At 36.2% G+C, this 248,687-nt stretch overlaps 3 protein-coding genes across 21 annotated transcripts; 1 reads left to right on the top strand and 2 right to left on the bottom strand.

The window, feature by feature from the left end:
* Positions 1–11,311: 11,311 nt before the first annotated feature.
* On the top strand, positions 11,312–179,324 carry RB1 (RB transcriptional corepressor 1). 5 transcript variants are annotated; one of them, XM_053215352.1, is made up of 27 exons: positions 11,312–11,609; positions 14,358–14,484; positions 52,788–52,903; positions 56,785–56,904; positions 63,430–63,468; positions 64,841–64,908; positions 67,949–68,059; positions 70,458–70,600; positions 72,752–72,829; positions 75,659–75,768; positions 76,629–76,706; positions 79,342–79,429; positions 91,562–91,678; positions 92,895–92,951; positions 93,037–93,068; positions 93,151–93,227; positions 94,354–94,550; positions 153,370–153,488; positions 156,780–156,922; positions 159,703–159,848; positions 164,456–164,560; positions 165,268–165,381; positions 165,480–165,643; positions 172,275–172,305; positions 174,125–174,267; positions 174,774–174,823; positions 176,373–177,417. In XM_053215352.1, the coding sequence occupies exons 1-27, from the start codon at positions 11,473–11,475 to the stop codon at positions 176,396–176,398; spliced, it is 2,736 nt and encodes a 911-aa protein (XP_053071327.1). In that variant the 5' UTR covers positions 11,312–11,472; the 3' UTR covers positions 176,399–177,417. The 5 variants fall into 5 exon arrangements, with proteins under 5 accessions (XP_053071327.1, XP_026920620.1, XP_026920619.1 ...); XM_027064819.2 differs by having other exon boundaries at positions 176,370–177,417; XM_027064818.2 differs by lacking the exon at positions 176,373–177,417 and adding an exon at positions 177,426–179,324 and having other exon boundaries at positions 11,314–11,609.
* On the bottom strand, positions 123,569–125,602 carry LPAR6 (lysophosphatidic acid receptor 6). The gene is made up of 2 exons (XM_015068900.3): positions 125,378–125,602; positions 123,569–125,138 (listed from the first exon to the last, which is right to left on the bottom strand). Exon 2 carries the CDS (start codon positions 124,860–124,862, stop codon positions 123,828–123,830), a length of 1,035 nt encoding a protein of 344 aa, XP_014924386.2. The 5' UTR covers positions 124,863–125,138; positions 125,378–125,602; the 3' UTR covers positions 123,569–123,827.
* Positions 179,325–183,516: 4,192 nt separating the features above from the next.
* Positions 183,517–242,169, bottom strand: RCBTB2 (RCC1 and BTB domain containing protein 2). Of its 15 annotated transcripts, none has more exons than XM_053215397.1 (16): positions 241,998–242,169; positions 237,067–237,203; positions 211,699–211,797; positions 208,925–208,989; positions 204,055–204,210; positions 203,712–203,862; positions 201,356–201,522; positions 200,648–200,806; positions 200,412–200,519; positions 199,177–199,319; positions 196,276–196,341; positions 193,266–193,456; positions 192,631–192,757; positions 190,868–191,007; positions 187,325–187,455; positions 183,517–184,780 (listed from the first exon to the last, which is right to left on the bottom strand). In XM_053215397.1, exons 4-16 carry the CDS (start codon positions 208,964–208,966, stop codon positions 184,640–184,642), a joined length of 1,722 nt encoding a protein of 573 aa, XP_053071372.1. In that variant the 5' UTR covers positions 208,967–208,989; positions 211,699–211,797; positions 237,067–237,203; positions 241,998–242,169; the 3' UTR covers positions 183,517–184,639. The 15 variants fall into 15 exon arrangements, with proteins under 15 accessions (XP_053071372.1, XP_053071385.1, XP_053071394.1 ...); XM_053215410.1 differs by lacking the exons at positions 237,067–237,203; positions 241,998–242,169 and adding an exon at positions 231,739–232,252 and having other exon boundaries at positions 183,517–183,853; positions 184,614–184,780; XM_053215419.1 differs by lacking the exon at positions 208,925–208,989.
* Between the last annotated feature and the right edge of the window lie 6,518 nt (positions 242,170–248,687).

Raw genomic sequence — 248,687 nt, 5'->3', positions numbered from 1 at the left:
ATCTCAATAGATACAGAAAAAGCATTTGACTAAATCTATAACACTTTCATGACAAATACTCAACATATTAGGAATAGAAAGAAAATTCCTCAACCTGATAAAGGGCTTCTAGGAAAATCCCCCCCAGAAAATATGATACTTAATGGTAAAAGACTGAATGTGTTCCACTAAGGAACAGAAACAAGACAATGGTGTTTGTTCTCACCACTTCTATTCAACATTGTATTGAAGGTTCTAACCTGGGAAGTTAGGCAAGAAAATAAAATAAAAGGCATCCAGATTGGAAAGGAAGAAGTCAAATGATCTCTATTTTCAAATGGTATGATCTTGTATATACAAAAGAAAAAGTCCTAAGGAATTCATTAAAAATAATGAACAATCTAAAAGTAAGGAAAACAAGTCCACTTGCAATAGTACCAAAAAGAATATAATACTTATAAATAAATTTACCTAAATAAATGTAATACTGATATTTTGCAAACTGTAAAACATTGCTTAAAGAAAATAAAGAAGTCCCATTAAATGGAAAGACACTTCATGTTTATGAATCATAATATTTAGTATGGCAAAGTGAAGATACAAATATTCCCCAAACTGACCTAAACTTCAGAGAAATCCCTATTAATATGTCAACTGGCTTCTTTGCAGAAACTGACAAGCAGATCTAAAATTCATATGTAAATGAAGTTTCAGAATCATCAAAGAATTCTTGAAAAAAAATAACAAAGTTGGAGCACTCACACTTTCCTACTTTCAAACTTAATATAAAATTCAGTAATCAAGACAATGTTGTACTGACATCAGGGTAAACACATAGATCAATGGAACAGAATTGAGAGTCCTGAAATAACCCCTCACATTTCTGGTCAATTATTTTCAGTAAGGGTGCCAAGACAATTCAATATAGAAAATGGTGCTGTAACAGGTGGTATCTGCATACAAAAGAATGAAGTTGGATCCCTACCTCACATTATATACAAAAATGAGCTCAATATGAATAAAAGACCTTAGTGTAAGAGCTAAACTACAAAACTCTCAGAGGAAAATATAGGCTAAAACTTTATGACATAGCATTAATTTCATCCCTGACTTACTTATTTTATAACTGGGAAGCTTGCATCTCTTAATTACCTGCACCTATGTTGCCATTACCCCACTCCCTCTTCCCTCTGGCAATGACTGGTTTGTTCTCTGCATATATGAGTCTCTTCCTGTTTTTTGTTTTGTGTTTTAGATTCCACATGTAAATGAAATAATGGTATTTTTCTCTGTGTGATTTATTTCACTTAGCATAATACCCTCTAGGTCCACCCATGTTTTTGCAAATGGCAAGATTTCATTCTTTTTAATGGCTCAGTAAAATACTCCATTGTGTATATATACCATACACACACACACACACACACACACACACATATATATATGTGTGTGTGTGTGTGTATATGGTATATATACACCCATACACCACAGCTTCTTCATTCATCCAACCATCTATTTAATAGACATTTAGGGGTTGTTTCAGTATCTTGGCTATTGTAAATAATGCTCCAATAGACATAGGGGGTGCATATACTTTCTTGAATTAGTATTTTTTTTTCCTTTGGATAGTGGAATTACTGGATTGTATGCTATTTCTATTTTTACCGTTTTTAGTGACTTCCACACTGTTTTCCATAGTGGCTGCACCATTTTACATTATTAAGAAGAACAGGACATGAGCATTCTGTTTTCTCCATATCCTTGCTAACACATTATTTCTTCTCTTTTTGATACTAGCCATTTTGACTAGTATAAGGTGATATTTCAGTGTGGTTTTGATTTGCATTTCCCTGATGATTAGTCATGTTGAGCATCTTTTCATGTGTCTGTTGGCCATCTGTATGTCTTCTTTTGTAAAATGTCTATTCAGGTCCTCTGCCCATTTCAATCAGATTACTTGTTTTTTGGTATTGAGTTCTATGAGGTCTTTATATATAAATTTTTAATTTTTAAAAATGTTTAATTTTTTTTTGAGAAAGAGAGAGAGAGAAAGAGAGAGAGACAGAGTGCGAGCAGGGGAGGGGCAGAGAGAGAGGGAGACACAGAACCCAAAGCAGGTCCCAGGCTCTGAGCTGTCAGCACAGAGCCTGATGTGGAGCTCAAACCCACGAACTGTGAGATCATGACCTGAGCCAAAGTCGGACGCTTAACCGACTGAGCCACCCAGGCACCCCTATATTTTTTATATTAATCCGTTATTGCATATAAGTTTGTAAATATCTTCTCCCATTTAGTAGGTTGTCTTTTCATTTTGTTGATGGTTTCCTTCATTGTGCACAAGCTTTAAAACAATCACTATCTGCAGATCACATAATGCTGTACATAGAAAACTCTAAAGACCCCATCAAAAAACTATTAGAACTGAGAAATGAATTCAGTAAAGTTATGGGAGAAATCTGTTCTTTCTATACAGTAGTAATGAAATAGCAGAAAGAGAAATTAACAAAACAACCCCATTTATAATTGCATCAAAAAGAATAAAATATCTACAAATAAACATAACCAAAGAAATGAAAGGCCTGTTCTCTGAAAACACTGAAGACCGCACAAACAAATGGAAAGATATACTATGCTTATGGATTGGAAGAATTAATATAGTTAAAAACGTCCAAATGCTTTGCTTACCCAAAGCAATCTACAGATTCAATACAATGTCTATCTAAACACCAAAAGTATTTTTTACAGAATTAGAATAATACTAAAATGTGTATGCAACCAGAAAGGACTCCAAATAACCAAAGCAATCTTGAGAAAGAAGAACAAAGCTGGAGGTATCACAATCTCAGATTTCAAGGTATACTGTACAGCTGTAGTAATGAAAATAGTTTGGTACTAGCACAAAAATAGACACATAGATCAATGGAACAGAATAGAAAGCACAGTAATAAAGCTGTGCTTATGCGGTCAATTAATCTACAACAAAGGAGGCAAGAATATACAATGGGGAAAAGACAGTCTCTTCAATAAATGGTGCTGGTAAAACTGGAAAGTTACATCCAAAAGCATGGTTGAGCTGCACCACTTTCTTAAACTATTCTCAAAACTAAACTCAAAATGGAGTAAAATCTAAATTTAAGACCTAAAATCATACAACTTCTAGATGAAATCATAGGCAGTAATCTTTTGGACACTGGCCTTAGGAACATTTTTCTGGATACCTCTCTCTAGGCAAGAAAAACAAAAGCAAAAATAATTTATTGGTATTATATCAATATCATGGCCAATAGAGGACATCTGCCTTTCTCAGTGTGGCTTAAGGTGACAGTTGACTGACCAGAGGTATTGTTTTCTTTTACAAAGTATACATTTCTATTAACAGAATCCATCGCAATCCCTGTAATTATTGTCCCCATAGTGCTCAAGTATCAGAGCCACTACAAATTCCAGTGCTCCACCTTCTAGGTGCACTGCATCCTGATTGGCCACAGGTGGGAAGCTTTAGTCATTATGATACTACTGTGTGGTCCCACTTCGTACCCACATACTGTGCCTGGGTCTTTAATGCCATAAGATCAGTGAGTAACCTAATCTAATATCCCATCCTGAGTGTCTTCAGGACACTTTGGAGCCAAGCCAAGTCTTTTGCGTGGGTTCTCTAGGAGATAGAGACAGAGTGCAATTTGAGAGAAATAGGAGTGAGGACAAAGAGGAGTGGGCAGGGAAGGAGGGGAAACTAATACAATGATTTGGTACCAAACTAGCTACCACTTGATATCAAGTCCAATTGATTGCTCAGTGTCATGGGCACATACTAGGCATGGGGGCACCATAGTTAGCAGAACAGATATAGATATACCCTCATGGACATGTACCATCATGGACAACTGCTTTATGGGCAGTTATATAACACTCCATGTTAGAAAGGCATTGTGCTTGGTTTAACGTTCTGCACTCACCATCTGGAAAATCTCAATATTTTGTGAATAAAGGGCCTTGCATTTCCATTTTGCACTGAGCCTTGCAAATTATGTTATCTGGTCCTTCTAGTGTAAATTACAGTTTAGTAAGGGAACTAGTCATATTCTGTCTCCTGAAGAATGGAGAGGAGGTCATTGTGGTAGGAGAAAATTATAAAAAGATGAAGACTAACAACTTTTACACTGGCAGGAAGGAGGCAAGCCAGCTGTTGGATGAGTGACAAGGTACATGAATGCGGCAGGAGGGACTATTTTATTTGTTGTGGGTTTTTTTTTGGGTCTTTCACTTTTTCTCCCTAAACTAATCAATAATTCTGAATAATTACGGTAAACTAAGTGGATCTCTGTTTCTTGAAACCTGAAAGAATCTAAGAGTATACACATATGGGAGGTCATTTAAACCATGGAAATGAAATAGAGCAAAAGGAGAGGCGAATTGAAGATCTTTTAGGCCAATGTTATCTCACATTATCTGTGAAGGAACTTTCTTTTTAATTTTTAATTTTTCATGAATTAATACTTCTGGAAAATGAAACATTTTAAAGTACTAGAAAAATGAAAGGAAAACAAAAAAGTCACACCAAATAGAAACTCATATGTTTTAGTATTTTAACATATAAAATTATATTTCAAAAAACACAGAACAAAAAATAACATAGTATAAAAGAAAAAATTACAAAAACTACTTTGCTCACTTAGAGTGTGTGTATAGGCGATTTATATAAAGAATTGCTAATACACGATTAGTTTTTTAATCATTCCATACTTATAACAACTAAACAAAAAGTTGGTAGTGAAGTAGCAATTTCCCATATTAAAACCTGTATTTACTATTTTAAATTTGTCAACAGTTATAGTTTTGAACATGGCAAATGTGTTTCTTGCTTGTTAAATAATCTCCTCTAGGTTGAATTGGTGACCATGCCACTAACAGGAGATATTGTAAATCTGTTTCTATGTTTTATTCAGTAACACTCATAGAGAAATTGGTCTCTCAAAGGTATGTTAAAGGAATGGAAATGATTTTAAAGCAATTTCAGCAAGCTCAGGATATTCATTTTTATTTATTTATTTATTTGTTTGTTTGTTTATTTATTTATTTTTAAGAGAGAGAGAGAGAGAGAGAGAGAGAGAGAGAGAGAGCATGTGCATGTGGGAGGAGCAAAGGGAGAGAAAGGGGATCATAAGCAGACTCCACACCAATGCAGAGCCCATGCGGGGCTTAGTATCACTACCATGAGATCATGACCTGAGCCAAAATCAAGAATTGGATGCTCAACTAACTGAGCCACCCAGGTGCCCCTCATTTCTTACTTTTATCCAAAATGGAGCAACCTATGCTTTATTTTCAAAATTCATCTTCAATTCTTTATCGGTAATAGTATCAAATCTTTATCAGTTCCAAACATTTGTCCTATTAAGTTATAATTACAAATTAAAGAAATGGGCTCTGGATCCATGAATTCCCTATGTTTGATTATTTTCTTGGAAAAACTCCAAATGTTTTATCAAACTTGTAATTAGTTTCTTTATATTTTGTGCGTGAAAGCCACTGAATTTCGATGAGTTTATTGCTTCATTAGTCGGTTTTAGTACTTTACTATGAGTGATGGCTCAGAACTCAATAGAAGGGGGATGATATGTCTTAGTGAAATTAGTAAAATGCTTAGATCTTTAATTCTTTGGAATCACTTCTCCGGTCATTATTTGATTTACTACTATTATTACTAACACACTGCTGACATGTGTCTTTTCTTAACAAAACAGGAAAGTGAGGCTTATTTCGACATCTATAATTTAGGGTTAAAAACAAATGACACAATTTGGGGCCCTGGGTGGCTCAGTTGGTTAAGCCTCCAACTTCAGCTCAGGTCATGATCTCACGGTACATGAGTTTGAGCCCCGCGGTCAGGCTCTGTGCTAACAGCTTGGAGCCTGGAGCCTGCTTCAGATTCTGTGTCTCCCTCTCTCTCTGTTCCTCCCCAGCTCATGCTCTGTCTCTCTCTCTCTCAAAAATAAATAAAGATTAAAAAAAATTAAAAGAAAAACAAATGACACAATTTTACTTCCTTAAGTTAGCTATGAATTTCATAAAACAAACAATTAAAATTTAAAATGACTATAAACATACAAGTGAGAAAAGTAAATAAATATATTTTCATAGATTTGTATTCACTTTTGGGTTACAGTTAACCTCAAAATTTCACTCCTTATAGGGAATTACTCTCATTTATAATTGCACCAAAACCCATAAGATATATAGGAATAAACCCAACCAAAGGGGTAAAAAGATCTGTAGTCTGAAAATTATAGAACACTTGCGAAAGAAATTGAAGAAGACACAAAGAAATAGAAAAATATTCCATGCTCATGGATTGGAAGAACAAATATTGTTAAAATGTTTATACTGCCCAAAGCAATGTACACATTCAATGCAATCCCTATCAAAATGCCACCAGCATTCTTCACAGAGCTAGAACAAACAGTCCTAAAATTTGTATGGTACCACAAAAGACCCCGAATAGCCAAAGTGATATTGAAAAAGCAAAGTAAAGCAGGAGGCATCACAAGCCCGGACTTCAAGCTGTATTGTGAAGCTGTAATCATTAAGACAGTATGGTACTAGCACAAAAACAGACACATAGATGAATGGAACAGAATAGAGAACCAAGAATTGGACCCACAACTATATGGTCAACTAATCTTCAACAAAGCAGGAACAGCATCCAATGAAAAAAGGACAGTTTCTTCATCAAATGGTGTTGGGAAAGCTGGACAGCAACATGCAGAAGAATGAAACTGGACCAGTTTATTATACCATACACAAAAATAAATTCAAAATGGATGAAAGACCTAAATGTGAGATAGGAAACCATCAAAATCCTAGAGGAGTACACAGGCAGTAACCTCCTTGACCTCATTCCCAGCAGCTTCTTACTAGACACATCGCCAGAGGCAAGGGAAACAAAAGCAAGCATGATCTATTGGGACCTCATCAAGATAAAAAGCTTCTGCACAGCAAAGGAAACAATCAACAAAACTAAAAGGCAACCACAGGAATGGGAGAAGATATTTCCAAATGACATATCGGATAAAGGGCTAGTATCCAAAATCTATAAAGAACTTATCAAACTCAATACCCCAAAAATAAATAATCCAGTTAAAGGGTGCCTGAGTGGCTCAGTCAGTTGAGTGTCCGACTGCTGATTTCTGCTCAGGTCATGATCCCAGGGTCATGGGATAGCCCCACCTTGGGCTCTGCACTGAGCACAGAGCCTGCTTAAGATTTTCTCTCCCTCTGCCTCTCTTCCCCACCCTGCTCCTGCACACACTCTCTCTCTCAAATTAAAAAAATAAAATAAAATAAAAATCCAGTTAAAAAGTGGGCAGAAGACATGAACAGACATTTCTCCAAAGAAGAATCATCATCTGGGAAATACAAATTACCAAATTACCCATCATCTGGGAAATACAAATCAAAACCGTAATTAGATACTACCTCACACCTGTCATAATGACTAAAATTAACAAGTCAGGAAACAACAGATGTTGGTGAGGATGCACAGAAAGAGGAACCCTCCTACACCGTGGGTGGGAATGCAAACTGAAGCAGCCACTCTGGAAAACAGTAAGGGGCTTCCTCAAAAAGTTAAAAATAGAACTACCCTAAGATCCACCAATTGCACTACCAGGTATTTATCCAAAGGATACAAAAATATTGATTCGAAGGGGCATATGCACCCCAATGTTTATAACACTGCTATCAAGAATAGCCAAATTATGGAAAGAACCCAAATGTCCATTGACTGATGAATAGATAAAGAAGATGTGATATATGGCATATCTTCTTTATCCATATATGTATATGGATATATACATATCCATACATATCCATATACATTATATATATATACTTATATATATATATATATTATATAATGGGATATTACTCAGCCATCAAAAAGAACGAAATCTTGCCATTTGCAACAATGTGAATGGATGGAGCTAGAGTATTATTATGCTAAGTGAAATAAGTCAGAGAAAGACAAATATCATATGATTTCACTCAATGTGGAATTTAAGAAACAAAACGGATGAACATAGGGGAAGGGAAGGAAAAATAAAATAAGATAAAATAGAGAGAGAGAGAGGCAAACTGTAAGAGACCCTTAGCTACAGAGAACAAACTGAAGGTTGCTGGAGGGGAGGTGAGTGGGGAAGATTGGCTAAATGGGTGATGGGCTTTAAGGAATGCACTTGGGATGAGCACTGGGTGTTTTATGTAAGTGATGAATCACTAAATTCTACTCCTGAAACCAATACTACACTATATGTTAATTAACTTGAATTTAAATAAAAATGTGGGGAAGAAATTTACTCCTTATAATGTGGTCCCACTACAGATGGTAAGGACAATCAAAAAAGTTGCAGAACACCTGAATCCACATTTTGTTCAATGAGAAGTGTCCAATGATCATGTGCTTGGATATAGCTGAAATATTAAATGCTATAAATGCTGCTAAGCACTTTTAATTTCTGTGCTTATCTCCTGTGGACTAGATATAAGCAAACTGGCAGTGGTCCAAGGAACACTCTTTGAGTCCTGCTGCTCTAGGGAAACTTCACTGAAGACAAGGAGAAGAAGGATTGGGAGTTAATAAAGGAACAGAAGGGAGGAGGAGAAAAAGGAGACCATGGATTTGTGGAAGACTAGGGAAGTTTCAAGAAAGAGGAAGAGGTTAATTGTGTTAACTGCAAGATAGTCAATTAGAATGAAGACCAGAAAGAAGCCATTGAATTGACAAGTAGGACACGTGTAACCTTTGAAAGAGTGATTTCAGTGGAGTGCTGGTGGTGAAGGAAGATCAAGAAAAGCTTCTTTGAAGAATCTGCAGAATTTCTAGTATTTCTTTGGTTGTGCAACAGAAAGCTGTGGGGGATATAAAACTTTTGATCAATCCAATTGCTCCTGAGTTGTGTGTAAGTATATTTTATTTTATTTTATTATTTATTTTATTTTATTTTATTTAAGTTTACTTACTTTGAGAGAGAGAAAGTGGGAGTAGGGGAGGGGCAGAGAGAGAGAGAGGAAAGAGAGAGAATCCCAAGCAGGTTTCACCCTGTCAGTGCAGGACTTGACACAGGACTCAAACCCAAGAACCACGAGATCATGAGCTGAGCTGAAGTCGGATGCTTAACTGACTGAGCCCCCAGGTGCCTGGTGTGTAAGGATTTTAAATGTAGTGGGGAACACAGTTAAATTAATCCATGATAAAGATACACATCGTTTTGCAAATTGTAAAACCTCTGATTTATCACAATTGTGGTAAATCCAGCGGTTGATAAACTGGGTTTAAATAAAGCAAGTCAATTCTACATGTAGAGAGTTTACTTCAGTTCCCAGAACTTTCCTCTGCTCTCTTGGCCCGTCTACTTTTAGCAAACAAGCACTTACTGTGTGCCTAACACTGTGTTGGCTACTATAAAGCTACAATGATGCCTAAGATTTGGTCTCTACTTGGAAGGGGCTCAGAGGGCAAATGTTATCAGTCACAATGCTTTCTGGTAGAAACAACTGAAAACCCCAGCTCAGTTGAGGTCAGCCCCAGAGTTGGTCAAGTCAGACTCAGTTGTCACCGAGGAGGCAGATTTTTTTGCTATTATTACTGTTAACATCATTAACATTTCTGCCTTATCCTCAGGTCAGCTTGCCTGAAGTCACAATGACTGCAGCAACTGTTTAAGTGTCACATTCTCATGGAAATAGTTAAGGGCAGAAGAACTGTGTCATCTCTGTATCTCATTTTATCAGGCTGCCAGCAGACAGCCTTTGATCCTGCAAAGACCAAAACTGCATCCTGAGCAGTTAGTTAGTTAGCCTACACTAACCCAGTCAGGTGAGTAAAATTACCACTTTGATGGTACTCATTCTCTGTAGCTGAGGCTGGGTATGAGTCCTACTTCTGACAAGCTTTTGGCCCCAGAGAGATTTTTCCTGAACTTGGGCCAAGACTGGCTGCTGAGTAGGCAAATGACTGCCAACCCTTTTCACATCCTGACATATATCATGGTATATACAGAAGATGCAAATTGTGCAAATCGCTAAAATAAACCCAAGAGGCTTGCAGCCATGACTTGCTTGAAGGCTCCCCCTGCCTCAGCTCTGTTCAGCTGTTCCAAGGATGAGGGGATTCACATCAGAACACGGCTATATTGTATTCACAGTGCCTCAGTTGGGAAGTTCTGATTGGGCAATCCACTGGGTCTGGCAAAGAGAGAAAACCATGTATTCATATTAGACGGTCTATTATTACGGTAAATATTAAGACACAGAAGAGACACAGCTTTTAAACCAGTTTGATGGTGTAAGCTCTTTTAGCAAGCTCTTCTCTGATGTCTTTGTGCCTTTGCACATGCTCCTCTCTTCTGGGTGCATTCCTTGTCAACACAACGTAATGGTTAAGCAGAATCATATCCTCGGCAACCCATCAGCTCTGTAATGCTGGGCAAATTAATTAACTCCTCTGAGCGTGTTTCCCCATCTGGAAACAGAAATGATACTACTACTCATTTCAAAGGGTTGTTTCTGAGGATTAAGATAATTAGTTAAAATGGCCAGCACAACCCCTGGTACATAGTAAGCCCTCCTTACATGTTAGGTCTGCCTGGCAAACTTCCATTCAGCTGCCACCACTTCTCTGAAGATGTCCCATAGACATTTCGATGGTGCCTGGTTCTTTACACCGCTATTAAAACATTTATCACACTACAATCTGTTCTTTACGCACTCCTCCTCTCTCCTTCCCTGAACAGCGATCCTAAAAGGCCAGTAATTGTTCTACACTTTCCATCTCCCAGTGATCCTCAGAGTTCTGTTTGCATCAAGCATTCCACAAAGGTTTGTTTTTGTTTTGGCCGATTCTGAGTAACGGATTGGGCGGGAGGAGCGTGGTACAGAGGGACGGCACCGCCCACGGAGGGAGAGGGGCGTGCCCGCCCTGGGTGCACACGCTTGATATTCCCGGCGGGGCCTGAGCTGCATGCAGCCCCAGATCAACCCACAGATAAAAACGGGGCCCAATCTCACGCACCAGACTGTGCAGTGCCCCGCTACCGGCACCCAGGCCTGGAGGGGAGAATTTCGAGTAGAGACACGTCCGGGCGGCGGCGGCTGCCTCAGAGAGAGTGCCTCGGCCCAGGCCGGGGGGCCCACGCCCAGGCCGCCCGACCTCACGCCCCCGCCCAGCACACCGCTGGGCGCCCCGGTTCCCTCCCGACGCCGGCGGGCTCGGGAGCCTCGCGGACGTGACGCCGCGGGCGGAAGTGACGTTTTCCCGCGGTTGGACGCGGCGCTCGGTTGCCGGGCGGGGGAGGGCTTGTCCGGTTTCTCTCAGGGGACGTTCAAATTATTTTTGTAACGGGAGTCGGGAGAGGACGGGGCGTGCCCCGAAGTGCGCGCGTCCTCCTTCCCCGGCTCTTCGCCACCACTCACTGGCTCCTGCCCTGGGGGGGAGTCATGCCGCCCAAAACCCCCCGGAGAGCAGCAGCCGCAGCCGCCGCCGCCGCCGCCGCCGAACCCCCGGCGCCGCCGCCGCCCCCTCCTGAAGAGGACCCCGAGCAGGACAGCGGCCCCGAGGACTTGCCTCTGCCCAGGTGAGCGAGCGGAGCCGCGGCGGCCGTCTCGAGAGAAGGGCGCCTCGAGAGTGCGTCGGGGCGGGCACCCCAGCGTCTAGGCGGGGGCGCGTCTCCGCGGGCTGCGCGTCCCGGCGGGAGGAGGGTTCTCCCTTGTCCCCCAGCACCGCGGAGCGCCTGGACGGGGGTGACAGGGGTCTGGCTTCGGGAGCGAGGGGAGGGAATCCGGGAAGGGTCTCGGCTCCAGCTTGACAGGTGTCGGGCGGGTGGGGCTCGGGTCCCTGAGCAAAGTGACAGGTGCCGCCTTTCCTCCTCCAGGCGGAAAGGCTCGCCGGCGGAGGGTGTTTTTGAGGCGCCATCGAACGCAAAAAAGAAAAATGACTGGCTGGTGTCTGGTGGAGAGTTTGTCTCCTGTTGAGATTTGTAACATTTCGGTGGTCGTGTTTGACTTTCTGTTTTGGTCTCCTGAGATGCAACAGCTGAAAGTGTTTTCCTCTGGGCGTGCACTGCATCCGAAGCCCAGTCCTGGAAACGCCAACCAGGAAAGCTATGGGACGTGAAGTGCAGGGTTCTGCGTGTCAGTTGCCCGCAGTGTACTCGGCTGAGGTGCTTTGTGGCGTTTCCTCGTAACAGTGCTTTGAGGTCTTGGGGATTCAGAGCCATCAGTAGTGACTGCAGGCTCATAACACTTGAGAGGAACTGGCGTATGGGCAAAAGTTTTGTGAGACGTTTAGTCTAAGTGCTTGAAAGTTTCTGAACTTTTATTCCTGTCGCATAAAACTCTTCTATGTTAAGCTTCAGCATTTTTCATTCTTTCTTACATTTTGCCTTTGAGCCAGACAACAAACATCCTTATGTTTTTTTTTTGTTTTTTTGTTTCTCTCTCTCTCTCTCTCTTTTTTCTTTGGGTACAAAATTAGTGATGTTCACGTGCTCACATTAAACTTTTTTTCTTCCCCAAGTGGAATCTAAATTTAGGCGAGTAGAACATGACAGGGAGATATTTATTGTACTGCGACATCCTATTTTTCTTGATTGTGATACTTTATGGTTAAAAAGCTAAGGTTGAAAGTATGATTGCCATTATTATTGTCAGTACTGGTCCTGCTTTGAGACTGCATGTAGATTGCTGGGAAATGGAACTCCTTTCTTTCCCTCACCACTTCCTCTCCATTTTTGTCCTTTACCAAGTCCTTTTCTTTCAACTTTCCAGATACAGAGTTCAAGCATATTGCAAAAGATAGGAATGGGCTTTTGGGATGGTTTGTGAAAGGCTATTGAAAATACATCTGTTTAAGTGGATTGTCTTATGGGTCAGTTAAAAATCATACTATTAAAAAAAAAATCTGAAACGTTCTGGGAGAAGACAGAAGTTTAATTTCTGATTAATCAAGCTCTGATGTATCCAATACTTGAAAGTTGGCATTTGGAAAAAGCAGTAAATATACCTTAAAGAATCCCCTGTTACCCATAGAGCTTTGGAAGCATTCTCAATTATTGTAGGGTAGCCAGAAATACTGAAATTATGGCCATCACTTGGGAAAAGAAGGCCTTTCTTCCCCGACCCAACATTGTTATTCATCTTTAAATGGTGGAACTACCAAAAATTCTCCTGTTAAGTCCAAACCATACAAAATACACTGTACTCTTGATTATCCTTACCCACAAAAGTTTTCATTAGTATGGGCAGTTCAGCTCTGCAGATTAGCTGCTTAGCAAGAGTAAAACTACTGGCTGGCAGTCTGAAGCCTAGCAATTTGCTTAGGGGTGGATTCAGGGCCCACTCCACCTGCACTTTTCAGTGAGATTTTTTCTACCTTGACAGCTGAGATCTTTTTTTCTGTTGCATTTTATCTGGCTTAAGTCGTGAAGTCAGAAGGGAAACCTTCACTAGGAATAGCACTTCACCCCCCGTGGTGGTGTAACCAAAAGTTAATTATGTTTTGAAGGAGGGTTGGCAGTCTAGAATAGTGGTCAAGGGCATGAGTTATGGAATTAAACTGTTGGGTTTCCCACTTACTGGCCATTGCCTAATTGAGTACTTTAACTTCTCTGATTTGGTACTTATCTGTAAAAGAAGAATAATAAGAGTGCTTATCTAATAGGCTGATGTGCATTTAAGGTACTTTGTACAGGGTTAGTGTAAATACTCAAAAATTAGTAGCTATTCCTCACACTAGTTATTATTATTAGGTGTGAGACATTAAATGAATGAACAGGAACTAGCCAACAAGAAATTATTGACTACCTATAATGGGTAAGGAAGATTGAGGAGAAAAGGATAAAATAAGCATAGCAATAGTTTATGTCAATCGTTACGTAAGAAATGCTAGTAGGTGGAGAGATTATATGAGATATTGGTTAAGTGTAGACTGCATTTTAGCAAAGTCGCTGATACTAAATTGATTCTGAAATATTATATATGGGCTTTCCTCTTTTTGCTGTTATTGTCATCCCAGTTTTCCCATACAGCTTTAGCTATCATGCTTACACTTACTTTTACAAAGCTATTTTTTTGTGAAGTGTATGTGATTCACCAGGCCAGCAAACCTTTTTCATTGTGTGGTATTTTTGTTGGAAAGACTATGAAAAAAGATAAATATGTTTAAAATTCTACCTGTAGTTTTCTTCAAAGATAAATAAGATTTTAAAGTAGTTAGTGATGCTTTTTTTCAGAACAGTGCTGTTATATGCAAACCATTGAAACAAATATTTAATTAGTTTGATTTGTAAGTATATGCCTATTATATATCTATTTTTATCTGGCAGGCTTGTATTTGAAGAAACTGAAGAACCTGATTTTATTGCATTATGTCAGAAATTAAAGATACCAGATCATGTCAGAGAAAGAGCTTGGTTTACTTGGGAAAAAGTTTCATCTGTGGATGGAGTGTTGGTAAGGATTTCCTTAACATTTTTTGAAAAAAATTTTCTCGTTTAAAAAATTATTTTGGAAAATAGAAAAATATAAAGAAAAGAAAGCTAGTAATAATTATGTTATCCAGTAATAATTATGTTATTCTGATTAGCATTAAAAAATTTTTTTAGCATTAAAAGTTTTTTTAAAATCTCCCGATATAAACCCCTCCGAAGTATTTTAAAGCAAATCTTAGATGATATATTTTATTTATATACTTTACTCTGGTACAAAGAGTTATTGAAAAGCAAAGCCATACCTTATAAAATAATCTTTAATATTTTATAAATTTAAATTTAAATAAATTTAAATAAATTAAATTTAAATAAATTAAATCAAATTTAAAATTTTAAATTTAAATAAGTATTTAAATTTCCTGATTGTTTCAGAATTAGTTTTGTTAGAATTTAGAATCTTTGATAGCATTTGATATATTTCTTCCATTTTTTTTCTTTTCAGAGGTGTGTGTGTGTGTATGTGTGATACTACTAACACCAGCAAATAATTCCTAGTGCTTTATATGTACTGGAGGAATATTATAAGCATTTTGCAAACAACCCATTCAACAATCCATTGAGATATGAAATAAAAAAATCTGTGTTTTACATGTAACATTTTTAGAAGGTGATAGTGAAGTAGAGTGAGGTTAAGTAACTTGACCAAGGTCTCTGGCTAAGAACATTTAGAACACAGATTTGGGATCATACATGTAGTTATACATAGTTACATATAATAGTTTTGTATCTAGTTATACAATTTTTTTCTCAACATGAGCATTTTATTGTTAAATATTTTCTAATATTTAATAATATAGTTTCCGATGGTACTATAATATTTAATACATTAGATAGATTTTGATGTTTTAACTCTTACTGTTATTGGACATTTTTTCCCCCAACTTTTTGGCACATAAAATGATGTGATAAACATCCTTATTCAGAGGAATAATGCCTGGCACAAAGTAAGCCCTTGATAATTTAATGAGTGAAACTCTGATTGTTAGAATACATTTTGAATTACTGTGTCAAAAGCTATGAATATTTATAAAACTTTTGATAGTTAAATTACACTCTAGACAGACACTTTTAATGAATTTACTTTTTAACAGCATCATATTAGTGTACACATCTGTCTGGTTTTACTGATCAGATTAACACAAGAAAATATGTTTTTGTATATCATAAAAATATTTAAGACCATTACAAAATCTGGTATCTTAGTCCATTTGGGCTACTGTAACAAGATACCACAGACTGGGTGGCTCATAAACAACAGAAATTTATTTCTCACAGTTCTGGAGGCTGGGAAGTCCAAGATCATAGTGCTGGCCGATTCTCTGTGTGAGGGCCTATTTCCTGTTTCATAGACAGTGCCATGTCCCTGGCCTCAAATGGTAGAAGGGGTGGCAGCTTTCTTGAGCCTCTTTTTAAGGATACTGGTCCCATTCATTAGGACAGAGCCCTTGTGACCTGATCACTTCCTAAAGGCCACAACTCCTAATACCATCACATTGGGCATTAGGTTTTAAGGATATGAATTGTGGGGGATTGTGCACAAGCATTCAGTGCAATAGCATCTGGTAATAAAAAAGAGAAAATGAATCCAATTTCAAAGACCTGAATATAATCTGGAACTCCTTACTAAAAAAGGAGGAATATTGAAGTATCTTGGATGAATGACTTTGGTATTATCGTCCCAAAGGATCTAATGTATATTTTCACTGATTTGGGTACTTCATGTAACAAAGTTTTTTTGTGCATGTGCAGTTAAAGATAGTCATAGCTCTGTCACCTCTCACTCATAAATGCTAGGCTTTTAGTTTTCAGAAAGTTGGAAAGGAGTAGTAGATTATAGAGAGAATTGGTGAATATAGTTTCCAGTTTATGAGTGGGTTATGTTCCCGGTCTTTGTAAGTACAATATAGTAGTTAGGTTTCCAGGCTAGTTCACACAAAACTTTTTTTGTACTGAACTATAACAGTAATAGTTTTCATCATTGAGGCCCTTTTAGGCTTCAGACTTGACTACAAGTACAAGTAAATATTACTACTTTCTTACCCTATGTTTTCTCCTAATGGAGCTGATGAGGGGACTAGGGGATGTGAAATCATTCTTGGTGGTATGCTGGAGGAAGACAAGGAATTTCATGTTATCTTTGGGATATAGGGTACTTTTTTTTTTTTTTTTTGCAGGGTGTATGACAGAGGAGGGTATGGTATTATCCTGTTATAAATACCAGACATTTATGTAGAAATATTATTTTAAGGGATATTTAACTTTTTGAGGGTTGGCCTGAGAATTTAACCTCTGTTTATACAATATCTAAGGGAGAATGTAACAGTGTGTGCAGACAAGTGAATGTAATGACAAAATTAACCAGTTTCTGATGCAGCTGTTCTGTTCTAGCTATTCTAGATAGCAGTTGGTTATCTTCTTTGAAACAAGAGAAGGAATTTAGTAACTCAGGGAACTCTGGAAACTGAAAGTAGGTGATATTTATTGGAATAAAGGATGGGTTAAGAGCAAGGATTTGTCATCAGACTAGACTGACTCAAGTCTCAGTTCTATCTTTTACTACCTCCATGATCTTGAACAAGTTACCTAAAATCTCCAAGTCTCAGTTTTGTTATTTGTATAAAGGATTAACAATAATTTCTGGATCTTGGAGTTAAAATGTGGGTTAAATAACTTTATGCATACAAAACACTTGTTAGTGTAAATGAAGGCCTATATTAAATCATGCAGCCAGAATAATTTGACTTAAGAATTACCCTCAAAAATTTTATATTAATATAATTTTTAAGAGAACTTAAGAATCAGTTAAAATACTTTAATTTTTTAAAGTTTTTATATAAATTCCAGTTCATTAACATGATTAGTGTAATATTAGTTTCAGGTGTACAATATAATGCTTCATCACTTACATTTAGCATGTGGTGCTCATCACAAGTGCACTCCTCAATCCCCATTACCTATTTAACCTATCCTCCCACTCACCCAGACCAATTCTGTTTCTTGGTTTGCCTCTCTTTTTCCCTTTGCTTATTTGTTTTTAAGTTCCACATATGAGTGAAGTCATATTGTATTTTTCTTTCTCTGACTTCACTTAGCATAACACTCTCTAGCTCCATCCATGTAATTGTAATTTTTATGTCTGAGTAATATACTATTGTGTATATATACCACATATTTATCCATTCATCAGTCGATGGACGCTTGGGCTGTTTCCATAATTTGGCTATTGTAAATAATGCTGCTGTAAACATTGGGTATCCCTTTGAATTAGTATTTTTGTATTCTTTGGGTAAATACCTAGTAGTGCAGTTGCTGGATTATAGATAGTTTTATTTTGAACTTTTTGAGGAACCTCCATACTGTTTTCCAGAGTGGCTGTACCAGTTTGCATTCCCACTAACAGTGCATGAGGGTACTCCTTTCTCCACATCCTTCCAACACCTGCTGTTTCTTGTGTTGTTGATTTTAGCCCTTCTGATAGGCATGGGGTGGTATCTCATTGTAGTTTTGATTTGTGTTTCCCTGATGATGAATGATGTTGAGCATCTTTTCATGTGTCTGTTGGCCATCTGTATGTCTTCCTTAGAAAAATGTCTATTCATGTCTTGTGCCCATTTTTGAATTGGATTATTTGTTTTTTGGGTGTTGAGTTTTATTTGTTCTTCATATATTTTGGATACTAACCCTTTATCAGATATGTCATTTGGAAATATCTTCTCCCATTCCATAGATTGCCTTTTAGTTTTGTTGATTGTTCACTTTGCAGGAGCTTTTTATTTTGATCAAGTCCCAGTAGTTTATTTTTGCTTTTGTTCCCTTGCCTCAGGAGACCTGTCTAGAAAGAAGTTTCTATGGCCAGTGTCAAAGAGGTTACTGCCTGTGTTCTCCTCTAGGATTTTGATGGTTTTCTGTCTCACATTTTGTCTTTCATTCATTTTGAATTTATTTTTTGTTTGGTGTAAGAAAGTGGCCCAGTTTCATTCTTTTGCATGTTGCTCTTCAGTTTTCCCAGCGCTCTCTTCACCTCTTCCATTTGGTGAAGAGACTGTCTTTTTTCCATGGATATTATTTCCTGCTTTGTTGAAGATTAATTGAGTATATAGTTGTGGGTTCATTTATGCATTTTCTGTTCCATTGATATATGTGTCTGTTTTTGTGCCAGTATTATACTGTTTTGATCACTACAGCTTTGTAATATAACTTGAATTCTGGAATTTTGATACCTCCAGCTTTGCTTTTCAAGAAAGGATAAGAACCATATGATCATTTCACTATTTGTAGATGACATTGTACTCTATCTATATAGAAAACTCGAAAGTCCAGCAAAAAACTGCTAGAACTGATACACGAATTCAGTAAAGTCACAGGATACAAAATCAATGTGCAGAAATCTGTTCCATTTCTGAACACCAATAATGAAACAGAAAGAGAAAATAAAATTAAGGAATAGATCTCATTTACAATTGCACCCAAAACAGTAAGATAGTTCCCAAGAGGTGAAAGACCTTTATTATGAAAACTATAGAACACTGAGGAAGGATATTGAAAGGACACCAAGAAATGGAAAGACATTACATTCTTATGGATTAGAAGAAAAAAATAATTAAAATGTCTATACTACCCAAAGCAATCTACACATTTATGCAATTCCTATTAAAATACCAACAGCATTTTTCACAGAGCTTAGAACAAACAGTACTTAAATGTTTATGGAACCACGAAAGACCCCAAAATAGCCAAAGAAACATTGAAAATAGTTGAATTTATAAATGTATGTGTAATGATTTTGATGTAATTTTGGTAAAACTTAAGGAAAGTTTGTGGTATTTTGTCTAGAAAAGTGTTTTTTCCTTTTTGTATAAACGTTTAATGGATGTAATATTAGTGATTGTTGTCATTACATTAGATTGTATTCATACTGCATATAACATATAAATAAAGGACTTTTCATTAAGAAATTGGCCAGGAGTGTTGTTCATGTTGGGATTTACAGTGAATCAGTTAGGATTTTGATTTTCTTCTGCATCTTAAATCATTGCATGGTAGAGTGGAGAAGACCTTGGACCTTGAAGCAGGAAAGTTTTGATTATAGTAGTTGCAATGTAGCTGTAGGATTTTAGATAAATTGGTTGATTCTCCAAGTCTCAGTTTATTCATCTGTAGAGCAGAAATGATGCCTGAATGCTGTCCTCATAGGGTTTCGTGTGTCTGTGTCCATTCAAGAGCTATGAAATATATTGCCCTTGATAGAGTCATTTGTTTTTGTGATACGGGTCATTATATTTAGAAAGATAATTAAAATGAATAGTTTGGAATTGGAGTAAGAGTAGCCATTCCATGTAAGTTATACTGCAGACATATGAAGAGTCACATACTACAGACATACGAAGAGTTTTTTTTAATAAACTTAAAAAACAGAATATTTAAAAATTAAGTGTAATAGAAGGTATATACCTGTTATTTTCTAGTTATTAGTACTATATTTACCCTTTCTTTTTGAATATGGTGCTCATATTCTGATTACGTGTGAGTATTGCTGAGAAAAAAAATCTTTTAAGAACATATACGTGAATGTTATGTTTTGTCTTACAGATAGAGGCTATTTGCAACTTCTTTTATTTATGATTCTGCTTCTAAGGTTAATTTTTTACATCTTATTATGGAGAATTTTAGAGATTTATAAAAATAGGTTAATAGTGTGAACTCTCCTATACCTCTTAACCAATTATAAATCATGGCCAAACTATATTTCTCTCTGATTCCAGATTATTTTAAAGTAAATTCAGGTTATGTTGTTTCACCAATAAATATCTCACTATGCATGATCTTGTATTCTTTTTTTTTTTAAGTTTATTTATTTATTATGAGAGAGAGAGAGAGAGAAAATATCCCAAGTAGGCTCTGTACTATCAGCACAGAGCCCTGTGTGGGGCTAGAACTCATGAACTGCAAGATCAAGAGTGGGATGTTTAACTGACTGAGCCATCCAGGCACCCCTTCAGTATGCATTGTCTTTTTAAAAAGTGACTTCTGTTCATCACATCTAACAAAATTGGTGCAGATTTTCTATTATCGGATATCCAGTGTTCAAAATTTCTCAATTATTTATAATTTTTTTTCATGTGCTCTAATCAGGATCAAAATAAAGTTCATATATTGTGTTTGATTGACTTCTGTCTTAACTCTCTTAATCTGTAGGTTTTACCTACCCCCTTTCTTCTCTTACAATTTAGTTGAAGAAACTGGATTGTTTATCCTGTAGAATTTCCTACAGTGTGTATTTTGCAGATTGCATCTCCTCCATTGTTTAACATAATTGTCTAATTCTCTGTATTTCCTGGAAATAGAGCAGGCCTAGAGGCCTGATCAGATCCTGGTTTGATATTTTCTGGAAGAAATACTTCAGAGATATTTTTGTGGATACCAATTGGCAGGCACATATCTTGTTAGTCTTTCTCTCTTTTTTTTTTTTTTTTTTTTTTGATGTAAGCAATTATTGATCACCATTAACTGGATCTATAGGAGTTGCTAAAACTTTATCATTCCTCTCTCAACTATTAGTTGTAATTCTGTAAAGAGAAACTTTGCTGTATTAACTGTTCTTATTCTAAAGTGTAGTTTATTCAGGAAAGGAAGGCTAGATGAGAGATTTATGGTTTGCTTTTACTTACTACTTTTTAAACTAAAAATTTGTAAGATCTTCCAAAGATGGTCAGTGATTATAATCATCTTTTTAAGTATTATGTTGACCGTATCAGTAGACCAGTTGGAGTACATACATAGGTGTTTAATAAGATCTTTGCTCAATAATTGACATATTTTATAATTCGATAATGTTATATAAATGGGATCATACATTAATTAACCTTTGGGATTGGCTTTTTTCAGCATAATTCCCTGGAGAATAATTGAAGTTATATATCAATATATTGGTTTGATAGGGCTGCTATAACAAAATACTACAGACTGGGTGACTTATCAGAAATTTTGTCATGTTTCTGGAGCCTGGAAGTCCAAGTTAAGGTGTCTGCAGATTTAGTTTCTTCTGGGACCTCTCTATTTGGCTTGCAGATGGCTGCCTTCTCCTTGTGCTCTAAAATGGTTTTCCTGTGCACACACTCCCTTGTGTGTTTGTGTGTCCAAATTTCCTGTTCTTATAAGGACACTATAATCAGGTTGGATTAGGGCTCACCAAATGTCCTCATTTTAATTTACTGTACCCCTTTTGAAGTCCTGACTTAAAAAAACAGTCACATTCTTGGGTACTTAGGTTAGTACTTCAACATATGAGTTTTGCAGGGGTGGGGAGCACAAGTCAGCCCACTGCAATTTATTATTGTTGTTTAGTAGTATTCCATGGTATGGCTGGACCACAGTTTGTGTAACCATTCACTCATTGAAAGATACCTGCTCTCTTCATAGGTTTTAACTGTTGTGAATACAGCTGCTTTGAACATTTGTGTATAGGTTTTTGTATAGATACCAGTTTTCATTTTCCTGGGAGATAAATAACCAAGAGTGCAATTGCTGGCCATATGGTATGGTCATGTAGGTCATATGGTGTGGTCATATATGCTTAATTGTGTAAGAGCTGCCAAACTTTGTTTCAGAGTGGCTGTACCATTTTGTATTACTATCATCAATATATGCGTGTTCCAGTTTCCCAGCATCTTTGCCAACATTTGGTGGTTTTACTTTTTTTTTTTTTTTTTAATATTAGCCGTTTTTCTCAGTATGTGGTGATATCTCATTGTGGTTTTAATTTACATTTTTCTGATGGCTAATGATATGGAATATTTTTTTAATAGACTTTTTTAGAATAGTTTTAGGTTCACAACAAAATTGAGCAAAAGGTACAGAGATTTCCCATATTCCCCCTGCCCCCATAAATGCTTAACCTTTTCCACTGTCACCATTTCCACAAGAGTGCTACATTTGTTACGGTTAGTGAACTAATACTGACACATCATTATCACCCAAAGTCCATAGCTGCTGAAAGTCTTCTGAATGTGCTTATTTGCCATTTGTTTATCATCAGTGAAATGTCTCTTTACGTTTTTTGCCCATTTTGAGTTTCCATAGGTTTTTATATTCACAGCTATGTCATGTGTGAATAATGACAGCTTTATTTCTTCCTTTCTAATCTTTTTGCTTTTTTTTTCTTGTCTGTTGCACTGGCTAAGATTTCAATACAGTGTTGAATAGAAGTGCTAAGAGTTCCTGCTCTTAGAAAGAAATCATTCTGTCTTTTAGCATTAAGTATAATGTCAGGAGTAGGTTTTTCTTAGGTGTTGTTTATCACATTAAGGAATTTTCTTTCTATTCCTAGTTTGCAGAGATTTTTTTTATATCAGAAATAAATGTTGGAGTTTCTGAAATGTGTTTTCTGCATCTATCGTGATGATCATATTTTTCCTTTATTAGACTATTCATATTGCCTGTTAAAACAACTTTCCCTTCTTGGATAAATTCCACTTGATCATAATATAGTATCCCTTTCATATATTGTTGGATTTGATTTGCTAAACTTTTAAGAATTTTTGTACTGTGTGTTTACAAGGGATATTGGTCTGTATTTTCTCTTTATGGTTATGGGTTTTCTAGTTTTTTTTTTTTCTTCAATTTTTTAGACGTTTTGACAGAATAATTCTGGCCTTATAGAATGAATTGGGAAATTGTTCTCTTCAATTTTTTCGTAGAGTTTGTACAAAATTGATATTATTAAATGTTTGGCAAAACCATAACCATATGGGTCTCAAGGTTTTTTTTTTTTCTTCTGTGGGAAGGTTTTTAACTACAAATTCAATTTCTTTAAATAGATACGGGCAATTCAGTTTTATTACTATTTTAGTGAGCTTGGGCAATGTATGTTTTTCAAGGAATGTGTCCATCTAAGTTGTTGAACTGGCAGAAAATTGTTTATAATCTTTTATTATTGTACTTTATTATATCTTAGTATTACTTAATAAACTTTACTATTAATATATTTTACACGATATGTATCATATATTATTAATTTAATGCATGATGAAATTATTCTCTTTATCCCTGTCTTTTTGCTCTGAAGTCTTTTTCTGTTAAAAAAATTTTTTTTAATATTTATTTATTGTTGAGAGAGAGAGATACAGAGTGTGAACGGGGGAGGGACAGAGAGAGGAAGACACAATCTGAAGCTGGCTCCAGGCTCTGAGCTTTCAGCACAGAGCCTGATATGGGGCTTGAACTCATGAACTGAGACATCATGACCTAAGCCGACCAAAGTTGGATGCTTAGCCAACTGAGCCACCCAGGCGCCCTGAAATCTTTTTCTAATATTAATATAAACACTTAAGCTCTCTTTTGACAAGTATTTAGCATTGTATACTTTTTTTAAAAAAAACTCTTAACCTCTTTGTATCTTTATTCAGCTGACCCTTGCACAACATGGGTTTGAAGTAAGTGGGCCCACCATACCTGGATTTATTTTCAGTAAATATGCTACAGTACTATACGTGTATTTTCTCTTCCTTATGATTTTCTTAGTAACATTTTCTTTAGTATATAATACATGTAACAAATGAATTATGTGTTAGTCGACTGTATATATTATCAGTAAGGCTTCTGGTCAACAGTAGGCTATTAGTAGTTAAGTTTTGGGGAAATGAAAATTATAGTTGGATGTTCAACTGCACCGGGGTCAGCAGCCTTAACTCCCATGTTGTTCAAGGGTCAACTGTATTTAATGTGGGTGGGTTTCTTGTAGGCTGCATATAGTTGAGTCGGTCTTTGCCTCTTAATTGGGGTTTTTAAACCATTGACATTTAAAGTGGTTTTTGAAATGGTTGGGTTTAAATCTGCCCCCTTGCTATTTGTTTCTACTTGTCTCATTTTTTCTTTGTCTCTTTCCTCTCTTTTTATGACTTTGTTTGGATTGGCCATTTTTTATGATTCCTTTTTTGTCATTTGTTGGCTTGTTAGCTATAACTTTTTTGTGTTATTCATTTCAGGGTTTATAGTATGTATTTGAAACTTTTCATAGTCTATTTTCTTTTTTTTTCCTCAAGAGAAAGAAAACAGTTTTATTTTTGAACAGGCATTAAACCAAAATGTGATGCCTGTCACAAGTAATCTGCTGAGAGACTTCAAAACAGAAGGAATCTCACCCTTTTATAGACAGGCAGTGACAGCCCATTACATATATGCTTTTGAGATAAACAAGAAGTAGTCCTCACGTAAGAGGACTCGACAGTACCATTTGTCACGTGCAGTTCACTTTAGATTCACTTGGTAATGAGGGTGACGATCTGTTTTAGTTAATTGGCTTTGTTCAAAAGAAAAAGAAACTCCTCACATTTTATGACAAGAGGTAATTTTGCCACCTAGAGCACGGTGCCTGCTAAAGTTAGGGTCCTACTGGCCTACAGAGCCTGGGAGATAGTGGTGCTACCTTCCTTGATGGTTGCATTTCAAAGAGATGGATCCTAGGTCCTTGAGAAAGACATCCCTGGGTCAGAAAGCTGGCAAGAATCTTAGCTTTTAAAATACATAACAGAAACAAGGAGTTTACAATTAAAAGTTTTCTTTTTTTTTTTCTTTTTTACATGTTTATTTTTGAGAGAGAGAGAGAGAGAGAAAGAGAGAGTGTGAGCACGGGCTGGGGAGGGGCAGGGAGAGAGAGGATCCGAAGCAGGCTCTGTGCTGACAGCAGAGAGCCAATGTGGGACTGAAACTCATGAACCATGAGATCTTGATGTAAGCAGAAGTCAGATGTTTAACCAACTGAGCCACCCAGTCGCCCCTATAAGTTTTCTAAAGTATATGCTCTAAGAAGAGAGGGGAAATCACTTCTCTTTTTTTAAATTTGCATTTATCCTTATACCTGTCACCCCCTTTCTCTCTTCTTTTTTCTTTTTTTTAAATTTAAATTTTAGTTAGTTAACATACAGTATAGTATTGGTTTCAGGAGTAGAATTCAGTGATTCATCACTTACATACAACACCCAGTGCTGATCATAACATGGCCTCCTTAGTAACCATCACCCGTCTAGCCCATCTCCCACTCACCTCCCTCCATCAACTCATAATTTGTTCTCTATCACTAAGAGTCTCTTATGGTTTGTTTCCCTCTCTTCTCTTCCCCTGCTTTCCTATATGTTCATCTGTTTTGTTTCTTAAATTACACATGAGTGAAATCATATAGTATTTGTCTTTCTCTGATTGGTTTATTTTGCCTAGCATAATACTCTTTAGCTCCATCCATGCCATTGCAAATGGCAAGATTTCATTCTTTTTGATGGCTGAGTAATATTCCTCGGTGTGTGTGTGCACGCACGTGCGCGCCACATCTTCTTTATCCATTCATCGGTCAGTGGACATTGGGCTCCCTCCATAGTTTGGCTATTGTTGATAATGCTGCTATAAACATTGGGATCCACGTACTCCTTTGAATCTGTATTTTTGTATCGTTTGGATAACTACCTAATAGTGCAATTGCTGGGTTGTAGAGTAGCTCTATTTTTAACTATTTGAGGAACCTCCATACTGTTTTCCAGAGTGGCTGCATCAGTTTGCATTCTCACCAACAGTGCAAGAGGGTTCCCCTTTCTCCACATCCACACCAATACCTGTTGTTTCTTGTGTTGTTGGTTTTAGCCATTCTGACAGGTGTGAGGTGGTATCTAAATGTGGTTTTGATTTGTATTTTCTGATTATGAATGATGTTGAACATTTTTTCAGGTGTCTTTAAGCCATCTGGGTGTCTTCTTTGGAGAGGTGTCTATTTGTGTCTTCTGCCCTTTGTTAACTGGGTTGTTTGTTTTTTGGGTATTGAGTTTGATAAGTCCTTTATAGATTTCAGATACTAACCCTTCATCAGATATGTTGCTTTCCATTATCTCCTCCCATTCCATATGCTGCCTTTTAGTTTTGCTGATTGGTACCTTCACCATGCAGAAGCTTTTTATCTTGATGAAGTCCCAGTAGTTCAGGTTTGCTTTTGTCTCTCTTGCCTTCAGTGATGTGTCTACTAAGAAGTTGCTGCAGCTGAGGTCAAAGAGGTTGCTGCCTGAGTTTTCCTCTAGGATTTTGATGGTTTATTATCTCACATTTATGTCTTTCATCCCGTTTGAATTTATTTTTGTGTATGGTGTAAGAGAGTGGTCCAGTTTTAATCTTCTACGTGTTGCTGTCCATTTCACTGTTGAAGAGACTTTTTTCCATTGGATATTCTTTCCTGCTTTGTTTAAGATTAGTTGACCATATAGTTGTGGCATAGTCTATTTCCAAATGATTTTTACTATTGAATGTATATTATAAAAACTATGTCACTATATTTTTCATGTCTTCCCTCATGGTCTTTGTCCTATTGTCATACATTTTACTTGTATATGTAAAACCCCATAATACGGTGCTATTATTTTTGCTTTAACCATTTTTTTTAAAGGAAATTTAAATAGTAATTTAAAAAAGAGTCTTTAAAATAGCCAAGTAGCTACCGTTTCCAGTGCTCGTCCTTCTTTTATAAAGATCCATATTTCCATCTGGCATCATTTCCTTCTGCTTGAAAGATTTTCCTTAACATTTTCTATAGACATCAGACATGGTGATGATTTCTTTCAGCATTTGTACATCTGAAAAGGTCTGTATTTTGCCTTAGTTTTTAAGATACTTCCACTGGTTAAAAAATTGTAGTTTGACTTTTTTCCCCCAGTACTTTAAAGATGCTGTCTTGCTGTGTTCTAGCTTGCATTGTTTCCAAAGAGAAGTCTGCTGTCATCCAAATCTTTGTTTCTCTGTATGTGAAATGTTTTTTGGTTTTTTTTTATGTTTATTTATTTTTGAGAGAGTATTAGAGCGGGAGGAGCAGAGAGAGAGGTAGACACAGAATTGGAAGCAGGCTCCAGGCTCTGAGCTGTCAGCACAGAGCCTGACATGCTGACGCGGGGCTTGAACTCCTCAACTGCGAGATCATGACCTGAGCTGAAGTCAGACGCTCAACTGACCGAGCCACCCAGGAGCCCCTGTTTTTTGTTTTTGTTTTTTTAACTTTGTTTATTTTTGAGGGAGAGAGAGAGCAGGAGCAGGGTGAGGGGCAGAGAGAGAGGGAGAGAGAATCTCAAGCAGGCTTCACACTGTGTATGGAGCCTAAGGCAGTGCTCAAACCCATGAACATGACCTAAGTGAAAATCAAGAGTGGGATGCTTAACTGACTAAGCCACCCAGGTACCTTCTGTATGTGAAATGTTGTATTTTATGATCTTCTCTTTCTCCCTAGAGTGTTTCAGCATTTTGATCGTGATATTTAATGATGCAGTTTTTAAGATTTTCATGTTTGAGGTTCATTTTACTTCTTGAATGTGTAGGTTTATAGTTTTCATCAAATTTGGAAACAGTTTGGCCATTATGTCTTCAAATAAAGCTTTTTTTGGTCCTTTTTCTTTCTCTCCTCTCCTTCATGGTCTCTAATTATATATATATATATATATATATATATTTAGCTATGTGACATTTTCCCACAGTTCATTGATCCTGTATTCAGATTTTTGGTCTTCAGCTTACTTTGCTGTGCATTTCATTTTGGATGATTCCTTTTGCTTTATCCTTAAATTTACCTGCCTTTAATCCCATTCAGTGTACTTCTCACCACACATTTAAGAATTTTCATATTTAGAAGTTGAATTTAGCGGTTTTTAAAAAATACATATTCTATGTCTGTGCTTATTACATCTTTGCTATAGCTCAAAGGTTGGCAAACTTTTTCTGTAAAGGGTCAGATAATACAAATTTTAGGTGATGCAATCTCTGTCATTGTAGCATGAAAACAGTCACAGACAAAGTGCAAATGAATAAGTGTGGCTGTATTCCTATAACTTTATAAAAATGGGCATGCTGGATTTGATTGTAGTTTGCTGACCTCTGGTATAGCTTCTTGAAAATAGGAGGTACTGTTATAATAACCGATTTAATGTCCGTATCTAATAATTCTATATGTGATTTTTTAAATTCTAATGGATTTTTGTCCTTTTTGTGGTTATTTTCCTGTTTTTTGTATATCTAATAACCTTTATTTGGCTGTAGACATTGTAAATTTGTGTATTAGATATTCATTAATTTTTGTATTCCTGATAATATTCTTAATCTTTCTTCTGGGTTCATTAAGTTTTTTGGACACAGGTTGATCCTTTCAGGTTTTACTTTTAAGATTTATTAGTGACATTAGAGTTGGGCTTAGTCTAGGGCAGAGATTCTCAATTTTGCCACTATTGACATTTTGGGCTGAATAATTCTTTGTTACAGGGGCTGTCTTGTGTGTTTTAGAATGTTTAGGGGCATGATCCCAGGCTTCAATCTACTAGATGCCTGTAGTACACCCTGCCCAGTTGTGAAAATCATACCCAGATTATTGCCATATGTCCACTGGGAAGTAAAATATCACTAGGTAACAACCACCTGTCTAGCATTAAATACTCTATTGAGGTAAGCCTCTTTACTGTATACCCTTTGTATTACCATGAAGTTTTCTCCTCTGGCCATTGGGAACAGGCACTACTCCCAGCCGGTGTGAGCCATAAATGTTCCTCACCTGCATGTGCTAATTGAGGGGAATCCATTGCAGATCTCTGGAGCTGCTCTGTGTAGCTCTCTTCTCTTTGGTACTCTGCACTGTGAATTCTAGGTGCTTTGACTTCGTCGGACTTCTAGTTCTGTCCAGCCAGTCCAGGGAGACCATTGGGCTGTCCTTGGTTTTTCCCTCCTTGCACTGCTATCTGGAATTATTCACCAGGAAGTAGCTTAAACATTTATAGGGCTCACCTTGTATATTCCCTGAGTCTTGGAGAGTACTCTTCTTTATTGTCTAAGGTCTAGAGCCTTGAGTTATATTATGTATCTGTTTCCATTTTCTTTTCTTTTTTGTTTGTTTATTTTGGGCAGAACCATAAATCTGGCCCTATTACTTCATCAAAAGTTGGAGCAGAGGGGCACCCACGTGGCTCAGGTGGTTGAGTGTCTGACTTCGGCTCAGGTCATGATCTCTTGGTTCATGGGTTCGAGCCCTCCATCAGGCCTGCAGCTGTCAGTGCAGACCCCACTTTGGATCTTATGTACCTCTGGTTTTCTGCCTCTCCCTTGCTCACATTCTCTCTCTCAAAAATAAATAAAACATTAAAAAAAAGTTGAAGCAGAAATCCTCAGTAAAATATTTTTCACGTTTTTAAAAATTTTTCTTAGTGGTTACTGTGTGGTTTGCAATACACATCTTAACTTACCAGATTTTACCGATTTAATTCCATTATGATACAAAAAGTTTACTATTACACAGTTCTAATCTCTCCTTCCTTTTTTATGGTATTTTTATACATACTATGTCTGTATATCTTAGAAACACAAGAATGTAAGAGAAATAAGCAGAGGATAAATAAATTTATAGAGGTTTTTCAAAAATTCATATATTAACTTTTTTAAATTCAACATTTTTGGTTCTCTATTATTCCTTGTTCTGTTCCACCTCTTTCTCCACCTCCCCCCTTTTGTAAAATTTAATCTCTTATTCCTTTTTAAAAAAAAATTTAAATGTTTATTTACCTTTGAGAGAGAGAGAGAGAGACAGAGACAGAGTATGGGTAGGGGATGAACAGGGAGAGAGAGGGAGACACAGAATCCCAAGCAGGCTCCAGGCTCTGAGCTGTCAGCACAGAGCTTGACGCGGGGCTCGAACTCGTGAACTGCAAGGTCATGCCCTGAGCTGAAGTCGGACACTTAACTGACTGAGCCACCCAGGCGCCCCTCTTCTCTTCCATCTTAACTGTGAATCCAAGTTATTATCTGGTATCATTTCCTTATTCCAATGTAGTTTCATTCCCACCATCTTTTTTTATGTTGTTATTATCAAACATACTACATATCTTTATGTTATAGGCCTGACAGTAAAATTTTAGATTTTTTAAAAAAACAGTTGCTTTTTAAAATCAGTTGGAAGGAAAGAGAAATATGCAATGATACTATATTTTGTCATTACCTATTTACCTTTACACACATTATTCGTGTAGATTTTAATTATAGTCTATTGTCATTTCCTCTTAGCCTGAAGAAATTCTTTAGTACGTCTTGTAAGGCAGGTTTGGTTTTAGTTCTTTCATTTTTTGTTAATCTGGGAATACCTTTATTTTGCTTTGATTTTTGAAAGATAGATTTGCTGGATATAGGATTATTAGTTCATGGTTTTATTCTTTCAGCTCTCTGAATAGATCATTAATTCCTTCCTCAACTTCATTGTTTCTGATGAGAAGTCAGCTGTTAATCTTACTGTGATTTCATTTGTATTGATAAATCCTTTATTCTCTTGATGTTTTTAAGATTTTCTCTATTTTTGTTCTTAAACTTTTTTAGTGTGATGTGTCTGGGTGTAGATATCTTTGCATTTTTCCCATTTGGAGTTTGTTGATCTTCTTGGATGTATAGATTAGTATTCTCTCAAATATTAAGGAGACTTGAGTTAATTCCTAGATTTGTTTTTAAAATACATACTGCCAGGGGTGCCTGGCTGGCTCTGTCAGTTGAGCATCCAACTCTTGATTTCAGCTCAGGTCATGGTCCCAGAGTTGTAGGATCAAGCCCCACGTTGGGCTCTGTCCTGAGTGCGAAGCCTTCTTGGGATTCATTCTCTCTCAATAACTCAACTCTCAATCTCTTTCCCCCCCCCCCCCCACCCCACTGTGCTCATTCTCTCTCAAATAAAAAAAAATACTTACTGCTAATGTACATAGACATACATATTACTCCAGAAAAAGATGTAGATCAAAAACCTTATATTAGATTATTTTCCAGTCCTTCAAAATTTATTGAGACTTGTTTTATGGCTCATCTTTGTGTTCTGTCCTGGTTAACATATGTTCACTTGGTAAAATTCATTAGTGAAGTTATCTTTGGAGTTTTTGGGCAAATTTTAAACTTTTTACTCAATTTCTGTAATAGATACAGTATTGTTTAGGTTATCTGTTTCTTCCTGAGTATATATTAATAATTTGTGTCTTACGTGGAATTTGTGCATATCATCTAAGTTGTTAAATTTTCAGGAAGGACTTTTTTCCCTCCTTTTCAAAATCTACTTCTTAGTAGATGTTGTTTTTTTTTAGAGCATTGTTAGGTTCACAGTAAAATTGAGGAAAAAGCACACAAATTTCCCACATACCCCCTGTTCCCAATATTCACAGCCTTCCCCGCTATCAATATCCTGCACTAGAGTGGTATATTTATTATAGTTGAGCCTTCATTGACACATCATAATCACCCAAAGTCCATAATTTACCTTAGGCTTCACTCTTGGTATATTATTTTCTACATTGGGACAAATTTGTGTAATAGCATGTACTGATCATTGAAATCTCATACAGAGTATTTTCACTGCCCTGAAAATTCTCTGTGCTCTGCTTATTCATCCTTCTCCTCCCCCACCACAACAACGACTGATCTTTTTACTGTCTACATAGTTTTGTCTTTTTTAGAATGTCATATAGTTGGAATCACATAGTTTCTAGCCTTTTCAGTTTGGCTGCTTTTCCCTTAGTTATGTGTATTTGAGGTGCTCTGTGTCTTGAATGTTTTGATAGCTCATTTTTTTTTTAGCCCTGAATAATATTCCATTATTTAGATGTACCATTTTTTGTTTATCAAGTCATCTACTGAAGGACATCTTTGTTGGTTCCCAGTTTTGGCAGTTATGAATAAAGCCACTCTAAAAACACATGTATAAGTTTTTATGGGGATAGAAGTTTTCAGCTCTTTGTGTAAATACCAAGGACAGTGATTTCTGGATCCTATGGTAAGAGTTTGTTTATAAGAAAGTGCCAAACTGTTTTCCAAAGTGGCTGCATCATTTTGAATTTCCACTGGTAATGGAAGTTCTTTTTGCTCTACATTCTCAGCAGCATTTGGTGTTGTCAGCGTTTTGGAATTTGGCCATGGTAATAGGTGCAGTATCTCATTGTTTTAATTTGCAATTCTCTAATGGCATATGATGTAGAATATTTTTTCATATGCTTACTTGCTATTGGTACACTTTTTTTGAGAGATACCTATTCAGACCATGTGCCCATTTTTTAATCAGTTCATTTTCTTGTGGAATTTTAAGAGTTTGTGTATTTTGGATAACAGTTCTTTATCAAATACATCTTTTGCAAATATTTTCTCCTTCTGTGCCTTGACTTCTTGTTTTCTTGACAGTGTCTTTCATGCAGCAGAAATGATTAATGAAGTCTAGGTTATCAGTTCTTCCTTTGGTGAATCTTGCCTTTGGTGTTGTATCTAAAAAGTCATTGCCATCATGCTTTCTGATTTCAAACTATATTACAAAGCTGTAGTAATCAAAACAGTATGGAGTTGGCATAAAAACAGACTCCTAGATAAATGCTGTGGAATATCCCAGAAATAAATCCGTGCATATATGGCCAATTAATTTATTACAAAAGGAGCCAAGAATATAAAATGGGGATAGGACAGTCTCTTCAAAAGATGGTACCGAGAAAACTGGACAGCCAAATGTGAATGAAACTGGACTACTATTTTGTACCATACATAAACATCAACTCCAAATGGATTAAGACTTGAACATAAGACCTAAAAGCCTAAAACTAGAAGAAGATGTAAATGGTAAGCTCCTTGACATTGATTTTGGTAATGATTTTTTGGGATTGATAGCAAAAGCAAAGGCACCAAAAGTAAAAACAAACAAGTGGGAATATATCGAACTAAAAAGCTTCTGCTCAACAAAGGAAACCGTCAACAAAATGAAAAGGCAACCTACTGAATAAGAGAATGTATTTGCAAATCATATATCTGATACAGGGTTCATTTCTAAGATACATAAAAAAACTCAATGGCAAAGAAGCCAACAATCCAGTTAAAAGATGGGCAGAGGATTTGAATAGACATTTTCCCAAAGGAGACACGCATATGGCCAACAGGTACATGAAAAGATGCTTAGCATCACTCATCATCAGGGAAATGCAAATCAAAACCACAATGAGATATCCCTTCATATCAGTTAGAATGACTGTTATCAAAAAAGACAAGAAATAATAAGTGTTGGTGAATATTTAGAGAAAAGGGACTCTGGTGCATCGTTGGTGAGCATATAAACTGGTGCAGCAATATGCAAAACAATATGAAGGTTTTTTTAAAAATTGAAAATAGAACTACCATATGATCCATCATTCTACTTCTGGGTGTGTGTGTATATATATATATATATATATATATATATATATATACACACATATATATGTGTGTGTGTGTATATATATGCATACACACATATATACATGCATACATATATAAATATAGTGGAATATTATTCTGCCATAATAAAGAAAGAAATCTTAACATTGCAACAACATGGAGAGATCTTGAGGACCTTATGTTAAGTGAAATAAATCAATCAGAGAAGGACAAATGCCATGTGACCTCACTTATATGTAGGATCTAAAAAAACTGAACTTACAGAGACCAGATTGGTGGTTACCACAGGTAGGTAACCTTTAGCGGATGGGCAGTATGGATGAAGGTGATCCAAAAGTATAGTCTTCCAGTTAAAAACAACCAAGTCATGAGATGACTTATTAAATAACTAATTAAATAAATAAGTAATGTAAAACATCGTGACTATAGTTAATTTTGTATTTTATATTTAAAAGTTGCTGAGAGAGTATACCTTAGAAGTTCACGAGAAAAAACATTGTAATTATGTGTGGTGAGGGATGTTACATAGACTTATTGTGATCCTTTCACAACATACACAAATATTGAATCATAATATTGTACACCAGAAACTAATATGTTATACTCCAATCATACCTAAATTAAAGAAAAGTCTTTGCCGAACCTAAGGTCAACCAGATTTTCCTTATTTTACCTTTTAGGAATTTTATAGTTTTCCATTTTACGTTTAGGTCTGTGATCCATTTTGAGTTAATTTTTGTGAAGGGTATAAGGTCTGTGTGTCTAGATTCATTGTTTTGCAGGTGTATATCCAGTTGTTCTAATACTGTTTGTGGAAAATACATTTTTCCTTCATTATTGTCAAAGATCAGTTGACTATATTAGTGTGGGTCTATTTCTGGACTGTCTGTTCCATTGATCTATTTGTCGGTTTTTTCACCAGTATCACAGTGTCTTGATTATTGTAGCTTTATAAATCTTGAGATTGGATAGTGTTAGTCCTCTGACTTTGTTATTCTTTTTCAATATTATATTGGCCGTTTGAGCTCTTTTGCCTCTTCATATCAACTTTAGAATCACTGTGTCAATATTCACAAAATAACTTGCTGGCATTTTGAGGTTGTGTTAGATCTATGGGTCAACTTGGAAAAAACTGATGTCTTGTTTTCCTATTCATAAGTATGGAATATCTCTATTTATTTTAGTTCCTTGATTTCATTCACCAGTTTTGTAGTTTTTCTTGTATACATCTGGTACATATTTTATATTTTGTTAGGTTTATACCTAAATATTTCATTTTTGGAGTGCTAATATGAATGGTATTTTGTTTTTTATTCCACACTCTACTTGTTCACTGTTGGTGTTTAAGAAAGTTATTTAGTTATGTATACTAATCTTGCATTTTGTAACCCTGATATAATCACTTATTAGGTCCAGGAATTTTTGTCAGTTCTTCAAGATTTTCTAAATAGTCATATCATTTGCAAACAGTTTTTTTTTCTTCCCAATATGTATACCTTTTATTCATTTTCTGGTCTTAGTGCATTTTATAGGACTTACAGTATGATATTGAAAAGGAGCAGTGAGAGCCAACACCCTTGCTTTGTTCCTTATCTTTAATGGGAAAGCTTGTAGTTTCTCACCATTAAGTATGAGGTTAGTTGTAGGTTGTTTATAGATGTTGTTTATCAAATTGGGGAAGTTCTTTATTCATTTTTGTTGAGAAGTTTCATCACGTGTTGGATTTTGTTAAATGCTGTTTTTACATCTCTTGATATGATCATGACATTTTTTTCTTCATCTTGTTGATGTGATGTATTACATTAATTGGTTTTTGAATGTTGCATACCTGGAATAAATCCCAATTTGTCAGGTATATAACTCTTATTATACATTGTTGATTCAATTTTCTAGTAATCTGTGGAGGATTTTTGTTTCTATATGCATGATAAATACTGGTCTGTATTTTTTTTTTTTTCCTTGTAATGTATTTGTCTGGGTTTAGTATTGTGGTAATGCTACTTCATGCAATGACTTAGAAAGTATTTCCTTTGCTTCTGTCTTCTGGAAGAGATTATAGAGAATTGGTATAATTTTTTCCTTAAATGTTTGTTAGAATTCACCAGTGAATTCTTCTGTGTCTAGTGCTTTTTGTTTTGAATGGTTATTATTGATTCAATTTTTTTAATATATTAGAGGTATATTCAGAGTGTATATTTTTTTGTGTGAGTTTTGGCAGATTGTGTCTTTGAAGGAATTGGTTTATTTCATCTAGGTTTTTGGATTTGTGGGTATAGAATTGTTTATAATACTCTGTTATCCTTTTAATTTCCATAGGATCTGTAGTTATTTTTTTTCATTTATTATAGAAGTAATTTGTCTTCTCTTTTTTCAGTTAATATAAATATAGGCTTCTCAGTTATATTACTCTTTTCAGAGAATCAGCTTTTGGTTTCATTCTGGTTTGTTTTTTCTTTCTGTCAATTATCTGTTTTCAGTAATTCTTTTGTGTTTAGGCGGATTTTTGTTGTGAAATATCAAAATTACTTTTATTTCCTCTTGTATATATTCTTCAGCTATTTTCTTTGTAGCTACGATTGTGGTTCATTTAACATCCTAAAGTTATAACACTGTAATTTGAATTTATTTCAGACTAACTTCAGTGATGTAAAAACTGTACCCCTTCAACAGCTCTATATCCAACTCTTTTAGTTGTTGATGTCACAAAATTACATCTTCATACACTGTGAGTTCAAAACAACTAATAGTTTAATTCATTAGTCTTATGTAGAAAACAAAAAGTGGAGTTATACACCATTCTTACTATAATGGTAACTTTTCTAGTTGTCTATGTGTTTACTTTTATTGAAATTTTTATTTTTATGGTTTTGAGTTACTCTTTCTTTTCATTTCAGTCTTCAAGACTCCCATTAGCATTGTTCACAGGGCATGTTTAGTGGTAATGAACTCCCTCAACTTCTGTTTATCCTGGAATTTCTTACTTTCTCTTTGATTTTTGAAGGATAGTTTTGTTGGATATAGCAGTCTTGGCTGACAGTTTTTTCCTTTGAGCATTTTTAATATATCAGCGTACTACCTCTGGCCTTCAGAATTTCTAATGAGAAATCTGTTGATAATCACTGAAGCTTCTTTGTACATGATGAGTTGCTTCTTTCTTGCTGCTTTATAAATTCTGCCTTTGACTTGAACTTTTGACATCTTGATTATATATGTCCTGGTAGGAGTGTCTTTCAGTTCATCATACTTGGAGTTTGTTGAGTTTCTTGGATGTTTACATTCATCTTTTAACACATTTTGGAAGTTTTTGGCCATTATTTCTTTAAATATTCTCTCTGCCCTTTTCTCTCTCTTTTCCTTGGGGAAATCATATGATGGTGTCCTGTAGGTCCCTTAGTCTTTGTTTCCTTTTCTTCAATTTGTTTTCTGTTTCCCAGACTCTATACTTTCCATTATCCTATCTTCACGTTTGTTGTTTTTTTCCTTCTACCTTTGAATCTCTCTAGGTGAATTTTTCATTTTAGTTATATACTTTCCAGCTCCAGAATTTTTTTTTGTTTCTTTTTAGATTTTCTTTCTCTTGATATTTCCATTTTGTTTGTCATTTTCTTGACTTTGTTCATGTCTTCCTTTTGTTCTTTGAGCATCTTTAGGATCATTGTTTTAAATTCTTCATCTAGTATATCTGCCATCAGTTCTTTTTCAACAACAGTTTCTGTTTGTCTTTTTTTTTTCCCTTTGAGTGAGTCATACTTTCCTGTTTCTTTATATGCTTTGTGATTCTTTTTTGTGGAAAACTGGACATTTGAATCCAGTAATGTGGTAAGTCTGAAAATCAGATTCTCCTCTTTTTCCTAGGGCTTGCTGTTTTTTTGGGTTTTATTTTTCATTTTGTTTTCTTTTTTGGTTGTTGTAGTGCATGTTTCTGCCAAAAATCAGTGTGGGGTATAAGATTAAGGTCTTCTCAGGTCTTTTCTGAGCCTGTGACTTCTCTGAACATGCACTGTCTTTTTTATTTTCTTTGTATATGTGATGGCTTTACAGTTATCTAGTTATCGATGTCTCACTCCCAAAAGTGGAAAAAGAAAAAGGCACAGATCCTTTAAATCCCCTGGAAGTCACTTCAACCAAAGGAGGAGGCACAACAGTAGCCCCCACTTCTTTGCATTTCTGTGATGAGTAGCAGCAGTCAGTGATTAGAACATATATCTCTGAAATTTGAAAGAGTCCTTTTTGCTCACTCTGACTCCTGTGGACTGTGTGTAAGCTATTCCAGGAACATGTGCACAGCTGCCTGCAGGGTAGCCGAGGGTTGGCAAGAGTAGCTGCTACTGTTTTAAGAGCTGAAATCAAGAGAAATTAGCCATAATTTGTGGTCTGTGCCTTTCCCTGGAAATCGAAAGCCTTTAATAGACTCCAGAGTTACAAAATAGTTACATCAAAGACATTCCTTCAGTATAATTGTTATCTAGGTAGGGAGATAGATTTCTGCTTCTTACTCTGCCATCTTCTCAGAATCCTCTCTCCATATGGATTTTACAATGAATTTGTCAATTTCTATTAGAAAGACAGTTGGTATTTCAATAGGGATTATGGCAGATCAGTAGATCAATTTGGGGAGTATTGCCATCTTAACAATATTAAGTCTTCAGATTTGTGAGCATGAAATGTCTCTCTCCATTTATCTAGATGTTGTTGACTTTCAGTGATATTTTTGGGTTTTAGAGTACAAGTCTTACCTTAAAAATTATTCCTAAGTATTTTATTCTTGTCCATGATATTATACATAGAATTGTTTTCTTAATTTCGTTTTCAGTTTATTCATTGCTGTATTCAACTGTATAGAAATACAGTTGATTTTTGTGTGTTTATTTTGTCCCCTGCAAACTTGCTAAATTTATTAGTTCAAATAGTGTCTTGGTAAATTCCTTAGGATTTTATTTATACAGGATCACATTGTCTGCAGATACAGATAGTTTGACTTCTTTCGTTTCTTGATACGTTTTTATTTGTTTTTCTTCCCTAATTGCCCTGACTAGAACATCCAGTACATTGGTGAATAGAATAGCAAGAGGGGCATTGTTGTCTTTCCTGATCTTTTTGATGCCTTTCATCAGGTTGAGGAAGTTCCCTTTTCTTCCTCTTGCATTTAGTGTTTTATCAGATGATTTTGGATTTGCCAAATGATTTTTCTGTGTCTATTGATATATGATATGTGATTTTTTTTCTTTTATTGGTATTACATTAATTGATTTTCAGATCGTAAGCCAGCGTTGCATTTCTAGGATAAGTCTTACTTGGTCATTGTGTATAATCTTTTGTATATGTTTGTGAATTTGGTTTGCTAGTATTTTCTTGAGGATTTTTGGCTTATACTCATAGATTTTCTCTCTGTTGTCTTTCCTTGTAATATCTTTGTTTGATTTTAGTATCAGGGTAATACTGGTTTCTCACAGAATAAGTTGGGGAATCTTCCCTCTTAAGAGATTTTTATGGGAATTTGATGAGTTGATATTAATTCCTTTTAAAATGTTTGGAATTCATCAGTGAAGCTATCTGGGCCTGGAATTTTCCCTATGGGAAGTTCTAAAATTACTATTCTATCTTTTACTGTAGGTCTATTCAGATTGTTTATTTTTGAGTCAGTTTTGGTAGTTTGTCCTTTTCAAGGAATTTGTCCATTTCATCTATGTTATCTAATTTGTTGGCATGTGGTTATTTATAGCATTCATGTTACAATTCTTTTTATTTCTATAAGGTTGGTCTTAATGTCCTTATTTCATTCCTAATTTTAGCTAACTTAAGCCTTTTGTCTTGGTGAGTCTAACTAAAAGTTTCTCTATTTTGGTGATCTCTTTAAAAAACCATTTTTGGTTTGATTTTTTTCCCCCCACTTTTGTATTCTCTTTCCTAAACTGTTTCTTTCCTATTTTTTCCACCATTTAATGTTTTATACTTAATATGTATAGCAGATAACATTATTAAAGTTCATTATGAACTTTCATCATGAAATACTCAGATATGTCTAATATATAATTACATATAGTGAAATTATTATAATAATGTATAATTGGGCTGCCTCCTTTTAAAATTGCTTTTCCTTCATTAAAGTTTTCAGTGTTAGGCAGTATTATTTACTGCAGTGTATTTTCTTCTGGGCCTATGCAAGGAGTTTTATCCTCATCTGTGAATAAAGATCAGCTTGGCTTCTTCTGAGAACTAATTTATTTAATTTTGTGGTCACCATGAATCTTGTAACTGATTATTTACTATTTTGGATATCAACTTCCAAGGCATTATAGCATGCAGTTTTTCAGATACTAACATCTCTCCTGTTATTTTTATTCATCATTATATTTGGCTTTCAAAATTTCAAAGAAAAAATCATATACTCAAAGTTCAAATGTACTTGTTTTTAAGAGATCAGGTTTTATAGTAATAGAGTAAAAAGTGAATGTGTGTGTGTGTGTATGTGTGTGTATATATATATATGTGTGTGTATATATATATATATATATATATATATATATATATAGACTTCTTTCTATTCCTACCTTTGTAGAAAGAACCATTGATAGATTTTTTATTCACTTTGTACCTCCAGTCCTTCCTCCTTTAACCTCACCACACACACACAAGGATTTTTATTTTACCTAATTGAGGTTTTATTATTTATTTACACTTTTTAAAAATTCATTACTTTTTATTATTATTGGAGTAGGCATTAGACTCACATGGTTCAAGATTCAAGAGAAATAAAAATGTAAATAGTGAAAAGTTGCTCTCATTCCTATCCCTCAGCCACCTACATTTTCCCTCCAAAAGCGACTAATAAAAGTTTCTAGCTTTTGCATTGTTCTGCACCTTGCTTTTTTCATGTAGCCATGTGTCTTGAAGAGTACCTCGCCCTTTGGGGTTAGCTTGATATTTTTAGTAAATGTATTTTCTATTGTATGGACATATAATTTATTTATGTGTTCCCCTCTTGGTAAACATATAGTTTATTTTTGAATATTTGATACTATAAATGTTGTATGCAATGAATATCCTTCTATCCACATTTAATGCACAAGTAACATGATTTCTGTAGTGTAGATTGCTAGAGGTGGAATCATTGGGTCAAAATTTAATAGATATTTTAATAGATGATGTCTTTGTTCATAGAATGACAGTCTTTGCCCAGATTTCACTCTTCCAGTGAGACCTACTACCCTGTTTAATAGTGTTTAATCTCACTTTTTTTCTCAAATTCTCTATTCACTTTACTCTGTTCTTTTTATAATATAGTGTATAGTATACTTATTTAAACTGATTCTTGTTTATTGTCTTTCCCCTCCCTTTAAAATGTCAGCTCCAGGACACAAGAATGTTTATTTTGTTACTGATGTATTCTAAGCAGTTAAAATAGTACTTGGTGCTTAGTAGGCTTTTAATAAATAACTGTTGAATTAATTTAATGAATAAGAGAATAATGTCCCCAAATTACCCTTCCCAAAAATGCTTAAGTTCTTTATCCATATATTTTGGATTTTTTTTTCTTGATCTTATTTATAGTTTTGTTAAATTTTAAAAAAAAAATTCTTTCTAGTACCTTTTGGGATACAGATTATTGAAAACCAGCCATAATGTATTTTCTTTTAATTAATTAATGAATTAATTAATTTTTTTTATACTTGAGAGAGAGAGAGAGAGAGAGAGAGAGCGCGCGCGAGCAGCAGAGGGGCAGAGAGATGGAGACCTAATCTGAAGCAGGCTCCGGGCTCTGAGCTGTCAGCACAGAGCCCGACATGGGGCTCGAACTCATGAGCAGTGAGATCATGATTTGAGCCAAATTTGGATGCCCAACTGACTGAGCCACCCAGGCGCCCCAATGTATTTCCTTTTTAAAAAATCTGCCCCCTTATTCTGCACAAACATAGAGCCAAATCTGAATTTTTATCCCCCCTGTTAGAAGTAGATATCAGAAGAATACATCAAACTCTTCCACAGGATTAAAATGACTGTAGAGATTGTCATGGGCTTCCAAGTATGCTAGATTAACAGCAGATGTTGCTTTGAAATAAATGATCTGCCAGTGAATTAATATTTTTCCTTATTTACATGCATTGTAAGGGCACCTGGGTGGCTCATTCGGTTAAGTGGCCAACTTTGGCTCAGGTCATGATCTCCCAGTAGGTGAGTTTGAGCCCCACATTGGGCTCTGTGCTGACGGTGCAGAGCCTGCTTGGGATTCTGTCTCTCCCCTGTCTTTATGCCCCCACACTGCTTGCTCGCTCTCTCTCTCTCTCTCTCTCTCAAAATAAATAAATAAACTTTAAAAAATTGTATGCATTGTAATGTTAGAAGCCTGATATACATGATTATTGATGTTATTGGTAGTTATTTCTCTCTGTTTTAAATTCAGCTATAAACAGATAATCAAGTTTGTATGAGACCTAGATATTTAGGAGATTTTAAGTGAATTATTTTATCAAACATTCCTAATCCTGTTTGTTAATTTATCTCTTTTATATGTACCTTGATTTTCTCATGGTACAAACTATTTTTTAAGGTAAGTTGAATCAGAATCATATTGCACTCAAAACTACTAAATATTTATTATTAATTTCCCCTCACCTTACCTCTGTTTCAGAAGGTCTCCAAACTTTGTTTATTAAGTCTATTTCTCCTAGTTTTATTCAAGACCTAAAAGCTGGCAGTCATTGTTTTTTTAGCAACATAAAGGTAAATTGTATTACCATGCTGCATTGAATTCTAACAGAAGCGATAAATGCCCATTCTAACAAGTGCCCTCCTCACAAGGACATTGTGTAACTAGATGGCTGTTTAATAATTGAAGCTTTATGGGAAGTGAACATATGGGTTTTCTTAAAGTTTTTTTAAATATAGGAAAATTTGCCAAAGATTATCATTTTATGACTTGGAACCCTAGAAACTCCCAGACCACAGAATGCTTTGACAACTACTGATCTCTTTCAGTTCCTTTCCTACTTGGGATTTTTATTCTAATGCCAGCTCATTTATTTATTATTGAAGTTTTTCTTTTTTCAAGTAGTATATGCTATATTGGTAGAAGGAGTTGGCATTCAAACTTTGGAAGATACCTTTTATCCATATAATTGAATCTGAGTTGTAGGAATTGATCTGTCTCTTCAATGTTTTTCAACCTTGTTTCTAAGAGTAGTAGATAACAGTTTCATAGATCTTTTACAGAAAAGCCAATTAATTAATGGTTATTTGAGCTTGGTGGCAGCTTTTTCTTCTATATGATTATATCTTCTGGGGTAGATCATCTTTGGGCCTTTGACTCAATAAACTAAGCAGAGAGCTGGACCAGAAACTAAGTTCCAGGTCAGTTGTGTGTCACCTATTTAGAAGATGAGGCCTGTAATATCATTTCTTTGTGTAAGTTACTTTTTTTAAATGTTTAATTTATTTTATTTTTTGAGAGAGCAAGCTGGGGAGGAGCAGAGAGAGAGAGGGAGAGAGAAATCCCAAGCAGGCTCCATGCTGTCAGTTCAGAGCCCAACACGGGGCTCGAACTGACAGTGAGATCATGACCTGATCTGAAACCAAGAGTCAGATGCTTAACCAGCAGAGCCACTCTTGTGTCCCTGTGAGTTACTCTTGTTCATACTCACTAGTTGTTATCAATGTGAATGAGAGTTGAAGAAACTATAGTAGAACCAATCATTGTATCTTACATTTTGTACTGGTGATTGAAGTGTTGCTTGTTTTTCTGAGCATACTAAGGGAAAAAAAGATAAAGACAAAAAAGCTATTCTATCCTATATGGGGTATGGCTATTACTACTGCTTTTTTTTTTTTAATACACATTTAATACCAAGTTATTGTGAATACTGTATTAGGCTCTTGGGTGGTACAGTAATTAATTAGGTATAACTCTTTTGCCTTCCAAATGCTTATGGACTAGTTGAAATACAGACAACTAAAAACAAGTAAATCACAGTTCTATTAAGTGCTTGGGTAGTGCTATCCACTGAGTTCTGTGGAAGTTCTTAATGGAGGGAGCCCCGTCTCTTGGGCAGTGGGCCAGGTAAATCTGAACTTGGTAGGTACTTACTTTTCTTGGAGTAGAGTCAATTCTCTCTCACAAGGGCATTGTGTAACTGGATGGCTGATTCAGCCGTGTGTTGTATCAAAAATGTGATTGAGTGCAAGTAAGGTTAGCTTTTATATTCATCTTCTTGGCTGTGTCACTCTTAATTTCTGCTTCTTCTGAGCACATTGAAGAATTGTCCTTAATGCTGACTGGTGTCAGCCAGTATTACACAAGTGAGGGAGGTGGGATTTTCTGGCATATTAGTCTGTTATCCCTTTGGTTCCTACATACAGTCTTGGTGAGGAAGAAATCCAAGAGTAGAAGATAAAGACAGCTCTTACCCCCTCTATTCCTCTAATATATTCCTGTAATACATTTAATTTGTAACCTTGTTGCTAGTCACTCATTTCAGTCCTGTGAATCAAGTGTAAGGATGTGTCTGTCCTTTTGACCCAGAGTTAAAAAGCATGTTTTTTATGGCTTTTTTTTTTTGAGTTTTTTTAAATATGAAATTTATTGTCAAATTGGTTTCCATACAACACCCAGTGCTTATCCCCAACAGGTGCCCTCCTCAGTGCCCATCACCCACCCCTCCCTCCCACCCCCCATCAACCCTCAGTTTATTCTCAGTTTTTAAGCGTCTCTTATGGTTTGGCTGTCTCCCTCTCTACCTTTTTTTTTTTTTCCTTCCCCATGGTCTTCTGTTAAGTTTTTCAGCCTTATTTTCATCTTGGTTGTGGCTAATATTTTAAAAAGTGAAAATTAGAGATAATAGTATTTTTAAGTTTTAAAATTGAATTTAAATTCATGTTAAGTTGTGACAGCATGAATAGTAATTTTCTAATGCGTCCAAGATGATTTCTTTTACCACTTGGTGGAGCTCTTTTGTAAGTTAGTGCATTTTAAAGCAGCAAGTTGAAGTCATCAATTGGGGGTTATCATTTGGGTGGTTCAAGTGAACTAAATGCTACTAATAGGTAGCCTCTTCAAGTGTTGATTGTAGATTTTAATTTAAACTATAATGTGTAATTAAAGTTTTAATATCTTAATGGTTTCTCAGTATTCCTAATTTTTCTCTTTCCTGCTTTGTATAAATTTAGCACTTTCTTGCTGACTGAATTTTCTTACTGACTAAATAAAAAGCTCAGAAGCTTTTTATCTTGATGAGGTCCCAGTAGTTCATTTTTGCTTTTATTTCCCTTGCTTTTGGAGAACTGTTGAGTAAAAAGTTATTGCAGCTGAGGTCAGAGAGGTTGTTGTCTGTTTTCTCCTCTAGGGTTTTGATGGTTTCTTGTCTCACATTCAGGTCCTTCATCCATTTTGAGTTTATTTTTATGTATAGTGTAAGGAAGTAGTCCAGTTTCATTCTTTTACATGTTGCTGTCCAGTTCTCCCAGCACCAATTGCTAAAGAGACGGTCTTTTTTCCATTGGATATTCTTTCTATGTCAAAAATTATGGTCCAATTCTGGGTTCTCTATTCCCTTCGTCTGTGTGTCTGTGTTTGTACCAATACTGTACTGTCTTGATGAGTACAGCTTTGTAGTAGGCTAAAGTCCGGGATTGTTATGCCTCCCACTTTGTTTTTCTTTTTCAACATTACTTTGGCTGTTCGGGGTCTTTTGTGGTTCCATACAGATTTTAGGATTGTTTGTTCTAGCTCTGAGAAGAATGTTGGTGCAATTTTGATTGGGATTGCGATGAATGAATAGATTGCTTTGGGTAGTATTGACATTTTAACAATATTTGTTCTTCCAGTCCATGAGCCTGGAATGTTTTTCATTTCTTTGTGTCTTTTTCAATTTCTTTCATAAGTTTTCTATAGTTTTAAGCATGTAGATCTTTTACATCTTTAGTTAGGTTTATTCCTAGGTATTTTAAGGTGCTTGGTGCAGTTGTAAATGGGATCAATTTCTTTTTTTTTTTTTTTTTAATCCTGTTGCTTCATTATTGGTGCATAGAAATGCAACCAATTTCTGTACATTGATTTTTGTATCCTGCGACTTTGCTAATAGATTCATGTTTCCATTCCACCAGTTTTTTGGTGGAGTCTTTCAGGTTTTCCATGTATAGTATCATGTCATCTGCAAATAGTGAAAGTTTTACTTCTTTGCAAATTTGGATGCCTTTTGTTTCATTTTGTTTTCTGACTGATGAGGCTAGGACTTCCAATACTGTGTTAAACAACAGTGGTGAGAGTGGACATCCCTGTAGTGTTCCTGATCTCAGGGGGGAAAGCTCTCAATTTTTCTCCATTGAGGATGATATTAGCTGTGGGCTTTTCATATAGAGCTTTTATGATGTTAAGTTATGTTCCTTCTATCCCAACTTTCTTGAGGGTTTTTATTAAGAAAGGATGCTGTATTTATTAAGATGTTTTTTCTGCATCTGTTGATAGGATCATATGGCTTTTATCCTTTTTTCTGTTAATGTGATGTATCACATTGGTTGATTTGTGAATATTGAACCAGCCCTGCAGCTCAGGAATGAATCCCACTGGATCATGGAGAATAATTCTAATAATATACTGTTGAATTTGATTTGCTGGTATCTTGTTAAGAATTTTTGTATCCAGGTTCAGCCTGTAATTCTCCTTTTTAGTGGGGTCTCTGATTTGGGAATCAAGGTAATGCTGGCTTCATAGAATGAGTCTGGAAGCTTTACTTCTGTTTCTATTTTATGGAACAGCTTGAGAAGAATAGGTATTAACTGGGCTTTAAATGTCTGGTAGAAATCCCCTGGGAAGCCATCTGGTCCAGGACTCTTACTTGTTTGGAGATTTTTGATAACTGATTCAATTTCTTTGCTGGTTATGGGTCTGTTCAAAATTTCTATTTCTTTCTGTTTGACTTTTGGTAGTGTGTGGGTGTCTAGGAATTTATCCATTTCTTCCAGGTTGTCCAGTTTATTGGCATATAATTTTTCACAGTATTGTCTCCTAACTGTATTTCTGTGATGTTGGTTGTGATTTCTCCTCTTTCATTCGTGGTTTTATCTATTTCGGTTCTCTCAGGTTTTGAGAAGTCTGGCTAGGGCTTTATTAATATTGTTTATTCTTTCAAAATATCAGTTCTTAGATTCATTGATGAGTTTTTTTTAGAATTCTGTATTGTTTATTTCTGCTCTAATATTTATTATTTATCTTCTGCTCATTTTGGGGTTTCTTTGCTGCTATGTTTCTAGTTCTTTTAGGTGTGAGGTTAGGTTTTGTATTCAGCATTTTTCTTGTTTTTGAGATAGGCCTGGATTGCAATGTATTTTCCTCTTAGGACTGTTTTTGCTGCATCCCAAAGGGTTTGGACTGTTGTGTTTTCATTTTCATTTGCTTCCATTTGTTTTTTAATTTCTTCTTTAATCGCCTGGTTGACTTGTTCGTTCTTTAGTAGGATGTTCTTTAACCTCCATGCATTTGGAGGCTTTCCAAATTCTTTCTTGTGGTTGATTTCAAGATTCATAGCATTGTGATCTGAAAATATGCATGGTATGATCTCAATTCTTTTACATTTATTGCGGGCTGTTTTGTGACTCAGTATGTGATCTATCTTGGAGAATGTTCCATGTGCACTTGAGAAGAACGTGTATTTTGCTGCTTTTGGATGAGAAGTTCTGAATGTATCTGTCAAGTCCATCTGGTCCAGTGTATCATTCAAGCCCATTGTTTCTTTATTGATTTTCTGCCTATATGATCTGTCCATTGTTATAAGTGGAGTTTTAAAGTCCCTTGCAAATGCCGTATTCTTATCAATAAGATTGCTTATGTTTGTGATTGATTTATGCATTTGGGTTCTCTCAAGTTGGGGACATAAACATTTATAATTGGTGGATAGTCTTCTTGGTGGATAGTCCCTGTAATTATGATATAATGCCCTTCTTCATCTCTTGTTACAGCCTTTAGTTTAAAACCTAGTTTGTCTGATAGAAGTATGGCTACTCCAGCTTTTCTTTTGACTTTCAGTAGCATGATAGATGGTTCTCCATCCCCTCACTTTCAATCTGAAGGTGTCCTCATGTCTAAAGTGAGTCTCTTGTAGATAGCATATAGATGCGTCTTAGTTTTTTACGCATTCTGATACCTGTGTTTTTTGATTGGGGCATTTAGTCCATTTACAGTTAGAGTTATTATTGAAAAATGCAAATTTAATGTCATTGTGCTATCTGTAGGTTTTATGCTTGTAGTGATAGCTCTGGTCCTTTGTAGTCTTTACAGCATTCCACTCACATAGTCCCCCTTAGCATGTCTTGCACGGCTGGTTTAGTGGTCATGAACTCCTTCAGTTTTTGTTTGTCTGGGAAAGCCTTTATCTCTCCTTCTATTCTGAATGACCGCCTTGCCAGATAAATGATTCTTGGCTGAATATTTTTCCTATTTATCATATTGAATATTTCCTGCCCCTCCCATCTTGCATGTCAGGTTTCAGTGGACAGGTCTGCTACTACCCTAATATGTCTACCCTTGTAGGTTAAGGCCTGTTTGTCCCTAGCTGCTTTCAGAATTATCTCTTTATCTTTGTATTTTGCCAGTTTCACTCTGATATGCCATGGTGAAGACCTATTCTTGTTGAATCTGAAGGGAGTTTTCTGTGCCTCCTGGATTTGGATGTCTGCTTCCTTCCTCAGATTAGGGAAGTTCTCAGTTACAATTTGTTCAAGTAAACCTTCTGCCCCTTTCTCTTTCTCTTCTTCTGGAACTCCTATGATATGGATATTAGTACATTTCATTGAAGCACTTAGTTTTCTAATTCTCCCCTCATAGTCTGGTATTTTCTTATCTTTTTCTCGGCTTCATCACTTTCCATAATTTTATCTTCTATTTCACTTATTCTCCCCTCTGCTTCCTCTGTCCTTGCTGTCACTGCATCTACTTTATTGTGCACCTCATATATACCATTTCTTAATTTGTTGTGACTATTTCTTAGTTCCTTGATCTCTGCAGCAATAGATTCTCTGCTGTCTTACTGCCTTTTTCAAGCCCAGCTATTAATCTTATGACTATTATTCCAAATTCTTTATCAGATATATTGTTTATATCTGTTTTGAGAAATTCTCTGTCATTTCTTCCTGAAATTTCTTTTGAGGGAATTCTTCCATTTCATCATTTTAGCTAGTTTTCTGCCCTTTAAGTGTTTTAATAGCCTGTTAAGTGTCCTTCACCTACGAGCACTACTATATTAAAAAGGGGTCATACACTGTCCAGGGCCTGGTCATTCAGGATGTGTTTTTGGAGTGTGTTGTGTGCTCTCTGTTATTGTGACTCTGGTTGCTCTATCTCCCTACTTGTAGTGGTGGCTTGGACCTTCCACCAGGTATACTTTGATTTGTTCATTGAAATAACCCTGGAAAAAATTTTAAAAGGCATGGTGGTAGAAGAAGCCTTATACCATACAAAGAGAGAAATGACAGGGGTGGGGTAAAAAGAAAAGAAAAAAAAATGACCAGGCAGAAAATCAGAGAAACTGTATGGCTTACTCTCGAGAGAGAAAGGGGAAAATAAGGCAAAAAGAGATACAAAAGAGATATGAAAAGACTAGATTAAAAACGTCTGCTTAAACCAATAACCAGAATAGAAAAGGGAAGAAATAAGAGGAAGAAAAGAAAGAAAAAATTGACCATGAATCCAATCAGAAAATGCAAAACTGCTGGACCAATATCTGATGGTTCCTTGAAACCAGTGGCTGTGCTGGTCTGGAGGAGGGGCTGTCTGATTCGGTCAGTGTCAGTCTTGCTCAGGTAGATAGCAGTTACCAGGTACAAAGGGGGAGGGGCGTGGTTTGGTGTAGGTGGGTCCTGCATCCACTCTGGGCCTGCTGTTTTGTTCCCTGAAGCGTGACCTTATTGGTGATGGGGATAAAGATGGCGACACCCCAGTCTCTACTCCCTGGATGGGCTATCCCATACCACTCTCTTCAGGCTGTCCTCACAGTGTTGCCTGGGCATGAGCAGGTGGTTTGTCTTGCTCCACAGTCTTCTGTGCCTTCCAGGCACTTGGCTGGGATTCAAACCCCAATGTCCTAAAGGATCCCACTCTGCCCGCCCCCATTCCAGGGTAGTGCCACTCTACCCTGCCAACAAGGGCCTCTGGCTGGCAGGTCTTTTGTCCTTGGAGTGGACAAAAAGTCCACTTGGAGTGGCTATATACTTCTTCCCACAACACCCAAGGGAGGGGACTGCTGTCTTTGTGCCTCTGAGCTTGCTACTGAGCCTGGGGTGGCTCCCCTTCTCCACCAGGTGCATGTACAAGGCAGCAGGCCCCAGTCTGGAGAAAGTCCTATAACCCTGGATTGTCACTTCTAAAGCTGTTTGCAAGTTAGACATTGGTTCTTTCTGTTTTTTCCATTCCCTGGACTATGGTCCAGAGAGGTTTTTCTCTTGTCCAAACATAATCCTACGCTTCCACAGCCTCTCTGTCTCTTCCTTTTGTCTCTCCACAGAAGGAGATCCTTCTTTTCTGTGCCTATGCCTCCTGTTTTATCTCTCCCAGTTCATAATCACCCACTTATAGCTTGCCAAGTTGTATCTGTTGGCCTCTGGAGATGTTTCTGTCACTCTGTAGCCTAGATTCCTGGAATTCCAAATCTTCTGGATCTCAATACTCCTGTGTTTGAGGGGCGGGGGACCTTCACGTCCCCCTGCTTCTCTGCCATGTTGACTCTGTCTCCTGAGTTTTTTTTTTTTTTAATTTTTTAAATGTTTACTTATTATTTTGAGAGAGAGAGAGAGAGAGCGCGAGCACAAGTGGGGGAAAGGGTAGAGAGAGAGGGAGGGAGACACAGAATCTGAAGCAGGCTCCAGGCTCTGAGCTGACAACACAGAGCCTGACACGGGGCTTAAACCCACGGACTGTGAGATCCTGACCTGAGCCAAAGTTGGATGCTTAACTGACTGAGCCACCCAGGCGCCCCAATAAATCTTGATAAATGCACTCAACCATGTAATTACCACCATCAATTAAAGTATAGAAATTTTTGGTCCAGAAAGTTTTCTCCTTTCCTTTGTTGTCTAACACCTCCACTCCTGTCCCAAGGCAGCCACTGATGTACTTTTTGCCATTAAAAATTAATTTTGCCTTTTCTAGAGTTTTGTAGGAAAGGAAGAACAGTATATAGGATTTACCCTTTTTTCTCTAGCTTCTTTTTTTCATGTGATAATTTTGAGGTTTATGTTGTATTTATTAGTACTTTTCCTTATTTATTAAAAACATTTTTTTATGTTTTATTTATTTTCGAGAGAGAGATTGAGAGAGCATGCATGGAGGAGGGACAGAGAGAGAGGGAAACACAGAAACTGAAACATGCTCCAGGCTCTGAGCTGTCAGCACAGAGCCCAACGCAGGGCTCAAACCTACGAACTGTGAAATCTTGACCTGAGCCAAAGTCGGATGCTTAACTGACTGAGCCACCCGGGCGCCCCAGTACTTTTCCTTTTTATTGTTGAATAACATTCCATTGTATGGCTGTACCACAGTTTATCTGTTCACCAGTTTTTGGATATTGGGACATTTTCTAGTTTTTGGTTTTTATAATTGAAGCTGTTATTAACATTTATGTACAAAGTTTCCATTTCTCTTGGGTATAAATACCTAGGAGTGGTATTGCTAAGTGTTATGGAAAGTATATACTTAACTTTGTAAGAACTTGCCAAACTTGTTTTTCAAAATGGTTGTACCATTTTACATGATCACCAGCAGTATTTGAGTATTCCTTGCTCTACATCCTTACCAACCATTTGTCGTCTCAACCATATTGTCAGTCTTTTTAATTTAACCATTCTAGTGGGTGTATAGTTGTAAGTTTTAAGATATTTGTATAGAAATGCAACAGATTGCTGCATATTGTGGAATTTAAGAAACAAACAGCAAAGGAAAGAAAAGACACATGAAGAAATAGACTCTTAACTATAAAGAAGAAACTGATCGTTACCAGAAGGGAGGTGAGGGGATGGGTTAAAAAGGTGATGGGGATTAAGGAGTGTACTTGTCCTGATGAGCATTGGGTGATATATGGAATTGTTGAATCCCTGTATTGTACACCTGAAACTAATATACCACTGTATGTTAACTATACTGTAATTAAAACAAAACTTAAATAAAAAATATGTTTTCCATGTAGCTGAAATTAAGGAAAAGTTGAGTTAGATAATATGTTTTTATTATTAAAATTTGATAATCCAGAACAATTCTTTTCCTAAAGTTTATATGTAACTGAGATTTCAAAACAATGTAAAATTTCATCATAAACTTTTCAGCTCTGTTGTAACCTTCGATTGAGAGTAAGCAAATTGTTCCAGTTGTGTAATAGAATATCAGCTAATTTGGTATTTCTTTTGTTTGCAATCTAATGTAATCAAGTTTTACCTACAAAACTTACATATTTAGAAAGAGATACATATTTTTAAGGGAAAAAGTATTCTAATGATAATCATAGCCATCACTCATCAGGTACTAATTATATGCCAGGCATTATTCTAAGGGCTTTAGATGTATACTCTCACTTAATTCTTAACAAGTGAGATATGTATTATTATTTCCATTTTACAAAGGAGGCAATTATGGCACTGAGAGATAGGAATTTCATGAGGTTACAAAATACTTGAGTCAGTAGATTGGTAAAAAAATAAGTGTATCAGAGCAAAATGAAGATAAGAAAGTAGGCTTATTTTTTAAAAAAAAAAACAATTGTTATGAACTCAAATCTTTTAAGTCGGCTCTGATGACATTGGATTATTGAAAAATGAAAATATTTGCTTCAGAGAACTGACCCCTCAATTTTTCACAGTAAGTTATAATTTAACTTTCTGATCTTTCTAGTATTTTTTGCTTTATAGTATAAAATTAAAGATATTTTGTTAGTGTGGAATTAAATACTCTCAACTATATGCCATCATAAGAATTTAAAAGCAAGTTAAATTGAGTAAGAAAAAAATCATCATATAATTTTAGTATAGTATCCAGTGTGTGAATAATTAATGAAATATTTGAATTTTTTTTTTTTTTGTACCCAGGAAGGTTATAGTCAAAGGAAAAAGGAACTATGGGGAATCTGTATCTTTATTGCAGCAGTTGACCTAGATGAGATGCCATTCACCTTTACTGAGCTACAGAAAAACATAGAAACCAGGTAAAATTTCTTACATCAATATAGGCCTCTGCCATTAAAGAAAAGTATTTCTGAACTTTCCTCTTAATAGACTTTAGAGAACTAGTGAGAAATGTTGAAATTAAATAAAACTTTTAAAGGACTTAGGTCAACTAGTGAACTTTCTCTCATGAAGCCTTAATGAATGTATATTTATGTTGCACTTTCTCAAGAATATCGCAGTTTGTGTCCTGGGAAATTTTTCATCATGTCTCTCACTCTCTAGAACTTTCCTAGTTGTAGCTCTTGATGAAGTGGACAAAAAGAACAAGGGTTTGTAATGTAGACTTATTAGATTAAAACTTATAAAAGTACTGTAAGTCTATCTTAAAGGAATTTAGCTAAGATTTATTAATGTTTAAGATTGCTTAATGTAATATATGCATAATTATATGCTTTTTGAGACTGGAAATTTAGCTGAGTGTCCATAGTTGCTCTAGGAATTAATGTTTGTTGTTGAGTTTATAAGCCTTATAAGAAGCATTTACTAATTTGTTTCTAGTAACTTCTGAACTGTATCCTGAGCAGATAAAGTTTGTGGGACTTCCAGTCTTTTCATTTGCAGTGTATTTACAAAATGTAACAGTAAATAATGTTACCAGAAAGGTAGTAGTGTATGTTTTTTCTTGGATAAAATCATCTAGAATTAAACATAATTGGTGTTTTATTTAAATGAGATAAATTGCTGTGTTGTTCAGTAACTCTTTTTCTTACTGCCTCCAAATAAAATGTGGAAACAAAGACCTTGTATATTTTTTATTATTTTTTTATGAATATAATTTATTCTCAAATTGGCTTACATATAACACCCAGTGCTCATCCCAACAAGTACCCACCTCAATGCCCATCACCCATTTTCCCCTTGCCCTCACCCTCAGTTTGTTTTCTGTATTTGAGTCTCTTGTGGTTTGCCTCCCTCCCTCTCTGTTTTTTTCCCCTTCCCTTCCCCCATGGACTTCTGTTAAGTTTCTCAAGATCACATGAGTGAAAACCTATCATATCTGTCCTTCTCTGAATGACTTATTTCACTCAGCATAATACTGTATGTTCATATTTAACCTGGTGAATTAGAATTGGTTTACTGCTCAGATTTCAGTTTAACTTGATTAATAAAATCACTAAATCAAAATATTTTTATATAACTGAAAAATAATCTAAATATATAAGTAAATTTCTACATTAATTTGTATATTTACATGGTAGATGTTTCATCTACCTAGACGATTCATCTGTCCTAGAGGATTGAAAAGAATATGGATGCTTTGGTTGAGACAGAGCAGGTTTTAATCTGGTCTCTGTTGTTTTACAAGCTGTATGACTTGGAGCAGATTGCTTAGCTTTATTAAGTCTCAGTTTCCTCATCTGTAAAGTGAAAATTATTAGCTACTTTATATGAGAATTAAATAGCTTACAGCAAATAGAGAAGTAAGCAGTTTATAGAATCAGCATTTATGACTCGACTCGACCATAGGTACTGTTGAGGTCTTGAGCTCTTTCCTTCTACAGACCACCCCTCCATGCCCTTCCCCTACAAAAAAAAGAAAGAAAACTGGAATAACTGTTAGGCACTCTGATACTGTGCTAGGTTCTAATGATATGGAGGTGAGAAATAGTCTGTGACCTCAAGAAACTCAGTCCACTGGGAAAGATAAAATTAAACAGATGGCTGCAATTCAGTGTTATATAGCTATTTATAGACTACTAAATAAATATGAAAGAGAAAAGCGAATACATCTTTTATTTGTAACATGAAAGAATTTTCCTGGCAAATGTTTTCCTATACTTTTTTCCTGAGTATTCATAAGCAGCACTGTTTTATAATTGGGCATGTCATAACTAATCTCCCTAAAATAAATGTAGTAATGACTTGTTATGACTTTTTCTTAGGGCATCTCTCTGTTCTAATAACTACCCAGTAATGTTATCTAGACCACTGCTTCTTAAATGTGCTTTGGTAAAGGACTTTTTTCCTCAGTATATCATGGACTGACATTTAAAAATATATAATGTCAATTGATTACCAAAAAAAATGAAATGAAAAACTTATAGTAATATTTTTTATTTTTATATTTCATATTTTTATTTTTATTATATTTAGCAGGCATAAAATTATTGTTAAATTGTGAAAGTTTTTATATGCTTACCCTCAATTTCTGTACTTATTTAATTGTGGACGGATAACAAACCAGTACCAATTCATGGAGCACTGCTCTAGAATATGTAGTTACTTACAGATCCGTGTGTCTTAATTATGGCTTTTTATACCTGCTTTTCCTCCCTCTAGCCTTTCCTCTTCTCTTTCCTTCACAGAAGGGCTACAGAAGGAATACTCAATTAAGTTACCCCTAGTAACAATTCCGTTTCCATGGTCCTCCATAGATATTGCCATATATCTCATAAAAACTGGAATTTTCATGGAGAATGGTTCATGAATAAATGCTGTTCTGAAGTTGATTTCTTTTTCTCTGGAGGTATCTACACATTTACTCCATTCCCTTTTCTGAGCAGCATCATGATCATTTACTCCACATTATTTCTGCTTCTTTGTTTGCTGTTCCACATAGCTTGTTGTGGCTGCCCCAGTCCCTTCTATATCCTGAGGATTTTAATAACCTTCTTTTGGGTTTTTTGCCCTCTGTTGATTAGCTGAAGCTTTTATTTTTACAGTTCTCAAGATAAGTGTCTGAGGGGTCCAGTCCATTTTTGGAATGAAACCTATAATTCATTAGTTGCCAGACAGCCTATGGGTGGGTCTGGTGACTACCCTTTAGTTCATTTAGCTGCTTTGGTATAATTCCTTAGACAATCTTGATTAGAAATGAGTGTGTGAGGTGCAGTTGATGATTGCTGTCTTTAGTGCCCTGTTTCTCATTTGTGAAAAACGTGTTAATATTTCACATAGATTAATTTTTTATAGAAAACAATAAAGAATGATTTAAAGAGATTATTTAAACAACTTAAAAATTTTATTCAGTTTTTATTTTCCCTTCCCCAACAATTCAGTCCTAAAACCACTGCGGCGGGGGGGGGGGGGGGGGTGCAGTGAAGAAAGTAGGTATGTGCATCTGTGATAGGGTAGAGCCACGGGGTCCAAGAAGGATGTTAGAGTCCAAATGAGATAAGGAAGGCATTCACATGGCTGTGGTTGGGGGTGGGGATTATGATCTGGACTGCTTGGTGTGCAGTGTCAGAGACCAAGCAGGGTGTGTAGTAAGCCAGTGTAGAGAGTCATGGCACATGTGAGGTGAGGGCAGTTACGGGAGGGGAGTCAGCAGTCTCCTAGGGTGAGGAAGATGTCCATGTAGAGGGGTGAGGGCAGTCTAGGATGGGGAGTCAGTATGAGCAGGAGAGGAGAGTGCCCATATGGGAGAGGGGATAGCTTTGGAGATGGAAGGTAGTTACATACAGGGGGGGTTGACTAAATGAATAAATAAAGATAAGTAGATCCTAGGTTTCTCACTGTGAATGAAGAGTTATACATATGGAAATGGAAACACTGGAATGAACCATGTGTTCAAAAAACCATGTTTTTTGTTGGAATTAGATAAATAGATGTGAAGTTATGATTTTCAAAGCATATGGGTAGGTATGGAAATAAATATCTATGTATATGCCTGTCATAACCCTTGTTTTTGTATAAATAAATGTAGGCATAGGTATACAGATACAGGGGTGTAAGATGAAGCTAGTTGATTTTTACTCTTCAAAGTCTAGTAAAATGTAAAAAGCAATTCCTTCTAAAGAATATAATAGTGATTTGGTGTAGAGCTAATAAACTTTTTAATTGAAATGTCTCTGCTTTGAAAATGAAATAAAACATTTTTTCAGTTACAGATTCACTTTTTTCTGTTATTTTCTTTTAGTGTCTACAAATTCTTTGATTTACTAAAAGAAGTTGATACGAGTACCAAAGTTGATAATGCTATGTCAAGACTGTTGAAGAAGTATAAGGTATTGTGTGCACTCTACAGCAAATTGGAAAGGTAAAGTAGAAATATTATTAGGATTACCTCCATTTTTCATGTTACTGTTCATGATTAGGTTCCATCTGGGAACTCTGTTTAGTAATATTGTTGGATATTACCCCTTAGATTTGTCCCCTTTGCTATTAGTTTTTTTTTTTTTTTTTTTTGGTTCTTATAGCTTTCTTTTATATCCAGTTATACACAATTCTGAATGTTTCCTCCAAAATTGTTATATGGTCCTTTCATATTTCTCATTTGCTTTAACGAACTTGAAGCTTAGTTCCCACTTTAGCCTTCTCTGCCAGAAGAAGACTTCTAGTTCTCAATGGAAGAGTGACCTTAAAATTTAAACTTCTTCCTAATGGTGTTATTTTGTTTAGAAAGAGAAAGCATGCAGTAGGTGTACCTGACGTATACTACCAAGCTATGATTTGTATTCTCAGTGGTGGTTTAGAAGACTTTTCATTACTGTTCAATGGGGAGAAAGATAAAATTAAGATAAATGTGGGTTGAGTTTTTAATACACTCTTCATCTAGGTCCCCACTGCCACTGGATACGATGCCAAATCTGGCATGTGCCTGTTGCTGTGTCCACTTGGGGGCTCATTTTTCACTTGGGTAAAAAATATGAAAGTTAACATTTTAGGTAAATAAAAAGTTGTAAAGGAAGTTGTATTCTACTTTGGGCTCCAACACGTACTGTGTGATCTTGGACAAGCTAGTTACCTAACTTTAGTGCTTAGTTTTCTAGTGTGTAAGCTGAATTGATAATGGTGCCTATCCTCTTAGGTTTTTTAATGTACTAAATGAGGTAATGCAGACAGTGATGACTCCAATGCCTGTAATAAACATAGTAAACTTTCCACTGTTTGTTGTTTTTTGGTTTTTTTTTTCCTTAAGTAAGCTCTATGCCCACTATGCGGCTTGAACTCATGACCCCAAGAGCAAGAGCCACATGCTCTATTGATGGAGTCAGCCAGATGCCCCTTCACAAATGTTTAAAAAATTTTTAATTGTTTGTTTCTTTTTGAGAGAGAGAGAGCAAGAGAGAGCAAGCGAGCGCAAGTGGGGAAGGGGCAGAGAGAGAGGGAGACACAGGATCTGAAGCGGGCTCCATACTCCGAGCTGTCAGCACAGAGCCGATGGAGGGCTCCAACTCACAGACCAAGAGATCGTTACCTGAGCTGAAGTCAGATGCTTAACCGACTGAGCCACCCAAGCACCCTTCCACATATGTTTTTAAAACAAAAAAATATTTCTCGCCCAATTTGGGAAAATTTATATACTATATCCCCTTTAAAGAGTCACACTGTACATTGGCAACTCAGGATTCTTAAAAGTCCTATATAATAAAATATGTGGAATCTGTTGAGTTCATCATTTCCTAAATTTATTAGACTACTAATATTTGTTTATATGCATTTAACATCAATTAAAACCTCCTGGAAATAGTGTTTTGTAGAATATACTTTAAGAATCTTTAGGCTAGCTATCAGCTTATTTTATTGCAAATAAATTAAGAAACTACAACAAGCATTAACTAAGTGTCTGTTAGTACTCAGTTATATGTTAGGTGCTGGGGATATAAAATCTATCACACTATGATCATCAAGAAGCTTATAGTAAATAAATTATATTCTTTAATAAAAATAAGTGCAGTAATGTATGTGATGCTCTCTTTTAGAAGATTATATATGAGAAGTAGAAATTATATAGTGGGCAAAATGTCGTGTATGTTCAAGGGTGAGAAGGGTAATTGCAGGGTACTTTTGATCAAGTAAAAACTATAAAATGCAATATCTGAAAAGGCTTAAGGATAAATTCACCAAGCAAAATGTGTAGGAACTGTGACTGAACTTCCCAGGCAGAGTGATTAGCATGTGTACAAAGGCAAAGCAGTAGCATTATGTACTTTGTTTTGCTGATGGCTGAAAGGTAGGAAGGGTTCAGACTGATAGTGAGCTTGGACTTTGCCTTGCAGGGGATGGCGTCATTGAATGATTTTGATCTGGAATGACAGATCTGGCCTTAACAGATCACTTGGGCCTTTTTTGTTAACTAGTTATATAAGTGGATTGTCAGGTTTTTTTCCTATCTTATTTGTACTTTTTTCTGAAGAGCAATTAGGAAAATTAACTGTGGTATCAAAGCCTGCTCATTTCAGAGCAGACTGTATGTGTGCATATATATGGCAATATATATGACGAAAAAGATCTAAGTATGAATATTAATTTAGTCATTTACTGAGTGTGTGAGTTAGGAAAAGTTCCTTAACTTCTCTAAACATCAATTTCGGTCTAAAATATAGCCAGTAATATTTTCCTTACAGGGTAATTGGGAGAATTAAATAAGACAATGTTACCAGTTAGCTCACTTGCCAGCACATATTAAGTGCATAATAAATGGTAGCTTTTAAAGTTAATATTAGCTTTGTTAATGCTATTATAGAAAAATATAATAATGTAAGCCATGAATTTTAAATACTCTAGTAGCTATGTGACAAAAATAAAAAGAAACAAGTGAAATTAATTTTAACATTTCATTTAACTTACATATTTCAAAATATCTCATTTCAACATGTATAATTCACACAAAAATTTTTGCCTAAGTGTTCATAGCAACATTATTCATAATAACCAAAGGTAGATTATTTTATTGTTCAGCTATTAAAGGGAATAAAGTGCTTTTAGATACTACAACATGGATGAACCTTGAAAACATTAAGCTAAGTGAAAGAAGCCAGACACAAAAGAGCATATATTCCATTATATGAAGTGTCCAAATGGGCATATCCATAGAAACAGAATGTAAATTAGTGATTGCCAAGGAGTATTGCTAATAGATAGGGGGTTTGTTTGGGGGGTTGGGGGGATGATAGAAATATTCTGGAATTAGATAGTAGTGATGGTTGTAAAACTAAGTGAATACACTAAAATTACTAAATTTATATACTTTAGAATTATAAACTTTATGCTATGAGTTATATTTTAATAAAACATAAAACCAATATAAAAGTTATTAATGAAATATTTCACATTCTTTTTCTCATACTAAGTATTTTTTAATACTTTGGTGTATAATTCACATTTACAGCACAACTTCATTTGTACTAGCCACATTGCAGGTGTTTGGTAGCTTGCTGTAAGTGCTTGTGGCTACCATATTAGCACAGACATATATTGAATGCAATTATCTTTTACTGTATGAGAGCATTTTAGTTTGAGTTACATTAAGTTACAGTTTAAAACAATGCTTTGGACATTAAACATCTTTTCTATAATTACAAAAAGTCCTTTTTGTAATTATAAACTACTTTTTATTATAAGGTAGTAATTTTGTCTATATACATTTTTTTATTTACATATTTTTGGTGACTGGCTTCTTTCACTTAGCATGTTTTCATGGATTATCCATGTTGTAGCATGTTTCACTACTTTGTTACTATTTATTATGGAGCAATATTCCACTGTATGGTTTTATCACATTTTATTTATCAGCTTACAGACATTTGTGTTGTATGTCTTTTAAAGTAGTTGAGAGTATGGAGAAAAGCAAGTGTGTATTTATAGAGTTTGTTACATTAATTGTCTAATTAAGCCATTTCTTGTTCTCCTCATTTGTTCCTATGGATTCAGTTTACCATCTAGTGTCATTTGTTTACTCCAACACAGCTTTGATCCCACCCACCTCTTTTGTGCAAATAGATTACATTTCTATATGTTATAGCCCCCAAAATACAGTTATGTACATACCGTGTTATACAGTTGCTTTCACATCAGTTATGAGAAGAAATACGCAGTTATTACCATCTTTTATAGCACAATAATTTCACCTTTTCCAGTGCTCTTTGTTTTTTCATGTGGATATGAATTAGTGTTACTTATTTTCAGCCTGAAGAACTTCTTTTAGTATTTCTTCTGAGAAATATTTAGTATTTAGTATTTCTAATGAGTCTGCTATCAACAAATTCTCTTTTATTATTTGGTAATGTCTCTTTTATTATTTTCACTCTTCACAGTTTTGCTGGATATGATTATTGGTTAACATTTTTTTTCTTTCAGCACTTTGAATATGTAATCTTACTGCCTTCTGATCTTCATTGTTTCATGAGAAGTCAGCTGTTAATGTTATTGGGTTCCTTTCTACATGCTGTATCATCTCTTTCCTGTTTTTCTCTTTGTCTTTTAACACTTTACTGTCATATATCTGGGTAGGGATTCCTTTACATTCATCCTTCTTGGAGTTTTTGTGTTTTGGGTATGTAAATTAATGTTTTTTCATCAGATTCAGGAAGTTTTCAGCTATTTCTTTAAATTTTTTTTTTCTGCTCCTCTCTCTCCACCCACTTCTGGTACTCCCATTACAAATGTATTGGTGTGTTTTTTGGTGTCCCACATTTCTGTGAACCTCTTCATTTTTCTTCTTTTTCCCCCCCTCTTTGTTCTTCACACACCATAATCTCTTTTGGTCTGTCTTCAAGTTTAGTGTTTCTTTCTTATGCCAGGTCAGATCTGTTGAGCCTGTCTAGTGAATTTTTCATTTTGGTTGTTGTACTCTTCAACTCAAATTTCCATTTGGTTCTTTTAAAATAATATCTCTTTATTGATATTTTCTATTGGATGAGACAATATCAGAATACCTTTCTTTGTTCCTTAAGCATGATTTCTTTTAGTTATCTGGATATATTTATTTACTTATTTTTTGGGGGGGATATATTTATAACAGCTCCTTTGAAGTCTTTGTTAAGTCTGACATCTGGGCTCTCTTTAATGCAATTTCTATTGCATGCTTTTTTCTCATGTAGAGTTCATACTTTACTATTTCTTTGCATATTTTCATTTATTCTTGAAAACTGAACATTTTGATAACACCCTAGTAAGTCTAGGTACGGATTCTCCTATGTTGTGGGGCTTTTTGTTGTCGCTCTGCATTTGTTTGGTGGCCTAGCTGTGTTATTTCAGTGAAGTATGTTAGTCCCACAGTGTGCAGCCTTTGATAATGCTCTTCAGTGTAGCCATTGGACATGTGCACAGTCACTCTGAGGTGACTCATTTTCAAGACGTTCTCTTTGACAGTCTTTTTCCCCCTGATCTCTCTTGTTAAGTTAACCACTTTGTTGATATACCTTCCATTAATTGGTGAATGATTATTTTGCTGTTTTTGACAATGTCTGGGCCTCAAATTGTTTCACAGTCTGATCTCATTAAATTGGCTCCCTTTTCGGAAATAGTCTTTGAGGTCAGCCTTGAGGCTTGTTCTTTTTGGGCTCTTCTTAGCTCCTTCTTCCCCTGGTTCTCTCCTAAGTGGTCTAGGATTCAGCTTGTTGCTTTCATACAATTGCTAGCCTCCTCTTACATGCTCACCACCAAAATTTCCATTGTTTTCAATGGCACCTAGCCTTGAAAGTTCCCACACTGTGTTCCAAATGAAGTTAATTCCTTTGGAGAGAGCTTCAGACCTCTTTTTTCTGAAGACTTGCCTCTTTCCTGGGCATCACTTTGCCACTGCTATGAGGTCAGAATGGGAAATGTGCACCTCTTCTCTTAGAATGTCCTTTCCACTTTAAGAGTAGGGCACTGAGAAAACATGGTAGCCCCTAATCTTCTCAGATTGCTTTTCATATCTGGAACCTCTGTACTGTGAACTAAGTGGGGTAAAAGAAGTCAAGGCCCCAGTATTCTTGATCAGCTGTGCCTGGAATAGAACTTTCACCCTTTGAGTGGGAGCTAAGTGGAGGAAGGGAGCCCTAGACCTCCCAGTTACTCTTGCCTGGGATAGACTTTCTGCATACAAAGCTGGGGGTGATTAGAAATTCTGACCACCTTCCTTTCCCAGAGTGATAGTTCTGGGCTGGGAACTGCAGAGAGAGGGAGTCCTGTGTCTTGGCTGCACCTGCCCAGGGTAGAGCTTTATGATGCTGAGCTAAAGAGGAGGAGGAAGTGAGTTTTGCTAAGAATTCCAGTCTATTTTTGTTCTTACCAAGAGTTAGTAGATTTTCATGAACAAATGTTTCCTTTTTTGATGTATTCCCTCAGGAGAATTTCCAGAGACTTTAAATGATTTTTAAAATAATTTCAACCAATTATAGTTACTACACTGGGAAACAGGTCTGTGGAAATTTTTACTCCACCATTGTCCTAAAAAAAACATGGTTTATAGTACTGTTGAGTTATTTTAGTGAGACTAATAGTTAAATAAACTTTTACGACCTGATCTGAGATTCTAACTAGATCAAGATTTAATTGCAAAATACATTCTGAGTTACAAATGCCCATGAGGAATCCAGTCCTTTTGTAGTTAAATATTAACAGTGATGTGTGCAAATGTCATGTATTGGAAAAACCTACTTTAACATTTTTAATAATGCTGTAATTTTTTGTCTTTAAAATGTATACTTCTAGATAAAAAGAAAAATAATAAGATGTATACTTCTGGAAATAAGATGAATAAAGCATGATAAAATTGATTTCTAAGTTATGAAAAAAATTTAAAAGTAACTTTTAAAAAAGCCATAATGGTAATATAATTATTTTTTCCTTTTAGGACATGTGAACATATATATTTGACACAACCTGGCAGTTTGTAAGTATTTCCTGGCATGTTATTTTTATCTTCTTTTATTTTTATTTATTTTTTAAAAGATTTTATTTATTTTGAGAGAGAGAGGACAGCATGAGTAGGGGAGGAGCATAGAGAGAGGGAAGGAGAAAAATCCCAAGCAGGCTCTACACTGTCAACACAGAGCCCAATGTAGGGGTCGAACTCACAAACCATGACATCATGACGTGAGCTGAAAGCAAGAGTTGGACACCATTGAGCCACCCAGCTGCCCCTGTCTTTTTTTTTTCTTTTTTTTTTTTTAAAGATTTTTCTGGAATAATCCCAAACATGTTAATGTCAGGGTTAGTTTGATAGATTATAGCATGCTACCTCATAAATTAAGGTCATAAATTTATACTCCGTGCAGATTACTTACCTTCTCACAAAGACAGTGGTACGAAATACATGTCCTTTACTGCAAGGTGAACTAATAGGGTGGAAGTTCATTCAGTGCAACATATCACCTGCTCAGGGGAAAATGCATGTTCACTGGCTAAAATTTTTTTGAGGGTCTGTTATAAGCACTTTATTAACTTTAGTAAGACTAAAAGCATAGTGTTTTTGTAAGAGTAAATGTGAAGTGTATATTAAAATTTCCAAATTATCTTTTTAAATGTATATGGTACATGCTCCAACAGTATACCCATGTAAGAGCTCTAGAGATTTTCTTTGGAAATGGTATGAGTGGTATATGAGATATTCTGCCCCACTGAACTAGTGGTATTGAAGATGATTGATATAAAGGGAAATTATATGTTTATTAATTAATCTATTCCAGTTGTTAATACCAACAAGTTATCAAAGCATAGTGTTAAATTAGTAAAGTAGAGTCACCCAAACCTCTCTCTCTCTGCTTAAATGTTGATTTTAATTAGAAAGCAAAGGGCAGGAAAGTATTAAGTAATTGGAAACCAAGTACATCATAGTATACCACTTTTTATGCATATTTTTCGATTAGAATTGAAATATTAAATATTTCCTTTACAAAATGTATTTTGTACATTTTGTACATGGGCTAAATATAAATATTGGTAAAACCACTCACTGAATTGAAGCAAATTGAGTTAATGTGTAAATTGTACATTTAAAATGGATTGTATTCTCTTACGCAATCAACTTAGGCCTGTAATTTAAAAAGAAGGAAGAGGTGCCTGGGTGTCTCAATTGCTCCACACTGTTGGTGAAGCCTGCTTAGTATTCTCCCTCCCTCTCTCTGCCTCTCTCTACCTCTCTCTACCTACACCTTGTGTGTTGCATGTACTCTCTCTCTCTCTCAAAATAAATAAGTAAAAGGAAAAAAATAGTTGAAGACTGTCAGTGTAAAATTTTTTTCTGCTTTCTGTTTGTTTACCAGGCTATCTACTGAAATAAACTCTCTATTGGTGCTAAAAGCTTCTTGGATCACATTTTTACTAGCTAAAGGTAAAGTCATTGTTTTTGTTACATGTGAATGTTTCAAATGCAATAATTGATAATTCTTTTGGACTACGCTCAATTTTTTATTCAGTTTAATGTTACTCCCGCCCCCCCACTCCCCAATTCTCTGTGTGGCTTGTGAACTCTTAGCAAGTTCTTGTAATTATGGCACTGGAAGCAGCTTTGGAAATGTCTTATTTCATTTCTGTTTCTAATATCCTTTTATCCTTCTTCCCTTTTTTTTAAGAATAATGTTACTGTTTTTATAAAAATGATACAGTCACAATACATAATTCAAATAATACAGAAAATGCAAAGAAAAGTGTAGAAAAATTACCCAAAACCTACCTAGAAATAATTATCATTAAAATTAGACTGTCATTCCAGTTATAATTTCTCTAAGATTATAAAACATTATTAAAAAATTAAGGTTACAATCTTTTTAATTTTACCTTGTGTTTCGATTTAAAGGTATTAATCTGCTTGAAAGAAAAGAGCACTAATATTACCACTCTTCCTGTTACCTCCCCATTCCCTACTTTAAGATTTTTGCATTTTCGTATTAACATTATCAAAGATTATAACACATACATTCTCTTCTATAATTAAAATTGTTTATTCTCACTTCTCTGTTTTGGTGGATTCTAAGTTTATTGTCACTTCTCTGTTACAGCTTCTCCATTTCTGAGTTCTTTATTTTGATTCATCTTTAGCTGGCTGGACTTTACCAAGAAGGAGTTTTTCAAAAAAGGCTTTTTGGCACCATATTCTCTGTGTTGTTTATGAGTCATGTCCATAGGCTTTATACTTGAAGGACCACTTGGCTGTCTATCCTATTTTTGTGTCATACTTGTTTTCCTCAGGACACTGTTTTATGGCATTAAACATTGCTATTAAAAAATTGGAGACTAGCTTAATTTCCGCCCCTTATTTACTTTTTTTTTTTCTTGAGAGATAGTGTGAGTGGGGGAGAGGCAGAGAGAAAGGGAGACACAGAATCCGAAGCAGGCTCCAGGCTCTGAGCTGTTGGCACAGGGCCTGATGCGACTTGAATTCACGGACTGTGAGATCATGACCTGAGCTGAAGTCAGATGCTTAACTGACTGAGCCACCCAGGCGCCCCCACTTATTTACTGTCTAAATACTTGATTTTTTTTTAAGTTTGAGGTTCATTATCTTAACTAGAATATCTCTTTTCTTTTTTATTATTCTGTATTAGTTTTTTTTGTAACACTATATCTCTTTTTAAACTGAAGGTCTGCACTTTATTTCAAAGAAATCTTAACATACTACATTTTTTCAAGTTTATTTATTTTGAGAGAGAGAGAGAGAAAGCACAAGTGGGGGAGGGGCAGAGAGAGAATCCCAAGCAGGGTCAGCACTGCCAGCGCGGAGTCCAACATGGGGCTTGAACCCATGAACCAGGAGATCACCAACTGAGCCACCCAGGAACCCTTCATGCACTACATTTTTAAATATTATTCTATTCAGTTAGGTGCTATTCTATTCTGTTTCAGGAACTTAGCTGTCTTATGTTGGATTGTTTTTGTCCTCCATATTTAGTATCTTTTCTCATATTATTCTGATCTTTGGTCTTTTTCTTATGTATTAACTGTTTTTTGTCTCGAGCCTTTCTTCTGTTTTGAGCTAAACTGTGTTTGTAATGGTGTTATTTGGTCCTCAGTTTTTCCTTAGCTTTTCTAGCTCCTTATTTTTATATAACTTGTGCTTTTTATTTCTTAGTGCAAGGAGTCATAGGGCATTTTCTTCTTGTATATTATCTTCCAGATTGGGTTCTCTGATTTTTTTCCCTTCTTACATTGTGATTCTTTTATTTCTTTTCTTGTTTTATTTTCTGTACTGTGTTTGCATAATTGCTGTGTTTCTCATGCTCTCCCCCACCTCATGTTACTAGGACTTTTTGTAGGCAACCCTGACCTGATGTTCTAGTTTCTCTGTTGTGGTTGGTGTTTGATGTTCTGTTTTCTCTGATGTAGTGTGAATAAATCTCTTTTCACTCACTTTGCATTTTATCTTTGGCTCGTTGTATTCCCCAAAGAGCTACAATATGAGTACAGCCTTTTTATTATATTTATTTTTAGTCGGGGTGAGGGAGAAAGTGGAGAATTTATCTAGAATGGTATGAGTCTTTGTTGTTCTGAGATTCTTGTTAGAATGAACTCTACAATAGAACATTTATAGTGATAATTACATCCTGTTTCCATAACAGGATTGTGTTGGGATTCAGATTGTCCCCCAGTTCAGCACAATATACTGGAGTCTCTGTGTTTATCAGAAAGTTAGCTACCATTTACTTCCTCTCTTTTACCCTTCTCTCATCAGCAATTTCTGTGCCCTCCACGTAAGAGGAGGACAAGATGAGGATACTCTGAGTCAGTATCTCTTAAATTTGGTGTTGGTACTGACACTTAGCCAGTACATGTTTTCCTTTTATTTTATTGGGTATTGGAGGAGGATTTGATCTGACTTCACTTGACCATTTTATGTATTTACTTATTTAATGTTTACTTATTTTTGAGAGGGAGAGAGAGCGAGCATGAGTGGGGGAGGGGCAGAGAGAGAGAGAGAGAGAGAGACACACACACACACACAGAATCCAAAGGAGGCTCCAGCTCTGAGCTGTCAGCTCAGAGCCTGACATGGGACTTGAATTCACGAACTGTGAGATCATGACCTGAGCCAAAGTTGGATGCTTAACCAACTGAGCCACCCAGATGCTCCAGAAACAAAATGAATTTAGACATAGGGAATGAATTATAATAATAATAGCTAAATGTCAAATTCTCATGGTAAATTTATACTTCATTTATAATTTCATAACCTTTTATATATTTCATTTATATTTTATATATTTCAAATCTTGAGTTTTTGTGAAACAAAAAATTTTAAGCTTTAATATGCCTTTAGTGACTCTTAAATAAATGAGTATATGCATATGCCCATACCTACAATTTTCCCTGATTTAAAGATCTCAATCTCCATTTCTAGTCTGTTACTTTACAATGTGAACCTACTTTATTTTCAGGGGAAGTGTTACAAATGGAAGATGATCTCGTCATCTCATTTCAGTTAATGCTCTGTGTCCTTGATTATTTTATTAAACTCTCACCTCCTGCATTGCTTAAAGAACCATATAGTAAGTATTTTAAATAATTTATGCACCTTCTACATCATTACTCAACAGTTGTTTATTTAATATCGACTAGGTCCAAAACATAGTTCTAGAGCTGAAGGGATGATAAAAAAGAAATCAGACCTGGACTCTGCCCTCAAGTAGTATAAGGTATAGAAGTAGAGATAAGACAAGTAAGTAAGTAATCAGTATATTATCACTTTCTAAGTGATCTGGGTCAAAATATAGTAAATGCTATGAGAGTTCAAGCGACGAGAAAGCAGGGGAAGACCAAGGAAGACCATATAAAAGAGGTGGATATGAACTGAGTGTTGAAGAGTAGATAGCATTTGAGGGTTAGGCAAAGTTGGGGTAGAATATTCCTAGTAAAGAGAAAATAAGAGGTAAGGCACAGATATGGGTGAAACTTCATGAGAAAGAGTAGCCCATTCTGCAGGAGGAGATTACCTAAATTGTATTATTGGATGCTAATTATTATGTGACTAACTTTTTTTGCATATAATTGTCATCTACTTCAGTGGGTGATGAGGTGAGAAGTGTTTTTAAATGAAGGTAACTGTTGCTAAAAAAAATAATAAAAAGAAAATAACTGTTGTTGAAATAGAGAGTATTAAGCAAAGATGAGTATATTCCTCTTAGAATGGAATTGCTTCTTTTGGTGGCATCAAGAGTAGAATTTCAAAATCACTTATTATACCACAGAAAAATGTAAACTTAACTAGGCCGAACTGCTTCCTTGCTCCTAACATGATGAAAGTATTAATAATACTAAAAGTAATAGAGGACAGATCAAAAAACATGGAAGTCAAAAGTGGTGTTGAAAGTGGCTGAAAAACTGAAGCCTAATTAATCTTCCTGAACGATAATTTCATGGAAAAATGTGTTGAACGTGGTTTGACAGAAAAAGATCAGTAGCAGAAACCAAAATGGGAGAAAAAAATACAAAACAATATATTTTAAAAATTTCTGATTCTGTAATGATTGTCTTTTCTTCACTTTTTTCAATTTTTACAAGTTTAGGAAGTTCATGTAGGATGTTACTTTAGGTTGACAGGCTTTGTTCTTTTGGATTATTCAAACACATGTTTTAATTTTCTAAGTGCTATGTTAAGGATAAACCAGGATGAGGTGTTAAATTGAGTATGGCAAACTTTTAATTACCTTTTTATTATGAAAATTCCAGATGAATATACAAAAGTAGACAGTAGTATAATAAGCCTCATGTACTTAATCACGTGCCTTCAACATATAACTTATGGTCAACCAGGAGCCCCATCTGCTGCCTAGTTGCATCAGCTATATTATTTTGAAGCACATCTTTGTATACCATTTCATTCTTACAAATTTTAGTATGTATCTCTAAAAGGTAGTCTTTTTAAAAAGCATAGTGACTATTAGCACACCTGAAAATCAATAGTGATTTCTAACCTAATACCACCAAATATCTAGTAAGTGTTCAGATTTTCACTTGCCTTTTAAAAGTGATTTTAAACTTTTTTTTTTTTTTTTACAGGTTGACTAAATCAGAATCTAAATAAGATCTATACCTTATGACTGGTTGATACACTTTTGAGACAAAAAAACTTCCTTTTCTGTCTCTTTTTTTTTCTTATAACTGATTTATTAAGTAATTATGTGGTTTATTCTGTGCAGCTTCACATGGTTTAATTTTTTCTGACTGCATTTTGTTGTATAGTTTAACATGTTCCTATATTCTCTCAATTTCCTGTAAGTTGGTGGTTAGGCCCGGAGGCAGTTAATACATTTTATATTTAGTCATTTGTAATCTCTTTTAATAGTTGAATCCATTTTCAGTTTAAATGGGGAATACTGAAAACAGTACAGAAGATTTTTAAAAAATCACCCTTTATCATATTATAATACATATATATTAATATAATACATATATTAATATTTACATATTAATATATATTTTTTAAAGCATAATTTATTGTGGGTTTTGCTCAAACTTTAAAATTTTATTTATTTTTATACTATGTCTAGCAATTAAATCCATAAATACTTACTCTTTTTAAGACTTTCCAAGATAGGAAACATTTTTTTCCCTTACAGACTGAGTAGAATACATTTAGAGTAAGTTTATAAGTTGGCTATTTCCCTTGCCTTCTCCATATTTGCCTATAGGGCTTTACATCTTGTTTATAATTGTTTCTTTTTGGGCTGGTTGGGGGCAGAAGAGAATAGGGATGGCAAAAGCTATTATCAGTAAATAAAACAAATATTCAATAGATAGATGAGACTATTAGCCTTTTAATGAAGCCTAATAAATAAAAGTAGCAGAATGTTACCAAGATTATTTCTGATCCCCCGAGTTAGAATACTTCATTATTTTATACAGTGGAATGTGCAATTGTTCTTATCTAATTTACCATTTTTACAGAAACAGCTGTAATACCTTTTAATGGTTCACCTCGAACACCAAGGCGAGGTCAGAACAGGAGTGCACGGATAGCAAAACAACTAGAAAATGATACAAGAATTATTGAAGTTCTCTGTAAAGAACATGAATGTAATATAGATGAGGTAATTTAACTTAATGATTTCTTTAAAATGAAGTAGATTTAGATATAAGTTCTTCCTAACAGTATATACGTCTTTCGTGACAAGTTGCTTTTGTAATTAGTGCTAATTCTTTTGCAGCAAAATATTTAGAAAAAAATTACTTTTCATATTAAGTTACTTTGATTTTAAAGAGAGTGCCTCCCTTATTCAGGAATCACTGAAAGGTGCATCATTAAGGCAGTAGTTTTCAAATGAATTTGTTCTTTGATTCTTCTGTGGCTACTGATAATTCCTAAGTTTTAAAATACCCTGCAAGAAAATCCTGGTGTTAAGTAATATCAACATTAAATTGCTGTTCAGCCTATACACTCTTTCCAAATACTACACCAGATATTAATGGATGGTAGAGAATATACTTGAACATCCTGGAATTGCTTATGTTGTTCACAGAATCTGGGGTGTTGGAATTGGAAGGAATGTTAGAAACAATGTACTCAACCTCCTTTTAGTAATGAGTGAATGAGCTTCTAGAGATTGATAGCTAATTACTAACAGAGTCTAGACTTTGGTAAATCTGCTACCAGTTTCTCCTTTTAGTGTACAATGCTGTTTCTCTCATAAATTGTTATATTGTCCACAGTTCACTACTGCCAGATAGCTGTATGAAATGTTGCTTCTTTGAAATTTCTCTGTCAACTGGGAAGGAATGGAGTATGATCTCAAAATTGAGTTTAAGAAGTGTTGGAATGATTTACCAAGATACCTAAATTCTAGTACTGTGGCTTTTGTCAGTTTTAGCAAAGATGCAGATGTATACCTGTGGATACAGATGTATCAACTTTATACGTGTGTGTGTGTGTGTGTGTGTGTGTGTGTGTGTGTGTGTGTGTGTTTTACTTTCTAGAATCACAAATAATCTTTGTTAATAAGCTGACAAATGTAGTTGAAATATTTTTTAACCCAGTCTATTGCTAAGTCCCTTAAGATAATGAACAGACATAAATACAGTTTGCTAATTCCTGGTTGTTAATTCTATGGATTTCAGAACTACTTATAAAATTTTATTTCTAAAATCAGGAATAAATGATTAAAATTTTTTCATTTTAAATAACTTCTGTAACTTAGAATATGGGAATGATTTTTAAAGTGTAGCTGATTAAAAACTATGGTAGTCATTGACAGTCAATTGACAGTGGGTATTTACATATAATGTTTTTGGTTATTATTGATTAGTTATATTTATGGCTATATAATTATTGGTTAGTTAATACTAATTGGTTAGTTAAAACTACCTACCTTATAAATACTCCAGTTAAGTGGGAGTTAATTAAAAAACAAAAAGTATTACAAAAGCCAATTTTTATAACTTATATGTGAAGTAGAAGATATGAACTGATATTATTTCTACCTTAATATATGTAGACTTCAGATTTTGAGAAGTTAAATGAAAATAAGTAAGTTGTTTAAAATTTTGTAGCACACTGCAAGTGCACAACAGCCTGGAATATGACTCCAGGTTTCCTATTACAGTCTTTATTATCTATGTTAAATAAATGTAGGATGCTTTTGTATGAAAATGCATCATTCTACAAAATATTTTTATGTGATTTTGAATTGAATTATGGGGTATCCTTTATGTGTGTGAAATTATTTTCTTATAAAAACAGGTTATTTTCCTAAATTTCTGCAAAAATACTTGACTGTTCCCTAAGCTAGCTATCATGATAAATATGAAGTGGCCTAAAAATATGCTTCAGGGAGAAATCAGAGATAGTAGGGAGAAGTAAAGAGTCTTGGCTTTGATGATACATTGGGTTTTAATTCCAGCTCTGCCACTTCCTAGCTGTGTAACTTTGGTCAAGTTGCCTAATTTTTTTGAGCCATCTTTTCATCATTTGTTAAATGCAGAATACTGAGATTGGTTTCAATGGGTTTTCTTCTTATAAATCGCATTTCATTAACAGTCCTCTACTCCACTTCCATTCTAGGACTTGAAATCTGCCTCACGTAAATTAAAAAGTAAATAATTGAATTAATTATAAATAAGAATCACATTAGGTTGAATGTAAGTCATTGATTAAAATGTCATTTAGCACTTTCATTCTAGTGTTAAAAGTGACAGACATTAAGGTTTTTCTTTTAATGGCTGTGTTGTAACTTTATCTTTTTCAGGTGAAAAATGTTTATTTCAAAAATTTCATACCTTTTATGAATTCTCTTGGAATTGTAGCTTCTAATGGACTTCCAGAGGTAGGAAGGAAAAATTAACTAATAAAAAGTTAATGTGTTTTGGGACTTTTGGGAGGAAGGAATAGCTGTCTAATTTCTTAAAGTTGCTTTGCTGTATATTAAATATTTTTTGCCCAAGGAAAGAAATCTAAGTAGAATTGTGCTAAGCCAACTTTATGTAAGTAACAGAAAAACCTTTTGAGTATGTATTCAGATGTATAAATAAGCAGCATTTATAATTTTCACTAGAAATTGATTTATACTGAAATTTTAAAAAATCAAAGTGTGGGCTTTTGGATTTCTGAAGGCCATTATATGTAAGTACAGTATAATTATGCACCATCAAATTTTGATTCTGATTTGCTCTATATCCTTGAGCATAGGATCCATGGATTGATGCTATCAACATTATTGGCATTACGATATTATGGAGCATCTCTTTGGAATACTTTAAACTACTTAATTGAAAAGAAATTTGGTTGAAATGGCTGTGATTATATTGCAGAAATGTTTTACCTTACTGGTGTGCCATCCATCTTTGTTTCTTTTCATATTTTGCCTCAAATATCTTGTTCTCCAATGAGAACAGAACAACCTAGAACTTTACGTGGTACGATGTGGAGAAAAGAATGCTTAGGTAAATGATGAAGAACAAGTACTCAGTGCTAAAGCAATGTTTTAGAAGCACCTGGTATTAGTTATCAAGACCAAAAGACATGGAATCAGATAGCTAGTCTGCTGATTCTACTCCCCAAATTGGTAGCTAGTCCTTGAATTAATAAACTTACTCATCCAACAATCATTTATTGAGTGCTTAATGTGTGCCAGGCATTGTGCTAGATATTATTCATTAGAGATTTAACTCACAGTCAACAAGGTCATAGTACGAAAAAGACAAAGAAATAGAACATTAGAGGAGTCTGCAAGAGTCTGATACAAGTCTGCACATGGTGCTGTGATATCCACCTAATCCAAAGTGGGGCAGATGGGTTTTGTGGAAAATTGTTTGGAGATGTGATTTCTGAAGTGAATAAGCTTTATGAGAAAAAAAGATATTTTCAGTGTTAGAAATTATAGATTCAAAGGGACAATGATTTATGATAGTTTGGTCTGTTCAGTGAACTCCAGCTAATTTGTTAAGATTGGGATGCAGTGCAAAAGACACTAGAGAAGCAAGAAATGGGGTCAAATGTTGTATTACTGAGCTTTCTTATCAACTGATGTGCCAAAAAATAACCTGTTCACAGCTCTAAAGAATTTTGGACACTCATAGTAATTTTTCTTCCTTCATTAGAAAGGATTACAGTTTTAGTAGAAATCCTAAAATAAACTTTACGCCAGCATTTTTTAAAAATGTTTGTTTATTTATTTATTTTGAGAGAGAGAGACAACGAGTGTGTGATTGGGGGAGGGGCAGAGAAAGAAGGAGCCAGAATCCCAAGCAGGCTCCACACTGCCAGTGCAGAGCCTGACATGGGGCTCGAACCCACGAACCATGAAATCATGACTGGAGCGGAAATCAAGAGTCGGATGCTTAACCGACTGAGCTACCCACACCCCCGCCCTAGCATCTTTCTTAAATGGTTTTTTAATGTTTATTTATTTTTGAGACCGAGAATGAGTGGGGGAGGGGCAGAGACAGGGAGACACAGAATCCAAAGCTGGCTCCAGGCTTTGAGATGTCAGCACAGAGCCCCACGCGGGACTTGAACTCGTAAACCACAAGATCATGACCTGAGCCGAAGTCAGATGTTCAACCCACTGATCCACCCAGGCGCCCCCCAGCATCTTTCAAATAGCAGTAATAGCTGCCAGTCAATAAATGATTGATAATTAGCGCCTCACTAAGATAGGGCACAGTGATTGAACTTAATTAACATGAATAACTGTTCTACCTAAAAAACTTACATAGAAAAAAATTTACACTAGCTGGATTTCTTCCTACCACTCCTTTTAAAATGCAATTTTAGTTCTCTCAGGTTAGAAATATTTTGACTTTAAAAGTCATAGCAGAAGTCATGCCAAATAGTTATTTACTGGGCATTGGTTTTTAATTATGTTTAGAAAATAATGAATCAGAACTTACAAAAGAATTACAGATTCTAACAAATGAAATGAAAAGATATCTGAGATTAGGAATACATTGTGATATGTTAATTGGGCGGGGAGTTGGAATGCCACCAAAGAATTTAGAAAAGATAGGCAGAATGTATAATCAGGAGTTTGGTATAATGTTTGAAAAATATTCTTTTTTTAATGTTTATTTATTTAGAGAGAGAGACAGAATGAATATGAGCAGGGGAGGGGCAGAGAGACAGGGAGACACAGAATTAGAAGCAGGCTCCAGACTCAGCTGTCAGCACAGAGCCTGTTGCAGGACTCGAACTCGCCAAACGTGAGATCATGACCTGAGCCAAAGTCAGATGCTTAACCAACTGAGCCACCCAGGCGCCCTGAAAAATATTCTTATATTCATAATCATAGTGGAAGATTAAAAGTGAGGGATGTATGGGCTATTTGGAGCATCTTGGCAATTAAATTGATTAAAATAATACTTATTTTTGTCTTACAGATCTGTCTCAGTACTATTTTGTGTTATTGGTGATCATTGTCTACAAAAAACTCTAATGAATGGGATGCATACATAAAATCCGTTTAAGATTAGAGTTAAAAAGATAGCAATTTTTTAATGTCACTTTTAGATCTGCTCTATTATTACTGCATGTGAACTCTGTCTATATTATAAAATTTTATGCTGTACAAAGATTCTTTAATTAAATCTGTACTTCTGTGGACTAAGAGATGAAATGATATGAAAAGGATAATCACCAGTATTTTTTTTCTTTTGAGGTGGAAAGTCTCTCTAAACAATATGAAGAAATTTACCTTAAAAACAAAGATCTTGATGCAAGATTATTTCTGGATCATGATAAAACTCTTCAGGCTGATCCTATAGACAGGTATTGTACATGGTCTGTTTGTTGAGATGCTTTTGCTATAACATTATAGGTTGATATTGATACACGTAGGTTAAATAGGTTTTTGTTCAACTTTGTGATCTTTAAATATCATTTATAATAAGTTACTTCAAATGCCTTTCTATAAAGCTGATAAGCATATATTAACAAATAGAGATTTAATGTGAATTATTCTCTATACCAACTATTTTTTATTGAATATAATTTTTAAAATGTGCATGAAAAGAAAATTGTTGAAGTAATTAGTTTACTTAAGTAGTGGTCTCTCTTTCCCACCCTTTCATCTACTATTATTGCTTGGTTCTTTTTTTTAAATGTTAATACAAAAGTATATTCTCTTGAATTGTCATGTATAATCCTAAAATAGGAATGATTGAGAGTAATTACAAAAAATTTATTATGTTTATGTCGTTAGCGTGAAGTTTTTGAATATGTAACTGAAAATCTATATAATTTATAGGTTAAATACAGAATGTTTCAAGTTTAAGTCAAAGTAAGGTCTTTGGAAGGCGTAATGGTTAAGAAACTTAAGCTTTGATATTTTTTAATACTGAACAGCTTGGTTAGTAATACCATCTAGCATTTAGAGATAGCATCTAACTTTCACTTTTAAAAAATTGTTAATGAATTGGTGCACCTGTTTTTCATAAACCTAGTGGAAGAAAAACCCAACTTAAAAACAATGGTGAAAAAAATAAAATTTGATTTACTTAAACAGCTTTTGAATCATCTGTTTCCTATCACTTGTTATTGACTTACCATTTTGTATGATGGTAATATACTGCTCTTTTGATTCATAAAGCACAAACTATGTATTAATAACTTTGTTTATCATTACTTAGTTTTGAAATGCAGAGAACACCACGAAAAAGTAACTCTGATGAAGAGGTGAATACGATGCTTCCGCAGACTCCAGTTAGGTATGAATTTTCTTTTGATTTTCACTGTTATTATTCTGTGCCTTATAGTCCTTTGGGTTTGTTCATTCTATTGTATATTTGTATATACACACAACAAACATATTGAGTGGTCTTTGCATGCCAGGTATTTCACTAGTTGCTGAGGATATGATTATTAGACATAGTTCTGTCTGTCCTTAAAGAATATAAGCTAGAGTGGGAATGTTTTCCATCTCAGTAAATGAAGAAGAAAAAGATGTATTATCCTTTGCTCTGCATAAACTTGGATTAGAAGCATTTTTCCGTCCTTTTCCTCACTTTCTACATCTAATCTGTTACCAAGGCTTGTTGAATCTACCTTTTAAAGACCTCGAGTCCATCTCCTGTTCTCCATTTGCAGTCTCACCACCCTTGTCCAAGATCTCTTTCTCTTTGTTTTGGATTTTTTTGCAGTAGCCTCCTAATTTATCTTGCTGTGTCTACTCTCCTCACTTTTCCTCTCTCCCCACCACCAAATATATTCTCCAGAGAGCCCCAGAATAGTAATCTAGAAATGTGAGTCAGATCATGTTCACCATATTAAACCTTTGATTGCTTCCTGTTGCAGTTGAAATGCACATTCCTTCACAGTGCCTATAAGATCCAGCTTCTGTTGCCTCTCTCACCTCATCTTGTTTGCCTGCTCATGATGAACTAGCCAGTTTCCTGAATGCTTAAAGCTCTTCCTTTATGCTTGAAGACCTTCACACTTGCTTTTCCCTCTTCTTGAAACTTGTCCTTCTTTTTTTGCTTCTGAATTACATGGTAGTAGTTTGCAAGGGGATGGACTAAGGAGGACATAGTGAGAAATTGACCTCTCAGTGTGTCACAGTGGTTCTTAACCAAGGGTGCAAATTAGAATAACCTGAGGAGGTATTTTTCTAAACTACACGTGCATAGACCTGATTACCATACACATAGTCAAAATCCCTGAACTGCTCTATTGCAGTAATTCATTTGAGAAATGCTGAATATCCAAGCCAAGAGTAGGCAGTCGAAATAAAGGAACAAGAACAGGTTTGATAAATATTTGATGAATATTTGATGAATAATATTCAGAATATTATTCATGAGCATTTATGGGATATGAAGAAGTAGTAAGCAGAAGGATATAAGCTCTTACAGATTTGAGAATCATCAGGGAAAGTTAAAACCATAAAGAAAGATGAGGTTGCCTGAAGTAAAGGTATGTAATAGCAAGAATGGCTAAGGGCTGAACCCTAAAGAATGCTAGCATTTAAGGACTAGATAGAAGTGAAAGAGAATGAGAAGGGGCCTCAGAGGATGAAGCCAAAAAAGCCAAGGGAGGGAGGGAATTTTAGGAAAGAGCGGGTGTTTGAGTGTCACATGTTTGAAGGAAATCAGGTATCAGAACAAGTGAGAAGGATCTTTTAGTTTTAGCAATTAGTTATTTGTGGCTTTAGTCAATGTGGCTTAAGTAGATTAGAGGATGTACAAGTTATAAAAGCAATAATGTTTGAAAGGTGAGAATGTACAAATATCAGTTGAGAGAGATATAATGGTTCGGTGTAGAGGCAACTGGGTGGCTCAGTTGGTTAAGTGTCCAACTTCGGGTGAGGTCATGATCTCACAGTTCAGGAGTCTGAACCCCATGTAGGGCTTTGTGCTGACAGAATGGAGCCTGCTTTAGATTCTCTGCCTCCTACTCTCTCTGCCCCTCCCCCAATCGTGCATGCTCATTCTCTCTCCCTCTCAAAAATAAACAAACATTAAAAAATAAAAATAAAGCAAAATAAAATAAAAATGTCAAGTATTTATAAAAAAAATAGTTTGGTATAATAACAAAGGTGATTCAAAGAAAAACCAGGGATGTTTGACATGTTTTTTCCTAAAAGGAAACTTTCACCAAAAGAGTTTAGAAGATGTAAAGACAAGTTCTTTTTCCAAACTGAGTAATTCTTACTGAGGTTACAAAAAAGAGGAAGAAAATTCTCACTGAACATGTTCACTGAACAATATTTAAGGAACCTTTCAGCCATAAACATTCTATAGTTCTTTGCACTATTAAACAGTACCTATAGTAGCAATGTGCTACCATTCCAAAATTGGAACATTAGTATTTACTGTACAACACACACATAATTATAGCATTAAAGAAATCTTAAGGGACTGACCCAATTTTATGCTTTAACAGTGATGACTTCTAAAATGTTTGTTTCATCTTGAAAATCTTTGTAAAGTCATGTGTTTCTTCATTTGAGTTAGGGTATATGCTACTGTATTTGAAAAACTTTAATTGTAATGTTTTCTTAAATTACCATTTTGATAGCAGTTTATATGTGCTTTTCCTAAAATATCATTAATTTTGCCAATTGTGTACTGAAATGTAGTTTTATTCGTAAATAAACATATCAGTGTTTTTAATTGTGATCTTAGTGATTATGAACATGTTCTTTCCTAAAGGTTTAAGTAAATGTAAGTCCTTGTAAATAACAGTACACTAAGGGCTTTGTAAAGTCTTATTTCAGATAACTTCTTAAATATAAACAAGAAATAGTGAGTTTAAAGATTTAACTTGTGAAATAGATAAATAGATACATTTTATGTATTTGCTTTCCTTCATTGCTTAATATTTCTTCCTATTTTTTTTCTCTAGGACCGTTATGAATACTATTCAACAGTTAATGATGATCTTAAATTCAGCAAGTGATCAACCATCAGAAAATCTGATTTCCTATTTTAATGTAAGCAATAAAAGAAACTTTGTTATTTTGATAAAGAAATTTAAAATTAGAAAAATTATTAAAAATACTGAATATTTTTTTAAACATCTCCCAACCAACATGCCCTTGTCTGTTATCTTATTTCTTGCTTTTTGAAACCTCCAAATTAGATGTTGGTAGTACTGTTTCACTTAGTGCTATTTTTGGATTTTTTCACGTTTAATCTTTGCCTTGCTTGTTGACAAATTCTTTCTTGCAACTTAGACTTCATTTCTGATTTCATTTTCTTTCTTCTTCAGATACATATTTTTTTGTTTTATTTTGTTTAAATCCAAGTTAGTTAACATATAATAATTTCAGTAGTAAAATTTAGTGATTCGTCACTTACGTATATAACATCCAGTACTCATCCCAATAAATGCCTACTTAATAACCATCACCCATTTAGCCCATCCCCCCCTTCCCTCCAGCAACCCTCAGTTTGTTCTGTATTTAAGAGTCTCTTTTGACTTGTCTCCCTCTCATTTTATTTTTTCTCCCCTTCCCCTATGTTCATCTGTTGTGTTTCTTAAATTCCACATATGAGTGAAATCATATGATATTTATCTTTCTCTGGCTTACTTCTTTCACTTACCATAATACATTCTAGTTCTGTTGCAACTGGAAAGTGTCATTCTTCTTGATTGCCAAGTAGTGTTCCATTGTATGTATGATTTTATTTACATCTTCTTTATTCATCAGTCAATGGACATTTGGGCTCTCTCCATACTTTGGCTATTTGATAGTGCTACTATAAACATTGGGGTGCACGTGCCCCTTTGAATCAGCATTTTTGTATCCTTTGGATAAATAGCTAGTAGTACAATTGCTGGGTTGTAGAATAACTCTATTTTTAATTTTTTGAGGAACCTCCATACTGTTCTCTACAGTGGCTATGCCAGTTTGTATTCCCACCAACAGTGCAGAAGTGTTCCCCTTTCTCTACATCCTCACCAACATCTGTCGTTGCCTGAGTTGTTAGCCATTCTGACAGGTGTGAGGTGGTATCTCATTATGGTTTTGATTTGTATTTCCCTGATGCTGAGTCATGTCGAGCATCTTTTCATGTGTCTGTTACCCATCTGGATGTCTTCTTTGGAGAAGTGTCTATTCATGTCTTCTGCCTCTTGGTTAACTGGATTATTTGTTTTGTGGGTGTTGAGTTTGATTTTTTTAATAGATTTTGGATACTAACCCTTTATCTGATATGTCATTTGCAAGTATCTTCTCTCATTCTATCAGTTGCCTTTTAGTTTTGTTGATTGTTTCCTTCACTGTGCAGAAGTTTTTTATCTTGATAAGATCCCCATAGCTCATTTTTGCTTTTGTTTCCCTTGCCTTTGGAGTCAAGTAAGAAGTTGCTATGGCCAAGGTCAAAAGGTTGTTGTCTGTTTTCTCCTGTAGGATTTTGATGGTTTTCTGTCTTACACATAGGTTTTTCATCCATTTTGAGTTTATTTTTGTGTATAATGTGAGAAAATGGTTCAGGTTTATTTTTCTGCATGTCAGTGTCCAGTTTTCCCAACACCATTTGCTGAAGAACTTTTTTCCATTGGATATTCTTTTCTGCTTTGCTGAAGATGAGTTGACCGTACATTTGTGGGTCCATTTCTGGGTTCTTTACTCTCTTCCATTGATCTATGTGTCAAATACATATTTAAATAATTTCCTCAGTGAGTGTCAGTTTGGGATGAACTTAAAAGGTTTGTGTTTTGTTTCTTAAAATTTATTTAGTCTTACTTTTTGTCAAGTAGTGTAGCTGAATCTTCAATTCTAGATATTTACTTTCTCTTAGAAGTTTGTAGATATTATTTTGCTATTTCCTGGCTCTCCTGATTGCTGTTTAAGAAATCTGTGAATCTGACTGTTGTTTCATTATAGTTAGTGTATATTTTCTTTCTGACTGCTTTTAAGATCTTTTCTTTGAATGTGGTATTAGGATTTAACATTTACCATATCTCTATAGTCTTTTTTATCCTGTTTTCAGCCCATTTTTATTTACATTTCTTGTCTGACCTTGTGTGTATTGCAGTTTCCAATTCCTATAGACCTGAGTTTGACATCTGAAGGGCCCTTGCTGTGCAAAAACTAGAGAAAGAATGAAATAATGAAAACTGGGGTGCCTGGGTGGCTCAGTCGGTTGAGCGTCCGACTTCAGCTCAGGTCATGATCTCACGGCTCGTGAGTTTGAGCCCCATGTCGGGCTCTGTGCTGACAGCTCAGAGCCTGGAGCCTGTTTCAGATTCTGTGTCTCCCTCTCTCTCTCTGACCCTCCCCTGTTCATGCTCTGTCTCTCTCTGTGTCAAAAGAAACGTTAAAAAAAAAAAATTAAAAAAAAAAAATAGTGAAAACTAACGTGTACGTTGCTTGCTTGCTTCTTCACTCCTTATTTAAATTTAAATAAAGGTTAGGATTCACAGAAATGCTCATCCATGGAAATTGAATAAGGCCAAGAGAATTATTACAATTTGCCGTATTCCAATAACTCTGTGCTCTGTATGGTTAACGTATATTTTTTTTTAATTTTTTTTTTAACATTTATTTATTTTTGAGACAGAGAGAGACAGAGCATGAACGGGAGAGGGGCAGAGAGAGAGGGAGACACAGAATCAGAAGCAGGCTCCAGGCTCTGAGCCTTCAGCCCAGAGCCTGACGCGGGGCTCAAACTCATGGACCGCGAGATCGTGACCTGAGCTGAAGTCGGACGCTTAACCGACTGAGCCACCCAGGCGCCCCTGTATGGTTAACATTTAATACCGTGACCTGCCTGTGGCTTTGTCATACTCTGTTGTCATCTTCTTGCTTATATGCCCCCCATGAATTAGCAAAGTATTTTGTCATCATATTCATAATTGTGTTGGCTCAGAACTGATTTTGTTTATCCAAATTGCTTGAAGTTGCTTTTATATGTGGATTATCTGTAGCACAAGAATATTTCCCAAAAATAGCTACTCAATTACTTAGAACTTTTAAAAGAAATAATGATAGAAGTTAAAAGAATGATAATCTCTTTGTTCTGTTTTTAAAAATGTTTATTTTTGAGAGGGGGACGGGAGGGACAGACAGAGGAGGACAGAGGATATGAAGTGGGCTCTGTGGTGACAGTAGAGAGGCCAGTGAGGGACTCGAACCCACGAACCGGGAGATTGTGACCTGAGCTGAAGTCAGACGCTTAACCAACTGAGCCACCCGGGCGTCCCTGTTCTCTTATTTTTATTTCAAGTTTTTATTTAAATTCTAGTTAGTTAGCATATGTGGTAAAATTGGTTTCATGTGTAGAATTTAGTGATTCATCTCTGACATTAACACCCAGTGCTCATCTCAAGTGCTCTCCTTAATGCCCATCACCCATTTAGCCCATCCCATCACCCAGCACCACTCCAGCTACCCTTTTTGTTCTCTATAGTTGAGACGCATATGGTTTGCTTCTCTCTCTCTCTCTCTTTCTTTCTCTCTCCCCCCCCCACCCATCTTTCGTTTTCCCCCAATAATCTATCTTCTCAAATTCATTTTGAATGTTTCCTCTAACATTTTGAGTATGTAGGAGCTCTTTTTTTATTTTACAATATTTTAGTTTGGCAGAATATTCTACCTCAGGGGCATTCTCTGGAGCTCAATGTAAAGTTTAACATTAAATGAAGCTTAACAGCCTAACTGCATTTTTTCCTATCTAGATTGCAAATTGCTTACCTTAAGAGCATGTTTTGAGGATCAATAAGTTCTTCTTTGAGTTTATGTCTTTATTCAGGTTTCTTTATTTTTATAATGAATGACCTCTTCTGTAAGTAAAATCTTAGAAGTTGTAGGCATTTAAGTGAATGTTTTGGCAACAGTGACTTTATTTTTTTTAATTAATTAATTTTTAAATTTACATTCAAATTACTTATCATACAGTGCAACAATGATTTCAGGAGTAGATTCCTTAATGCCCCTTACCCATTTAGCCCATCCCCTCCTTGCACAACTCTTCCAGTAACCCTCTGTTTATACTCCATATGTAAGTCTCTTATGTTTTGTCCCCCTCCCTGTTTTTATATTATTTTTGCTTCCATTCCCTTATGTTCATCTGTTTTGTATCTTAAACCCTCATATGAGTGAAGTCATATGGTATTTATCTTTCTCTGACTAATTTTGCTTAGCATAATACCCTCCAGTTCCATCCACGTAGTTGCAAATGGCAAGATTTCATTCTTTTTGATTGCCAAGTAATACTCCATTGTGTATATATACCACATTTTCTTTATCCATTCATCCATTGATGGACATTTGGGCTCTTTCTTGGCTATTGATAGTGATGCTATAAACATTGGGGTGCATGTGTCCCTTCAAAACAGCATACCTGTATCCCTTGGATAAATACCTAGTAGTGCAATGGCTGGGTCATAGGGTAGTTCTATTTTTAATTTTTTGAGGAACCTCCATACTGTTCTCCACAGTGACTGTACCAGTTTGCATTCTCATCAGCAGTGCACAAGAGATCCTTTCTCTTCATCCTCACCAGCATCTGTTGTTGCCTGAGTTGTTAATGTTAGCCATTCTGACAGGGGTGAGGTGGTATCTCGTTGCGGTTTTGATTTGTATTTCCCTGATGCTGAGTGATGTTGAGCATTTTTTCATGTGTCGGTTGGCCATCTGAATGTCTTCTTTGGAGAAGTATCTATTCATGTCTTTTGCCCATTTTTTGGGTGTTGAGTTTGATAAGTTCTTTATAGATTTTGGATACTAACCCTTTATCTGATATGTCTTTTGCAAATATCTTCTTCCATTCTGTTGGTTGCCTTTTAGTTTTGCTGATTGTTTCCTTCAATGTACAGAAGCTTTTTATTTTGATGAGGTCCCAATAGTTCATTTTTGCTTTGGGTTCCCTTGCATCTGGAAACCTGTTGAGTAAGAAGTTGCTGTGGCCAAGATCAAAGAGGTTTTTGCCTGCTTTCTCCTCGAGGATTTTGATGGCTTCCTGTCTTACATTGAGGTCTTTCATCCATTTTGAGTTTATTTTTGTGTATGGTGTAAGAAAGTGGTCCAGGTTCATTTTTCTGCATGTCACTGTCCAGTTTTCCCAGCACCACTTGCTGAAGAGACTGTCTTTATTCCATTGTATTATTTCCTACTTTGCCAAAGATTAGTTGGCCATACGTTTGTGGGTCCATTTCTGGGTTTTCTGTTCTGTTCCACTGATCTGAGTGTTTGTTTTTGTGCCAGGCAACAATGACTTTATGACAGGAGAGGCTTCTTTGTTATTGTTTCTAACATATGTGTGCTGTTTTCTTTCCCTAAGAATTATTGATTTTATAGAATGTGAAATTTTTGAATGACAGTGTTCATATTTTATTTATTTATTTTTTAGAGGTGAGGGTAGAAAGTGAGTGAATAGGGGAGGGGCAGAGGGAGAGAGTTTTTTTTTTTTTAATGTTTATTTATTGTGAGAAAGAGGGAAAGACAGCATGATCAGGGAAGGGGTAGAGAACGAGAATCCCAAGCAGGCTCCACATTGTCAGTGCAGAGCCTAAGGTGGGCCTATATCTCACAAACCGTGAGATCCTGATCTGAGCTGAAATTAAGAGGCAGATGCTCAACAGACTGAGCCACCCAGGCACCTCAGGAGAGAATCTTAAGAAGTCTGCATGCCCAGTGTGAGCCCAATGCAGGACTCCATCTTACGACCTACCATGAAATCATGATCTGAGCTGAAATCAAGAGTCAGATGCTTACCCAGGTGCTCCAGTGTTCATATTTCAAAGAAAGGTATAATTAAGCTTGGTTTTAGAAAGCTTATTTTGTTTCACTCTTTTTTTATTTAAATTTTTGTTAGTTCACATACAGTGCAGTATTGGTTTCGGAAGTAGAATTCAGTGATTTATTGCTTCCATACACCCAGTGCTAATCACAAGAAGTGACCTCCTTAGTACCCATTACCCATCTAGTTTGTCTCCTACACCTTCCTCTGTCAATCCTGTTCTCTGTGATTAAGAGGCTCTGGTGGTTTGGTGCAGCCACTCTGGGAGACAGTATGGAAGTTCCTCAGAAGATTAAAAATAGAACTACCCTATGAGCCAGCAATTGCACTACTAGGTATTTATCCAAACAACACAAAAAAGCTGATCTGAACCCCAATGTTTATAGCAGCGCTATCAACAATAGCTAAATTATGGAAAGAGCCCAAATGTCCATCAACTGACAAATGGATAAAGATGTGGTGTATTTATACACAGGATATTACTCGGTGATGAAAAGGAATGAAATCTTGCCATTTGCAACAGTGTGGATGGAACCAGAATGTATTAATGCTAAGCAAAATAAGTCAGTCAAAGACAAACATCACATGATTTCACTCATACATAGAATTTAAGAAACACAACAAATGAACATAAGGAAAGGGAAGGAAAGATAAGATGAAAACAGAGGGAGACAAACTACAAGAGACTCTTAAATGTAGAGAACAAACTGAGGGTTGCTGGAGGGTAGGTGAATGGGGGGATGAGCTAAACGGGTGATGGGCATTAAGGAGGGTGCTTGTTGGGATGAGCCCTGGGTGTTTTATGTAAGTGATGAAACCCTGGGTTCTACTCCTGATACCGATACTGTGCTGTAGGCTAACTAACTTGCATTTACATTTAAAAAAATAAAGCTTGTCAATAAAAAAAATAAGAGACTGCTGTGGTTTGTTTCACTCTCTTCTCTCCTCCCATTCCCATATGCATAATACATTCTAGCTCCATCCACACTGCTACAAATGGCAATATTTCAATCTTTTTGATGGCTGTGTAATATTCCTATGTATATGTGCATGCGTGTGTGTGTGTGTGTGTGTGTGTGTGTACACCACATCTTCTGTATCCATTCATCAGTAGATGGACATTGGGTTATCTCCATAGTTTGGCTATTGTTGATAATGCTGCTGGAAACATTTGGGTGCATGTATCCCTTTGAATCTATTTTGTATCCTTTGGGTAAATACCTAACAGTGCAGTTGCTGGGTTGTGGGGTATTTCTGTTTTTAATTTTTCGAGGAACTACATACTGTTTTTCAGAGTGGCTGCACCAGTTTGCATTCCCACCAACAGTGCAAGAGGGTTCCCCTTTGTCCACATCCTCGCCAACATCTGTCATTTCCTGAGTTGTTAATTTTAGCCACTCTCACTGGTGTGAAGTGGTATCTTAATGTGGTTTTGATTTGTATTTCCGTGATGATGAATGATGTTGAGCATCTTTTCATGTGTCTGTTAGCCATCTGGATGTCTTTGGAGAAGTGCCTATTCATGTTTTCTGCCTATTTCTTAACTAGATGGTTTTTTGGGTGCTGAGTTTGATAAGTTCTTTGTAAATGTTGGTTACTAACCCTGTATCAGATAATGTCATTGCAGATATCTTGTCCCATTCTGTAGGCTGCCTTTTAGTTTTGTTGATTGTTTCCTTTGCTGTGCAGAAGCTTTTTTCCGGTCCCAATAGTTCCCAAGAGGTTCTCTAGGATTTTGATGGTTTCCTGTCTCACATTTAGGTCTTTCATCCATTTTGAATTTTTGTGTAAGAAAGTGGTCCAGTTTCATTCTTCTGCATGTTCCCATCCAGTTTTCTGAACACCATTTGTTGAAGAGACTGTGTTTTTCCCCATTGGATAGTCTTTCCTGCTTTGTTGAAGATTAGTTGACTGTATAGTTGTGGATCCATTTCTGGGTTCTCTATTCTGTTCCATTAGTCTATGTGTCTGTTTTTGTGCCAGTGCCATACTGTCTTGATGATTACAGCTTTGTAATACAGCTTGAAGTCTGGGATTGTGATGCCTCCTGCTTTGGTTTTCTTTTGGCTGTTTGGGGTCTTTTGTGGCTCCATAAAAATTTTAGCGTTGTTTGTTCTAGCTTTGTGAAAAATTCTGGTGGTATTTTTTTTTAAATTTTTTAAAAATATTTTTAGTTTTACTTTTGAGACAGAGACAGCATGAACAGGGGAGGGGCAGAAAGAGAGGGGGAGACACAGAATCTGAAGCAGGCTCCAGGCTCTGAGCTGTCAGCACAGAGCCCGACGCGTGGCTTGAACTCACAGAGTGTGAGATCATGACCTGAGCTGAAGTTGGACACTTAACTGACTGAGCCACCCAGGCGCCCCTCTGGTGGTATTTTTATAGGGATTGCATTAAATGTGTAGATTGGTTTCTGTAGTATAGACATTTTAACAATGTTCATTCTAATCCATGAGCATGGAATGCTTTTCCACTTCTTTGTGTCATCTTCTGTTTCTTTCATAAGTGTTCTATAGTTTTCGGAGTATAGATCTTTCACCTCTTTAGTTAGGTTTATTCCTAGGAATCTTACTGTTTTTGGTGCAGTTGCAAATGGGATTGATTCCTTGATTTCTTTTTCTGCTGCTTCGTTATTGCTGTATAAAAATGCAACAGATTTCTACATATTGATTTTATATCCTGCTACTTTGCTGAATTTGTGTATTCTGATAATTTTTTGGCAGAATCTTTCAGGTTTTCTACATAGAGTATCATGTCATCTGCAAATAGTGAAAGTTTGACTTCTTCCTTGCCCCTTTGGATGCCTTTTATTTCTTTTTGTTGTGTGATTGCTGAGGCCAAAAGTTTATTTTCTAATTTATAGTATTTTGAATGTATTTGGCCCATAAAGATTGTAAGAATATAGTCACTCTTTGGTTATAGCTGAAGGGAATCAAGTTTTTGATATGTTTTAATAGATTACAATATGAATTACAGAATATTTTGATGTATCATGATATGCATTTTAGTAATCATCTTGTGATAAATTTTAATTACTAGAGCCCCACCCCATATGATGCATGTATTAAAACTTCTTTTGTAACCATTTCTCTATTACGTGTTTTGAAAAGGTAGTGAAATGATTTAATAATACTTAACTCTTAGCACAGTTTTTAATTAGGATATGATACCAAACTCAAATCATAGTTTTAATTTTATTATTTGTATTTTTAGGGTAATATACATCCCAATTTAACTCTTAATTGAAGATAATTTATGAAAGTACATGAGATTCTTTTTATTTTAGTAGTCATATTATAATTGTTTCATTTTTAGTTTATTTTTGTTGGAGTATGATTGATATATATATAACATTTTGTTTCAAATATGTAACATAATGATTAAATATTTGTATATATTGCAAAATGATCACAGTAAGTCTGGTTCCCATGTCATCATACATTAGAAATTAGAAAGAAATTAGAAATTTTTGTTTTCTTGTGATAAGGACTTTTAAGGTTTATTCTCTTAGCAACTTTCCAATTATACATTACAGTATTATTATCTATAGTCGCCATGCTGTATATTACATCCTCATGACTTATTTTATTCATTTTATAACTGAAGGTTTGTAACTTCTTATACCTTTCACCCATTTTGCCCACCTCCAACCCCTACTCGGGCAATACCAATTTGTTTTTTGTATCTAGCTTGATTTTTTGTGTTTGTCTTTTTTTTTTTTTTCAGAGTCCACATATAAATGAGTTCTTACAGTATTTGTCTTTCTCAGTCTGACTTATTTCACTTGGCATAATGCCCTCAAGTTCCATACATGTCACAGATGGAAGATTTCATTTTTTGTGGATGGATAACATTCCATTTTATACACGTGCATACATACATACATATATATATTATCCATTCATCAGTCATGGACAATTAGGTTGTTTCCATGTCTTTTCTACTGTAAATAATGCTGCAGTGAAGATGGGATACAGATCTTTTTGAGTTAGCGTTTTTGTTTCCTTCAGATAAATACCAGAAGTGGAATTGCTAGATCATATAATGGTTCTATTTTTAGTTTTCTGAGGAACTTCCATACTCTTTTCCATGGTAGCTGTACCAATTTACATTCCCACAGTACATGGGGCTCCTTTTTCTCCACATCCTTGTCAATGTTTGTTATTTCTGGTCTTTATAATTGTAGCCATTCTGACCGGTATAAGGTGATATCTCATTGTGGTTTTGATTTGCCTTTCCATGATGATTAGTGATGTTGAACTTCTTTTCATGTGTTGATTGGCTATCTGTATGTCTTCTCTGGAAGAGTGTCTATTCAGGTCTGCCTTTTTTTAAAAATCAGACTATTTGTTGACTTGTATGAGTTATTTATATATTTTGAATATTAACCCCTTGCTAAATATATGATTTGCCAATATTTCTCTCATTCAGTAGATTGGTTTCCTTTTTGTTTTGTGGACTAATGTCAAGGAGTTTATCTCCTATGTTTTCTTCTAAGAGTTTTATGGTATCGTGTCTTATATTTAGGTCTTTAATCCACTTCGATTTAATTTTTTGTATTGTTGGCAAGTTTTATTCTTTTTCCTGTGGCTGTCTAGTTTCCCCAGCACTGTTTATTGAAGAGACCGTCTTTTCCCCATTGTATATTTTTGCTTCCTTTGTCACAGATTAATTGTATGCATGAGTTTATTTCTGGGCTCTATTCTGTTCCACTGCTCTGCATGTCTGTTTTGTGCTAATAACGTACTGTTTTGATTACTATAGCTTTGTAATACAGTTTGAAATCAGGTAGTGTGATTTGTTCTTTGTTCTTTCTCAAGATTACTTTAATCTTTTGTTGATGGGTACAAACTTTTGGATCACTTATTTCTGTGGAAAAGCCATTGGAATTTTGATAGGGATTGCATTGAATCTGTAGATTGCTTTGGGTAGTATGGACATTTTAACAATATTAATCCTTCCAGCCCATGAACATGGGATATCTTTGCATTTATTTTTGTCTTCTTCAGTTTCTTTTCTAGGTAATTTATTCTTTTTGATGCAATTGTAAATGGGATTTTTTATTAATTTCTCTTTCTGTTAGTACATTATTAGTGCATAGAAACACACCTGATTTCTGTTCATTGATTTTGTATCCTGCAACTTTACTAAATTTGTTTATTCTAACAATGATTTGATGGAGTCTTTAGGGTTTTTTATATATAATGTGTCATGTATCAATAGACACAGTTTTACTTCTTTTCCAGTTTGGATGCCTGTTATTTCTTTTTCTTGCCAATTTGCTCTGGCTAAGACTTTCAATACTATGTTGAATAAAAGTGGGAGGAGAGTGAGAGTCTTTGTTTCTGATCTTACAGGAAAATCTGTCAGCTTTTCACCACTGAATATGATGTTAACTGTGGGCTTGTCATAAATGGCTTTTATTATTTTGCAGTATGTTCTCTCTCTACTTGCTTTGTTGAGAGTTTTTATTGTAAATGGATGCTGAATTTTGTCAAGAATTTTCTGCATCTATTGAGATTGTATGATTTTTATCCTTCATTGTGTTAATGTATCATATCGATTGATTTGTGAATGTGGAGCCATCCTAGCATCTCTGGAATAAATATCACTTGATTGTGGTATATGATCCTTTAACATATTGTTTAATTTGGCTTCCTAATCGTTTGTTCTGTGTGGATATTTGCATTTACATTCATCAGGGATATTGGCCTATAATTTTGTTTTCATGTGGTATCCTTGTCTAGTTTTGGTGTCAGGGTAATGCTGGCCTTGTAAAATGTGTTTGGAAGTGTTATTTCTTCCATTTTTTGGAAGGGTGTGAGAAGTTTTGGTATTAATTCCTTTTTGGATGTTTGATAAAATTCACCTGTGAAGCTGTCTGGATCTTGACTTTTGTTTCTTGATTATTTTGTTTCTTGATTGATCAGGTTTTATGTTTCTTCATGGTTCAGATTTGGTAGTTTGTATGTTTCTAAGAAGTTTTCTTTTTCTTTTAGGTTTTCCAGTTGTTGGTGTATAATTGTTCTTAGTAGTCACTTATGATCCTTTGTATTTTCATGGTATCAGTTTGTAATGTCTTTGAGGCTCTTTTTTGATGGATGGAGGGGCTACCAAATCTCTTCTTTAACATAGCAGCAGAAAATTTAGATAGTAGGGTTTTTTATTTGTGCTTTAGTGTTTTTTGGTTACTAACATCCTAAAATGAAATTCTTTATGCTCCTTTTATTTTCAGTAGTTGTGTTTACCTAGTTTTTATGGAAGTATTTCCATAGTGTAAATAATCAAAAAGTGAAAAGTTGTATATCATAGGACAGACATGTTAATTATGATTGAATAGTATCCTCAACATTGACTGAAGTTTTTCCTCTTTAAAGAACTGCACAGTGAATCCAAAGGAAAGTATCCTGAAAAGAGTGAAGGATATTGGATGCATCTTTAAAGAGAAATTTGCTAAAGCTGTGGGACAGGGATGTATGGAAATTGGATCACAGGTAACTTGAGTTCATTTCGATTGGTGTCACTATAATAGAAATAATTTCAAATATAATGTCTTTCCAAATTGTGAAAATATTACAATAATATTTGTCTTATATTGGTAGATTCTGTATCTTACCTGCCTGTGTATGCTGCTGCTTATGGAAAATTTTATAAGAAAATGCCCCTTACACTATTACAGAAACTAAAAGTAAACATGTAGAAGTTTTTAGACAAATTGTAGAAATTTTTAAAAAAATCAGTAGAAAAAATTAAAATCTTTGATACTATTAAATTTTTGGTGTATAGTCTTTGGCTTATACATATATGAATATTCGTGAATGCATATACTTCTCTGAATGGGATCATATTATACCTGCTATTTATCAATGGTAGTGATATCATTTTACTACTATTATTATTTCAGAATATCTAAAACCAGTACATTGGGTAAAGATATGGGCTCTGAATCAGAACCCTGGGTTTATATCTGGTTCTGCCATTTATGAACTGCCATTAAACTTCTTTGAGATTTGGGTTTCTGTATTTGCTCTGCTTCATTGTGTGGAAATAGTGAGGTAACATAAAAATATGTTTGAAAACTATAATCTGTATACATTTATTTCAGCATAGTGAGGTTATATTTGGATGCTAATAGTGTTTTAAATAATTGTATTTATAAGTCTTTTTGGTTATATATGAAATTTATGCATATAATTGGAATGAAGGAATATGGTTTGTGTGTGTATATCTAAAATTTTGTTATTCTTTGAACTAATAGGAACTGTTTATTTGGTTAAAACTTTTTGCGGGTAACATCAATTGGGTCAGATTATTGCCTTTTCCAGTTTTATGGACAGACTATTCTCAGTCCTAGAGAGCTAATGTGAAAATACGTAACCGAGGCCACAAGAAGCATTACATTAGTATATAAAAGAGTTAACCCTAGCACCATGTATATAGTGTGTGTGTGTGTGTGTGTGTGTGTGTATCGATTGATATGGACTGAAGTGGAAATGAAGGAAAACCAAGTACTGGACCTTCCCTCTTGATAATTTATTGGGAATTTAAACATTTTATACTGAAGTCTTAAGTTTTAGACAAGCTAGTTTTTGTGGTCTCTTGGTATTCAGTTTCCTAAGAAGTATCAGAAATATGTTTCAAGAGAAAACTTCTTTAAAATTAATAATTATGATTTTTAAAGTAGTGGAATCTAATTTTTTTTCTTTCTAGAGATACAAACTTGGAGTCCGATTATATTACCGAGTAATGGAATCTATGCTTAAATCAGTAAGTTAAAAAGAACATAATGGAAAGAAAATTTAATGCTGACATAAAAAAGACATTAACTAAACATTTTTTATATCTGTTTTAGGAAGAAGAACGATTATCCATTCAAAATTTTAGGTAAATTCTTTAGTTTTAATAAAACAGTTTCTTCTTTTTATAAAAGTAAATGTTTCAAAATCATTCTTTTTCTTTTCTTTAGTAAACTCCTGAATGACAACATCTTTCATATGTCTTTGTTGGCATGCGCTCTTGAGGTTGTAATGGCTACATATAGCAGTAAGTTAAATTTTAGTCAATAAACATTTTAGTTCAGTTTAAAGTTTAAAAAACTTACCTAAGGTGTGGTGTGTTTTTTTGGGGGGAGTGGAGTTAAGGGGATGATATGCATATGTTAGATCAGTATATACTGAAGAATATAAGTAGTCACCATAAATCATTTAAATGTGTTATTATCTTAATTATTTCAGGTCATCTTGGGAATAGTATTTCACTAGGCTCCTATTCTGGGCTATCCTGAATCTAGGAAATGAACCTTTGAAATCCCTTTCAAGACAGGAGATTGTGAATTTCCAAGGAGTACAAAAGTAGCATTTCCCTATACGGAAACACTGCTATAGGCTTTATGGCAATGAGACCAAAGATTGGACCTATGGTTCACCAGATAAATAGAACAGAAGCCACTGATGGTGTTTTTTAAACGATACAATTTTAGACATGTATTGTTTTGCAAATAATACTGTAGATATTAAGAAGTCTTGTTTGTGAAAACAAAAGAAAATTTACCTAGGATACAAATACACAATAAAAGAGAAACTTAAAACTGCTAAACATATGTGGAAAACTGAATCCTCATTAATAACCAGAAAATGCACATTTAAAAGAGTTGCTGTTTTCTAACCAAATTAGCAAAATTTTAAAAAATCCTTCCCTCCCAACATCAGGGATTATTGAGGTTGTTAAAATGGATATGCTAATGCATTGCTGGTTAGATATTATACTTGTTCCTGATATAAGGGTAGGGTATTTAAATCTTTGAAAGTCTGATAGAAGCATAAGCCCTCTATTTAGGAAAAACGTGTGGACATACACTCAAAATTTAGAAGCCTATTTCTTTTGGGTCCTTGGACTCTACAATAAAAGTTTTGCTCTAGGAGCACCTGACTGGCTCAATCTGTACAGCACACAGCTCTCAATTTCATGGTTGTGAAATCAAGCCCCATGTTGGGCATGGAGGCTGCTTAAATTAAACAAAATGAAAAACAAATCTGTTCTAAATAGAAATTTTTGTGTAGCTTTTCTGCTGTGTTTTAAGTTTTTGTTTGATAAAACCTTCCAAGCTAAAAATACATAATTCAAGGCTTAACATTTCATACCTAAGTTACACTTTTTCTTTCATTTTTAGGAAGTACATCTCAGAATCTTGATACTGGAACAGATTTGTCCTTCCCATGGATTCTGAATGTACTTAATTTAAAAGCCTTTGATTTTTACAAAGTGATTGAAAGTTTTATCAAAGCAGAAGCCAACTTGACCAGAGAAATGATAAAACATTTAGAGCGATGTGAACATCGAATCATGGAATCCCTTGCATGGCTCTCTGTAAGTAACTAGCTAAAACAATTAAAAATATTAATATGCAAATGGATAACAGTTATCTGTTAGAACTATTTGTTAAAATTTACCTCAAGAGCAAATGCAGTTTAATGAACACTGTAATTCAGTGTATATCCCAAGAATCAAGTGGAATATTAGCATGGAGTTTTCTCTTTTACTTGGGCTCCCTAGACCATCCGCTACAATGATTTATTTAGGAATAGCTTTAATTAAAACATGGTACTTTAAACCAAAGCAGAATAAAGTATTTGAGCAGTATATTTAGAGATGGCATATTTGAAAATTTAAATGCTCTTAAATTCTAAAAAAAGGTAAAAAGATTATGCTATTTAAATGATTTAAAAGTATAGTTTTCTGGTTGAATTTATTTGGATTTTTTTTTTGTTCTATCATTAAAGATAGTCCAAAACCCTATTATATTGTTTGATTACAGTTATTGTTTATAGCATTGTAGGAGCACAAATCATATTCTCTAGGTATTTTATTTATAGCATATAAGCTATTGATAAGGCTTTTGTTTCATAAAGATGGCAATAGTAAGATACTTATTTGAATTTCTTCTGTGTTATGCTTTTTAAATCTCCATAGTTGGGTAATACTTTGTGACTCACCAGATTTGTAGATTAATATGGGGTTGGTTTCTTTTGAAAGTTTGTTCCATGCTAAGCATGTAACTTTTCATTTATGCTAGTATATAGAAATGGCAATGAAAACTTTGACTTTAGTTACACTGGAATTCTAATCTATACATGTAAGCCTTAGTTTAAATTTTTTGATGTTTTAAAAGTTTAATGGCTAAGAGATAACTTATGTCTTAGTGTTTTCTTGCATTGCTGTAGGGACAGAGTAGATAGAACAGGAGAGAAGTAAGCCAAGTAGATAGAAAGCTGTTGCATTGCTATAGTTGAATTTAGTAACCCCATTATACAGGAGCTTCCACTTTATAAGATCCGGAGTAGTTAGGAGAAATCTAGGGGATTTCTGGGGGATTAAATGAGAATGGCAAAAATGAATAAATAGGTAAAGAAATTAATAAAGAGTACTTTTCAGAGATTGATATGCCCTCTTCTTCTAGACATTGAAATCAAAACATTACTGTATCATATGAAAGTGACTGTTGTCATTTCTTTTAAAGAATTAGTTTTTTTTTTTTTTCCATCAGTACATGTCTGCAACATGCCTTGCATTGGGGTAGACATTGTGAAGATACAGAAAAGACATGGGCTCTGAAACTTATGGAGGAAGTAGTAGACATTTACTGTTTATAAATTGCTTGTGTTCAAGCCTGTTTAGTTCAGTTACTGGTGTTCTAGGATTCTAAACAATGTTCCTTTATTTTTGAGAAATTTTGGAGAAAAAGTGACATGCCCAAAGCCTAGAAAAGGGTATCATATATTAATACAATGATATGGATGTCATAAGCCTCTAAATTTAAATTCTAAATGCAGTTGGTATTGCTAGGGGATGAAGTTATAGATGATTTTTATTGTCATATATTTTTAATATGTCAAATATTTAATATTTAACATGTCACATATTTTACTTCTAAAATGTTTACCTTTTTGATAAGGGAATAGGGTAACTCTGAAGATAAGTCACACTACACAAATAGAATACTGTGAATTTTTCCCATGAGAATAATTGACATTTTAGAGAAGGTACATACCATAGATATATCTCAGCTTTCGCGGATTGTTTTTTTTTAAATTGAAGTATAATATATATGCAGAAAAGTATATATAACAAGTTTATAGTTTGATGAATTTTTCACAAATTGAACACACCCATGTTGCCAACACCCAGATCAAGAGAGAAAACTTTAATAATTTTTTGATTCTGTATCACAATACAATTTTTTCATTAAACTGTAGATTCAAACAATGTTGTTTACCCAGGGAAACATCAAGTGAGGTACTACTTACTTTTCCTTCCAATAATTTAATGAAAGAAAGAACATCATTGGATTTTTAATGGTTGCATGGGGAAAAGTCTTAGCATCTTTGCTACACAATCTTGAGATTTAATAAATCAAGAATAGAATAAGGAAAAAGCACACCTTTCTTTGTTTCGATACCAGAGAGTTTAACAGGTAATATATAAGTATAAAATGCTAAAAAGTCTATTGGAAAACTTAGTGAACTTTTGTTCTATGGAAATTTAAAGAAATTAGAGGCAATTTAGAACAAACCATACCTAAGAGATTAAATGACTTCCAGATGTTTAAGCCTTTTAAATCACTTAAGCAGTTTATAATGCCAGTAGATGATGAGGTGAGATTTGGATATCTTTCTTTTAGTGTATTCAGAATTCATCAGATTTCTCTCACTAAAATCTTTATAAACCAAAGTACATTGGGTATTTTATTTTCTAAGTGGTCTTTCCTTCTGGGGATATTGTGGACTCTTTCTGTTGATCTCCTTGCATCTCTAACTTCCTTAAGACTATTTCTCTGACAGCAACTAGAGAAATCATTTTAAGATGCAAATTTCAGGGTGCCTGGGTGACTCAGTCTGTTAAGTTCTGACTTTTGATTTCAGCTCAGGTCATGATCTCATGGTCATGCAGTCGAGCCCTGTGTTGGGCTCCATGCTGAGTGTGGAGCCTGGTTGGGATATTCATTCTCTCTATCTCTCTCTCTCTCTCTCTCTCTCCCCCTCTCGCCCTCCCTCCTTCCCTCCCCTTCCCTTTTTTTCTCTCTCTCAGAAGAAATAAATAAACATAAAAAACCAAATCTCATAATGCTAACTAAACAAAAACCTTCTGTGAGGGATCTGTATATCTGGTAATGATGGAGGAAGAGACTACCATATGACTCCCCTCAAAAAAGCTATAAAACCTCTATGTAATCCAAAAAGCAACTGCCTGAAACCCCTGGACAGGAAGAGTAGACAGACTCTTTAGGCGTGAAGGGGACCCCTGAGCTGGGAAGGAACCTTTTAAGTGAGAAGTTATAATAGGATGGGGTGGGGCGGGGGGTGCCAGTGGGAAAACTGCAGGCTTTCAGGCCAGGGAAACTAGAAAACTGAAGCTGGGGAAACCTTGGCTACTGAATAGAATGCACAGATTTTGCAAAGGAAAGAGCCAGAGAAAGAGTGCCCGGATTCTGTCTACCCACATCTCTGTCTGAGACCTAAGTTATTGTAGTGTAATAGATTCAGAGCAGCTTAATGAAAGACAAAGGATCTGAAGTGAGACAGGTGCTAATGCCCAAATAAACAGTTTATAGTTCAAGTTCAGCAAAAATAATTGTCTGCTTAAAAACAAAAGAAAACAGTACTCATTTGAGGGAAAAACGACAGAATCCAGAATCTTTACAACTTAACATTTATGACATCCAGGATACAACTTGAAAATTACCCAGCATGTGAAGAGGGTCAAAGGAATCAGGTGGAGGTTTTTAAATTTTTTTTTAATGTTTATGCATTTTTGAAAGACAGAGACAGAGCACAAGCAGGGGTGGGGCAGAGAGAAAGGGGGACACAGAGTCTGAAGCAGGCTCCAGGCTCTGAGCTGTCAGCACCAGAGACTGACACGGGGCTTGAACTCATGAACCACGAGATCATGACCTGAGCTGAAGTCAGATGCTCAACTGAGTCACCCAGGCACCCCGGATGCAAGTTTTTAGAATGGGAACTTTATTTAGGTCAACTCTTTGATCCCTCAAGGTTCTCTTTTGGAAGCTTTGTCTCCTTTTTTCTTGTATCAGCAGTTCAGAGTATGGTCTTACACTCCCTGGTGTCCCTCAAACCATTTTAGGGAATCTGCAAGATAAGAAGTACTTTTATGTTGCTATTCAAATGTTACTTCTGTTTTTTACTCTGTTGACATTTATATCAGTGACGTAAGAGTGTTGGCACCTTTGTAGGTATTAGATCAGCATCCAACTGGCGAGTAGTCATTGTATTCTTCACCACCACAAACTCTCAATTAAAATACAGAACAGAACAGTCAGTTTTATTTAAGAATGTCATTGATGAACCAGTAAGAAGTATTAATTTTATTGAATCTCCGTTTTCACGCACACATGGTTCAAAACAACTGACAATAAATATTGCCAATGGTGAATTTTGAGTTTTCAAGTGAAAATGAGAATTTTGTTAAGCTTGTATCCACTCTAAGCATTCAAAGACTTCTGATGAAATCAGTGGTACATTAATAAATGTGACTTGATATCGTATAAGGAGATTTGTCAACATTTGTAAGATCTCCATAATTCAGTGAAGGGCAGAGAGAGAGGTAGAAAATCCCAAGCAGGTTCCATGCTGTGAGCATGGAGCCTGACTTGGGGCTCGATCTCACCAACTGTTAGATCATGACCTTAGCCAAAACCAAGAGTTGGACACTTAACTAACTGAACCACCTAGGTGCCCCAAACCAACAGATTTTAAGGTCTCAGAATATGAAAAGTTTATTTTTGTTTATTGATGTTGTTCCCAATTCCATATTGCAATTAACCTTTAAGGAACTATAGCTTGCCAAGTTTTAGGGTAGTATCAAAGAAATATATCCATTATTATCTGAAAACTCTATTAAAACACTCCTTTTTCCAACTACCTATTGTGTGAGGCCAGGTTTTCTTATGCAAGCAACCAGTACCTTGTTGTTAGTGCAACAAAGTAGATATAGAGACAGTTATGAGAATTCAGGTCTCTTCTAGGAAACCAGAGATTTACAAGATTATAAAACAGTGCCAGTGTGCTCACTAATTTTTTTTGAAAAATATGGCTATTTATGCTTAACATATAATGAGTTTATAAAATATTAACATTATTTAACATATAAACATACAATGGTTAATTTTGGTTCTTTAAATCACATTCTTAGAAATTTTCTGTTTTAAATTAAACTTAATTATACTTAAAAATTACTAATACAGTAAATATTGAGAGATAAAGTCCACATGAACAAAGTTTTTTGGGTCTTGAATAATCCTGAGTAATTTTAAGAATGTAAAAGTGTTATGAGTCCAAAATGTTTGAGAATGTCTCCCTTGTATTCTTTTCTCCATTCAGACTTTTCTTTTACTATAACTCACACAATCATGTTTGTTTCTGCCTATCCCTGAGTCTTTATTCACTTCATAGGCCCAATTTAAAATACTTTCCTCTGCCTTTTTATTTACCGGAGTTTTAGTTCTACTTCCACTTTGTTTTTCATGATCATCCTAGTCTGTAGTCATTCTTCCTCCTTTACAGCCTTACAGTGTCTGTTTATACTACTTATTAGTCATTTATAAACTTTATATCTTATTACCTGTGCATGTCTCATGTTAATTGTGTTACTGTATATAAAGCACTCAGAAGAGTATCTGACATCATATTATGCATGTGCAATTTAATAAGTGGGAGTGAAGGATAGAGAGGGGTCAACTAATGATGAAATGTAGGTAGTGTCTTTCACTAAGATACCTGGGATTGGATGAAATTTCCTTGGAAAGATGAATTTCATTTGATTATGTTGAGTTTGAAGTGATTGTAGGTCATTCAAGTAGATGTGTCCAGTAGCAGTTGGTTATGTATGTCTGGAGCTTAGGAAAGAAATCTAAGCTAGGAATATGAACCTGAGAGCTGCTGACACATATATAATAACAACAGTTTCTACCCTTTATTGACAGTGTATCTTGTGCTAGGCACTGTGATGAGTAGTTCTTTTATTTTTTTAATGTTTATGTTTTGAGAGAGAGCACGTGCACACAGGCATGTGAGGGGGAGGGGCAAAGAGAGAGAATCCCAAGCAGGCTCCACACTGATGGTGCAGAGCCAGACACGGGCTCAAACCCATGAACTGTGTGATCATGACTTGAGCCTAAACCAAGAGTTCGACACTCAACCAACTGAGCCACCCAGATGCCCTGTGAGTAGTTCTTTTAATATTTAATTTTTGTGATGATTTTTGATGTAGTATTCTAAATGAATAAATTAATGCTTAGAGAACTTCAATAACTTGTCCTAGACCACACAAGTTAAATGCAGAGCTGTGGTTTGAACGCAAGTCTCTCTGGCTCTGAAGCTGTTAATCTGTATGTTTTTACCGAGTAACTAAAGTTTGGAGAATGGATAAGATCACCTAAAGAGAGAATGTAGTACAGTAGTTCCTTCTTATCCACAGAGGATGTGTTCCAAGACCCCCAGTGGATGCCTGAAACCATGAATAGTATTATGTACTGTTTTTCCTATACATATATACCTGTGATAAAGTTAATTTATTATTAGTAGGCATAGTAAGAGATTAACAACAACAAAAATAAAATAGAACAGTTGTAACAATATACTCTAAAATTTGTGTGGTCTGTCTCAAAGTATTTTATTGTATTATAGTCACCCTTATTCTTGTGATGATGTGAGATGATAAAATGCCTATGTGATGAAATGAAGTGAGGTGAATTTAGGCTCCTACTGACTGTTCGATCGTACCCTACAAGGAGAATCTTCTGCTTCTATGCTGCAGTTGACTGGGTAATTGAAACCATAGAAAGCAAAACTGCAGTTGAGGGGGACTGCTGTCTAAGAAGAGAAGGTGGCTAAAGATAGAATCCTGAGGCTCTCTGACATTTAAGAGCTAGACAGAAAAGAGAAGCCTACAGAAGAGATTGAAATAGAACAGCTAGAGAGATAAGAGGGAAATCAGAAGTGGTGTCATAAAGAGAAAGACATTACAGGGTCTGAGTCAGTGGTTGCTGTTTCAGATACTATAGGAGCAGCCAGTAAGAACTGAAAAGTATTCATTCGTTCGGGCAACAAGGCCACTGGTGATGGTAGCAAGGACTGTTAATAGAAGTGGTAGAGGCAGGAGTAGGTTGCAATGGAATTTTGAAGAGATGTGAACGAGAGATAAAGTGGAGACAGTGATTGTAGATAACTTTTATGAGAGTCTTGTCTGTGAAGGGAAATAAAGATACAGCTGCCAAGTGTGTGAGGTGGAGGGAAAATTATTTTTCAAGATGGGAAAGGTAGGATTAAATGTTGATGGAATAGAGTCACTAGGAGTGTTCTGAAGTTGCTGGATGACACGTTAGTGGGTTAAAACACCCGTTTTATTTTGCTCATGATTCTGTGGGTCAGGGATTTAGGAAGAGTTTGACTGGGCAGTTCGTTCCTGACGGTGTGGTATCAGGGGCAAGATCCACTTCCACGGTGCTTCTTAACTCACAGGTCTGGCGCCTGGCTGCCCCTCATACATGGTCACCTTTTCTTTCCTCCCTTCTATCTTCCCTACTCCAGGTGGCATCTCACAGCATTTTGGTTTTAGGGTAGTCATTTGTCTTACATAGCAGCTGGCTTCCAAGAAGCTTCTGAAAGAACTATAGCTGAAAGCTGTATTCTGTTGGTGAGAGGAATCACAGGTCCTGTCCAGATTCAAGGGGCTCCCTTGAATAGGTGTCATGTCTTGTTTGAAGAGAGGCAGGGTGGACATCTGGGTGGCTCAGTCAGTTAAGCATCTGACTTCAGCTCAGGTCATGATCTCATGGTTCATGGGTTCAAGCCCCATGTCAGGCTCTGTGCTGGAAGCTCAGAGCCTGAAACCTGCTTCAGATTCTGTGTCTCCCTCTCTCTCTCTGCCTCTCCCCCACTCACGCTCACTCGCTCTCTCTCTCTCTCTCTCTGTCTCCCTCTCTCTCAAAAATAAATACTAAAAAAAAATTAAAAGGGAAGCAAGGTGGGATGGCACATATCGTGTGGCAAAATGTAAAGAACGGAAGCAGGTACCAGTAAGGTTGGTATGTGGGTGCCATGGCAGAAAATGAAGAAGTTTCCATTTGATGGCTTTATTTTTATATATAAAATAGAGCTGAGTAGTTTGCTGAGGATGAGTTGATAGAGGGTAGTAGGGAGTGCAAAGTAGTATAGTCAGAAGTTTGAGGAGAGTGCATACAATTTGAAATTGTTGCTGAGGAGAATAATAGAACTGAGTGATGGAAGATAAGAGGATTACCTAGCAGCACTGAAGGAAATTTTGAAGGTAGAAATTTTAAATTTGTAGTGCCACCCCAACTCTTTGTGGTGGCATGATTTTTTTGCAGCACCACCTAGCAACTAGATGTAGGATTAGAAAAGACCAACAGCTAGATTGACCCAGGATATTAGGGTTTGCCAACACAGATGTGGTAGACTGATAATGGGGCAAATAAAGTGAGGAAGTTGGTCAGAGTGATTAAAGTGGTAAGTTTAGTAGTTTCAGTTGCATAGAAGAGATAGGAGGCTGATGGAGAAAGTGGAGGTTTTAAGAAACCTCTTTTAATGAAATTTAATAGAAAGAGATTTCAACTTCATATTCCAGAGCTAGAACATTTCTGCATAGTTTACTGTATTCTAAGAAATAACCTTAGGAATGCATAAATGAGTTGGAATGCACATGAACACCATTGGAAATGAGGTGGTCAAGGAACCAAGAGGCTGAGTGAACAGTGAAGTCACCCAGGACATGTGTTAGGACGAGTGTGGACTGGGGACCAAAGTCTTCAATACTTGAAGGAAGTGACCTTGAGATAAGAGGTTCTAGGAGAGGCAGAGGGTTAGAGAGTTCCTAAAAATTAAAAGCCCCTGTCTTAATTTTTAAATAATCTCTTTAACAAAACGTAGTTGATTGTCTTACATATAGAATTTAGGTGCGTAAACAATTAGAATTATAATGTCTTCTTGATGAATCTACACCTTAATTATTATGAAATGACCCCTTTTATCTCTGGTAATATTCTTTGCTCTGAAAACTGCTTTGTCTTATATTAGTAAAACCACTCCAGCTTTCTTTTCATTAATACAAGCTTGGCCTATTTATCCCATCCTTTTACTTTTAACCTATTTGTGTCTCTATACTTAAAGTAGATTTCTTATAGGCAATGTGTACAGTTGAATTGACTCTTGAACAGAAGACTTTGAAATGAATGGGTCCACTTATACCCAGATGTTTTTCTGTAAATATAGTACACTATTATAGATACTGTATTTTCCTTTCTGTATAATTTTCCTAATAACATTTTTTCTAGCTTGCTTTATTGTAAGAATATGGTATATAATGTATATAGCATATAAGATATGAGTTGATTGACTGTTTATCTTATCCATAAGGCCACTGGTCAACTATTGTCTTTTCAAATCGTCATTCTGACAGGTGTAAGGTGATAGCTCATTGTAGCTTTGATTTGCATTTCCCTGATGAATACTGGTTGAGCATGTTTTCATGTATCTGTTGGCTCTATGTCTTCTTTGGAAAAATGTCTATTCAAATCATCTACCCATTTTTGATTCATATTTTTTTTTAGTGTTGAGTTGTATGTATTTTGAATATTAATGTATTTTGAATATTTATGTATTTTGAATATTAACTCCTTGAGTATGTCATTTGCACATATCTTCTCCCGTTCACCAGCCTGCCCTTTTGTATTGATGATGATTTTCTTCCCTGTGCAGAAACTTTTTACTTTCATGTAGTCATAACAGTTTATTTTAGCTTTTGTTTTCCTTGCCTTAGGAAACATAGCCACAAAAATGTTGCAATGGCCAGTATCAGAGAAATTACTGCCTTTATTTTCTTCTCAGAGTTTTATGGTTTCAAGTCTTATATTTAGGTCTTTAATTAATTTTGAGTTTATTTTTGTGTATGGTATGGGAAAGTGGTCCAATTTCATTCTTTTGCTTGTAACTGTCCAGTTTTCATAGCACCATTTATTGAAGAGACTATCTTTTTCCTATTCTGTATTCTTGCCTTGTCATAAATTAATTGACCATATAAATGTGGTTTTATTTCTGGGTTCTCTGTTCTGTTCCATTGATCCATGTGTCTGTTTTTGTGCTAGTACCATACTCTTGTTATTACAGCTTTGTAGTGTATCTTGAAATCTGGGGTTGTGGTACTCCCAATTTTGTTCTTTCTCAAGATTGCTTTGGCCATTCAAATTTCGGTATTATTCTAGTTTCATGAAGAATGCTGTTGATATTTTTGATAGGAATTGCAGTGAATCTAGATTGCTTTGGGTAACACAGACATTTTACCAATATTCGTTGTTCTAGTCCATGAGCATGGAATATCTTTCCATTCATTTGTGCAATCTTCAGTTTCTTTCATTAGTGTTTATAATTTTCAGATACAGATCTTTCACCTCCTTGGTTAACTTTATTCTGAGGTATTCTTTTTGGTATAATTTTAAATGGAATTGTTTTCTTAAATTTCTCTCTCTGCTACTTTGTTATCAGTGTTAACAGAAGTGCTTCCAATTTATTGGAATTAATTTTGTATTCTGCAACTTCACTGAATTCATTTATTCTGATAGTTTTTTAGTGGAGCTTTTTAGGATTTTGTATATTTATCATGTGCAGATAGTGACAGTTTAACTTCTTTACCAGTATGGATGCCTCTTATTTCTTTTTTGTATCTGATTTTATGGGTAGGACTTCCAGGTCTAAGTTGAGTAGAAGTGGTGAGAGTAGACATTCCTGTCTTGTTCCTGACATTAGAGGAAAAACTCTGTTTTTCAACATTGAGTTATGCTATCTGGGTTTTTCATATATGTCCTTTATTGTGTTGAGATGTGTTAGCTCTAAACCCAGTTTGTTGAGAGTTTTTATCATGAGTGAATGTTGAATTTTGTCAGATGCTTTTTATGCATGTACTGAGATGATCACATGGTTTTAATCCTTGTTTTATTAATGTGGCGTATCATGTTGATCGATTTACAAATGTTGGACTGTCCTTGCATCTGTGGATATATCCCACTTGATTGTGGTGAATAACCTTTCGGTGTATTGTTGAATGTGGTTTGCTAACATTTTGTTGAGGATTTTTGCATATATGTTCATGAGGGATATTGGCCTATAGTTTTCTTGTAGTCTTTGTCTGGTTTTGGTATCAGCAGACTCAGAGAATGCGTTTGGAGGCTTTCCTTCCTCTTTTGTCTTTTGGAATAGTTTGAGAAGAATAGGTATTAATTCTTCTTTAAATGTTTGGTGGAATTCACCTGTGAATATTCTGGTTCCTGGACTTCTATTTTTGGCAGTTTTTTGATTGATTCAATTTAATTACTAGTAATTGATTTATTCAGATTTTTTATATCTTCCTGATTCAATTTTGGGAGATTATATGTTTCTAGGAATTTATCCATTTCTTTTAGGTTGTCTAATTTGTTCGCATTCAATTTTTCATAATAGTCTCTTATAATCCTTTTTATTTATATGGTATAAGTTGATACTTCTCTTTCATTTCTGATTTTATTTAGGTCTTTATTTTTATTGATGAGTCTGGCTAAAGGATTATTAATTTTATCTTTTCAAAGAACCAGCTTTTGGTTTCATTTGATTTTTTTTTTTCTAATGTCTATGTCATTTATGTCTGCTCTTTGTTATTTACTTTCTTCTACTCATCTTGGGCTTTGTTCTTCTTTTTCTAGTTCATTTAGGTATAAGTTTAGATGGTTTATTTGAGCTTTTTCTTGTTTCTTAAGGTAGGCCTGTGTGTGCTTTGGTTTCATTTTCTTCATGTTTCACTTGCTTAAAGTTGTTGGATATGTGGACTTTATAGGTTTCATCAAATTTGGAAATTTTTATCTATTATTATCTTAAAATATTTTAGTTGGCTCCTCCCACCCCTCCCTTCAGGGATTCCAGTCATAAATATATTAGGTGACCTGAAGTTGTCTCACAGCTCACTGATCTTCTATTTTGTTCTTGTTTTTGTTTGTTTGTTTTTTCCCCCAGGTGTTTTGTTGTTCATTTTAGATAGTTTCTATAGCTATATCTTCAAGTTCATTAATTTTTTCTTCTGAATGTCTAATTGCTGTTCCATCTATTGCACTTTTAATCTTAGACACTGTATTTATCATCTTGAGGTTTTATTTGAATCTTTTTTTACGTCTTCTAAACTCTCTTTAATTTAATGGGGAAAAACATGTTTGGGCTTTCTTTGACTTTCTTGATCATGTAGAATATAGTTACAATAACTGTTTTAAAGTCCCTGCCTACATATTCTAGCATCTCTGTATTTTAGGTCAGTTTCTATTGACTGATACTTCTCCTTTTTAATATTTCCCTGCTTTTCTTTGTCTGCTTTGTAATTTCTTATCAGATACCAGACTTTGTGAGCTTTACCTTATGGAGTCCTAGATACTTTCATACTCCTTTCACTGTGCTTGAATTGTGTTTTGGTACACAGTTTAGTTTCTTGAAAATAATTTGACCCTTTTCAAGGCTTTTGTTATTGTTGTTTTTAGACAAAGCCAGAGCAATCTTTAATTTATGACTAATCTGTAACACCCTTCTGAGTACTCTACCTCATGTTCCATGTATTAAATGGGTTTTTCCACTTTGGGTGGTAGAAATCAGAATTCTTCCTGGACCTGTGTCAGCTTCGGGAATGGTTCTGCTTTTCCCAATGGCTTTTTCTTTGTCTTCAGTAGTTTGTATGCACTGACGGGTTCTCCTCTGAAGAAGACTTGAGACTAACCCTCTGCAGATCTCTGGAGCTCTCTCTTTGCACCTCTTTCCTTTCTATGTAACTCTTCCTTTTCTGGTATTGTGCCCAGCTAATTTTAGCTACTTTGGCTTCCTTGAATTCTCAGTTCTGACTCAGAACTGAATCCTTCAGTTCTGTGAGAGGGACCTTTGGGATTTATTTCAGTGTCTTCTCCTTGTGTTGTAGCCTGGGAATTCTCTCCATACAGTAAACTGAGGCAGCGGTCAGGCTTACCATTTGTTTTCTTTCTCTCTGGGATTACTGTCCTTTGCTGCCTATTGTTCAGTGTCAGAAAACAATTGTTTCATTTATGTAGTTCAATTTTGGAGTTGTTGAAGACAAGTCCTATTTGTTATTTCGTCATCATGGCTGAAAGAGTTATGCATAGTATTTACTGATAACGTTTTTACAAATATGCCTGCTTAAAGAATATTTAGGATACCCTAAATATTTTATTTCTATTTTCCTATATTAAATACATCATATCTTCTGAATAGTACTGCTATGAAGGGGTACTTATTATATGGAGATCATAGAAGTACTAGTTATTAGTTATTGTTTTACTTTTAATAAGTCCCAAGAAAGTTAAGTATCCTTTAATTGTTGTTAAATATAGCTGACTCATTAAAATGGATTCTGTGGTACTACTTTTCTTTAGTCACCAAACATTAGTGGATTTCTTCCTTCAGTTACACAACTTTTACATAAGAAAAAACTTAAAGTATTTCTTTTTTTATTATTTTTCCAAACTTTAAATGAAAGCCTGTTTTACATAGCAATATAGTTATAATGAATGGCTTATATTTTTAGAGTTCCAATTTGATAACAAACTTACAAACAAATTTTTAAGCTTCTTTTGAAATGCCAAACTTGACAGGAAGTGAACACAAAAGGCAGAAAAGCCTGTGGCTCTGAAAAAGCCAAAAAGGATATCTGTTCTATATTTGTATGGTAGATCATTAACCTCTCCAGCACTTTACACAAAGGTTTTAGTATTTACCACAAGACATTGTTTTTTTAAAAGAGGTACATTTTTCTGAGAGCTGTGTCTCAGGAAAGTGAGTGAACTGTAAGATAATGATTAAGTCATATATAACACTTTTCTAAAAATATGGGTAAGGATAATGAAATACTAACATGCCATGTATTATATTTATATAACAGCCATGCTACTATAATGGAAAATATTCTATGGGTTTTTTTAATTTTTCCATTCTAAATCTTTGAAATCTTGTATATTTTATTAATATGAAATTTATTGTCAAAACGGTTTCACTACAACACCCAGTGCTCATCCCAACAGGTGCCCTCCTCAATGCCCATCACCCACTTTCCCCTCCTCCCCACCCCCCATCAACCCTCAGTTTATTTTCAGTATTTAAGAGTCTCTTATGGTTTGCCTCCTTCCCTCTCTGTAATTTTTACCCCCCTTCTTCCCCCCGGTCTTCTGTTGAGTTTCTCAGGATCCACATGTGAGTGAAAACATATGGTATCTGTCTTTCTCTGCCTGACTTATTTCACTTAGCATCACACTCTCCAGTTCCATCCACATTGCTACAAAAGGCCAGATTTCATTCTTTCTCATTGCCAAGTAGTATTCCATTGTATATATAAACCACAATTTCTTTATCCATTAATCAGTTGATAGACATTTAGGCTGTTTCCATAATTTGGCTATTGTTGAAAGTGCTGCTGTAAACATTGGGGTGCAAGTGCCCCTATGCATCAGCACTCCTGTGTCCCTTGGGTAAATTCCTAGCAGTGTTATTGCTGAGTCATAGGGTAGATCTATTTTTAAATTTTTGAGGAACCTCCACACTGTTTTCCAGAGCGGCTGCACCAGTTTGCATTCCCACCAACAGTGCAAGAGGGTTCCCGTTTCTCCACATCCTCTCCAGCATCTATAGTCTCCTGATTTGTTCATTTTAGCCACTCCGACCGGCATGAGGTGATATCTCAGTGTGGTTTTAATTTGTATTTCCCTGATGATGAGTGACGTTGAGCATCTTTTCATGTGCCTGTTGGCCTTTCAGATGTCTTCTTTACAGAAGTGTCTATTTATGTCTTCTGCCCGTTTCTTCACTGGATTATTTGTTTTTTGGGTGTGGAGTTTGGTGAGTTCTTTATAGATTTTGGATACTAGCCCTTTGTCCGATGTCATTTGCAAATATCTTTTCCCATTCCGTCGATTGCCTTTTAGTTTTGTTGGTTTCCTTTGCAGTGCAGAAGCTGTTTATCTTGATGAGGTCCCAATAGTTCATTTTTGCTTTTAATTCTCTTGCCTTGGGAGATGTGTCAAGTAAGAAATTGTTGCGGCTGAGGTCAGAGAGGTTTTATCCTGCTTTCTCCTCTAGGGTTTTGATGGTTTCCTGTCTCACATTCAGGTCCTTCATCCATGTTGAGCTTATTGTTGTGAATGGTGTAAGAAAGTGGTCTAGTTTCATCCTTCTGCATGCTGTTGTCCAGTTCTCCCACCACCATTTGTTAAAGAGACTGTCTTTTTTCCGTTGGATGTTCTTTCCTGCTTTGTCAAAGATTAGTTGGCCATACTTTTGTGGGTCTAGTTCTGAGGTTTCTATTCTATTCCATTGGTCTGTGTGTCTGATTTTGTGCCAATACCATGCTGTCTTGATGATTACAGCTTTGTAGTACAGGCTAAAGTCTGGGATTGTGATGCCTCCCACTTTGGTCTTCTTCTTCAATATTACTTTGGCTGTTCGGGGTTTTTTGTGGTTACATAGAAATTTTAGGATTGCTTGTTCTAGCTTCGGGAAGAATGCTGGTGCAATTTTTATTGGGATTGCATTGAATGTCATGTAGATAACTTTGGGTAGGATTGACATTTTAACAATATTTATTCTTCTAATCCATGAGCACGGAATATTTTTCCATTTCTTTTTATCTTCTTCAATTTCTTTCATAAGCTTTCTGTAGTTTTCAGCATACAGATCTTTTACATCTTTGGTTAGGTTTATTCCTAGGTATTTTATGATTCTTGGTACAGTTGTGAATGGGATCAGTTTTTTTATTTGTCTTTCTGTTGCTTCATTATTAGTGTATAAGAATGCAACCGATTTCTATACATTAATTTTGTATCCTGCAACTTTGCTAAATTCATGTATCAGTTCTAGCAGACTTTTGGTGGAGTATATCGGGTTTTCCATGTATAGTATCATGTCATCTGCAAAAAGTGAAAGCTTGACTTCATCTTTGCCAGTTCTGATGCCTTTGATTTCCTTTTGTTGTCTGATTGCTGACGCTAGAACTTCCATATGTTGGGTTTTTAAAAGCACTTCATGAGTTACTTAAAATAACCATATATTTACTTTTTCTTTGCTGGTTAAGAGAAAACATTTTAATTTTTGAAAATCTGATTCTTTCTGAACATATAGCTAAGGCTTTAACCTTTCTCACTCTGACCCAGTGTGTTCCTAATTTCTTGCCCTTAACTCCCATAACTAGTAGTCTTTTAAGATTTAAGAGACTTGACTTCATTATTCAAAACTGAAATTATTTCATTTTGTTCTAAATACAACTCTTCTTACCAATCTGTATTTTTACGTTACTTTTTAAGTCATCCAGGCTTAAAGACTGAGTATTCCTTCCTTCCTTTTTCTCTATAGTTAGATACAGAATCTTGCAAATTTAAAGAAATTGTACATGTCTCTTAGATTCATCTTACTATTTTTAAAATCTTATTTTCATTTAAATTTCCTTAGATCTTTTATTTCTTACATTTAATTTATTATATGCACCTGTTTGGTCTCCCAGCTCTGCCACTAACCTCCATTTAAACTTTTGTGCCAAGTTAATATCCCTAAATACTTATTCATGCCACACCCCAGTGTAGGAACCAATAATAGCTCCCTATTACCATTCAGAAAAATTTAACCTCTTTTCCCTGGTTGTGGTAATCTGGCCTTTCCTAGCCTTACTCCTACTATTCCTCAAACAGTTACCATAGCCAGATAACTCTCATCTGTGGAGCAAACCACACTTATCCAGTGGGAGATAGCCTGCCTAAAGTGGGACGTAGAATCAGATGACCTGGCTTTATGTTCTAACTCTTCCATGTGCAAGTTAATGTTTTTGTTTCAGTGTCGTGCTTTGTAAATTGAGATAGACCAAAATATTTCCCTCCTTCTAGCTCAGATATTTTGTTTCTATAAAACCATTTAAATGTTAAGAATTATTTGCTAATACTGAGTGTATATTCATATTCCTTTAGATTGCTTCATAATTTATTAAATATTGAAGGAAGTTTTCTTTCATAAAAAGGTTACGTAGTGATCTCATTTCCCTATACTCCTTCAGCTCATGTTTTCCCAATTCTGTTTGGGCCATACCTGGGTATTCTGTACATCAGATATTTTAAAGGAATTGTACTTGTCCCTGTGAAATATGTAATGACATGGGAAATGGTCCCTGGTCTTTTTTTTTTTTTTTTGCTTTTGAGACAGAGATTGTACATGCGGGCTTGAGCGCATGTGAGTTGGGGAGGGGGAGAGGGAGAGGGAGAGAGAGAGAATCTTAAGCAGTGTCCATGCCCAGCCTGGAGCTGATGCGGGGCTGGATCTCATGACTGTGAGATCATAACCTGAGCTGAAATCAAGAGTCAGATGCTTAACAGACTGAGCCACCCAGGTGCCCTGTGGTTTTAATATAACATGTTACTAAAATCCATAATAATTTAGGGTTGATAACATTAGGGATTTGGATCAACCTTCAAGGAGATTGAAGAGAAGGATAAAAATGAGGTAAAATGGAAAGCTAAATCTGTTTTTAATAGACCGAAATATTAGAACTGAGTTTTCTCTCAGTTTTTAATAAAAGATTGCAGGTATGCCTATTGTCTTCTATAAGAATGAACAAATGTAGAGCCTGAAAAGGGAAAGTAAAGAAATGCAGTATCTTAAAAATAAAATTTTTGATAGTGGCCTTGTTTTCTATTAGTTCTCTAGAGGGAAATAAAAAATATAGATTTCCAGAAAAAGCACAAAGATAAGGATACTTAGTGCATCTGAATAATTATCCACTGAAATGTGAATAGATGATTGCTTAAAAATATCTATGAATATAAATTCAATTGAGTAAAATAATTCTATTTCTTCATAGTTAAGAATCAGTGAAGCATGAAATGGTTTTTTATATTGTTCCTTATATGTTAAAAAACAGTAAATGGAAAATCCAATGTAACTTAGATGACTGTTACCAATCAATGCAAGTATTCTCCTGTACTAAATGCTGATGTGAGCTTGAGTTCTTGTTCTTGATCCAGATCTATTTATGGTTTTAAACATAAAATCTTTCCTTGCCTAAACCTTCACTTAAGTACCTTCTAGTCTTGCATCCCATGTTTGACCATGTAGTTTATTCTTTTCTCTCTGCATTTGCCTCCTTCTTTAATCTTTAGAACACTCTGACACACATGAGTAATGGCTAGAGTTCACTTTGGAACAGACTTGCCCATTCGTGTCTCTCTTTCTTCTCCCCTATTGTCAATATTGTACATTTTACTTGTTCATGAATTGGCACAAGGGACTAAAGAAATCTGGGGACGTTAAAAAAAAATCAACAACTCGGAAATGTCTCTTAAGTGTAACTCATAGAAACTTGCTTTAGGAAGCAGTGCTTTTAAAAAGCTCATCACTGGCTTAATTCTTTAGAATTTTTCCTGATCACATACAGACCTGCATCAAAATGATCCTCACTTATGCATTTAACATTTCAGTGTAGAAATCATAATAGATACTACTTGCATGTGTGCTCTTACTGGCACTATTAAAAGTGCTGAAATGTGTTAACTCATTTACTTTGTAAACTCTGTGAAATAAATGCTATCATTATCACTATTTCACAGGTGAAGAAACTAAGGCACAGAAAAATTGAGAACCTTTTCCTTATAAGGTGTCACTGAACTCCAGCATTGTTAAATGTGGGCAGTGTTTGCTGTTATACCGCAGTTGGAATTCATTATATTGCAGGTCCACAAAACTAAGTTGATGGCAGAGACAGAATTTTACTTGGGCTCTCTGGTTCCGGAGACTGTGCTCTTAACCTCTGTGCTGTCTTATGGTGTGTATTAGTTTATTGTTGGATATATTCAGTGTTGTGATTAGTTTCTTTATTCATGTTTTATTTGTGTTTGTATCTTTCTTTCTGTGTCACTCTGCTGTAGTGGGAGGAACCTGGGCTTTGGAGTTACCAGCTCTCAATTAATTTTCACAGAAGGTAAATGAAACTATCCCTAGTTTACAGATAAGGAAAGCGAAGGTTCAGAGATACTATGTAACTCACTTTGGTGTGATTCTGAACAAGTTATGTTGCTGCATCTCAGGTTTCCTTGTCTGTAAAACAGGGATAATAATATTTATCTTTCAGAGTTAATGTGCAGAATAAATGAACATTTATGAGAGTGGTATATTTTAGAAACAGCACAGTTGTTAGTTTCCTTCATTCCCTTTCTTCTATACAGTGATTTGTTTAAGAACAGAGAACTGAGAATACAGTTAAACAGTATTAGATCTGTTTATCCTCACTTACGAAATGTAGTTAGAGCTTTTCTCCTGAGGCGCTGCCTTCCCCCATTGCCTTTTCAAAGTGGAAAAAGTTCAGAGGGAAAAAGGTGTAACTGAACTCCAGCATTGTTAAATGTGGGCAGTGTTCACTATTATACTGCAGTTGGAATTTGTCATATTGCTTTAGTTATGAATCATGTCAGTAATTACCTGAGGGCAGTGTTAGTTCATTATTCAAGTACAAACAAGAAGGGAGATAGCAATTGTAGAAGAATAGCTCAGAAAGATCCTCTGTACTTATTAACCTGTGGACATGGAAGCAATTGTACTGTTGTTCAGAGCGTTTTCTGCAAGGTCATGAGGCTAGAAAATTGCTTGAATATAATCTTAGAATTTTCAGTTTCTAAGCTTATAGTCATATCCTGACTATAATACTGAGGAAGGGTTCTGGAATCTGGATATGAAAACAACAAAAACTAGAAATACCTTATGAGATATGTATTTCAATTAATACAGTTTCTAAATTCCTCCAGAAAAATAAGAGGCTATTAATAATAGTAAGTTTAGTAAAATTTTGGAAACACTCTAGGATGTTTACTCCTAAATCATCTAAGCTCAGTTACTTTTCATAATAAAATAGAACCAACTTTTTGACATTTATCTTTTCCAAATATTTATGGCATGTTTTCAGAACTCTGAACTGTCACAATCTAGTCTGTTTCAAAACGCATGTCAGAAAAAAAACAAAAAAACAAAAAAACAAAATGCATGTCAGTAGCCCTTGTGTCTGTGGTTTTACTAATTTACTTATTGTCAGCAATAGCCAAATAACAGAAGTATCTATGGTGTCTTTCTGTAAGTGTGGATTTAGAACATAAGGGAATGTAGAGTAGGAAACAGCTGGATTTGTTTCTCTTTCAAAAAAAAATTTTTTTCTTTTTGCTGAGTTTCAGTGTTTCTTGCCTCTGTTAAAGTAAAAAAGATAATTTCTCTTTAAGATTTGATAATACTCTAAGAATTTTTCAAAGTCTAACATAAATCTGTCTTGCTATCTTTTATTTAAGTTTATTTCCTTTTTGGAGTTTAATATCTGATAATTTATATCCTTACTAATAAATTAATAAAAACTTGTTATTTTTGTTAATATCTGATCATTATCTTGCCCTTTCTATGTTTTAAGATAATTATCTAAAAGTTTTCATTTACATACTAAGTAACACTAGTTTCTATAACTTAAGTTCTGTCATTTTGGTTTTTTTCTTTTAAACAGTAAAAATGAGAAAGGTGGAAAAGTAAAATGACTCCTCTTTTACTAATACATGAGTCCTAAACAAAAATTAACATTGGATTCCCTAATCCAATACTGAGATCTTGAAAATACCAACTTTTTCTTAAAAATATACACTCCTGCAGAACACCTTGGTTGCTCTGTCAGTTGAGCATCTGACTCTTGATTTCAGCTTAGTTTGTGATCCCAGAGTCGTGGGATTGAGCCCCGCTTCGGGCTTGGTGCTGAATGTGTGGCCTGCTTGGGATTCATTCATTCATTCATTCATTCATTCTCTCTCTCTCTCTCTCTCTCTCTCTCTCTCTCCCCCCCTCCCCCTTCCTCTCCCCCTCTCCCCAGCTTGCACATGCATGCTCTCTCCAATAATAATAGTGCAAAAGTTTACATTTTTTTTTATCATCTTTGTAACAGGCATACTGCACACTTTCAGTACCATGTACTTTTAGGATCTAACTCACAAATTTAAAGTCTTCTGAAAATAAACTTTCCCACAGTCCAGTTTCAAATGAAGAATAAATGGCCTGGGTGGATGGAGATTGCCATGATAATGCAAAAATGATATATCTGACCTTCGTAATTATTTCTGTAGGAACAACTTTTTCTACAATCTCTTACAGACCATTTATCATTGTCCCTATTTTTGAATATATGCCCATATTTTTCCTTCTCTTAAGTAGCTAAGATTATATCAAAATTATGTGTGTGTCAGTCTAAAGAAGTCTTATGAGATCACAACACAAAATGTAGCATTTTTTGCCCAACAGTTTTGAAACCAGTTATGTTGGCCATCAGCAAAAATCACATATGTAACATACATTCCAAAAGGTATAATTTTTAGCACTCTGTTTCAATATTCATTTTTATTTAAATAAACTTCTTTTGACAAGTACTATACATAAAATCCTTTCCCTGGGAAGCCTAAATTTTAGTCCGATGTGAATATTTTGTACTCCTGTAATTAAATAAAAGTTCTTTATTTTAAAATAAAGAATTATAATAAAGTGATTCATAGGTTTTTATGACCTATTAAAATATGATCTAACAATGAATAATTGTTTTAAAATATTATTTTTTAAAGAAAATAAATTGAAAGTTATATTGTTCATGATACAAGGATTTGCTACATTTTGATGGAAAAGCCATTTGCATGTTATTTTTTAGCAGCAGTAAAACAGTAAGTTGTATAACTTTTTCTTGTGTAACTTACATTGTGCAGTAGTTTTAAAAATGAGAATATTTCTGGTTCAAAATAGCAAACTGACCATACACCTTTACCCCTTTCTCCCCCAAAACCCCTCCAGAAGTTACAGAAAAGAAACAAAAAACAAACATTGGGGTGAAATCCTGTAGTATTGAGACTATAAAGTAGAAAATCTATGGAGAGAAGAAGTGGGTTGATTCAGTTTTGAGGATAAAAAGTAAATGAGGAGTGTACTGACGGATACAACAAAGTAGAGAAAACTACAGCTCTGAATACATACAGAAGAGGGTCTGGTAGAAGTGGGAGTTTGAGCCTCCAAGCTCAAAGTAGCAGATACAGAGAGTAAGGCAGTAATCAGGAGAGTTTTTTAAAGTACTGTCTGCCAGTGGCCCTCAAAGTTGAGCATGCATCAGAATCATCTGGAGGGCTTTTTAAAACACAGGGTACAGATTGCTGGGCACACCACCAAAGTTTCTAGGGTCAGGTTCAAGAATTTATATTTCAAACATGTTTCCAGGCAATGCTGATGTTGCTGGTCTGACTGCTACATTTTGAGAACACTGGTCCGTGAACATTTGGACTGGCCCCCCTACCTCAGGCCATGCGAGCCTATAAAAATCAGGAAAATGCACCTTCCTCTGTGCCAATGAATTGGAAAAAGATGCCCGTCTGGATACAGATACCCCTGGTTTGGTATGAAACTTTATGCTGAAGCCCTGTGCTTTTGTGCAGTACACAGTCTGTACAAGTACATGTCTGGCTCCACACTAACTTCTGTGTACACACACACACACACACACACACCCTACAGCTACCTGATGGTGCCTACAAAAGAAACAGAGCAGAAGATTAGGTAAATCTAGACTTCTATAACAGATTTGAAGGGGAAAAAAAAGAATAGGAAAGGTATTTCTGCTTAAAAATGCATCAAATTATTGTGTTGCAAGGTTATATTGCCCTTATTTTGGTATTTTTTGGGTAACCTCAGTTCAATATCCATTCCCAAAAGAAAGACCAGATTAAAATAGAAGAAAAATTTCCAAAGCTAATAAAAGCCTGAAGGCTTTCAATGGAAAATATTCATAGATCCAAGCAGGATAAATGAGTGTGGATATATCTTGGTGAATAATTCAGAATTCCAAAGGTAATGAGAAAATTATAAAAGCCTCCAGCAAGAAAAAAGTCAGTTATTTACAGTGGAATGAGATCCAGATCAGCATCAAAGTTCTTAGCAGGAGTACTGGATGTCTAATGATCTAGAATTCTGTATCTGACCTACATGTCAAACAGGAGGGTAAAATCAAACAATTTTTAGACGTGTAATGACTCAGAAAATTTACGTCTTGACTATTCTTTTTGAAATAAAATTACTAGAGAATATACTTCAGCAAAGTAAAAAAGAAATCCAAGAAAGGTGAATTATGGGAGCTAAAAATTAAACAGGAATGGAGAGAGAAAAAAAAAATGGGGAAAAACTCCAGGATACAACAGGCCTAGATAGTTGTTCCGAAAGAGAAATCTGTAGATACATAAAGAATGTCAAGAACAGAGTGGTTTCTTTTAACAACTCTATAACCTCACTCAAGGTGGAGATTCAACAGTAACAGTTTAAGATTGATGAATCAAGTTTATGGTGATAGCTGCAAGAGTTGAATTTTTGTATTTTAGTATTGACAGAGGATAATTTGTCTCTTTACCTTGAGCTTTTGATGGATTAAGTGAACCAAACATAGGTTTGATGATACAAGAGGCAGTCTTTACTTTCTTTACATGTTTGTGTGTAGGTATAGGACATTTATTAGAACTACATTAATAAATACCCAGCGTAAGTACTATATAAGTAAATATATTCATTATTAAAAATGAATCTTCAAATCACTACATTGTACACCTGACACTGGTTGAACACTGGATGTTAACTATACTGGAATTAAAAAAATAAAAATAGAAACATGAGAGGAAAAAATTTATCTTTGGCACGGGCAAATAATATTTAATTTGTTCTTAACACTAAGCCCTCTCCTTCCAATCTCTACCCCCTCTATTTCAACCTACATTAGATGCTATAGAGAATACAAAGTACAGAACATAATCCCTTTCCTCAAGGAGTTTGAGGTATCAGGAAGATCAGACCATGTAAAGAGATAACTAAGAAAGGCAGTTAACAAAAATACCAAATAAGCGATAGAGACAATAAGCATTATCAAAGATTTTGTTTAGCAGTTGAACTGGGCCTTGTAGGATGAAAAGGATTTTATCAGGGCCAGAGTGAATTTTATTGACTGGTGGGGGGTGGGGCAAATAGTGTATCTTGTGCCTACAAGATGAGAGTTATGAACACAAGACATGCAGTAGACCAATGAGGAGGAATCTTAATTGGGAGACAGAAAAGAAGCTCCAAAATTGAGTACGTCAGGATTATATTTTGGGGAATATTGCGATATAGTCCCAATATAACACGGTAACAGTGGCGACAATGGTTATTAAAAGTAAAGAGTGGATGAAATCGTAAGTGACACGAACGAGAAACAGGACATGAGGTGTGGCATGGACCTTATATTCTCTAGTCCAAAACCCTTAGTTAAGATAAAGAGGTCAACATAGGCTAAACGATTAAAATTATACTAGTTTGTAGGAAAACACTGACTAGAACTCATGTCCATCTTTTAATAGAACTTTAAGTTTCATTCATTTAACAGATGATGGAGACCGATTATGTGCCATGCACTAATACAGATGTAGCTCTAGGATGATTGGGTTTTTTTTTTCCTTCTTTCCCTTTCTTGTTGGCTTTAGTTTTTTGACTATGTGGAACAAGAAGTGGCACATACAGCCCACAGGCAACCACTTCATTTTGTAAAGTTTTATTGGAACACAGCCACACTCATTCACTTACATATTGTCTGTGGTTGCTTTTGTGCAGTAATGCAGAGTTGAGAAGTTGCAACAGGACTGTACAGCCTGCAGGCCTAAGATCTTTACTGTCTGACCCTTGAAGAAAAGGGTTTCTGATTCCTAATGTATGTTAACATGCATCCCAAAGTCTTACACTCAGTTAAGTGTCATAGCTTTCAATATCATGTCTGTGCTGTTCCTCACCCCTACTCCTTGCTCTTTGGTTTATCTTTCTTGTGTTTCTTTTTGTAAAAATAAGCAAATATATGTATGCCCTCTTATTTTGCTTTTTTGTTATACCACAGGTAGCATGCCATGTGTATTCTTTTACAACTTTTTTCATGTAATGCTTTCTGGAAATCTCTCCGTATCAGTTCATAGAGCTCTTTCTCATTCTTCATTACAGCTGCATGGTACTACATTGTATATGTGCTACAGTTTTATTCAACTAGTCTTCTATGCTTGGACTTGTAGTAGTTACCAATATTTATAATTTCAAATAGTGCTGTACTTTGTACATATATATTTTTACATTATTGAAATTATGTCTTCAGGGTAAATACCTAGAAGTGAGACTGCTGGCTCAAAGGGTAAGAGTGTGTGTGTGTGTGTGGTGTGTGTGTGTGTGTGTGTGAGAGAGAGAGAGAGAGAGAGAGAGAGAGAGAGAGAGGTGTGAGATATTACCACATTCCCATCCATAAAGATCAAACCATTTTGTATTCCCGTGAACAGTGTATGAATATGTATCAGTTTCTCCACAAGGGCTGCTCATTTAATTTTGCAAAATGATGGCATTAAAATATTCTTCCCATCTTTCATCACTATCATCTCAAATGATTTTAATATTTCTTACCATTTTAATAAGGTAAAAAACATAATTAAAATAAAGGGTAACAACTCTTTAAGTTTAAACCGAATAAATTTATCTCTTATTGTGATTGTTTTTCTTTTTGTTGAAGACAAATGCATCTCTACCCTCTAATCAGAGGAATCTTTTTGAAATGCATATCTGATCCTGTCTCTCCTAAATGGGAAATCCTTCAGGGCTTTTTCCACATTTCCTCAGATTTTATTATGGCCTATAAGTACATGTAAGGTCTCAGCCCTATATCTACAGCCACTTTGATTTTTAGTTCTTTCAGTATACCAGACCACAGGGCCTTTCCATGTGCTACTTCCCTTGCCACCATTAAAGAAATAGATGAGTCAAAAACAAACAGGAAATCCAAGTTCTTATCCTTAGTGTACCTTTATGTGACCTTATGCAAGTTACTTAACCTTTTAATTCTTCAGTTCCCTTAACCTAAAGTGAAGTAGTTGTATCAAATGACCTACAGGTTCTCTCAGTTTTAAGTTGCAAATTTACCAGGAATCATTCTGATGGGAAAGTAACAGAACTAGCACCATCGCCCTATGGCTTTTAACTGTAACTTGGCTTTAAGTATATAACACATATTTTTCCACTTTCTAACTCTTTACTTAAATTTAAATCATTTTCAAAAATTATTAGTTGACTCTATATGAGTAAGGCAAGGTTTAAGTTTGAAAATGATTATTAAAATCATGAATTATCTCTACTTTTGGGGTCCTGTGTCGTAGATTCTGACTTTGTGACCACTTTCAGCACTTTAAATCACTGTGATGAGAGTTCATTTTATACCCTTTTAAAGATTTATTGGAATAAATCTTTTTTGAGAGCAGGAGGAAAGGGGAAGGCTTAATGGTGAAGTTGGCCTGAACTTAATTTCATACTCTTACTATTCTGATCTATTGCCATGTTTAACTGATGATTCTTTGTACTCTTATAAAATTGACTGTCAGAAAATCTGTAGTAGATATCAGGCACAGAGGCTAAAGAGAAAGATTAAATAGGTATTTGAGAATTAGTGATTGTAGGAGGATGTATATGTTGATCTGTAGAAAATGTTGCTAATTAAGTAATATTGTCAACCATTAAGTACTCTAGTCTTTTCAAATACACTTTGGGTCCTTAAGTTTGTCCATTAGTCCCTTTTACTTGGAAATCATGTTATAAGTGGATAATTTGATTTCCAGCCCAGAAGAGCTTTTTAAAAAACATTGTATCTTAGGATTGCCTTAAGATTCATCTACTAGTAAGCATTGTTTATAAAATTTTCTATATACTTATTCACAACTAAGAACACCAAGTTACATCTTCCCTTACTTGCATCTGGGGTTGGATTGACATGCAAGTACTAAAATAGTTAGGGTGTTGGGAGGTAGTAAAGATTCTGTTAGGCAATAGTAACTTAATATATTGACAGAAGTCTCAAGTATCTGGTTCATTCATTGGGGATCCAAAATTATAGAACCAAAAAAACAATTGCTTCAGACTTTGCCAGCTAGATATGAGTCATGAATTAAATGTTTCTCAGTTGGGGATGTGAAGTTAGCTGATGTTCCATTTTATATTCCTCAACTGAGTGATTAATCTTTAAATACCAGTATCTGTAATTTAGATTTATACCTTAAATTTGCTTTCAGTATCTTAAGTGTAGATGTAAGATACTTTCAGTATCTTGAGTGTAGAATACAAAGTCAAAACTCCTTGATAAAGTAATGTCTTCTGTTTCTTTAAATATTTTGAACACATGTTATGTATACTATGTATATATTTTTGTACATTCTTTTGGTAAACTAGTTATTTAGTTGTTATTTTCTCTGGAAAGGTCATTTCTGAGTTTAGAACCAATCATTAGGATCCTGGGGAGCTGTTTTCTACACCTTAAAAATGTTCTCATTTTCTGTTCCTTTGAAGGGCATTAATGTAGAACAGAAGATTAAATCATCTACTCTTTTATAGAGATGTTGAAAACAGTGGGTACAGTTCTTTGGGAGAGAGGGCTTGGCACTGTTACCTTAGAGTAACAAAAAGTAAAATTCTCAGAGCTGTAGTAATACAGGTGTTTTGGAGAAAGGGAAAAGAGAAAACTCCCGGGATATGTAATTTACCAGAAAGTGTAGTGCTAACAAAAGGAAAATAACTTTAGTACGCTTTCTCTCCATGTAGTTGAGATTTACCCAGGATTTGAAGTTGTTGATAAGAAAACTAATACTTTTATCTGCTAGGTATTACTTTGCGAAAAATCCTACAAAACTTTGATTCATCTTTCCCTTGACAAGAGGGTTACAAAAAATTTCTCCCTTGACAAGAGGGTTAATCACAGAAACAACAAATATCTAATCACTCTTTTGCTTGTATTTTAAACTAATAGCCATGCTTTGAGGTCTTGCCCACAAGACCTTTCAGCCAAGAAAATTTCTGAGAAATCTGTTATAACCTCCCTGCCCTTTCTTCCACATCTTTAAGTCACTAGTTGTTTTTCAAGAGTACTAGGTCTATTTATTTTCTGAAGAGTGATATCAAATAGAGGTACTACAGGGCCAATTGAAGACATTAAGGATTTGTTTTGCTTTTTGGTTTATCTAAAGGAAACCATGGCTACCTAAAGAAAATCTCCCACTGTTATTTCATTGAAAATGGATTACTTATTTAGCAAGTGACAATGATTTGTCTGAAATCATTGTAGCCCAAACCCAGAGAAGAGCAAAAATCAAATTTAAATTTTAAGGGTATTTTTCCAAAGTTGTATTCAGGATGTGAAAGATTAGGTGTAAAAAGTAGACTGAATGCTGAATTTAATTATGTGCATTTTTCTCAAATAAAAAGTATTCTTTCTTAGTTAACTTTGGAGAACTGCTTGAATTTGAAAGAAAAAAATATGTTGGAAAATGAAAAAGTTTTAGTGTAGTTGGTGCTTAATATCTAAATTATAGCTCAAATCGATACCTTTCTTTAAGAAAATGGAATGTAGTTGTACTGAGTAATTTGGCCCTGTAGTTTTCCTGCTTTTTACATAAGGAACTATATTTTTACTTTATAAATTATATTGACATACAATAACACTTTGCCTACTGGAAATAATATTTTCATCTGTTCAATATTTGGCTTTAAATGGTCAAGAGGGAAGGGAAGTAATATATTTATCGCTTTCTAAGTGCCGAGTCTTGTATTTCACTATCTTACTATCTGTGGTGTTTCTGACTTAAAATACTTAATATACAAGTTACTTATTATGACATAAATATGCCTTTAAAATGTACCTCCAGGTAGTATTTTCTTAATGGACTTAGCAAAACAACAATTTTGTTAGTTTCTTCCCTCTCAATTTTGGTGATGTATATTATTTTGAAATTGAGTGCTATTATATCCAGTGAATGGATCAAAATAACAATTTGAAAGCATACTATACTATATAGTGAGATAGCATATGCTTCTTATGAATTTCCTACGAAGACAAAATCCTAAATTATTATCTGAAAGTGTAACTGTTAGAGATCCCCAAATAGCGTTAGTGTGTTGTTAGTCTACAGAAGACATTTTTAGCTGTTTTTTCAAAAACACTCCCCAAACACTATTTCAAATTACTCTCCTTTCTCACTTATGTTACAGTTCAAGAAACATGATTAGTTATTTCCCTTCAAATTGAAATAGAAATTAGATATATGTTGAATAAAAATATTAAATACTTTAAAACATTAAATGTTATACTTCATTTAGTTTAAAATTGCTCAGAAATTCAGACAGTGCACATGGTCACCACATGATTGAAATCATAGTCACTTTTAGACTTTGAACAACTTTTTTAGGGATTTTTTTAATGAAGAGGAAGGAACAGATCAAACTGGCTCAGAAAAATAAAGTGGTATGTATACAGAATAGAATACATTTTAATGGTTAACACATTGAATATAATTTTTTATACTAATAACTTTAAAATGTCCACATGTTTATTTTCTTTCAAAGGCGGAGAAATAGTTGTCCAAGAAAACACTTTTCACAGTTGAAGGAACTTAGAGATGCCCAGTGAAGTCCCAGCGGTTTTATTTCAGGCAGCTTATATTGTAGATTCATGGTCAAATATCTTACTTTTTAAGGTCTGTAGGTTATGTTGAATAAAGTTCTCTGTGCTGTGAACTTCAGAGAATCTAAAGTCACCTCTCCTAGTAGACCAGTTTTTCATTTTTATTGAATTCTGAATCGTGTCCGATGTGAAGTAGTAAACTATAGGGTCAAAGCAACAGTTTGAAACAGCAATGCAGAGAGTGATTGGGTACATAGTCCTTACTGCTGTCACTGCTGAGCAATTAACAAATGTTTGTGTTCTCATAAGAGAATATAAAATAAGATTGATGTTGTAAGGCACGAAACAGAAGCAGAATATGACCAAATGTACAAAAATCATTTTTAAAACTTTAGTTTTGTTTATTTTGCTTCTACTTAATGTAACAGGTTTATTTAAAGTTCTTAGCACCATACTAGAACAAGTTACATTTAAAATTAGAGGAATAAAAAATCCTACTATTTCGATGAAAATTACAATCCTTGAAAGATACGTTTTCCATGTGGCTTCTGGAAATTTTTCAAAGCAGGCTTCTGAGGCATTGTTACCCTGAGAGTGGGTAGACTGAAAAAAAACTGCTGGTGCACTTCCTCCTATCACAGTTAGCCACACAGCAATACACACGATTTTTGCATTTCGTTTGGTTCTCAGAGTCTTTGACTTAAATGGGTAGACGATTGCCAGAAACCGATCGACACTAATACAGGTTAAGAACAGAATGCTTCCATACATGTTGGTATAGAATAGCATCACTGAAATTTTACAGAGTTGATCTCCAAACGGCCAGTTCTGGGTTGCAAAGTAAAAAATCCTGAAGGGTAAAGTAAAAACGAAAAGCAAGTCTGACATTGCCAAGTTAATCATGTATGTTGTAGTTTCATTTCGCACTTTGAGGGTGCAGATGAAAATGTATATGGCAACACAGTTAGATATTAACCCAAGCACAAATACCATACTAAACATGCAGCCATACAAAGTGTACTTAAAGGAGTCATCATAGTAGCATTGGGAGCTGTTATTGCTTACCATTATAAAGGCACGTCCAGTTTACAGTGTTAAATCCTTTGGTCTGCTGCAGTTTTCTTTGGTATTCAGATTGTGACCACTTTATAACCTCTGGAGTATTTGCAAATTCCTTGTATCTTTGGGTGATTTTATAAATATTTCCTTTTTCTTCGAAATCTCGACAGGAAACATGAAATTCGTTGTTGTAAATTTTCCACTTGGTTCTTCAACAGGAAAATACTCTCATTTTCTGATTTCCAGAAAATCCGTGAATCCAGGGTTTAGATAGCCCACGAACAACTTTAAAAAGAAATGTAGTCAGTGAAGCCAGCCTGTTAGATTATAAATTTAAAGAAAAGCGGTGTTTTGAAACAGGAATAAAACTACTCTTCTGGTAAACTTGCATTTCAGTAGGCAAAGTGAATATCTCAGAACTGTTTCTTTATGCTCCAGAATATTTAAGCTAAAGTTAGCAATCTTTTTTGCTTTTCAGTGCAGAGTTTCAGAGACTTAAACATTCCCAGTTTGGTCTCACTTACTTCTTGCTCCTTTTAAATAAGGTTTTCCTTTTTGGTATTCCTGAAGTGGATTCCAGACGGTAGTAAGCAGAAGAGTCTTTAAAGTTTCCGAAATAAATTCCTAAGCGTGTTAGCTCTTGCTGAATTGAAGCCTTTCCTCCGTTGCCAGATGTATTGTGAGATGGGCTTTCTCTGAAGTGGAAAAGAAAGGCTCGCTAGATTTGTAATATGACATCACAGGAAGAAGAGGCTGGGCTTGGACAAAGAAAGGTTTCAGCCGTTTGTTTGCAGTTCCTTTAATCTGATAATGTGTCTGCTGGGAATATACCTAGGAGGTTTGCAAATGGTCACTGGCTGTTTAGCTGAGCCTTTGCCCTTTAACTCTTTTTATGCAGAAATGCCTTCTGGGATGCTAGCCACCTCACAAAGAGTTTTCTTTCTTTCCTTTCTCTTATTTCTTTGTATTTGGTAGTAAAAATTAAGAAAGAAGTCAGTATTAAACCTGTTTTTCTCTTATTTGATTGCTTTTGTGTTTGGAATGTGACTTTGTTTTCAAGAAATGTATAGGAGTATATATTTGTAAATTTAAATTGTTTGTGGTGTCTTAATATAGCATTAAAAAAACTGTTTAGGAGAAATTTAATCTTTAGGGATAAAAAGGACTTGACTGCCCAGTGGTGGTTTTCTTGGCTTCTCTTTGCCATAATTGTTCCTCAAGATTTAATTGGTGTGATTGTGAGTGGCTCCAATCCTGAATCTCTTTTATTTTTGATGAAGGAATCTTCTAACATTCTTTCCTCTTTCCCATAAAATTGAGTTAATATTTTAGAACACTTTAAATTTTTAAATTACCACTTTCCTCAAGAATACATTCAAGGATGTTCACATTTGGTGTGGTATTAATCTTTTTTACACACAGAGCTAAATTACATCTTTTTAAATGAACTTTTTTTCTTCCTTAAATTGATTGAAGTAAGTTTTGGAGAATAAAAGTTATACTACTTGGCTAAATTTTAGGTTCATAATTTTATTTTCCTTACCCTTAGCCCACACCTTACCTCTCTTAATATGACTTTGACTATATTGGAATATGGTTCAGAATGTCTTCATTTAAAAGCTCCTGTGAGTTGTTTCTGAATATATTTGTATTTGAAGGATACTCATCTTTTAAAGTCCAAATAAATTGGAGGAATAAAGTATGTGCAGGATGGGGGTCATTGAATATAGATGGTATTTCCTTCAGGATCGAAGATACCACACAACCTTTGGACACATACTTGGTTTTTTTGTTCTAAATTACCATTTTTCAGAAAAGGCTAAGATCCAGTTATGTTTTACTGTTGCTATTTTCTTTCTTTTTTTTTTTTTAATGTTTTTATTATTTACGTTAGCACGGGCTGGGGAAGGGAGAGAGAGAGGAGGACAGAAAATCTGAATCAGGCTTTTCACTGACAGCAGTGAGCTATGCTGGGCTCGAACTTACTGTTAGGGCTCAAACTCATGGGACTGTGAGATCAAGACCTGAGCCAAAGTAGGACGCTTAACTGACTGAGCTACCCAGGTACCCTGACTGTTGATATTTTCTAGTTTGGTTCAGTTTGGGCCAAAACTCTTTCCAAGTATCAATTTTGAAAATTTAGGGAATTTATGAGTGATTTGTTTTTCCTTCCTGAATTACTTAACTAATTTGAGAGTAATATGTTGCAATAATATGTTTTAATACCCTTTTAATTATAAAATTAAGTTTAGCAACTTTTGTTTGTTGATGAATCCTGCCTGAATTGTATTATTTTTTTTATTGTTTTGACTGGGAAATTTATAATAAAGTGACACCAAAAAATGAGTATTATTTATAATTGATAAACTTAGACTTTAAAGGGTTAAATTCTTTGTGTATTGCATTGATATGGAAAAGAGTTAGCCTGTGTGTGTTCATATAAGAAGGAGGTGAATAGTAACAAGATACGTAGTTGATAAGCTGTATTCTTTTTTTTTTTTTAACGTTTATTTATTTATTTTGAGAGAGAGAGAGAGAGAGAGAGAGAGGGAGCAAGCAAGGGAGGGACAGAGAGAGAGAGAGAGAGAGAGAGAGAGGGAGAGACAGAATCCCAAGCAGGCTCCACACTGTCAGCACAGAGCCCAACGCAGGGCTCCATCTCACGATGTAAGATCGTGACCTCAGCTGAAACCAAGATGATGCTTAACCGACTGAACCACCCAGGCGCCCAATAAGCTTGTAGTCTTACTGGAGAAAATTTTACTGTTATAGTGTCTTAGTAATCTATTACTTTGATTATCTCTTTAGTCATCATTAAATAATGAAATAATAAGCAGTCATATGCCCTGACCTTGTTTACTTCTGCTTTCATTTTGAATATGGCATTTACTCAAAGAGTTAAAAATTGTGTTAATTCTATATTGGAATATTCTTCTACGTATTGATGTTATTTACAAGACTTATTCACGTAACTGTTCATTTCTTGTTTGAGTTATTTTGCTTATAGATCACTATTTGTGAATTAAGCTTTTTGTTATCAGTATATTAGTATATGTTTGCATTTCTAATTTTTATATAGTGTTTGACCCTTAGTAGATACTCACATGTTTGTTGATGAATGAATCATATCAGTAAACTTTAATTTTGTTGAAAGGTGTTTCTGTTCAGAAAAAAGAACAACAGCAGAGGGGCTGTCTGCTTCAGGGAAGATCATCAAATGCTAGATTTTTTGAGATATTTATGTTGACTTCTAAGGAACCAAAGTGAAATTAGATACCTTGAAAATTCTTTAGATTAAGATTTGATAAATACATAGTAACTCCTTGCAAAGGGAATTAAATAAATATAGAGAATTGAGTGTATTTAATAGGTACTTTGTATTTGATAGCTTCAGGCCAAACTGTTATTTTAATACGAGATTTGTATACTTCCGAAGGTTAAGTCTGTGAATCAACTCGTTTTTTGTGTGAGGTTTTCTCCGGGGAAGAAATAACATGTGCCACCTATTTGAGATGTAGTGAATCTCATTATGCAAGTCATCACTTTCAAACTTTAATTTTATCAAGAAGCCAATTAAATAACCACCCAGCCTATAAAGTAGATGTTTGATTCACTACAATAGTGGTATAAATCAGTTAGTTTCGTAACTAATTTTTCTTCGGGGTGAGAGAGAGTATTCTGGTAGTTAACTATTAGAAGCGTAAGGATTTGGGTAACTTCTGAGTTCTTGACTAAATTTCTGCCGCAACTGTGACTTTGAGGAGGCAACAAATCTGACTTGTTTCAAAATAGGCTCATAATAATGTTTGTTGAAAGAATAAACAAAGCTTTATTAGACACCCACCATAAGCAAATAGTGTGTCAAGTGTGCTCCTCAGCCATTCTTACTTTCTCTTTGTTTTCATCAAGCCTATTTTCTGGGCTTTATTGCAAGATCACTCACTTCCACCTTTCTGGGCTAACCTTGTTACTCTTATCTGTATGATTGTTATAATGTCTTATCTTGTCTTCTGATTTTTAGTCCTGCCCTTTTCTGTTTTCCCCCTGCCAGCCCGTCACAGATCAGCTCATGAGTGAATCAACCATTTATTCATATATTACCCTTCTTGCTTCCAAAAAGAATTTAAAGCTGCTGCTGATTTTAAAACGGATGAAAATAAACATTAAGATTTTAGTGTTTTATTATATGTAAATTATACCTAAACTTTAAAAGTTTAAAAAGAGCGTATAGAACAGTTACAAAGTTTGAATATGAGATATGTGAAATTATTGTATACATTCGTCATTTTCATTCTAAAAATTATTCATTTTGAACACTACAGTGTTTGCAAAAGGTAAAAAAAATCTTTAACACACAAATTCATAACATGTTAGTAAAAGAATAAAAGGCAAGTATTAGCAGGAAGAGAGAAGGGTAGGAAGGGCAGAATATGAAATGAAGTTAGAAAAATCTAGGCTAAGGGAAGTTGCTGCATTTGATGCAAGGGAGAAAAGGAAATCATAGTGGATTATGTCGCTTCTATTTAATGAAGGAAAACATTCCCGTGTGTCAAGGGAGAAACTTTTCTTTTGCTTTGTCTCAGAAATACATTGTGAATCTTTACCATGAACAATTAAATGACCACTGCTGATTGTTTTCTAGTGGCAGAACATACGCCAATTCTCGTTGGCCTTCATTTCAATTCAAGAAAAGCACCTGATGTCAAATTGTGGTTCTGAGAAACATACTGTATGTTGGTTTGGTAGATTAATATAGTCCAAATATATGTGGTAATTTGGTTTAATGCTGAGGCTATTTTGGTAGTCTAGTGTAAGGGATCTCTACCTGAAGACCTTGACATGTCTAAAACTACTGTTTTAATTCATTCCCCTGAGGACTAGGTCCGTGGCTTTGATGATATTCTCAAATAAAACTGTGACTAAAAACACATAAGAGACCACGGATCTTAAGAATTGAAGGAGTAGCCAGTCCTGCAGGCCATTTCTCTGAAATATCTGGAAATCTCAGAAATATTTTGAAAATTTTTCTCTATGGATAGACTAGAAGGAAAAAGACTATTAGATGCTAGTGCAGGTTCCTTATGAACGAAGTACAGAAGTGTGTATGTAGGCAATAGAATGTAAATCTGTAATTTTTTAAAATTTTGAATAGGGAAATGTGAAAGTGTTATATAAAGAGGACGGGCAAAGAACAGAGAAGCTTGTTACGCAGTCATTTGACCTTCCTAAGATTTTGGCTACTTGGCTGTAAATTGAGGGAGCTGGACTGCTCAGAGGTCTCTTCCTGCTTCTATACCTGATTCTGATTCTTTAAATACTATGAATACTTAAGCTGCTAGATTGGTTTTTTTCACTCTCAGGCATAACAAATCAAGGAGTCACTTTTCATTCTTTATGTTTAAGGATATCTAATTTTGAAACAGGTTATACAAGAAATATGTACAAGAAATATTCTTTGCTTACACCAAGAGTCTCATAATATAAGAATTTTGTTAACATGTTGTTATACTGTAAAGATTTAATATTGAACAAAGACTTTCCTTTGTATTTCTGTAGCATTCATCTTTAAAAGGTTTTTCTTTCCAAAGCACGAATAAGATGCCATGTTCTTACTATAAAATTGAAACTACTTTAAAGTAGTTTCTTATTAAAAGTTTTGATGGTCATAATTTGGAGTTATTCCTAAAATAACATTGAATATGAGGTGTATGAAAACAATTGGACAGGAGAGTATGTGAAACTTAAACTGAAATAAAGTTCAAGTTCAAAATAAAGTGTGGAACAGTGAAATTTTAAAATGTAAGAAAAATACTCTAAACTTGTTTTGAATGCATCAAATGTTTATTGTGATGATATGTGACTCTTCAATGTTCTCTTCCATATCAAATTTACACCTATTTTTAAAAATGTTTTTTTTTTTATTTTGAGAGACAGAGTATGTATGTACGTGCTACCAGAGGAGGAGAGAGAGACAGGGAGAGAGCAAATCCCAAGCAGACTCTGTGCTGTCACCTCAGAGCCCAGAGCCTGATGGGCAAGGCTCCATCCTAGGAACCTTCAGATCATGACCTGAGTTGAAATCAAGAGTTGGACGCTTAACAGACTGAGCCACCCAGGCACCCCTCAAATAAACACTTAGTAAAAAAGCCCAAGTTTTTCTCATTTTGGAGCCTTCTGAAGCCTATTATGATAAAATTTTTATTTAAGTTCAGACATGAGCAAAACTTTTAATTTGAGTAATGAACATTTATAATTTATGACAATGAAGTATATTCATTTTGTATAAAAAGATCTCTTAACCTAACAAGAAAACTTATTAAATTCTATACCAATTTAGTATTACTGTAAGTGTGTTGATATCATTTGAAAGTGGTTTACCTTTCTATCATTATTGCAGACACTTAGTACTTTTTGTTACTCTTTACTGGAGCATGAGTCATCTACCCAAGTTCAGAGGGTTGAACCTGCTTATAGTGTTGGGTGGAAGTAGAAGAAAGATGTTAAGGGTGATGAATAATGATTTATAGCAAAGTAACAGTAGATGGAAATGGTGGTTGAAGTAGGTTCAAGCAAACAGGGAAAGGAAATTAAGAGGAGCAGGAATGTTGTTTGTGGTGTAAGACTTAAAACTTGAGTAAACATGTAAATATGTATCATGTAGTAAATATGTATCATGCATACATGGCAGTAAATATGTATCACTGCCAACTTTGAGTTGTCCCTTCTTTCTTTTTTCCTGTCTCAGCCTGATCCCCACTCCTTCATTGCTGCCTCTTAAAATCCTATCACATATTTTTTGGAGACCTCTCAATTTCATAAATTGGTTTTCTATACTTCCATAGTACTTAGTTTGTCTTCCTTTTAAGACCTATTCATGCAAGTCGATTAGGATTAAAAACAAAGAAATAACTGCAATACAGAGTATAATAGTAGATATTTATACAGAGTAGAGATGAGAGTCGACCAAGTCAGTTAAACGGCCTTCAGAGGAGATGATATCTAAAGAAGGCTAGCCTTTAAGCTGAATAAAAGTTTTAAATTTTAAGTCCTGAAGGCTAGAGTCATGCCTGGTAGTAATGTTGTCTTTTGCAGCCAAAAACACATAAAATTATTTGAGTGATGATTTTCCCAGTTTTTTCAAGGATGCTACATAATTAGTTCCACTCTAAATTTCTAGAAGAGAAGTTAATTCATCACATACAATGTATGCTTTGGGGCATAAGGGTTTAATTTGGTCATAAAATGCACTCAAAGAAGGTCATAGGTTGGTTGGTGTTTTCAAAAGTCTTTTACCTACTTTAGAAGCAGGTAGATATAGTGTAAAAAAAATCTAGATGTTAAGGGGCCTAGATTTGTAATCCCAGCTGTGCTACTAAAAATTAATGTGACATTGAGCAAATAGTTTAACTTCTCTATTATACATTTATAAAAAAATATTGAACTAGATCTTTAAAATCCTTTCCAGACCTTACATTTCTAATTTAATCTTCATACAAATTTTGAACAGTAGAAAGAACGTATATTATTGTCTCCAAGAAACTGAAAATCAGAGAAGTTGTGATTTGTCTAAAATTATGAAAGTGATTAAATAATGGAGAATGATGAAGCCAGAACTAGAAACCAGATCCTCACCATTAAATACCCAGTCCAGTTCCTTGTACTTCTTTGTCAAATTAGAGATGTCTAATCATGGTTTTTTTTCTTATTGACATAAAATAGGGACCTTGGTTCATAGCTTAGGTGAATGTTAAGCAGAGAAAATCCTTCTTTGCTATATAGCCTTTTTGGGGAAACACTATAGTCTAAAATTATGATAGATTTAATCTCTTAGAGTAGATTAAAATCATACTGCAACCATCTTTCACTTTAGCTTCACCTATATTGATTTTATTCATTCATTCAGAGAGAGGGCAAGCAGGGGAGAGGGGCAGAGGGGGAGAGAAAGAGAATTAAACACACTTCATGCTCAGTGCAGAGCCTGACATAGGGCTTGACCCACAATCCTGAGATCATGACCTGAGCCAAAATCAAGAGTTGGACGCTCAACTGACTGGGCCACCCAGGCACCCCATGTTGATTTTTTATAAAAAATGTTGGAAATGGAAAAAGTGCCAGATTTTATATAGGGGAAGGAAATATTTCTCTTTCTTCCAAATAATTAGAACAAACGTTTTCTGTGAACAATAAATGAACATTTTCTAGCACTGTTTATTATCAGAAATCCAAGTAGTTGAGTTATATTTCAGTAAGCATTTGTTGACTTTATCCATTACCGAAATGGAGAAAGGGAAGGATTGCTCTTTTAGGATGCTCCTGAAAAGCTAAATAAATACTTGTGGCCAGAAAGCTGCTCTTTGATACACCTGAGGTTTTTTGTTCCCACTAATGAAATTGTGTTTTAGGAAAACCAAGGTCAGTGCTTTGGAGTGACTCAGAGGCAAGTTGCTGAAAATACATCGTTGAGTTCGATGTATACATCTGTAAAAGGTTCATAGGGATGCTGTAAGAAACTAGAAGGATTGATTCTGTAGTTCTCAGATTGCCTTGCAAGAGTCTTTATGTCCTTACTCTATACATAGTGAAAATCATAGACAAGCATTGCTTATGTGATTCATAGGAGAGAAACAACTTGAAACTCTACCTAAAAAAAGAAATTTGACCCTACATAAGGAGAATTTTTTAATGAATATATGTTATATATTTTTGAAAATTCAAGTAAAATGTTTTAAAATACATATGTATCCTTTAAAAATGATTCCTTAGCTTTTTTGATTAACTGGTGTCACTCTCATTAAATAAGATAATTCTGTATCAGCACTAATCAACTGGAAAATGTAATGGAAAAAAGATTCTGGTTAAAACAGTAAATAGTATAAAATACCTTAAGAATAAATGTAATAGGGAAAGAACAAGATCTAGATGAAAACAAAAGACCCAAAACTGTAATGAAGGCCATAAAAGAATACCTAAATATGTGACATGCAGTTTTACTGGGACAAATCTAAAAGTTTAATGTTATTCCACTAAAAATCCCAATAGATTTTCAGTGAATGTCTTGAATAAAATGTTATATATATGTATAGTGTATGTGGATTATATTTAATGTGTGTAATATATATTACATATGCTAAATACATATATATTATATACTATAATATATTATGTATATACTATGTATACATATAGTATAACCTAGCAGTTTTACTTCTAAAAAAATTTGTCCTTGTTTCCCATTCATATTCCTATCAGTAGTACTTTATTTCCCCACATCCTCCTCTAAGCCAGATTATTATGAGACTTTTAAACCCTTCATAAATTAATAGGTTAAAAGTGGTATCTTGTTTAATTCGCATTTCTTTAGTTAAGAGTGAAGTTGAGCCCAGAAATAGGCATGCACGTGGGGAAATGTAATATTAGTACTTTAAATCAGTAAGAAAAATACAAATATTTTAGAAATGCTTAATGGGTCATCAGGGAAGCAATTAAAAAAAAAAGGTGGACTTTAACTTATTCTTTATACCAAACAAAACAAATTCCAACTAGATCAAGAATTTAAATGAGAAAATGACTTCATTAAAAATAAAAGCCTCCATAAATTTCTGGGAAAAAATTGGGTGCACTTAAAAGAGTAGTAAAGTATTATGTGAAGTCTACAGTTTTAAAGGAAAAGGTACATTTGACTAAATAGTTTGGCTGCAAGAACACATAGAGTAGGAAGAAAATGTCAGTTTATCATATTGAACTTTATATAAGATTAAAACTAATGAGGGGCACCTGGCTGGTTCAGTCAGTGGAGCATGCTACTCTTAATCTCTGGGTTGTGAGTTCAACTCCATGTTGGGTATACAGTTTACTTAGTAGAAAAAAAAACCCAAAATTAATCCATTCAGAAAAATGGGAAAAGGATCTGAACAAGAATATCATTTTTTTCTCTTAACTTAAAAGTGGTTTGCAATTTCGTTTGTTTTAAAGTAGGGCTCCACAGGGCGCCTGGGTGGCTCAGTCGGTTGAGCGGCCGATTTCAGCTCAGGTCATGATCTCGCGGTCCGTGAGTTTGAGCCCCGCGTCGCTCAGAGCCTGGAGCCTGTTTCAGATTCTGTGTCTCCCTCTCTCTGACCCTCCCCAGTTCATGCTCTGTCTCTCCCTGTCTCAAAAATAAATAAACGTTAAAAAATAAAAATAAAAAAAAAATAAAGTAGGGCTCCACATCCATTGTAGGGCTTAAGCCCACAACCCTGAGATCAACAGTCACATAGGCTCTACTGGCTGAGGCAGCTAGGTGCCCCTGGTTCACAGTTTTTGATACCCAAATTAATATTTTCTTTTTTTTTAAGTTTTGGCCTTTAAAATAAAAATGAGTGCACCTAATTTAGATTTTTTTTCCTTTATTTTGCTTTCAAATGACAGATTTTTAAGATCTAGCTCTGTGAACATGATTGCAAATACACTTAATAGTGGAAACATATTTAAGCATTTATGCAGATGTTTTACTCTTAACTAGAATTCAGAGAGACTGGCTCTTTTAACAGATACTGATACTCAAGGTATATGGAAGAATTAATAAGATTCTAAACCACTACTAATCCTTTTGCAGAACAAAATTTCCATGGTCACTTCTTTTATTGGTTTGTTGGTGTGATTATTTTAATCAACTGATTTCACATTCTTGGAAAACTTGAGAGTTTCCTATCCATACCCAGATGTCACCAGTGCTGCCTAGGAAAGGTTAGAAACAAAAGACCGGAAGGAATGACTCTACAATAGGGCCCCTTTCAAAGCCCAGCTTTTTGTTGTTGTTTTTTAGTTAAAAGTGGCTGCTTTAGCCAGACCAAAAAACAGTTACCAGATTGTTGTCCTGGTTATATAGATAGGGAAATAGGATAGGGACATTTAAATTATTTTAAATTATTTTTCCTTTTTATGTTGTGTTTGATCTTGGGTCTGCTGATATTTGTTTATTCAATAGCAAATATTTACAGAATGCCAGTTGTGTACTCTTCCAGATACTAGGATTACAGCAGAGGAAAAAAAAATTCCTGACCTTATATTTATTTGGGGGAGATGGGCAATCAACAAATAATTATATAATTGGTCAAATGGTGGTAAGGTCTCTAAAAGAAAAATACATTTAGGAGGAAAAGCAAGGTGTTCTATAGAGAGAGTCCTAGGAAGGGCTTGTTGATAAAGGGACATTTGAACAAAGACTTGAAAGAAGTGAAGGAATGAACCAGTCTTTAAAAATGCCCTCCCCAGTTTGTATTTCCAGCCTCATCTTAAATAATTCACTCACCAGGTTCACGTAACCAAAATTTTCATGGCAACTGGAAATTTCTAAATAGCGTTTCAATTTGATAAAATTCCACATACCTACTTCTGATTTTTGTTTTGTGTGATACCTTATAAACTGGGATTGGCTTGGTTTAGTTTGGTTTTGGCTACTCATCAGGTTCTTGAAACTAAATCCTTTTAGCAGAGTCCTGTCTTTCATTAAAAGGAGCTCCAGGTCTATAGTTAATTTCAAGTCAGACCCCACCCTGATTTCTGATAACCTGCAGTTATCAGGTTTGTCTTTTACTCTTTGATGCTTTGACTAGCACCTTACTACCTCAGGACTGAATTTTCTCCTGGGTTCAGTTTCCCTGGTAACAGCAACATCTGACAGCCTATGTCAGTTGACTTCCTTGACCTCTGTTAATTATCTGTCCTACATATGCTCCAGTCTGGGATCTACTTACATTACCATTGTCTTTTCTTCATCATCACATGGTATCCTAATTGTGGATTCACCTTTAGATTCTTGGCATTGTGTCAGTCCTTCAAGGAGCCAACTCTTTTCCTTACTCTTGTGCTCTGACACGTAACCGTTACCAAGCCCTACTCTCGTTCTTGGAACCGTGACTTCACTTTTCTCTGACACAACTCCATTTGCTAGACACATATGACATCATTCCATGAGACTGGCTTTTCAATAATTTTTCCTAGGAATAAATTTATTATATATAATGTAGGAGAGATATTATTAAGGCTCTTAAAGAACAATAATAAGAGAAACAGAAAAAATTAGAGAAAAGGGAGCATAACTCTACTATTCTAATAAATCAGCTGTCTGTAATTTTTCTAGTTTTTATAAAATATATATATTAAATTTAAATTCCAGTTAACATACAGTGTAGTAATAGTTTAGGTGTACAATATAGTGATTCAGCACTTCCATACATTACTCAGTGCTCATCACAGCAAGTGTACTCCTTAATCCCCATCACCTGTTTAACCCATCCCCTCATCCCCCTCCCTTCTGGTAACTATCAGTTTGTTCTCTATAGTTAAAAGAGTCTATTTGTTGGTTTGTCTCTCTCTTTGTATTTCCCCCTTTGCTCGTTTGTTTTGTTTCTTAAATTCTGCATATGAGTAAAATCATATAGTGTTTGTCCTTCTCTGACCGACTTACTTGATTTAGCCTTATACTCTCTGGCTCCATCCATGTTGTTGCAAATAGCAAGATGTTAATTCTCCCCCCCCCCCTTTTTTTTTAAAGTTTAGTTATTTATTTTGAGAGAGAGAGAAAGAGTGGGACAAGGGCAGAGAGAGAGGGAGAGAGAGAATCCCAAGCAGGCTCCACACTGTTAGTGCAGAGCCCAGTGTGGGGCTTGAACTCACAAACCGCAAGATCATGACCTGAGCTAAAGTCAGATGCTCAACTGACTGAGCCACCCAGATACCCCAAGATTTCGTTCTTTTTGATGGTTGAGTAATATTCCACTATATATGTGTGTGCGCGCGCGCGCGCGTGTGTGTGTGTGTGTGTGCATGCCACCTCTTTATCCATTCATCAGTTGATGGACACTTAGGCTACTTCAATATCTTGGCTATTGTAGATAATGCTGCTGTAAACATTGGGGTGCATATATCCCTATGAATTAGTATTTTTGTATCCTTTGCTGGATCACAGGGTAGTTCTGCTTTTACCTTTTTGAGGAACCTCCATACTGTTTTCTAGAGTGGTGCACCAGTTTGCATTCCTATCAGCAGTGCAAGAGAGGTCCTCTTTTCTCCACCTCCTTGCCAACACGTGTTGTTTCTTGTGTTGTTGATTTTAGCCATTCAGACAGGTGTGAAGTGATATCTCATTATAGTTTTGATTTACATTTCCCTGTCTGTTGGCCATCTGTATGATGTCCTTGGAAGAATGTCTATTCATGTCTTCTCCCCATTTCTTCACTGGATTATTTATTTTTTGGGTGTTGAGTTTGAAAAGTTTTTTATAAATTTTGGATACTAATTCTTTATATGTTATTTGCAAATATCTCCTCCCATTCTGTTGGTTGCCTTTTAGTATTGTTGATTGTCTCCTTTGCTGTGCGAAAGCTTTTTTATTGAGATATAAATGACATATAACATTATATTTTTAGGTGTACACTATAATGATTCAGTATTTGTGTATATTGTGAAATGATTACCACAAAAAGTATAGTTAACATTTATTGCCATACATAGTGGCAAAATTTTTCTTGTGAGGAGGACTTTTAAGATTTACTATCCTAGCAACTTTCAAACTATACAGTACGGTATAATTAACTGTGGTTACCATGCTGTATATTATAACATTACCTCCTTATAACTTATTTCATAACTGGAATTTTGGATCTTTTGACCCCCTTTACCCATTTTGCCCACCCCTCTACCCCTCTGGCATTCACATCTATTCTATGTACTCAGTGTTGGATGTTTTTTAAATTCCACATATAAGTGAGACCATATTGTATTTGTTTTTCTCTGACTTCACTTAGCATAATGCCCTCAAGGTCCCTCTGAACTGTCAACAAGCAGCAAGATTTTCTTCTTTTTTATGGCTGAATCTTATATATATAGCACATTTTCTTTATCCATTCACCCATCAGTGAACACTTAGTTTCTAGGTTTGTTTGTTTGTTTCTTAAGATTTTATTTTTAAGATCTCTACACCCAGTGTGGTGCTTGAACTCACAACCCCGAGTCCATGGACTGAGCCAGACAGGTGCCCCAAGATCTAGGTTTAATTTAAGTCTTTGCTAGTATACTTACATAGTTGAAATCAAACAATAATTATCTTTGAGGTTTAGAAGGGAACAGTGCTTTTTTTTTTTTAATGTGCTATTAGATAACATTTCCACTGTATCTTTTAAATTATGTCTTACCATAAATTTCTCAAAATGATTTTAGTCACTGTCCATTTTAAACAATATGAAAAATAAACTAATTTCTGACATGAACATACATTTAAATGTAAACTATTTTTTTTTAATTTTTTTTTCAACGTTTTTATTTATTTTTGGGACAGAGAGAGACCGAGCATGAACGGGGAGGGGCAGAGAGAGAGGGAGACACAGAATCGGAAACAGGCTCCAGGCTCCGAGCCATCCGCCCAGAGCCTGACGCGGGGCTCAAACTCAACGGACCGCGAGATCGTGACCTGGCTGAAGTCGGACGCTTAACCGACTGCGCCACCCAGGCGCCCCTAAATGTAAACTATTGATATCTCTAAAATATAACCTCTTAGGAGTAGATTAACTTTTTAGACTTTAATCTTTTTTAAAAAAATACTCATGTGTTTTTCTGTTTATAAAAGTACACCTAGATTAATTAGAAAATAGGAAAAGGTACTTTGATGATTTAAAGCACTTAAAGTCATTTTATAGTCACTATTTTATAAATTAAAAAAAATGATTAGTTAGAAGCAATAAAATTCTTGTCTAAGATGTATACTGTCTGAAGAAGAGAGTTGAGATTCTGCTGCCTTGCTTTCTAATACAGAGAAGGCTTTTTCAGGGACTCTCTCAAAGCAGTAAAGGTGCTGGAGATGAGTCTGATCAGGGAATTTCTGCCGCCAAATGAGCCTTAATAAGTATGCTACAGAAGACAGACTTTATTTAAAATAAACCATTTAAAATTACTAGTCAGAAACACTATCAAGGCTTAATTCTTATTTTATAAAGCTGTTTTCCTGTTAATTAAAATGTCTTTCAGTAGATATGCTCTGCATTATAAAACACTGATATCTTTGAGAAAATTTTCAGCTGAACTAGAGATGTGGATAGTTTATTTTATTCAGATTTGAACTAGTTTCTTCTTGAGAAGGAGCATATCTTAAAACTTTAATGTTACCTTCATATTTATTTAAAGGTTACATGAAAATATGTTCTTAAAATATTGATAATTAGAAGAAATAATCTTTTCAATAATAATACTTTGTATTTGATAACACTATAAATTGAAACTTCAAAGGTTAAGAACTCAACTTTGAATGTGTTTTGGGATTCAGTATAAATAATGAAAAAGATTTTATTTATTTATTTATTTATTTAGATGTTTATTCTTGAGGGAGAGGGAGTGGGGGAGGGGCAGAGAGAGAGAGGGAGACACTGAATCTGAAGCATGCTTCAGGCTCTGAGCTGTCAGTACAGAGCCCTACACGGGGCTTATACTCACGAACCGTGAGATCATGACCCGAGCTGAAGTGAGTCGCTTAACCGACTGAGCCACCCACATGACCCACAAAGGAGATTTTTTTAATAGACAAATTATTATACCGTTGCTCTGTTAGCAGAGTCCTGAAATAGCATCAGACATTTTGCTTCAGGTACTGTTACCACAAGCCCAAGACTCCTAAGATCCCCTTGCTCCATCAGGAGACTTCGTGCGGCAAATGGAACCAGCAGAATGGACACAGCCACAACAGGCAGCCTGTCCCAAGACTTCCTTTCCTTGCCTTAGAGACAGCAGGACCATAGAGGAACACCAGTAAAGAATATTTTACCCACCCACCCCCACCACACACCCCCAACTAGACACATCTGGCAGCCTGACCTGGGAACGATGTGTGTAGGTTCATATATCTACCACCACAGTCAAGATACTGAACGCTTGTATCATACAGGGAACTAAACCCACATCCCTATAGCCCCTTATGCCTGTCCCTAACTCCTGGTCACTATTAGTCTGCCTTCTATTTCTAAAATTTTTTTATTTCAGAATGTAATATAAATGGAATCAAATACAATTACCGTTTTAGGATTATGTGTTTTTTTTTCCCCCACTCAGCCTTATTTTCTAGAGATGCATTTAAGATACTGCATTTATCAATAGTTAATGCCTTTTAATTGCTGACTAGTATTTCATAGTATGAATGTACTACAGTTTTGTTTTTTTTTACTTTTGTTTTTAAAGTTTATTTTGAGAGACACAGAGTGCAAATGGTGGAGGGTCAGAGAGAGAGAGAGAGAGAGAGAGAGAGAGAGAGAGAACCCCAAGCAGGCTCCACACTGTCAGCACAGAGTCCAATGTGGGGCTTGAACTCACAACTGTGAAATCATGACCTGAGCCAAAACCAAGAGTCATGCATTTAACGGACTGAGCCACCGAGGCACCCCTGAATGTACAACAGTTTTTTTTTTTTTAACTATACTCATATTGAAGAATATCTGGCCTGATTCCAGTTTCTAGCTATCACAAGTAAAAGCTGCTTTGAACATTAGTGCATAGGTTTTATATGAGCTTGAGTTTTCATTACTTCGGGATAAATACCCAGAGTATAATTGCAGAATTGTATGGTTATTGTGTGTGTTGTTTAATGAGACTGCCAAATATTTTCCAGAGTGGTTGTGCCATTTTAAATCCCCACCAGCAATACATGAGGGTTCCAGTTTCTCTGCCTCCTTGCCATCATTTGGTATTGTCACCATTTTTTTTATTTGAGCCTTTCTGATAGTATAGGGAGAGCTCACTGAGGTTCTAATTTACATTTCCTATTAGGATGATGGCTAATGATATTGAATATCTTTTCCTATGATTATTTGTGATCTGTATTTCCTCTTTACTAAAAGGTCTCTTCATTATCTGCCCATTTTCTAGTTGGATTGTTTTATTATCATTGAGTTACAAATTCTTTATATATTAGATACTAGTCTTTTACTAGGGAGGTGGCTTACAAATAATTTATCCTAGTCTGTAGCTTCTTTTTTCATCCTCTTCTGTGGTCTTTCTCATAGCAAAATATTTTAATTTTGATGAAGTCCTACTTATCAATTTTTCTTTCGTAGATCATGCTTGTGGTATCGAGTCTAAGATCCCGAAGGTTTTCCCTTATGCCTTTTTAAAAAGTTTTATAGCTTCACATTTTATATGTAAGTGTATGATTCATTTTTAGCTTTTAAAAAACTTTTTTAAAGATTATTTTTTTAAGTAATCTCTATACCCATGGCACTGGAACTCACAACCCTGAGATCAAGAGTTGCATGTTCCAGCCTAGTGCCCCATTTTTATTTTATTTTTGTACAAGGTTTAGGATTTAAGTCAAGGTTCTATTATTTTGGCTTATATCCGGATATTCATTTTTTCAGCACTATTTGTTGTAAAGCCAATCCTTTTTCCATTGATTTGCTTTTGTACCTTTTCAAGAAGGGAAAAAGAAGATGATGAGACAAATAGATGTAGTATTTACACTAACCATTAGCAATAATTGCATTAAATATAAATGGTGTCAGCACCCCCAATTAAAAGTCAAAGATTGTCAAAGTGGTTAAAAAACAAAGACCCAACTCTGTGCTGTTTACAATATACCAGTTTTAAATATAAAGATATAAATACCTTAAAAGTAAAAGTATGAACCTCCAAAGATTAGGAGCCTGGATGGAAGTAAGGATAATTCTAAGATTTGTATGTACTGTCAGTGGTTAGGTGGTTGATAACACAGTTAACTATAGAGGATATTGAAGGAGTCATAGCTGATTGGTGATGAGGATAATGAGTTCATGTTAATGTTTGAACATGTGAATATTTGATGGGTTTGCCACATATCCATCTGGAGGGCTGAGATATCTAGTTGGAAATAATGGATCTGGAACTTGAATGAGAAGCTTTAGTCAGAAAGCAGATTTAGGAGTAGAATAGCTATAATTAAAGCCATGATAATGGCTCAGCCAGCATATATATTGGGAAGAGCATCCTGAGGAATATCAATATTAAAAAAGTAGTAAAGTAAAATGGGAAAGAACTGTCAGAAAGGTCAAGGCCAGCCATAGATTATCTATTTTCTATTCAAGTTCCTTTTGCAAGGCAAAATTATCTTCTAATGATTTGGCTTAGGATAGTACAAAAACATTTCCTGTAATGCAGGTCTAATAATATTCCTGAAAATATCCAGAAAACAATAGCAATTCCTGCCTTCCACTTCTATTATTAATTTATCTACTAACACTAGAGACCTTGTGCTTACTTGGATAATTACAATCTCTTTAGGAACACCTCAACTTGATAGCCTTTAAGTTCTTGACTCTCTGGAATTCCAAAGTTCATGCTTGCTTTTAGAAATTATTCTAATAGTTAATTTCATAATTAACATCATGAAATATGTAGAGTAGACTTATAGCTTCTGCTTTTTCTATCCATATTATTTACTCAGTGGGATTTATTCTAATCTTGCTGATAAAGTCTGGTTTATATCACAAAATTAAGTGGCAAAACAGAGTGAAGTGTTGTCCAGAAAGTGATTATGCTGGCAGTTAACTTCAGTAGCTAAGTAATGAAATGAGACAGCTTGCCTGAGTCTGAGAGAAAAACTGCTTTCTGAGTCCTGGATACAATATAGAGATAAATACATAATTTTCAAAAGTTAAGTATTCCACTAAATATTTTCTTTGTAGTCTTTGAAAAAACCATTTGCTGCATTATCTATTTGCTTCTTGTGCTTTTCTTTTCAGTCAAAACCCTCTCTTCTTTCACAGTTTGACAAAAACTGATTTTCATCACATTCAGACATGAAAGTTTCTGAAAAGAAACTATTTCTCTTTTAACGTCTGTTTCTCACACTCTATTAGTTCCTTTTATAGTATTCCTCCTACTATGTGAATTCTTACTCATTTTGCAAATATTCACTATAGGTTTTCTTATACTTTCAGTTAGAATAAGATTTTTTCTTTGGATTAAGGACAATAACTTTCCCACAGTATTTAGGGTAAGTTCTACAAATAATGACTCTTGAACATGATTTTTATCATGACTGCTAGAATGGAGGAAGCTCTCATTGGATATGCTTGCCATGGCCATTGAAGATCATACTGATAGGAGTGGACTTTTGACTCCTGTAATATTTCATTTAGAAAAATGGCTATAGTAGTTTAATTGGATAAATTTTGTCATTGTTCTTGGAGCTGCCTACCCAGAGCAATTATGTCAAACATCTTTAAGTATACCCTGACCTAGTTTTAGAATTTTTGGCTAATTTTGAGTTAGGAATTCCTTTCTTAAAACAGTATTTTAAAATTAATGCAACAAATGCAAAATATAATATATTGTGTGAGCTACATCTTTAGAAAAGACTTTAAATAATACCCAATACCACAAAATAACTTAATTTGAAATAAAATAAGATCTGAGGCACCTGGGTGGTTTAGTCAGTTAAGTGTCCAACTTCGGCTCAAGTCATGATCTCACAGTTCATGAGTTCAAGCCCTGTGTGGGGCTTGCTGCTGGCAGCGCAGAGCCTGCTTCAGCTCCTCTGTCCCCCTTTTTCTCAGCCCCTTCCCCACTCATGCTGTGTCTCTAAAAAATAAATAAACGTTTAAAAAAAAAAAGATCTACCCAAATTGATATATTCTCATTGCTTTTGAAAGAGTCGATGAAGATATCAATTTAGAAAATATTTAAAAAAAATTTTTTTAACATTTATTTATTTTTGAGAGACAGAGAGAAAGCATAATTAGGGGAGGGGCAGAGAGAGGGAGACACAGAATCAGGAACAGGCTTCAGGCTCTGAGCTGTCAGCATAGAGCCCAAGTTGGAACTCGAACCCACGAACCATGAGATCATGACCTGAGCCAAAGTCAGACCTTAACTGACTGACCCACCCAGGTGCCCCTTGAAAATACTTTTAAAAATGCATTTTGGGGTACATGGTTGTTTTAAATATTTGTGTGTACCACATACAAAAATACACTCAAAATGGATGAAAGACCTCAATGTAAGACAGGAAGCCATCAAAATCCTCGAGAAAGCAGGCAGAAACCTCTTTGATCTTCGCCTCAGCAACTTCTTACTCAACACGTCTCCAGAGGCAATGGAAACAAAAGCAAAAACGAACTATTGGGACCTCATCAAAATAAAAAGCTTCTGCACAGTGAAGGAAACAATCAGCAAAACTAAAAGGCAACCGACAGAATGGGAGAAGATATTTGCAAATGATGTATCAGATAAAGGGTTAGTATCCAAAATCTATGAAAAATTTCTCAAACTCAACACCCAGAAAACAAATAATCCAGTGAAGAAATGGGCAAAAGACATGAATAGACACCTCTCCAAAGAAGACATCCAGATGGCCAACTGACACATGAAAAAATGCTCAACATCACTCATCATCAGGGAAATACCAGTAAAAACCACAATGAGATGCCACCTTACACCTGTCAGAATGGTTAACATTAACAGCTCTGGCAACAACAGATGTTGGCGAGGATGCGGAGAAAGAGGATTTCTTTTCCACTGCTGGTGGGAGTGCGAGCTGGAGCAGCCACTCTGGAAAACAGTATGGAGGTTCCTCAGAAAGTTAAAAATAGAACTACCGTATGACCCAGCAATTGTACTATTAGGTATTTATCCAAGGGATACAGGTATGTTGTTTCGAAGAGGCACATGCACTCCAATGTTTATAGCGGCACTATCAACAATAGCCAAAGTATGGAAAGAGCCCAAATGTCCATCAATAGATGAATGGATAAAGAAGATGTGGTAAGTATATACCATGAAGTATTACTCAGTAATTGAAAGAATGAAATGTTGCCATTTTCAACTACCTGGATGGAACTAGAGGGTATTATGCTAAGCGAAATTAGAGAAAGATAAATATCATATGACTTCACTCATATGAGGACTTTAAGACACAGAACAGATGAACACAAGGGAAGGGAAGCAAAAATAATATAAAAATAAGGAGGAGACAAAACATAAGAGACTCTTAAATATGGAGAACAAACGGAGGGTTACGGGAGGGATTGTGGGAGGGGGGATGGACTAAAACAGGTAAGGGGCATTAAGGAATCTACTCCTGAAATCATTGTTGCACTATATGCTAACTAACTTGGGTGTAAATTTAAAAATATATATACGTGTGTGTGTAAAATTTTATATAATTGATATAACATTACTACTACTTTGAAGTTTTCAAGTCCTGGGGCGCCTGGGAGGCTCAGTTGGTTGAGTGTCTGACTCTTGATTTTGGCTCAAGTCATGACCGCAGGGTCGTGGGAATGAGCCCCTTGTTGGACTCTACGCTGAACATGGAGCCTACTTAAGATTCTCTTTCTCGGGTACCTGGGTGGCTGAGTCAGCTAAGAGTCCAACTCTTGGTTTTGGCTCACGTCATGATCTCAGAGTTGGTGAGTTCAAGCCCCACATTGGGCTCTGTGCTGTCAGTGAGGAGCCTGCTTAGGATTCTCTCTCTCTCCCTTTCCATCCCCACGTGTGCTCACTCTCTCTCAAAATAAATAAATTTAAAAAAATAATTGAAAAATATAAAGATTCTCTTTCCCCCCTCTGTTCCCTCCCCCACTCACACTCTCTCTAAAATAAAAAAATAAATTAATTAAAGTTTTCAAGTTCTTAAAAATATCTGCTTTTAGTCTATAATGTAACAAAGGGATTGCTGTTTTGGGAGACTTTTTTTTTTTTAATTTTTTTTTAATGTTTATTTATTTTTGAGACAGAGAGAGACAGAGCATGAACGGGGGAGGGGCAGAGAGAGAGGGAGACACAGAACTGGAAGCAGGCTCCAGGCTCCGAGCCATCAGCCCAGAGCCTGACGCAGGGCCTGAACTGTTTTGGGAGACTTTTTAAAAATTGCTTCAAATGATCACTTATAGTGAAAATCTAGTTAGAATTTTGGTTCTCTTTTGCATAATTTCTTATATTTAACGAGTGTGTTTTTCAAAAACAATGCTTCTAACTCAAACATTGCTCAAACTGGTTATAATATAAATTGTCAAGCATTGTCAAAATTTGATTCATAGTTCATCATTATATTATTCTGGTATTTACTATACCAAATAGTTACCCTTGAAAGGAAAAATAATATTTTATATAAGCTGTCACTGTTTGGTAAGTTATGTAATTATTTTAAGCAAATATTGTAGAAGTCCTCTCTGATTAAATAAATACGACTTTGTGTTGTTTTTTGCGAGAAGAATGATCGTCAGGAATATTTAACTGTATTAAATAGTGTATAATACCAGAATTAGCTTTGGTAAAATTAATTCATGCACTTGTTTTATTGCTGCTGTCTTTTGTACTAAGAAATTAATGAAATATTATAGTGTAGTCATAGTGCATACGAGCTCAGACTCTGCAGCCTGGCTGCCTAAGCTCAAATGCCTTTGTTAGCTTCATTTTCTGTGTCAAGTGGGGATAGTATACCTACATCATAGGGTTTTGTGAAAATTAAACGCATACATGCAGTAAGCATTTACTAAATGCTACTATTGTTAATGACAGATATTAATATGGATTTCTTTTCCAGGAAATCCTTTGGATAAAGATGAAAAATAATAGTGAAATTAATAAAATATTTTTAATAATTCATAATTAATACTAGTTCTAGGAAGCTACTGTATTCATTATGTAAAAATAGCTTAAAAGAGTTTTGGTTTTTATATTTATAAATGTCAAAAGTTATTATCCTGTGCTCTGAAAATAATTTTAGTTTATAATACAGTATTGTTAGAATTTACTAGAATAGCGAAATTTTCTAATCTGTAAAATTAGTAGTAGTAACGCTTAATTCACAGGTTTATTTTGAGGATAACATGAGATAATACATTTGTAAACTTTGTAAAAAACTTTGTAAACTCAAAGTGCTTTAATCCTAAGGAAACCATAAAAATAATACATCATTTTGCTTTGCCAAATGTATCTTAAATTAACTTTCATTATCAATTTAGTGTTCAGTGCCCCAAAGGGCAAATTTCATATTAGGGTCATGCAAGTATAAGTTATTGCCTCCTTAAATTTTGCATCCAAGGCACCTCTCTTGCTTTACCCTAGTCCTGGCCCTGGCCCTGTTTTATACTACTTATAGACATTTTTCTTTTGGAGAGAAGAAAAGCTGAAAGACATTTTTGTTGATAACATACTACTGCTGAAATATAAATAACCCAGAGTATACTGGTAATTTCATATTTTCCGTTCTGCTTACAGTGAAGCTGAGGACTAAATTAAGTAAATAGTAGGCTTTTCTTTTTTTTAAATTTCAGATCGGTAGCATTAATTCCTGAGTTACATGCACACAACTCCAAAGTTGTTTGCTCTCACTAGACTTGGTACTAAACATGCCTGGCACATTCTTCACTCATAACGGAGCTAAGAAATTGATAGGAAATTCTGTCACTTGTAACAGAGGCAGTATGGATTACGGTGACCTCTATCACCTGCAGTACATTCCTGAAAGCAAACAATACATCATTCAATTAATCAAATATTTTTAGAACCCCAGTTCTATGCTACAAATATATATAATAGGAAACAAGGCACAATTGAACTAGCTATCTCTGTATTAGTGATTTTTGACACAAAAAATCTGTATCTTAAAACATAGTTTCTATTGTAATAGATGTTCCATTTCTCTTAGCATGCTCAGACTTTGTAGCATGGTCTTTAGGATTTTGCATCATCAAACAGCTACCCACCTTTTTCTCTAGCAATCTCTTCACTACTATACCACCACTTTACTTTAGTACTAGTAGTGTCTTTTTTAGTTCCTAAACTAACATCAGTTTCTTATCACATTTTCTTTCATCTTAGGAAACCTCTGCCTCCTGCTTCTCTCAAAGTACAACTTCTCTTCACATCTCAGCATCCATGTTACCTTCTCAGATATATCTTCCTTGAACTAACCCCCTCTACCAGTGTTTCCATTTGTATTCTTCATGAGAAACTCTATTGTTTCATAGATTTTTTCCGAATGTGTCATTCCTTGTTTATTGTCTGCCTCTTCCTACTGGACTCTGAGCACCATGTGGGGAGGAGGAATATCTTTCCCTGTAACTACTTCATAGACAAAACTAATAGTTTTACTCCAGGTTGCCTAAGTGCTCCAAGGTACTCTACTGCACTTCACTTTGAACAAAAGTCTTCTAAGAATAGGCATTCTGAAATAATTTTCCTGTTTTTGCTTTCTTTATGGCTAAGGTACACATACTATGTTTGACTAATGCTTGAGGGAAAAAGATGGGGGAAAGCAGTAGGTAAATACTTTATTTTTAAAAGATCTAGGGTATATATAAATAAGAAACTTCTATTTTTAATCTTATCCTCACTTTAAGGCAGAATTAACCTCAAAGAATTTTGAACACTTTTTACCTACTCACTTCATTTATTCAATAAATGTTGAGTCTCTACTGTGTGCCAGGCATTTTTAGACATTGGAAATGCTGTTGTGAACAAGATAACTGGAGGAGACAATAAACAAGTAAATAAATGAACGCATAATATAATTTCAAATAGTGATCAGTACTATGAAGAACATAAGGCAGAGTTGGGAGTAGCAAACAAGTGGGAATTATGACTGCCTTGGACAGGATGTTCAGAGAAGGCTTTGCTGAGAAGGTGCTATTTGAGGAGACAATGTGAATAATAGAATGGGTTGAGCCATGGAAAATTCTGGCAAAGAGCACTGCAGACAGAGGAAAGAGCATATATGGAAACAGAGACAGAATCATGCTGTGTTCAAGGAATATAAAGATGACTAGTATGACAGGAGTAAAAGGAGGAAAGTAGTAGAAAGTGAGTCCTGGGAGGTAACAAGAGCCAGACATTAAGTTTGGGTTTATTCTAGTGTGATGAGAAGTCATTGAGTAGGGTGGAGGGTGTGAGGAATAGCCTGTTAACTCTATTGAGAAGAGCTGGGAGGCAGCAAGAGTGGAAGTGTTGAAAAACAGTCGGAGGATGCTTTTGTGGTAGTACAGACAAGAGAGAATAATGACTTAGACTACAGTAATGTTAGAGATGATGAGAAGTTAGACTTGGGATATATTTTGAAGTTAGAGTCAGCATGACTTTCCTGGATGGGATAGTGGAGTGTGAGGGAAAAAATAATTGAAGATGACTCCTTTTTTGCTTTGGACAACAGGTTATAAGGAGTGATAATGATATGGGAAAAACTAGAAAAGAGCAAGAGTATTTTGGTGGTAGAGGATTATCGAAGTTTATTTTGCACATAGACCTCAATTGAATATGTTGAGTAAGGTGGAAGAAGACAGACGTTTCTGAAATGATTCTTCCAGTCCATTGGTATCTGGCAATTGGAGGGTTGTTTGTAATTTTTAATTCCTAGCATAGGGCCACTTACCAAGTAGACAAACAACAAATATTGGGTGGATAGACAGATGGAATGTATGAGGTATACATTCATATATTTGAACAGATACATCATCCTTTGTATAAAAGCATTTATTATGTATAAATAAGAATTGAACCATAATAATTTCAAATGCTTACATAGCACTCTGTGCCAGGCTTTGTTCTAAATGTTTAACATGTGTTATTCACTTTATTCTCACAATACTATAAGTTACTATCATGATTAGCATCTCCACATAACAGTTCAGAAGAGTGAATCATATGAGGTTAAGCAACTTGTCCAAAGTTACGCAACCAATAAGTGGCTGGGATTTGATTCTGTGTGGTGTGGCTCCAGAGTCTCATGCCTGACCACTGCACTGTACTTCTTTCCCACTATCATGACATACTCATTATAAACATATCTATATATCTGTGTTACCACTTGTGTTGGGGGGAGATGGAGGAATAAAAGGGATACTTGAGTGAAACATGAAGACTATTGGTTAAAAAATGCTACCTTAACCCTTGGAGGAGGCATTCACTTTAGTATAATACTGTTATGCTAATCCGCAGCCCAGCCTGTTGTGCTAATCTGAAGAGAAAGTAGAATGCCTGATTTGTAGTATACCTAAATCCTGTGAAGGCTCAAGTTTACTTGCATTTCTTAGTGAGTCTTAGGGTCTCTTAAAATATCATTGAAATAAAAATGGGAATAGGCCACTACTGCTGAATATATGGATTTATAGATGGATTTATACCCACACTATTTTAGTTAAATAAGTATATTCAATTTGTCAGTGGCTAGAATATGTAAAACATTGAATATGACTACATGTATTAACTGGTGTTGTTAGCCTTACCTTACTCCAATGAAAGCCTTTACTTAGATTGCACTTCAGAGTGCCCCTAATGAAAGGAAAGAATAGAAAAGAATTATTTATAATAAAAATCATGTTATGAAGCTGTAGGAAAAAACCCTAATATTATTTATTTTTTAAAGATTTAATTTAACTTGGTTTATTGTGGTTTTAGTCAAAAGTTTTTAGTTTTTATGTAGTCAAATCAGTTCATCTTTTTCTTTGACTTCTGGATTTTGGTTAAGCCTGCAAAGTCCTTTTTTTTTTTTTTTTTAGATATCACAGATCATTTAGTGAAACACTTTAAAAAGTGATGAAAACAATGCTACCATAAAACACAGTAACCACACAAAACCAAATCTGTCAGCAATTATAAATGTCTAAAATCACTGAAATTTGGTTAAGCGTCCACCTTCGGCCCAGGTCATGATCTCGTGGTTTGTGAGTTTGAGCCCCATGTTGGGCTCTGTGCTGACAGCTAAGAGCCTGGAGCCTGCTTTGGACTCTATGTCGTCTTCTCCTTCTGCCCCACCCCCACTTGCACTCCATCTCTCTCTGTCTCTCAAAAATGAATAAACATTTAAAAAATCACCCAAATTGGATTTAAAAAAACCCAAAACCTAAATATATGTTGTATTCAAATAATGTTACTCAGCAATGTTGAAAATGAAAGAACAGAGAAAGGCATATTGGGCTAATAGTAAGAGAAAAAGAAGTCACAATCTTAACATCGGTTTAATAGGTTCAACATACTACAATTAAGGAACAGAAAGCCATGTTGTAGTGTTCAAGAATGCAATCTTTAGTGAAGATTTGACAGTTCTGAATATACACTCAGTAGCATAGTATTCAAATTCATTGAGAAAAAACTTCTTACATGAAATAGTAATAAATGAATTATTAGTATAAGGAGACTTTAACTCATGCTTCCCAACCCACCATAGCTCAAGTGGACAAAAGATAAATATATGGAAGATGTAAATGCTATAATTAGTAAACATGTAATTGATATATAAAGTTCTATAGGCTGAAAGTAGTTTTCCAGTGCCCATGGAATGTTTATAAAAGTATTTATATATTAGGCCATAAAAGAAAGTAAGTTCCAAATGTAAGAAATAAGCAACTTCTCTGATTATATATTATAGTAGAAAATAAACTTGTGAGATAGAAGGAACGCCTTATCACCTAGAACCTTTTTCTTCAATGTTAAATGGTCCTTATTGTAAAAATTAGTATTAGTAATAATGTTACTCATGACTTCATTATAAAATTTTTGATTATGTTTACACATCACTTTGTGTAAATACTCTTGATCTCAGGGTCATGAGTTCAAGCCCCATGTTGGGAGTAGAGGTTACTTAAAAAAAAAAAAAGAAAAGAAATATATAGTTCTATAATAGAAATAAAGTGATGTTAAGGAGAGATTTTTATCTCTCTGTTCATGAGTGGGAATGGGGTATAACTTACCTTTTTGTGATGTCCTTGACGAGTTTTAGTATCATTGTTGTACTAGCCTCATAAGATGAGATCAAGAATGTTTCTACTTTTTCCATTGTCAGTAAAGTTTGAGTAAAAGTGTAATTATCTGTTCTTTTTATGTTTGGTAGACTTTGCTGGTAAAACCAAAGGTGTTTGATATGCTTAATATTTTCCTTATGGGGAGATTTTTAATTATTGATTCTAGTTTTTTAATAGTTTATATAGGACTATTACTACTTTATTTTGTTGTTTAGTTCATTTATATTTCTGTGGAATTTTCTACTTGGTCTAAGTTTTCCAATTTATTGGCATAAAACTATTCATAACAATCCCCTATTATCTTCCTAATTTTTGTGATAATAGTCCCACTTTTTGTTCCTATTACTGTTTATTTCTTCTCTTTTTCTCAATCTGACTGGAGATTTAATTTTTCTAGTTAATTCAAAGAACCAGTTACTAGCTTTGTGATCAAACAGTGCATGTATCTTTTAGTTTCATTAAATTATGCTCATATCTTTATTATTTGTCTTTGTGCCATATTTAGGTATTTTCTCTGTATTTCTCCCTAACTTTTAATTTCTTTTCTAACATAAACATTTCAAGTTATGCATTTTTCTGGTCCTTTATTTTATGTATATAGAATAAAAATTGGCAATCAGTATTTTCAAAGTGAAGAAAAGGATCTCATTTGAATTCTAAATCACTGCTGTCAACTGTAACTAACTTTGTAGCACTCCCCATGTCAGGCAGTAGGATTTTGATATGCAGATGGGAAAATCATACTTACCAGTGTGGTTTTAATGTCATCTGGTTTCATATAGGATTCACCTTTATTTGATCTTATTAAACAAGCAAAGGACCGAGAAGGACCAGCTGATCACCTTGAATCTGCCTGTACTCTCAGCCTTCCTCTCCAGAGTAATCACACTGCAGCAGATATGTAAGTAGAATGTATGCTGTGCTATTAACTCAACCTGCAAATAGGTTTTGAGCATGGTGTAATGCAAGATACTATATGGAAACTGTAAGGAATAGAATTTTGAATAAGACATTGTTCTTGCTTTGAGGGAGCAGGAATATAAGATACATGACCCAAGATCATATAAAAGTGGTACCAAGTGCTACTGAAATCACTCATGTTTGATGTAATGAGGATAGTTTTCATGGCAGAGATGGCAATTTAGTTAGGTCTGAAAGATGGAAAGTAGGATTTCTCTATGGAAACTGGAGAGGAGGGAGGAGACAGACGGTGTTCCAAGAGTCAGAAATGGCATGAGTTCCAAAGTGTAATGCCAAGAAAGTGGGAAACATTTTCAGGGAGTACAGATCAATGCATTTGGGGTAAAGCATAGGATAGGCATAGGGATTAGCATAGGATATGAAACTAAATCAGTTAATAGGTACACGATGATGATGATGGTGACGATAATGGAAGAAAAAAGCAAATAGCTAATATTTATTGAGGGTTCACTATGGGCTGGACAGTTGGCTAAATACTTGAGATTGTTTTTTTTTTCCCATTTGGTCTTCATAACATCCCTATAAGGTGATATATACTGCTATCAGCCTCAGTTCTCTGTAAAATAGGAATTAGAGGAATAAGGTAACTTGCCAAAACTCAACAGAAATCAAACCCAAGCAATCTGACCCTGAAGTGCATGCTCCTAAGCATTCTAGCTCTTCTGCCTTTCATAGAAGTGTACCTAATGTTGTTTCTATTTAGTTTTGTCTAGGAATTGACATTATAGTGCTCTGTGATTAGTTCAGGGACTACTTTCTAGAGATGTCCTTTCCATGCTAACTTGTACCCAAACTATTTCTAGCATATGACGCTTCTGCCTTTACATATAAATTTGTTGGCTAAGTTATGCATTAATGTAAATAATCAAGCATTATCTTTTTCTTTAATTCAGTAAGCAGTTGTCTAAGTGCCAGGAAGTTTTCTAGACTCTGGGAATAAAAGGTGGGTAAGGTGGACTAGGTTCTTCTCTTCATAGTGCTTATATTATGGAGGAAGTAAACTAATATATGATGTGCTTTTAGAGTATACTAGGTTTGGGGTGCCTGGCTGGCTCAGTCAGTAGAGCATGTGACCCTTGATCTCAGGGTCATGAGTTCAAGCCCCATGTTGGAAGTAGAGATTACTTAAAAAGAAAAAAAAATAGAGTATATTAAGTTTTATAATGGAAATAAGTGATATGAAAGCGAGAAACTGAGAGTGTAGGAATGTTTAGGGAAACTTTTTCTAATAAAGTGATATTGCACCTGACACCTCAAGCACAGATGGATGCTGACCAGTCATGAATCTTCATGATATGCATTCCAGGCAGAGCAAACAGTAAGTGTGGTGGCCCAAGGGCAGATCAAACTTAGCTGGTCTGAGGAACAGAAGGAAATCCCAGTGTGCTTGGGGTAAAGTGAGCAAGAGGAGGTTGGAGGTACAATAAGACAAGTTTGGAGAGGCAAACCAGGGCTGGACCTTTTAGGTTTCCATGGGCCATAGGAAGGGGTTTGGATTTTAGAAGGGCAGTGGGAAAGCATTAAAGTTTTAAGTAAGGGTGCAGCTTGCTATAATTTGTATTTTTAAAGAGCCATTTTCTAGCTGCTGTTTGAAGTGCAGATAGGTTTGGAGGAGGGTAAAGAAGAAGTAAGAAGACCAGTTTGGAGATAATTTCCATAGTCCAAGTGAGAGAGGTAGGTGACTTGGTCTAAGATACATCATTAGAGATAGAAAGAAATGGAAAGATCTAGGATGTATTTTAGAGGAAGATTTAATAAGATTTCGTTTTGCATTGAGTTTGAGGAATTGGGAAGAGGAAGAAATTAAACATAACGCCTGTATTTTAGACTTAAGAAACAGGATGTAATGTGGAGCCATTTATTGAAACGGGAAAAACAGAGGGAAGAAATCAAGAGCTCCCCTTTGGCCTTCTTAAGTTTGAGATTCAAGTAGTGATGTCCTGTAGGTAATTGAATATTTGTACCTAGAACTCAAGGGAGATTAACTTCTATCCAAGTTAAATTTGTCTACAATATTATGAATTAGTGAATTGAAGGGAAATACAAGATTGGAAGTAGACTAGACCCTGTTACTTAAAAGATTATGATGGTGATTCCCTTTTCTTAGTGTATTAGTTAACATATGTAGTGTTAACTAATACTATAGTTATATATAATATAACTATATATATTATATATAATATTATAACTATATATATTATATTATATATAATATAACTATATATATTATATATATATATATATAATATATATATAATACTATAGTTAACTATATGTAGTGGAAACATCCATAGTAAGGTTTAAATCCTCCTTCTTGCTCAGAATTACTTCTCAGCTACAGGACAAAATTATAAAGTAGCTCTGGATTATCCTATAAAAGGTAACACAAGAGTGGTAGAATGTCAGAAATTGAGATATAATATTTACTAATATCTTCCTTGATTTATGCCTGACATGTTTAGTATACAGGTATAAATCTTCCTTGATAATGTTATCTGAAGTATTAGATAGAATTCTGTACTGTGTAATTTAGGTGGTATGTGTGTGTGTATAACTTAAGTTTTATCATATATATGAACCATAGTTATCAATGAAACATTTTTTTAAGTTTATTAGCTTAGAGACAGAGAGACAGAGAGAGAGAGAGAGAGAGAGAGAATCCCAAGCAGGCTGTGTGCTGTCAGTGCAGAGTTCCATGTGGGGTTCAAATCCATGAACTGTGAGATCATGGCCTCAGCTGAAACCAAGAGTTGGATGCTCTAACTGACTGAGCCAACCAGGTGACCTATCAATGCAACATTTTTAAGAGGAGAATCAGAAACATGACAACACTATTTTGGTGTCAATAACTTATTCTTTTAAGCTAGAGTTATTTTATGATCTCAATCTCACTGTAACTATTAAAATTGAGCATATATACAAATGTAGCTGTCTTTTTTTTTTCCAGTAAAGCAGTAACTCCCAGAAAAAGCCATTTCTTAAAATAGTTAGAAACTATAACAACCAGCTTAGTTTTCCTCTTAGGCAGTATCTTTTCTAGCTTGTATTTAAATAGCTTGCTGAATGAAGGAATTTGATGTATAATAACAAACTAAATAGATATGTTTAGATGCATGTGTACAGCTGTGTTTGTGTGTGCATGAGAGACAGAGAAAGAGAAAGAGACTCTTAGCAAACTTCAAATGAAGTCTTTTCCTTTGAATATGTCTAGGTATCTTTCTCCAATCAGATCCCCAAAGAAAAAAGGAACTACACGTGTAAATTCTACTGCAAACACAGAGGCACAAGCAACCTCAGCTTTCCAGACTCAGAAGCCATTGAAATCTACCTCCCTTTCACTTTTTTACAAAAAAGGTTAGTAGATGATTACTTTCAAGAACATGACCTCTGAAACCTGGCTGTGACTGGGTTCAAATCATAGCCCTTCTGCTTACTAGGTTTGACTTTGTCACCTATTATCTCTGTGCTTCAGTTGCTTCATCTATAAAGTGGAAATGATAATAATAATCTATTTTATAATAATAATCTACCTTATAGGGTTTTTGAGTTAATTAAATGAATTAACACATAAATGTTTCAAACAGGGGTTAGCACATAGTAAGCACTCAAAAAGTGTTGGATGTTGGTATTGTTGCTGCTGCCGCGTTTGTTATGCCTTCAAATTTGTTTTTGGAAATGTTTGCCCCTGACAGTACCTCTACTGTTCAGGTGTGTATGTAAAGTTAAGACTGTTAAAGTGTGCTGTGGTGTAGTTCAGGCATATTTCCTGGTAATTAGGTTGTAGAGCATTCTCTGTGTGTGTATGAGGTGGGGCAGTTGTGTCTGTGCATGTGTATATACAGCTGACCCTTGAACAATGTAGGGGTTAGGGGCGCTGATCCCCCATGAAGCCAGAAATCTGCATACAGCTTTTGACTCCCCAGAAACTTTACTCATAGCCTACTGTTGACTAGAAGTCTCACCGACAGCATAAACAATTGACACGTATTTTGTATATGTATTATATACTGTACTCTTACAATAAAGGAAGTTAGAGAAAAGTATTATTAAGAAAATCAGGGGTGCCTGGGTGGCTCAGTCAGTGAAGCATCCAACTCTTGACTTCGGCTTAGGTCATGATCTCACAGTTTCATGAGTTTGAGCCCCTACCTCAGGCTCTGCGCTGACCCTTCAGAGCCAGCTTGAGATTCTCTCTCTCTCTCTTCTCTTCTCTCTCTGTGTGTGTGTGTGTGTGTGTGTGTGTGTGTGTGTGTGTGTGTATGTGTCTCCTCTGCTCATGCTCAGTCTCTCTCAAAATAAACTTTAAAAAAATCATAAGGAAAATACATTTATAGTACTGTTCTGTATTTATAAAAAAAATCCATGTGTAAATGGACCCTCACAGTTCAAACCCATGTTGTTTAAGGGTCAGCTCTGTGTGCAAGTGCACACGCACTTGAAACTCTCTGAAGGAACATGAAAAGCCAGATTCCTCTGCGATAAATACTTTTTCTGATTTTATTCAGGTCAGAAATATACTGAGTTTTATAGGCATATTGTAACATATCCCTTAAGTTAGAGCAGTGTTAGCGAGTGTGGTCCCCAAAAGCAGAATCCACCTCACCTGAAAATTTGTAGAAAGGAAAATTTTTGTTTAGGCTCCATTTAGAACTATACTCAATCAGAAACTCTAGAAGGACGTGCAAAAAAAAAAACAAAAAAGAAAAAGAAAAAAAAAAGAAAATCCTTATTTTAACAAGCCTTCCAAGGCAAGTCTAATGCATGCTAAAGTGTGACCCAGTAGAGTAGTTACCTTAAAAATTCTGACTACTTTATGAGTCTTTGAAAGATGTAATTAAAACAAAGGTCATTAATATATAAAGTAGATGGGAAAAAAACCTCAATTTTGTGTATTCCTTTTCTCCAAACCTGTATCCCAGTAGTATTTTTTATAGACTCTCTAAATAAATCTTATGTTAGTATCCAAGGGCTAGTTTGCCTTCTATGTACATAGCTCTGCACTAAGACTAGGGATTATTAACTCATAAAAATAGTGATGGAAGTAGCTGAGGTTACTGTTAAAATGCTGTTTACTGTTGGTGGGAATGCAAACTGATGCAGCCACCCTGGAAAACAGTATGGACATTCCTTAAAAAGTTAAAAATAGAATTATCCTATGATCCAGCAAATGCACTATTAGGTATTTACCCAAAGGACACAGAAATGTAATTTGGAAGGGATAACACACACCCTGATGGTTATAGCAGTATTATCAACAATAACCAAATTATGGAAAGAGCCCAAATGTCCATGGATAAAGAAGAGGTGGTATGTGTGTATGTACGTGTATGTGTGTACACACACATATATACATACATATGTGTATATACACATACGTGTGCATATATATATATACACACACAGTGGAATATTAACCATTGAAAACAATGAAATCTTGGGGTGCCTGAGTGACCCAGTTGGTTAAGTGTTCGACTCTTGATTTCAGCTCATGATCTTATGGTTCATGGGTTCGAGCCCCACATTGGGCTCCATGCTGAGCATGGAGACTGCTTGGGATTCTCTCCCTCCCTCCCTCCCTCTCTCTCTCTCTCTCTCTCTACCTCTACCTCTACCTCTGCCCTCCCCTCCCTGCATGCTCCCTCCCCCCTCTCTCTCTCAAAACAAAAAAGAAGGATGAAATCTTGGCATTTGCAACAATGTGGATGGAGCTAGAGAGTATTATGCTAAGTGAAATAAGTTGGTCAGAGGACAGATACCATGATTTCACTCATTTGTAGAATTTAAAAAACAAAACAAATGCACATAGGGGAAAAAAAGAGGCAACCAAGAAACAAACTCTTAACTATAGACAACAAGCTGTTGGTTACCAAAGGGCAGGTAGGGAGTGGCTTAAAGAGGTGATGGGTATTAAGGAGGGCACTTGTGATGAGCGCTGGGTGTTGCATGTAAGTAATGAATCAGTGAATTCTACACCTGGAACTAATATTACATGTTAACTAACTGGAATTTAAATAAAAACTTGAAAAAAACGTGCTGTTTAACAGTGTTATGGTTATAACATTTTAATGTTCCGAAAAATCCACTTGTAATTGAAAATGAATAATAAACATGATTAATTCCCCTTATGTCTCCAGTGTACCGACTGGCCTATCTTCGACTAAATACCCTGTGTGCACGCCTTCTGTCTGACCACCCTGAACTGGAACACATCATCTGGACCCTTTTTCAGCACACACTGCAAAATGAGTATGAACTCATGAGAGACAGGCATTTGGATCAGGTAATAATGTAGTTCACTTCTCTTCTCCTACTTATTTGTTAACTGTATACTGCTTTCTTAAAAGATTAGATTCAAATGAGAAGCCAAATCAATTTTGCAGACTTAATATATGTGCACTTGTTAGCTACCTTTTGTAATTTTGCTGTACTTCTTAGAGCTTTAGAGCTTGAGAGTATTTTAGTAACTTGCTTAATGACCTAAAAGATCTTGTTTACACAAATCATTGAAGAAACCGTTTATTGTGGACTTTTCCTGTCTTGTGCTAAACTAGATTTCATGTTAGTATGGAAAAAGCATGAGATTTAAGAACAATTTGATCTGGGGGCACCTGGGTGGCTCTGTCGGGTAAGCGTCAAACTTCGGCTCAGGTCATGATCTCGCTGTTCATGAGTTCAAGCCCGGCATCAGGGTCTGTGCTGACAGCTCAGAGCCTGGAAGCTGCTTCAGATTCTGTGTCTCCCTCTCTCTGCCCATCACCCGCTTGCACTCTCTCTCTCTCTGTCTCTCAAAAATAAATGAACATTAAAAAACTTATTAAAAAAACCCAAGTTTATTTAAAACAGTGCCTACTGTTTGAATGAATGAACAAACTAATGACTGAAAGATTTAATTTACAGAGAACCACCTCTCACATCTTCATTTTTCTTCTCTGTACTGAATAATAAGAATATATATTTTTTTTAGTAACAACTTATTGAGATGTAATTCACATACCATACAAATTAAAGTATATACCCCAGTGGTTTTTAGTATATTCATGGAGTTGTGCAAGCATCGTCACAAACACTTTTAAAACAGTTTTTTATCATGCCAGAAAGAAACACCATACCCTTAAGTACTTACCCCCTGTTTCCCCACTCCCTCCATCCCCAGGCAATACTAGTCTTTCTATCTCTGTAGATTTGCCTGTTCTGGACATTTTTAATAATTGCAGTCATATAATCTGTTGTCTTTTGTGTCTGGCTTCTTTTATTTAGTACAGTGTTTTCATTGCTTATCTGTGTTACAGCTTTTATAAGTACTTCATTCCTTTTTATTGCTGAATAATATTCCATTGTGTGGATATACCACATCATATATATCTGTTCATCATTTAATGTACATTTACTTTCTATTTTTTGGCTACCATGATTAATGTTACTGTGAACATGTATGTACAAGTCTTGTGTGGATATATGTTTCCAGTTTTCTGGATGTATACCTAGAAGTGAAATTGTCAGGTCATATAATAACTGTGTTTAACCTTTGAAGCCTGGCCAGATTATTTTCCAACTTACCCACACCATTTTACATTCCTACCAGCAGTGTATGAGGTTCTAGTTTCTCCACATCCTCACCAACTTCTTATTTGCTTTTTTAATTATACTCATCCTAGTGGGTATAGAGTGATATCTCTTTATGGTTTTGGTTTTCATTTCCCTAATTGCTAATGATACTGATTGAACATTAAACACACTTTTCATGTGCTTATTGGCCATTTGTTTATCTTCTTTAGAGAAATATCTATTCAGATCATTTACATAATTTTTAATTGAGTGTCTATTTATTATTGATTTATAAGGGTTCTTCATGTTGTCTACATAAAAGTCCCTTATTTCATATGATTTGCAAGTGTTTTTTCCAGTTCTGAGTTGTCTTTTTACTTTTTTGATGGTGTCCTTTGAGGCACACAAGTTTTAAATTTTGATCATATTCCACTGGGTGTTGTATGGAAACCAATTTGACAATAAATTATACTTAATATAAAAAAATTTTGATCGTGTTCAGTTTGTTTTTTTCTTTTGATGCTAGTGCTTTTGGTGTCATATCTAAAAAACCGTTGCCAAATCAGAGACCACCAAGGTTTATCCTTATTTTTCTTCATTTTTCTCAGAGCCTGGGAAAAATGAGTATGAACAATTTAATGTTCTGAAAAATCCACTTGTAATTGAAAATGAATAATAAACATGATTAATTCCCCTTCTAGCTCTTACTTTTTTTTTTTCAGTTAATTTTTCTGTATGGTGTGAGATAGGAGTCTAACTTCATTCTTTTGTGTGTGAATACTGCTTGTTCCAGCAGCATTTCTTGAAAAGTCTTTTCTTTCCCTCTTGACAGTTGTCAAAAATAAACTAACTATATATATGTAAAAGTTCATTTCTGGTCTCTTAATTGTACTGCATTGATCTGTAGGGAAGCATGATACCCCAGTTTTACTCTTCTTTTTCAAGATTTGTTGTGCTGTTCTGAAGCTTGCATTTCTATATGAATTTTAGGATCACCTTGTCAATTTGTACAAAGAAGGCAACTGGAATTTTGATAGGGATTGTACTGAATCATAAATCAGTTTGAGCAGCTCTGTCATCTTAACAATATTAAGTATTCCAGTCCATGAACATGTGATGTCTTTCCATTTATTTAGATGTTCTTTAATTTTTTCAGTAACGTTTTTAAGTTTTCAGAGTACAGTCTTGCATTTGTTATACTCAATTTAGACCTAAGTAGTTTATTCCTTTTAACACTATTGTAAATGAAGTTGTCTCTTTAATTTCTTATTTGGATTGTTCATTGCTAGTGTATGGAAATACAATTAATTTTCATATATTAATCATACTATCTTACAGTTTTGCTGAAGTAATTTATCAGTTGTAATAGTTTTTAGTGGATTCCTTACTATTTTCAATATATAAACTCATGTATCTTCAAATAGAGGTAGTTTTACTTCTTCCTTTGCAATCTAGATGACTGTTATTTCATTTACTTGTCAAATTGCTTTGGCATAGAACCTCCAATACAGTACTGAATGAAAGTGGTGAAAGGAGACATCCTTGTCTTATTCCTGACCTCAGGGGAAAGCATTCAGTCTTCCACCATTAAATGTATTGTTAGCTATGGAGTTTTTGTATATGCCCTTTATCAGGTAGTGGAAGTCCCCATCTATTCTTAGTTTATTGAGTGTTTTTATCACAAAAGGGTATTGAATGCTTTTTTCAAATGCGTTTTTCTGTATCTATTGAGATGATCATTGGGTTTTTTCCTTTTTATTGTATTGTGGTGTATTATATTAATTAATTCTTCAGTATGTTAAACCAGCCTTGCATTTCTGGAATGAATCCTACTTGGTCACATAGTACATTAGATATGCTGCTGATTCAGCTTGTTTTTGTTAAGGATTTATACATCTGTAATCATAAGAGATAATGGTAATCCTCCTCTGATGTCTGTTTTTGAGTACTACTGACCTCACAGAATTAATTAGAAAGTGTTCCCTCCTCTTCTAATTTCAGAAGAGTTTGTGAAGAATTGGTATTGATTTTTTTTTTTTAATGTTTGGTAGAACTCACCAGTGAAGCCATCTAGGCCTGGGCTTTTGTTTGTGGATAGTTTTTTATTATTAATGAAAGCTCATATTTTCTATTTCTTCTTTAGTCAGTTTTGGTAGTTTGTGTCTTTTCTTAAATTTTTCCAGTCCATCTTAGATAGTTGTTTTGTTGGTATGCAATTGTTCATAATGTTCCCTTAAAATCCTTTTATTTCTGTAAGGTCAGTAGTAATGTTCCCAATAAGAATATTTTTAGCAAAAGGTACACTAGTGTATAAGGGTATAACCTACAAATATGTATATTTTACAAGAGAATAAATATTTGGATATATAAATTCTAGGATGTTGGATTTTTAAAAGTAGGCACTCATTGCCTTATGGTTCTGCTTTTCTACAATATAGAAAGACAGTAGTGCTAAGGGTTTCTAAAGAGATTAGGTATCTTGAATCAAGAAGATTTTTGCAGAGAGAAACCTTAGGAAAAGAACTGAAGTAGGAAAAAAATGTGAATTAGCAAAGAAGTTATTGGATGGCATTCTGAATGGGGAGACCAGAATTGGGGCTGGTAGGTTGCTGAACAAGGGATGGTGAATAGATATTCTCGGCGATAGTATATATAAGCAAGAATGTTGCAGAGATATGAATACTTAAATTAGGCAATAAAATTCATGCAAATGAATAAAGTTTGATTTTTAAGTTCATAGAGAATAATTTCTAATCTAATTTTTATATTAAATTTTTTTTATTAAAATGTAATATGCATATAGAAACATCCATGTATCATAAGGATACATCTTAATGCAGATTCATCAGCTGAACTCACCTGCATAACCTGCCTCCAAATCAGGAACATTATCTACAATACAAAGACTCTCTCCTGCCCCTTGCTAGAAAGTCCCCTTACCACTATCACCAAATGTATTCAGTATTATTTTATCTGATAGTTTGAACCTTTTACACAACTGGCTTTTTTTCTTTTTAAGTGCTAGTTACACAGTTAACTCATTCGAGTTTCAGCTTTTCTGGGAAAAATTTAAGTAACGGGTGAAGGTTAGAGTTATTTACAAACCAGATGATCAATTCTAATAATTGAGATTTGGCTATTTGCATTTTGTCCCTTAAACACAATTTGGGCTAAACACTTCACATCAACTTTCAAACTGGGCTCAGGATTAGAAAAGATAATCCTATAGGAACTTAAGCTTCTGGTTTTTTTTTGGAAGCTAAAAGAAAGATAACAGAGTACTCTTTAGAACACAACTATGTAACAAAATTCTGATATTTTTATATTACATTGATTTACTAGATTATGATGTGTTCCATGTATGGCATTTGCAAAGTGAAGAATATAGACCTTAAATTCAAAATCATTGTAACAGCATACAAGGATCTTCCTCATGCTGTTCAGGAGGTAAGTAACCTTCCATGGTAAGATTTTAGATATATCCATATCCATAATATAGATAACTTAAGTCATTAATTAGACCATATATTCTGACCGTATTATATAAATTCACCTGTCAATTTTTTACTTTTATGTTATTAATTATTTGTAACTAAAATGGAATTGGAAAGTTAAGACATTTTAATATCCAAATTTATATTTTAAAGTTAATAAGGAATACTGTATCCCTCCAACAAAGAGGAATATTTGTAATAAACTTTACATGTATATATACATGAAAAATATCTGTGATGTTTCAGGGCACCTGGGTGGCTCAGTCAATTAAGTGTCCAGCTCTTGGTTTCGGCTCAGGTCATGATCTCATAGTTCATGAGTTCAAGCCCCGCATTGGGCTCCGTGCTGACAGGGCAGAACCTGTTCAGGATTCTCTCTTTTCCTCCCTCCCTCCCCAACTCTTTTTCTTTCTCTTTCTCTCTTTCTCTTTCTTTCTCTCTATCTCAAAGTAAATAAACAAACTTTAAAAAAAAATGCATCACATTTCACTTCTGGTAGAGCAGCTATAATCTAAACCTAAGAAGGCTTTTTCAGGTGATTTTTTACTACATAGTATGTGATTCTTACTGTTCAAACATATTATGAATTATTTATAAAGAAAATCTAAAGAGATAAATTTCTAAATTCATTTAACAGTTGTTTTTATTCTTCTTCCTCAGACATTCAAACGAGTTTTGATCAGAGAAGAGGAGTATGATTCCATTATAGTATTCTATAACTCAGTCTTCATGCAGAGACTTAAAACAAATATTTTGCAGTATGCTTCTACCAGGGTATGTCGGAAGTATCCTTTGACTGGGAAACTCTATTTATAAAGCAATGGATCTCATTAAAACATTAAAAAAAAATCTACTTTTTGTTTTTGCCTTAGCCCCCGACTTTGTCACCAATACCTCACATTCCTCGAAGCCCTTACAAGTTTTCTAGTTCACCTTTACGAATTCCTGGGGGAAACATCTATATATCACCCCTGAAGAATCCATATAAAATTTCAGAAGGTGTGCCAACACCAACAAAAATGACTCCAAGATCGAGGTTTGTGTTTTCTCTTTAGGGAAGGGGCAAAGAATAAGAGGAGATTGTTTTGACCCAAGCACAAAAATATAAAGCTTTCTTCATTTAAAATGAACGACAATTTATATTAAGTGACATGGCAAGAATTTGGTAGAAAAGATAAATAATGTTTACTTAAATGGTTTTGCAAATTTAGTCATCAACCTTTCTGGTTGCTGGGATCTATTTTTTGTGAACAGAGAACAACTTTTGTAATAAGTTTAAAATCTCTTTCATATTTTTGCAAGTAGACAATCTGCTAAGCAAAGTGGATTACTTTCAGTTAAGAATTTTTATTCTGTAGATTTATTGAATGTCCTATAAGCTCAGTGAACTTGTTCGTCTTGCTTTGTTGTTAAAATGTAGATGACTGATTAAATGTAGATGACTGTAAATTAAGTCTTTAGAAGTCCATTCTTAATTCTGCTTGCAGTTTCCTTACATTACTTGGGGCAGGTGTCAGGGCTACTATGGAAGGGTGCTGTCTATCAGGGAGATGATGAGTATGAAGCTGTTTTAAATTCCTAGATGAAAGGTTCTGTGCAACTACAAATCATTATATCATCTTCTACATCCAACCACAAGTGCTTTCTGGCTTTGAAGTGCTTCCATTGACTTATTATATGTTATCATGGGCAGTTTGAAACTGACTTAATTTGTAGAGTGGCAGGCAGATTAGGAAGTGTAGTTAATGTAGTCTCATCTCCCCAAATTGTCAGCTCATATAGTTGTACTTAATGAGCAAGAAAAACAGGGAGAAGGAGATATATTAACCCTTGAGAAAACATTTGTGTGGGGTGTTTAATTACATAAGTAATGCACACTCATGGTAAAAATCTCAAACTCTACAGGAAGAGATAAAGTAGAAAATAATTGGCAAATGATATAAATGCTCTCATGCACTTTGTACCATATTTTATTTGATGTTCTTATAGTATCTGTGTACTGATACCTACAAATTATGTTGTAAGTTCCTAACATGCTGCACCATGCATATTTAATTTACAGTCCCACACTGCCACATGAAAATGTATACTTAGGTAATGAGAATTGATCCATATTATACTTATGATGATGGCTATTTGCTGAGTTTAGTAAAATCATTTCTGGGTTGAGGTTCTTTAGCAAAAAATTCACATTCTTAAAGTTTTAGATAAATCATTTGTCAGGCATTAAGAGAGCATCTTTAAAAAAATTTTTTTTTTACATTTATTTATTTTTGACAGACAGAGACACAGCATGAGCAGGGGAGGGGCAGAGAGAGAGGCAGACACAGAATCAAAAGTAGGCTCCAGGCTCTGAGCTGTCAGCACAGACCCCAATGCGGGGCTTGAACTCATGAACAGCGAGATCATGACCTGAGCCAAAGTCGGATGCCCAACCAACTGAGCCACCCCAGGCACCCTAAGAGAGCATCTTAATACTCTACTTATCCAGCATATTTAGGTATTCTGCTTAATCAAATATATATAGAATGATGGCCACTTATCAAGGAACTGTAGGACAATAAAATCTATTAGTCCCATGTGCATATGATTAGTCTCATGTGCATATTATTATATCCTTGTTATGTCAGGCTAATGCTGTTCTTCAGCTTTATTATTAAAAACAAGTTATATGGTTCACTCATGGCAACCACAAAACCCCAAACCTATGATATATACACAAAAAATAGAAAGAAAGCCAAATATAACACTATAGAAACTCATCAGTCACAAAGCAAGAGAAGAAGGAACAGAGAAGAACTACAAAACAACCATTAAACAAGGAACAAAATAGCAATAAATACATACCTATCAATAATAACTTTAAATGTAAATAGCCTGAATGCTTCAATCAAAAGAGAGGGTGGTGGAATGGATAAAAATACAAGACCCTTCTGTATGCTGGCTATAAGAGACTCACCTTAGACATAAAGGCACATACAAATTGAAAGTAAAGGGATGGAAAAACATTCACCATGTAAATGGAAGCACAAAAAAAAAAAAAAAGGCAAAAAAATCAGCAGTACTTATACGAGACAAAATAGACTTCAAAACAAAGACTGTAATTAGAGACAAAGAAGGGCATTACAGAATGATAAAGCAGTCCAACAAGAGGATGTAACATTTGTAAATATCTGTGTACCCAACACATGTATTAGAGCACTTAAATACATAAAGCACATACTAATGAACATAAAGGGAGAAATTGATGGTAGTACAGTAATAGTAAGGGACTTTAACCCTCCTCTTCATATCAGTGAATAGATCATTCAGGCAGAAAATCAATAAGGAGACATTGTCTTTGAATGACACTTTGGAACAGGTGGACATAATATTCAATCCAAAAACAAAAAAAATATTACTCTCAAGTGCACATAGAACATTCTCCAGGATAGATCACATGTGAGACACAAAACAAGCTTCAATAAATTTAAGAGGATTGAAATCATACCATGCATCTTTTATGATCACAGCAGTATGAAACTAGAAATAAATCACAAGAAAAAAACTGGAAAAAACACAAACACGTGGAGACTAAACAACATGATACTAAATAACCAATGGGCCAACAAAACAATCAAAGAAGAAACAGATTCATGGAGAGAAATGAAAATGAAAACACAATAGTCCAAGAATCTTTGGGATGCAGTGAAAGAGTTCTAAGAGGAAAATATATAGCAATACAGGCCCACTTCAAGAAACCAGAAAAGCTCAAATAAACAATAAACCTTACACCTAAATGAACTAGAAAAAGACGAACAACAAAGGCCAAGGTGAGTAGAAGAAAGGAAATAATAAAGATCACAACAGAAATAAATGATGTAGAGACTAAAAAGAAGAAAGTTAACAAAACCAAGAGCTGGTTCTTTGAGAAGATAAACAAAATTGATTATCCCTTAGCTATACTCATCAAGAAAAAGAGACAAAGGACCCAAGTAAATAAAATCAGAAAGGAAAGGGCAGTAACAGCTGACACCACAGAATTATGAAGGAATCTAAGAGACTACTACAAAAAATTGTATACCAACAAATTGGATGACCTTGCAGAAATAGATGAATTCATGAAAACATACCATTTTCCAAAACTGAATCAGGAACAAATAGAAAATCTGGACAGACTGATTACTAGTAATGAAATTGGATCAGTAATCAAAAAACTACCAAAAAATAAACGTCCAGTCCAGATGCGTTAATAGATGAATTCTACCAGATATTTAAAGAAGAATTAATACCTATTCTCCTCAAACTATTCCAAAAAAATGGAAGTGGCAGGAAAGCTTCCAAATGCATTCTACAAGGCCTGAATTATCCTGATCTGATAACCAAAACCAGACAAAGTCCCCACAAAGAAAGAAAACTACAGGCCAGTATCCCTGATGAACATAGATACAAAAATCCTTGACAACATATTAACAAACCACATTCAACAACATATCAAAAATATCATTAACCACAAGCAATGGGATTTATTCCAGGGGTGCAAGGGTGGTTTGATATTTACAAATCAATCAACATTGTGCAGTGCATCAACAAAACAAAGGATAAAAATCATATGATAATCTCAGTAGACCCAGAAAAAGCATTGACAAAATTCAACATCACTCATGATAAAAAACTTTCGACAAAGTGGTGTTAGAGGGAACATACCTCCACATAATAAGGCCATATATGAAAAACCCACAGATAACATGATACATACCACATGATAACATCATAGTGAGAAACTGAGCCTTTTCTCTAAGATCAGGAGTAAGACAAAGGATTTTCACTCTCATCACTTTTACTTAACATAGTACTAGAAGCTTCACCCATAGCAATCAGGGAAGGAAAAAAATGAAAGGCATCCATAGTGATCAAGAAGTTAAACTGTCACTGTTTGCAGATGACATGATACTGTACATAGAAAATCCTGAAGACTCCACCAAAAAACTACTAGAATAAGTGAATTCAGTAAAGTTGTAGGATATAAAATTAACATACAGAAATCTGTTGCATTTCTATACACTAATACTGAAGTAGCAGAAAGGGAAATTAAGAAAGCAACACTATTTACAGTTGCACCAAAAAAGAATAAAATACCTAGGAATAAACTTAACCAAAGGGGTGAAAGATGTGTATCTGAAAACTGTAAAACACGAAAGAAATGGAGGATGACACAAACAAATGCAAATATATTCCATGCTCATGGCTTAGAAGAGTTAATATTGTTAAAATGACCATACTACCCAAAGCAATCTACAGATTCAATGCAATCCCTATCCGTATACCAATAGCATTTTTCACAGTCTAGAACATATAATACAAAGTTTGTATGAAACCACAAAAGACCCCTGAATAACCAAAGCAACCTTGAAAAAGAACAGGGGCACCTGGGTGGCTCAGTAGGTTGAGTGTCTGTCTTTGGCTCAGATCATGATCTTGTGGTTTGTGAGTTCGAGCCACACATCAGGCACGCTGCTGCCAGACTGTCAGTGTAGAGCCCTCTTCGGATTCTCTGTCTTCCTCTCTCTGCCCCTCCCCCACTTGCACTCTCCCAAAAAATAAATATTAAAAAAAAAAAAAGAATAAAACTGGAAATGTCACAATCCCAGATTTCAAGAAAAGTTTCAATGTCATAATTACTACAAAGTTGTAGTAATTGAAACAGCATGGTACTAGCACAAAAATAAACACATTGATCAATGGAACAAAATATCCCAGAAATAAATCAACGATTATATGGTCAATCTATGACAGAGAAGGAAAGAACATACAGTGGAGAAAAGACCAACTCTTCAATACATGGTGCTGGGAACACTGGACAGCTACGTGTAAAAGAATGAAAGTGGACCACTTTTTAATACCTTACACAAAAGTAACCTCAACATGGATTAAGACCAAAATGTGAGACCTGAAACCATAAAACTCTTAGAAGAGATCATAGACAGTAATTTCTCTGACATCAGTTGTAGCAACATTTTTTTTCTCAATATGTCTTCAAAACCAGGGAAACAAAAGCAAAAATAAACAAGTGGAACTATATCAAAATAAAAAGCTTCTGAACAGCAAAGGAAACCATCGATAAAATGAAAAGGCAAGCTAATGAATGGGAGAAAATATTTGAAACCATATATCTGAAAAAGAGTTAATACTCAAAATTTATAAAGAGCTCATACAACTCAATAGCAAATAAACAATTGAATTTAAAAAGTGAGCAGAGAATCTGAATATACATTTTTCCAAAGAAGATGTATAGATGGCCAACAGATACACAAAAAGATACTCAAAATCACTAATCATCAGGGGAATGCAAATCAACCATAGTGAGATAGCACACCTGTAAAATGACTAGAATCAAAAAGACAAGAAATAACAAGTGTTGGTGAGGATATGGAGAAAAAGGAACCTTCGTACACTGTTGCTGGGGGTGTAAAATTGGTATAGCCAATGACGGAAAACAGTGTGGAGGCTTTTCAAAAACTTAAAAATAGAAATACCATATGATTCCACTATTGGGTACTTATCCAAGAAAATTAAAACACTTATTCTAAAAGATATGTTCTCCTGTATGTTTACTGCAGCATTATTTACAATATCTAAGATATGGAAGCAACCTAAGTGTCCATTCATGTATGAATGGATAAAGAGGATGTGGTATATATGTACAAGGGAATATTATGCAGCAGTTAAAAAGTACAAGATTATGCCATTTGAGACAACATGGATGTACCTAGAAGATACTCTGCTAAGTGAAATAAGTCAGAAAAAAACAAATACCACATGATTTCACTCATAAGTGAAATCTAAAAAAAAGAAAGAAAAGAATAAACAAAAATCAGAATCAGACCTATAAATACAGAGAACAAACTGGCGGTTGCCAGAGGGGAGGGAGTTATGGGATGGGCAAAATGAGTGAAGGGGAGTGGGAGATACAGGCTTCCTGTTACAGAATAAGTAAATCGTGGGAATAAAAGGTACAGCATGTGTAGTGACACTAGTGATGATAGTCTGTGATACTGTAATAGTAATACATAGTGACAAACAGTAGCTAAGCTTGTAGTGAGTATAGCATAATGTATAAACTTGTTGAATCACTGTGTTATACACCTGAAACTAGTGTACCCATAATGTGTCAACTATACTCAGACAAAAACAAAAGAACATAAATTATATGGTTCAAACAAGGACAGACTAATAGAGACTTCTGATTCTAAGATATATGACAGACTTTACTATATATCAGTAGAAATCTTAATTCGAATACTGATTATTTAATACTATAAGTTTTTGCCAAATGTTAGGCAAATTTTTAATGAGAAAATGTGAAAGAAATTTTAATTGTTATCTTACGCACTGATTTATGAGAATTAAATATGGATAAATTAAAATTTTCCTTTATCTTCTTTAAATGTGGACAGTGGCAGAATATAGTCTTTTAGTCATATAGTTCTTTAAAAATCTAAGAGACCAGCTCAGTGTATGATTAGAGTAGCATTGTTAGAATAAGCCACTGATGACGATAATTTTGTTGTGGTTCTGGGGTAGAGCAAACTTTTGATTTGGTATTTCTAATAGCTTAGAATGATGTATGTTCATCTCTGCACAGTTATATATGATTTTCATTACTAATTTGTATTTTATCTTGACAGAATCTTAGTATCAATTGGTGAATCATTTGGGGTGAGTATTTTCTTTCTGTAAAATACAGGAGCATGCATTGTAACTATAAAAGAAATCGCAGATTTCTGTTAACTTGAATTAACAAATGCTATTATTCAAACACCTCATCAATGCATATTGCATAGAATTTAGAAAGAAAGAAAGAAAAATAGATTTATTTTCAAATCACATTTAATTTCAAATTATACTCCTAATTGGTGAATTTCAAAGTGGTTTTTTAAACATCCTTTGAAATTATATAATACATTACATAGATTTTTCTAAGCCATCAGTTCCTTGTCACTTGAGCCTCTACATGGAGCCACTCATTACAACATGGCATCCTGCTTCCCTCAGAGCAAGAAGAAAGAGAGAGGTATAGAGCAAAATGGAAGTCACAGTCTTTTTGTGACTAATATTGAAAGTGATATTCCATCACTTTTGTCATATTTTTGTCAGAAGCAAGGTAACACTAGGTCCAATCCACACACTCAGAGAAGGGAGTATTACACAAGCGTGTAGAAACTAGGAGGTGGGGATTCATGAGTGCCATTCTAGAGTCTGCCTACCCACTGCCTCAAATGAAATAACTAGAGAAGGATGGTGGCTTGTATACTAAAAGACTGAGTGTTAAAACATATGTTGCAAGTAGTAAATGCTGTGGTATTGAGCTCAAGTTAGGGTATAGCTATCAGGCTTCACAAAAGAGATGTGGGACCACATAGGAAGAGTTGGATCTGGATCCGAATAGAGTAGGGGGTCCTCAAACTTTTCTGCTTGCTATAACCTCTAAAAGAATTGAGAAAATGTTACAGGTACTTATATACTTTAAAGCTGATAACTAAAAATCTTATCATAAATTTGATATGTACACAGGATGTGCTCTAAATATATTTTCCATCTAAACTTGTTTTTGCATTTAATTTTTAGAAAATTACCTCATTTAATTTTTGGAAAGTAAAGCTTAATTAACAGAGCTAATCCTCACTGTCAGATCACTCAGACTTAATATTTCTATCAACAGTCTGACTTCATTTTTTAGTTCAGATGAACACGTTCATACACATCCCTGAGGTAATCGCCTGCTCCAGTTCTAAATTAGACATATAAGAAATAGAATTTTTCCGTGTGTTTGTCCCTTGGATGAAATAAGTTATTGTGTCCCCTTCGGTACTTATTACCAAAGCTTTCTTTACTTTGCTGTGACAGGATTCTCCCTCAAGAGATGTATATCGCAAATCATCTCCAGTAATAATGAATGGACTCAAAGTCTTTTGATATTTGAATTTTTATTTAAAAACTTAATAAATTCATATTTCAATAAATATTGTTATCAGTAATGGTTTAAAATATATGAACTATATGACTTGTCGACATAATACCCACAAAGCAAATCCAGAATCATTATTGAAAAGATATTTCACTTCTTATTAGACTCTTGTGATAGTCTCTTTGGTCCTGTTATGCCCTCAAACAAACAAAACCCATAAGGTTCCAGAAAGCCATTCTAACTTTACACACTTCTGAGAAGTAGCCTTGGTTTTGTGTGTGGGTGGGTTCCCAAAATGAGGAACCAGGATTTTCAGAGTAAGTCAGACTTGTTGGAGGAAGGCGAGAAGCCTCATGGGGAGAGACAGGAGGGTATTTAATTGGGGCAGGGTAAGTGTAGTTACACTGATTCTAAGATTTTTCATATCTCATTTGGTGCAATAAAGCAGACAATGAAAATGCAGGTATTACCCCAGCTGATTTTTGACACCCCTCAGACTACAGTTAAAGGTTGCTGACTGCAAGATTCTGGCATTTAATGATTTAAAATAAAGAATTCTGTAATTTGTAGACTTCTGAGAAGTTCCAGAAAATAAATCAGATGGTGTGTAACAGCGACCGTGTGCTCAAAAGAAGTGCTGAAGGAGGCAACCCTCCTAAACCGCTGAAAAAACTACGCTTTGATATTGAAGGATCAGATGAAGCAGACGGAAGGTAGGAACAGGTTTGAAATGGTCCTGTGGAGAAGCCAGAGTGCAGCTGTGCTCCTGGCTTCCACCAGGCCCTTTTATGCCCATTTCATTTGGAAGTTGTGAACATTGCTCAAAATAGGTAGGAATGCATCCCAAAGTTAAAAGCACCATATAAATCATGTACTGCCTACTGAAAGTCATTGAAAATACCGGCTACTAGCAATCTGATGTTTTTTCATGTTTTTTTATAAAGCTATTAATAAAAAGTCGTTATTAACATTAGACTTTTTAAGTGCTTACTCTTGAAAAATATTTACTGTGTTTTGTAAGACTCACTGACAAAATACAAAAAGGTTCTAAATTTGTGATGGTTATATTTTAGATGTTTTTTGTTCATAAACTGTTGAAATTAAAAGTCACTCACTAAGAGTGTGAAGTAAGTCGTTGAAATCACCATAGTTATTAAAAATTTGAGTTTTCCGTTTATCTGTATACATGTGAAATGTTTTGTCTTTTTTAAATCTGCAGTAAACATCTCCCAGGGGAATCCAAATTTCAACAGAAACTGGCAGAAATGAGTAAGTACTTATCATTTCACCTTCTGTAAATATGAAACATTGTTTATCTTGCAAAAGGCTTTTTCTTGTTTTAAAGGAATAAATACATATAATTCCCTAACTTAGCACACTTGCTTATACACTGAAGATGCAATTCAATCAAGTATGTACTCTTTACCCACAGACATTTGTGGATTAGATGTATGATGCAAAGTGAAGGTCATCTTTACTCTTTCTAAAATCTTTAGCGTAGAAATACTAAGAAGTGAAACCACATCTTCAACATGAATGGCTAGAAATACTTCAGGAGGGCGAAACTATAATGAGGAACTCTAAGAGTGTTGGATATAAGGAAAGGTTTTTTTAAATAAAATTAGCGTATATAAACATCATCCCCCTTATTTGAAGAATAATTTTTTATCCTGTTATGGAACTTCTCTAATGTGCAAGTTTTAAAAATTTACTGTCAAACAAGTTTTCCATTGCTGGAAATCAGAATTTGATAAAGAGCACCAAATCATTTTCCAGATTACACAGAGTGACATAAATCGGGAATGTTAAGACAAATGGGATTCTATCCTCAGCCACTCTAAGACTATAAAAGATTAACCTAAGTATAATAAATGGAAACTACGTTAAGAAAAAGACAAACATGTACTGACTGCTACTGGGTTGTCCTACAGAGATAACTGTGGTAGTTTAAGTGTGACACTTCCTGATAATCTGCCAGATCCATTGACAGGAAATATAGCTGGTATGGGGAAAGAAGACACATACTTCAGAGATAAGTATTAAAATTATTGGGGCATCTGGGTGGCTCAGTCAGTTAAGCGTCCGACTCTTGATTTCTGCTCCGGTCTTAATCTTGCGGTTGGTGAGTTTGAGCCTTGTATCAGGCTCTGCACTGACAGCATGGAGCCAGCTTGGGATTCTGTGTCTCCTTTCTCTGCCCTTCCCCTGTTCACATGCACAAGTTTGTTCTCTCTCTCTCTCTCTCTCTCTCTCTCTCTCATTCTTTCTCTCTCCCTCCCCCCTCCCTCTCTCTCTCTCAAAAATAAACAAACATAAAAAAAAAAACCCTATTATTCCTAGGTCATAGGACATATCAATAAGAACAATACCAATTGAAATGTGACTTTTTAAAAAAAAGGCTTTCTCTAAACATGTGTCTGTCAATACGAAGTATTTAAACTATAAAGTATTTAAAAGAATGTTTTTTGGGGCGCTAGGGTGACTCAGTTGAGCATCCATCCAACTCTTGACTTTAGCTCAGGTCGTGATCCCAGAGTTGTTGGATCAAGCCCCACGTAGGTACAGAGCCTGCTTAAGATTCTCTCTCCATCTGCCCCTTTCCCCTGCTCACATGCACTCTCTGTCTCTCTCTAAAATTAAAAAAAAATAATAAAAAAAACAAAAAGAATGCTTTTGATTTTTTAAAACCTTATCTATGTGTTATTTCAAAGAGTACAATTAAAACTAAATATACCAAGAGTTTAAATTTTTTGGTTATAAATAAATCTTTTTTGTATTTTACATCAACTGACACACACCTATTTTAACTTTTAAGTAGTTGTGGCATTTCCCCTCATTATGTGAAAATAGACATGAAGTTTATGACCAAAATGAAGCTTTGAAAACATTTGGAGGCATTTGGAAGCTCACAAATACGCATTTTAAAAGGAGCAGAAAGCTGTAAAAACACGCATATTTTCTTAGAGAAGAGTTCAGTTGCTGTTTCAGTACATTTTCCAGTGGCACACTCAGCTGTGATGGTGAATTCTCAGTGCCAGGCTAGAGTTCAGGACCTTTCTGAGGCTGGAAAATTGGGGAGAAGCAGCAGGAATGTTAACCCCTAAGGCTAAGGAATTCTTCCGTTTTCCTCAAAGACTTGAATTGCATTCAAAGAAGACCATCAGACAGTGCTAGGTTGCCGAGAGGGGGAAGACTGAGAATTCATATTTTCTTTCTTTTCCAAATGCGAATTTGTTTCCTCTTTATGAAGAGCTTCTGCCCACCACAAAAATCAAGTTAAGAATTTTTAAATAACTTAAAAGAAGTTTTCTGGTTTTGGCTGTGTTGTAACTAATACCGTACTTTTAAAACGTTCATGTCCGAATTAAATGAGCTGCCAGCTGACGTCTTTGCGAGGTATCTGCAAGCACAAGGGAATTACTTGCTTGGTGACGAATACCACTCACTCCAACAGATCATTCTCGGCCAGGCCGGCATTCGGCTGGGCCACAGGGCCAAACCCAGCCTCAGCATCTCTGGAGCGGTGGTCTGCAGAGCTGGGCACGCCTGCAAGTATGCGAGACCACCTCTTGGTACATAGAGAAAATACTAGAATCTGTTTTTATCTCCTCTGTTTTTGATGTTTGGGCTGTGTGTGTTTTATAACTTATCTACAAACATAGATGGTATACACACACACCATACATATTTTGGTGGTACATACTTGGGAAAAAAATGTACTGATAGAAATTATATGATAAAATTTTGGAAACCACTGCTTTGCCAGGCCCTGAACTCCATCGATTTGGCACAAGCCTAACGTTTATGACAGCTCTTGGTCAACGCATCCAGCACCATCAGTGCTGTTAACATTTCTGCATCCTTTTTCCAGCATCTACCCGAACACGAATGCAGAAGCAAAAAATGAACGATAGCATGGATACCTCAAACAGGGAAGAAAAATGAGGATCCCATGACCTCACTGGGCACCGTATACACCTGTGGCCTCATTGTCTCTCACAGAGCAGACTGTGTGACTCTCCCAGGTTCTGTTTACGGCCACATTGGATATGATCTTCGGCTCTTTTTACGGATATTGGATCTCGAGTGTGCAGATGGGCTTGCCTGTGCGTGCAGGGGATTCCTAAGCCACTTGCAACGTCGTAGTCAGTAGAATATACATTGTTATTGCACAAGATTGAAAATCTTGTGTAAATACTGCCATTTGGAAAGTTGTAGCAGATGTTTTCATTTCCAAAATATAATTGCTGTGCTCTACAAATGGCAAGGATGCCCTGGGAGGGGCATCCCAGCAACCCAGGCCTATTTGAGTACTTTGTCTTTTCTTGTGGCATATATGTGATGTTTGCTATTATTTTATTAATTTATATTTATATATTTTTTAATTTAACATGAACGCCCTTAGAATATGTGTCCTGTCTTCCAAATGCAATTTGGCTGACTACTTCCCCCTCACCCAAGTGATCCTGAACTCTTCTGCTAAAACAGATATTAGAAACTAGAAAAACAAAATTACTAATTTTTACACATTAGATTTTAGTTTACTAATGGAATTTGATGTACTGTGTGCTTGTTTTATAAATTTTAGTTTTAAAATACAAGCAGAAAGCAGAGTATAAACAAATGATGTTGTCATACTACTGATACAGATTTCATACCTCAGGACTTGTAAGAATTTATTGATCCTTTTCTCCATCCAACTCCTGCTTTAAAGTGAGGGTTATTAATAGTACTCTTGGTTTTTATAAACCATTCAGAACCCCGAATTCAGGAAGTACCCATCTAGTACTTGGAAAATAAAGTGTTCAGCTAGAGCTTTGCCATAGAGGGCCCTAAGACAGGATATCCCAAGTGCACTTTCTAATGTTTCTGGGTCCGAAGAATCAAGACCTAAAATAATTTTACTCCACAGACTGTTAACTATAGGAGCCTTAATTTTTCTTTCTTAGAGGTTTGTTTAATTGCATCTCAGCAATTATTCTGCCCTCCTAAACTTGGGAAGGGGTGTGTTTTCTCGGGAATTGTACATGTCTTCCATGTATCTTTTGAGCTGGCAATTGTCTATTTATCTTTTTTTTTTTTTTTAAGTCAGTATGGTCTAACACTGGCATATTCAAAGCCACATCATTTCTACTCCAAAATTGCAAGTAATCAAAGGTCTTTGGGTTAGGCATTCATGTTTCTATCTGATTTTGTGCAAAAGCTTCAACTTAAAACAGCTACATTAGAAAAAGAGGCGCTCCCCCCCCCCAGCACCTAAAGGTGTATTTAAACTATCTTGTGTGATTAACTTATTTAGAGATGGTATAATTTAAATTAGGTGATATTTAAGGTAGCATCAGCTAGCTTTTAGGAAAAATCACTTTGTCTACCCAGAATTCTTTTTAAAAAGAATTCTGGTCTTATTTGTTAGAAAATGATATTTTATTTTGTGCTCGGTTAAGTTTCAAACTTGTTATCTTGATAACAAAGGCACTAGAAAGCTTTCTCCCATTTCCTCATTAGTTTCTGCATGAACATCATACAAATCAGTTAGCTTTTAGGTCAAGGGCTACCATATTTCTGGGTCTTTAGCTAATAAAGGTTTACGTTAGAGTTAGTGCCAGAATTTTAGGAACTTCAGAGATCATATATTGAGATTACTTACATAAGGCTTCAGGTATTGCTTTATTGCTTTTTTGTATTGGTTAAAACTGTACATTTAAAATTGCTTTGTTACTATTTTCTACAATTAATAGTTTATTTTAAAATAAATTAGTTGTTAAGAGTCTTCATGGTCTGATGTGTTCTTTGTATCAAGTGCACTAATGTTCTCTTCTCTATCTGGCTTCTCTCCTAGTGCCTTGTCCATTGTTAACCTTCCATTGGCTTCCTATGCTGATGATTCCCAAATTTATTTATCCAGCGTGACCTCTTTGTGGAGGTCAAAGCCCTCAGGCAGTGGGACTCCCCCACCCCCTCCCCGAATTCTCAAAACATAAACCAAAATTAAATCAAGATACCTTGTTTCTACCTCGGTCTTTCCCCATTTTACTAACCACTTACTTGGTCAAGTCAAAATCTTAAGAGTCATTTATCAACTTTTGTCGAGACCATGGTTTTAAACTTCTAACGGTCTCCTTGTTCCCTTTCTATCCTTTATAAAGAGCAAAATTGATCCCTTTAAAATAGAAATTCATTTACATTGTTACTCAAGTATTGACAGTCCTTGTCACAGCCTGTGGCATGGCCCCATTCACTTGCTCTTCCTCCTCCTCTGCTACTTTCTCCTGCTCCTTGTGCTTTAGCCACACTGACCTTTTCTCTCCTAATACCAACCCTGGCTTTTCTATTTGCTGTTCCTTCTGCCTGGAGTGCACTTCCCCCAGAATTTTGCACAAGTGATTCCTTCCTGTCTTTCATGGCTCAGCTCACAGGCCTTCCCTCGACCACACAAGCTAAAAATCCTTAGTCTGTATTGTGTTACTGTCCTCCAAGAGTGTAACAGCGTTTATCACCATTGGAAATCGTCTTGTTTGACCTACCTATTGCCTGTCTACTCATCCCTGCATCAAACTCCCTCTGCAAATGGGAAGCATCAGCCTGGCTGCTCTTATAGCTCTAGCACCTAAAAGAAACTCATACGTGGTCAAAAAAGAAAAAAAAGAGAATGTATATTTGCCTATTTTTCCAAGTATATGGAAACACCCTTCCTCTTTTAATAGGTCATGTACTCAGTACCCACCATATTCCAGGCACAGTTCTAAATGCAAGAGATACAGCAATGGGTAAATAAAGCTAAGATCCCCATCTCTGTGGAGTTTGCCTTCTAATTGTAGTTTCAGGGAAAGAGAGGAAGTGAATATACAAGAAATAATAATTTGCAGAAAAACATAGCAGGGAGTGCTAGGGAAACAGGTGGTCAGGGAAAGACTCACTGAGGTGGTATTTGAGCAAAGCCTGCCAGGAGGTGAGGGAGTAAGTCATGCAATGATGGGAAGACACCCAGCGGAAAAGCCAGTGCACCGAGATGGGAATACGCCTGTGTGTTTGACGAACAATAAGGCGTCATAGAAAAATGGACAATCGTAAGAGGAGTAAAAGCAAGAATCTCTCATCATCTAATGCAAAGTGTATGTTAAAGGCCTTTCCCCCCAAACATCCTATTTGTGTCTCACGGGTCCACAGTCTTTTCCTGCAATTCTGAGATCCAAAAGGCTTAAAAACCCAAGCGGTCTGTGCGTTTGTTTGGTGGCAAAAGTCATGTGACATCAAACGTGTCTAAACTGGCATAGAGCTATTTACAGCCTTTTATCCTACTTAGTAGGAATACTCTTGTTTCACTACAAAAAAATATTAATACGTTGATTTTGGGAATCTAACCTAGGCCCTACTCAGGTATTATATATTAGGTGGTATAGGTACTAAACTCCAAAAACGGGACATGTATCTCATACCAAGGGTTTCAGATAAGGGATTATCTTGAATTTCAGTAATATGATTTCTCAAAAACAGGGTGGAAAGTGGAATTCTCTCCTTCTATAACAGCAACATGTTTGTTCCTGAAGGAAGAAAGGCAATCACTCCTCAATGGACTGTATGTATTTTGGGATCTTACATGAAATGCATCTCTTAGGTCAAAGCAAAAAGCAGCCTTTAGGATGCTAAAAGTTTTTAGTCTGGATGGTAGAAAATTGATCACTTCCAGGGACCTAGCATTCTAATAATAAAAACTCTTTAGAATAAAAAGGACAAACTCAAATTCATTTACTGATTTATTTCTCATTACAGTTTCTTGGTGCAAACGGTGGGGAGGAAGAACCTATATGTTGTAGTTCTAGTACCATCTGGATGATTTCATAGAAACTTGCCTCTCAAAGCATATTTTTGTTTTTCATTTTTGTGACAGTGTACATGGTATTGGTAACAATTCATTCAGTAGAATTTTCCTTTGGACTAAATATGTATTTTATGGGACAACAGGAAACCTTACCTTTAGAAATAGCATATATCTACCACTAGTGTCTTACATAGAAATATATCTTGGTAATGCTGATAGTGTCTGATTGGGATTTAAAACAATCTCTTTTAGTATGAACCTGGATATTCTCATAAATCTTTTTTGTGTCTGTTATTTTGGGAGTATGCTTATATACTAGCATTGAAATATAAAATAATGACAATTTAATACGAAAGTTACGTTTATTCCACAGACTAACATCACTTACTTCCTCAATAGAAAACATCATGATTTTAACTGCATTTAGTGAAAGAAAATCAGTATGGTTTACGTTTTTATGCTTTGACAAATACTGAATTGAAAGTAACAGGTATGATTTATCATTTTTCTTTACAGTTTTCCCAGCCCGTTTGTTGTAATAATAGCATGGGGAAGGCTAATAAGATAGACCAAAAAACAGACAAGACTATATAGTTTTTGTTGTTTGCTTTTCATTATCACTGGTCAGGAATCCTGCCTCTAAATAAAAATCAACAAGTCTGGTCCATAATGACTGGCAATTTTTCAGGTCTCAGCTGAAAAATGACTCAGGTCAGTACATTAACCTTTACTTTTAAAAAGCTTTAAATGATATCTTCACAAACCTCTATTCGCAAATGACCATATTCTTGTAAAATCTTAACCTTTCTCTGTGTAAGGTGTATTAGAATTATGCTGGAAGCACTAACTCACTGAACTTCTTGTGTGAGCAGAGAGGAAACAGAACATAGGGAAAGAAAATCTAAGATTAACTTCTGTAAAATGAAGGATCCATTAATTTATGATGTAGTGTCGTTATAAAAAATGTCCCTTTTCCCTCACATATCCCTAACTGAACAGCAAGGTTTCTGGGGCTCTACAGTCATCTGTTAGAAATAAAGGAAAGAAAGTGTTATCCTCTGTATAGGAGTGTTGATGGCAAGCCTATCCTCCAGGATGAGAGAGAAAGCTCTGTTTTTTTCAGAGATGTATCCATGGGACTCCTCCGTCATCTCTCAAACTGGTCTATGAGCCCCTTCTTGTTTGGAGTCCCAGATTTTAAGGGTTAAACGGTGATTCTCATACTTGGCTCAATATCAGGATTACTTGGGAAACTTCAAATATACTGAATTAGAATCTGTGGCAAAAGTTCCATAGATTGTTCTGTTGTACAAAGAGATAAGAACTGAGAGAGACAGCAGCACAAACCTACACATAACAGAGCTTAGAAAATCTGGGTAAAAATCCATGCAGCCCTTCTTAATAACTTGTACCATGGCAGCATGGGCTACTGACCCATTGTGGAGTTTGGTAAAAGGCAGGCCATTTTTTCATACCTCAGTAAACTCATCTGTTCCCTTTGAGTGTTCCAGTTTTTACATGAAATGACTTCATAAAAGAAAGAAGCTTAAGACCCTGTCAGAAATAGGCAAGAAAGGAAGAGAAGGTTTCGGAAGACCTTGTGAAGATGTAAAGGCATTGGTCCGTTCCAGCTAGCATTGGAAGGTGAGGAGGAAAAGTCAGCAATGCAGGCTGCGGTTGTCTAAATGCCTCAACTGTCAGCTGTGGATAATAACCAGGTGTGAATGTTTCTTTGATAGATAAAACAGCAAATCTAACAAACAATGAAAACAAATGGTATATATGGCTAACTTCAAATAACAAATAACTGAATAAGACTATATAATTCCCAAAACAGGATTCTGATTAAGAACTAGAGGTCAAGGCCACTTTGCCTCTGCCAGATAAGGTCTGCAAAAACAGGTAAGCCAAGAGAAACTAAGGATTAAAAAGTGACCTCACCAATAAAGAGTAGTCAGAGGCAATAATATGAACAGTAATTATGTTGTTTATATGCCATTTATGTTTTAGGGAGGGCTTTGCTATGATAGGTTATCTGAGTAACTACTTCCAAAAATAAGCGTAATCAAATGGATTTGTATAAATGTAAGAGATATAAAGTTGATACAATTTTGCTGCTTATTAGGGATTAAAAAAAACACAATTGTTCTATTATCTACAAATAAGCACTTTATTATCAAATAGTTCAGCATCAGAACAAGGTTTCTAATTCCAAAAGAGTTTTCTTTACATAATATCATATTGTGAAATACATACCATATTGTGAAACCCATGTTAGAGGAATCTGACACTACATCCTACATCCCATTCCAGTTTTTCTTTTGCAGTTGGGTAACTTGTTTTGACCGAAAAAGTATAAATTTATCTCATTCTTCTTAATGCTGTCCATGAAATGTAAGTATGAGTTCCTTTTCAGCTAGTACTTTATAATTATTCTGTGCCAGGTTAAGAGAACTGTTTTACAGTGACATAAAACTCCACTACAAGAAAAACACATAATCATTTTTACATACACAGGCAAATCTCTCAACACAAAAAGAAAAGACATTATGCAATTATGTAAGGCAGATGAGCCCAGAAACAACATTCATTCAAAGACAGTACTTCATATTCGGTAATCCCGTGTGAGAAATTAATGACTCAGAGTAAATAGAAAATTAAAATTAGCCCTTGGGACTTTGACAATTAAATTGTCAAGGCTGTTTGTGAATTCTAATTAATGCTCTAAGTTAGCCACTATTACTTAGAACCAGGTACCAGAAGAATATGAACCTCAATAGTGATGGGCTGTCTCAAATTTGTTTTTGTGCAATTTGTTATACCTTTATCCAGTATTCCACAAATAAAGCTGTTTTCAGGGCATACGTAAGATTTGTAATAAATGAATTGAGTGCCTGTGTATGCAAGGCACCGTTCTGGATGCTGACAATGTACTGTCCAGCTCTCTATGTGATATCAGCCTGTTAAGAACAGAAATTTGGCCAGGATAGCATATACTTAGACCAATGTACCAAAAATGTCCAACTTAAGGGACGTGAAAGAGGAAATGGTAAATAAGACATTTTAATTTCTTTTCCCTTGACCTTAGTCACATCTGATCAGAGCACGGAATGCCTTGTACAGTAAACTTCAGACTTCAGCACAGGGCAGACTGACCACCACCTTCTTTTGACAGAACGTAAGTATTCAGCCAATTAAGGAAAAGTCATTCTCCGGCTTTTGCAGGGAAAATGGAAATACCAAAAATTCTTTCTTGCAGATGAGGATCAATTTTTAAAGGCTCCAACTCTGCTTGCTTTGCTGATAAAGTTCTTCAGAAGATCATGGTCCATTTCTGCAAAGCCTGAAGTTTGTGTTACTACAGTCAAATGATTTATGCAAAACCTGAAGCAGAATTCTTCTAAATCCTAGGAACAAAAACAAAAAATGCTTTAATAAATTTGTATATCCCAATGCAGTGCAACACAGCATGAAAATTCCCAAGACACATAGGAAGGGACAAGCATTTGAAAGCCAATAGGAAGAATTGTTGGTACAGCAATACCTAAAGAATAGTTATAAAACTGTACAGCTAATGTGAATCTATGCTTGTAAACATTTAAATTTTTTTTTTCAACGTTTTTTATTTATTTTTGGGACAGAGAGAGACAGAGCATGAACGGGGGAGGGGCAGAGAGAGAGAGGGAGACACAGAATCGGAAACAGGCTCCAGGCTCTGAGCCATCAGCCCAGAGCCCGACGCGGGGCTCGAACTCACGGACTGCGAGATCGTGACCTGGCTGAAGTCGGACGCTTAACCGACTGCGCCACCCAGGCGCCCCTATGCTTGTAAACATTTAAATAACAGAGTAAAATATTCAAGTTCCTCCATACCAGCCAGTGCAAAGAATCAGATTTTTTATTCTCAGAAATAGGCACTACGTACCTTTCTCTAGTGACAGTATTTGTATTGTTCATTCCACTGTCAGTATTTGTTAAAATACTCCCCTTTTATATTCCCCTAGGAGCTGAAATGTTTCTAGATGAAAAGAGTTTCTACTATATGTTAGGTACTACCCTAAGGCATTAGGTCTATGATTGTGAGCAAAACAAAGCCCCTGCCTTTCCTCAAGGAGCTTACTTTCTAGGAAACAGAAGGCTGGAAGGTAGCCATACAAATAATTGACATAAATATGGAATCTAAAAAAGTCTTGAAAATGAAGCCTAGTCCTGGCAGAAACACTGTGTGCCCACGGCCTCATCACTGGAGACTAGGCGCCAGCCTCCAGTATTATCACCATGACTTGCACAAACTAGCGAAGAGTTTGGCCTAGCCATGAAGTGTTCTGCATGTTTTAAGTGCCCAATATATTATTATGTTAATGAAAGACATTCACTATGCTTTTAATATCAATGTTTCAAGGTGGGTAAGATTTTTTTTAAATGTTAAGGGAAAAAAAAATCTAGTGTTTAGAGAAAATACTTCATGTAACAGGAAAAAAACAGAAGCAGCTGTATGAAAATGTTAATGTTCTCTGGTTTGATGAGTCATCTCCTTCCTCATACTTTTTTGTATCTTCCAAATTTTCTTTAATAAGCAGAAAAGAAGTTACAAACTTTTTTTTGCCCACCACTAAAATGTTCCTGTTTTTTGACCAGAGAGGATATCCTTATAACAAAAGGAAATCGACTCCAAGAAGAATGGGCTGCTTCCTAAAGATTTAGCTCTAAGACAGGTTTTCTTTCCTTTCTTTATTGTCAAAACAATACACAGTCACTGTAGAAAGTTGAGAAAAAAACAAGCAAAGATAGGAAATAAAAATCATCCATAATTCCACCAAAGATGACCTTTGAGTATATTTTTCAGTCTCTTTTTTTCTATGTAGATAATGAATGTCAGTCTTTTTAAAAACTGCTTTAAAAAATTTTTTTTTAAATTGATGCTTTTAAAAATGTTCATTTTTCAATTAATGTATTTTGAGTTGCTGCATAGTTTCATAGTATAAACATTCTACAGTTTAAAGAAACCTCTACTGTTCATGTTGTCTTTTTCTAATTTTTCAAAATTATAAGCACTGTTGCAGTACAATTAGCCTTTGAAGCTAAATCTGTCTGAATCCACGAGTACTTCCTTAGGACAAATTCCTACAAGTGGATTCCTTAAAGAAGTACACCTTTAAAGCTTTCAATACATTTGGTACCAAGTGCCCCCACAATGCCCCAATGCACACCCTTAGCAGCTGTTCAGGAGAACACACAATATTCTGAGCCTGCATTATCTCTAAGAATATATTCCCCAGTTTCACAAGTGAAAAATTATACCTTAGTTTCATTTATATTTTTCATTTATTCATAAATCTATTTTGTTCTTTGGTCCATTTTACTTCCATCAAACTGCTAATATTTTCTTTTTGTTTTCTAAGAACTATATGTTTGTATTATAGAACTATATGGTAAATGTGCTTCACCATATGCTGCAAATATTTTCCCCACTGTATCAACTTTTTAATTTTCTCGGTGGTAATTTCTGATGTCTAGATATGTTTTTCTTTCTGAAATCAGACCTATCAATCTTTTCCTTTTAAAAAAAATTTTTTTTTTAAATCTTTACTTACTTTTGAGACAGAGACAGCATGTGAGCAGGGGAGGAGCAGAGAGAGGGGGACACAGAATCCGAAGCAGGCTCCAGGCTCTGAGCTGTCAGCACAGAGCTTGACACGGGGCTCGAACTCACAAACTACGAGATCATGACCTGAGCCGAAGTCAGACACTCAACTGACTGAGCCACCCAGGTGCCCCTGTCAAGCCTTTCCTTTATTTAGGGCTTCTTCCTTGGAGCTCCACCCTAACATTATACAAATGGTCACTTTTTCTGGTACTTTTAGTTGGTTTACTTGTTTATTTTAGCTTATGAACTAAACACCTACCATTCTTTCCACAAGGTCAGCTAGTTGAAAGGGTGCTTTTCTTACCTGAGCATCATACTTCACAGCAGCTGAAAGCAGGGCAATGGCATTCTCCTCACAGATTCCTTGCTTGATAGTTTGTTGGCAGAGCTTTTTCAAACGATTTTCTCTATAAAAGGTAGCCAAATCCAGCAATCCTGGCAGGAAGAGATGTTTATTAGGGGGAGTGATTACAAGCATCCCCATTAAACTCACTCAACCCTTCATGCAATGATTGTTGATGTGTGAACTGAGCAAATACAATACACAAACAAGTAGCTGTGGAAAAGCAGACACACAGTGAAAATGGCTTTCATATTTCTCCTGTAAAGGCCGACCCCGCACTGTCACTTATTCTCCTGGGTCATTTCCATCAGCACATGGACACGTGTCTGTCTCCCATCAGTCTCCCCCATTTCTCTGTAAACCTGGGGAACATCCTGTTTGCTGTCTCCATTTTCTCCCTTCCCCTTCTCCCGCTAAGCCATTCCAGCAGAATCCCATCCCCTCCACTCCCGGATGTCACGAATGCTTCCATGGAGCCAAATCCAAGGGGCTGTTGTCTGGTTTGTCCTACTCAACATTTACACAGAATTTGATGTGGTTGGTGATGCTTCTCTTCTTGAAACTCTGTGTTACTTATGTTTTTCGTCTCCGTAATTCTCTTCAGTCTCTTGACTCGGCCGTTCTTCCTAACTTCCAAATGTTTTGAGTGCCCCAGGGTTCAATCCTCAGATTCTAATTTCACTTATTTCCCTAAGTGACTTCCAGCACCAACCCTGCCCCTCAGTTTAAAATACCACCTGTAAATATTGATGAGTCCCGTTATATTATCTGTCACCTACTTTCACATAATTCACGACGGAGTGATTAACACAATAAGTTAAGGATATGGCTATCTAAATCTCCATCAGGGGATTTGTTAATTCGCATACAGAATGCTAGGAACACTTGTGAAAATACTTATGAAAGGAGCTGTGTCTGGATACAAGGCTTGGCTAGAAACACTGTGCAAGGCCTCCTGCCCTGGCATGAACAGGACGAAGCATCCCGAGACCAGCACGCCCCACGCTCAGAGAGGTACACTCACTAGCTCTACATCCAGTCTGGGTTGTCATCTGATCAAAAGGTTAGCTGAATCCTCTGCCAGAAAATCATCACATCTACATCAAGCTAACCTGCAAAGTGCTTCCCAGGGGCCTAAGAGACAAAGAGGTGGGATTTCACCAATCTTAAAACATCAACCGTTTTTGCATCCATCTGCCACTGCGTCTTGCGTATGTAGGAGTGCCGGGTGCAAACTTGTTTTCATCGTAACCTGACCAATACTACCAAAATTACAGCGGCAAGGCCCATGGCCCAGTGGAGGATACTGAAATCTTCTGAAATCTTGAGACCTGTGATGGCTCATTTGTTTTTGGCCAGTTCTTGGCAACCCCAAATTCCTATCTCTAGTCCACACTCCAAACTGCAGAATCACATAAATGTGTTCTCCTGAGCTGCCCTCAGAGAAGATCCTGCCCTGAGCCCCTGCTCAAAACAGCCCAGATCTGCACCTCCTCCAGGCACAGTCCTCACCACAGTGGCCAAGAGCCAGGCATCCACTCCTAGACCACACTTTGGTTACAGGGGACTCTGGAATTCCCTACCTAGTTGGCCCTGAGGCCACTTATGTGGACATTTACTCCCTTCCCGACCATGCCACCAATGTGCAGATGCCCAGCCCCAGCGGTGGCCTAGGTGAATGGAGCTTGGCCATGCAGGCTGGGGTGCCCACACATCCCTTGTGATGCAGGGTGTAGCTGGCAGTGGGTATAGAAAGATGGCAGGCCTGCCCTTCCAGTGCAGATGGCTAGTAAGCAACTCAAAACTCCTTTGCCTTCTCAAACTCAAGGGCAAAACCTGTTGCTCTCCATCTGCCTCATCGTCTTGAATGCTACTTCCATGAACCCACCGGCTCAGCCAAACAGCTTAGAGCAGTCGTTACTTCTGTTTTCCGCACACCCCAACGTGCCATCAGCCCCATTTTAAAATACATCCAGAATAGGATCTCTTTCAACACCTCTGCCGCTACGCCACCCTAATCCAGGCTATCGTCATCACCTTATACCTGAACCGTCATAATTACGACCTTTTAAAACACATCACTCCTGTCATGGAAGCTGCTGTGCCTCAGCCCCACCAGCACACAGACCTGTTCTCCCCTTCTTCCTCTACCACTTCCCCCAGCCTCTCATGTAGCACTTCCAGGACCCTTCCTTAAGAGACACTAGGATTTTCCCTTTGCCCCTTCGTCATCGTCCCTTCCTCCATCCTGCCAGTAATGCAAACGCGGTCCTGGACTACGAGCACGGGCCACACGCAGGGATGCCCTGCACTGTCTCCTTTAAACCACAGTTTTTAAAATGTTGTTGTTAAAGCAAATCCTAAATAACACAAGCCTCATGCTCAAAACCTTCCAAGGCTTTCCACCACACCAAGATTAAAACTCAAGCTCTTCACCGTGGCCCCCAAGGGTAGTCATGCTCTTGCCCACATCCCGTTGCCTGACCTAATTCTTACCGCACTGAGTCTCACTTCACTCCACCTGCCCTGGCCTTCTTCCTCTTCCTCCACAAATCTGTGCCTGTCTCAGACCTCACTGTTTCCCAGAAGGCTCTTCCCTCGGGTATCTGTGCGGCTGTTCCCTCTTGCTTTCCCCCGCTCTCTGCTCCCTGTACTTCCTCACAGAGGCCTTCCATATTTGCTTGTTTAGGGCTGGTGTGCCTCATCTGAACACAAGCCCCCAGGGGCAAGGCCCTGGTCTGTCTCCTGCACAGACACTGAGAGGAGCTGTGGCACATGCTGGGCATAGGCACTAAATCATTTGTGGAAGAAAGGGAGGAAAACTGTAAAACTCCAGAAATCAGATGTTTGTTTACCTGAGGAAAATTAAATGCTGATCTGGTAAAAATCGATACTGGATTTATACATGTAAAAGGAATATTTAACTTAAAAATCTGAAGGCTGAGCTGTTTCTTTAGTTCCTTACAGAATTCCTTAATTCTCTGTGCCACCAGCTAATATTGCCAACAGCTGTGAACTGAAATGTAGTATGTCTGTTACTCTGTGCCCGTTTGATCTATGTGGCTTTTTTTTTTTTACTGTCCGTACCCCTGAGGTGCAGTGAACGCCCCACACTACCTTCAGGACAGAAGGCCCCAGAAGTCCCACAGCGTTCTGTCCCAAAGCCACCTAGAGGGCAATTCCCGGTTATGGAGACCACAGGGCTTATTACTACTACGTGCATTTCATCTTCTTTCTAACATAGACATCTCAGGGGCGGCAGGTGTGGCTGCCGAACAGTCATGCGCATTCCTTACATACGGCAGTTACGGAAGAATGGCACCCGCTCCACAGTCTGACGGTTTGATATCCACCGAGTCACCCTCTGTATGAAGCAGTAACCAGGGAAAAGAGTGTGGGTTGGACACAGAGAGAACTATGTGTGCGATCGCCCTCACGGCCACTTCCACCCTGCGCGTTACTCAGCATCGTGCCCATCTCTTGGGAGAGTGTGGTGGCGATTACCTACTGCCTCCTCGGGGGAAAGGCTGATGCTGTCTGTATACAGGTATTCCAGGAAGGCTCGGTAAACAGGATACGAAAACTCACTCATTTCTACGATATCATCCTCGTTGTCTTCCAATGAAGAACGAAAATGCTCACACCTGAATGAAGGAAGAAAGGAGCATGTGAGGTCCTAGCTTCTGGGCGAGAGCAGATGACCCTCCTGAGGGACACATCCTTGTGGGGCTTCAAGGGGAACTGACAAGGAGAAAGGAAACACGGCGTGGCACAGGATTCTCCTCACACTGCACACCTCTGTGTCCCCATCCTGGTCCCTCGCTTCCTCTGCTGGCTGGAAGTGTAGTGACCACCACTTACTGGACGAGGCTGCAGATGCAAACCGGATGTAGCGGAGCTGACTCCGAGGTGTCATTTCCGCACCCCGTGCGCAGCGTGGCATTTATGGAAATTGGGTGGGTTTCTTTTCATAAACTGAGTCATTTTGTTTCTTTACCTCCTGCTATGGGTTGAATTGTGCCCCTCCACCCAAAATGCATATGCTGGTGCCCTAACCTTAGAATGTAACAATAATTGGAGAAAGGATCTTTACAGAGGTAATCAAGTTAAAATGAGGTCATCAGGGTGGACATTAATCCAAGATGACGGGTGTCCTTATAAAAATGGGGAATTTGGATGCAGACATGCACACAGGGAGAACCCCACGTAAAGACTGGAGTGGTCAATCATGCCCCAAGCTAAGGAATGCCGAAGATTGCCAGCAAGCCACCAGAAGCTGGGAGAGAGGCATGAATTCTCCCTTGGGAGGAATGCATCCCGCCAATACCTTGATCTTGGACTTCTGCCTCCAGAGCTGTTGTTGAAGCCACTCAGTGTATGGCACTTTGTTACAGCTGCCCTAGCAAAGTAATGCCCCTGTCTCTTTTATGAAGGTTTAGGGGCTATAGCAGGAGTGAAGGAATGTTGGACAGCACAACCAAAGAGGCGTACTTGAGACTAAAATGCCATACTGAGTTTGTGATTCATTGTAGCAGGATTTAAATATCTGTTACACAACAACATGATGGTTTTTAAAATCATTATGCTAAGAGAAGGAAGCCAGGCACAAAAGAATACAGACTATATGATTCCATTAACATAAATTTCTAGAAAATGCTAACGAATCTATAGTGACTGAAAGAAAATCAGTGCTTGCCCCAGGGCTGATGCATGAGGGACCTTTGAGGGACGACAGGAATGTTCTATGTCTTGATATAGGGCCGTGGTTTCACAGCATAAATATATGTCAAAGCTCCTCAAACTGCACACTTCAAATGGATGCAGCTCGTTGCTCAAAAATGATGCCTCAATAAATCTGAATTTTAAAATCTCGGTGTTAATTTTACCCCAGACCTTGCTGCCTTGCAAAAGCCTTACCTTCTCTTTTTCCCAAGCATCTAAAAGTTCACTGTCCCACAACTGACAAGGAAAGTGACAAAGCTTGGGTCCTGGGCAGGAAGCCCAGGTGGCAGCCAGCCACTCTGACGCCGGGCTGGACAGACCACCCGCAAAGTGTCTAAGGAAGCCCGTAGCCGTTTACTCTCTCCCCCACAGGCCCCAGTGGTTCTCGTTTCCCGTGTCCTGTGTTTCCCCGGCTGCACTGCACGCTCGCAAGGGTGAAATCAGCCTTACGTTATTTTCATAACTACTGAAGTGCCTCCTCTAGTTCTGTGAACACTTAGAAAATCATATGTTTGTTTCAAGTCTCAAAATAGATGACTCCTTACCTAATTTTGAGAAGGACTTTATGTGCATAAATGTACTTTCCGTCCACCAGGAATTTCAGGTCTGCTGTACTGGGGTTGTCAAATTCCCTCTTGAGCGACTCTGCCACCGTCAGGTGGTCGTCAGGTTCTACAGAGGAACACCAATGTTTCCAGGCTTAAGGACAGACATAGTAGAAATACAGGCCAGAATACAACATCGCTCTTGTGACACTCAGGAAAATACCCGAAATAAATGGCTGAGTGATGCTTTCTTTCCCCTAAATACAGATTTTCACGTCTCTGTAATCATTAAGGGTAAGAGCCTCACACACATCTCCTTGTAAACCTGACAGAACAACTAAAAAGTCCCAAACCGCCCCCTCAATGAAATTTTTGAATGTTTGAGTAAATAGACTAGCTAAAAATAAAAGAGAATAGTTTTTCAGGAACACTAAAAGGCAGTCAAATGAAATAGCTTTTAATTTAGTATGTGATCCTGGTTTCTGATACTTTCAAGAAAAATTAATCCATCCAATTAGTTTCCTTTCACAGGAGCCCATTAGAGAGAAAATATATGATTCTGCACCTAAAAAGTCCTTTTACTATCACCGGGGTTGTCTTGCTAGTTTTCACCCAAATGGGCAGAGACCACTCACCCACGGACAGGAGGCGCCAAGAGACAGCAGGAGTGGCGAAGCAGGCGAACACGTCGTCGGTGCAGGAGAAGTGTGTGAGGTGAGGCAGGATCACGGACTGGCCCCGGCACTGGCCCCACATGTACACGTGCCCGCCCTGGGTCTTGGCAGCCGACGTGTGGGCCGAGTGGCAGGCCGCAATCTCTATAATTCTAGGTTCACAAATAAATGCCAAGTGAACGTGGCAAACAGGAGAAGAAACAAGTTGATTTCTCCTTCCCTTAACTTTAACGGATTTAAAAAACAAAACGAGACTCAATCTAGATTTTCAGGCACGAAACAGTTATTTAGGTTTAAGCTGTCCTTCAATGGCACAACTAATAAAGATCTACCTTACCACTTCCAGCCCACAGGCCTACAAAAATATATACTGTCCCGTTGTGAAATGCAAAAACATTCCAAGGGTAAAGGCCAAAACAAACAAAACAGTGATAAAGACTTGGGCTACTTAACCCAGGTCTTGATCCAGTATCAAGAAATATTTTCATTAAAACTTTACTGATTTTAGTGTTAGATGCAGCATGCTGTGGGCCACCCCAATCCACACTGCAAACAGTAAGGTCAGTAGTTCTAACTCATAGGACTCTATCTTTGAGAGCCCAAGAGAGCAGTTTTCTGATAAGTTCACAATTGCCAGGGAGGTAGTTCTCAGAATACTTCCTAATAGAAAGCCCTGTTTTTGTTCATTTAGAAATAATTAACTTTCTCTAAGAATAAGCCACTGTACAGATTCACAAAAGAGAGTAAACTATTTTACCCAAAGTGAGGTTGCCATCTTGATTTTGCCCACAGCAGGCAGTGGCACCAAGATCCTCAGTGACTTAGGCTCAGAGCTTCAGAGTCATCTTTGACTTCTCCCTCCTCACTTTTTTCAGAATATCCAATTGACAAATAACATAGATTCTCTCTTTGATAATTTCTCCCATCTGCCACCACCCTAGGTCAGGCACAGCCCATATCTGACTCCAAAGCAACAGCCTCCGTGGTCTCCATGCCTTAGACTCTCTCTCTTTTCCGATCCAGATCACACAAGGCTGGCAGGTTAACAATCCTCTGAAAACAGCATCCTCGTCAGTACTCTCAAACCTTCCGTGGCTTCCCACAAGATAAAATCCATATGTGTGACATCAAGACCTTCCATAATTTGTCTTGCGCCTGTATCCAATCCTCTTTCAAATCACATTTACCTACATACCCTATGTTCCAACAAACAGATGTACTCCACTGCCCCTCAACATTTTTCTTCACAAAGTCATTGTGCAGGAATGCTCTTTCCTTTCTCTCTGCCTTAGAAATCCTGCCCATCTTCCAAGGCTCAGCTCAAATGGCCCCAGAGAAAGAGGTCTCTTGCTCACCTGCACTCTTGCCATTCATCCCATCCACACCATTCCAGCCTGGCCCTTAACTTCTCAGGGAGGTATGTCTCACCTACTCTGCTAGATTACAAGTTCCTGGCAGGCTAAATCACTGGCTTATTTCTCTCTCCCCAAGTGTCTTTCTCTCCCCAGTAAGGTGTCTGATTAAGCACAATTTTTAGGTTATTTTATTGACTAACTGGGAAGGACAGAACAACACAGAGCGACTGAGGGATGGGAAGACCCCATTGACAGCCTAGCAATTGGAGGGTGGAGACATCCCTCCACTGCCTCTTTTAATTGGCCGTTTCCCAGACAAGGAGGGAAGATGGTCATCATGCAAGCTGAACACTGCCGTGGTGGCTTGCCTCAGAAGGCTGAGGTGTACTGTTTTCATGTGTGGTCCCAATCATTTCAGGGATTCATTCAAGGGCAGCTCTTAGCTCTTGAAGATGGGAGTACTACACAAGAAGCTATGCTGTACCAACGGTGGAAAGCCTGGATGCTGGGGTCAATCACACCGAGGGCCACATCCTAGCTCTACCACTAGGCTGTGTGACGGCATAAATGTTCCCGAGCCTCTGTTCCATCACGTTGCAAGCTAATTGCTAATTAATTACAAATAAAGCTAATTTGTATGTATACAAATTAAATGATAAAATGTTAAACACCAAGCACAGAGTCTGGTGTACAAATAGTAGCCAGCAGTAGAGGCTTAACAGGTTTACTACTTCTTGGCATTTTAAGTGACAAAGCCTCCCTCACACAGAGACTATATTTCCAATGATCAATTCAGACAGTGAGACCTTCCCTATTTGCATGGTCAAGTCAGTGAATGGGCCCAAACCTCTAATATGTGCTTTTTACAAAAGAATCTTCCTTGCCCACACAGGGAATATTGCCAATCCTATTTGGCTTCTCAATAAGCATATCCTTCTCAATAAAGAAAAGGCAAGGAAATGGAATAAATGCATTTGTTCAAAGAAAAGGCATCTGTTCAAAGAAAAGGCCATCCACCCTCACACATTACACCAAATGTGAGGGCAGCAACACACTTCATTTTACATGGCTTGGTGCGAGGGGCAGGGCACAGGGCTGAGGGCCAGACAGCAGCCTATGGAGGCCAAGGTACTTAAAACACTTATCATCTATTTTATCATCTTAAAAAAAAAGTGAGGAGAGCAGAATCCAGGTAGCAATCCTTTCACAGCCTTGTGAGTAAATGAAATCAGCTACAGCAGAGTGCACACTCAAAACAGTTTCTTCTGGTGACTGAAGTGTTTACCAGTGGCTGCAGGAACTCTGGGAAACCACTTAAAATCACAGATAGCCTCTCTCTTCCCTGATGATGTTCTATGAAAAATGTAACTGATGGGAACATAACAGTGTCCTTCTGGGCTCAACTACCCAACATCAGAAAACCAAAATAATTTAATTCCTGCATTCATTTCTGAAATATCTTTACTAGCCTCCATGGAAAGGAAGTAGCCTTTGCCTTTACAGGAGGAGGGAACACTGCTTGGTGGAGGAAGGCTGGAACAGACACAGCACAGGGGTCAAGATGCAGAAGGCTGTGGAGCAGTGGCCTTCCCTTAACATGGCCTCGTGAAGTTTACCTGGAACACCTAGCAGCACACGGGAAGTCAGGGGTGGGGCACGGGCTTGGCTGACGGCAGCAGCTGCTACAGGAACAAGAGTGAAGAAAGTTTAGAGGGAACCTTCAAGTCTAAGCTTGGGACCCAACCAACTGCCAACGCATCCAGCTGTTGCCTAAGGTCATCTGTTCTTAAATCTGATTCATACCAAGAAGCAAAATTCTGAAGCTCAGATTTTCCAGTCTAATATGCAACAGACGATGACTATAAACTGAGCTAAACTTTACTGTCAGAATGTCTGGCATATTTCACATTTTATTTTGTAGCCATGCTTAATGAAAAAAAAAAGTACTAGACATTCATAATAAATGAGTTTTGTGTCACCTCAATGGAATGATCCCCAACGACTGCAGCTTAATGGCTGTGAAGTACTAGAAATGAAAAAGCAGAGAGTGAGGAAGAATATAAAACAGAAAACAATGAGGAGAGGAAAAAAGGTAATTTGTGAGACAGAAGAAGAATGAAGAAGAAATAGTAATAATAAAAAGATCCAGAGCAGTAATTCCCAAGCCTGGTTTTGTAAGAGGCCAACATACTACCAATTATCAAGGTGTCACAAAATTCACAAAAATTCAAGGCAAAGTTAGCTTTAAATCAATTTAACTTCAACTATGCTTTTATGGAACTTTAAGAACAAAGATAAATGCTAGTAAATCAAAGTACTGAGACTTCAGAAAGATTGGGAATGACTGGGTTAGAGAGAAGAGAATTACTTTAGTCATTAAAATTACTTTTATGTGAACATAAATTGCTAACAAATGTCATTAGCATTCTTCATCATAGATCTCTGTGGGAAAAATTTTTAAAAGGTTTTCCTTGGGTTGTCGTTTAAGCGAAGGATCCAATGTACACAGATTTTCACTTTCCACTTCTGTGAACAGGTAACCAGGACCTGAAGATCCACCCCACCCTACATTCAATCCTTTTGTTTCTAGTTAGTCAAACTTCCCTGAAATGGGCCCCAAGAGTCAGAAGTGAGTTCTTGAGAGATAAGTCATAACATATCTGCAAATTTCAGTCGCTGAAAAGGGTGGGTACGTGCAAAACAAGTCCCAGCAGACTTACAAATTCCTCCCTCGCAATATTGGTGTGATGGAGAGCCTGCAAGCTCAGGGGTTACCACAGCGAATTCAGGCATGGCAAACAGAAAAGTAGGAATATTGCATTCAAAACATTCAGCCATGATTTCTGTAGCCCAAATAATGACTACATGGACAACAGCAAGTGTGCAAGTGTGGAGCTATTTCCACTTTTTTTGCATTTATAATTCAAAATTTGAAAAAAGTTAAGTTTTTTTAAAACCTTAAGTTTTTAAAATAAACAAGCAATACTCTCAAGTACCACGTAAGGAGTTGGCACTCAACATAACTCCCCTGCCCGCCTTTTCTGCCTCTTTTTCCTTCTTCCCCAAGCTGTCCTACACTCTTTCTGGCCTAGCATGATGGGAGTGGGAAGACCTGGTGCTCATCCTGGGACGACCAGGGACCAGCAGAGCAATGTGGGGCAAGCTGCTGGTGGGCAGACAGTAGTGGATTTGGCAAGTCCAGGGACAGAGGAGTTCAAATTTACAGAAAGTGTGACAGCACCATAAAAATGGTAAAGTACTATACAAACATGTTGTTTTGATTTGATCCTTTATTTGATCCTTTAACACTTTACTGTTTGTCTAAATACTAAATGTCCCTACTGACCCGATTTGCTAAACTGAAGCATTTTCGTGATTGCTCAAAGCCTCAAGACTGTCCCTTCTCTTTTCACTGAGGAGCTCTGAACTACCTAAACGGGGGTGTCAATGGCATGGCTGCACACATCTAGTACATTCCCACCAGTTCCTGACCTCCATTCCCTCTCCTTCTCCCCAATCCTTATGAGGTCCAGGTTCTTATTCTAAGATTTTGGGGGAAAAAAACAAAAATAGGTTTTTTTTAAAACCTATTTAACATAGGTTAAACAAAATTAGCCAGTTTTATAATACTCACATGAAAATCAAGGGGGTTGAAAATGACAATTTGGTTCTTCACTTTTATTGTTAAATATTCCAACAGGAAAATATGAAAGAATTGCATACAAATGCAAGATTATATATCCATATGCTTACTTTAAAATCAGATATAACAAAACTTAGTATGTACAATAAAAATGAAAATAGCAGTATTCATTCCTACAATGATTATAAACCTGGTTTAACAGACACAATAATGAATATTTTTGTCCTATACTACTGTGTCAAGAGATAAGAGTGAAAAGGCAGTGCTATGGCCATGTTTGAGACATTCAAAGGGCTTTCAAAAGTAGTAGGATAACTGGAAGAAAATTTTGGATATGTTAATTACTTGACACAACCTTGCAAACAAGTGGGCAAAACTAAGTCTTAATTTTCTAACCACTATACTCTGCCTCATAGTGATAGCTTGGGAACTAAAATCATGAGATGGTCTTATCCTTTCAACTGGCAAATTTTACACGTAGCTGAGTGAATGGCTTTATAATCTATCTGAGGTACTTTTGTTTTTCTAAGCCACAGAAAATCAACCTCAAGCATCATCAACTTCCTCTTAATGTAAAACAGAAAACAAGGAGGAGGAAAAGGTAATTTGTGAGGGAGAGGAATAATGTAGAACAGCTGTGGGAGGCTTAGTCCTTGTTGTTTGTGTACAGTAGCTGAAATAGGGGTAAATGAAAGTAGAGTATTTAACATACAAACTCCCCAAGGGTTCAAAAGCCAATTTTAAAGAGGAATGAATGCTCTGGTGAAAGACTATTCTAATATTAGCAGTAAGTTTCCCCACAATTCTGTATCACGTCCAAGTTCTGTTTAATCACTAAAGAACATGCAAGTTGTTTTGAAAATGCACATATTACCTGTCCTTTTCCACAACGACAGGTGCAGGATAGGACTGGTTACTTTTATTGCCAGTGCCTAACTGGCCGTAAGAATTTGCACCCCAAGCATACACTTGGCCTTCATCTGTTAACACTAATGTGTGCGCATAGCCACAGGCAACCTGGAAAGAGGAAAACCAAATCCACTTAGGCCTGCAAATATGCTTTCACGAGATAGGTTAAGAATCAAAGATGTAAAAAAAAAAAAAAAAAAAGAAGAAGAAGAAGAAAAAGAGGCAGCCTGCCCAGAGAGACCAACATTGAGGTAACCCGTATTACTCCAGAACTAGCTCAGCCCACATGTGGCCAAAATGGCCGTTAAGATCAACATGACTTCCTTCAGTGACATGAGTCTGGTTTATTCAGCTTTCATATGGCATTCATTATGCTCACAGAGATCAAGGGGTGTGAAGTGAATATGAAATACACTTTTATTTTTTAAGAATTACTTTCCTTTTTTATTGTAAAAGTAAAACATGTTTAATGTGGACTACCATAAAAAAAGTATAAATATGAAAGTAATCTCAAGATCAGGATTTTTTTCTATACACACACACACACACACACACATACAGTACAGAAATATGTACCATGTCTCCATGCACCATGTCTGTATCTTCATTTTTATATAACATCACATAGCACTATTTCCATATCATTAAAAATCCTTTGTAAGCATCATTTCCATTCATGTAGATTTTGTATAATTTATTTAATCACTAACATTATTTGATTAAATTATGCTATATCTATTATTTATGTTATTTATTAAAGTTGATATTTTTTTCTTTTCTTTCTTTCCCTCTTTATCCTCCCTCCCTCCCTCTCTCCCTCCCTTCCTTGCTTCCTTCCTCTTTTGCTATATCTTCTCCACTAATCCTGTGTCTTTCTTTTTTGTTCCTTAAATATCCCCAGAAGAAAATTACAGAACAAAGGGTATGAATATTTTCAAGGCTCTTGATATATGCTGCCAAAGTTTCCTTGGAAAAGACTGTAACAATTTACATTCCAACAGCTATGTATGAGAGTGGCCTAGAAACATAATTTCCTGATGAACATCTACAACTTTACTCAGGGAAACAGAGCTTTAGTTTTTAGTTCAATAAAGAAAACATCAAGCAGCTAAACTTTTCATCTGCCAAGAAAACTGTGTACATTGGCATCTTTGCCAAGAAAGACTTAAAACCAGGCACACAGACCCACTGTGGACGTACCCGCTGGACACGAATGCCTTGCAAAGCCGATATTCTACAGGGGGTTGGCTGGTTGCCACTACTGCCAAGTCCAAGCTGCCCGTTTCCATTGTAACCCCAGACATAGACCTGAGAGAAAACCACAGACTCAGTCCCATGAAAGACACATGCAAGTAAGCTCTCTGCTGTGAGAAACACGCCACCGATCAGGCAAATGGGTTTTTTTTTCTAAACAACATATGAAATAACTTTCTTACCTCGCCAGTGTTCACCACTGCCATTGAACACATCTGCCCACATGCTATGTTCACAACTACTTTATTCTGTAAGCAGCCTGTGACTCTTCGAGGGATTGGCTGATTGGCTGTTGATCCAGATCCTACCTGCCCGGAGTTATTATAACCCCAGGCAAATACCTGGGGATCAATAAATGAAACACATTAACTTACAAAGTATCTCAATTAGAAATTAACATGTACTCATAATGCCTCATCTTTGTTTTCAAAATGCTTGATATCCATAAATTCTCACAACATAGGCAGAGAAGTTTTTGTAAAATTCATTCTTACAAAATTTACAATACTTTATAAAATTAGGTTATTGGTATTATCTGTACAAATAACAATAATGATCATCAAATATATAATATTTATCAAAATATCTACTTGGCTTCAGCCATATTTTCCAGCATTTTAGGGCTTTTCTTTTTGCAAATAAAACCCTTGAGTATATAGCAATATAGAAAGAACATTACAACCTTTTAAATTCTGCAGTTATAGAAATCCTTACTACATAAAGGTACACTTAATGATGTAACCACCATGATTATGAACTGCTAACAAGAATAAGGTTGAATTTGAGGGAGGTGGTTATTTTAATCAAATGACCATGTTTCCAAGATGGCTGTAACAATCCATATAATCTTACTGAAAAAAATCAATGAGATTTACGCTAACTATTCTCACCTCTCCATCAGATGTTAGCACCAAAGAATGGTAAGACCCACAGGCAACTTCAGTGACTTGTTTGTTTGACAAATTAGTAGAAATATGACAGGGCATTAAACCATGATTAGTTGTCCCATTGCCCAGCTGGCTATAAGCATTATGACCCCAGGTAAAGACTTCTCCTTCTGAAAATAAAAAGAAATAAAACCAGCTTTCAAAACATCTACTTTATTATATGAACATATATTGCATCCTTCTACAAATGAAAACTAAAAATTCATGTGCAAATGATAACTGACTTCCCTATCCCACCAAACTCATTCTATAAGATAATACACTTGGAAAATTTGAGATACTCTATCTCAAAGCAACAAGATGAAATTTAAATGGATGAGTTAAAATAGCTGGCAGATAGGTTGTAAATAAACAGCAGAGAAATGCTACTAAGAATAATAGGAGAAAACATCAGATTGAAAGTCAAGAGACTGTAGGTCATTTAATTTCCCTGGGCCTATTTTCTTATCTATAAAATGATCAAGTTAATTTTTAAAACATTTGTTATATATTATTTCTTATGTGGTATAATATATATTCAGAAAAGTTCATAAGATATATATGCAGTTTTATAAATAATTATAAAGCACACACCCATGTACCACCACTCAGGTCAAGAAATATAACCTTATGATCACTCCAAAAGCTCCCCACATATAATCCACAATAAGAGATTTAGTTTTTCCTGTTTTTGAACTGTAAATAAATGGAACCATACAGTATATACTCCTTGTGCTTGTATTTTCTACCATATTATCTCTGGGTGCTACATGCCAGATAATTTCTTCTGATCTTCCAGTTTACTAATTTTACTTTTGATATGCCCAAACTGCTATTAAACTTGCCCAAGGAGTTTTCATTTTGATAATCATATTGTTTATTTCATTCTTTTTCAAATCCTCTTTGATCTCTGCAGGTCTTCAAGCTGGTTTTTTATTTTTTCAAACATAATAAATACAGTCATCTTGTACCTGTAATAGCTGATACTTAGTATTCAGTGTTTGCTATCTTTTTTTGCTGGTTCTCATTCATGGTGCCTTGTTCCCTTGTGTACCTGGTTATCTTTTACTATGTGCTGCTAATTGCCATTGAAAACTCATTTTGCAATGGCATTATATTTCTTCAGGCCTAGAATGAAGTGAAGGTGCCTTCCTCTAGAAAGAATCCACATTAACTTCTGTCATGCCACTAAGGTGCTTAAAGGTAGTTCTTTAATAAATCCAAGGCTTGAGATTTCTTGGACTACCAGTCTGATGTGAATTGGAATACAAATCCATGATTACAACCCTTCAGGGAGAGGTTTTCTTTCTTTCTTTTTTCCTCCTTGCTTTTCTCACAGGCAAGGATTCTTCTGTTCAGTGCCTTAAAGATGGAAGAGCTGGCCCATTCTTGCCCCCAGAGCCTAGCCTTTGGTGTTCCTAGCCTAATGGGCTAGGTGTCTGACCCATGACTCCTTCACCTTGTGAGTACATCAAACCACAACTCATTTAGGTGGGGAAGCAGATGCCCTTAAGGCAAAACTAGCTTTAAGTTCCCCTTTAACCTTAGTTCATACTTTCTCTTGAATCCGATCCAGTAATTCCTCTCTGCCTTGTTAGTGCTTTGATGCCTCTATGGAAAAAAATTAAATATTTTATCTAGAATTTTTAGTTGTTTCCAGTGAAGAAGTGGTCCAAATAATCTAGACTATTACTGGCAACCAAAATTCCCTAAAATTTATGTGAAATAAGTATACAACACAGTATTTATAAACTTTATTTTCAATTCAAAGAATACTAATGAAATGAACACCTAGCTTAAGAAAAGTCTAAGGTATGATTTAATTATAATGTCTTATTAGTCTGAATTCATGAAATAGCCATCAGTCTATTATTCATGGTAATTATATTTCAGCCATCAGTCATTATTCATGGTAAGAATCCCAGTGTGCTAGGAGTCAGAGAACATCTTGGACTTAGCTTCAGTGTCTTAGTTCATAGATCAGAGATCTCAAGTTCAAAAAGTCCAGAGTGAGTTAATTTTAATGCAAAATAATTAAACTTATGAAGTGTAAACAAAAGGGGTTTACTGGGCTTATATCACTGTCATTCTCACATCGAAAGTGCCAATAACTGCTAGATTCCATCTGCTCCATTATCTTACTCTGATACTCAGACATGTTCATATTTCACATTGTCCAAAGCACAGTCAAGTTCACAGGACAGAGCCGGAAACTCCTACCCAATCAAGAAGTATGTTCTCGATTTAACAGGGGGTCCCAAATCTTGTTTCTCAACAAATAAGGCAATGGCTAAACCTCTACACTGTGATCCTAGGTTACCTGTTGTGGCAAGGACAATATGGGGGCCACTCCCATAGCTGAGGCAGGCTATTTTTTTGCCACTTAAAGAATCCAGTCTCCGAGGTTCAATGGTGCTCTGGACGTCACCTAATCCCAAACAGCCACAGCAGTTTGTGCCAAGCACAAAAATCTGTGGGGAAACGACTGTTAGTTCAAGCACCTCTATTTCTGACAAACCTGTAATTACTGCTTCATTGTATAACATTATGTAACAAGTAAGAATGTACTCTCATGCTTTCTTCTTAACCTTAATTCCTCAGTTTCTGCCCCACTCCGTCGAATCTATTACGGTAAGAGGCTGAATTTTTTCTTCAAAATTTACCTCATCATTTACTGTAGTATATAAAACTTCATTGCCAGCGCTGCCAAAGACACAGGCCTGACGAATTAACTGCAGTTCTTCCTCAGAACAAAGGGAGAAAATTGGCCACTTTCCCACATCTAACATCTTCAAAGATGACAGAGTAGCCTGTACTGGCTGAAAAGGAAAAAAAAAATACATATATACATACATTAAGACTATTAATGAAAAAATACTTTTTTTTCCTTCCCCTTTTAATTCTGTAGAAGAGTCAGCACCAGTTCAGGCAGGGACGGCTCTCTTTTTGAGAGACCCTTTATAGCTACAGGAAATGCCTCTACAAACCCACTGCTTCAGTCCTGCTCTCACAGCCACCAAGAGACAGAGACTCCAGGTGGGATCAGATCTCACCTACTAATTTTCCTCAAGGCCACAGGAATCGTCCTGACTGACTTCTGGGAGGCCAAATGGCTAGCAAGTATTTTCAGCATTGGCTAGGTCTTAAATGTAGCTCTGGAAACTAGGCTGGTTGTAAAGGCAGGAAAAACAGAAAGACAGCACTGCTATTTCATCAGATGCCTAAGTCTTAACAAAAAGTGTCCTTGGAAAAGAACAATGCTGAAGGTGACCAAGGAAACGACCCAGAAGTGCCGGTTCATGGGTCCATTCTGACCACCAGTTGAGCAGTTAGCGGCTTCTCTCATCCCCCCACTCAGGTTTGGAGATAGGAAGATACACCCACAAAGTGTGCATTCATTTGCTAGGGCTGCCATAACAAAGTACCACAGACCGAGTGGCTTACACAAAAGAAATTTATTTTCTCACAGTTCTGGAGGCTAGAAGTTCAAAATCAAAGTGTCTACTAGTTTAGTTCCTCCTGAGGACTGCAAGGGAAGGATGTAGGTCTCTGTTTTGGGCTTGTAGATGGCCATCTTCTCCCTGTATCTTTACATCATCTTCCCTCTATACATGTCTGCCTCTGGGCCCAAATTTCCCCTCACCAGTCAGACTGGATTAGGGCTTACCATAATGACCTCATCGTAACTAAACCAAATGCATCGCAATGACCCCATTTCCAAATAAGGTCACCTTCTGAGGTACTGGAGAGTCTTAGTGCATGCCAGACTGGGTGGCTTATAAAAAACAAAAGTTTACTTTTCACAGTTCTGCAGTTGGAAATCTAAGATCAAGGCACCAAAGTGCTCATGTTCTGATGAAGGCCCCCTTCCTGCTTCATAGCCATCGCCTTCTCCCTGTTTCTTCACAGGATGAAAGGGTTACGGATCTCTCTGAAGCACCTTTTATAAAGCACCAATCCCATTCATGAGGGTTCCACTACCTTTTGTTCCTTCCTCTATCTTTTGTTCTCTTCAGCCCCTTCAGATTGGATGATGCTCACCCACACCAGGGAGGGCAAACCATTTACTGAGCTCAACAATTCAAACGCTATTCTCTTCTGTGAGGTAACACCCTCAGAGACACACGCAGGAGCAATGTTTAATCTGGGCACCAGTGGCCCACTCAAGCTAACACATAAAATTCAGCATCACACCATGTGAAGACACATAGTGAAGAAGCCCATGTGAACCATGGAGGCAGAGACTGAAGCAATCCAGCTACAGGTCCAGGAACACCAAAGATTGCCAGGAGCCACCAGAAGCTGGGAAGAAGTAAGGAAGGCTTCTTCCCTAGAGCCTTCAGAAAGCATGGCCCTGCTGATGCCTTAACTGCAGACTTGTAGTCTCCAGAGCTATAAAAGAATAAATTTCTATTGCTTCAAGCCACCCAGTTTGTGGTACTTTTTAAAGGCAGCCCTAACAAACTAATACAGAGGGTAAGCAGCTTATAACAGCTCACAGCACCATCCTGAGTTAATGGCAGCACCTGACCAAGATGAGCTCCTCTGATGCCAAATCCAGCCACTTTCCCTCACGATGTCATTCAAGTTCTAAGACCCTGTCTGGAGAAGGATGTCTTCTACTCCCTTTTGGGCAGCACCCAAGGCCACTACAGAGCTAAGGACAGAATCTTGTTAGGTTAGCTTTTATTCTAAGCTTCTACATAAATTATCCACCTCCATATCTCATGAAGGAATCTTATTTTCTATGGGGTCTTCATTTTATTTTTTTTTCCTATTTAAGTCTATAAATTTAAAAAAGAACATTTGGAATGTGACCTCAAATATTTATAGATGAACTAATGTGTGAGTTAAAAGAATTCTTATATATTATTTCCAACCTTCATAATTGTAGGGCATAGATATTGCTATCCTCATTTTAAATGCAAGGAAACTGAGGCACAGAAGCACTAAGTAACCCTCCAAGATCACTTGCTTCTAAAGATTGCTTTCCACACACCACATGTTGCAGAGAAAACAGTTCACATAAAGTTATACTACTGGTAGACCTACTGCTTGCAATCACAGGGCACTGGCTGGTCTCATAAACTCCTTGCTGAACAGGGCAGTAATCCACACTGTGGGTTACCTTCCATAAACAGGGCAGATGGCAATATACGATGAGAAAATAAGCACTGCTACCTCATTTTCTCCTTTCAAGCAGATTTTTAGATTGCAACTTGCCCTGCTACAAAAATCAAGTGGTCTCTTAGATGCCTAGAATCAGGTTATAAATCCAACAAGCTCCTAAACACTTGTCTACAAAGCATGGCCCACCTGTATAAAACCTCTAGTACCCACCCCCCACCCCCCACGACTCTACTAACCACTGGACCTCATGTGTGTGTGTGTGTGTTGGGGGGGGGGGTGATGTCACCTGCAGTCATACATTTGTTAAAGGATGACACAGGTCAACAAAACATCAGGTCTGACAGTATCATTGAACATGTATTGAGTGCAAGGATCTAAAGATATAAAAACGAAACATCATCACTCCCTTCAAGGAGCTCACGATAGAAAACAAATATTTACAATATAACCTGGGTACAAAGGAGGTGTGAATACATTGCTTTCAAATATCTGTCAGACTAGCTCCTGGAGGTTAGTCATCAAAAATTCATTTTTCTAAGTCTTTTGGGGGAGTTATTTCATGGGGGAACTGATGACTTACTTTACGAAATGCATACATTTACACTTTTTGAGGTAAACATTTAGTATCAGTCTCAAGGAACTGTAACATCTTTGTTCACAGAAGAAAAATACATTTTTCTCTCCAACACACTCGAGTATATACAGCTGTATACACTGTATGTATTATAAACATGTACATGTATCATATGTATATATACACTTTGTGTATATAATAAGAGTGTAGGTAGCATAGGGTTCACATATAGTGCACCTTGTAGGGCCTGCAGCCACCCTGCATGACAGCAGCCATCTCTACAAAAGGCACCCAACCACCTCTGTGCCCACCTGCTAAATAAGGGACTGGCTGAGCAAGAGCCAAGGCAGGCAACAGACAAATCTGAATGGGGCAAAAACATTGCCAGGAAATGAGAGCTTAGCAGTAGAGAAGATAAGTCATCTAGATTGTGTCCCTAGAATTCAGTCCTAATTTGGCCCAGGTAATCCTCCTTCCTACATATAACATTATTATAGGTAATAACTATTTCCTGGCCAGATTTCCTTTACTACTTTGCTCACATCCAGCCCCTCACCCCCCTGTCTTTCACTGGCATCTATCTGGGAGACACAAAGTAGTGAAATTTTAACATTAGCTCAAGAAAAATATAATTAAGGAAACTAAGCTCCATAAAATTAGAGACCAAGAAGCATTTTATTATCCTTTTGAGTATGTGCTACCGATATAACTCTGCTTCTCTAACAATATGAAGAACCAAACAGATTATGATACTTCACCTGACTCCAGATGATTACTAAGTTGTCACAATTAAATTTAAAATACCGCATATAGCATTAGAACCAAAATTACCCGTTGGGCATGCCTAACAAAAAAAAGTTATTTTAAAAAACCCACCAACACCTTGCCTTTTGAAGACTTCCTGGCAATGTAACACTTTATATGTAATAAAGTCATTTCATTGCTAATTCTGTGAGTCTGTTCTTCTATTTTACAAAATCTGTTGCTCCCAGGAAAAATTGGGAATTTTTCTGTTAGCATTTTATAACATTCTCAAGTTCTATACATTACTTTTATAAGCTACTTTCATACTTTCCTACAAGGGTTCACAACAAACACGTCCATGGTGATACTATGGTTCAGTTTTAGAAGTTCTGCCATCTTTGCACACTATGCTGGCTTTGTATAATTATTTACATCTTTTATTGTGTTTTGACCATATTTATTTAAAAAGAGCAGAAAACAGGAAAATGAAAGTTAACAGTGGCAGTTAATATTGTTACTAACGAAAAACAGACATCATGTCAATTTAATAAAATTAACATAAGATGGAAAATGATGTGCATGCTGAAAAGTGTGAAACTTCTAACATCAGTTGGACACTGACTAGACTTAAGCTGATTGACTGTAATGTTAAGCTGTGGTGGAAAATGAATAAGTTAAAGAATATCTGTGATGAATTAAGAATATGTCATCTAAGATTAGGTGTTTTATAGTTTTCTGAAATCTCTGGGAATGGAGCAAACATTGCTCAACTCAGACCCTCTTGCAGGGTGGTATTATCTGTGAAAGCAGGGATGGTCTGTACTCCTCATCCAGCTCAAAAGGCACCATCTTCAGGAACCCTGCCCTACCCCTCAGACAATACCCACAGTTTTCTGCCAGCCCCTTTGGCATTCTCTGTACCCACAGTAATTATGTTTGCATCTGAGTAACTACACTGTGAGCCCCTCAAAGACAAGTACTATCTCACTGATCTTCCTATTGGATGACCAACAGATGATTGGTATAGGTTTCATGCAACAGAAAATACATGCTCCAGAGGCATGTTTTTGTTTGTTTTTTCTAACCTTGCCACTTTCTCCATAGGAAAGGGAAAGCTCTTCTTCCATATGGACTCAGTCCTGTGCAGTCCCTGAGGAAAAAGTATGTGGTAAAATCAGGATCCTGTGTATGGAATGAAACTAGGCAGGTTAAAATTATTTTACTTCCAATTAACAGAGAAAATAAGCTAAGCTCAAATATGGTGAAGGGAAGATAAGGGAATTAAGGTGTAGACATGAGAGTTAACAGCTATAAAAACCAAAAGGTGTTTTAACTGTTCTGAAACTATCTTATGGTCTCTTATGTAATCCTCCTGCTGAGGTCTGGAAAAGTAATCCCAGGATAAATGAAGATTCTTAAATCTATAAGGAAATAAGTAGAAAATTTTCATTTTACAGTTGACCTCCTCTAGATAAGGAAAAATAAAATTTTAGACCTTGGTCAAATTTTCCCTGGGATTGGAAAGTTCCAAATCTGTGAACAGCAGACTTATCAGTTCTCAGCTCCACTGAAGAGTGTATGATTTGCTAAGCTGGGGAAAAAAAAAAAAGAAAGAAAGAAAAAGGAGGAATGAATGAAAAAAATGAAAGGATGAACCAAATATGGCTTTGTTATCCTAGACTTTAACAAAAAATCTGCAACAACAGCCACCAAGTATGTAGCAACAGCATGAATGTTCTTGCCTTAATTAACCATCTCCACAATGACTACTTTCTACCACATAGAAGTAACAGCAGAAGCAGCTCTAACAAAAGATACGCAGTATGTCTAGACTGTGGTTCAGTCATTACACAGTTAACTATCCCATCACTAAAAATAAATATAAAGAAATATTCTCCTCTACCCCAAAGCAATAGAATGAAATCATATTTAATAATGTTGATATTTCTGATTTATTAGTTTGGGTTCTATTTACTCAAACAAATACAATCCACATTTCAAAGGGACTAACATCAGAGTATTTTATCTGATATTATTTATAAGCAGTTAGAGCTTTATAATAGAGAATGCTGGTAAAATTTTGTTCTCATCAGCTATGGAAAGGTCTCTTAGAATATAAGGAATAATCATATTCAGAATAATTGTAACTCAAACTATGACAACTGATACAAATCATTGTTTCTAATGTTTGGAAAAGATATGCTTGTTTTTAAAATAATCACTTAGACTTTTCTCATTTATTTATAAAACTTGGTCTAGTTGCCAATATGGGAAGATAATTTCATGTGACAGTTAATCCTACTTGATCTGTGCTTCTCTATTAATTTGCAAGCATTGTTAAGAGAGGCAACCCTGACTCGTTCATTGCTATAACCACCGCAGGACATGGGTCACAGCAGACCACAATACCATATACTGGTTGAAAGCATCCTTTGAATACAGCTTTTTGTATACAAGAGACTGCCTGCATTGAAGATTCTTTTTGTTTTGTTTCATCCTAACTGCATCATCTATATTTTGCCCCAAGTTTACTAGAACAAAAAACAAAAAGAGGAGAGGGAAAAAAGAAAGAGGAAGAGAAAAAAACTAGAAAAGAAGTCAAAAGCAAGAAAAAAGAGGAAATTAATAAGAGGAGAAAAAGGGACCAAAGAAGAGATGCCTCTCATTGTATTGTAGGCTACCTTGTGCCTAGGAGAAGGGAAATCTTTCCAACACATTAACCAGTAATCCCGGTTTGTCGTTTCCCACCCTACCCCTCACTCTACCATTGTAAGTAACCAATTCCATTGTTTTCTGGTTTATTCTTCCTGTTTCGTTTCCTCCTTACATAAAAAATAGCAATTTTATATACTCTTGGGCAATTTGCATTTTTTTAAAACTCAGTTAACAATATATCTCCTGGAAATCATTCCATATCAGCTAACAGAGTTTTTGTTTTGTTTTGTTGGTTTGTTTAATCAACTGAGTATCCTAGTTTTTAAAGGAAGAAAATAAATAGCTCTTTTTGGTGTCTTTGATCAATTTCAATTATAGTACCTATTTAAAAATTAGAGTGGTGGAACACAGCCCATTGTGTTTGACACTCAAGTTAAGACATAATTGCATTAGTGGCATATTGAAATTACCACAATCAAAGAAATAACATTTGTAAGATTCAACTAACATTAACCATAAGATTAACATAATTTCATCTTTATTGGTCAGAACATTCTTGAAGATTTAAAAATGATTCAAGAATAAGTACTATTGTACAGTACTGTGAAAAAAAAACTGTTGAATTCTCTAGCATTGTAGAAAGTAGACTGATTTTTTTTCTCACATTATTTCAGTGTGATACAAAAATAACAGAGAAAACTAGCGTCAATTTGCACCACTTAAGGAATATAGTTTATGGAATATATGTGAGTATTATAGTTATCTTATTCTATTTTCTACATGATTTTAGCAGGCTATTATTACTATCAATGTTATAGCAGTATATCAATATATACTTCCTAAAAATCCACAATATACAGAATACCATACCTTTGAATTACAAATAACAGTAGCAACAATAATAATGGTTAAACAGTAACCCTGTGCCAAGTATTAAGTGCCTTATATTATCTCATTAAACTTTACAATAGCCAAAATGAACAGACACAATCATTGCCTCCATTTTATGGACATGTTTACAAAACTTGACCAACCATCACCAACCAGTCAGGGTTAGAGCCAATATTTGAACACAAGATGGATTTCAAAACTTCTCTCTTGGACCCTCTCCTGTATTTCAAGGATATTTTAAGTTTTCCTATGTACGTTCCCATTTTATTTTGTACTGACTGGCTGGGAAAGTTCCCTCCAAATATTTTTGTACCTGATTGTTTTAAGTTTCTGGAGCTCAGTATTCAGTCATCTTTAATCCTGTTCTGTCTAGATCCTTGTAAAGTTGTCTTCTAGGATAAAGTTAATGTGACTGAAAAACATAAATACATAAATTCTATTAGAGAAAATCAGAGAAGGAAAAGAATATACCATCTTGCAACTACAACAAGCTATTATTTATCTGAGAAGTATACAGTTTAAAAACTGTATTAGCTCTGTTATTAAAAAGTCAGTAGATAAGACACAGAAGCATAAACCACAATGTCTGGTAAAACTTAAAAAAATATGGCATACTAAAAAACAAAATGAACAAAGGAAAACACATGCCACAGAATGAGAGAAGATATTTTCAACATATATAACTGGTGGCTTACAAAGAATTTGTATCCAGAATAAATACCTAAGAATCAGTAACAAAAAAAACAATCCAATTTAGAAATGGGCAAAAGACAAGAAAACTCACAGAAACAATAAACATATTAAGAGATGCTCAAATTCACTATGGAAATGCAATCACAGTGAGACAGAGCTCACCCATCTGCAAAATTAAAGGGGGATAATAGCTAGTGTTGGTGAGGATACATATCATAAAGCACACTCATACTGCTGTAAGAAAAGCAACTGGTATAATCACTTTAGAGAGTAACTCAACAATATTTAGGCCAGAGCAGTGTCTTTTAATCTTTTTTTTTTTTTGATACATGTATGTACCTGAAACAAAAGTTCAACAAAATAATTCTTACTCTTATTATATGATGTGCTTAAGGACATCCTTTTTTCTATTTTTTCTGTCTTACTCTATTCTACTGTATCCTACTCTATTTTATCCTTTCCTATTTCACTATTTAAAAGAAAATGCTGGTCGGAGGAGCTAAGATGGCGGAACAGCATCGAAGTTTTTTTTGTGTCTCGTGTCCATGAAATACAGCCAAACCAACACTAAACCATGCTGCACACCTAGAAAACTGATCTGAGGATTAACACAACAATCTACACAACTGAACCACAGAATTCAGCAGGTACGTGGCACGGAAAAGTGAATTTGGGGAGCAAGAAGCCACAAAAGGTAGGGAACCGCTTTTGGGGGCGGAGACAGGACGGAGACTGGGGAGGGGGGTAGAATACGGGAAAAGCACCCCTCCCCAAAAGCAGCTGGAGAGAAAATGGAAAAGTGGAAACAGCTGCAGGGACTGAACTAAAAAGGGAGAAAGGAGAAAGGAGAGGGTTTAAATTCCATTAAGACTCTAAACACAGGGAGCGCAGAGTCTGCAACTCTGCAGCTCAATACCTGGATGTGCTCTGGTGTGAAGGGTGAATCCCCAGGAGTAGAGTGGATTCTGGGGTTCTTCAGGTCACGTGGGGAGAGGCGGTTCCCCTGCTGGGAGGACACCTGGTAGAGGCTGTGTGGGTCCCCCAAAGGCAAGGTCCAAGTGGACCCGGGAGAACAACCACATTCGCTGGTGCTGGAACAAGGTCGTTAAGGGTAAAGCCTGGTGCCAGATGTGTGTTGTGATTTTCCATACTCCCTGAAACACTGCTGCTGCACTATCTTGCGAACTTTTTCTGGGGAGGGCTGGCACCCAGCCATAGTCTCTGGGCATTGGCAGCGGCATGGCCCCACAAATGTTCCTGGGTGCGGCTGGCACCCAGACATTGCTCGATGAGACCCTCCTGCAGAGGGGCAGAAAGGGTCAAAGCCGCAGTCCCTCAGAAGTAAGAGGTCGGGAAAAACAGCCACATCTGAGACAAAACTCAGGAGGGAGGTGCTGCCTGGGGCTTGGTCATGGACTGTGTAAAAGAGGGAGTGGATAGAAGCCAAAGACAAAGGACTGGTGCACGATTGCTGATCGGGGAGAACAGAGTTCCAATACTAGAGACTGGCTAGCTGGGTGATGCCATTTTTACCACTCCTGCGCGTGCGCATGCGCACCCATGAGCACTACAACAATCCACCCCAGTAAGGTAAGCAGCACCATCTACTGGAGAACCCAGCCGTTACACTGAGTCCCGCGCAACTGGGCCAACCTTGATCTTCAGGAACACAAGTCTCTCCGCCTGCTTAGTTTATGGACTATAAAGTGCTTCATAGTTTGACTTCTAGGGGAAAATGAAGTGATTTCAGTCGTATTTCAGTATGTTCACTGGCCCATCTATTCAATTTTCTTTTTTTCTATTTTTTGTTTCTTTTCTTTTTCTTGAACACATAAAGAGAAAAACCTCATTTTTATTTTCAATTTTTATTAAAAATATTTTAATTTGGGGGGCACCTGGGTGGCTCACTCGGTTAAGCATCGGATGTCAGCTCAGGTCATGACCTCATGATTTGTGAGTTAAAGCCCCGCATCGGGCTCTGTGCTGACAGCTCAGAGCTTGGAGCCTGCTTCCTCTCTCTCTGCCCCTCCCCTGCTCATGATCTCTCTCTCTCAAAAATAAATAAACATTAACAAAAATGTAAACAATATTTTATTTTTTTCTACTGTATTTTTTACTTTTGGGTAAATTTTTTCAAATTCTATTTAATTCCACCAATTCATTTTAGTCACTTCAGTGTATTCATTTTTTCAAATTTTCAAACGATTTGTGTTTTTTTCGTTCCCCTGTTTTCTCTAATCGGTCAAGACCCTTTCAACACCCAGACCAAAACACACCTAAGATCTATCATCATATATTTGACTTTGTGTGTGTGTGTTTCTTTATTTTTAACACTTTTTTAATTTTTTTACCTCATTAATCCTTTTTCTCCCTTCAAAATGATGAAACGAAGGAATTCACCCCAAAGGAAAGAGCACGAAGAAACGACAGCCAAGGATTTAACCAACAGATATAGAAACAAGATGTCTGAACCAGAATTTAGAATCACGATAATACGAACACTAGCTGGAGTCGAAAATAGATTAGAATCCCTTTCTGCGGAGATAAAACACGTAAAAGCTAATCAGGATGAAATAAAACATGCTATAACTGAGCTGCAATCTTGGATGGACGCCACGGCAGCAAGGATGGATGGGGCAAAACAGGAATGAACGATATAGAGGACAAATTTATGGAGAATAATGAAGCAGAAAAAAAGAGGGAGATTAAGGCAAAAGAGCATGATTTAAGAATTAGAGAAATCAGTAATTCATTAAAAAGGAAAAAACATCAGAATCACAGGTGTTCCAGAAGAGGAAGAGAGAGAAATAGGGGTAGAAGGGTTATGTGAACAAATCATAGTGGAAAATTTTCCTAACCTAGGAAAAGACACAGATATCAAAACTCAGGAAGCACACAGAACTCCCATTAGATTCAACAAAAACTGACCATCAATAAGGCATATCATAGTCAAATTCACAAAATACTGAAGCCAGGAGAGAATCAGGAAAGCAGCAAGGGAAAAAATGTCCTTAACCTACAAGGGAAGACAGATCAGGTTTGTAACAGACCTATCCACAGAAACTTTGCAGGCCAGAAAGGAGTGGCAGGATATATTAATTGGGCTTGACTCAGAAAAATATGCAGCCAAGAATTTTTTATGCAGCAAGGGTGTCACTCAAAATAGGAGATAAAGTTTCCCAAACAAAACTTAAAGGAGTTCATGACCACTAAAACAACCCTGCAAGAGATTTTAACGGGGACTCTCTGAGGGGAGAAAAGATAAAATAAATAAATAATAAAAAAATAAATAAATAAATGAATACCAAAAGCAACAAAGACTAGAAAGGACCAGAGAACACCACCAGAAACTCCAACTCTACAAGCAACATAATGCCAATACATTCATATCTTCCAGTACTCACTCTAAACATCAATGGACTCAATGCTCCAATCAAAAGACATAGGGTAACAGAATGGATAAGAAAACAAGATCCATCTATATGCTGTTTACAAGAGACCTACTTTAGACCTAAAGACACCTTTAGACTGAAAGTAAGCGAATGGAGAACCATCTATCATGCTAATGGTCAACAAAAGAAAGCCAGAGTAGCCATATTTATATCAGATAATTTAGACTTTAAAATAAAGACTGTATCAAGAGATGAAGAAGGGCATTATATCAAAATCAAGGGGTCTACCCACCAAGAAGACCTAATAATTATAAACATTTATGCACCAAATGTGGCAGAACCCAAATATATAAATCAATCACAAATATAAGGAAACTCATCGATAGTAATACCATAAAAGTAGGAGACTTCAACACCCCACTCACAGCAATGGACAGATCATCTAATCAAAAAATCAACAAGGAAACAATGGCTTTGAATAACACACTGGACCAGATGGACTTAAGAGATATATTCAGAACATTTCATCCTAAAGCAGCAGAATATACATTCTCCTCCAGTGCACATGGAACGTTCTCCAGAACAGACCACATACTGGGACACAAATCAGCCCTCAGCAAGTACAAAGGATCGAGATCATACTGTGCATATTTTCAGACCATAATGCTATGAAACTCGAAATCAACCACAAGAAAAAATTTGGAAAGGTAACAAATACTTGGAGACTGAAGAACATCCTACTGAAGAATGAATGGGCTAACCAAGCAGTGAAAGATGAAATTAAAAAGTTCATGGAAGCCAATGAAGATGATAACACCACAACCCAAAACCTCTGGCACACAGCAAAGGCAGTCATAAGAGGAAAGTATATAGCAATCCAGGCCTTCCTAAAGAAGGAAGAAAGATCTCAGATACACAACCTAACCTGAGGCCTTAAAGAGCTGGAAAAAGAACAGCAAATAAAACCCAAAACCAGCAGAAGATAGGAAATAATAAAGATTAGAGCAGAAACTAATGCTATCAAAACCAAAAAAAAAAAAAAAAAGTAGAATAGATCAATGAAACCAGAAGCTGGTTCTTTGAAAGAATTAAGAAAATTGATAAACCACTAGCCAGTTTGATCAAAAGGAAAAAGAAAAGGACCCAAATACATAAAATCAAGAATGAAAGAGGAGAAATCACAACCAACACAGCAGAAATAAAAACAATAATAAGAGAATATTATGAGCAATTATATGCCAATAAAATGGGCAACCTGGAAGAAATTGACCAATTCCTAGAAACATATATACTACCAAAACTGGAACAGGAAGAAATAGAAAATTTGAACAGACCCATAACCAGTAAGGAAATCGAATTAGGAATCAAAAACCTCCCAAAAAACAAGAGTCCAGGACCAGATGGCTTTCCAGGGCAATTCTACCAAACATTTAAGGAAGAGTTAACAACTACTCTCTTGAAGCTGTCCCAAAGAATAGAAATGGAAGGAAAACTTCCAAACTCTTTCTATGAAACCAGCATGACCTTGATTCCAAAACCAGACAGAGACCCCACTAAAAAGGAGAACTACAGACCGATTTCCCTGATGAACATGGATGCAAAAATCCTCAAGAAGATATTAGCCAACCAGATCCAACGATACATTAAAAAAATTATTCACCACGACCAAGTGGGATTTATACCTGGGATGCAAGTCTGGTTCAATATCTGCAAAACAATTAACATGATTCACCACATCATAAAAGAAAGGACAAGAACCATATGATCCTCTCAATAGATGCAGAGAAAGCATTTGACAAAATACAGCATCTTTTCTTGATAAAAACCCTCCAGAAAGTAGGGATAGAAGGATCATACCTCAAGATCATAAAAGCCATATATGAAAGACCCAATGCTAATGTCATCCTCAATGGGGAAAAACTGAAAGCTTTCCCCCTAAGGTCAGGAACAAGACAGGGATGTCCACTCTCGCCACTGTTATTCAACATAGTATTGGAAGTCTTAGCCTCTGCAATCAGACAACACAAAGAAATAAAAGGCATCCAAATCAGCCAGGAGGAGGTCAAACTTTCACTCTTTGCAGATGACATTATACTCTGTATGGAAAACCCAAAAGATTCCACCAGAAAACTGCTAGAAATGATTTATGAGTAGAGCAAAGTTGCATGATATAAAATCAATGCACAGAAATCGGTTGCATTCCTATACACCAACAATGAAGCGACAGAAAGAGACATCAAGAAATCAATCCCATTTACAATTTCACCAAAACCCATAAAATACCTAGGAATTAATCTAACCAAAGAGGTGAAAAATCTATACACTGAAAACTATAGAAAGCTTATGAAAGAAATTGAAGAAGACACAAAAAAATGGAAAAAGATTCCATGCTCCTGGATGGGAAGAACAAATATTGTTAAAATGTAGATACTACCCAAAGCAATCTACATATTGAATGCAATCCCTATCAAAATATTTACACCAGCATTCTTCACAGAGCTAGAACAAACAATCCTAAAATTTGTATGGAACCAGAGAAGACCCTGAATAGCCAAAGCAATCTTGAAAAAGAAAACCAAAGCAGGAGGCATCACAATCCCGGACTTCAAGCTATACTACAAAGCTGTAATCATCAAGACAGTATGGTACTGACACAAGAACAGACACTCAGATCAATGGAACAGGGAACCCAGATATGGACCCACAAAAGTATGGCCAACTAATCTTTGACAAAGCAGGAAAGATTATCCAATGGAATAAAAACAGGCTCTTCAACAAGTGGTTCTGGGAAAAATGAACCTGGACCACTTTCTTATACCATACATAAAAATAAACTCAAAATGGATAGAAGACTTCAATGTAAGACAGGAAGCCATCAAAATCCTCAAGGAGAAAGCAGGCAAAAACCTCTTTGATCTTGGCCACAGCAACTTCTTACTCAACACGTCTCCGGAGGCAAGGGAAATAAACACAAAAATGAACTACTGGGACCTCATCAAAATAAAAAGCTTCTGCACAGCGAAGGAAACAATCAGCAAAACTAAAAGGCAACCGACAGAATGGGAGAAGATATTTGCAAATGATATATCAGATAAAGGGTTAGGATCCAAAATCTATAAAGAACTTATCAAACTCAACACCCAAAAAAACAAATAATCCAGTGAAGAAATGGGCAAAACACATGAATAGACACTTCTCCAAAGAAGACATCCAGATGGCCAACCGACACATGAAAAATTGCTCAACATCACTCATCATCAGGGAAATAAAAATCAAAACCACAATGAGATACCACCTTACACCTGTCAGAATGGCTAACAGTAACAACTCAGGCAACAACAGATGTTGGCAAGGATGGGCAGAAAGAGGATCTCTTTTGCATTGTTGGTGGGAATGCAAGCTGGTGCAGCCACTCTGGAAAACAGTATGGAGGTTCCTCAAAAAATTACAAATAGAACTAGCCTACAACCCATCAATTGCACTACTAGGTATTTATCAGGGATACAGGTATGCTGTTTCGAAGGGACACACGCACCCCAATTTTTATAGCAGCACTATCAACAACAGCTAAACTATGGAAAGAGCCCAAATGTCCATTGAGGGATGAATGGATAAAGAAGATGTGGTACATATATTCAATATATTATTACTCAGCAATCAAAAAGAATGAAATCTTGCCATTTGCAACTACGTGGATGGAACTGGAGGGTATTATGCTAAGCGAAATTAGTCAGAGACAGGCAAATATGACTTCACTCATATGAGGACTTTAGGACACAGAACAGATGAACGTAAGGGAAGGAAAGCAAAAATAACAAAAACAGGGAGGGAGACAAAACATAAGAGACTCAAATATGGAGCACAAACAGAGGGTTACTGGAGGGGTTGTGGGGGGGGGATGGGCTAAATGGGCAGGGGCCATTAGGGAATCTACTCCTCAAATTATTGTTGTACTATATGCTAACTAATTTGGATGCAAATTAAAAAAATAAAATTAAAAAAAAAAGAAAATGCTAGTCTCAACTCACTAAAATAATTTCATGATCACTAAGAAGTCACACCTTACAGCTTGGACAGTGCTGGCCTAGATAAACTCTAGAGCATATTCACAATTGTTTGCAATAGAAGAACACTAGAAATAGCAAACAGAATTGATCAACAGGATTCCTCAACAGAATTTATCAACTGTGGCATGTGGATACCATACAGCAATTAAAATTAGACAGAATCAACACAGATAAATCTCCAAAATAATTTTAGCCAAAAACCACTCAGTCACAGAATGATACAGATGGTACACTATTTGATAAATTAATTCATCAAATTTAATAAAGTTTAAAACATGCAGAAGACAATACTATTTTAATGTGTCATGGATACTGACATATACATGAGTGGAGTCTGACGGGAATTTTTTTTAATAGGAAAGTTTTGATAAGGGTAATGCGAAAGATAAAATTTTCCATGTAATTCTTTCAGTGAATTGGTATGATTGGCTTTTCCATCTGAGAAGGCAGTTTTCAAGATATTAAACTTAAATTATATTAATAATCTGAGTATAGGAGAATAGTTACCCAATGTTAAAGAAAACACCATTTTGGAGTCAAAATACATCCATTCTAATATTGCCTCTACCATCAACATAAGAATTCAATAAAGTCTTGATAATCACAACTCATAAACCACAATCTCTTTTGCCATCAGAAAAAGAAAATTTTATCAATACCAAAAGAAGATAACAAATAAATAACATGGACAAACTATAGTATCTTAAATGCCATGGAAGAAATTTCAAAATAGACAAAAAGTTTACTATTAGCATATTAGAATGGCAAAAATGTATTTTCTACTTCTGGTCCAAAACTGCTTACAATGATCCAGCAATTACACTACTATGTATTTACCCAAAGAATACAAAAAATACTGATTCGAGGGGATATAAGCATACCAATGTTTATAGCAGCATTATCAACAATAGCAAAATTATGGAAAGAGCCCAAATGTCCACTGTCTGATGAATGGATAAAGACGTGGTGTGTGTATGCATGTATGTGTGTGTATGTATGTGTGTATATACATATACATATACACACACACACACACACACACATATATATATGGAATATTACTCAGCCATCAAAAAGAATGAAATCTTGCCATTTACAATGACGTGGTAGAGCTAGAGAGTATTAAACTAAGCAAAATAAGTTGGTCAGAGAAAAATACCATATGATTTCACTCATGTGGAATTTAAGAAACAAAACAGATGAATGTGGGCCGGCGGGGGAGGGGGGGGAGGCAAACCAGAAAACAGACTCTTAACTAAAGAGAACAAACTGAAGGTTGCTGGAAGAGAGGATGGCAGTTGAACAGGTAATGGATATTAAGAAGGGCACTAGTGATAAGCACTGGGTGTTGTATGTAAGTGATGAATCACTAAATTCTACACCTGAAAGTAGTTTTACACTGTATATTAGCTAACTGCAATTTAGATAAAAACTTGAAAAAAAATTTTTTTTAAATAAAACTGTTGAGGTACCTGGGTGGCGCAGCCAGTTAAGCATCTGACTCTTCGTTTCAGCTCAGGACATGATCTCACAGTTCGTGGATTGAACCCTGAGTCAGGCTCCTCATTGACAGCATGGAGCCTGCTTGGGATTCCCTCTCCCTCTCTCTCTCTGCTCCTCCCCCAATCATGCACATGCGTGTGCTCTCTTTCAAAATAAACTTAAAAAACAAAATTAAAATAAAATAATAAAATAAAATGAAATGAAGTAAAATAAAATAAATACAATACAATGCAATACAATAAAACTGTTTACAAATTTCCCCCTTTTCTGCACAGGAGGGCAATGTTTCTTATAGACCTCTTATAGACCTCTTCTTCTCTTATAGAGAAGAGGTTGGCATCTGTATTAGGAAGATCTCTTCACAGTGATAGAGTGTCACAGATTAAGATCATTCCATACATGGGGTGCCTGGGTGGCTCAGTCAGTTGAGCATCCGACTTTGGCTCAGGCCATGATCTCACAGTTTGTGGGTTCGAGCCCCGCATCAGGCTCTGTGCTGACCGCTTGCTCAGAGCCTGGAGCCTGCTTCAGATTCTGTGTTTCCCTCTCTCTCTCTGCCCCTCCCCTGCTCACACTTTGTCTCACTCTGTTTCTCAAAAATAAATGAATGTAAAAAAAAAAAAAAAAAGATTATTCCATACAATTCTTACTACATGTTACTGTTTTTTTCCTTACATGTGTTTTCACACTTACAACTTGACTCATGTATGTTGTTAATTATTCATATTAATAAGTGCCTATGCTTCGCAAAACAGTTTCTTATGAATTTCCTTTTTTTGGAATGTAATAAGAACTATGTTATTACAGAATCATACCATACTCACATTTGCTTCGCAATATAAAAAAATGAGAGAATGCCTTTTCAAAGAAGAAATTCCTACCACTGATCTCTGCCTTTAGAGGACCTAAATTGGATACTCACAGGGCCAATGTTTCAAGTTTTTGCAACAGTAATTTTCAAAAGCAAATATACATCAACAAAGGTAATTTTTTTGTATAACATTTTTTTTTTTTTTTTTTTTTTTTTTTTTGCTTTGTGCAAGTTTCATTCCAATGTGGGAAGCTAACAATCATAATAGGTACATTATACTGTATATTGAAAAGTGATGGTGCCATAAAAATGAAAATGGAGCAAGATAGGAGGGATCAGGAGTCTTGAAGTTGATTATAAGGTTTTCAATTTTGAACAGGGGGGTCAGAGAGCTTCCCTGACTATATAATATCTAAGGAAAGACTTGAAGAAAGGAAGAAGTGAGCTCTGAGTACATCTAGAGCAAAAGTGATCCACACACAAAATCTATCCACTGCTAAAGCTCTGAGGTAAGTAGGTTTGAGCAGAAAAGTGACAAGATCTGATCTTGTTTTGAGTCGCACTAGTTCTGTGCTGATATTTCTATTATTTTCTCTTTTTTATTGAGGTGTAATTGACATGCAACATTACTTTCAGGTGTATAACATAATGATTCAACATCTGTATACACTGTGAAATGGTCACCACAATAAATCTATTCACCACCATAAGTTACAAGAAAAAAAGTTGTTTCTTATAATGAGAACTTTCAAGATCTACTCTTCTGGCAACACTCAAAATATGCACCTACAATATTATTGACTATAGTCACCATGCTGCACATCACACTCCATGTCGTATTCATTTCATACCCTGAAGTCTGTACCTCGGAACCCCCTTCATTCATTTCATCGCTCCCCCAACCCCCTCACTCCTGGCAACCACCACCCTTTTCTCCATCTCTATAACTTTTGTTTGTTGTATTACTTAGATTCCACATATAAGTGAGATCGTACAGTATTTGCCTTTCTCTGATTTATTTCACTTAGCATAGTGGCCTCTAGGTCCATCCATGTTGTTTCAAATGGCAAGATCTCATTCTTTTCTATGGCTAAGTAGTATTCTGTTGTGCATATACACCACACGTTCTTTATCCATTCATCTATCTGTGGGCACTTAGGTTGTTTTTATATGTTGGCTCTTGTAAATAATGCTGCAATGAACACAGGGGTGAATATATCTTTTCAATTTAGTGTTTTCATTTCCTTTCAGTAAAAACCCAGAAATGGAATTGCTGGATCATATGCGATTTTGAGGAACCTGTTTTCCATAGTGGCTGCACAACTGACATTCCCACCAACAAGGCACAAGGGTTCCCTTTTCTTCACAACCTTGCCAACACTTGTTATTTCCTGGCATACTGATAACAGCCATTCTAACAGGTGCAAGGTGACATGTCATTGTGGTTTTGACTCGCATTTCTCTGATGATTAGTGATGTTGAGCATCTTTTCCTGTGCCTGTTGGCCATCCGTATGTCTCCTTTGGAAAAATGTCTATTCAGATCCTGTGCCCATTTTTAATTGTTTATTTGCTATTGAGTTATATGAGTTCTTCATATTTGAATATTAAATCCTTATCAAATATATGATTTGCAAATTTTTTTTTCCCATTTTGTAGGTTGCCTTTTCATTTTATTGATGGTTTCCTTTGTTGTGCAGAAGCTTTTTAGTTTGATGTAGTTCCACTTGTTTATTTTTGTTTTTGATGTCAGATCCAAAAAACACTGCCAAGACCAATACCAAGAGGCTTACTGCCCATGTTTTCCCCTAGTTGTATGGTTTCAAGTCTTACATTCTAGTCTTTAGTTCATTTTGAGCTAATTTTTGTGTATAGTTTAAGTAATCTAGTTTCATTCTTTTGCATGTAATTATCCAGTTTTCCCAACACCACTTATTAAAGAGGCTGTCCTTATCCCCATTGTATATTCTTGCATTGTGGGGCAGAAATTAATTGAACATATGCATAGGTTTATTTCTGGGCTCTCTATTCTGTTTCATTGGTCTAGGAGTCTGATTTTATGCCAATATCAACCTGTTTTGATTACTATGGCTTCATAATTTGGTTGAAATCAGGAAACATGATACCTCCAGCCTTGCCCTTCTTTTTCAAGATTGCTTTGGCTACACAGGGTCTCATACAAATTTTAGGATTATTTGTTATACTTCTGTGAAAAATGCCCTTGGGACTGATAGGAATTGCATTGAATATTTGCTTTGAGTAATAGGGACATTTTAACAATATTAATTCTTCCAATCCATAAGCATGGGATATCTTTCCAATTATTTGTGTCTTCAGCAATTTCTTCCATCAATGTCTTATAATTTTCAGTGTGCAAGTCTTTCACCTCCTTGCTTAAATTTATTCTTAGGTATTTTATTATTTTTGATGTAATTGTAAATGGGATTTTTAAAATTTCTCGTTCTCACAGTTTGTTAGTGTATAGAAATGCAACAGATGGGGCACCTGGGTGGCTCAGTGGGTTGAGCATCCGACTTTGGCTCAGGTCATGATGTCGTGGTTTATGAGTTCGAACCCCACATCGGGCTCACTACTGTCAGCCTGTGAGTGCAGAGTCCACTTCGGATCCTCTGTCTCCCTCTCTGCCCCTCCCCCACTTGCACTCTCCCAAAAATAAAATATATGTTTTTTAATGCAACAGATTTTTGTATGTTGGTTTTATATCCTGCAACTTTACTGAATTCATTTATTTATTTTTTACTGAATTAAAGAATCCAACAGTTTTTTGGTGGTATCTTTACGGTTTTCTATATATGAAATCATGTCACAAATAGTCAAAGGTTTCTTTCTTTCCAATTTGCATGCTATTTATTTATTTATTGCCTAATTGCTCTAGGACTTCTAACACTATGTTGTATTAAAATGGCAAGAGTAGGCATCTTTGTCTTTTACCTAATCTTAAAGAAAAAGCTTTCAGCTTTTCATCATTGAGTATGATGTGAGCTCTGGGCTTGTCATATATGGCCTTTATTATGTTGAGTGGGTATGTTACCTCTTTACCCACTCTGATAAGAGTTTTGTTTTTGTTTTTTTTTTTAAGATTTTTTTTAACATTTCTTTTTAATATTTATATTTGAGAGAGAGAGAGAGAGAGAGAGAGAGAGCGAGCATGACCAGGGAAAGGGTAGCAAGAGAAGGAGACACAGAATCTGAAGCAGGCTCCAGGCTCCGAGCTGTCAACACAGAGCCTGACGCAGGGCTCAAACCCACAAACTGGGAGATCATGACCTGAGCTGAAGTGAGAAGCTTAACCAACTAAGTGACCCAGGTGCCCTGACAGTTTTTTTCTTAAACAGATGTTGAACTCTGTCCAATGCTTTTCTGCATCTATTGAGATGATTATATGTTTTTTATCCTTTATTTTGTTAATGTGGTGTATCATGTTGATTAATGTGTGAATGTTGCCATCCTTGATCCCTGGAATAAATCCCAGTTGATCATGATATGATCTTTTTAATGTATTCGTGAATTCATGTTATATTTGCTAATAATCTGTGTGCAGTATTTGCAAATATTTTGATGAGAATTTTTGCATCTATGTTCATCAGGGATAGTAAACTATAAAATCCTTTTTTGTTGTTGTTCTGTTTTGTTCTGTTTTGTTTTGTTTTGTGATATCCTTGTCTGGTTTGGGTATCAAGGTAATGCTGGCCTTGTAAAATAAGTTTGGAAGCATTCCCTTCTCCTTAATATTTTGGAAGAGGTTAAGGACAGATATTAAATCTTCTTTAAATGTTTGGTAGAATTTACCAGCAAAGTCATGAACTTTTATTTGTTGGGAAGTTTTTGATGACTGATACAATTGCCTTACTGTAATACACCATAATCAGTCTATTAAGATTTTCTATTTCTTCATGATTCAGTCATGGAAAGTTTCTAGGAATGTATCCATTTCTTCTCATTGTCCAATTTGTTGAGCTATAATTCTTCATAGCAGTCTCTCATGGTCTACTGCATTTGTGGTATCAGTTGTAACTGCTCTTTCATTTCTGATTTTATTTGAACTCTTTTTTTTTCTTGGTGAGTCTAGCCAAAGGTTTGGCAACCTTTTGTTTGTCTTTTCAAAGAAACAGGTTTTAGTTTCATTGATCTTTTCTATTATTTTTTGTTTCTGTTTCATGTGCACTCTGATCTTTGTTATTTCCTTCCTTCTACTATGTTTGGCTTCATCTGTTCTTTTCTAGCTTCTTTAAGTGTAAAGTTAAGTTGTTTGAGATTTTTCATGTTTATTCAGGTAGGTCTGAATCCCTTACGAACTTCCCTCTTATAACTACTTTTGATGAATCACATAGATCTTGTAAGTTATATTTCCATTTTCATTTCTCAAGGTTTTGTTTTGTTTTGTTTTTTCTCCTTTGAGTCTTTTGATTGACCCATTGGTCAGCAGAATGCTGTTTAATCTCCACATGATTTTCTGATCTTTGTCTCTCTTTTCTCCTTCTGCGACCCCCTATAATGCTAATGCTACTCTATGTTGTCCCATAGCTTCTTTAAGCTATCTCATTTTTTTTTTTTCCTTTTTGCTGTTCTGTTTAAGTAAGTTCCACTCCCCTGTCTTCTTGATTACCAATAGTTTCTTCTGCTTCATATAGCCTGCTGTTGAACCCCCTCTAGCATATTTTTCAGTTCAGTTATTGTATTCTTCAGCTCTGTGACTTCAGTTGGTACTTTCTTATATTTTCTCTTTGTTGAAGTTCTCACTGTGTTCATTCATTCTTCTCCCAATTTAGGTGAACATCTTTTTGACCATTAATTTGAATTCTTTACCAGGTAAATTACTTACATCCACTTTAAGGTTTTTGAGGGTGTCTTTTTTTTTTGTCCCCCTGAGGTTTTACCTTGTTCCTTCATTTGTAACATATTCCTTTTTCCTCATTTTGCTTTACCCTCTGTGTTAGTTTATATCTAATGAGAGAAACAACTACCTTTCCCAGTCTTAAAGTGGCTTTGTACAGATGAACTTTATCTTTAAACTTTGCCCTAGCTCTTGGTTGTCTCTTGAACCATTATGACTATCTAAGGAGTCTGATTTATTCTTGATAGGTCCCAGTTTTTGAAGGTATGCCAAGAACTGTCCGTGTTCCAAAGGGGGGAATCTCAGTCAGCACCTAGTTTTAGGCTGATTGGAAGCCAGACCCTCAGGCAGCAGCTTTTAGAATATGCAAATACATACAGTCCTATGAAACAAGTATAGACTCTCTTAATGTAAGCGATCTGACTGTCCCCTGAGTGACAGTTGCAAAAACTGGAGCTTCAGACCATTGCATAAGCTCCTTTCTGGGAGGCCCTGGCAAACAGTAATGAGGCTAAGGGAAAGCACAAAGATGGCATCCCCTTGCCTATATTCCCTGAGAGGACATTTGTAAGCCTCTACATATGTGGCAGACCTGAAGTCTGCCCCTCAGGCTGAAGTGTCAGAACAAGTAAATAGGCCTTTTTCACAAACAGACTGGGGGTGTGTTTCAGTCTGCTGTCTGTGCAGTGCCCTGGGGGTGACAGCCTATCGAGAACTGTCTCTCCATTTATTACAGGCCCATGGAACCCAGGAAAAACAACCATGCCTGCCCATGGTATCTAGGTAGAGCAAGAGTGCAAAATAGTACACACCAGCACATCTGTCCCCAGACAGAGTCCCAACTGGTCCCTGCCCCTCCAGCAGATGCTTTAAGATTAGAAAATAAATTTTCACATATAGTCTAGGCGCTTTTCAAACTGCTGCTTTTGTGCTGGTTCCTGAGTGAGTCTGCATGCAAGCCCTTTCCGAGAAATATCTCAGTTCTACTATATAGCCTTTTGGGTCTCCTGGTTGTGAGATCCATTTTCCATCTGGTTTTCAAAGCTAGATGTTTGGAGGGCTCATCTCTTCACTGCAGGTCCCAGGGATTGCGGTGCCTGATGTGGGGCATAAACCCCTCATTCATCAAGGAGAAGCTCCAGATTTGTGAGATTCCTCCCAACTGTGGGTCACCACTCTGGCAGTGGGGTTTTTGGTGAGACTGTCTCACACATGACCCTCTTACTGCTTTGATGTGAAGAAGCTATTCAGCTAGTTCTCAGGTCTTTCTCAGAGGGAATTTTTCCATACGTAGCTGTAGATTTGGTATGTCCATGGGAGGAGCTGAGTACACCCACCATCTTGGACCACCCCCCTAACATTTCCTATTATATCTGGTTTCTTAAACTTGTATAGTTCAACAGTTTATTTCCAAATTATCCTTGTTTGGAACAGATAAGTTCTTATTCTTATAGACTGTATTTTGAGAGCTTTCCCTACACTCTGAATAACTACACAGTTGAAGACTGGTGGATAAGAAGACAGTCTTTTGATAACTGAACATGATAAACATATCAACTCCTAATCCTCTCAAAGAGCAGGTCAAATAATTCAGTTCCCTGCAAAAAGCATATAATAGGTAGCCTCTACATATTATTGTTGGCAATCAATGTTAATCAGTGTGTTTACTAGTAGGACAATGTGTCATATTACTTGGTAATACCTCTGACCCAAATAAAGAGTTAAGCTGATTATAGGACATACGTTCGTTTGCCTAATTTATTCAACAAATGTTGATTTGGTACCTGCAGAAGGCACTAAGCCAAAGTAAATACATAAAAGAAAAAACAAAATAATATGGAGCAAAAGGATAACCACCTCCCAGGTGCTTGTGTCAACATTACCCCAACACAATGGTACTTGTGGGCCTTAAGAGCTAATAACCAAGACACATTGTATCTATGAGAGCAAAGCATTTTCCATGGAAACGGATATTTTGCAATTGATCAGGAGCTTCTAAAAGCTGATAACCATTCTTTAGAAGTAATCCCTGAAGAAAAAAAGAAAAACACAGTAATTTCTGCAAATAAAGCCCAGTGTTATGTACCTTTTTAATCCAATTTAATAATATGAGGTCAACTTCAAAGCTGTGCTTTAAAAATATAATATATAAAAAAGTGTCCTTGCAATATAGAACTCAGTTCCTTTAACAATTTCCCCCATCTGGGCAACACAGTTGATGATGCTTTTATAATCAAAGAAGTAGGACATTAAAGAAAACTAATGTCTTTTAGGATGCCAACACACAGTTTACAGTGTGTTAATGAGCTCCAGGCAAAGTAAATGTCAATGGGGTACTGATGATTCCCAACTATATGCTAGCTGAATCATTAAATGGATGTCATCTGTGAGTTATGAATGATAAAAATATAATATAAAATAAGAAATGATGATCCCAATGATCATTTGTAAAGGATGATAGCTATAATTTACCTCCACTTGAATGAGAGGTCCTAAGCCTGTGACAATAGTGAAACACCTACACAGCTGCTAACTAATGTGAGGCAATTAAAAATAGGATGGACAAAACTGAAAAACTAAAATCACAACTAAAAGGTACCACCTCAAAGGAAATGGTATTGCCATGTTTACGATAAGCATCAAACTGACTTTTAGAACACACAGACATCATTGCCGCTTTAATTAGGTTTATATAAAGGAAGGGTTTCAAATTTCATCAAGAGAGATGAGGCAGATCTTCAGTCCCAAGCAAATTTGTATTTAGTTTGAAGAGATTACCGAGCTCGTCAAAGTCAGCCTTTTCAACTACACATAGCAAAAGTGCCCCTTCCAAATATGAAAAATTATCAAGATATATTGATGTTTTTCTGTTGTTATACTAGCTAAAATAAGTTGATACTTGAGACATTTGTAAATCCACTTGAAATTTAGGTCCTTATAGATATAGTACAGTTAAAAAAAAATCCTAACATGCCTACGAAATAGAATCCTAATTGTGAAAGATCCTTATCCCACAACATAAACATTCCTTCAGCATGGTAGGCTCTCTTAGCCTTGGCTCATTTCCATTTGGGATTCGTTTTGTTCAGTATCATATACATTCATTACAATACAGAACATATAATGTGATCACTATTTATGATTTACTTACTATCTGTTATCCACTGGTACTTGTTAGCTCAAAACGTCTTCCATGGAGAGATATACATAATAAATAATAGCTCAGCTTAGATTAGCAAGGCTGAAGACACATAAGACACATGCTTCATTGTCAGATAAATGCTGGAAAAAAACCCTACTATCCCTTAAGTTTCCTCTCATATTGTTAAGATGGGATCACCATGTGAACTAGACACATATTCCTTCTGGATAATGAAAGTGAGAAGGATATCTGCCTTCCACTAAAGGACACTATAAATATCCCTTTCAGAAAGGCAAGCTATCTGCTCCTTTGAAGTAAATATCCCCATGCAGCCCCAAACGGGAATCTTTGATGTCATTCTGCAACCCTGATAATTCCACTCCTGGTCTCAAATCTCTCGTCTGGTCTATTTTGATTTATACCAATACAACTCCAGTAAACTTCAAAAGTAGTGGTATCTTAGGGGCATTGTAATTTCACTTTAACCAAGTGATAAAACCAAAATTAAACATGACAAACTCCTAAAGACAGACAAACCCCATAAGTACCCTAAATGTATAGCTCCAGATTAATAGTTTTTGATATTTAAACACAGTGTTTGTACTCTTCTGAAGTAAAGGACCCAAAGGAAAACACACCTTACTATCTATCAGCCTCTTTGTCTAAGTCTTGCCTGGTTCATTCAGAAATCTCTAAGAGCAATAATTTAATACCTTAAAGCATGACATCATACTGGTGAATCTTCAACCCAGTTTCAAATAAAGAAAAGCATCCACCATAACCATCCTCTATAAAATTGCAACCCACACCTGTACTCTCAGGCCTCTTTCCCTGCTCTCCTTTTTCATTTTTCATAGCACAATTTTCTAACACGATAATCAAATATGTTTATTGTCAGTCATTCTTCTCTAGAATATAAGCTCCAGAGGGAAGAGATCTTTGTCTATTTTGTTCACGTACATATCCCAAACACCTGGACAGGACCTGATGCAAGGTAGTCACTCAATATTTGTCGAATGAATGAGTGAATTCACATTGAGAATTTAGTACAAAATATGCTCTGAATATAAGGGAGACAGAGCATACACATACAAATACATAATATCAGACAGTGGTAAGTGCTACAGAGCCAAAGAGAACAACAGGGTAAGAGGCTGGAGAGACAGCCAGCAGTGGCTATTTTAAATGAGGAAGCCACCTCTCTAAAGTGAAGGCAATTGAGGCTTGAATGAAGGTGGGTGCCATACACATTGGGTGGACGAGGAAAGTGGGCTTTGAGGATGGCGTAATTAGCAAATGCCTAGGCTCTAGGCTGGAGGCCCACTTGGGCCCAAAGAGGCCTGCATGGTGGAAGTGGGGTGTGCAAGAATGTATCATTTCAATTGCCTTTACTTACTACTTAATAACATGTACAAACTGCCCAATGCCCTGGGAAATAGATTACCTTTCACCTAGAGTACTCAGATTCCCTGATAGTAAGTGCTTCTTCTACTTACTAGCCCCCAAATGTCCGTTATCAGCACACCATATAAGATTACAAGGCACAGTAATGACATCGTCAAAAACCGTTCCAAGTAGCCTCAGGAGTCACGAAACTGACTTAACTCAGTACCACTGCGCAGAAAGGTGTAAAGCCAAGCAGGAACTTGGTACTAGAAGTGTGCAAAGCCAGGAGGCTCAGTAAACATTAAACAGTGCCTGTCATTCGAGTCTGGGGGGAAAGAGCGTCAAGCCTAAGCAGTTTCATTCACCTCTAAGAAAGACTAAGTCGCCAAGCGCGGTACGAAGCAGCGCTGTGACATGCATTTTGTGACAATCCTGGACTCGAGTTGTTCTGACATTTTATGTAACTTCCCAAAGAACAAAAACAAAAAGTTCGCTCTGAACTCGCCTTCCAACTCAGACAGGAAGTTCCTCCTCGGCCAAGGCGGGGCGCTTGGAAAGTTTTCAGCGGCTAAAAACCTGTTTCCGGGGCTGAGCGGAGCAATACCTTCCGGCTTAAAATAAAGGTTTTCGGTGATTCCTCCTACGCCTCCACAGCAGCTTCGCCTAGCTTAGCCACACTTTCTGCGCTGTCCCCTCGACAACAGGACCAAATGTCGGAGGCACAACACTGAGTTAGCGAGCTGGTTCGGGGCCGGGAGCTAGGTGAATGGGTTTTCAGAACGCCAGCTGCGGGTCGAGGCAACGAAAACCACAGCAACCTACGCGGGGCGAAGAGGGGAGTGGGAAGGCGAAACTCTGAGGCAGGCGCCGCAGCCACAGCCCGGGGCGACGCTCCGCCTCACCCGCCGGAGGCGGGGAAGCCTCCGGGCAGGCGTTGCCACACGCGACCCTCGCAACGCGCACCACATCCGCCCGCAGGCTCGCACATGCGCAGCGCCGCCGGGCCCCGCGGCCTGGGTGGGGAGACAATCCCAGAGTTCCGCGCCCAGCCCCCGCCAGGGGGTGTGCGCACGCGCGGCAACGCCTAGGTCCTAGGCCCGGGCGGGGGTGTAACTCCGGGGGCTGCTCTCCAACCGTCGCCGCGTTCGGGAACTTGGACAGCGGGGGCGGGGAGAAGTGGCCGCTGCCGGGGGATCTGAGGGCTGCCTGCTGCAAGCCTGACGTACCCTCTTGACTTCCTACACCATCCTGTCCCCTTACCTCAGCGTAGGCCCGAGCCGCATCCGCTCCGCTTTCTGGGTCGCCGTTACTGCTCGGTCGGGGGCCTGGCGCAGCGACGAGTTGGCGCCTCCCCCTGAAGCAGCCTGGCCTCGGCGGGTTGCGCTCGGGTGCCAGGCCGGGGAGGGGAAGGGAGGAGAGCGCACTGGAGGGGAGGGGGCCGGCGACGGCGCCTTGCCTCGCCCCTCCTTTCCTCCTCCGGCTGCCCGCTACCGCCCCCGCCCCTTCCTTGCCGACTCCCCCTCTCGGAGCGGACCCCACGACTGCATCTCGCCTCCCTCGCTGGGTCCATCTCCGCTTTGTGGGGCACCCCTCTCCTCCGCTAGGGTTCTGGTTCCCAAAGTCTTGGGAATTTGCAAGGGTGAGGCGTGTAAATTGTAGTGTGGGCAACCTTTTCTACAGTTATCCCCCCAGCCGGTCCACCATCAGGGAGCTCAAATCACGTCTTCACACGGTTTCCCCCTGTTTGCCCCTCTGGGCTGTGGAGCCAAAGTCCTGTGCTCTCCTAATAAGAATGCTGAAATAATGACTGATTTGTCTTGGGGTGACCTGGGACCAAGGTCCTCTGGAACAACCGCACTTTACCTTTATTTATTTAGTAATGTCTTGTATTACACTGCGCCTCTATTGGCCTCAGCAGACTTTAGTAAAATGCACCACATGTAATATAATTACAATGTGCAATAATTTCTTGCACTTTACACTTAAATTGACCTGAGTGGGTTTTGGTAAAATGCTCCACAATTAACCTTATTAGCTGTTCCTGGGAGGTAAGCTGAATGTCTTTACACTGGCTTGTAAATGAGGGCACAGGTTCAACGTTTAAATGATTTGCCAAAAAGTAGCACAGCCAGATAGAAATGTCAATCCAGAGTGATTCTGTCGTCTTGTTTGATCTGGCCTTTGTCATTCACCGGAAAAACATCATTCCAGAAAGTCTAACTGTTTTTATTGCAGTTGCTGTCGTTGGCAGACATTTATGTCTATTATCACAGCATACTACATTGAACCCCAGAAGGAGACTTGCATTTATTTACTTGATTTTATAGGTTATGAGCAGGGGCAGGAGTCACATACATTTCACTGCCTAAGATTAAGCTTTTCCCCTGAAACAATCAGTTACCTTTTGTCCTTTTGTTATAAAAGGTAACATAACCATAACTGAAAGGACAGCTTGGATTTTTTTACTTGAAAAGGATAATTATAAGGAACTCCTTCCAGAGTATTTATCTAAGGGAGAGGGTTGCCAGACTAAGTAGTGAGATAAGGTGGGGTTATCACTAAACAGACCTTCCTTCTCTTATTTGTGATGTTTATATCTCATTAGGTTGTGAAACTCTTAAGAGCAAGATATGCCTTATTTCTGTACCATAAAATGTGTAATAAATGTTTGTGGAATCAAATTACATTGATTACATGCCCTTTAGTTCCTCAAATATGCATCCATACTCCATTAAGAGACCAAAACATAAGCATGAACCCATGGTTTACTCTCATTTTAGATAGTTTGTGCCAATTCTCCTGGGCCTGACTGCCTGGATAAGCTGACTTCTTAAGAGAGGTTGGTATCTAATCCAAAAAGGCTTTAGGTCACCTTTTCTTATACCCTCATCAGGTCTCTCATTCCTCTCCTTGTGGCAAAGCTGTGTAACAGTCTGCATAAAAAAAATCCACTGACTTGTTTTTCTGTTCAGGAAAAGGTTTTTCCTCTGGTCACCACCAAAGCTAAAATTCATCATTAAACAAGTTTAGAGTTGGTTCATTAAACAGGAATTCTTTCTAATTCAAACAGTCAAATTCTCCTTCCACCTTTTTCCTGTATCCAGACTACTTTGTATTTCAGGTATTTTAAGGAATTTGAGTGACCATTTAGAGAGCAAAATTACAGAAAACCACTTCCATTCATAATATAGTGCATAATTTACAAATCAACCTATATAGTATTTCTTTCCCTGCAGGTATGATACTCCTTTACAAATTAATATTTTAAGATTTAGGTATTTTAGAAATAAAAGTTCTTAGTTCTTAGGACTTTTTAAAAGTCCTAAGATTATTCCTAAATAATAATAATAATAATAATAATAATAAAAATAAGACATTTTATTTAGACTTTCTCCAATTTCTACCACGAAACATCTTGTTAATAGGGAACTTAATGTTAAGATGTGATTGCAGCAAGAATGATCAGAGCAAAGGATTCAACAGGTTTAGTCCCACAATACAGAAGGGGAAATTTCCTGTAACAAATCTAATACCTAGAGCAGTTGGAATGTGGGAAGAAACTTTAAAAATTTTTTTCAGATGTTTATTTATTTCTGAGAGAGAGACAGAGTGAGAGCAGGGGAGGGGCGTTGAGAGAGAGGGAGACACATAATCTGAAGCAGGCTCCAGGCTCTGAGCTGTCAGCACAGAGCCCCATGCAGGGGTCAAACTCATGAACCATGAGATCATTACCTGAGCTGAAGTCAGACGCTTAACCAACTAAACCACTCAGGCACCCCCAAGAAACGTTTAGAATATCTCCATTTTAATCTAAATTAAGAAATCAAACTTTACTAATATTTAACATGTACATTGACAATAGTGCGTATTTTTTGTAATCAAAATACAAGACCAAAAATGTTTAGAGGCCACTCACTTTAGAGTACCACCAGGCAGACATCTGATTTCACTACATGTTTTGACTCTGTAATATTTTAAATACAATAATTTGGATGCATACAACATTTTAAATATAATAATCATGAAATGTATATAATAGTTAAAAATTTACCTTTGTTATACTATGCAGTAAGTAAATGTTTATTCTTTAATCACTTTTAACATGAGATACTTACTTAAATCTTGGTAAATTTGCATTATCATAGAGCTGAGAGATTAAATATAAATCCTCATTTTATCGATGCCCAGATTATGAAGTAAATTATCTCAAGTCTTTGGATTCTGAGTTTCATTGCTTTTTCCAATCCATCATCCCACTCATAGGATAAATAGCAGGATCTCATTATCCATCAAATGAAGGATAACAACAAAGCCATTGCACAAGGTGAAAAGGTACAGATTTTTCTCATAAAACTTTAAGTGGAAGAAATTCTTTTTAACTTCTTACTTTAAAGTAATTATAGATTCACATCAAGTTACAAAAATAGTACAAAGATGTCCCATACACCTGCCCCACTTTCCCTCCACTATGTTTAAGATAATAATATATACTGCAAACACTAAGAGCAAAGACTTGAATTGAATCAGCTGACCAAACTCTGAGAAAACCAACTGGCCAGGAACTGAAGGTTGAAAAGGACTGGTTTGCAGCAAGGAGTCTGAATGATGGGAGCTGTTCCAGCGGAAAGAAGGAGGGGAAAGGGAGAGGGGAAGAAGACCATTAAACACAACACATTCCTTAGAAGAGAAGTGATAGCCTCTGTACTAGATATATGTTTTTTATGGTTTTCTTTTTGGTCTATTATTTCATAATTTATCATTTCTTTTAAATATTCCAGATAATGTCATCACTACTATAACCTATATCCCTACACATCATAGCTTAGAAATACAGCTAGGTTGCAAAAAAAAGTAACTTTCTAACTCTATCATCTAAGGGCAACCTTGTAGGAATATTAGCCCTCCTTAAAGCACGTAGGGGCTGGGAAAACGGGGTGTTCGAGTATAATTATATAGACATCATGTAGCATCCTCCTCCTTTGCCACTTCTGAGTGAGGACAGGTGACTCTCCTGGGGTCCTGGCTCCTCCTAGTTGTGTGGGAGAGAGTAAGTGCCCAGGCCACTCTAATGTGGAAGGCACAAAGACGGTCCAGCTCTCTGTATTTTAGAGAGATGTCAGTTACACTGTGCCTTTACAGACACTTCCTCTTAACCATGGTATGTGACATGGTATATCCCAGCACAGTGCTAGAATACAAAGCAACGAAGATGATAGGATACATGTACATGTTACCGTGGCAGCAATAAGAGAACAACAAACCATCAGGAGGAGGTCAGTTAAGGCTTTCCAAAAGAAAAAAACTTTTGGCGTTAAGTTTTAAGGATGTTTACAAGTTAGCTGAGAGAACAAAGTTACAGATGGGGATGTTAGGGAAGGGAAACATTCTAAGAATCTGAAAGAGTATGATGTATTCGAGAATTTTAATCTGTTCTGCTCGGCAAAGCAGGAACAAAGGCTATGTGGAGAGGATAGAGTAATGGGAAAAGATTAAAGTAGCCGTAATTTTCTGAGTGCTTTCTTGGGCTGTGCTTTTTATAGTACATTACCCTAATCTTGACAATAAACTGCAACTTAATTTTGGCCTTGTTTTACAGATGAAACAGTGGAGACTTAACTAACTTGCTAGGGTCACATAACTAGTAAGAGGTGAGGCTAGCACTCAAATCCATCTCTGATTCCAATCTGAAGCTCTTCCCACTTGACCATGTGGGCTCTTTTCAAATGAACTGGGAAAGTAAATGGGCCAAATAATAAAAGCCCTTGGCAATGCAACAGTAAGACATATCACAGAATCCAACAAAAAATTTTAAGCAAAAGGATAACATACTGACCTTTGTGTTGAGGAGGCTCCCTATTTTGTAGTGGGGAAAATGGTGAGGTTGGGGCCAGGGGACCATGTTAAGACTCTATCCAGTCAGTCCAGGCAGAACATCAAGAGTGCTTGAACTCAATGCGAGAGTAGGGTATGCTTAAAGAGAAAGGAGAAGATGAATCTGAGAAAAAATTTTTCTAAATTTATTTATTTATTTGAGAGAGAGAAAGAGAGGCAAGCAGGGGAAGGGCAGAGAGGGAGGGAGAGAGAGAATCCCAAGCCCGATGTGGGGCACCATGTCGCTGCAAGGTCATGACCTGAGCTGATATCAAGAGTTAGATGCTTAACTGACTGAGCCACTCAGGTGCTCTGAATCTGGGAAAATTTTGATTAGTTTTTGGGGAAATATTACTAATATACTTCTCCATAATAACAGGTCAAAGAAATAGAAACATTTTAATTGATGCTGAGAGCATGTTGGATAAAATTCAATAGTCAATATTCATTTTTGATAAAAGTTTCATGTTTAATAGTGGAATTTTAAAAGCATATCCATTAAATATAGGAATAAACATATGCTTAATGCTCAAATGCTATTCAGAAAGTACTAGCTAATGCACTTATAAAAGAAAATAAAGTAAGGAATATAAAGACTGAAAAGGATGCAGAAAATATCATTATTTTTACAAACTATGCAATTAGATTTGTTGGCTAAGGGATCCATACAACTCCTTTTTCCTACCCTCTTGCTCCATTCCAATTCTGGATTGATCAAGTTCAAAGGCATTTCATGGGCACCCTTCTGTGAAAATGGAGTTGTTACCGTGTCATGGTAGCACACTGTCCAGTGGACCCACTGGGAATGACTCTTGTGACTCTTTTTATAAGACTCGAGGAAAAAATGTCAGAGCCTCCTCTTGGAGATAGCCTACATATTAGTTCCATTTGTGGCTTTTCATTCCTTATCCCTGAAAGGCAAGACGAGCCCAGTGATACAGTCTAACTGCCCCAAGCTTTGGAGCAAATATGTTTTTGCTCTTGCACAGCCTTCTCCTGGCCATGTGGTTTGTTCTGGATTGGCCATTCCCTGCATTGCGGGGTTAAGCACCAAGACTGAGGATGGGATTCTAGGGAAGATATAAACAGGGCAGATTTTATAGCCTGCTCTGGTTCTAAATCATGTAAGCCTTAATAGTATAATGGTGTGGCCTAATATGCTGATTTCAACATTAGAGCTCAGGGCAAATCATCAGATGATAATAGTGATCATCTGCCTTGCTTTGGTTTTTTGTTTTGATTTGATTTGGTTTTGGTTTGTTCAGTGTGTGTGTGTGTGTGTGTGTGTGTGTGTACGTGTACTTTTCTTAGGGACTTCAGAGAAAAGAAAGTCAAAACAGGATTTGGGTTTTTCTGGATCTCCTTGTCAAATACCACTTGAGTTCCCGACTTTGGCCATGACCAATGTAGATCTTGAAAACCCAAGAAAATACACTGACAATCTTTTGGAAATAATAGAATTTAGTGATGCAGCCAGTTACAAAATCAATATACAAAAATCATTATGAAGAAAACTGTAAAGCTGCTGAGACAAAGGAAGGTAAAATGGAGAAACATGCTGTTTTCAGATAGGAAGACTCAATAATATAGGGATGTCCATTTCCCTAAAACTAATGTAAATGTATAACATTATCTCAATAAAAATATCAATCATTTTATTTAAATAGTCCTTAAATCCATTTGAAAGTGTAGTTTGGTAGAACTCTTTGGAAGGCAGATTAGAAGGCAGTTTGACTTTAGGTATTAAATTGTCCTTTGACTCAATAATCCCACCTGGATGAGGTTACTGGTATGAAAAGATACATGGAGGAAGATGTATAACATTTTTATAATTTGGAAAAATAGAAAGTAACCTATTTACTATAACAAACTGGTTAGATAAATTAAAGTATGGCAAATACTCTTGACTGTCCATCTAAAAGCTGTCTGCCCCCCCTTCCTCCCTCCCTTTCTTTTTTCTTTTTTCTTTTTCTTTCTTTCTTTCTTTCTTTCTTTCTCTTTCTTTCTTTCTTTCTTTCTTTCTTTCTTTCTTTCTTTCTTTCTTTCTTTCTTTCTTTCTTTCTTTTTCTCTGCTCTCTCTCTCTCTCTCTGTCCCTCCCTCCCTCCCTTCCTTTTTTACTTTTTATTAGGGGAAATTTCAAACATATACAAAAATAGAATGATTAAAAGCCCCATGCACCTATCATTCAGCTTCATCAATTAGCAATTCACAGCCAACCTTCTTTTATCAATACTTCTGTCCACTACATATTATTTTGAAGCATCTTATCATTCCATCCGTGAATATTTCAATAGATGTTTCCTACAGATAAGAAGTCTTTTTTGAAAAACAACCAAAACACTATTATCATACTTTTAGGGAAACTAACACTAATTACTTGATCATGAAAGGTCCTTTCAGAACTCAGTTTTTTAATTACCTTGCAAGTACTATATATATATATATATATATATATATATATATATATATACACACACACATATATATAACATATATGCATATATATTATACATATATAACATATACATATATATGTTATATATGACACATATATATGTATATATTATATATACAACAAATATATATTTTATATTATTTTATTATATTTATATTATATATAATATATATGTTTTTAACAGTTTGAGTTACTTGGGATTCAAATAAAGTATACATATTGCAATTGGTTGCTGGGTCTTTTAAGTTTCTTTCAACCTGTGGGTTCCCTCTCCAGCACCTTTTGTTTCCTTGCAATTTATTTGTTGAAGAACCAGTTTATTTGTCCTCTAGATTTTCCAAAATCAGGATTTTCCTGAGGGCAGTCTCCATATTTTGCATCAATTAATAATCTAGAGCCTTAATTATATTCAAGTCTTATTTTTATTTTTTTGGCAAGATGACTTCTTAGATGGTGTTGTGTCCTTCCATTGAGAAGGATATGATGTTGGATTGTTTCTGTGACATTAACAGTTGTTGATATTCAATGCCTATAGTCATACTATATTGAATATGGTATTATGAATTAGATATAATGTAATTCAGTAGATGTTTTAAATGGTGAAATCCTAACTCTATCATTTCTTCTTCATTCATTAGCTGGAATACTTCAGTAGAGGGGGAAATACTTTCCTCAATGATTTGATTTCCCAGTGATATAGGAAGAGCATGATTCTTTCTCTTACTTTGACAGTTTTTCAAATAATGAGTTTTTTTCACTAGCATTCTCCAATGGTGACCAAATGAGTTTGTTTGTTGGTATCGTTGTGAATCCATGGATTTAAACTTGCTTCTTTGTTTCATCTCCTTTTTTTTTCTCACAGAACCCTGTTTTTGTGCAGGTAGTAATGCATTCAGTCACAGAGAAGACATTCTGGCTTGACTGAGCCTGTCTTATCAATTCATTTTCATTTGGCAGTGTCTGGGGTGGGTATATAATTGGTCCTGACTGTAGACACATATAAGGAAGTTCACTTCTAAGAAAGACCCCTCCACCCACTCAAGTGCCCTCTTCCCACCACACCACCTCAGCTTTTTTCACATTGTCGCATAGGGACTTATGTTTGGGGAGCTGCACCTTAAGCTTGGAATGTCCCAGTAGATACATGTGATACATAGGCACAATTATGAACATTAATACTGCAGATCTACATGTACAGACAGGGAAAGATATCTATGATATATTGCTGATACAGTACATATCATTAAAACTATTTACATAGAGTTGATGACAAGCACATATATTTACACCAAGACCTGACTGGAATTAAGTTCATTGAAATATTATCTCTGACTGTTGAGAGATTGGTGAATTTCTACTTTATTCCTTGTATTTTCCTATAAGGTATAAAGTTTAAATTTTTACGTAAATAATAAACTTTTTGAAAAGTATGACTCTGGGCAATTCTCATTTATCTCATGTTACTTATAATGAATTTCTTTCAAATAAATGTATCTCATGATAAAAATTTTTTTATAAGACCCCATAACTGGCATCACATCACATGATTTTTCTCCATGGTATAATCACCAGGCAGGAAATGTTTTGATTCTGGAATAACATTTCCTGATAAACATTTTTTGGAAACATTTTAAGCATTTCCTGATCTGAAAATTTTTGTGATTTTTTTCCCCTTTGTGTATCTTATTGTTATAATTAACAATACTCCTAGTCCAGTGGAACATAATCATCCTGTTGAAGAAAAAACTTCCAGAAAAACATGGGTTTTATTAGAGACATTTTCCAGTCACCAAGAAAATATAATTGGCACAACTTTCACTTGGTGGTAAAAATAATAAGTAGTCTCCCTTTAGCTTACATTTAAGAAATTTCTATTTTTTTGATACATTCTATTCTCCCAAGAAGCTGCATATTCTTAAAACCAAAGAGATATTTTTTTAAAAAAATCTAGGCCTCCAGCATAAAATTGGAAAAAGGCCTTTCTTCCTATTATTAATTACCATTTATGTGGCTGGTTCTGCCAGGCCATCAGCACAGGAAGCCAGAGCTATGCCAATCATGACAGTAATCAAAGGAAACTGAACCAACAACTCTCTACCGCTCACATGCTGTATGCCCTGTGTTACCATAGTTGCTGGGGCAACTTCAATGAAGGAGATAACCTTGCTCTCCTGGACCTCATAATCTACAGTGGGGAAATGCCCTGAAGACCACGTGGGGATGAGTCTAGAAAGGCAGTTCCTTGAGGGCATTGATGAATTTTAAACAGAGATCCAATACATTCCCCCAGAATGGCAAGTGGAGGGCAGAGGGATATAGGGAAGCAAATGAAGAAGTGACTGCAAAAGTCCTGATGAGAGACAATGCAAGCCTGAATTTGAGCAGTGATTTTGGGAGGGAGAGGAGAGGAGAAATGAGGGAATGATCAAATACTTACTTCATATAGCCTCTCTCTTGTTCTCTCTTAACATCACTGGAGTCTTCAGCAGGATTTAAAGTGTCTTAGCGGGGGTGAGGGGAACTGAGAACAAGGTTTTTTCCATCCACCCTTGGGTCAGAGCTCTGAAGGAGAAACAGCTTACTCCTGGCAGCCGGGATGGAAGTGTTGAAACTCTTTGCCAAGTCATCTGTAGGTTTGTTATGTGGTCTGATAGATCCAGCCCCTCCCCTGATGACTGGCAATAGGACTTACCTCCTGCTACAGATAGGGATGCAGCCTTGACCCCAATGTAAATATAGTAGGCCTGAAATCCCAAGGCCATATTATAGCCTTAGTATCCTCTCTGTTCTGGCCTGAGTCTTCAGTGAGGTGATATTCCTCACACTCTCACCTGGGAGTGTTCTTATAACTTCTGGAGTGGACCTGGTCATTTACAGCCTTCCTGTGTAGTTAGCTGTTCACCAAAATTGCCTTTTAGGAGACAGACTGTCCTGAAGCCTAGTCAAAAGTCAGATAAGGCCTCCCTAAGACTTCCCTGCAACAATAGGAACTCAAACCTTATGCCCCCCCAAGCTTGAACCAATGTTTGTCTGGAGAAAATACTGTAGCATATCTGCAACCTGAAGGAAAGGCTGGGACTGTCTCCCTACCAAGCTATTCAAGAATCAGGATCTTGGATCTGCTTTGGGTCATGAAGTCCATCTCAATTGGTGAAAATACAAAGCATAGGTCAGTGAGAAAGTATAAGAGCCCCACCTAGAAGAAACTTTGTTGAGACTCTACTATTTAGGGCTGATGTCTATTTAATCCTGCTCCCTTCCGAGATTCCTATCTGGTGTGCTAGTTCCTAGCTAGGGTTTCATGTTTCAGACCCAAGTCACTAGAGAACACTTGGAAACCAATTCATTGTCTCATTTTGCCAGGCTTGGTTTAATGTTTCTAAAGCTCAGTAGTATGGTCTGAACTGATGATCTCGTGTGTATCACAGAGAAATGAGGAACAAAATGAAATTTATTACTTTTTTTATACATTGAAATAATTGCCTGCATAATGAGTTGAGGTAAAGCCAACTTCAGGTCCCTAAAATTAAAATTAGGAGAGAATACTGTAGAAAAGTCCTGGCCCCATCACGTAGAACCACCTAACCTGGTGTATGTATGGACCATGTACTGAACATTTGTCTCAACATCACCATACAAATGCCTATGGATCCTCTTCTCAGAGGACTTCCCAAGTAACATATAGAAGGAGAAATAAAGAGTAAGACCTTTGGCAAATTAGGAATCAATTATTAGTCAACAGGGTTTACAACAGGGATGCAAAATAGGCAGAACATACACCATCAAGAAGCCAGGAAGATGTGACAAAATACTGCCCAACTGTGGCCATACTCTATGTTCTCTAATACTCACCTCTTAACTTGCTTCTATTTCCAATCTCTTTCCACAGGACTTAATGGGGCTTTGTTTTGGACTACAATACGAATAGGATTTGACAATAGCTCTTCTCTGGCTCAGCTCTGGGCTTCAGTGTCCTTCTGGTCTCTCCACAAACCCTTGTTTCCAACCTTTCTACCTCTTGTGATCTCCATCTGTGACCCAGGACTTCCTCCTACTTCATGCATCAGAATGTCCAGGCCCTAGTTTAACCAGTCTTCCTGGTTCTCCTGGTCTCAACTCCTCCTTTTCCTTTTCCACATGGGGCCACTCAAACTAGCTCATGGTTCAGATGTATCTCGGTCATCCCCCTAAAAGTTCAGAGAGATCCCTACCTCAAATGGACAACCCTTAGGAAGCTCACCGGTTCTCTATTTTCTCTTTAGTGCTTGGGACTTGAAGGTGACTGATTATTTTGACTACAGGGACACTCTTTCCAGCCCTCCTTGTAAGATATTAGGTATCCCCATATTGTATAATGGAGAATTGTATTTTGGCAATTCTGGCAATAATGCCAGCAATTCAACATCTCTGAGTCATGAATTAATCTACTCTTCACACGAAGACTATGGAATCTCATGTCAAACTTTTCAAACATTGATGTTTTTTCATCACTGTCCCCCAAATTACTGTCTCAGCACATCTCATTTGCCTGAGCAGACTTGCCTTTAGAAATAAATTAGTGATAAGTCATGAACAATCGAAAATGATTTGATACATAGAACCATGGCAACAAGGAGAAAAGGAACTAACATTTACTGAGTACTTGCAATGTACCAGGTACCGGGCACAATTAATCATAATCATAAGGATAATATTTACTGTATACATATTATGTGTAAGGCATTGTGCTAAGTACAATTTAATCCTCATAACAATCCCATGAGATAAGCACCTTGTCACTGTCCTCATTTTATGAATGAGAAACTTAAGCTTCAAGAGGTCAGGTAACTTGCTCAAAATGAACTGGGTTTCAAGTCAAGGGGTGCCTGAATCTAACATCTAACAGGTTTTCTCTCTCTCTGTTCCTCTTAGACTTCTCATAGGTTTGTCTGTTTTATTGCTCTTTTTAAATAATCAGCTTTTGGTATTGTTGATCAATTCTACTTTTCTTCCTATTTTATCATTTTCTGCTTTTATTTTTATTAATCTGCTTCAACTGCCCATGAATTTATGTTGTTCTTTTTCTAGCTTCATGGGTCAATGCTTAGATCATCTGTGTTCTAAGTACATGTATTTAAGGCTATGAGTTCTCTTCTGGGTGTTGTTTTGACTACATCCCTCAGGATGTTCTCATTTTTATCATTTCTGAAGTACAAAATTTCAATTCTCATTTCCTCTTTAGCCAAGAAGGTATTTAGAAGTAAGTTTAGATAAACAGATTTTTTTTTTGAGGAAAGGTGTACTTAACCTTTGGTTAATAGTTTGTACTTGAGAACCTTAACAATTAAAGTAGCAGTCTGTTTCCAATATTATGAAAAAAAATGAGTATTTTGTTGTTACACTGAGTTTTGCCATTTTCATTTATATTGTTCTTCATTGGAAGAGAAAAGGAAAATTATTGGTGGCTCATTTCTTTATTATTACATAGTTATTTGCTTTTGGGAGAGAAGGTGAGTAGTGTCTTTCTGCTATAAGGAAAGTTCCATTGAGGCCAGGGACTTCAATTGACACAACTGAATTTTCAACATCCAAAACAGTGCCTAGCATATGGTAAGCACTCAGTCTATCAATCTATCAATCACTATGTATACAGCTTTATTGAGGCATAATATTATGTTTATATATGTATAATATATGTCTACATGTATATATACATGTGCATATATACATACAGGGCTTTATTGAGATATAGTTGACAAACATTAAACTGCACATATTCAAAGTGTACAATTTGACAAGTTTTAACATGTGTACACACCCTGGCAACTATCACCATGTTCAAGATGATGAACATGTGTTACTCTCAAATGATTCCTCGTGCCTATTTGCAATCTCATCACCTCTGTTCCTCACTGTTCCTTTATCCAAAAAACTACCCATCTACTTTGTTTATTTATATCTTCTAGATGTTTATATAAGTGATAATACACAGTATGTACTCTTTTTTTAATCTGGCTTCTTTCATTTAGCATAATGATTTTGAGATTCATCCATGTTGTTGTATGTATTGATAGTTCATTCCTTTTTTTTTTTTTTGCTCATTAGTATTCTGTTGTATGGTTATAACTTGTTTATCTATGTACCTGTTAATGGACTTTTGTATTGTTTCTAGTTTGGGGCTCTTACAAATAAAGCTGCTGTGAACATTTGTGTTTAAGTTTTTGTATGGATATATACAGTTCCCTTTCTCTCTTTAAAAAGAAAGAGTTTATTTATTTTGAGAGAGAGAGAGAGAAAACACAAGCAGGGTAGGGCCAGAGAGAGAGGGAAAGAGAGAATCCCAAGCAGGCTCCCTGCCATCAGCACAAAGCCTGATGTGGGGCTTGATCCCACAAACCACAAGATCATGACGTGAGCCAAAATTGAGTCAGACTCCCAACCAACTGAGCCACCAGGCCCCTCAGTTCTTTTTCTCTTAAGTAAATTCTTAGGAGTAGAATGGCTGGATCACACAGTAGGAATAAAAGTTATTAAAATCTTTTCCAAAGTGGATAAGCCATTTTACATTCCCATGAGCAATATCTTAGAATTCCAGTTTCTCCATGTCTTCCCCAATATGGCAAGTCTTTTAAATTTTAGACATTCTAATACGTATGTGCTAGTATCTCATTGTGGTGTTAATTTGCATTTCCCTAATGGCTAATGGTGAGGTGTGGGGAACAGACACTCTTATGTACTGTTGATGGGATCATACATTGAAACATCTTTTTTGTATGGCAACTTGAATTTTGGTAGTTCATTAAATATGAACAATTGTTGACATATTAATCCTATTTTTAGAAATCTAGAAACGTATTCTGTCATGAACTGGGCATAAAAGCTATCAGACTAAACTAAGTTCTTTACATAATTTTCTTCTGACTCAGAAGTTGCATTCTTAGACCATCTTGCTGGTCAATTTCTATTTCTCCACACCATGCATTCAACACTCATCTTTGAGCCCCATCATGAATTTACTCATACAAATCCTTGTTAACAATGTAAAGTTTCCTAAATATTTCACAGAAGAGAAAAAAAGAAGAGGTTGACAAGATATATCCACAGCACATAGCCAACAAACTGCCATAGGGGTTTCTTGTCTCTCTGTTCCTAATGGAGGTGGTTCCCTTTGATTCTTCCACCTTACAACCTGTAGACCCTTTGGTTCCTTCTGTTACATAAACAATTTAGCTACCATCTTATATCATTTGAGTATTTTCTTGAGATTCTGATTTCTATTTCAAGTGCTTTTTCCTTAAAACTAAAACCAATGTAGCAATTTTATTTTATTTTATTTTGTTTTGTTTTATTTTATTTTTAATATAAAATTTATTGTCAGATTGGTTTCCATACAACACCCAGTGCTCATCCCAACAGGTGCCCTCCTCAATACCCATCACCCACCCTCCCCTCCCTCCCACCCCGCATCAACCTTCAGTTTGTTCTCAGTTTTTAAAAGTCTCTTATGTTTTGGCTCCCTCCCTCCCTAACCTTTTTTTTTTTCCTTCCCCTCCCCCTTGGTCTTCCGTTAATTTTCTCAGGATCCACATAAGAGTGAAAACATATGGTATCTGTCTTTCTCTGTATGACTTATTTCACTTAGCATAACACTCTCCAGTTCCATCCACGTTGCTACAAAAGGCCATATTTCATTCTTTCTCATTGCCACGTAGTATTCCATTGTATATATAAACCACAATTTCTTTATCCATTCATCAGTTGATGGACATTTAGGCTCTTTTCATAATTTGGCTAGTGTTGAAAGTGCCGCTGTAAACATTGGGGTACAAGTGTGGTCTCAAACCATAATCCTTAAGGCATGACTTCCTGGTTAAATAGAATGTGATTCACAGCCCTTGTGTGGCCAAAGCAAGCCATCAGCCAACTGCTGTCATGAAAATAGTGAATGTGCTCAAACATTTGTAAATGAAGAGAAAGAGTCCAGGGATAGAAATGCTTGGGTCATCCCTTAGGCCAAGTTTTGATCAGTTTACCAGTTCAGCTGTATGCAAGAAACAATGGAGCAGATCATCCAAGAAATGGCTACATCCATGCATCCATTCATGAAACAGTGCATAGTGGTCCTGCTGAAAAGTAATCTTGACCCAGGATTAGTTCTAGAATCAAATTACTATTCCCTCAGTTGGAGGAGAAGAGGAAAGGATGAAGATGGTATGGTGGAAGCTACTGGTTGTCCCCACAATATTAACTGTCCTTTTCTTCAGCAATAAGCCCTCAAATTTAGATAGGTTCTGGCTACCTAGAATAAAAGCTATTTTTACCAGCTACCCTTGAAGCTATGTGTAGGATATGGCTAAGTTCTGGACAATGAGATGTAAGCATAAGGTGATATATATCCTGAAAGTGTCCTTAGAGTTGGGGGATATGCCTTCTCCTACACTTTTCTTCCTTCTTGCTGTCCAGATTGCATATGTGGACCTCTTGGACCACAGGTAAAAGTCAAATGTTTAAGATGGCAGAGCAAAAAGTTAGAAGGAGCCTGGGTCTCTGATAATTATAGAGTTGTCGTACCAGCTTCTGTCTTAAGAGCCCTCTGCATGTGGTAGCTGAACCTATTTTAATTGATACTAATAGAGACATCACCTACTTTATTGAGGTAATATCAAGAAGGCCTTGAATTCTCTGCTAAGAAATTCAGATTTGTAAAATACATATGATAGGGAACAAATAATGAATTTTTGGATATGAAGAAAATTTCATTCACATTTGTGGTACTGTTGCATTTTCCCTTTACATCACTAAGAACTAGAACATAACTTAAAATTTCATGCATAGATCATTAACCACATGAGCAAAGAAAACAAAGGGAGCAATAGAGGTGAATTTACCAATCTTAATCTTTACTTAAAACAAGTTTAGTATTGATATGATATGAATAGAAATTTCTAAGAAATGAGTGGAAAATGTTGGAATAAATTTTTCAGTTAATAACATTTTTTCCCTGGCTCTGGAGATTTACTGGTCTTCTGCATAAAATTATTTACTCTCTTCTTTTTGGATTAATAACCAGTAATGGATCACTAGTAAGTAAGAAATAAATTAAAAGTAAGGAACTAGGATGGTACAGTGGACATTTGAAATTTTTGGC

The sequence above is a fragment of the Acinonyx jubatus genome, chromosome A1 (assembly GCF_027475565.1).
Source record: "Acinonyx jubatus isolate Ajub_Pintada_27869175 chromosome A1, VMU_Ajub_asm_v1.0, whole genome shotgun sequence".
In the NCBI taxonomy this organism is placed as follows: Eukaryota; Metazoa; Chordata; class Mammalia; order Carnivora; family Felidae; genus Acinonyx; species Acinonyx jubatus.
The sequence above is the reverse complement of the archived record's forward strand: the minus strand, read 5'-3'. Positions and strand labels throughout refer to the sequence as shown.

Bases quoted from the DNA above. Each gene is read 5' to 3' on its own strand.
- RCBTB2 (XM_053215397.1), bottom strand. From the start codon at position 208,966: ATGGAAGAAGAGCTTTCCCTTTCCTATGGAGAAAGTGGCAAG. The intron at 193,457-196,275 runs GTAAACTTCACG...TTGTGAACCTAG, and splicing joins TGTGCTGCTAGGTGTTCCAG to AATTATAGAGATTGCGGCCT. The intron at 184,781-187,324 runs GTAAGAAAAGCA...TTTTGTTCCTAG, and splicing joins CTGTGAAGTATGATGCTCAG to GATTTAGAAGAATTCTGCTT.
- RB1 (XM_027064818.2), top strand. From the start codon at position 11,473: ATGCCGCCCAAAACCCCCCGGAGAGCAGCAGCCGCAGCCGCCGCCGCC. The intron at 64,909-67,948 runs GTAAAGTCATTG...CTTTATTTTCAG, and splicing joins CACATTTTTACTAGCTAAAG to GGGAAGTGTTACAAATGGAA. The intron at 92,952-93,036 runs GTAAGTTAAAAA...TATCTGTTTTAG, and splicing joins TGGAATCTATGCTTAAATCA to GAAGAAGAACGATTATCCAT.
- LPAR6 (XM_015068900.3), bottom strand. From the start codon at position 124,862: ATGGTAAGCAATAACAGCTCCCAATGCTACTATGATGACTCCTTTAAG.